Source organism: Rhopalosiphum maidis, chromosome 2 (genome assembly GCF_003676215.2).
Source record: "Rhopalosiphum maidis isolate BTI-1 chromosome 2, ASM367621v3, whole genome shotgun sequence".
In the NCBI taxonomy this organism is placed as follows: Eukaryota; Metazoa; Arthropoda; class Insecta; order Hemiptera; family Aphididae; genus Rhopalosiphum; species Rhopalosiphum maidis.
The window spans coordinates 63,889,170-64,145,595 of NC_040878.1; the positions used below are offsets into that span (position 1 = coordinate 63,889,170).

General features: G+C 28.4%; 3 protein-coding genes across 6 annotated transcripts in view; 2 read left to right on the forward strand and 1 right to left on the reverse strand.

Moving 5' to 3' along the window:
- LOC113552540 overlaps positions 1 to 836 on the forward strand; it is a 20,217-nt gene extending 19,381 nt beyond the window's left edge. The window contains exons 14-15 of the mRNA XM_026955403.1: positions 335 to 479; positions 580 to 836. Of these exons, the coding sequence (XP_026811204.1) occupies positions 335 to 479; positions 580 to 725 (291 nt within the window). The 3' untranslated portion in view covers positions 726 to 836. The remainder of the gene's footprint in view (positions 1 to 334; positions 480 to 579) is intronic.
- A 17,494-nt stretch (positions 837 to 18,330) lies between these two features.
- LOC113553068 (lysyl oxidase homolog 2) lies at positions 18,331 to 44,240 on the forward strand. The gene is made up of 8 exons (XM_026956204.1): positions 18,331 to 18,633; positions 25,290 to 25,436; positions 25,575 to 25,780; positions 26,206 to 26,290; positions 31,221 to 31,466; positions 36,304 to 36,562; positions 42,384 to 42,636; positions 43,745 to 44,240. The coding sequence occupies exons 1-8, from the start codon at positions 18,375 to 18,377 to the stop codon at positions 43,865 to 43,867; spliced, it is 1,578 nt and encodes a 525-aa protein (XP_026812005.1). The 5' UTR covers positions 18,331 to 18,374; the 3' UTR covers positions 43,868 to 44,240.
- A 6,198-nt stretch (positions 44,241 to 50,438) lies between these two features.
- LOC113551840 (complexin) lies at positions 50,439 to 243,056 on the reverse strand. Of its 4 annotated transcripts, none has more exons than XM_026954368.1 (7): positions 242,975 to 243,056; positions 217,530 to 217,576; positions 199,425 to 199,475; positions 156,040 to 156,109; positions 76,735 to 76,898; positions 54,095 to 54,227; positions 50,439 to 50,555 (listed from the first exon to the last, which is right to left on the reverse strand). In XM_026954368.1, exons 4-7 carry the CDS (start codon positions 156,092 to 156,094, stop codon positions 50,482 to 50,484), a joined length of 426 nt encoding a protein of 141 aa, XP_026810169.1. In that variant the 5' UTR covers positions 156,095 to 156,109; positions 199,425 to 199,475; positions 217,530 to 217,576; positions 242,975 to 243,056; the 3' UTR covers positions 50,439 to 50,481. The 4 variants fall into 4 exon arrangements, with proteins under 4 accessions (XP_026810169.1, XP_026810168.1, XP_026810170.1 ...); XM_026954367.1 differs by lacking the exon at positions 242,975 to 243,056 and adding an exon at positions 226,469 to 227,106; XM_026954369.1 differs by lacking the exons at positions 156,040 to 156,109; positions 199,425 to 199,475; positions 217,530 to 217,576; positions 242,975 to 243,056 and adding an exon at positions 103,994 to 104,139.
- Between the last annotated feature and the right edge of the window lie 13,370 nt (positions 243,057 to 256,426).

Sequence of the window (256,426 nt, forward strand, 5' to 3'; positions counted from 1 at the left end):
TTTAAATGTAATGGCTGTAAGTCGATTTCACTATTTTCAATAATAAACAGCGACGTAAGCAATATAATATAACTAATTTAGTATTTGCAATGTTCACCAAATCAACATAATATTATATCAGAGATGAAAATGTACATTTTGAATCACATCCGTAAGCAATCCATTCCAAAACCCAAATTGTATTAATTGTATAATAATATTTAAACGTTCTTCGTATAGTAATGCCCAATTATTAACCGTCGACAAACTAAACTATGTTCTTATTAATTATTACTACGTAGTTATTGCACCGCAAACATCTCATCAAATTTTAACAGATTTTGTTTTTCGACAGTTGGGTTGCACTGACATGTTTTCGCCGCGTGCAGATTTCTCCGACCTCAGCGAATCAGCTTCTGGTAAGTTGAGGGTTAGCAGCATGAAACACAAGTCTTTTGTGGACGTCAACGAAGAAGGCACGGAAGCTGCTGCAGTCACCGGTGAGGACAATCGGACGCTGTTCGATATATTTTTACTTTAATTTTTTTTTTTTTTTGTGAATTTCAAATTCAAACAATCTACTTTTATGATTTTACTCAGGTACCAACATCGATAACTACAATACGGAATACGTTTTTAGCGATGTCAAGAACGTAAAGTTCTATGCGTGTCACCCTTTTTTGTTCATCATCAAGAAAGAAAGAGATATCATTTTCATGGGTAGACTATCCAACCCGAACGCGTAGAGCGCAATATTAATATCACAATGCTGCAGTGATATTATGTATAATAATGAGAGACTTGTATACCTAGAAATAAGATTTCTATGATTGCTATTATATCGTTAGTTATAATAACGATCGTATTTTTTTTAAATTTATTTTTTTAAACAATAATCATACAGAATGAAAAATGCAAAAACATATTTTGTGTATTATAAATATTAAAACATATCATATAATGTATCATTAATTTTTTTTATAATTTTGGGATCCTATCGTTGTCAATTAATTGTACTGCTATTTATGGTGTTATTTATATGTCCTGATAACAGTAGTATTTTAAGGTTACACATTGCGCAGTCGCCAATGCTTCGAAAAAGCCGTAGCACTAACGAAAGTGACTCGACTGCGAGGTGTGCAGTTGGAATGAGTATACCGCATCGTCACAATCAAACAAAGATTTTAGGCGAAATGCGATTTTGAAAACTATTTTTTTCATTGAAAAATACATCATCACGTTCGCTTAAGTTTGATTGTTTTCAATAAATTATTTCTTAAGAAACAAAAATAAATTCTTGAAAATAATTGATCTAGATATAATCGGATGGATTTAATGGCGCTTAGTAGACAGTTATAAAATATGCATTTTTAATATATTATTATTATAACGGGATGTAATAAATATTTATAGACTTTTATATTATAACCAAACCATTTTTTGTATAATGGAAATATAATGGAAATATAATGGAAATATTATCATTTCCAAAAATCTAACACAAAAAAATATATAGGCAAGCACAATACTCAATTTGAAATGTATTGACTATGCGGAAAAAGATTTACAAGCAGACTAGAATTGTAGTTAATGCTTAAAAACAAAAACAGAATCGTAAAAACTCATAGCCTCTGTAGTCCGTACACTGCAGTGTTTAGAATACTAAAGTAACGATATCGTGTTCAGTGAATTATATTATGGAAGTAATTTTAGACTTCATAATAAAACGTTTTATTACCATTGCACGTTGATCGATTTTTTTTTCATAAAAACAAATTATTATCGATGCAAATATAAATTATCTCTGTCGACGCGTAAAAATCGAATTTTCCGTGGTAAAAATAACGAAAAAATCGTTTTGCGCGTTCGCTGAAGTGAGCATTTAAGTGTTTCTATACACAATGCGCATAAAATATACATCCGAATAATCGCGACGTCGCGTACGTGAGCGCAAGATTTTCGGTATTTTTAACTTTTACAATTATTAATGTTTCAGCCTTATTGTACCGACAATGGTATGAATGTTTTAACACTAAAAAACAAGACGAGTTTTCAAAAACGATGACGTCGTCTTGAACTCCTAGACACATGATTGACGATTGCTGTATATATTATAATATACACGACACGCGTCGTATCTATTCGATGTATTGTAATGATCTGGACCGGGCGCACATTCCATAGTTCTCCTAATTAAATATCTGTAAATTAAAAGTAATGCACGATTATAATAATAATTTAGTACACATATAAGTACTTAAGCGCACATTACGCATAAAGATAGGTACAACACTAACTCACATATAACATAATATTATTATGCATATATTTTTTTTTAAATTTAAAAATCAATACAACTGATAATTAATAATAAATTAAAAATAAATGAAAACATGTTGACAGTTATAAAGGTGAGTAGTTCAAATTCAAATTCACATTTTGAAAACAGAGATTTGTCGTGTAAATAATTATTTTTTGAAAACGATTATAGGTATTCAAAAATAATCGAAATCTACTAGTTAAAGTTTATAAGTGATTTTTTCAAGTAAACTGCTGGGAAAAATTGGCAGGGTTATAATATTTTTGGGTACATAGCATAATCGCCAAGCTCTACTTCCCTAATTGCGCTTAACGATAGGTATGAGTCATACCATTATAACTACGTACGTGTCTTCAAGGAAACGTTAGTCACAAATCTTTTCGTTTTATACTCATAAACAGTGAAAAGTAAGCTGTGTAATATCATCATTAGTTTGTGAGTTAGTTTTCTCGAAGCATTAGATCAAACGCACTAACTTAGATGAAGTTTTCGGGGTCTTGATTAGTATAATATTATTATGTTATAAAACGTATTGCTTAAATGAAAAAGTAGCATGGGCTCGTCAGAGGTGGTCCTGTGTTTTTTACGAGTGTGGAGGCGGTTCGAAATGATTTCACACAAAAATTTTATGCGATACCAACTTATTGTGGTCGCGTACTACAATTTATTTCCATAAGGTGTTTGTAATGATGACATTGTAAGACATCGCGTGTACGACGATTATGCTAATCGAACTATGTTCGTATATCTGTAATAATATTACTTAATAACCAGACACAAATGGTCAATTCAATCGTTTTCGGCTCAACGATGCATAATTCATTGATGCTGTTTAATATCTAACACCTAACCTACGGCAAATAAGATAATAACTTATTATTGGACGTGATTCATTCGCACGCCGTTATAATATTCCAATTTTATTTCAAGTAGAGTAAATCAAATTAAGTTATCATAAAATATATAAATATATATTTTTTTTCATAAAATCTCCTATGTTATATTTTTAAAATAAAAATTAATAAATATATATAGGCACTATATCCAGAATATTATCAGCATTAAATCAGAAAAAAACATAGAATATAATATTTTAATTCATTTCTCCGAAAGTGTAAATTGTGATTTTTTTTAAAAATTATCTAACATTATTTTATGTTTGTTTAAAATGTATGTATTTATTGTAATTAATAGGTTAGGTGATAAATAATACAAAATTCAAATTCTAGTTATTGCTATAGCAAATTTAACTTCCCACACAAAAAAAAGGTACATCCGTACGTACGTTTTTACACACGAAATAAAATGTATAAGCAATGCATGTATAATCTGTTTTTTTTTTTTTTGAATTTCTAAATACCATATTTTGAAATTCTTTAGTGATTTGTTACTACTTAAAAAGTGTCTTGTGTTAATATAGGCTTTTTTATTTCAAATGAGAATTTCTTTTTTTATAAAATATATATTAAAAGATGGACTATAAAATGATTATTTTCCTTTTTCCAATTTATTTGTATCTATAATATTAGCCCGGTTAATAATCAGTGAGTTCTGAAATCAGCAAAATGGATTTTCTGTAGCTTGTATTATCACTCCATTATGACTAATAGTAATAGATAATAAAAATAAGTTTAAATTATATAATAGAAGTTTACAAGTATGTTGGCATAGTATATGTTATACACATTTTAACTATAAAAAGTAAATTTAATTTAATCATCGTATAGAAACTTATAAATATAGGAGTATTTTTGTTTGTGTGGGACATACCTACGTACAGAAGATTTTTCAAAGTGAATAATATATTGTGAAAAAAAGTTTATAGTTCTTTCAATATATTATATATATGTATATGTTTTAAATTAAAATCAAAAGAACGAAAACCGTTTTTTTTTTCAATATTTAATTTTGTCAAAGTTTTAACTTGAAATGTCTATAAAAGTAAAATTTAAGATTGTGCATATTATTTATTTTTAAGATATTTAATTTTACGTGTGAAAAAATACGTTTATTATAAATACATTTTCAACTATGTGTAAAATAATTCAAAAAATTGAACTTCAAACACTTATTAAAAAATAATATGCCATTGTATTTTAAATATTTTTAAATTGCTCTTAGAAAAACTAATCGATATTTTTTATTGAAATTCATTATTTTCGATAGACCTTAAAAATGTTATCAAGACTTTTCGAAAAATAAAACTTAAAAAGTATAAAATTTCTTAAAATTAGTCAAAATATTTTAAAAACATCATTAAAAATTATTTTAGTTTTTATTATCAACAATTTTTGAATCATAATAAAAAAAAAACTCCAAAACCATTGGAAGATACATTGTTACTACACGTTTGAAAATACAATGCTATCCACTTCAACCACACATAAAAAAAATAATGTGAATTTACGTTAAATTATATCTTTTTAAATTCTAGTGAAAAAAAAGTATAAGGAATCCTATATTACATTTTTAAGTCGAAGGTGTTTAAATTAAACATTTTATGTAATTTAATTAAACATTAATTAATATTTTTTTTGTTTTTGATTTTAATGAATTTTGTAAACATTTTAAATTTAAACGCTTATAAAAAAAACTGAAATCGAAATATTCTTGATATTTTTTAATCTCAATAAGCATAATATTGTGAGAAACGATGCATTTTTCTATGATCATATTATAAATCAAAAATATAATCATATTTGACAATATATATCAACATGTCTATCACAATACGTATTGTTGACGATCGTGTGTTCGTGTGTGTTATATTGCTGATTTTATAAATATGTCGTTGTGTTCAAAATACACGACGTAAATTCCGATGAATGACGCAAGTATTCAGTGTTTTGTTTGCAAATCAGTAGTTTTTCGTATGAAATGTGCAAATACGAATGCAGGAAGTTTAGAATACATGAAGGATAAAACGATTTATTTTGATCACGAGAACGGTTGCACAAGGAATTACGTCCTAGTTTTCCTATACGACCTACACTAATTACGACCCGATGGTCAATTATTGGAAATCAGTATATATAATTATCTAAATCAATAATCGATTTAAGTATTATGACTATTATTTATCAAATAATACTTAGAAACTTATAAAATAAATGTATACGGCGGTTAATATGTGTTTTAGCTGTATGTCGTTAAATATCGTGCGCTGTTATATTTTTAAAAATTATTAAAAAACGATATATAGCATTGGATAAGTTGCAAAAAAAAAAAAATGTAAGTCATACATTAAGTTAAAAAATAAAAACGGAATGTTAAGCGTGCTATAGTGAGTATAGCCATAATAGTTATTCTGTTAAAATATTAAATAGACAAAAAATAAACAATAATTTAAAAACATAAGACAATAGACGACCTCTACGATAAGCCATCAAAACTAATTCATAGGAAACTATCAAATGGGTATCGACATCAATATCGGACGTAATTAGTAGATATAATAATTTACATATTTTAATCGGACGCAATTAGTGTAGTTGTTAAATATTATCGGGACGCAACTCGTATGAAAAAGGGATTTTCTTGGGACGGGATTCATTTGCTACGGTAAGAACTGAAGTATTAAACGTCTAAAACAATTTAAAGAAGATAGTACTTAAAAAAATCTACTTTTTAGTCGTAAGCTACATACAGCAATATGGAAACTAATTTTAATTCAGATATTAAAGCAATTGTAAGAAAACTTGATGCCATAAATACCCAAAGTATTATAAACAATACCCTTACGACTCTTAGCAATATAATTTTTGAATTAGAAAACACGTTAAAAGGGAAAGAAGGTATTTTTAAGAACATACACAAGGTACTAAAAAAAAAAAAAAAATATATTCTAGAAAACTAAAAAAATAAAACCTTGGAAAACCACTGCCATTATTCTATCAATTCATCACAGAGATAAATTACACTTATCTACAAAGAAAAATCCTTTAAACAATAAACTAAAAAAAAAACACCGTATAAAATATAGAAATATCTTATCTAGTACTAAAAAAATACCTAAACAAGATTGTTATCAATCAGAATTAGACCGAGCTGGTAATGATTCCAAACTAAACTGGTATTCAATTAAAGATATTACTAAACGGTCTAAAAATAAATTCACTATCCAATCCATATGGAGTGAATCGGGTAAAAAAATACACATTTCTAACAAATAAAAATAAATATTAGATTAATTTAATGTTTATTTCATTAGCACTGCAAACATAATGTAGAACCAAATAAGATATAAAAAAAAAATTACGACACAATACAAATAACATAAAATTTAATCAAACTAATGTTTGATAAATTTAATTATATTAAAGATGAAACAATTATAAATTCGATTATGTCGCTTAAAAAAATTGTTCACCTGGACTTATTAGAATTACTGTTCAAATGTTTGAATAAAATAAAGTCCACTTTTACTGACAGTTTCAAAATTTAAGTGATAACTTCTATATATAAAAAGGGTAATCAAATATAATATTGTAAATGTCCACTCTATTTCACAAATATATTTCTAAATCTTTTGGAAAAATAATTAAATATGAATTATAAATAATAATAATACCGATTTAGAAAATTTAAAATTATTATAAAATTCTGTATAAGGTTTAGAGTTGGTAAAATTCAACAAGAAATGGAACACCCCACGATTAAAATAACAATAAATCTAAGAAAAATAATCTATGCTTTCAGAAACTTGACTAGTATACCTATTATCTATTAGAAATAAAGAAAATTAGAACCGAAGTATATAATAATATGCTAACATTAGATCTCAAACCAAATCAATCACTTAATTGTTTAAAAAAATAAATAACTAATTATTGACTGTGTAGAATGAATAAAACATATCAAGTGTAAATATTTTATCTCTATTATCTAACTACTTGTAAATCGGCCAAATCGTATTTCTTTTCTAATATATTCTACTAAAAGCCAAAGGTCTCCTTCAATAATTATATTTTTATTGTTAGTTATTAGTTAACTTAATTTTATAAGTCATAAACTGTAAAACAATTACAAAGTAAATTGTATTAATATGTATAATGTATATAATAATTATAACATTGTAAATTGTGGGTAGGGACATGACTGAGAACTCTAATTTTTACGTATTTTTTCGTAGAAGGATGTTCCACGTGTAAATAATGTAAAGTGATAAAACATGAATTGAGAACGAGGAGATTCGTTGTGCGTAGGCTTATTAGAAAATACTTATTTACTCCTATTATTTTTGCCACGAAATTAGGCACCGATAATGGTGTGATATGACTCATATATTGTTCCGTGTAGAAAGGTTGTGTTTTCAGTCGATGCGATGCGTGAAATAAATTGACACGATTTTCCAACACCTTGTGTATTTATTAATAACGAAAATTCGCATACAATATTGAATTCAATAATCCATCAATCTTTCAGACGCTACGTACAGCGTTTTACTTCCACAGATCACATGTCAGTCCCTTTGTGCTTGTGTGCGTCACCGTTTCTTTTATATCTACCAATGCCGTTCTGGCCGCTCAATATTATGTCCAAATTTGATTTCGCTGATGTATAAATCCATTTGTACTATTTAATTGTAACCAGTTCTAAGTATAGTATGTGAGTCGCGATATTTTTGACGAAAATAATAAATTCCTTCATCATGGTCGACCGCTAACAGGTATTCAGGAATTTGTGGCGAAACATTTATTGTATTTTGATATTTTTCGCTCAAATTGGCTAAGGTCTATGGAATTGTTTAACATTTATAAAGAATCCATATAAATGAAATGCACCATAACTGTCGTGCAACGATACAAATTAAAGAGTTAGTATATAAAGCAACTTTAATAATAATATATTATGGGGATGTGCTAACTTTGTACGATTTTAAATGTCTTTGAAGAAGAGACAATTTTGTTAAGAATAATAGTACAAGAGATGTATTTATGGATATTAATTATTTTAGTGCCACAATCTTTATGATACAAACTATCATAAATTAACTTTATCTCTAGGAATATGTCTTTTTTATGAATTTTAAATTAAAAAAAAATGATTTAATTTTAATATAAATTGTATTATTAAATTATTAACTTTATTAATTTAATTTTTTTTTTTATATCAATACACTCGATTAAAACATTAGTACAAACAATTAGTTGAAGTAATTTAATTTTAAATAAAAATAAATTAACTTAATTTAAAAATTGAAAAAAAAACATAAGATTAAACGTTATCGATTTATATAATATTGTACATTAATTATAGTAGGCATATCACTGTACTATAATATTATCATAAAAAAATGATAACTATATAATAATTAGGGTATAGATTTGATTGAGCAACGAGTAAAAATACCAATAAACTATGAAATATATTAATCAGTTATTGATGTACTATGGCAATATGATAATATGGTATTATTGAGTCAGAAGTAATGGACGCGTAAAATAATTTGGTCTTAACCGGATGAAGTTTGAGAAGGGACACTGTTGGTTTTTTATTTGGGATGAGGTAGTTTGACCGCATGGTGTTATGGCGCTTGGGAATGATTTTATACGTTGAACAATGAACGTCCTTTGTAATTTCATGTGTGTCTCCTCCATGTAGGGTGCACTTGGCTGGACTGCTTTTATCTGTGTTTTAATCGTCTGAAAAGTGATCTTTCCCGCTCTTGACCTAGCGGAAAGCATGGTTATTTACAGTTTCCATAAATCTGGTTGTTAAGACACTGTGGCGTATCACTCTCGGTTTCAAAACATATTTCAGCCTCGACCACGGTGCATAATATAGAAGAGTAGAATCTCTTGGTTATTATTATTATTATTGTTATAGTTTTGAGGTCGACGAAAAACAGAGACAGCGAAAGACCGTTTTGTTTTATCGTTCGTAATGCGTTGGACCAAATGACAAGTCATTGCATCTTACATTGCGATGCTATTCTTGATGAAATTCTATGAGTTTTCGACAATAGAAAATTAGTTTTCAAGTTCCGATTATAAGGATAGTTCGTGAACAACTTGACTGTAACTAGTCTGCGTGCATCAAATAACGGCTGATAAACAATATCGACTAAGCGTGGCATGCACCGTATAGTACCATATATAGATCCTGCGATTCTTAACCTATCGTAGAACACGGACACCTGATGAAACATTTTTGGAAATCGCGGACCCCCTACCAATTTTTTGTCAAATATCTTTTTTTTAACATCTGATGTTATCATCATCATAATTATAATAATTATTTTATATGACAAATTATAGAAGTAGACATAACAAAACATACACATTTATAATTATTTTTATTAAACTTAATTTTTCATTAAACTGTAATATAAATTATTTTATTTTTAATATTCTTAAAGTTGATGTGTACCCCCTAACATGAGTATCATGGGCCCCCAGGGGGCCGCTGACCACAGGTTAAGAACCACTGATATAGACTATAATATGCCTACTGTGATTGACTGCGTAATACATTGAACTTATTATTGTATGATGAGAGATGGTTTATAAATGAAAATATTTTTTTAGGACGTTTTAAATGAGATCAATTTTATATTTTTCTCTCAAATAGTGTAAGGCATAATAATTATATAATATACTTTAATGATTTTCCAAATTTGTATGATACCTGTTTAATAATAATTTTATTTGAGAATAAAATATTAAGATAGAAAAAAAAAAAAAATTCATATTCATGACAGTGCATTGTAATTTTATGCCCATAAACGAATACCATATTTATTCGATTATGACTTACGAGAGTGATATTTGTAAATTCGTTTTCAGTTAAAAATATAGGTACAGTTTTTAGATATCAGGATTTAATTTCCGATGAATTGTGTTGTAGCACAATTTATTCAAAATTTATTATAAAAATTACTTGATATTTAGAATATTATAAATTATCAATAAAAAATATGCAAAAATTATTTGTTAAAGATAATATGAAAATAAATATACGTACCTAGGCTTATATAAAATATATAAACATGTTTCATTCGTGAATATGTAATAAACTATTACAATTATTAAACTAATAATAAAAGCAAACTTAAAAGTTTAACTTACATATTGAGAATATTCTTGTAAAACTTATTTGCATTGAACATAAAAAATATACATAATATAATACTTAATTAAATATACTAAAACATAATATCATAGAACACTTTGTATAAAAACTTAAAAATAAAAAAAATAATTACGTTTAACTAAAAATAATATATTATAAAGTATTCTTAAGCTTATAAGCTATAATAGAGAAAAAAATATATTGAGCATATTTTCGTTTAGATAGGAATTGAAGATTTAAATAAAATAATAATAAATTAAAATACAATACAAGGTAAATAATTTATAATAAAAAAGTTTTGCAATTTTAAGTTTAAGTACTAACCTTACAACTATAATATATTATATTAGACATGCCTGAAAACTAATAGGAACACCGCAAAATATGATAATAGAAATCTTTATTGACGTAAATAAATGGAGCAAGGTTGCGGAGTGTGGACATTTCGTGGGAGTAATGGATATACTGATTTTATTGTAAAGTAAAAAATAAAAAACATCATCTGATTTATTATTAAGTATATATTAAAATTCACCTTACACAACAAAAATATTCTTGATTACAATTTCATATGCATGTTGTCGACGACAAAAATCAATTTTCAAGTTCTGATCACAATAGGGTAGCCAGCGTAGGATAGAATCGTGCAGTGAAGTGTGTACTATCATACACGCGCGCGCACACACAACAATTAAAGTTAGTTAGTCGTGTAAGTAATTAAAAAATACGGTTTTATAAAAATTTTTATTGAACTGTTAATAATTATTCACCTTGTGAGTACACGACTACCTATTCAGCAGTTTTGCATGCGCTCAAAAATAGGTTTAGTTGGACTGACAAAGGGTTATCCCTTTTCCAACTTTTATGAGACCTTATATCTCTGTAATGTCTGCAGTCGTTGTAGTGGTTAGCTTACATTAACTGCAACTGAAAGATTTATGATAAAAAATAATAATAATTATGTCTAAAAATTCATAAATATCAAGTAAAATGATAATTTATATTTATAATTAAGTTCTAAATGATAATCTCATATTATAGTTACACGAGAACAATATTATTAGTGAATATTGTAAGTCATTGACGACGGAAAATCGCTCACAAGGATAATCTTGCATTCCGATGACAACCGTGCCCGATCACCGCTAGCACTTCTTTGAATACGATATTTGGGCAGTATATACATTATAACAATATTATGGAGTAGGCGAGGCATTGATAAATAGTACTCTGTGGTTGGCCGATTATTTATATTTTTAATAACTAAATACGTGTTTGTGAGCAAAAATATTATAATAATCAATAATAATTATTATTAATCTATCGGAATATCCTATAATATAATAATAAAACAAGACGTTATCTTACTCATTATGTTATAATGGTTTTTTTAAAAATATTTTTTTTTTAGAACGTATTTAACTTTAATTTTTTAATTATTTTGAGAACTGATATAATATAATATATATTATTTTTTTTACAGTGTTTTTAATTTTATTATTTATTTTAGTTGGCAACAAAGAAACACCATAACAGTATATGAGATTACGTACCAGGTACGTAATATTACATGTTATTTCTGTGCTTTGGAATTTGCATGTGAAGAAATACCAATATATACTATAATATTTAGATGCGATTCTTAGATAAACTTATACAAATCCATTTCATATTATTTTTTTAGAAACTTTAAATTGCATGCACTTATATGATTTTGAATACCAAAGTGTCTTCAAAAATTGTTTTCTTAATCTATTCTATCTTTATTCTATATAAAAATCAAATCCTAATCAATAATGTTTTCCCAACAAATGCAGCTTATGATGATTTTATTTATTAAATAAAATATTTTCACTATAAATTATAAGTTCTAAAATATTATATTATATGTAATTATATTTAAAAAGATAATGATCCCCACCTGAATAAGTTTGTTCGGCGACCTCGAGTTCATATTTTAAACAATATATTTAATAAATTAGTTAGTACAACCAATAAAATTACAATTATTACAGTATTTATTTTTTTCTTATACAAATAAAAATTAATAAAATGAAATACCTACATATTTATTATTATTCCTATTTAATATAAAATTGTTTATAAAACCATACAGTAAAATAATAATACAATATAAAGTAATACAAATATTAATAAACACTAAAATAATTTTTGTTACACTAATTTAGTAATGCTGAAAACCTGTTGTATAACTATATTTTAATCTTGTAGAAGCCATACTGTAATTGATTTTTAAGAATTTTAAACGAATTGCAGTGTTTGATTCCCAATGGTAGTTTGCTGTAAATTGTTGGACCATTATATAAAAATGTAGATTGTTTTAATATTTTATGTATAGTTGGTAATTTGTCTAGCATTATGTCCGTATTCAGTTTTAAAAATAAAGTTATTTTTGATAACATAAAGAAATGAAGCTTTGTAACATAATTATTTTACTAGTTGTACGTTCATATTATTGTATGAGACATTAGTGTGTCATCTTTAATCTGTTTTTAGAATAATTTTTTGTATTTTTATATTATTGATATTATTATTATTATTATTCATTTATATATAGATATAATATGTATTATAATAAATTAATATCTATAATTATAATGAACAATGAAATGTATCGTTAGCTATTGTATGTACTTTTATGAGCGTAATTTGTTACGTCATTGCTGGTTTAGATCATAACATTACTATAAATCAAAATAAAAATCAGCTTATTCCATACTTTATTTGTTTTGTCTTCTAATCCTATCCAAATTATCAGCCACCTGCAAACTCTTAATCTACAAATTCATAATAAGGCGAGACTGCAATTCATATGGGACTCAGCTAAATCTTTAAATCTCAGAACGCTTTCTCGTTTTAGTCCATCTGTCTTCGCATAAAACTGTTTCCATTCCATAGTGTATAATAAATAATATTATCTAAAAATGCTTCAAAATATAAGCATTTAATTAGATTGCAAAAAATGTCTACCTCTCACTTCACCAAATTCATCAAAATCACCTTAATCGCTAATTAAATTCCATACCTACCTCTTACATTATTCCCCAAAATTTTAACAGACGACTAAAAACATTTTGACCTTTAGGAACTTCCTTTAATCTTGCCCATTCAACCTATCAGATGGCACTATTGTGTGCTTACCCAATCATTAGTTATGCTAATATAATTTTTTATACCACCATTACTTATTGTACATAAACTCATATAATATTATATTGTAATTATTTTTTCTTATATAAAAATAAAAAAATAATGCATCCAATTATAAATATGAATCGAAATATGAAATTATCAAAAACACAGTTTTTCAACGACAAGAGAACCACAGTAGTGATAACAATGAATTATTAAAAAATGGACCAATTCATGTTTATTTAATTCACATTCTATTATGTTTATGCCACGAGTATGGAAGAAAAAAAATTGAAGTACAGGCAATATATATATAATGTATATTAGGTAAATTTAATAACATTATTAGTGCATTAAGCACTAAGATAAGATAAGTACCGATGTGGTAACGTCAGGCTTCGCGATATAAATCCAGAGATAATGGAATGTTTAATATATCTATATATATATATGTGTGCGTGTGTGTGTGCGTGTTTATAAAATATACTAATATAGACTATACATATTATATTAAATACTCAGTGATAATTTATCCAGGGTGATTTGAAATTCCATTGTATAGCGTGCATTTCGACCGAGAATTTCAGTTATTCGGTTGTGGAACCGTGTTCTATCTTCTATGGTTCTCTCATCAAAGTAACAACAATTTGTCGGCTCCGGTGCAGCCGAAATATTATGACGGCGCTTATTCACCGCCGCAACGTCTCCTCGGTTCACCGTCTATTATTATTACGAAGTTTGCATACACTCTGCAGTGGTATACAATGTATATTATACACCGTTTATATCCCGAATGTCATGGTTTCAAAACAGGACCGCTGAGTAAATATTAGCGCGTAAACAATAAAACAATTATATTAAAATATTACCATTATTAAGTATTATAATTTTGAATATCAATGTTATCGCAGGCGTGTATTAAAACATATTTAAGGTGATTGTTCTAAAAGTAAACACGGAAATTAATTAAAAAATTTACTTTTACTATTTTTATACGGTACACGTGGAATTTAAACATCGTCTTAATTTTTTCCTCACATATGTTTCTTTTATGAAACTTTTATACACTGATGATGCTCAAACGTAAATCTACGTGCGTATAACTGTAATAACTAATTTGTACGACTTAAGAATAAAGAATAATGGACATCAAACCTAGTCACTGAAATATTTCACATCGCAACACTTCTCACTGATCGATCAGTGTATTTTATTTATATATGTGCGTAGCAATACTCAAAGGAAGTAGACGGGTTTGCCAAGCTAGAACAGTAAATATTTATATGAAATGAAGTGTGTAAATGTGAATATATACCTACGTCCCACGTATAATGTATATGTGTATACTTAAAACTATAAAAAATAGTAACTCGTTGCTGTATAACCGGGAAAAGGTATAAAATATATAAAATTTACAGAGACAAGAATAGATAGATAATATAAACCAAATATGGCCTAACAATTAACGTATCAACAAATAAATAAACAAAATTCATATGTGAATTAATTTGTGAAGCTTACAATTGGTAGCCACTAACTGTATTTAAGTTCCAAGGTAAAAAATGTACAATCCTAGCTATAAGAGTCAATATAATATAAAAATTCACAGTAGTGCATAATAAAAATCGACGGTGGCGATAAGTTTACATGCGTATTTATATTACAAAAACGAAAAGTTTATGCGGCGTTTAGCGCGCATGCAGAACAAAAAATAATGTACAACTTAAAATATAATACACAGGCTAATTATCATAATTAAGGTGGCGATTCGCACTCACGATATTCACTGCAGTATTTCGCATATAATATATAATAAAATAGAAAATAGTTAATAGTTGTCGTTTATTTGAGTAAGTATAACTACTGTAACAGACCGATCGAATATTTTGAAAAAAGTCGAATATTGAATAGGTATAATATTAATATGCATTATATTATACACATACGCACGCATGTATATAAACAGTAACCATTTAAATGTTTTAATAACCAATTGGTTATTAGTACTAACTTATTAGTGCATAGATGAATAATAATAAAAATATGGTGATTCATACTTTTTGAAATAATAAAAACAAAAAACAACAATGAAATATACAACTACGGAAATAATCTCTCAAATTTCCACCCAAAGCATATTGACATATACAAATTTTTAGATTTGCCAATCAAAAAGACACTTATTAAGGAAAATATATAGGAAAATGATTACAACAGTAATTATATAAATAGAACTAGAATAATGTATAGAGGATTATGTGCGTGCGGTGCAGCCGGTGGTAAACACAAATGGGCCGTTAAAATCGACAGATCAGCGGTGGTGCGTCTAATTGTCAATTAATTATTGCCGATATCGTGCGGAAACGTAACCTAGAGCCAAATATTTAGTTTGATTTATTGTTTTTAAATTTTGATATTTTTTGACGACTTTAGATAGTATCACAATATGTAAAATATTTTGCTGAAACATTTAAGTCCAATTTTGGTTGTAGTTTTTACCGGCAAACATAAGTGCAACGCTGTGAGAGAAATAAAACAAAATGTCTTAAAACCGTATTCAAATATTCACCCTGTATATATGCACACGTTACGACCACAAAGATAATACGTTTTACATGTCGTGTTACGCAATCGACGAATTAAAGGAAAACCGCATGCTCATATCAAACGATCGAACAGTTCTTCGAGAAGCCATAGAAAAAAAATAAAGAAAACAACTGTGAAACTACTCGTGTTCGAAATATCGTTTTCTTTTAATAACAACACAGGTTACTGGTTACCGTAATGCACATTAAACAAATAACGTCATTATTATTAACACCATATTTATTTAAGTGTAGAAATTTGTCGTGATTTTTTTTATACGCACTGCAGAGCAAGTCGATACTTACGGTGTAATATTATTATAATGTTCGAAGATGTCACATTAAAACGCTTACTAATACTTATAAACTCGTGATAACATAATGCACGATAACTTTAGAGTGTATGCTTAAGAAACTGTATAGTTTATTTCCCATCGCGTGTTATTATAATATGCATTAAGTAGTTTTGCATAAATTATATTCTCGAAATCCCTGCGGCGCCACCGTATATTATTATTAAATCAATTAAAAGAATTTATCTTTAGTCTCAAAAATTGTCTTTTAAATTGATCCGTTTCGTTTATGGATGTCTGTACGTGGTCATATAATAATTGAGATAGTCGACGGAAAGTATGATATTTAAACACTGGAGTCTTAATAATCGTATACATGATATTCGATGAGAATTAAATATAAAATAGTTAATGTTTTTATGTATTTAAAGAACAAAACACCGACTGGATTAATAATCATTAATAACAACATAATATAAAAGATGTCGCACATGGACGTAACTGTAGTCGGTAATTAAAACAAAAAATTAAAAGCATTCAACTCGAGTCGCGAAATAAGAATAGTAATGAGAAGTGTAAGAAGTTTCTCCGCCATTCGTTCGGTCCATTGTTTTCGTGGTACGACTTTTTTGTGCGCATTTCTAGGGATGGTTTTTTTGTAAACCTACCCCGAAACAATGTACCTAGACAATATAATACGACACACGCGCATGAATTATGTATAATATGTGTGTACAAATTGATATTAGCCGAGAGCTGTTGCGTGCGTGATGATCTCCGCCGAGTTCATTTTCTCGGAAATAAAGCTTAAATTCAGCAGAATATCATCGTGCCGCGGTAATATAGCGTTATGACGTGCACACGTCGCGCTGTCGGCTGCCGCTCGTACGATTGTTGTCAAACACAAAAGCCCGGGGTGATTGAATTCCGACTGACGACGACGTTTTACGGCGGATCGAACAGCGCGAGCGAGGCGAATCGCCGTCGCTGCCGCCGTCGACCTGATTATTTTTGCAGAGTTCTAAGCAAGCGCGTTGTTATAGACGCGTATTACGCGTATTACATTAATATGAAAATGTAATAAAACACGGTCATTTAATAATAATATAAGCGTCGGTACATGATAATATCGGAGCGCGATCGTGACATATCGTACTGTCCGTAATCGAATTTGCCCGTCTTCGCGTATCTGCGTAACGCGTTGCCGACGATACGACCTTAACGTTAAACATTATTATCGTGCTGCACCCGCAAACCCGAAATGATATGTATACGACAACCATGACCTATTCTCTCTCGACGGCACAAACCAGCAATGTGAAAAATACGTTGCATACGGGGCGATTCCGGTGACAGTAGCCCTTATAGACTGTGTCTAAGTCCTCATACCGGCACATACTGCCGTCACCCATTCGTAGTCCGCGTAATATCACAATGGCTGTACGACCAATTCACGGTACGCACTACTCTCGATAGCCTGGCTCTACACCTCGACCGGAACTGACCGATAGTATTGTACTACTATATTACTACGATAATATCTCGCTAGGGTGATTTTTATTATCACGGACCGTGCGATAACTCCACGTTCCGGATATTTAAGATTTAAACTAGGATCTTAAAGCACACGTAATGGCTATTTTAAATTCCCGAATTCAATTGAATCGCAGAAAGTAAACAAACGTATAGACCATGGCGTTTGATATCATACTGTATACACATATACTAGAGTGTTGGTATAGGTGGGCGACAGCTGCAGTCGACCGTATGTGAATTGTTCGATTATTTTTACATCGTCTTACGATAATATTCATCATAGGATTCACGTGCAATCGGTAGTAATGGTGGGAACGAAAATCCGAGACGACATATCGGTTTCGTCCTGCAGACCGCACAGCGATCGACACAGTATCACGCCTGTCTCACTGCTGAAGCGTCAACCGGTCCACAGTAGTTCGCACGTAATACGACATGGTCACCGCCGCGACGTCGGGTTGCCGCGATCGCGATCTACGGAAGTCCAACGGTCGTCGTCCGGTGGCGGAGGTGTTGATGGTTATGTTCATGCTAGCGCTGGGGCTGTTATCGCTACTCGAGCCGACGGTCGATTGCCGACGGGCCGTCAAGCGCAGACACCATTGGAGGGCGAACTTGATTAAAAACTATTTGAAAAATCACAAGAGTCTCGAGGGAATGGTGAGGCTAGTCGACGGCGAATCCGAGTACGAAGGTACCAATTAATATTATTAGAAATTATTATGGTCGACAAATAATACAAATACAAACAACGATACGCGCGTAGCTTAAATAGTTTAAAGATGTACTTCTTGACAAAACGTATAATTTAATATTGATTTTATAAACTTATGTATTGAAATGATAACTTTAATTTTTTTTTTTTAATATTTAACGAAAATACACTATTATTCAATAATAAAAATTAGTTTTTATTTAATTCCTATTTCGAGTTTTAATAACTTTTTTTTTTATATTTATTCGGTTTTTCATTAATCTAACCATTTGAATAGTAAATATTTTGTTTTTAAATTCCAAAATAAAATCGCATTGAAAAATTAAACTATCCTTTTAAAAACGTGTAATTATTATTAAATTAGGACGAAAAAATGTTTTATTGTTGTTTATGCAAATCATAAAAATATAGATTTTCAGACATTTTAGTGTTTTTTTTTCTTTTAATTATTAGATTTATAGAGGTTTTACGTAAGTACTTTATAGTTGTAATGCAATTTGTTATTTGCTTATATCTATACCTTTTCATGTCATGATGTTATCTTTAATTATGTTTTAAAACCTTTGGTTATTCGCTTTAGTCCCGAGAAAATGCGTCTTATAAATTGAAGTTACTAAGTTCCTATGATAAAAAAAAATAAAGTATAGTACAAAATAATTAATACTAACTTTTATTATTTAGGTCAAACAGCAGTTGTATAAATTATAATTTCAAAACATCAACTAAGTACTTGATGATACATAAATACCATAGGTACAGTGTCTCATATTATTAGCCCGGGGCACATTTAATTTATCGAGACGTTTTTATTTTCTGAAAAACAGAGCGTGGACTCGAATGATATGCGAAATTTCGATTATAATATTGCTGTAAATTTGGATGAGATAGATCGTTGGTCATTTGTGATTTATCGTTATGATATTGTCATGCATAATGATATAAATAAATAAAATATATAGACATAAATTTCAATTATTTTCCAGTCGCAATAATATAAATTAGATCATAACAACAAACGTACGTTGATAGTAATATGATAACAACATGAAAAAATAAAAAAAAAATTTATAACAACAAAATAAATACTTATAAGTTATAGAAATGTGGAAACGTGAAGTTGTAATGTATTTTGAATGGGATTATTTTTGGCGAGACGAACAAATTAAATAAAATCTAATCGCCAACGACTTATTGTACCGGTATTTCTAGGTTCAAAATAGATAGAATTTAGTGTGCAAACGGAGAATTCACGGTTTTCTGGTCATGGGAGATTTAAATGAAAGAATTTTTCCTAATTTATATTTAAGACCTGATTGATACGGAAATGATAGAATTGATTAGTGTTCACAAATAGGACGTACCAAAGAGCAATATTTTAAAGCATCACGCGTTTCAGGACAAGACGACGAATGAAATCTAATATTTCGTTTGACCTGCTAACAGCGTACACATTTAAAAAAACAGCCCTTTTGAAATGAGTCGGAACACCGCCGGGGAGTCAATAGTGCTTAAAACGCGTTTACCGTATTTGGGAATGAGGTCTTTGTCCAATACACGTCATGTCGACACGTCCACGGTGATAATATTCCACCGGCAGGTGCCTACATGATATTACGTAATGAAGATACGTCGTATGGGATTTTAGACCGTTCGGACCCAATGGCGTGGGCCGAGTGTTATTATTATACAGGCGCCCGTCCCGTCGTCGTCATCCACACCGCCACCGCCGTCTGCGGACGACGAACACCGTTCACCGTCTGCAGTTTATTTCGTCAATCGTAAAAAAAGAAAACACATATTACACTCTTGGTTTTCATATAATATTAATATATATATATAGACGCGTGGACCGACACGACGCCACGCGTTATCGACGGCTCCACGACCATACACGTTATTATTACATTGTGTTGTGCGCGTCTCGCCGTCGTCGTAAAGCGTTGCGACGATCCATACAGTTCATCAATCTTTACGACAGCCTTACATGGGTTACGCGCCACCTATAGAGGTACCTATCGGAGTGAAATAATTGTATTCGGTACCGCATCATTATACCTATCATAGTATAAGAATATTTATATTGTGACGTTCGTGTAAGACGCGCATATACGAAAACAACGAAATTGGCTCGACCGTCCGACATACATTTCATTAAAACACCCAGGTAGTCCAAGCACAGTGCTATTAAATCAATGAAATATGACGTATTGTTGTCGTGCATAACGATTGGTGGCGCTTGTGTCCCGCGGGATTATCAATTATTATCACGATATTTCAGATAATAATTTTTAAACAAATGGCGTGAACAATATAGAATCTTGAAAATCCTCCAAATTTGGGGAATGGGGTCTTTGATAAATGTATCGTGTCTGTGTCCATTCCCATACCATTTTAGTACGTTTTCGATTGTTTGGGTTTTGCCGAACGAATGTATCATGTAGATCGAGTTTTAATTGGACAACATCAGGACCACTGCTGTACATCTAATAACTCGTAAAGATTTATGGTAACAATAATATTAGATCGGCTACGATTCGATTGTCGAGTCGCGTTGTGTTGCAAGCGAGTAATTAATTGGTCTAATCGAAAACGCGACGGGGAAAATTAAACATTATTGAGCATAGATGAGATAATAGGCACCTATTTGTACCACAGTATTGTACGTATTGTATAAACGTAACTAACATATAGTCCAGGACTTAAATCACCATGTGTAGGTGATTATTATTTATTTACGTGTCTGAATATAATTAGATGCGATTGCTGTAGAAACAATAATAGATTACGCTAATGATGATAATAACATCTTATGAAAAATTATAAGTATAAAGTTATCATAGCAAATGCTTAGATTATCTGAAAAAAAAATGTCGAAACATCTTTTTAATATATCAAGCTAACCATGGTAAATTTGAATAAAGCAACAACTATTATAACAAAAGGAACATTTTGCTTCCTTGTAACAGTAACACAAAATGTTGATTGAAATTTTATTTTATTTTTCGCTACTTATTATCATGCATAAAAACAGATTTAAAAAAATCCTCCATTTTTAAAATACGATGAGGTATTATAATACGAGTAATAAATTATTATGTAATTGGTTATTTTTTTTTTAAACTATCAATTATTTGAATTAGTTTTAAAATACGCATTGAATTTAAGACTTTGAGATTTTAGATTTGGAACTTGACGATGAATGTATTGATTTCACAATGATATATGTATTTTTCTGACTGCCGTTAGGCACCTAATAGGACAGTGAAAATGCTTTTTTTTTTCTTGGTAGAGGAGGGGTCTAATCATCATTACTTCTATTAATGATAAGGAAAAACAGAAATGTTTACGCTAATTATTCAGTTTACGACAAAATCGATTTTTTATCTTGTTATAATTCCAAAACAACTAACCACAACAACACGACGCTTTATTTAAGTGTTTATATAATAAAATGTTTTCTATACATGGTATAATTTTAAAAATATATCGAATCTTTTTGAACTATTTATATAATATAACTGAAAATTTCATTTTTTTTTCCTATAATTGTCTATATAAAGTATTCGATTGTTAAAATTATTAAAAATAAAATACAAGATCTCACATAGGTAAAATGTTTCTTTTATCTTCATACAATTATAAAAAATACATATGCACACATGCCACAATATTTTTTTATATTAATTTAAGTTTAAATCTTTACAAAATAAAAACAAAAAAATCACAAGTATACTTTGTTGAAAAAATTATAAATTATTTAATTTTTATAACGAAGGTTTGAAAATGTAATATAAGATTCTTCATAAGTATTTCATACTGGAACTAAGAAATAAAAAAAGTATACAATTATAATAATTTTTCAAAGTTTTTGAAGAATTAATATTTGATAAAAAAAAAAATAACTCTTTTAACGATGAATAACAATGTTAATTATTTTCTTATAGATCAAAAACATTATTCGTGGAACTTAAAACTTTTACGTATTTTTTATTGTTATGAATTTTACTATAATATTATGAAACTACATTTTTTATTTATATTATGAACTTAGTTTTACTCTTTTACGGGTTTTTACTGATTAACAGAAAGATTTTATTAAATTAGAAGTTATATAAATCGATATAATATATTATTATTATTATAATTAAGTATTAATAATATAATCAATGCCATATTTTCGGAAAAAAATTATATTGACCTATCATAATATTAAAAGTAAATTCATGACTAATAGGTATATCTAACAAATATGTTATGAAATATACTTAGTGACATAGGTTGACAGTTCGTGTCTCTGCTGAACAGTAAGTTATCACGATTTTCATATACCTACAATGATATAACATTGAATTCAAATTTAACACACTCATAACCGTGAACCAATCAACACCTAATGTACAGAAAAGCGACACCCATTTGTCTACTTTTTTTTTTTGTAAGTTTTACACTGACCACAAAATATATAAATTATAATAAAGTATAATATTATCTATATGTATTTTCAAAATCGTGACTTTCTCTAAATAAATTGATAGCCAATAATGAACTTGAATTTTAGATTTTCAAATAAATTATAATCCTAATGTCCTATATTATGATATTATGTATTATGCAGAATAAATTTGAATGTATTTATGTTCAATATTTAATAAATAGTTTATCTCCTATAAGCGCTTATAGTTAAAGGAGCGGTAAATATTCGTACACTATACGTTCGTGGGATGATAAAATATTTCTCCACCTCACCACCTCGCACCACTAAACTTTTAGCGATTACTTATATGATATATAGCTACTAAACTATTTGATCAATAAATAAGGTAGGTAGCACAAAATTTAAGCAAAATTATTCTGAATTATTTAGGTATTTCCGTCGGTAACGGTAGGTGAACAACAGCTTAGAAAATATAGAATTTAATAAGTATATAGAATGATTCACCAAATATTCTCACCCCCATTTTTCAAAAATTATTCATTAAACATGTATTTAAAATTACACGATTATGTTATGTCATAAACTATTATGAGTATACAATCAGCAGATTTTGAATATTTAAAATCATAAAAGTCATTACAGTGACTTGTATATCTAGGCATACTAATTTTAAAGGATAGACCAGGTAATAGTAAAAAAAATATGTGCAGATATAGAACTGTACAAGAAGTTCGATATCTGATTAATCAGAATTAAATATATTTTTTATTAAACGAAAAAAAATTGGGTTTGATTATTTATAGTGTAATATATCAATCAATTGAGTATAAATGAAATCCCTGTTTATTATCGTATATAAACGATACAATGTAAACATAAAATAATAATATCATTGTCAAATAAAACCGTGACGGTTCACTATTGGTCTCGAAAAAATAAAATGGATTCACGTTCGTCGTGCGGAACAATAAGAGAGCTAGTCGACGTGTGCGGTGCGGTGCGGACAATTGATATATATATATATATATGGTATTAATATTATTTATCGCGTACCGGGATCGCGAACGTTAAGAGCATATAATACAATCACTACTACACGACGCGGGTGTAATCGAAATACGATTACGCGGTCCTGGGCGGTCGTAAAAGCCGTCGCAGTTGGCCTCGCACGAGCAATTCGATTTTTATAATATTATTACAATAATATAGTAAAGTAATGATATAATCGCGAGGTGAACCTAACCGCGGGTTACGATGTAGTGGTCGTAAATACGGAAAGGCAGGCGTGGCGTATCAAAATCCCATATGGTATTATTGTATGATATGTTTTATATTCATAGGTACCTATTATACGACTCACACGCTTCACATTTAACGATATACCTACACAACTCGTGGCTTATAATTTTTTTTTTTTTTACGCCGACTCGACAATATCAGTTTCTGTTACTATAATCGTTTATGTTTGACTTAATCGATTACAAAAAAAAAAAAAAAATTCAATTTACAGCATCAAGAAACGTAGGGGTCCTTTGAATAATATGACATTTAATATATTGTTCTCTAGATATATGACTACATAAATACAATCGTCGATTTCAAGACGCCGAGATCACAATGTTGTCACCATTAGTTTAGAGCACCTTCTTTGAACTTGTTCTCAAGTTAGTACTTATAGTAATTTTCTCGTTGACTTTTGTTTAATTCTAATTGATGACTTGCAATTCATGTCTTTTAAATGCAGTCTTCAGTTGAAATACGTGCAAATAAATACACAGGGACAAAAACGTCGAGCATTGAAATGACAAGACTCCTCGTGAATTTATCTGAGGATTTAATTATTAAATTGTATAAAAGAATGCACAAATATAAAAATATAGTTTGTATAATTCTTTAACGCATTTTTTCGGGATTAGAATTACTAAAGTTTTGATAAAAAAAAAATTAACAGAGGACGAAATCGAACATTATTGATGTATAATATTATGAACGTCAAGAAATTCTTTCTATTCATATGACGTTCAACTGTCGTGTAATCATGGTAAATTAATAATTACACACGAGTAATAACGATAGACGATAGTTATCATATTAAATAAAAAACGGCTTGAAAACATTTACATACCTTATGTGCCGACCATATAGACGGTCATGGAGAATTTTAATATTCAATTATTAGCTTTTCTTTTTATTGTTACAGGTAACGTGGAGATCATGCATCTTGGAAAATGGGGCGCCATCTGCGATGACGAATGGGATGCGCGAGAAGGACAAGTGGTGTGCAGACAACTTGGTTACAACGGCACGTCGAGGGTTACGCACAGTTCGCACTTCGGTCAAACAGCCAGTAATGATGATAAAAACGTCATATTATAAAATAATAATAATTATTATTACCTATATATATATATATTATTATTATAGTTATATGTGGGTGGAGACTAACAACTATTAATAATAACGACTGTAACTGTTTTTCGTGCAGGAAAGTATTGGATGGACAATACTCAGTGTGGTGGTCAAGAGATGGAAATTTCTGAGTGCCGGTTTGATAGTTGGGGCGAGAATGATTGTGACCCGTCCGAGGCAGCTGGCGTGGTGTGCGGTTCGCCGGAACCCGAAAAGCCCAAATACTCTGTGCCTGCAGTGACGGTTTCGGCAAAAAAAGTCGTCCGAAAAAATAGGATCAAAGTAATGGCAATAATACCTTTTAATTAACTTTTATATCTTAATCGTTTTAAGCCGTTCGCCATATACTGTATTAATGATTTTTGAATTTAATTTCACTTTTTGACGTTTGTATCGCTAATATCGATTCTTATAACGTCAGGACTTATCTATTATACATAATATAATATTATATCGTATTTAGCCGATAAACTTATTAGTTATTACCAATGGTCACGGTTATCGTACGATTTTGAACTTTTGATAAACTTGAAAAATATTATATAATCTCCCCCCTCAAAAAAAAAAAAAAAATATTGTATAGAAATTGTAACGAAAAATATTTCAAATTGGTACATAAATTATATATTATTATTGTTATAGTCTTGAACTCATAAAAAAGGAGTTGGGATTATAGACAATAAATTGATTTTATTTTTTATGCATAGGACACTTCGGGATCGGATATTGAATTGCGATTGGCTGGAGGCAGGACATCGGAAGAAGGCAGAGTGGAAGCAAAGACTAACGACGGTATGTCGAGTCACATATTTGTATAATATCATTATTATCATTCGTTAACAAAAATTCTATATATACGTTTTAGTTTATCGAAGAAAATACTACAATGGATATATATTGTATATTGTTTTGACGCTAGTTATATAATTAATTCGAAAATAAGTCATTGGTAAATATTTACAGTTCGTTAGTGTTGTTCGTTATCTGCCTTAATTCCAAAAGAGTAGGTAGTTTTTAGTATCTTTAACACTTGAACATTTTCTACGATATTTGAACGAAAGAGCATATTTCTGTATATTTTACGCAGTGCCTATAAATAATGACATCTAATACAAGTAATATAAATAATAGTAAAAAAAAAAAAAACGTATTACAATTATTTTAGAGTTCGTTTTATATATTTTTTTAAATAAAATTACTTTACGTCTACTTATTTGTACAGTCCACTTGAATTGCTTATTTGATTATTTCTATTGACACGAATTGTTTTTTTATTAGCTTGTTCGTATAAAAGTCGGAATGTTTAACGCGCAGACTATTTTGTCTTTAATAAAGAAACCATAAAATATAAAGTAACTATAGGGTGAAAGTTTTTTAAATGTATTTTTATACGATGCATAAAAAGTTATTTAATACATTTTTAAAATATCTACATTGTTTTCGACAAATGCATCAAATATTCAATGCAATTAAAAAAACCATTAATTTTAAAGTGATAACGTAAAATTATCTTTACCAACAATCATCATTTTTAAAAACTAAATTATTTTGTGAGTTTCAGTATAGTATAAGATGGTATCTTGTTGACTACTAATATTGTTTAACAAGTATATACTGCCATAGAATTTTGAAGGTAAGACAATTTCTGAATCACGTTTTCTATTCAATCGAAGTCGAATCGATGTAATTGTATGTTAACTGCGGGTTATTTGTATTGATGCGAAAAGAAATATTCTAAAAGTAAATAAAATATAATAAATCATATCGCGGTGGTATGAAACAGAAATAAAAGCACCATAACGTTAAAAATTATTCGGAAAATAAAGTAGGTATTTTAAACGCTGTAACAATTAAAAAGTGTTGAGCTTCTGCAACGTAGATATTATTAGTTAATTAAAAATGAAGGTCTATAAAATTCGTTTTGTTTGGCCATAAGCCTAATTATTATTAACAAATGCAATTTGTTCCCTCTCACAAAGCTGACTAAGTGTTCTTGTCGAACTTCAAGCGTTAACTAAATTGTTATACTCTGTAACGTTACTATATTCTAATGAATATAGTAACGTTACAGAATATAACTATTTATTAAGGCGATACTGTCCCCCTACCCGTTTTCTGCAATGAACAAATTTACAATATATCGACCATTACCACGGTGGCTTATAAATCTGCCGAATTTCACCTAAATGATTATTACCATAATAAATATCTTAAACGTTTAACAGAGTTCAAATCTTTTGAAAATTTTCATCTACACGTCTGAGATTGAAATACATGTACCACACTCAACGAGAAACGTTAAAAATTATACAGAAAATCATATAATAATGATATATTGAAAAAATAAATAAGAAATACAAAATAATTAGTTGATAAAATAGTTTCGTGTACGTAATTTATCAAATTATGACACTATACAAAATAATTTTTTGCAATTTTGTTATTTAAATTCATGCGAAAAGCGATTATTTTGAAATTGAAATATGTTAGTACGTTATAAACCTAATATAATATCCCTTAAATCAATAACAATATAATATATTATTTGGTAGAATAAATTAATCATTCGGTCGTTGATATAAATTGAAATTACCACTGTACAGCGAAACACAATGCAATAAGGAATTTGCATAATCTAGACTTGCACAGGTTTTGTCTAACATGATAATGTTTCATTGCATCAAGTAAACGTGGTTATCCTTTTTCCCAACACACACACACACACACACACACACATAGACACAATAGAATTGTTATACAATAATAATATAATAATATGACACATTTTACTAAAAAATTATGGATGCACCATATTGCAATAATAAATAAAAAGTTTTACCCTGTCACTGTATAGCGAACGCTAATGATTTATACTTTAATAACGCGTGCACCTTCAATGTTGAACATTTTGACTTGCGAATGTTTTTTTAAACTTCACTGATTGACTTATAAACAGATATTGTACACAATAATTCACTACGTGTAGAACTAATACTATGGTTATTTATTTTTATTTTGAAAAAATTACTTAATTTAGAAAAGCACTAGAAAATTTTTTTCGAGAAATCACATTAATCGTGTAAACTTATTTTTTTAATAATTTATTATCTAAAATTTCTTTTCTAACATTTTTAGAAAAATATTAAACGAATTCACGAATTCAGTTACTTCACAGTTAATACTTAAATATTAAATAAATCATTAATCTTCGTACGTTGGTTAAATACCCATATCTTTTGGTAGGTACATATTAAGTCAAGTCATTGATTTGAACTGAAATCTGTATTTTTTGTAAGAACTTAGAATTTATAATAAGGTTTTAAAATAAGCAAACATGGTAAAAATATAGGACTTTATTTTTCGGCATTAACTGTGACTAGTATACTGCCGACCTCTTTCAAAGCCATAAAAAAATGTCAACGTGAAAAACTATCGAAGAAAAAACAATCTCCAAAACAATACAGCTTTGACGTTAAATTTTATTTACAGTCATCTGTGGTGAATGTTTTTGATGTGTAGTGTAAGGTATAAAAAGTCCGATTTAGAGTGAGATCGATCGATAAACGATGATAAAATGTTGCAATATTGTTTTTCAATCTCAGCGGACGGCGTTTATTGTGGTTCCAAAATTATTATAAATTACAGTCGGTCACTTATATTTGTACGAAAAAAATGTCTGTGCCCTTCCGACTTCGTAATCGAGTAGCCGATTGCGAGATAAGTCAAAATACAACGAAAAAGTATAAATTAACGTTTTAGTCATTTTGTTTAATAATTTTTTCTCTTCCAATCATAATATTGATAGAACGGCTATTATTATTATTATTATTCCTATTTAACGTTTTTAACGGTATAATTTTTAACTCCATCTGCTCTGTGAAATTCTACACTACGAGTTTTTACTAAACGACCGTAGGTGTATTTCATATAACCCGTGTGCCAAATAAAAATCTGAATTTAGCGTGAATCGCTAAGGCGCGTACACGGAAACTTTAAAAAATAAACCAATTCAATAACAGTATTTTTCAAATATGTGTCAGGCCGGTGGTGGATCGGATAAGTATAATATAACGCTAACTTTTTTGTGACTTTGATAATATTTATATAGATACATGTTGTATTATAGTTATGCTCACACACGGGTGGATGGAGACTACGGTTCTTGATTGAGTTTTATTTATACTTTGGAACACGCGGTGTCACCGTACAGACATTCTTGCCGTCACGAGTTCCACGACTATATGTACAGCATATTATACTTTCCAGAAGTTTTCGTTCAATTTGTTCAGGATAAAACTATCGAAAAAAGCACATCGGGTAAACATTATAAGCCCAGACAAACAAAAGAAATTTGACGGCTGATTTGTACGTAAGCACGTCACCTATATAGATACTCATACTATATTTGTAGGTCTTCTATCGATGACGTTTGATTCGGCCGGTGATAATAAATATATATATATATATATAAACAACAAAATATAATATTGTGATATTATATAGTGTTGTAAAGAACGCGGAGGAAAGTTTCATTTCGACGGAAAATGCGATGGTAGAGGACGAGTTATCTTTAAAAGAGAAGGGAAAGAAAGTAAAAGAAAAGCTCGAGAGGAACGCGAGTGGGAATCGGGTTTTTCTCGCGCGAGTCGCGTTGATGGTTCCGGGGCGGTGGTGGTGCAGAGAGAAGACTGTGGGAAAACAATGAGAACGGAACAGTGTGTATGTGTGTGTGTGTGTGTGTATATATTATAGTAGTAAATTCTAAAATGTTTTTCGAGTGTTTGGGAGGGCATGGGCATGCGAGAGGGTCGTTTTTGTTCTTATCGATTTAAAAAAAAAAAAATACTTGCTCTATATTATTACACAGAGAAAACCGTTATAGATATATATTATCAAAATATTATACTGATACCGTATAGTAAATTATTATATAGGTGAGCGTGTCCTTTATACGTATATTTTTTATACAGAGTGATTCATTTACAGCTGATACTTACAATACTAACATTGTTCGATTTTTTAAATTCTTTCTTAAAAACCGTAATTTTGCAAATAACACAGATGACGTTATAAAACTTAACTGTGGAAAAATAAATACAATGTTTCGTGTTTTTTTATTTAATAACTATCTGCAATTCTTGTTTCATTATCTGATAAAGAACACGAAAAAAATATTTGTTCATAAAGTTGTTAATGTATAACTAATGATTAAAGTTTTTTTTCTTTTATATAAATACTTAAAGTTTAGATTAGAGCTGTGTAATCGTTAGCAATAACCTGTAAGGATGTACAATTTACACCAGTTGTATTGATTTTAAATTATTTATATAAATGATTATATAATATAACTATTTGTTCAATATTATATATTTTTTGTTCATTGATATTTTTGTAAGAGTATTTATCTCGATAATTGATATCATGAAAATAATTTATGATCGTGTATTCGTGTTAAGAAAAAAAGACATACAATGACAAAATTTAGCCTTGGAAAAACGTATACTGTTACATAGATACTTATGAGTTATAATAATTTATTATAAGTTCACAAAAGTTCACCGAAATATTGATAAGTGTTAAAATCAAAAATTAAGCCCTCTGTAGTTAAGACTCGAGCATTGTATTTTTCGTTCGACGGAAAATCATATATTATAATAATTTTTATTTTTGACGTTTGATCTTACCTAAATTAATAGTGTTTTTAATTTTGATGTCACTACAGGTTGGGGCGTGATATGCGGCGACGGATTCGGAGTGCTAGAAGCGTTGGTCGTGTGCCGTTCCATTGGGCTTGGGTATGCAGCAGCCGCCTTCCAGACAGACCGGTTCGGTGGGCTGGATCTTCCGGTCGTATTGTCGGCAGTCGAATGTGCTGGAAACGAATCGTCGCTTGCTAACTGCTATCACCAGCACAAGGCAACGTGTTCGACCAGGAAAGAGACGGTAGCCGCCGTCGTGTGTGTCCGAGGTGAGTGATTTTCGTCATTCATACAAATCGTATCGCCGCGCGCATGATTAGGCACTGATCATAAATTATAATACATCATTATGTATAGAGCAAAACGTGTTAAGTGATTAACAAGAGTATCATCATATATACGACCTTTTACTAGTTTGTTGGTGGTGTGTTTTCAATGCTGTTTGGATGTCAGACAGGCTTGCATGAAAACGGGATTTTTTTTTTAGGTATATACTATTATGTACCATTTTTTACAATTTAAAAACCAGGGGTGTTTATTTTTTGCGAATTTAATTTTATCTCCAGGACGTATTTTAGGTAAAGTTATTTTCGATTCGATGAAATTTTTTATTAAACTATTAATAATGTTTTATGATTACAATAAACAAAAAACTAATATTTTTTTCATTGTTATTCATGGCATTCATGCATAACTTTATTGTCTACTAAGAGATCCTATATTAAAATTGGATATTTTTTTTTTTAAACTGCTGTAAGGCATCATTATTAAAAAATTGTATATGTTAAGGTAAAAAATAAAATCATAATAAAATTATTATGCCGATTCATATTGTACCCATAATGTAATGGCATAGCGTTTTAGTTGTTGAATAGCCAGAATTAAAAATCGTTAAAAATATAAAAAATTGTGATGTATAAATAAATAGTAACATCGAGTGTATATAGTTGAATATTCGAGCAATGGTAATAAACATTTAGAGATAGAGAATTTGTGTTTAAAATATATGTGAAAAACTGAAAAATAGTTGTCATGACCTATATATTTGTGAAATAAACCTACGGAAACGGTGTAATAGTTGTAGGTATTCGGAATGTACTTTATTTTAATTCAGTTAAAAATATATATATATATAATTGCGTACTTTACATAGCACACGATAAGTACTCATCTAATTTAAAATTTTATTTTTTAGTAAAACAATCCATACAAGTATTTTTTTAATTATATAAAACATGTTGCTATAGAAAAAAATCCAACATGTAAAAAACTCTTCATTAAGTGTCATTGAAACAGTGTTAAAAACGTATGGTGCATACATGTACATGAACAAATACGAATACTCACTACCCCTATATAATATATAATTGTAATATACAAATACATTATATAATATATATATATTTATTTATTAATGTTTTATAACCAAGAGTGGGAACACATAATTTATTTACACTGGAATACATTATTGTGTTGTTGCATTTTTTTTTTAATTATTATTATTAATTCTCGTCAGAATGCGCCAAATAGTGAGTGTTTCATAAAATATAAATTTTCAGTAGGTTTGAACACTGCTACTGAAAATGAGATGATGAGTTATTTTAATTTATTTTTTTGAATTGAACATTATTTTCCACAATGTGAGCTGGTCGATGTACAATGTTAAAAATTGTCATTATCCTCGACAGTTGACCCCCCACGAGTATTTTTATTTTGTTACAAGATATTTTCGGATATTTGTATCGGATAAAAAATGTATAATATTTCACTTGAACAAAACTATTTAACGTGAAAGTACCAACTAGTAAAATGCTTTTTATTTCGTACCTATAAGTACGCGGTCGACGACAGAATATACGCATAGTTTCTGTTAAAATTTATATTCACAGAAATAGTTCAATATGTACCTGCTATAGGTTTTACTAAGTATATATTAATGATTTGTTTAACGAAAATAACTTATGATTTCAAAAATTACAAACTTTTCGAAAATATTATTTTTACATGATTTTATGTCATTACAAATAATATTTTCATAAAAAAATTAATTTTTTATAATTTTATACTTCTAATTTCTTCATATTTTATTTTTTTCAATAAAAAATTTTAATTCACCACTCCAAAGTACAATATTTTTTGGAGTACTTTGATACAAAAATCGAATTTCGGACGAGTAGTTTATGTTTTAATTTATACATTTTTATGAGCATAGTGAAGTGGTACAACAATGCATGGGCAGTTATTACTCAACATGTTGTTTCACTATTCCGCTTACCTAAATTTTAAATATCTAATTTTAATTAATAAGCTATTTAATTTAGATTAGATTTATATGAATTCAAATATTCTGCTTAGGTATATATTGTAATTAAATATGTATGTTGTTATTAAAATAATTTATAAAGATAATAAATAGGTACATTTTTTTTCCCAAAAAATATTCTTTTTTAATGACTTAAAAAAGATACTTAAAAAACGTTGGGGTTTTCTGAAATAATATGAGTGTTTTGCGTTAAATCGATCACCCTGCAGTATTATAGGTTGCGTCAAAGTACCAATATACCTATTATATTATTATGCTGTAAATGGATATAATACCAAGTAGTTTGTCCGAGAATTCAGCAATAGAGTATGGTTATAATGATGTTAGGTATATATATATATATATAGGTAGGTACGCTGAGCCATTAATGTGTTGAACTTAATGTTTTATGAGACGTATATTTTTATAACATGAACAATTTTCTATTATAGTAAATGTAGGTACAACCATTGTATTATAATAATCGTTAGCCATGTACGATTCCGTTGGGTACAAATTTATATCTTTACAATAAAATCATAATAATATATAGAATTCGAATGATTATTATGAATATAATACGTGTTTAGTGGGTACGTATTAAACGACAATGCAATTATTCTAGGCAATACTAATCTACGTAACTCTTTAGTCGAATAATGCGTATAATTACGACACAGAACGCAACAATAAGCCACGTTTTGGAAATATGTGCCTCAAGTATTCTTAAAAATATATAGAATTAAAAAAAAAAAATGTATTATTAAACGGATAAACGATTATGAGTGTGCTCGGTGAATCAACCATGTATATATTTTAAATGTTTCGTTTTATGGGTATTCACAATGATGACAGTTCGTTGTCGTTTGGGTTTTTTATTCATCGTAAATTCGCAATACACGGTATCAATTATATTTTATTAACAGCTGTCATTTCATAAAAAATTTATTTCATGTAATATTACGGAGTAATAATCATATGATTTATCGACGAGGCGATGCCGATATGACAAACCCTTGGTGGGGAGTCAGCGGTCTGCAGTGGTGGCTTGGTGTTTCAATAACTACGTTATACTGCCGTGACTGACGGACCGTGTATTAAATATGAATGGCGACATTGGGACGGGTCCCGTTGGTTCTTAAATCAATTATTGACTATCCCCTGTGGCAGTTAATTTGAAACACCCGAAAGTGGCCTATCGGTCAGAATTAAATTTCCTCAGTCTCGTGTTTTTATTTTCACATCAATATAATAATGTATATATATATATATTCTATATAGGTCTTCGGCAGCAGTGGTGACGTTTTTGTCGAAAAACTTTGTAAAAGAAAGGAAGTCGAAACATTTGACGGTCCGTAGCGAAAATCACCCGACCACGCAACTCCTAAACTTGTTAAGTTGATTGCTTCGAACGAATATCCTTTTTTCTTACCTATAGATTTTTTTTTTCTGCGAAAACGTTCTCTGATCGAAAAACAGTAACGCATATCTTTATATAGGTGACTTAGATAGGTATTCGGATAGGTATATTATGCATAATGTGATAGTTTGAAAGTTTTGTCATCGAAAAAATATTTTGCGCAGGAACATTTTTTTTTCCCAAACAATATTCTATAACGTGTTGGTTTTTGCGTTGTGTATAGTTTGTCACGTTTTTAATAATAGTTTTTCCTCTGTTAAGCACTTACTAGTTATCTTTAGAAAGTGTTGTACATTATATTATCGAATTCATCATTATTCTCATTAATAAAACAATATGCAATAATCATAAATGGAAATCTGTTTTTTTTTTTTTAAAAATTTAAATCATGAATATTATTTTAGTATTGGAACTGAATTAAATTTGTAGTGACTAGTGAGAATTCAATTTTTTATCATCAATTGACTATTTGTGTTTACAGATAATCGTCAAAAAACTTTTAAAGTAATCAAAATATTGAGTTATATATTACGTCTTCTATTGTTATCTACATAGCTTAAGTACACATATTACTTAAGTGATTACATTTTTTTTTTTTTTTTTTTTTGGTGATTTGTGAATATGTCTTAAATTATCTATAAGATATTTATCAAGTCGTAGGTATAAGGTGTAACTTTAAACTACTTTTTTCCAAGTGGGAAATGTCTTTATAAGGGTATCATTGTATTTTGTTTAAGTGTACAAAATTGCTTCATAAAATTAATGAAAGTGTTCGAACGTTTGGCGAAGGTTGCTAATGATATTTAAAAGCTTTTTACTGGCTCGTTGTTTTCAAAGATCATCAGCAACAAGAATTTGGTGAGGAAACCAACATTTTTAATTAAAAACTTTTGTGTTGGAATTGCCGGAAACGCTTTTATACTAAATTTCGGGATTACTTGTCTTTAGGCTACACCTGGTATACCATGACATCGAATTATATTAGTTTAGGGAATCAATCAATCAATTAATTCTCAATTGCCAAAACCAAAAGTACTACTCTCTGTAAATTAAAGCTTTGCCTAAGGAACGAGAAACAGAATAAAAACTAACAACAGTTAAAAAAAAATATATTATTGATTAGTTAATTTATGTTCATTTAAGTTTCTTATTATTTTCACATGTTGAATGAATATCATAGTAGTTTTCAATTTTGCTTTATAGTCATGTACATAATATAACGTACTGAAAAATCGATATTTGATGATACATTTTTCTTTATCACTTAGTTAATATAATATAATATAAATTATACTTAATAGGTTATTATGATATATATATTTATATATTATTATGCTTTGGGCAGTACGTAAAATCAAATAACAATATTAACTGTTTGTCTCAGAGATGGCGGATTTGGCGGTGAACGCTGACGAACTGATCAGATCGGCGTACCTGGAGGACAGACAGATGTATTTCTTGCAGTGTGCCATGGAAGAGAATTGCCTGGCGTCGTCTGCGTACCAGCTCCGGCGAGACGAAATCGATTGGCACTTGATCACCCGGCGGTTGCTGCGGTTTACCGCGAAAATCACAAATGTCGGTACCGCTCCGTTCCGGCCGGCCGTGCCAAAACATCTGTGGCAGTTTCATCAGTGTCACATGTACGTGTTAGACAGGCTATGCATAAACATGATGAACGAATTATAATAATATACAATATTATAGTTATTAAAACATGCAAATACTATAAGTCTCTGGCACCGCGTTTTGAGTATTGTACAGACCGATGTTGTGAGCACGTTCGTCTAGTTATAGACTTTAAATTATGCGTTTGTTTTAATTTTGAATTTTTGAATTTCCAAGTGGGCACCTATAAACAAGATCACCGTATTCTCAATTTATCATTACTATAGATTTTGCAGGGCGTTTAATAACTGCCTTGTTATGTATTTAATAAAACAGATACAGTTTTTCAAACGATTTATACGAACGGAAACTTGAAAGAATGAAATATTTCAGAGATAATATCGAATCATCATCATTTCATACAAGTGTTTTTTTTTTTCATTAGGTATTCAAGAGTAGGGTCGTATATATTCAATCCGGACCGGAGAAGGCATAATCTATACTTAAATCTGACGTTGTTGTTTGAGAAAATTTATTTATCAATTGTTTCATGAATAATCTCAAAATGTAATTTATTTTTTCTGTTAGGTTTACTTATATTTACTTTTTTGTTACGTGATCATCGAATTTTGATTTAAAATCAGTGGCTGGTGCTCTTTCTAGTTTATTTTCTAAGGTGAGATGACAATTGTTTTTAAAATAAAAAAAAATGTGTGATTAATGAAGTTTTAAATCAGGCCATCAGTCGGTAGTGGTCGAGGACGAATCCGACCGGTGAAATATTACGTTCAATCCGTTACAACCCAGACAAATAGCCAGTTGTACTTGTATAGTTGATGGGAAAAATGGGATTTGATACAAATTTGTTTTGCAATATCAAAAATTAAAATATAAATCTTTTAGTGTAGATTTTCGCAAATATTTTTTGAATAATGTATTTACTTCTCACTGACGTGTAATTTTGTTTTATTTTTCATAAAAAATATCACTGCTACCAATTTTTTTTAACTTAAACAATATATAACTGATCCATATAGTGCTTTATTTTTTTTTTTTTATTGAAACTATCACGGTTTGACTATAAACTAAGGACATACCACATCCAATATTATTTCAAAACGTACTATCATTTATACACGCAATCAATTCTTGACGGATAGTAAGCTTCTGTTGTGTAAATGTAATATTGCAGTAGCATAGCTTTCATTTTGAAAGTCATACAAAATACTGACTTACGATATTTGTTGAGCTTTCAAACGGACAATATTCGCCATAGTCCTTTTTCATAACGGCAATAACATTTAAAATCAAAAAAGATAAAAAGGTCACGACGATATTATTGTATGTACTTCTACGCACTGACTTATCGATGAGCTACGCGTGACCTAGTTTTTTAGTTACTATAATTATTAAAAGAGCGTATGATTGTTTTTGAAATAGCAGAAATTTTCAGATATAATGTTGATTGTAAAATTAATAATAATTTTTTTTTTTAACATCAATTGAAACTCATAAGTATTAATTTATGTTAATGTTTTTTCACAAAATGTCCATAAATTAAGAATATATAAATGAGTCGTAATCATCGTTTAATTTCTTTTTATATATTTTTTACCATTTTTAATTTTTGTCTTTGAGATTGTTTCGTTTGATTTAAAATTTTGGTTGATCAAAGATTGTGATACGAAAAATTAACATTACAAACGTTTCTTTTATATTTCTTGGTGTTTTCTTTGTTTTCTCTGATATCATTAAATATTTACCCGTTTTTATTTATAATAATTATTTTTTTTTATCTTAAAATAGATATTTCTTTAGAAAAACTATTTTAATATAAACACAAGTATATTATTATTAGATTTTTTATTAACTTTTGAAAATTTGATATGATGCAAAAATGTAATTGAAGTAGATTTTACGTACACTTACATTGGACATTTACTATAGAAAAATATAAAATACATACATTAGCTGTTATTGATATTTATTTATAAAAACGTAGTAAAAAAATAACATTTAATCAATAAATTGTGAAACGAGAAATCTTAGGAAAAACACGAAACGATATTTCTAAGTTATGTACAAGAGGGAAGCAAAAGTAATGATTTATATAAGAAAAAAACTATAGTTATTATCAAAGTCAAAACGTCAATACAAATATAAATTTAATAAATTACTATAATAGAGAGAACCTTAAATGATAATAGTCTTAATTACATTATATTAGTTTATACAAGGAAAGTATAAGTCTCAGCAGAGAATAATTGGGTTACTTAACAAACCTTCTGAATATAATTAATATAGGTTTGTAATTGAAAAAACCCGTATATTCGTAAATTTAATAATTCCATTTTCACCCCATATATTATTCCTTATTATATTAAATTCAAATGAAAAAAGTTTAAATTGAAAATCATGTTAATATTTCCATTTACATTAGAATTGTTTTAATCGTATAACATAAAAGTTGTAATTTTAACAACTATGCAGCAAAATGATAAATTAAAAAAAAATATGTTGTATTAACAATTATTGTTTTCGAGAAAATTAAAGTTTAAAATACTCTAGAAATTAATAATAATTAAACAAATTTCACGGAATTTCAGCTGCAGGTCATAGTAATAATCATTCGTGTATACCATATCACAATGTTATATGTCCGTCTACACTCAATGCCGCTATGAAATTTAATTAAAAAAAAATATTTATACATACGATTATAATTGAGGGTACTTTAGTAAATTCTAATATGTCTAAAGCGAACGGTGGTCATGACACAATATATTATTATACATTACGAACGTTATTGATTTTCGCCGATAAACGGTACTGGAAAAATGTAAAACGAATCGCATAAACATCGAATACGGTATTGTTCACGACTCGTCTTCTCTGTAATAGGTATACCTACAGAGCTACATTACACGTTCCGATGCGTTCGTCCCGAGATCAAAATATAAATAATATAATCCAAGTACCTTCCGACGAGTGGTTTTGGAGAGGCTCACTATTTTAGTATGCACAGTGGTAGGGCCAAGACAACAACTAAAACAAAAGTCAGTTGACGTATTATAATACGATGAATTGTCGATCACGCGCGGAGTTTCGGACAGAAACATTCGTTCAACAGAAAAACGAATTGCGATAATATTATCATAATATACCGAATGCATTATTACACGGACTCGTTATGTATTATGGCAATGCTGATAATATTGATAAATAAAAAAAAAAAAAAAAACCAAATGTAATTTTGTCACGTCTAGGTAATAATAATATCATATTTATTACCCACCTTGTATAAATTATTATGATGCTCGAGTACAGTAACCGCCCGCTTCCAGTCACAGTACACAATTTAAATATGTAAAGTACAATTAAGGGATGGAAAATATTATAAACTAACCGTGGAAAAAGTCTTGTCCCGACAAATAATATATATATATTTTTTAAAACAATTATTATAACTTTAGTATAATCATAATGATTCAAAAATAAACTTTTAATATTGATTAGAACAAACAATTGATATTAAATTAACTAATAATATTTGTTAATTATATCTATTATTTCTGGGTGCAGGTTAATTACACATATACAAAGTTAATCGCCGGAGACGCTAATCTTTTTTTCTTCAATATAGAATTAATTAAATAATAAGGATTTAATTTTTGATATTTTATATATATATTTCAAACGAATATTTTCAAATTTTTGAGATTTTTTATATTATTTGATAAGTATATCTTGTGGCGATTAAAAATTCTATTTTTGAAATGAGAATTCCCTTTTTTATTGTTAAAGATCCAGAATAATAAGTTTAAATATGGCTATGAAAATTTAAAAATACTAATAACTGACCACTACTATTTTATGATTACTTGCTCAAATTTTAAATTACGTACATCTACATTTAAAAACAAAATCAATTAAATGATTTACAATAAAGAAGGTGAAGATTTCATTTGAAAAAAAATTCTTACTTTCATATGATAATTTTTTTGTAGCACAGTAAATCTCAAAAATTAAAAAAAAAAAGTCTATAAGTATATTTAAACATTCCAAAAATCAAAAAGTTTTTTACAGAATTAAAAAAAACAAGGGTAAATATTCTTAGTGAATAATTACTTTGTATACATCCACTCATATTTACAATAAAGTATATCATCTTGGAATTCACTAAAAATTTAATCAAATTCTCGTTTTTGGAATATTTAAATATATCTACTTAAGAGTTATATTTTAAAATATATATTATTTTTTATCATTTAAGCATGCAATTTAGTAATATTACAAACTTTTTTTTGGAAACAATCCTTTATTATTAAAATAACAATTAAATAGATAATTATATGGAAATTTTAATTAATTTTAATCGAAATTGTTTAAAGTTATATAGGTACTACTACTAATAATAATTTTAATGATAAAATTAATATATAATATATTATGTGTATTTTTTAAAATAATACTTATTATACTCGGATGAGTTTTACAAATTATACAATTTCAAGAAATAATAACGAATATTTTAAAACCCCAGCCCACATAATATTATTTTAATCTTTTATCGTAAACTATTATCTTTAATACTTAATGCTTATCAACTCAGAAACTATACATTCATATTTTAATTATCATATAGATGGTTAGATTCAAATAGGTAAGGCAAAATAATCATTTTATATGTAATTAAAAAAAATAAAATTTGTATATTTATTGATGAAAAATTGGAGGTGATCAAGTTTGGCGAGTTAACAGGGCAGTTAGTATATATTTAAAGATTGATTTCCGTCTATGGTGGTATGGTTGATTAAGTTTTACGGCGTCCACCACAATGTACACGATTTACGATAACAATAATACAATATAATGACAGCACTAATATATTTTTATGTTTATTATTGTTGTGGTTTTCAATAAAATGCGGTCGATTGGGTTTACTACAATGGTTCGTATTTTCCAAGTGCAGCCATCAGAACATTAGCACAAAAAGTAATTTTTATTTTTAGATAATGCAGCTTTAAGATGATGACACAAACAGTTGTATATGTGTCATTTTACGTATTGACAAATATATAACATATTGTAAACAAATCTAGACAAGTGCATTGACACGATAATGCAAAATTTACCATAATAAATCATAATGTTTCACTAAAATTAAGCAATTTTATTGATGAATTACTACACCAATGTTTTGTATAATTCTCTGAAAATGTATACTTACAATAATTGTTACGTTTGTCGGGAAAGGTAAAAAAGTATAGTTTTATTTAACTATTATAGTTTTGTACAACTGTATTTTAACTGATTTTACGTGACTAATACCAGAAAAGCTTTTTTTCTAGTCACATAATTTCCGACCTCCGACACGGCGTACATAATAACATGTTTCGAGGATATTGAATTGAGGAAACGTAAAATATTTTAATATCATCCATGTGGTTATCTTCCACGACGTTGCATATTTTAATTCAATAATATTGCTAACGATGTGCATGCGTTTTTATCGTTTTTTTCTTGAAAATAAACATTGGAAATATAGTGTATTTAGTATAAACTATAAATACAAACAGCGGTTTGAGTTTTAATGAATATAATACAATAAATAGGTTACTTATGATATTATACGCAGTAGAAATGCTTATAACGACAACGATTGGAGTTACAATTTTTTCAATAATATTATTTTTGATTTCAAATCCATATCAAAATGCGTTTGTTATTGATTTGTAATAAATTTCATGATACGTTTAGCAGACAATAATAATCCAAGATGAATATAATCGTTTAGAAAAGAAACCTATAACACTACTTACCTTAATGGTCACTATAATAATATCGTTTTTGCAGGCACTACCATAGCATGGAAGTATTTGCCACTTTCGACGTGCTAGACGGGGGTGGCATGAAGGTTGCCGAAGGACACAAGGCGTCGTTTTGTTTGGAAGACAACCAGTGCACGGACGGCGCTAGGCCAGCCTTCGCGTGCGCTGATTACGGTGACCAAGGCATATCGGTTAACTGCTCGGATATTTACCGGCATAACATCGACTGTCAGTGGGTGGACGTAACTGACCTGAACCCAGGGCTATATACACTCAAGGTAAGAACGCGAAGTCGCGAAATACCGTGAACCACGTACACGGTTACAATGTGGTAATTAATTCAGTTGTAAAATCGGATTAATTCGAATTTGTATCGTTCTTGAAAACAGCAATTTTTTCATGATGTGAATGATCAGAATAATAAAACAGATAACATATTTCTTATGATTGTATGTTGTTTTTAAAACTTAAATGTTTTAAATATTTTTGAAACCGGAATATTTCAATAAACACATTAAATAACCGCTTTACTTATTATAATAATTATACTGTGAATTATTAAAAATAACGAAATAATTAACGCCTTAAGCATATGTATATAGTATATATACGTGCTCGAGTTATTTTCTCTGACAACGTTGTATTTATTTTTGGTATTAGTTGTTCGACCGATCTTTCCGTTTTTATCATATTATGACATGCAGTGACTATTACTGTTAGAAATGGCGTGCCTAGAAAAATAATTTTTAGGAATATTATGAAAACTGTTCATTAGTCGACTAGCAGTGTAATAAGTATTGTAGACGTTTGACTAAAATCTTTATATAATATATACAATGTATATTAATGCTTATATATATATATGTTATACATATTTAGACAGGTATACACGAATTATCGATTTCAAGCACCTCCACTCCCTCTCACCATGCCAATATTTATATAATTATATAGATATATATATATATATTTAATTAATATGTTACCAGCATGCTTTCACCGCGATTACCATTGCGGTTATTGGATGATTGATCAATATTTATTTCTATGAATAAATTATATATATATATATATATATATAATATATATGTCGATAAATTGCACGTTCGTATCCTTATGTAGGTTTCTGTTTTCCCCAAACGTCAGTAAACGAAAATTTCCAATACTATTGCAAATCTATATATTAATACGCTGTCATCGGAAAACACTTGTTTTCGCTGGTCGACTACTGGCTCACTGTCTTCTACACTCCTTTTGCAGAGCACATAATATTATTATTACACGGTCTCCTGTCCGTGACACCGCAATTGAATTGAATCGAACGAATACAATATAATAATGTGTTATACGTTATAGCGTCAAGACACGATGTTTTTGTCGTTACAGGTGTCTGTCAACCCTGAGCACAAAATCCCGGAGATGACGTACGACAACAACGCGGCGGTGTGCTCCATGTTCTATTCCGAGACGTTCGTGAAGATCCACGACTGTGTCCTAGAAAATCCGTAGTGGACAGAAGTTTCGTCAATACCGCCGTTTGCATCGATTATGCGTTTATATTATAAAGCTCTATATCATTGTGAATCCGTATAAAACAATAATATATTTACACAATATTATAAACGTATTACGTGTATTACACCGTACAGCGAAAATGGTTCCCAATATGTTTTTGAATAACTGTATATAGCTCCGGTGCACAATCAATAATTATTTAATTTCACAGTTTTCGCAATCGCCTAAAAGTTTGCACATCTAGTCGTTCGTATACATACGCCGACTTTATATGATCTATACCTGTTAACGAAAACAAATAATTGCGTACAACACGAATAACCCAATCATTTTTTTTTTTTTTTTAGTTGTTATTTTTGATACTGAATCAACTATAAAATAATATTTTAAAAACGTGCACTTTTTATGTTATAGTTACCCATATCGTGAATATTATTATTGTAAATTTTCAATTTAATAAAGTTAATTAAAAAAAAAATTGATTTTAAAGTTTTTACTTTATGTTGGACGTCAACTAAGAAGTAGATAGAAATAAAAACTTCTTTTTCCTTTTGTAAATCATGATTAGTTAAAGTTTTTGAACTTTTTGTTATTAGATAAGTATTTATATATTTGACATTTCAATTTAAACAAATGTATCTAACTATCTTTGATGTAAGAATGTAATACGGTTATCAGAACTATTAATGTTCAAAATTAAAGACGATAAACTTATTTTACAATACTAAAAAAAAAAATGTATTTTTGTCGATATAAAATTAAATAATAACTTTAAAACAATTGTAATGATTAAAATATGCATAAATTCGATTATTTTATAATAATTTTTTTTTATTACTATTATTATTAAAACCCTTGGCGATGTAGGCCATTGAGTTAATAATATTATTACGCACCTATAGGTTGTGTAAGTTTTTAGATTATAATATATTATGTATTATTATATTTTAAATTCAATGAACTATATACGAAATAATAAAAGTCAAATAACTTTTTTAGTACCGTCCATCGAGTCTAAATTTCTAAGAACAAACACTAGACATTTTCGTATAACATTTCATTGTTCGTAAATGGTTTTTACATTTGATTTATCTTCGATTAACTGATTATTAATTATAGAAACGAAAACTTTACAACCTCGTTATACTTAGTTGTGCGTTAATCATTACCATATGTTGTCATTTGTATGAACTGAAATAGTATATTATTAAGTGAGAATATTATATCAATAACTACTATAATAATTTCTGTCATTTAATTTTTTTATTTTGTTTAATTTACTGATATTTTATTTTAAAAGATAAAAAAAATTAAATATTTACGAAAATCGATTCATGTAAATACGTGTAGCGTATAGCTTTAAAATATAGGATATTATCCTATGAAGTTGGTGTATATAATATAAATTTAATTACAGTAAATATTACTTAGCACGTAGTAATAGCATATACTAAATACAGACAATTATCTATGTAGGGTAGAATTTATGAGCATAATATAACTCACTTTTTGTTAGTTATGTCATGTAGTAACTATAGCAGTATACTAAAACCTACACTTTTATAGATTATACGGTAAGTTAAGCGTATTAAATGTATTACGATACATTTTTATTTGTACTATCTCAAACTCACTTATATACTGTGTTACGCATGGTGAACCTGACCACCCTAAACCTTTCACCGATTTTTTTTGAGACCCGAAGACCATAAAAAACAGTTTTCGTCATACCACTAATAATATTATATATAATATTATTATCACGATAATATTATTTTTATCGAAAATCGGCGGGAGTAATTATGTAGCTAAATTGCCTAACTAAGTCGCCGTGTTACCATAATTGTGTAATGCATTACTAAAATATATTTGAATAATATTCTAGTAAAAAATTATCCGGTCGTTGGGAGTTTAAACGTTTTGATATAAGTGATGATTGTAAAAAAGATAGTAAGATTAAACTTGAAAAATATCGTTCTGGAAGTAATATACTTATATAAAAATAGGTTATAATATTATATAATTAATTAAGCATGAACATTTGTGAAAAAACACACTAGGAACACTGGGTTTTCATATTATCTGAGGCGCTGAGTGATTTGGACATTCTGAAATTTTTATCCTTAGTAATAATTATTATATATATATATACACTAGTTACCGTCTCTACGCCTTTTAATATCAACTTACCGTTAAGGTTTTACGTTGAAGAAACAGAAGAAGACCGTGGTTTCCCAAGTAAAATTGTACTCACGTATCGTGTTATAATTATACCAGTGTAGAAAAATAAATATCCAAAACACCCTCGTATAAAGTTTCGGTTATATCGATTTTTATCATGAAATTGCGTCATAACGCACATGAAAGGTTCTGTACCAATAAAAAGTAAAAGTATTGTTCGATTTTTATTAGAAATATGTAATAAAATGTTTTGACTGTTTTCAAACTTTAATTCTATCACTGCATTTTAGGTGATGAGTACATTCCTTGAGTTCTAATTTGTACCTGTAAGATGTGACACTTTTTTAATAGATTAAAATCATATTGGTTTGTTATTTTCAATATAATACCATTCACCTCAGTGAGACCAATGTATAAATATGTATATAAAACTGAATAAATATAATCTTACCCCAAAGATAATACATGACCACGGAGAAACCATGAACTCAGAAAATACCGACACTCTTAAACAAATAATATTATTGTGAAGATGCACACACAATTATTGTTAACAGCAGAGTTGATCACTTTGCTAATCATTTTTTTTTGTGGATTATTATATCCAGTGAAATGAGTGGAGCAGCTGGGATTCGTTAATCGCTTAATTTGGACGTCACATAAAATAGATATTTAAATTGTGCAAGATAATAATATTAATTATATGAATAATTAGTCAATAAAGAGTATTGTAATAGTGTAGTGATGTAAAAAAAAAAAAAATGTTACCCTATGTCACGCAAGTGTCAAGTTGGTAATCCATTCGTCGAACGACCTTGTATCTTTATTTATAAAAAAATCATTGTTTATAAATATTGTTCGTTTTCGTGCTTTAAAAATGTATCAAACTATGGTTGTAAAATCCAATCGAAACTACTATTATATGTATAGGTTATTGAAGATAAATTTCGATTTCGCGTATGGTTGACAAGCCAGACTATGGCTAGAAAACCTAAGAGCGTTTGTTGATCAGTCGTCAGTGTTTATTTGGCAAATTTAAGTTTAACAAATATTAATCGACTGAAGCCTGGTTCATGAATGGTGATAAACACGCATCCTGATTCAAAATGCAGCGTTCGTATGCACGATCGCCGAGAGGGTGCGTTGCGATCTGCATACTAGAAATATTAGATTTTTCAGCATGCGCGTTAAGGACAGGTGACGTAAATCGTAAATTTCCTTCTACCGGTCGTATCGCTAGGCCGTAATTGAGCCAAACGAGAGTGTGGCACGTTAATAAAATATAATGACCACCTAGAGACGGAGGTGTTGCCAGAAAATCGCGAACGCTGGCGCCGGGCGCGGTCGAGATAAATTGAAAGTATTTCCGAATCAGACTTGAAGACGACGATCGTCGAACGCGGCGGGAACAGAGGCGTACGGGAGTATCCGTTTTAGAGGCAGGAAGTGCATGCAAGGGGTGGCCGGGTGTTTTCCTTATCATATTACTTCTACTGATGATCGGAGCTAATTTAAAATTATTTTTTAACTGAAATAAATTGGTCCGTACATTATTATAATATTATTGTGTACGTATAGTATAACGTTATAATGGTATCTCTTCTTCTGCGCCTCGACTTAACGACCCATAAATCGTCGCCGTCGAGTCGGAATTATTTTCATCATCCGTCCCAAATGAAAACGTTATATCATTTATAATAATAATAATATATTATTTTTTATTCTCTCTCTCCTCTTTTGTTTACGCCCTCGCTATTTCAGCGCATTCGACGGCACCATGCAACGTCAGTCTCCGGGGCCACTATCTATTTGTATTCTGTGCGTATTATTGTTGTTAAACGTTGTGACTTTTCCGTATTTGTTCCGTCGGGATTTTTTTAATTATCAAGACCGATATTGAACGAGTCACAACGGTGTACCAGAGATGGTCGTGTTTTGTTTTTTACTTTTGTGTATACATTTAAACTAGAATCGGTCAAGGATCGTGTGGAAGGGAGGATGAAACGTAAAACTCAACAATGGGTTTTTGAACAATCGTATTTTACTGGTTCACATCCATCGAAGTTCTAAAAAATAAACAACAAATAAATAAAATTACTAACTATGAATTCGAATCCATTAACACAGACGGAAATCATTGATTCGTACATACGAATATTATATTAAACATCTATAGAATAAATTTTATATTTAATTAGTAATAGTAGTTTTTTTTTGCTTTCTAAAATTTGTTACATTTTCTATTATTTATAAATAAGTTTTTTTTTATTATTATTATTAAATAACATGTTTCTACATATAAAATCCCAATAAATATTTAAAATTATATAATATATATATATATTTATATAATACGACTCTAAATAAAAACAATAATAATAATAATAATAATAAAAATAACAACTAATATTTTAACACAAAACCGCTATTTACATATTGTACGACTATGGTATATTATACACTAAAATTAAATTATATAATTTCGCATGTTTGTTATTTAATATTATTGTGGATCGTGCAGACCGGAGTCGTTCGACTGGTACAAACAAAATTTATTTTAGGTTTGTCGTTAAAATTTTATATAAATGTTTAATTTTTATCAATATTACACCTATATAATTCAATATACAATCAGTACAAATAATTTAATCAATATTTTTTTCTAATATTAATTTAGATAATTTTGAGCAGTCTATGAAATTACTTTTTACACATTCGTCATTTGAATGCTGCAAAACAATAAAAACAAAGTTAGATGGCAAATAGCTTATTCGTTTGAGAATATTCACAGCCTGATTTTTTTTTTAAACAAATATATATATTATAATATATTTTTTCCAAATTTAAATTTTTGCAACAGAATGAGAGACAGAGAGAGAAAGAATGAGAGACAGTGAGTAACAGTATATACTTTAGTAGAATAGTCTAAGACGGCATATGTTTGAAGTTCGAAACGGTGTTTTAATTTTTTTTTTTTTTTTTTAAAACGTCCACAATAAACAAAGAACCCGTAGAACAAGCGAAACGTAAAAGCTTGGGTCCGGTTGAAATTCATAACGCGTAGTGTAACCTAAAAAGTTAAATCTAAAAAAATAAATATACAAATAATACAAGAGATTTAAAACTGTGACGTACAACAAAAATAATAATAATAATAATAATAAGTAAGAGAGTATAATAATATAAGTAAATAGGGTATAAAAGTATATTATAACGTTGTAATAATATTATGACATGTATAGTTGTAATAATAGTAATAATAATAATTTAATGGTACAATAATGTATGTAACGATGACAATGTATTGTGCTGCTGGGAGGACGAAACGAAACGATGAGAAACGGAACGCATTAAACATAATTGACAAAAACGTTGGCCCTTTAACAAAAACCAGACTAAACTAAAGTAATACAAAAATAATTGTTTACCGAAATAAAATATAATTATAATATTGTTATGTAAACGTTAAATAATTGTTCAGAATGATGGGATACCGTGTTTCGGAGAACGGCTAATAACGAGGTATACATTTTGTGTTTATTTTTATGTTATTTGTTTGTTTTATTATTATTGTCATCCCTCAAAAAGAAATATAATAAATACTTTAAAGAAAACGATGAAAACATTTGATCCCCAAGGTAAAAAAAAAAAACCATACTAACAGAATATTAAATAATTATTTTATCGAATTATTATTATTTTTGATTTCTTATGATGAATGAAATGACGAAAAACCACGATTACATGTATATGTGTACTCCCTATACCTCAAACTACTATTATACATATCTATATAATATTATATTATTATATTGAACGAGTGAAAGCCAATAACTTGAAATAAAAAGACGTTAGAACGTATGTAAAATATATATTAAGTACGTCATGACGTGTGGCGTATGCGCGTAAACGCGTACACCGGACGTATGTACACGATAATATATTGTTACGTATTAATATATTTTATTTTTGTATTATTATTATTATATAGTAAAGATTCAAAAGACATGTGCTAATACTTCACTTGCTCTATAAATTTTTAATTTCACAATAATTAACAATATATATTTTACTTCGATTTCATTTTAAAAACTGCTGAAAATCTAACTCGACGTTTATAAATGTTATACAATAACAACAACAACAATAATAATATTTTAAATCCTAATATTTATAATATATATATATATATATATATTTATAAATACGTATGTACGCATCACGTACACACATATATTTTTTTATCATATTATAATAATGTTCTATATAATATTAATATATTATTTAAATGGGTTTGAATCACAATATTTTTTCTTTTTTTTTTTTTTTTTTGAAAATTTACGCTGTTTTAGGTTTCTTATAATTTTTAAATTTTTTTTTTATATTTATTAGGTTATTATTTGTTCCGCATCATTTTTGAACACATCTTATTGAAGACTGCACTTGCTCTCGATTTGAGATTTGAGTTCATTCACTTGTGTCTCGATGGTATTCTTCAACTCTGTGAACAATAAGAAAAATAAATCCAACGGTGGTATAGTTAGTTAATATAATAATAGTGTGAAAAAAAAACAATACATTCATCTTTAGATGAGTGGTATTATAATAAATTTGGGTTTATAATATTAATAATTATTATTATTACGAGTTACGAATTAATCCTCTGGTTGGTTTGTATGATGGCCAAAAGTTTTCGGTACATGTTATCACACCAGAAAATAATATGCGCTCGTAAGCTTCCATTCTGAAAGTTTCTTATCTCTCTTATCGGTTTTAAACTCTTCTCTGCAGTGTTTTCATTCAAGCGTCATTACTATATTCTACTCCTCGGAAATCGTATTATTATTATTATGATTATTCGTTTACTTATAATAATAATATTATATAACACATCACGAGTTGGAGCGAATGGGAATTATTTTTCGTTTGCACATGGCGTATAATAATGCACTCTTGTTGTTCCTCGAATTTCGGGGAAAATATAAATATAATTTTAATGCAGAGTCCCCACCGAGGTCGCCAAAGTGTGATTTAATCGAAAACAGTCGAATTTTTTTTTTTACAGTAACTTCATTTTGGAAATTCTAAGTGTCGTTATGTGCACTGGCCCGGAATAAATATATCGTCTATATCGTCTTCGCCCCATGTCGGCATTGGTTGAATCGATTTTTATTTTTTCATTAAATTCGAGCCGACATTATCACAGTAAAATATTATATTTTAATGTGCGAATAAAAACACAATTATACACTGTCGCTGAATATTGCGACGTGGTTATTAAACATATTTGTCAAGTTTCACGGCCATTTTCGACGAAACAACTGACCTACTAATGTAGACGTACACAAAGGCAATGTCGCTAGGCTATTGTTGTACTATTACTATTACTATTATTTATTTTATATTTTAGTTATTGCAACAATACAATATAGCAATGTGCGCTCGTACGCGAATTTCAATTTTACTGGGTCGTTATGTTCGTTTACGCGCAAACGCAACGATGGTTTTTTGAAAATCAAGGTTACAGATTTATTGTACGATTCGAGTCCACTCTGACACTATCTGTCCGTCGTAGAACAAATTTATTCGGTTTATTCGGTGCACTTCATGCACGTTACAGCGATATTATACTGTGTACATTTTATATGAACTATGTCTGATAAATCTAATGTAAATGAAGACGAGCCAACCGAGGAAAAAATTAATCAACTTGCGTTTAGACGAGGCAATTAACACTCTTTGCTATGGAGTGGTTCATATATAAATTTATTATTTCTGAGCTGGGTGAAACGAGATTGATTTTGTGGGAGTAAGAGAGAAAGGGTGAAAAAACAACCCAACGCTCGTTTCGGGCATTTAATTCACGTTCCAAAATCTAATTGGAAATATTAATCAGTCGATCCGGTTTTTGAACGCCTCAATGCCTCAATGTTCATTTATTCCGTTCGGTGTATAAACAGAAATTCGCCGAGTTCAATATGTTTATTCAACTAATACGTATCAATTTAAAATATCCTTTTTGGTTTAGATCCCGGAATAAACGATACGACCTATATATGCATGTTTCGTGTTATTTTTCGAATAGCAATTTCAAATTTGTTAATGTTTACAATATAAAAAACACACTGTGGATTTTATAATTGCCCAAAAATATCTAACGGCTCTCTATAAAAATGGATTTATGATATTAAAAATATTAAAGAATAATATGTTTCTATTATATTAAAATTGTCCTAAAACGTCAACAAACGAAAATAAATAACAAAAGAAAATTAAAAACTGCCCTAATAATTGTCTTCAGGTCAACGCTGTAGTCATAACATCCCAAGTTGCGGATTTCTGTTTCTGTTGAATTTTATTATTGATATGCTCACATTATATTTCACAGGCATTATACAATTTTATTATGATAGATGAACGAAAGTAGTTTTGTGGTAGAAGGTTAGTGTCCAGAAACAGCGTAGGCCTTATATTACTATGGCATAAAGAATATGACGTTAAGACAAACCGAAGTTAGTTTATTGTTATAAAATACAAGTATACAACTAAATGTGAACTTAGAAGTGGTTTTTGTATATTGTGGCCGTCGGTGTAGGAAAAGTGTACTAGGAATATCGTACGCGTGGTATAAAAGCGGTCGAATTTCGTGCGTAAGAGATAAAATGAAACGACGTAATACCTGGTAAGTGGTATAGCAGATCATCCTAGGTACCACATATATTTTATTATAAGTAATGCGATTTCGGGCGAATCGTATAACCCAAATGATCAAATTAAGTGAGCGGTAAAATATTATACGAAAACAGCATTTCTAAATTTTAATTCTGCTCGACGAGAGAAACCGTTTAACAAAAAGCTTTTATATGAACTTAAAATTTCTAGAACTCGGACAATGTGTACATAATATAATAGCAATAATAATACATCAAATCATCTTGAAATACGAGGAATCGTCGTCTCCGAGTTGTATAAGCATCCCAATAATGTTTTATTTATATATACTCCGAAAATGGTGGTGACTAACAGCACAAAAGTGATCAATGCTATTTGACGAAAGTGTTCTAAATGTCTGTTTAATACTGATGAGTAGACTGTAATATACTACTATTTATCCGGTAAGGTCTAAACGTGGACGGGAAAGCGATTTTTTTCTCGGACGACTGAACGATAACCAGTGTTCTTTTAAACATTACGCACACCTAACTGTATAATAAATATATATATATGTGTGTGTGTGTGTGAGTGTGTTTATTTATATTGTAAAGCTAACACCGGACTACGATGAATAAAACAAAAGTGGCAATAAACTTCAGCCAAATAAATCACGTTTAAAGTGCATATGTGTGGTGGAAGGAGGGAGAAGAAAAGTTGTCAACTATTATTTTCTGTCTAAAAAAAAAAACATTTTCTATATTGAAGAAAAGAATTGCGGGCTTTTCGAATTTACGACACTGGAATTTTTTTTATTTCACCTTATATTTCCTATAATAGTAATCTGTACCTATACGTTAAAAAAAAAAAAAAATAAAAAATAAAATAACGGTTTAAAATTGATTCTAACGATTTCACAATAACAATAACATTCGTTGTTGTCATTTTTTCGATATCTTGTTTTTAAAACATCGTATTTTTAGAAAACAAAAAATCGTGCCTCTTTATTTGGAGAATAAACAATACCAACTGTTCCAAAATGGGTACTGCGACATAGCTCCTACATTTGGTGTAATATATTTTTTTTTCTTTCATCGATTGCATCTTGAATACATATACAATATATTACAATCGTTAGTTTTACTTAACGGTTGTCGTATGTGATAAATGTATTTCGGTACATTCACGGATGAGCAAACTCGGTGGTGGGACTCGGGTTACTAATATAATAACCGGAGGACGTTTTACTGTGCTTCGGAGTTTTCGATTCGAGTACACAATATTATAATGCATACACCCACCCACGTATATTTATTTATTTATTTAATGTGCGTTTATTATTTGCGTCCAACAGTGAATAGAAATATATAGATATTGCATTTATCTTACTCGTAAATTCGTCCTCTTCTTCCATTTCTGCTTCTTTGGCCAACTCTTCGGGCGTTTTCTTTTTGCGCATCAACGGATTGGCGGGCTCTTCTTGTACCGGTTCGGGTAATTCTTCTTTCTTCTTAATGTTGTACTGCATAAAAAAAAAAACAAACAAAACAAAACACGATTATTATTTTATTACATCACGACTAACATGTTTTTATTACTGTTAAACTGTATTAATTTCAATGGACAAATAATTATATATTATTATGAATAAAAATAAATTATGGGTTTTAACCATAACTCTCTACCAAGTACGGTTTTAAATAATATATACCTTTATATATCATGGGAACAGAGAATAAATCTAAAACGAATATTACAAAAATGGTAAAGTAGTTTGTAACGTATATACGAGGAGTCCAAATAACCATGTCTCTGCGCAGGTACTGTTAATGGTTTATCATTTAAACAGTTAGAAGCACGTAGGACAATGACAAAATAATAATAATTGGACTTTGTAATCAACGTGCTTGCAGTAGATTTGTAACTTGTAATAAATAAAATCGTTTTGTTCTGACATAAATTATTATCTCAAGTATATATTATACTAATCGAAGATAACCAAATTTTTACACGATCGATTTGGCAAACGTTATTTTTATTATTATTTATTTGTAAATTATTATTATTATTTTTTTTTTTTTTTACGTACGTTTAATTAATGATTAATTGCCCGTTTCGGAGGCATGCTGGATTGTGCGGACGGTAGGCCACCGAGCGACTCGGTGTTTTATATTTTTTTTTCACCGTCCAAATAGTTCTTAATGGGAAAACTAATTACGGACATCATCATCCATTCGTTTGTTAATCATTAAAAGAAGAAAAACAGACTATACACATTGCAGTGGGTTCTCCAACTGGTACCCGTGACGGTGGGTGGATGAAGAAGGGATCGCCATTGCGCGTCTTTCTTTCCCGCAGCCGTTTTTGGTCCGACGCGTTATTTTTACATAATTCTTCCATTCATTACGCACGCGCTACCATTTCTCGGCTCCATTCCCATCCGTTCATCACCCCCCCAAAAAAATCAACATAATCCCTAACGCCTCTGCAGACGTCTCTCGCGGTACAAAAGTAAATCCTTGTCGATTCGTTCGTTTCAAATCTCGTCTCTTTTGTTTTCGCCCGCCTATTATTATAATTATCTACAGTTCTATATACTTATTAACGCGGCAGTGTTTTCTAGAGAATAATTCTTTTATCGCTAAACAGTCATGTCCATGGTAAATTTACTCATTTAAAAAATATATATTATATATTACTAAAATACTGTCTTATAATGATTAAAACTAATGTGAAAATAAAATATTTTATATGTGTATATAAATATATTAAATATATTTTAATAGCACATACATTGGCTGAAAAAATTAGTACCTATGTAATGATTTACTTTGTCGCGACCGCTAGTCGTGAGGATTTGACCGGACGCGATCGGATATGGGGTTTTTGGTGGGTCGTCGAAGGACGAGCGATTTAAGCTGTGAACCTACTGTGTAAGTATTTTCACGATGTAGGAAATCCGAGAAATGCAATACATAAAGGCCACACGGTTCGCAAGATTTATTATTAAATACACGCAGTAGGTAAATGCTTTTCTACCGAAATCGAATCTCATATATGACCAAAACTATACATATATATATATAATATTATCGTATCACAGCCGGCCGTATGGAACACGTAATAATAATAAATAATATTATATGTAAGTGTCGAGCTAAGCTGGTCTCATGAAAAAGGCAAATCTATTATAACGAGACATAAAATAAAATAATATAATATAGTGGATGGTTTGTATTATATTGTAGAGGTGAGAGAGTTGGATAAAATAGAAAATCCTCTTAAATTGTAAATCGGTTTATACTCTCGAGTGCAATGTGACAATAATCGTAACGTAATTTCAACGATTTGTGCACAATAAAATATTATATCCACGCAAAATCGAAAAGAAAAAAAAAATGTAAAAAAATTATTCAAATTTTGTTCATTACTTTGACGCGTTGGTTGGTTTTTAAATATATAATATATATATATATATATATATATGTATTACTTTCCGCGTGATTACTATTCGACCTACTACTGTCTATATAATATTTATATTGTACATGTATACATATAAATAGACTGTGGACTTTATATTTTATTGTAGTAGAGAATTCGGAATTGTGATTGTCATTTATTTTATACATATATGACCCCCATATTATATTTATTATACGGTTTGAAAAGTGCATCAATATTATCCAACTGGGAGATTTTTTGTTGTGAATGATGGCACAAGTGGTTAACAAAAATTTGACATGTACTCCTCCTATCCGATGTTATCGAGACAATAAATCAACATAGCTTGTCTCACTGGGCGTATACACTGGCGTCTGGTCTTGATGTGTTCCCGTTTCACGATTAACTTCCCATTCGTGACTTTTGCCCTACCCAATCGACCTAGAACTTTGAAACTTGACCAGCACATAAACTATACAGCAAAAACATTCTATTCGGTTTATTATTATTATTATTTCACGAACACACACATACACACATGCACCGAACAAACATGTTAACGGACAGAAGTTTTGTTTAGTCGAGGCAGTTCCCTTCAGAAATTACTATCATTTAGCAATCAATACTCGCGCGCGGTTTCATTTAAAACTAAAGTATAGATATATTATACATAATAGGTACGACTTGAATTTCCCGAAACTTTTTTTTTTGTGTTATCAATTGCTATCCGATATCGGCAAGCGTCGATCTTAAGTTGGAAATTCGTATTTATTTTTCACATCGTTCACGTTATCCGCAATCAATAGCCACGGCGCCGTTTCATTGGATGCTCGTACCTATCTCTATGTTGTAATGTCACGGCTAGAATTCGCGGAAAAACTTTTTACTATATATTATCACTCGCAGTCTTGCTATTCAATACCGGCAAACGTCAATCTGGATGTTAAATTTGTATTTATTTTGCATCCCGTTCGTGTCATTCAAAACTCTCTTCGCATGATATTGAATTCAATAATTTCATTGAGTTGAAAGATTGAAATTTGTTTGTTCAATTCTTCGATTCATGTCGGGGGGAAAATAAAGTTAATATAAAACTATGACGCGTACGTCGTAAATACGTTTCCAGTTAACTCATTTAACTTATACATAATATTATGTTCATACGTTTATTAAAGTGAGTATAATATAATACATTGCACGAGTATAGTATAAGTATAGTGTATAGGTATACACATTTTGTAATAGTTGAAATAATATTAGCTATGCTAAAATTATTGAGTATACTGTGGTAATTCAATTAGGTACATCGTATCGTACGTAGAAAATTTCCGAAGCCATATTAGCACATTATTATATCACAATTCACTGGGGGGAAGATTTTTACAGAGTTTACAACTATGCGCTTTTAAAACATACCATCCATTTATATAAATTTATAATGAAAGGTCGAGTCTTTATATGATAAAACTATTAAAACTTATTAATTGTACAGTTTTAAACATAATTTATATCTTACGCAATCATTGGATGAAAATGTGAAATTTTAATTTTAATTCAAATGAGAAACAAAGTGTATCTACACCATTCCCTAATAATAATATAATGTTATATGTTTTAAAATTTTTAGCACCGATCGAGTTTAATTAAAGTTACCGCCGATAAAATATTTTTTAATTGTGTAGGCTATATATGTTATACGCTGTGTTATCATTATTTTGAAATTTAAAGTGACCTGCATGATACACACATGTATTTCCGTGTTTTGAGATGGCCAATGAGTAAAGGTAGACGATAACACCAAAACCACGTATTATGAATAATTAATACTGAACAGCTTTTTATTTTAAAAATAAATTTTACGTTTAAAGTTAACAGCACATTGGATTATTGAGGGACATTGCATTAAAACAAACACACAGAACCATTCATTTTGCTTGCATAAGTAAGTGTAAGTGGAACTGTATCAAAATACCAAAATATCTATTTCAAAAGTAATTTTGTTTATTGTTTTTTTATTTTTTATGTGCATTATAACTATATTATTTTATGTATTAAAATAACAACCAAAATCAGTAAGCGTAGTAATTTTCATCAATATTTTTTTTATTCACAAGCTATTGACAATAAGTGTCAATAATAATCCAAATTTAATACATTTTTTCGTAGAAAATCCAAGCACTATAGTAATCCGGATTGTCACTATTAATTTAAAATGTATAATAATAATAATAACTACAAAATGTAATACACCGTTTCAGTCTTTATCGAAGTATGTAATATAGCGGAATGTATAGACAAAATATGAATAAAATCGCGTTATATACAACTACCTATCAGCTTTTAAGAAACTGTAACGTTTTATCTAAATTCACATATTTTCATCTACGGCGATGACAACATATTATGGAACACCTATTGAAACACTATATGTTATATAATATTATACTATACCTACATGTTTGGCATATAAACGACCGTAAACTTAATGATACGAATATTATGATTAACACTACATAGGCTTTTATAAGCTTATGTATTACTATCATATTATGAAATAAAAATAAACGTACAATCGATATTATTAAAACATAATTTTTATTTTCCTTCCAAAATGCCGTCTCTCTAAATATTTCTATCCTCACAGCACACACCAAATCACACGACGACAACCTTAGTAGCTTATTCTTATAGTAATATATGCTTTAAAATGTAAACAGATTGTACAATTTTCTGAATTAAAATAAAAAAATAAAAATATTGTTTTTTTAAAGATTACAATACGCACTGATGTATATTATGGTGCTGCGCAATGCTCGCGATATAACAATACGCGATTATGAAAACACGTCTTTACAGGCGGCTGTTCGTGTCGCGGGAATAACCACGCGCATCAAAGCAATAATGATATTATATAGGACGAATAATTATTAATAACCGCTCCGGGACGAGTTTTATTTGCATATACGAGTATGATATATATAGTTGGTGGAGCGCGTCGGAGAAAACGTCCGTGCCAATCAGCGCAGAAGTTTAGCGCCTCGTGACGGGGGTCGGATTCAGCGGACGGCGACACCGTGAAATAATATCGTTACATTACACCGAGACAACAGACGTGCGAATCTCTCAAATTATTAATTTGCATGAACTAAATATACATATAATGTTATATATATATATATATAATGCGAGTACGGATCAGGACGACGCGCGTTTAAATAATTTGCGCGTGCCGATCGAACAAGCGGGCCGACTACTAATTTGACAGTCGACTGCCGCGCCGAGACTTCAACCTTTTAATGATTCAGGGCGCCGCCGCCGACTCAGATTTCACGTCGCAAAATTATTAATATCGAGTCCCGGAAAACCAATTGCTTGGAGAGGTAAAATGCAGCAATTAGTGGCGTGCATAATTGTATAGAAGTTCGGTCCATCGGTAATTTTTTTTGTAAACGCGGCAGTATGTATAATATATGTGTAATTATGTGGTCCACCGTTGTTTGACAGTTATTATACTGTTATCGCTGACCGGACACTAGTCGAAATTGTTTAATTTTGTACATATTATACGTATACCCGGTCAATAATTTTTAAAATCAATCGTTATAATAATATTACGATTCATATTAATATGGTAATATTATATTTTACCTATCAGAAAATAAACAATACAATTGCATCAGAAAACACACAACACGCTTTTATTTTCCTAGATGGTATTTTTTTTTATGTTGATCAAAACAATTAAAAATTAAATAAAAATAATTATATGAAAAGGCATGTATCATATTATTAGGTAATAATGACGTATTCAAATAATATTTTTGTTATATCTATATGGTGGTTAGGTTATAACTGATTACTGATTATAATATTATGAAACTATTTATAGCGAATTTATTATAAACACGTTATAATAGAAAAATACATCGTCGTAAAACTAGTAACATATTATGACAATTATAACAAACAAAAATAGCACACGCGTTATAATAGGTATTTTAACCGCTGTCGAGTAACGTTCGACGTGAATATAAAATCGACCGATAACTATTTGGAAAAAACAAATATACAATAAAAATGTATGTTATAAAAATTAATAATAATAACAGTTTACTCTTGTCTCGTCTCGTCCGGCACTGCGCAGGCACGGTACAGAAACGAAACAAAATCGATTACGGCTGCAGACGACGTGGCGGCGACTTTCGACGATGATGGCTGCAGCGTTTCAATCTGACCCCATTAGGGAGTCGCATTAAATATAAGGACTCCCTACTAGAGTCAATTTGAACCACATAAGCACTACTCAGGACTTGACGACGTGATGGAGATGACGATGATGGACGCCCTCTCGCAGTCAACCGAATGTATCGTGTGAGCGTGCCCATAGTCCCTCGTCGATCGTCTCTGCAGCGGACTGGTATGGCAGGTAGATGAAACGTGTCCCGAAAGACATGAGTGCGAGCGTAAGCTGCATTATTATTATTGTTATTACATATTTTCAATCGGTACACATAATATTCTATCGTACCATATACATATCGTGGTTCATCTGTGCACCCACACTCTCGAGTGCGAAATGTTCAAAGTAGGTTTAAAGGATATTATCGATCTCGAATCTGATATTTATTGTAAACATACCTAAATTATACATATATATATACACTAAACAGGAAATGGTGGGTCAGGTGCTGCAGTGGAGTAGAACACTCGCTCGAGCATTCCGTATATCGTAAATCATTTTTAGAGTAGACTATAAAAATGTCAAATAGCCCTTGCCCGGGGACCGAATCCAAAAAGTAAACTTGCCGAACAAACGATTCTTCCCCGCCATTACATACGTATATAACTGTGCTCAATTTCCCATCGGCATTGCGTTATTCTACCTCCACTCCGTCGTACATTGAAAACCACCTACTCCTCGGACGTCAAGGCCCAGCACTTTTTTCCGCTCGTGCCCTAAGGCACAGTTTTTTCTTTCTCCGAATCTCCCTTTGCCAGACAGTATGCGCTTTCCTTGTGCACGTCCCCCTCACTCATAGTAACGTCATCATATCCATCTAACCGTCGTTCTTCCAAGTATATATATATTATGCAAACAACGCGAGTCCGATGTACAATTTATGCCAACGTTTTATACGTTTCTGGTCTCGCGTATACCATACGCATGACATATAATAACATAACATGTGCAAAAATAAAATAAATAATGGCTCATTATTTACATTTGTGAAACGAAAAACGTTATATATAATATTATGTTTGTGTATATATAAATATACCCTTACTCTCGAATGAGGCACTTCTTTTGCATTTACATAGTTCGTTTTGTTTTCAATATGAAAGCGATTCGTTTCCTAAATACGGTTTGCCGTTACGCCAACAATACACCGTAATTTAAATTCTTATTTATAGGTACGCGCACCGCGCTCGTCTGTCTTATTAATATTTTCTTTATTGTGCTCCATTATAATCTTTGAAGATTTCGTTTCAGCATTTTTATTCTAAGATAAATAAAAAGTATAAATGCGAATCAAACAATATTGATGTCTAATTTAAAAGTAAAAACTTTTCGATTCCCTCACACACGCATACTAAATTATATGCATATAATATATAACACCATGCAAACGATGAAAATTACGTTTGAAAGGCATATTTGACCTAATCGATTTAAAAGGTAAATATAAGCCTCGACCGTTTTACTGTTATTTTCGTTATTTATTCGGATCATTTTATTGTTGGAAATACATCATGACCACATAATATAATAATACTATATGATGAAATGTTGTTAATCAAAAAAATATTTTCGCCGACGTTGTGTAAACAATGGCCCGGTGTTGCAGTTGTCAGTCGAAAGAATTTATAGATCAATGTATTATTACCGAAATTATTATCGGTATCCAGGGTCCCATTAAATTTCCAGTTAAAGTATTTGTAAAAAAACACCATTGACGACGACAACGAAAAAAAAAAAACGAAAAGCGAAATACACGCGCGGCCGTAATATTTTATACATGGATATGCCGGGTAAAACATCCCAAGAGAAATAAACTGTATTATATTATTATAATACAGGTCGTATATTGTATAATACGATGCGAGAAGTTTCCTCGTTTGAAATATTTTCGCTTTCGTTGAAATTTTCATCGTTTCGCTTTTGGCGATCGTAACTATAATAATAATAATAATAATAATAGAACACCATACCAACAACACCGCAGTGCCACGTAACACTTTATAATATTATAACATATACTCTCTAATTTCGTGTAGTTTTTTCGTGATGATAATATTATAAATACCGCTTTACGAGGAGATAAGACGATTACGCGACCGGGCGTGTATATAGATATTAAACATATAATGCTGTGCTTTTCATTACGCCCATAACAACTTACTTACTCCTTCCTACGAACTCACAATACAACAACTCGACGGAAAATATAACGCGATAAATCTACAAACGTAGGTACGTATATAACGTCCATTATGGTAGTATAAATGATGATAATAATATATATATATATATATACTGTCAAGCGCTTTATACAGGTACCATACCAACTATTATCATATGGGTAGGAGGATTGCATCGGAGCATGTTGAAAAGACATATTAGGTTCTAAAACAATATAAAGAAACAATATACATATTATCACTACGAATATGATATAATACACTATAATAATGACGTACCCCTTACGCGTCTAACGAGTTGAACACTTTGCTTCCGCGTGTATCGTGTCGTCGTCGTCGTCGTCGGTACGACAAAGTTATTACAACGGTGCGTGTGCATAATACATTATACATGTTATATGGTAATAATAACAATAATCACTATCGAACGCACGATATAATATTAGGTCAATGGTAATACTCGTAAAACGTATGTTTTGCTATTCGGTCGTCGACAATTTAGATTTAAATAACATCGGTATTTTTTTTTCACCAAACAACTACCTCAACGTCACGCCTGAAATGTGATTTTTGAGCTGATTTAATGGTTGTTTTTTTTTTTTGTGCGTTGAACTTTTTCGAACTTTATTTTAGTGGTTGAGTATTTCAGTCGGTTTTTTTTTTAATTGTTAAACTCACGATAATATGTTTTTTCTCTCGGAAAACTATACCATCTAATTCGGTGATGTTTAAAGTTCATTTGAAAAAAAAATGTATAAAACTAATTACCAACGTCAAGTTGATAGTTATGGATTTTTTGTACGAGTTTTTGGCTAATATATATTGTACAGTAACGGTATGACATTGGGATGATAGATTTGCCACAGCGGTGTCAAAATAATAGATTATCAAAAGTTACGCCTGTCTTATTGACTCAGTTGTGGTTCGATTCATCATAATCTATTTGTAATAATATTGTATTAAGATGTACATACAATATAAATCATAATATTACGCAGGGATTAGTGGCTATAAAAAAAAAAAAACCCCGACTTAATTTTTTCCGCATATTCTATTGGACCATAAAACCGACCATGTAGAGTTGGCTCGATAAAACATAATATTAAGCACGCACGTATTATGCGGAAGTTGTCGCGGTGGACGATCGATATACGTGTAATATATTAATGCATATATACGCGCGGTCGGCTCATTTTGGATTCCTAGGACGTCCGTGTGTAAACTGTACATATATATTATACACAATGTAATACCACACTTCCTGATTTAGGTAGCGTATGCATTTCTACTATATCTCTTGTGAAATATTATTATTATTATTTTTTTTTTCATTAATATTATTAATAACGTTTGGATGAATCGACGGGGGAAAATCATACGCGTCGCTGATTATATTCACGACGACAATATTAATTAAAAATATACCATATATATATGAATACAAAAACAGAACTGCTGTAGTTTTCCACATTCCGTATGAAAACTTTTGAGATTTAACATTTTTCTATAAGATTAAAAATGAATGCAATCCATGCCCCACTTCAAAACGAGGCACTAGAAGTCAAATTCGATCAAGTCCTTAATATAAATATGAGAACGATGACATTAGACTATGGACAGCACTGGATAATAAACTCAAAATCACAATTTGTTTCGACCACAGGTATGCTGTGTGTTAAATATGTCTTCTCTTTTGTGAACTCAGCACCTATGACATTTCAGTTACTTCAATGGTTGTCATAAGAAATCATACAACAACATTAATACTATCAACATCAACATATACTGTCTGTAGAATGAATGAGGGGAGGTATTGTAAAAATTAAAGATATAATTTGTTATTATTTTTAGTTAATTTAAAATAATAACATTATTATTTATTTTTATTAATACTTATTTTTTTAAATTTATCACAGTTAAATATACTTGTTTGAGTAAGCCATTAATGCATTAATCATAAATAAAATACAAAGTTGAAACAAAAATTTATGTATTTGATTATTGTAGATTCGAATATATTTCAAATTTACAATAAGTAACTTTACAACCGGACCCTTTACCATTTGATCATTATAACAATATGACCTTATTATGTGTTTATATTAAGTATAGGTACATATTATGTTCTGCAGTCCGTATGATGTATATTAGTTGAATGGGCCAATTATTTGACCCTGTCGAATGGAACGAGCACCGATATTACTCCATTCTCGATTACATCATTATTATTTTCATCTCGATTGAATTTACACATATATCATATATATATAATACAATTTAATATAGTTTGACGAATATGATATGATATAGAGAGGTATACGAGTTTTAAATGGTCCAATTTCCTGTGAAGACACAAAACTACTCCAACAGTGATATATATATATATATGAAAATAGTGATGCCACCAAAAACATTCGCATGAGGGAAAACCTTTATTTTTTTTCCACCCTCTTTCGTATCACCATCGTTGCCGTACCACCTGTCATAGCGCGAACAGATACGGCACACGGAGTATTTATTTTTGTTTTTTTTCTTTTCCCTTTTTTTTCCTACTCGTTGTTGTTGATTGCGAATTTAATCTATCGCAAGGACTGAGGCGTGCAGAAACGGGAAATTGCGGTGTACTGCCAAATCGAATTGTGAACCCAACGAACCGCACCGGCGACGACGGTAGCGGTAGTGGCGGTGAAAGAGATTGCTACCAAGCGCTGACTGACGCACGTCATGCACTATACCGCAGCGGCCTCAGCACCACACCGCCAACGCAATCTCACCGTTTAACCTTTCGTACTTAATATTATATTTCATTTTGAGATTTTTCCAAGGCAATGATAATTACCTGAGTTAAAAAAAATATTTTAGCTCCGAGTTACAATATAGCGTTGTATGCAATAAGATGCAAAAGTTAAGAAAAGTATTTCAAGACGTATTCGTATTATATTATCTGTGTCCCGCGTGAATGTGACAGAGCAACGAAAAATTGTCGAAGGTAATTCGATATCGAAAGCGTAAGAAAAAAACGCGTCCTGGGTCTTAATTGGTATTATAACTTTTCGTCTTAGAAACACGATATGCTAATATGGAAAAGTCATTTGGAAAATTGATCTTTAAAAGACCTCCGGGGAACGGTACGGCGTGTTAATTCGCGTGAGTAGAGCAGAATTGACTTAACATAATTAGTCGCTGGTAATCGCGAGTTCCACGAATTTCGTCCGACCTAAGGTCGCGCTTTCGTTTTGTGTTTAAATTCATAAACACGTTTTTCAGGGGGGAATAGATTAGGTTAGGGCTTCTTTACTCACAGGTTTTGTCTTGAAATTTCATCGACAGTAGTTTTTACCTATCTAAAAGTGTGGTGGTGTGTGTATACAATTCTACTGCAGTTAAAAACGATAGATAAAAGAAAGACGATAATGTGAAGTAACAAACGACAATGATCCGGGGCACGACGGAGGTAACGATGGTCGGCCGCGTATAATGCTATGTTTTTCGTTTTCTGAAGAAAAGTAAAACGGAAAACCTTTTAGGTAAATTAATCTGTCGGAATCGGGCTCGCGCGAGAGTAGGGGGACGGTCCCGGAGGAGATATCGGCATCAGTGGCGTTTTATCCAGCCGCTAAAAGCTCGAAATAGCGTGATAAATGGCACTGATAAATATAAAACGCTTTGTGAAAAGGCCGACGGTAACTATACACACACACACACACATGCCCACTCTACCCTCATGGTCTCCAAAACACTATTATAGTCCTTGCAAGTATAACACACACGTATTTATATATATATATATATATATATATTAAATTATATGTGTTAGGTGCTTTTTCTTCTCGTTGTGTTATATGTATATGTTATATATATATATATTGACTTCGCCGCCAGACCACAAACGTAATCCGATATTTTTCTTGTTCGCGTTAGCGGCTTGGCACTGACGGTGTAGATGGATCGGCCATCGATAAACATTATACATATAGAGGGCGACACATCATCGGAGCTTTTATATATATATATATACCTATTATAACTATATATAACAGTATACGAGGAAGTTGTGAAAAATAACCACCGCCGCTGGTTGATCTGCCGATTGCGATTTTATTATTATTATTATTGTTGTTTTATATGTGATTCCGCAGTGAAAGAAAACAAAATTTAAACGAATTGTATGAATCCAACTCGTGTACTCTTTTGCTTTGAGATTATCTGACATTTCTATTATTGTAATTGAATGACGACCGTTCTTTTATCGCACTCATCTCGTTCTATCTCTATAAAAATGCATTGTTGTCGTATTAAACATCTCGTATCGAAAAACCACACGAAAACTTCAATAAAACATCATAACTTTACTTTAAAATACAATACAATACAATCGAGAATACGTGTAGAAATTACTTAAAAAAAAAAAACAACCGTCTTTGTTCATTCCGCAGCAGTGGAAAATATGCCAGATAGGTTCTTACAGACAGTAACAATAATAGAAATAAAACAATCGATTATTTCTATTGAAACCATCACACAAACAATCATTTTTACTATTTGAAAGAATACGATTTTGAATTATTAAAACGGTATAACATGTTTATAGCTTTCAAATATTCTATGCAGAAAAAAAAAATAGAAAATAAGTGCATCGAAGATATATGCGATGTACTTATTTTCCGTGTTTCTATTTTATAGGTACCTATAGAATGTACATAATAGCCCAAACATGCGATATACAAGATACGCAAGTATATACGACTGAGGTATACATTTTTAATCTTTGAACAACTTTTTTTTTTTCAATGCTTACAATAGAAAACAAAAAATATTGGATGAAAAATAAGGGAGAGAAAAAAACGAACGTAAGGTTTTGGCATCGGATACGGTCTGGAAATTGCTTTGGTAACAAAGAACCCTCCACCCATCGCAACCTAAAGCTATATCACAGATGTTATCGGCACTGAAAAATATGTAGGCCGTCGTTGTATATTATATGCGTATACCATTTAAGACGACTATATAGTATATACCCAGGCGTAAACTACGGTGTAAACAATATAACAACGGGACCAAGGCGTCGTGGCCAGTGGTGCCGCAGGCTTCGAAATTACGATAACACTTAGGAACCAAGGACCCTGGGTGTAATAATATTCGGATGGGAAGACGGTTATTCAACCGACGCAAACTTGCCGTACGGCTAATCGGGAATTATCATTTGTCGCTCGCATTCTCTCTCTCTCTCTCTTTGTATCTCCGGTCCAAAATAAAGTTGTGTACATATTAAACGCGTGCGCTAACTCTAATTTCAATACCATTAAGTAATAATAACATCGATGATCCGTTTCCCAGCGGCCGTAAAGTAACAACTGCGTATATCCGACCAGGGCTTGAAACCGATTGAAATAATATCTGTTTCGGTTTCGATTTCGATTTTGTATACCGGTTTTTAATTTTTTCGATTTCGGTTTCAATTTTACAATACCAATATTAGGAAATTTCGATTTCGGTTTCGATTTTGTATACCGGTTTCTAAATTTTTTGGTTTCGGTTTTAATTTTTCAATACCGGTATTAAAAATTTAGGTTTCAGTTTCGATTTAGATAAAATTTAAGTTGAAAAAGTTAAGTTACCTAACCTTAACGATAAAAATTAAACAATACTTACCAATTGAAAGAAATATATTCATTACTATTAATAAAACAACTAATAATTTTGCAAATAATGAAATGGTTATCAACATTTTAATCACGATCTCACGGGCATATTAATGGAATTTACGTATTTACAATTTTAAAAACTCGTAAAAAAAAAAAAAAAAAACGTTATCCAATTTTTTCCGGTTTCGGATTTTACTTAAATGCCGGTATCCAATTTTTTTAGATTTCAATTTTAAAAAGGTTTATACCAGTTTCTGAAATCGGTTTCAAGACCTGCATCCGACTGCATCAGTGACCGGTGTACTAACACGTGTATAATAAATAATAATATTATATTCCATGGTCAAAATGAAAAATAAGTTTGGCCAAATTGCTTTGATGAGATAATATTATACACACACATAATTTTTGTGTTATGTGTTCTTTTTAAATTTCATAGATTCAATTGTTATTCATGTGTGCTAAAATATCCTTCAAGATCGTTATTACCGCGGGGTCCACATCTATAACCCCGATTATTCGCGTGGCATATCCTATATATTTTTATTTGATCGCGGCCAAAGGCACACAAATTAACTTTTTGAAACTTTTCTGAATCCACGAGTCGTATTTTTCCCGTACAATATATGATATATATATATATATATACAAATATTTTAAAATAGTGTTGTAATATGTGAAAACTTTTCAATTCGAAAATTCAGAGCAACGCCGTTGTCGTCATTTCCGTTACCGGATAAACAGACAAATTAATTTTTCGTGGGGTTGAACATATATATTATCATAATATAGAACATATACGATATCATCTGTACCACGACAGACGTTTGATGTCAGAGTGAACCGATATCATCGTCGGGTGATGTGTGAATAGGGTCGGTCGAGCGGTGGTGAGCGCAGTCAAACGCCTTTGTTTGTAAACAACGGTATCACGTAATTGGATTTTCTGTGCCCCAGAGACACAATTCGTACCGGTGTATATCTGGGACTAGAGATTTTTGAAACGGCTAGACTTTATCAATTATTATGTATTAATATTAATATATTATGTTTTCTGAAAATCAACTCCAATGGTGCCGGTCCCAAAAACAACGTCCTACTCATTCGTCTACTTCGATTGTTTTCGTATACAGATATCTATTATTTACAGTTATTATCAGTATTGTTACTGGTTTATAATAATCTAACCTAAATGTACATTGTATATTACATTGGTAGTCAACCATCAAACGCCTTTGTGCGCGCACTGGGAATTCTGTACGTGTATATCATATAATAAAGGAACATTTTTTCATCCTTTTAGTGGCGGTGTGACAGGCGAGTAAGTGTGTAGTAGTGACTTCTATACTACACGTACGCAAAATATAAGTACGCCTTAGCCGGCCGGTCTCCGGAAACGGGACGTCGTAAGTCTCGGAGGACGTCTGCGAGGCCGTCATTCGATTCCCAACGCTTCGTGTCGAATCTCCAGCGGAAAGTCTACCACATATTATATTATTGTATATGAGTCGTATCATATCGGAAACCATCATTCTGTCTTTCGATGTATTTCACGATCCGTACAATACAATAATGTTTGTATTTGTTTTTACATTGGGTTCTTTTCCTCCGGCCATCGCTGAAAAATATTATTGCAATCCGATAGATAAACAGACATAGCGGAGGAGAGCATCAGACAACACTGATGATATAACCTCTCTCGAATACAGTACGTCGCCGTTGATTATGGGATTCGGGTCAACGAGTTATAATACACTGTTATCGCATCGACGTAATCTTGTATCCGACTAACGTTTCCCAAGTGGCAAGATCGGGTTTGGGAGCGAAGAAGACAAATTTATGATGATTCAACACTACGAGCAAAACCGTATTATCATAATCGGACTATAAACATTTAGAATTTATAGTACTATATTAATATAAGTATTATTATATTATTATTATTATTATTATATGTGCGTTGAAATTATTATTATAATAGTAGTAGTTTATTGCATAGTATATGAAATGCATATATAAACAGATAATATTGCACGTGAAAATATTTATACATATATAGCGTAATATAAATAGTATATTGTCGCAATAAAAATATTCGTTTACGATAATATGGATGTAATGATATTATGCCACCATATATCGGTAAATCGTTCAAATAGTAAGTGAAGTACAACGCAACATATATATATATATATATATATATATATATATATATAATAATAATATATCTAACTAAAATAACTGTAATTTTATAGTTTATGGTTTTAAAATATTAAACTGAGATAAACGTTTAAAAGACATTTTACACGAGTACACGCATGTCTGAAAAAATGTAAATTTATATTTTTAGTATGGGAAAAAGCAATAGAGCTTAATACGCATTTTAAGGTAGGTATAATAACAAAATCATTTATTTTTATGTTCACGGAAAAAAATATGTTCAAAACTAAAATTCATAATTTAACAATATTAAATGAAATGGAAAGAACGGATACTCTCATTAAATTAAATGTATGTATATTTATATAGGTATATATATATTCGAAACGTTCAAAGTTTTAATTTAAAATATAGAAACTTTATTTCGCCCGGGAAACGCACGAACTATGGACAGAATTGTTTATGCGAATTTACATTAAACAATTACTCTGAGAACGAATACGAAGTAATTTGTTTAATTATCCGAGTCAATAGTCGATTAGGTGTACATTTTTCATTTTAGGTTGGTTTAACTCTTACGAAAAACAATTTTGTAGAGCTGTGCGTTTTTTTCCCTCAGAAGCGCATAAATTTAAAACAAAAATAAAAACCACGAGAGAATCGCAATAAAGATAGCAATAAAAAATGTATATATTATTATTGTGCTTTCTATATATAATGTATCGACACTCCGTAAGTATAATAATACTTATACATTTAATTGCATTATACACACACACACACACACACACACATATATATATATATGTAAATGTATAAGCAGAGGATTTTGGCATTATATTATTCCAAGTTGCTCGCCAAGAGTAGACTGGTGTTTTCGCGTGCATTGGCATCTGGCCATATTGTTATAGACGCGTATATCCAATGCGGTGCGCGGCCGTTCCGAGTCACTGACGTGATATCATAATAAATATCAGATCCGGGAGGGAGTTTGACTAAATGTTAGGGATGGTTTTTGGCGGTTTCTATGGGCTATATCGGCTAGCGGTGAAATCACGTATTTGTTACCACAAATATAATATAGTAGAAGTTTATTCGTGTTATAATATGCACGTACTATACCCGATCTATATCAACGACAAAATGCTCTAATTATCGCACTCAAAGCTCAAAATACGAACCGTTAAAACACTGCCGTCATATGCTACTCCCCGGGCCACTAAACCATTTAATCTTTTCACCCATATAAACTAACGGCAGCGACCAATGTCGGCCATCAATGTTGTTGGTATATCAAATGGGTGGGAAATGCGTCGATTCGGACGTGTTTTGATCAGCATACAGTTTACTTGTTTTCGTGGACATCGAGATTGGGTTATGTCAGTGGGTCATTGGTGTACTATAAATGCGGTCGATTTTATGTATTTAAAATTGTTATCTCCATATAATGATACAACTGTGATATTTATTTAGAATAAAATATAATACTATTATTGTAAATATTAATATAAACGGTAATAATTACTGTTTAGAAAAACAAAAATTAAATGACTAATTAATGTAGTTTTTAAAGGCGTTCTTTCGTATTAAAATAAGTATTTAAAAAAAAAAAAAATGTAATCACCTGCTCTACCAGTCTACTTTGATCGAGCTTTAGAGTGCAACCGGGTTAAGTGATGTGCATAATATTTTTATAAATCTATATGAGACAATGAAGATGCACGTGCCTACCTTGTCGCCTACACGGTCCAGTTGACACGCACATATTACAAATTACAATATTATACAGTCAATGGATATGTAGGTACAAACTTGTGTACGGAAATACACCTTTATATTATTATTATATATGAATATATAATGTACGGTATAATAATATATAATAACGTCAGAGCTCCTAAAATATACATAGCTTTGCAAATTTCGGAAACCGACGACGAGGACTTGCGCGTGCATGCATCATCAAGTTGTGTTTGGTTTGTGTACATGTGTAGTGTTTGTTTGTGTACATAGGACGGTACAATCGAGCTCACCAAAAGTTGTTATCTCGTTTACGTATCCCGCGAGGCCGTACACGAGCTGACCCTCGTTTATCATAACTATTTATTATTATTACTATTATTACTATTACTGCATGTATAATATGTGATATTATTAGGCTTCGTACTGACGCGTTTAAACAGATTGCAGCCACCTCGACGGGCGTACAACGATCCTGTCGTAAGCAATTACTTTCGTGCGTGCACTTAGTCTACATATATATATAAATTACATCACGTGTATATGATATATAGTCATAAGTTAAACAACACATATCAAAAGCATATTTGACAAATAATACTTCATCACCATCAATACATTACTCTATAAATACCACATCCAATACTAAAAAACAATATTTTTATTTTATTAATGTATTTTTAAATAATTTAAAATTTAAAAATAAAATGCTTTGAAAATACTACAGCTTTACCTACCTGTAATAATTTTAGGATGATAAACATTTATAAATGTATAAAATATTATGAGCCAATAATAACATACTAACATATAACTTTTGTTTATAATATGCAATAATTGAATTCTATACGTAGTGTGGTGTGACTAGTGTCATGGTTAATATAATTATGTGATTACTGACCACCGAAGCCATTTATATGGTAGATAGCTGAGACTGATGGGAATAGTAGTTGTTGTAATAGGTTCTTGTTCTGCGAATTGCAATAGCCGCTATGCATCTTTGATATTAACATAAACTTAACTATTGTCATAAGGTTTCTTAGTTCCATTGATTTTAATAAAAAACAAAAAGGTCACAGCAACATCTAACAACATAATGTATACTATGTTACAATAATTAAGAATTATTGTTTTTAGAAAAAAATATAACTTTTAAAAATGTTTGTGTATTTGAAATGGCAAACACCATATAATAGTTTATCTGATATTTATTTAGATGAGAAATTTGTATTTAAGCAATCTATGACTAGATTCTATATTTTATTATATGATATAACGGTAAATTTAATCAACATTGAAAACTGGTATATAATATTATATTTTCATTCAACGATTTATCAAGTATTAAAAATAAATTAACACCGGATCATATCCGTAAAGTACATGTCCGTTTAGAATACAAACTTCTTACTTTACGCCAAACAAGATGATTCCAAGTAACCTGATACTTTCTTAGGTTACCTTATTCAAATTTAGGCTGTTAATATTAACTTCACATTTAAATAACAATTACCTATTTAAAACTATTGTGATGAAAAAAATAAATTTGAAAATATAAATATAACAAAGAAAGTATTCAACGGTAATAATACACAATAATGAAGTTTAACTTGAAAACAAATTACAATAAATTAGTATAACAATTTTGTATTATTTATATTATGTTTATAATAAAAAAAAAATAATCCACCATGAGTAAAAGTAATACTATTAAAAATACTATATTAATTAATTTCAATTTTAATTATATTTATCAAATCGAAAAAAGGAAAAATTAATTAAAAATATAGTTTAGCTAAAATCAATTAAGTGAATAAATTAAAATTATAGCAGAACGTCGTTGTACGTTAAATGACAAAATAATAATGTATTAAATACCTAACATATTTTTCGTAAAAGTTCAGTGAAATAATTTACAGCGTAAAAAGGAATTTATTAAAATTTTAAATGGCTTTAATGTTTGTAAAAATTAATTTAAATGAAAATAGAGATATAAATCATTCGGTTGTATGATTATGCATACTATCGATTTGTTATTGAATTTTCGTTCAAAGAATTATTATAATAGTTTAAAAAGTAGTATACTTTACAGTTTTAACTTATTACAAAAAAGTTAAAAGAAAAAATTCGAAGTTAAATTCTGTATACCTACTTTTCAAAGTCCACAAGTTTATCTTCGCCAAATGTTCGATGTGTACAATTTTGGGGTAAGACCAGAGGGGGATAATTATGGAAAGAACGTCTACGAAAACTGTGGTGAATAATACAGCATCATAATATTTTATGAGAAGGAGAATGGCCGACGCAGTTATATATAACTTAAAAAAAAAAAAAACGCCAGGGGATAAAAAGTTTCCTTTTGCACCACGTGCACCTATTGTGTGGACAATAATTCCGATAGCCAGCAGGCTGCTGAATAAAATACGTTATTATACACTAAACGCACAACACAATAAGCTAAGAAGCTATATATTAGTAATGTGACAATTTTGCACAGCGAAGACACTCGTTTTTGAAACGAAATATTATCATTGGTATCATTCTAATTAGCAATTATAACGTTTAATTCATAACTTCACTAAGGAATATTACATTAGACTCGAGATACCATATTACATTGTTATCGTTACACCGCTCCAGAGCGAAAAGTAGGAAAGGAACATATCAAAAAATAAATTTAATTCCTGAACAGTTGAGACTAAAGTATTTTATGGTTAAGATTAAAAAGATTTACATGAATCGTATGTCGTTACGTACCTAATATTGTGTATGTTTATAGATATATTACTTTAGTATAAATATTTGACTACACAATTAAAAGCCTACAAAATACTAACAATACTAACAAATAAAAATGTTTTATACGCATTTTTCTAAATAAAAACTGCATATATAATAGGTATACACATTTAAAAAAAGAAAACGTTAGATATATTAAGAACGTTTTTATAAACCTTGTTCTATTACAACCACAGAAATTTTAAGTTTGATAATGTAGATACTTATTATATAACACCGTGTTTGTTGGATATTAATTTAGAAGTTAGAATAATATGTTTAAATATTGTTAAAGCATAGGTCTTGTATAATATTAAATTATACTGAATTAACTTAACAGTAGTTTACATACTTAAATCATAATCATATTTTTAAACAAATGTTAGTTTTAATAATGATCACATAGATACAGTTTTAAGACAATTGATTACTTTTTACTATATTTATTATTTTTGATTATTACTATAGTATTTTTTACTAAATATTTTTAAATTTTTATTTATTATCCTAATAATATTCTTGTACATATTTTGTAATGTTTTTGCTATACAATTTCTGGCCCTAATTATAACAATAGTTGTATTATCTTACATTATGTGAATAAGTGTTACTCTAGTAATGGTGACGGTCCTAAAAATCACGAAATGTGATGCGACAATCAGTGAACTTTAGTGCACGACAAACTCAATTAAAACTTTGGAGAGTAATAGTTTCGTCGTATATTATTGTATAACGTACAATATATATATATAATATAAAAGTATAAGTATAACGTAATTGGTGCGTTGGAATGGTATAGAGATAAAACCAAGTTATTCAAATCGTTGGGACAATAAAAGCTCGTTGTGGATTATAATTAGTTTTTTCCCTTTCCTCAAACCCAAACCTCTAAATCACGAAACGATAAAAAAAAAAAGTTTAAACATATTATATTTATATATAAGGACGACGAGACGTGAAGTCTGTTTTTTGTTTTCAGAGATAAATTCGCACAAAAAAATGAACGGCTTAAAAAACTAGTATGTAAAGTGAGTGTTTTTGTTTTTTCAACTCAGTGGAAGTTTATTAGGTGTGACACAAATAAAAGAAAATGTTCGTTGAACTTGACGTTTGAGATAAAATCATTAATAATTATTATTCAGATTCCAACAATTGTAATAGGCTCATAACAGAATTGGCGGATAAGAATATATTTTATGTCAAAATGTGTATAATGTGAAAAAATGTAACAATCGCCAAATTATAATGTAAGCGCAATATTGTTAGACGTGCTTAAAAGTTTAAACGAATATATTTTGCATCTTTAGTAATTTTCATAAGTTTTATGGCAAACTATTTTATTGGGTATCGAAGAATAATATCAGACGCAGCACTCTTTCGACATGATAGTAATACTAAATCGAGTGTTAAATATTTTATAAACAAAGGACGCTGTACGATACCGAAATGAACAATTGCAATTGTATTATATTTATTTTTCACGTTTTCCGAGACAATTATGTGCGAGTAATGCACACGCGCGTTGATTATGTTAACCGAGATTGGGCTTTATTTCGGTAATTGTCATCCTTGTCATTTTAGTTATTACTATTATTATCTTATTATCTGAATGGTACAGAGGACAAAAAAGGGATGGGGGGAAACCTACTTACTGCTGTCAAATGTTCTAAGTTTCGTTAAACCGACATAGCGGCGACGGTAGCGCTGCAACCATGCCGCCGTAGGTCAGAGGATAATTTTATTGCAGTATCACTCTCCGGCGCCCCGCGACCCACCAAACTTAATATAATTTTATATATAAATATATATATATATATAGATGGTTTAACGTCATTATTTTACCTTATCTCGGATTTCTTGTCTCATTTTCTCCCGTTCTTCCTCCATCTTGCGGTGTTTCTCTTTGCGTCTTTCCTCGGCCTCCCTGATTGCCTCCAATCGTTCCCTCTCCGCTTCTGCGTTTTTTTCTTTGTCCTCGGCCGATTCACCGCCATCGCCCACTGCCCCTGCAAAAGAAAAAAAAATAAAAATATAAATAGGTTTCCCGGATGTTCGCTACAAAAATAAATATATACGTAATAACAATATTATTACCATAACGTGCGATCGGCGACGTCAAGGAATATAATAAGACGTGCCATACATTTTATTGTATACGATTATATGATTATTTTTTTTTCTCTCCCTCGAAAACATAATCAAGTTAAGAATGAATCGTTCAATATATTATAAACTATGCGATTTAAAACCCCGCTGTATGGTCACAAATAATGTTATCAACTTATTCACAAATTTTTAAATTGCCGACGGTGACTATTGTTTTAAACTACCATCGTTACGGATATATTGTTAATGAATATAAGTTTATAAGAGCGGCTAATAATCAATTTATTTTATTTATTTTAATTACTTTATACAAAACATAATACTTTAAGCCTTCGATTCCGATTAATTGCAGACGTATATATAAAATACATAATGAAACAAACGAACCAGATGAATTTGATTAATTTACTATAATGTTTTGATAAAGTTTTATGCCATCGACGTGTACAATATTTTAATTAGTAACTTCAATTCAAAGGCTAGAGTTTATTTATTTTTTATCTAGATATATATGGCACTTTTAATTTATTTTAAATATATACAAACAATCAAGTTTACATAATATTATGTCATATTATAATATGCTACAAAATCCACTGAGAAAAAAATTATTAAAATGTTTGTTATTATTTTATTCAAATATCTTATACCACAAACAACTTTTTTGGATTCAAAAAAAAAAACGGAATATTGTTCAAGAAGTAAAAAAACTTAATTTAGAATTTTAATATTTATACAATTAATTACAAAATGAAAAAAAAAAACAGGAAAACGAAAAACAAACAACCGATTTTATCGTATTTTATAATCAAACACTTAATTCTAAGACAATAACCTATTTGGACACACTCAATTCACGTACCTCGAAGTAAAATGTATTTGCTAAATAAATTTCGATTTATTTTCGATAGTTAAATAATTTGATGATACGGCATTTTAGATAGGTTAGTTTGCTTCACCACTGTCGTACGAGCGTATTCCCGTTATGTTAGCTACAGTTGTAATCGAGTAGGCACTTACATTGTTTTTATTTATTTAAAATTAAAAAAAAACATTAATAACATGTTAATATTACAATCGTGAACAAGTTTGTGAACTTATATTTAGTGGATATTATTATTATTATTCGCAATTCTCTAACGACTGAATTCAATTTGACCATCAGTCTAGCCTTATGCACACCGGTATTATGATCGAACGAATGCTGTACAACTGAACCTTTGGTATAATACTTATATATAATTAAATCGATTAAACACCTAAACAGGTTTAAAGCCCCCGCAGTACTCGCTGTTCAAATGTTTTCTGCAAGTGAACGCGTAAAGTTTATTATTTGATTGATATCAAGAAACGACTACGTCAGCACGTTTCTGTATTTACGGAATTCAATTTGCGGTTACGTAATTCGACTGAACCGTTTTAGTGTATGAACGGTGGTGGTATTGTTGTCATGGAGTGCACCACATGTGTATACATTTTATCAAAATTAGCGCTCATACCTTAAAACCATAATAATTCATGATTGGTTTTGAGCTTCTGGGATTTATAATAATGATTTTGTATTACGATTCTGTTCAGGATTAAATTTAATACACATGGTTGTGTACAAATATGTAACTCGTATAATATAATATTATGTACATTATAAGTGGAAAATATGACGTACTCGGATAGAAATTTCTAACTTTGTAAGGCATGTATTTTTTTTTTTAATTTTACCACAAACGTATATTTTCTTGACGAATGGATCGATAATATGCCGGTTAAAAATTAACCAACCGAATCTTAATTATTGTTATCAAAACAAACAAAACATTTAGATGATTTTATTCGATTCGTCTAGATCATTTTTCGGCAACGTATTTTTTTCATTAAAAATATAAAATTTTTATTTTTTATGGCACGAGAACTCTTTTTAGTATGTAAATGTGGCCATGCGACGATCGATTATATAATAGTATACTGTTACAATTTTCCAACGTAAGAGTTCTAATTGTTGGTTAATGATTTCATTTTCGATTTATTGCAAATTACAATATAGATTGTAAACACTCATAAACAATTAACATTTTGCACGGAATGTTCACCTAAACACGTACACAGTGGAATATGTGATTCAAATACGAAAAAATTATATTATGTGAAAACATAAATCTCAGTTAAATTAGCATGGTTCTACTCGTTTAGTTTAAAGTCGTACGCATTTTTCTCATACATGGGTCGTTGAGATAAGTAAGTTGTATAAATACTAATCCTCGTGGGTTTTTGAATTTTTTTTTTCGTATAAATGTCAATCATATGCTTATATTTGAGACCACAAGACTTACTTAAATCCTTTCTGATAGCAATAGGAATTACAGAAAAATGTCGAGACACTGTTTGTTTGTGTATTCAGGAAGTCTTCTTTCTAATTCCTCCGTACCGTATCACAATAATAAAGCACACATACATGTTAAATAAACTATCTTATTGTACTTAGTTCTATGTTACATATTTTTTTTAAGACTTAACGAGTTTGTGGATCCAATGATTTATATAATCAGATTGCCCATCGTAAAAATTATGTTTGAGTCCAACGACAATCTTACAAGAAAAAAAAATAATAATAATAATAAAATAGAATATACCGCGTATATTATACGCAGTTACATTATTTAGATATTCGACGAGTGGGTATTTTATTGGATTAAAAATGTATAGGCTAATATAAATGCCTACATTGGTTTCGGAAACTTAAATCTACAAATAAAATCACATTGGTCCATTTTATTGCAGTTATACACTAAAATTATTCCGACGAATTTTAATATGGACAATCGAATTTGTCTATAGGGATTGATAAAATAGTGATTTGTGGCTTTTACATCAACTAATCTCCATTTCCTACGGTTTGTACTTAAGATTTTTATTAGTGTTGGTGAACCCTATAACTGTAGTCGTGGTTTCAAATCTCACTTGGCACGGGCGTGTACAAATCAGTGTCGGAAATATTTCGAGTCGGTTTGAAGTTACTTCCGGTGCTCAGCAACGAGGTAATTTATCTAAGGCTTATGTTTATATTACTCAACAGCGATATTGGGTCTGTTATTCAACTTAGCAATTATTTACTTTTCACGGACGACCTTATAAATTATACGCAGAAATTTAAGCTACATATAATATAATATAATGACGGTTTAATTTAATGCAATCCGATTTAGATACGCTTTGAAGCAAACAATTTTTAGTACTTAATAAATATCAGTTTCGTATAATTAAATATACAAATTACTTTTAATCGTTTAAGATCTGTTCCTAATAATTTTAATTTTAATTTTAATACAATGCATAGAATACAATACAAGCATAATATAAGTAAGAAAATTGTGAGAATACCAATAAATGAATTACGTAATTATTGCAAAACAGATAATTTGTTTTTTATTCAACATTTTTTACTTATCGCTTAAATTTAAATATTTATAAGCCATACATGATATGGATATAAAATTAATTTTGGATATTATAATTGACCAACTATGTCACAATTGTAAGGTTTTTTGTCGTTTTACTATTTAGTTTTTAAATTTACCTTTTTTTTTTTGAAAAAAAAATGATCATTTGACTAATGCTGAACACGAGACAAGTGCAAAAATTACCTACATGAAATCGTTAAAAAGTTGATGAGATTTTTTTTGTAATTTTATGCTATTTAGTTTAAATAGTTTAAAAATGTATTAAGTGTAGTTTCATCGCCACTCTCTATTTCAAAGGTTGATATTTTTGAAGATGTTATAGTCCTACATATCCTTCATACATGCCACTAGCGTTTCATTGTCATATTTACCTAATAATATGATGGTTTGATAAATAATCATGATAATATTAATGAGAAGAAAAAAAAAACAACGAGATTAATTGAATATAAAATGTTATGTCTGTACGTGATTACAAAAAATTACCATCGGCGATGAGTGTTATACGATGATGCAGATAAGGAGTAAGAAAAACACTAGAAATGTATTTGTCCGTACGAGTAAAAATATCATTAACAAACAACCACAACAACAAAGTTTCTTCGATATGGCATATGTATATGGCGTTGTAGAGGAGGTCAATGAAAATAACTGATCGTTTTGAGGTTTTGACCTAAATTTTAATGAAGCCACAAGGTTCGAGCACATTCATTATCGGGGTTTGTGAAATGGGTGGGACAGGATTCAACAAGAACGGGTGGATGCTGGGTGGTCGGAGAACTTTGTTATTTGCACAAGGATAGAAAACCGGATGAGTAATCTGAACGATATATTTTGCGTGGTACCGACGTGACGCACAATTTTGGCGTGACGATGAGGTGTGTTGATGGTGATGGTTGGGAGGCAACAACGGTGGCGGTGCTGCTGCTGTCAAATTAAAAACCGTACGGTAAAGCTAAATTTTCATGCATCCTTCCACGTCACCGATGAGTCTCAGGCGAAGTGCCACTGTTGTCGGATTTGAATGTTTGCGAATCATTTTTCCATCGCTTGGATCTGATTATTTGTGAAAACGAATATAACATACATTATAATACCAATATGACCTTAAGGTGTAGCTATAACCGTTAAACAAATCTTAAATTTGTAATATAACAATATTTTGCTTTTTTTTCCTGCACATATATTATTTAGAATACAAATGTATACAATATAATTTAATCGTTAGAAAAATCTCTGTTTTAAGGAGGGGTTGATGCAATATGATTTGCTGATTGTTTATACAATTTTTCCTAAAGACTATTCGAAGATATATTATAATACTTTAATATTAAATTATCTAACCTAACTTTATGATTTGATAAGACCCGTCAAAGAAAGGAAAAAAACCTATTACTTCTATTTCTATTCTCAATAAATACGATTTTCAGAAAATATTAATAGAAAACGGGTTTTCCTGATCAGTGGGTATAGTGTTCAAACGACAATATCCCGTTTTATGGACCGGAAATGAATTCGTTAACAGACCGAACAGAGGAGACGACGGCTACGGCAGTTATTTATATACATGGTGTATAGTTGAAACGCGTTGTTCCCGCCAACGGCTATACTGATTTAAATACACCGACCACTGAGAGTCGATCAAAGAGATTTTTCTTTTGTAGTTTGTGCCCAGACTCGGTTCCGCTGGTGTTAAGAGTGAAAAAAAGTATTATGATACAGAGTAAGAGTAATATATTAAATATATTGCTATGAATAATATCCATGAATATAATATTAAATTTGGATACTTAAATATAAATACTTCAAGTAAAACAAAACCAATAAATACTTTCTGAAAGTCAAATGATTTATTATGATATAAAATTATCTGCAATTTTAAATAACGTGACAGTGTAAAATGCTATGTATATCTTACATATTGCCGTTTATATACTTTAATCCATTTAAGGTAAGTTAACAACTCAAGGATCTATTTACAGCACTTTTATTTTTTATATATTTTCATTAGCAGTAAACTCGATACGAATTGCCGACTCATTTGAGTAAATATTTTCAAAAGAACATTAAATACACGAAATTACGTTTTTATGTCTTTCGTTTCCTCGGCATTGTGAAATACGAGTAAACAATACGCATTTGTCAATTCCGAAATTGCGAGTTCTCAGCCACCGTACGTCGTAGTTTTTGGGGCCATAAAACAAAATCCGTTATTTTCCGTATTTTCTGCAGCAATGTAATAGGCACCGTAGCGTAATTTAATCTAATTTATAGCAATACTTTTTCATTTGAGTCGGACGGTCCAACTGAAGCGAGCGACTAATACGACTATAACGAAAAATCAGACTTGAATACTACTAAATTATATGTACTAAATATTATATGTATTAAATAAAACGGATGTGGGTGACGATTGACGAACAAAAATCGTGTGTATTTGATAAAAAATTTAAATAAAAGAATATTTTAAATTTATTCTGATATAATTGAAAACATTTATACCGTTTTAAATATCGAGTAGATTAGTTGTAACGTACAAAATAAATAACGATATTTGAATATTATGAATAGATATGATCATTCGACGTCTGGTGATAAAAATAATCATCGCACTGTTTAATATATATAATATGTGTGTATACGATGATATTGAAACGTAACGTTCCGTCCGATCAGATATTCCAGAGACGGTTTTCGACCGTCAGAAGTATAATTTCGATTTGGGAAACGGTGCCGAAACAAAATGTATATGCTCCAAAGCCATTTTCATTTTTTTTTTTCAGACACTAAGCCAATAACGTCCAGATGTTTTCCACACCCGTTTACGTAGCTATATCACATGTAACGGCTGTTGTTCGGCGGGGCCAACCGTAATACGGGTGTAATAATATATACGATGGACGTTAATTTTCTAGCCGTATCAATATTTGGGCGAAAAACTCTGGGCACGTAGAACGACAGAGAGAAAAAAAGCCATACCAAACCAAAAATAAAGCACCCAAAACATAATATAGACGGGTCGTCCAAATCGTTTTCAACGAAATTGGTTTATAATGTTAATAATATCGCACACATACACACATATATACACATATTATATGTGTATAATATAAACCATTTAATGACAAACAGTTTGGTGACACCCGGTTCAACGTTTTTATTTTTATCGGACCGAAAATGATCAGCTACTGTGCATGTACAGGTCGATCCATTACAACGCGGGCCGCGAAAATATTAGTCTGCATTATCAAGTTTTGAAAAACTGTAATTCATTCACATTTTAATTAACCATACATCTACATTTTATAAGACTTGATCTGCATCTTAATTCGTAGTCGAAACTATATTGTATAGAAAATACAATGGAGAATCTAAGCATTTAACTAAAATATATAATACAAAGAACCAAAATACCCTAGCTAGTTCACTTGGTGGTGACCCGTCCGTCCTGCCGTAGATAGAATAATATACACTTTATTATCGATAGCGATTAGCGACGGCATTTGACATGATAACAAATCTCCATCAGTTAGCGTAGACGACGAAGCGTATCAGACACGGATCATTTTCTACAAAACTTTGTTCATTAGAAAATTGTATAAGGAAATAAATAACACACACACATCCAACCCGCACCAGCATAACCCATTCGGTAATTATCGGACACAAACACACACAACGCATAAGTATATTGTATCATGCCGCAGCTGAAGTATTTTCAGTTACGCATTCACAAAGATGGACTTTTGGCCAAGTTTTCGAAACAATCACCGTTGTCGGTTTGAAGCACAGTTAATAGCACGCGATTATTGTGTAGTTGGAGTACAGGGTGCGGGGAAATGCGTTCGAGTTGGGCGTAAAGCATCCGATATGCGTAATTTAACGCAATAACAATAATAATAATGGTACGCTTACGATGTTATTTTATTGTAATAACTACCGATATAAAAATAACACCGACACCCGTTTAACTGGAGCGGTGCAAGAATGCCGGAAATCACGTGAAAATGTATGTACACACTGCCGTCGTGGGTTCGTTTTTCCGGTGTCTCGAAGGAACACATTGTTTATATTATTACTGCTAATGCATTTTTATAATAGCACGATAAAAATCATAGTAACACGGCGTGTTGAATAGGCAATTTAGTTACACCTCTGTGGCGATGGTTACACGGTACAACACACCGTTTATCACTACACATCATTAAATTACGATACGAATGGATGAGAACGAGTGATTTGAAGATGGAATATCAATATTTATTATACAAGTAACGACTATTTTTTATTTTTTTACAGTGGATTTTTATTGATTTTATAAATTATTATATATATATAGAGCTTTGTTTATAGCTTAAACTATATTTAATTTCATTAAATCAACTAACATTAAATAATTTTTTAAAAATGATTTCGGTATTATGTTTAAGAAAAATTTGAAGTTTAAACAAGATAAGTGCAATAAAGTTAATACCGAATATGTATATTGTATATACCTACTATAATATCGTTTCGATGCTCTAAAACTTAAAATCTCTATAATAGTTTACATTAACAGTAAGTGCTTCAAATTATAAAAAGAATAAAGCTCGAACACCTACTTAGGAAACAATAGTGCGTCTGGGATGAAAAAAATCACCTTGTTGAAGGATTATTATTTTCGTATCGAAAATAAAGACGGTGGTAGTCTTTATCACAATAAGTTATCATATATAATAATAAAGACGGAAACGACGAAAAGTCAGGCGCGAACAACAATGCATAGAAAGTTTCAGGCGGTCGGATAAGGTTAGACAAATTACGAGTTTTCCGATTAGCTCTAGGAAAAACACGGCCAAGAACTTATAGCCGTCAGCAAAACTCAAGTACCTATTGTCGTTGTAAGAGGAGGCCGTGAAAACTTTTATAATTCCCTCGCTCTCGAACGGCGAAACATTAATCCCGTATCGTATATTAATATTATAAATACGTGTCGTTGTATCAATATCGATTGGAAAACAATCGGTTACGGTTGAATAACAGTTTGACTACTATTATAAATTATTATTATATTGTATACGTCTGCAAGTGCTTGGTTCGACCATAATTTTTATCTCGGAGGGGAGGGGTCATCCTAATTTATGTAATGTTTAGACGATTGTTTTTTGAGTTTATGTTGTGGATGTTTTAGATATTTTTTTTTTCAAAAAAAAAATTAAAGGTACGTTGGACTTTTGAGAAAGACTAAAATTCTTCGTGATGGTGATCGTCATATGTCTATAGCACAACTATAAACTCGTACACTACAGCATTACGTGAGGTTTAAATAATATTCTGTTGACAGGCGTGTGAAAAATGCACACAAAACCATCATATTAATGGTAACAACAATAACGCACAATGTCCCGTATATCATAATATTATAATTTATAGTGTTGTGTTGTATATTATATACATACAGCGGTTCAGCGAGGTATGTACGGCAATAATGCACCGGATGCATTTTCCGGAAATGTTTGGTCGCGCTTATTATTATCATCATCGCCGCATTCCGACGCGTACAACTGAAAACGCGAACGCGAAATAAAATGCTTGCACGAACAATTTATGCGGCGAACCACGGAGGCTACAGCAGAGCATAATATATATGTATAATGTCGTCTGAATAAAACACATACATACCACCACAGCCTCGAGCGGTAAACTAGAGCGAGATCTCGCCCAACAACGTGTTCCAAGCTTAACTCGAAGAATTCCATTTGACTTTTTTCCCTCTCGGCGTATATTAAATTTTCCGTACTAAACTCGATGAAATGCTCGTTGAAGTGGGCGATTCGCATAATTTAATGATGATGATGCTGATGCAAGTAATAATAATAATAATAATTATAATTATTTTTATTATTATTATTATTATTATTAATATTATTTCTCGCTTCTCCGAACCACGCAGCGCACTTCACGTCAGACACAGATGCGTCCAAGACCTTTCCGAACAATTATTACAGGGACGTGGAGATGCTGATTATACGTCTAACTTATAGGTAACGGACAATACAACGAAAATTTAATTAAAACCGACCACCGAATCTTCACGAAAATTTAGCGGCCCATCTCATGGCTTATTTGGACTGGGCGCATTTGATGATAGAGAAAATAAAATGAGAAGGACAATTATACTGGTCTGGGTTACATAAAATATGTATTATTTTGCCTTAAAAGGCCTTACATAATTTTTTTCCATTTCTTAGCTGATGGTTCCAATTTTATTTTTATGAATTATTTCTTAGTGAAGGGGTGGAGAGGATCATGAGGTATATTTTCACAACGATACTATAATGAAGACACGTTATATTATGATGTAATACCATCACTATACCATGTATCGTCCTAAGTACACAGACTCTATGGGACTTGGTGTCGTGATATAGGGCGAGTTTCAAGTGAATCATAGCATATAGATTTATTCCTGTATTATACCGACGTCAGGCACAACTAACGATATTGCGAAAATATTTTTTGCGATTTGTTGATGCCCGGATGAAATAAACGTATATTTGTGCGCATACGAATACAATATTATAGTGCGTGTCACTGTGGATTTTTTGATATACGCTTAATACGTAATCACGTATCACTTGTTAGTATAAGTATATATTATATTTATACAATAATATTACGTATAGAACTTGATAGGAAAAATAAAATATTCGTCGTTGAAATATAATATATAATGTTCGTATACTTATACGAACGGTCATACATTATTGTAATATATCTATACGCTCTAGTTAATTTTTGTGTTGTCATACGATGTGAAATTTCCTTCGTAGGAGGTACTTGATTAGTCGCACATCACGAACTTAATATTATTATATATAGATATACAAATAGGTACCCAAATTTATAAAGAATACTATAAAGTTAAGTTCCCGTTGTTAAATATTTAGTGTGTATGGTACATTACATTATGTACTCTGCAGGGGCTTTGCGTTTCCAAAGATATCACGTATTTGTTCGTGATATTTCAAGTTTTACGAAAATAACTCGACGCGCAATATAAAATTTGTGATATTATTTTCTCTCTACAGCCTTTTCCTGACAAGCATTAGTTCATTACATACGCTCGAATAGTTCTTCGAAATCTTCATTACGTGTCCAATGAACAATCGCGGTGGTAGGAGCAACCAAAAGAGCGCCGCATAATAATGATAATAATAATAATAATAATAATAATGGCGTGCTCGGTCGGCTGTGAATTTCCGACGACGAATTAATTTCACGACACACTCGTTACCACCCGAAAATTAATCCACAGAAAAGTATTTGCAAAAGAGCTTTGGCGACGAGTTCCGTTTATTCAATTTCGCTATTCCTCCGGCAAAGGCGGCAGTGGTGGTTGATCAATTTCGATTAGTGAATTCAAAACGCTCTCGGGCTTATTGTCATCATCCATTTATTTTAAATAATTTCCCTGTTTTAATTTGAACTCTCACAAGTCGTCACCAGTTTTGAACATTATGTACTCGACAACATCACTACCCTCGCAAGAGTAAAATGATTATTCAAATACATATTTCAGTATCACTAACTGTTAATAATACACGTATAATATTAAATTACATACCTATATATTTTAAAGACTTGACCTAAACATATTTTGTTGTCACGAAATGTTTATATTTGCACAACATTATCAAATTATTTTAAGTTTTTCTGAGAATACAATTTCTTAGAAAATTATATTTTTGTCGGATTTTATCAAATTGAATTTCTATCATAATTTATAATGCTGTTACCTACAAAGAATATCCAGTTACTAGTTACAAGTGTGAAATAAAGCGAAAATGAAAAATTATCCATTCCCCTTTGTTCTTGTTCACAATATTGGCGATTGAATGTATCTTTAGAAATTATAAGATTTTCAGTGTGACAAGATTCAGTATACGGGTCATGACATTATTATAATATGGTTTACGCATACATCTATAATATTATGTATACTAGTTTAATGTAGAGATATTTGATGATATTAAAGTTTATAAATTACGTCAAGACTAGGGTGGTTGAAACGGGCTGTCGGAAGACGGTATAGACGCATATTATTATAGTATAACCTATCGATGACGTTATCGTCGATAAAACATACGCATTCCAGCTGATTTTTGAAAAATGTATAAAATATATTATATTATTAGAAAGGTTCATCGTCATCGTGCTTGTCGTGTTTTCACATTTTAGAAAAAATGGAACTTCGAGAAATGACAGTATTGTTGATCAGGAAAAAGATTACACAGTGCGTTTTAGTTTGTTGAACCCCGCGTGCATGCACACGAAAATATAAAAACGAAGAAAACGAATATATGTGTTATATAATAATCGAGATGAACAAGAGAAAAAGTTATATAAGTGACTTTTTTGTTAACGGTCGATGTAGTGTATATATGTGTGTGATATTTCTATATGGATACAATTCATGGTATATGCGACAGTGCGTTGAAACTTTTTGCTAAGCCTCTCCTGCTTGAAATGTATCCCCCATTTAGCAACTGTGTATAGTAATATTAATAATAATAATAATAATAATGTAGTGTGAAGTGTTTTACATGCGTCACATATATAACCACCGGTATTTTTACTAACAAAAGAGAGTTTTTAATGTTGTCGTCGAAACTGTTCACGAAGACTGGAATAAAGTAACGGAAAAAAGTACATACTGCAGAGAAATGTACGGAAAAATAGAGTATAACTTTACGATAAAACCATTACATTTAACTGCCGTACGTTTTCACAAGTGTGAAAAACAAAAAAAAAAAAAAAAAATGTTAAAAACGAAAAACTCTTTTATCCTCTCCATTCTAACCCATCCTCTTTCCATTTATACAAACATACATATAATACCAGTTAGCAAGGATGAAAATAAAAAAACGTAAAATAACACAGACTCCCAAGGTAATACTCGCGATACGCGTGCACATAAGTCGCACATATTATAATATGTTATATGCATACGTGTGTATGAGTATAGAGTGTAGGCATGTGTGTGTATGTGTTATAGGCTATAGTACGTGTGAGCAGTGTAAAACGGAAGTGTACGGGCTCGTAAAACAATGTAATGTTATACCTGGCGCTATTAATATTAATACTCGCACCGGTTATACTGTGCATTATACTATACAGTACCTATAGAACAGTTGCATTAAAAGTTTAAACAAGTTGCAGTGTGCGTATATATTATTATGAAACAAGAACGTTGTGCCTGCATTGCACGTGGCGTGTTTAATGAATAGGTAGGCACTATTATATAACCGGCATACCTACATAATACTATCAGTCACATATTATAATGAATAATATTTAGTCGATGTATAAGTTATAAGTGATGAGCGTAATACACAGACGTCGTATCGAATGAAAAAGCGAAACAAGTAAGTAACAGAAACAAAATGCAAAATATATAAATATGATAATATTATGATGAACTAACCGGAATTGGCGACAGCTATAATGAAGAAGATGGCTGTAGAAGCAGCGATAATGCACGGTCGGTGACTCTGAGAAAATTAAAAGATGACTCGATGACCGGACACGCATGCACAGTGACGGTCGTAGTGATCGCACTGGAACTTATATACCATTCGGTCCACCCCACTCAACCCTGACGCAACACCTACCAAGAGGGCGATCAGCTGTCTCGTATGCCACCCTGTTTCTCGATCGTAGGGTTGCATATTCAAGTCTTATTCTCATTTCATTCTCTCTACCGTTTGTCGCATTCCTTTCCGACGACGTTAAAGAATTTTTCCAGATATAAAACCGCAAAAACTCGTAAAATTTCCCTCTTCTCTCACGTTTGATGCAGTATCAAGCGCCGAAGCATTTTGTACATCGAAATCGCTTTTCAAAAATACTATTCACTCTCCGCCGTACAAATGTACTCACGTACATATATAAAATTGTGCATTTTTCGTGCCAGCACGCACGGACGGTATATTATTATATTGTGCTTATCGAACACAGTCGCGTCCTTCATGTGCCGCAGCGTGTTCTTACGCTAGTAACGATGAATAAAAGAAAAGCGATCGAATGGCTGCGTCGAGGTGAATAAAAACCATCAAAAAAACGCGTTCTAAGAGTAAAAGAAAAAAAAATCGCGTAAAAAATAACGGTGCATTTCTTCTTTCTTTTTTTTTTTCACTAGACCACCGCACAATATTAACAGTATCCACTATCATTTTCAATTTGATGACACTTTTGTTTTATCGCGTACCTACACGATTAGTCACGTTTGAAATGTTTACATACAAATATCTCACAGATCACATATATTATTATTGCAAAGCGTTATAAATAAAACAAAATATTATTATCTGCAGCCCTTCAAAAGTTATAAAAAGACCAAAGTTTGTAATTCATCCATATAGGTTAGAATCTGTAGCTAATGCTAATGACGTAAACGATATTAAAATTAAACTAGAGGACATTATTCCCAAAAATTTGTAATTATTAGATTTGTATTATAATATTATACATTTGACGATACATTTACAATAGATTTTATTCTCAAAAAAATATAGTCTACTGATTGTTTTGCGGACAATTTTTACTAAGGATATCTGAGTATGTATGCATTTGCTTTTGTATGAATAAGTGTTGAAAACTATGTATCGGCGCTGTGGGCGTGTGGCACGTGGGCGGTGGCGAGAACGGCCGTCAAGTTAATTTCACGTTATTAATAATAGCGCGTCGCGGGCCAGTCAAAATCTGGCCAAATGTTCCGGACTGATCCGACGTCATAAATTATCAAAACTTATTAGACTATAATATATTACATATATGTATATCGTGAGTGTGTGTGTGTGTGTGTGTGTGTGTGTGTGTGCTGACACTGGCGGCAAATATGTAAAATTATTAATATTCAATTATCTCCTCCTGCTCCAAACTGCCTCTCCAAAATACCTGATCACAATTTTCATCATGCGTATATATAAATTATACACATACATGTAATATAATATAATATACCTCAACAGCAATACATTGGGTGGTTTTATCTCTTACCAAATCGTCATTTCATTTCACTGTCATTAATAAGAAAAAAACAGTTACTGAATACTAGAAAGTTGACAAGTACCTATAGTAGATTTACACACACACACACTTATACACCATTATACTACAAAATTGAATTTCAGTAGTGTTTTTTTTTCTACTCTTTCGCTAGTTCACTTATTGAATTGACTGAATTAACAAAACCATCGACCGTAATTTATACTGTGGGCAACCTAAACTGACCTCTAATCGTATTTATCCTAACTGATAGGTTAGAATACATTATTTCCGATCTTGAATCTGAATTTTTTCCTATTGTCTCACCGCCATCGTTAGCGTATCTAGGCAATCCCTATGATACGATATCTAAAGCGTGTTATGGGGATATTGAAATGTCACTCGTCCAGTACCTGATCTTTTTTTTTTATCATAGGTACTTGACCACCGAAAAAAGCTTTAAATTTACCTTATTTTTACGTAGAACTAGTACATTGGTGATGTATGTAAATTATTTTTATTATTATTTACACTATCACTTTAATACCAACTTACGCACTCGTAATGATATTATACAGTATTGGCACGTGTTCACACAAAAATGTGTTCGATTACATCCTGCAACGATAAATCACGCAATGAAAGAAAAAGAAATGCACTGTACGAAAATACATGCAAACAGAAGTAATATAAAACGATTATATATGCACGGATAGAACGTTTTATTTTCAGGCGATTTAGCTTTATTGACGTTATTACATCGGCTCCGGGGAGGATTACGCGAGAAATATAGAGTATATAGAGAAATGTTTTTATCTACTACGCGAACAACATAACTATATATGATATTAATATATAACCCGCCCGTGTACAGCGCTGCAACAGTGAATACATTTAAAACGGAAACGGCAACAACAACGATATTATAATGCGAATTATATAGTATATGAATAGTTCTGAATCCGTAAAAAGATCCTCCGAACTGTTTAATCGAAATAGTATAAAATATGGTATGAAAAAATGCATGATACCCGATCTCCAATATATCCAATGGTACAACGTATATGGTTGATATAATACATCGGATATGGCACGTCCAGTCGACTCTATAAATATTGTGAAATTTAAGATGTAAAATGCTTAGAAGAAAATATGAGCGTACAAGAAAAGTGATCAACTGGCAAGCTCTGTATACGTAATACTAAAATATGCAAGTGTGTCCTATAGAATGTTAAATAAAAAAAGTAGACAGCAGGACTAAGTAGGTCATTTAACAAAATTACCTGCGACCCGTGTCGCAAAACTCCGCTTAATGTAAACATATTTGACGTATATACATACACGTCTTGTAGTGGTGACTATAGTAACGGAAAAATCGATAAAAACCCTGATAATAAAATCATTTGCAAAATTATCGAGGAAATAAATTACACGAAAGACACAATGTAAATCATGAAAATCAAATAATATTTTCATACATATTATGTTTTTAATGAAAGCATTTTGATTTTTTGGATGGTGACCCCTATAAAGGGAAAGTACAAGAATTGTGAAAAATACACAATATTTTTGTGAATATTTTAAAATTTTACAAGAACAAATAATATAAATGGTTTTTGAAGGTATTAGTTTTGAATGAATACAGTGAATATCAATGAACACATCAATAATTGTAACCATGACTTAGTAATACTTAACAACATTTAACTGAAAGACGTCTGAGGGCTATTTACGTATGAAGGGGGGTCTCTAATTTCCCCCATTTCACTATTAGCTGGCTTTTGTTGCAATATCCGAATTTGAATAACCGGGACTTCGGAGTACACTCTGATCCAGCAAAACTCTACAAATGTTATATTGTCAACTAAACTTATAATGACGTTTAATTGCGTTCCCTAAAATTTAGATTTAATTGAAAACCAAACGAATATATACAATGTATATATATATCAAGTTGCAGTAATAAACTATATATATATATTATATTTACGTACTTAAACTATAGGTATGACCCATACTCCAGAACTATTATCGCTAATATAGTATTGTAATAATAATTGTATTCACCAGACCAGAGTTATTGGCGTCAGCGTAGGTACTAAATACATAATATGTATATATATATATATATGTATGTCTATATGTTATATACCTGTACATACCACAATATGTATATGTGTACACGTAGTATTATAACGTTAATATGCTCGTGGAGTGTGCCGAGTGTGTGCGTGTACGGCACAGTTAGTTGTCGGTAAATGGTTTCGGCTCGTCGTCCATTAAGCCAAATCGATAAGTTGGATAACGTTCAAAAGGGTCCGTCGGCAACACACACATTTACACCATATACGCTTTAATAGTAGCCATCGTTGTATTAGTAGCTTTGCGTTCACTGCCGTTTCCCGTCTATTTAAGTATTATAACACAATAATAACTGTTATCCCTTTGGATTATAAGCGGGCGTGCGGGGTTTCGTCGAGGTATATATATATATTGTTAGTTCATATAATTTGCGTTCAGTCAATGTATCTAGAAATATATTTGAAAATGTACACGTAAACGTACAAGTCCAATACTGGTGAAATACGCTCAAGTCACATAATACTATGTATAGGTGTCTAGGTGTCGTGGAAATAAGTTGAACCCGTAAAATTTGAGTCTTAAAGACCGACGCGGAAGAAAGAATAATGTACATAATATCATATTATTACGTAGTGACAACATTAAATTTTAGTTATGATAAGTTTCAGAATGAATAAAAAACCTTAACTATGATAAACACAACAAGAAGTGTATTTACTATTATATTATTATTCAACGACCATTGATGGTAATCCTGTGCGTTTTGAATCTAATCAAAGGTAAATTAAATTTTAAAGGTGTTTCGTAGAAATATATTTTATAATGTGTCCTACGTAAGTTAGGAGATATTTTTTCTTTCGTTTTAATACGATTTAAAGATCTGAGGAGATGATCGCAACAACGAAACCAACTTGACCGCATCTGTTCAGACCTATGGAAAAATAGAAAAGATAGGATAGGCTAGGATAGGATAGGACTGGTTGATGTAGTCTGTATGTGAGCTGCTGCAAAAGACCCGCATGCGAAAAAATCGAGAGATTTGAATTCGAAAGGCGTGGACGTCAAAAAGCTTTTCCCGATAAAGTTCATTTGACCACCGTTGCGGCAGAAACAGACTTGACGGGCGGCGGGCCGGAAAAAAGATACCTACAAAACGCATTTGATAAAATATACGAACACACACGCTCGATGCGAAAACTTTATTGTTTGGAGTTGACCTAAAGGTTTCGCCCGTATACATGCTGTTTAGCAGAAGAAAATTTTCGAAGTGGAATGCCTCGCAAGTAGTCTACGGCGGACAATCCCGTCCGGGGAAATGCGTCTTATTTCATCCGGACAAACATCGGCAGATGTCAAATCCTTATCGGGGCTGCCATATATTTTCCCCGAGACGTTCTATATACCCGGGTGTCGTTGTCATCCAATATATATGTATACATACATTTTGTTCCATAAGATAGAAACCACGGCTGCGGCGGCGCGTCGGATGAAAAATATCATTTCACCGACATTGGGGGGGTGGTGATTCGACGCGATCGAAACGCCACGCCGTTTGTGTCAGTACTGGCAAATCCGCACGATATTTTTTATTATTTTATGTGTATTTTCGTTTTGGCATAATGCAGTCACAAATAACCACGAAATAGCAGCGTTTTCACAGTTTCATTTTTTTTTTTTTTAATCACATACGATTATTGCACTTTTTGAGAGTCAGCGCACAAATACCTCACCTTTACCACACGGAACACAGTTGTATATCGAGTGATCTCTTCAACGTGAGACATTCATTATTTCAGAAACTGTTAACGCTATTCAAAAACAACTTTTTTTCTATTATTAATGAAAAAATGCATTTTTTATATTTTATTCTAAAAAAGAATATTTTTTGAGTAAGTACTTCCTTTAAAAATATGATATTTTAGTTTATGATTTATAAGTAATCAAAGTTTTGATCTATACCTGAAATACTTATAATTAATATCATACTTATTCTGAAATTTGACTTTTATGGACAGAAATATTCCGAATGAAATTCTGTTTCATAATATGAAGTTAAAAATGTATGTTGTCATTAGAAAGAAATAAGAATAAAAGAACCTCAAAAATAGTAGAAAACATAATATTTTTTTAGAAATGTTGTTTTTTAACGACTTAAAATTAGTTGAAATTAATATTTTCTAAAATGTAAGTACCTTCTAAAAATTAGTGTCTTACGTTAAATGGATCATTCCGTATTAAGCAGTATAATATTTTATAGCACTGCACTATACATTATATACTTAATAATAGGAGTGATGTTCAGTGGGTGGCGCCGAACCCTTATATTACTATAATGTGTGTGTACAGTTTAAATCGAGGTCAGGCCAAGGCCACGTTGCTTTTTATATTTTTCAAAAGAACTTTGGCGCCAATGATTTGATTACTTGTGATGAAGGTACGTTTAATGTGAAAGAGCATGTTAACAATACGACAGTGTGTAACTACGTATTACATTTGATCATTTATTTATCATGTGAAGTGTAGTTCACTTTGAACGTATTTTTTAATAGCGATTTAAAAAATAACGACATTATACACTTAATAACTTTGCGATCGTAAACAGTATTCAGACGACTGGATGAATAACGGCTTATAACACGTGTTCGGTGAGACAAATTATTATGAAATATTATTTATTACATAATATTATTGTAACAATTTAACACCCTGATATCCCGAACTTACCCCAATCGTATCGCACCGTATATAATAATATTTGGGCTACTACCGATAGTACAATGTTCGGATTGTTGCACCATATTTATATACAAGTATATTTCGTATATATCGTCTTTATTATTGTAATAACGGTGACATTAGTGACTGCTACAGGAAAACTATGTCGTTTTTGAGACTATTATATTATTATTTGGAAATATATTATTATACCCGCAACGTAGTCTGTTGTAATATATTGATGTATGTATTTAGTTGATTTATGGTTTTTAGTTTAAACTGTGCTCGCATGTACGACTATTAAAATAATCGTCAATGGCTATAATTTATTATGTATATTATATATTATATTGAGCTATAATACATTTATTGTAATTTATATACATAACTTTCATGTGATTTTGTTTTGTACATTTTTTTTCGATGGTTTGTTACAATTTTGTTACAACGCCATTAATATATTATGCTACCAATTTAACTTACAAGAATATAAAAACAATATTATTATTATTATTATTATTATTCATTGGCCTGTTAATATTAATTAACAATATTCCAGGTACACAATTTAAAGTACGTCATTTGAAAAAAGGTACCTTTAAACAAATTGAATGTTTGTATTAGCTGTGGTGAAAAGGTTTTAAAATTAAAAAAGTGCGTGTATATTTTATGTTTGATTATTTTTGCAGACGAAAATATGTGTTTAAACGATCCACTGGATAAATTAAAAAGAACTAACATTGACGGCCGTTTTATGAAATTGTTGTTTATTACAATCGTGTCTTCGGTGGTGTGTTATTATAAATAAATTAATATTATAGCTTTTGAAGGTTAGGTATAATTATTTCTATAAACTAATAGATTCCTATAAACACATAAAGCTGTTTATACAGCTTTGACGGGAATATATATTCAAACAGGCAACACAATCTTGATAAAGAAAATTGTTTATTTTAATTATTATTTTGCAGTGCGTTCAGCATAGAGATATTCATATTCTATTATGTTTAAAGTTTATTACGAATTTTTTGATTAAAAAATATAATACCATATCCAAAAAAATAAAAAATAATTAACGCCCGTGACCAATTCTTTATCAACAATATCATTATTCTATTCTACGTAGTACTTTATTAAATAAATAATAAAAGGTTTATTTTAATATATTTCTTTTAGTTGTATAAACGTAATAATGGAGTATATAATTTGACGAAGTAGTATAGGAAAAAAATTAGAAATGTTAACACTCCATTACAATACTTGTATTGATAAAATGTGCAACGTATACATCTACCAGATTACCTAGAGCTGCTGAATTAATCCCGAGCTTTCTCACAGTAAAATATTATATAAAATACTTGTTTAAAAGCAAGAATATTTATGCATTATTTTTCTTTTTAATACAACCTCAAAATAATTTTATATAATACTAATAAAATATATCAACGAATTTATAAATGTCCTATTACCATAAGATGTTTATATTAAAAATAATGTCACTATACAAGAGTATAAATTGTTTATTATTACAATGTTGATGTAGTACCACAGTTTATAAAAGAAAAAAAAGCACCAGATGAAATTTACTCAAAACTTAAACATAAATAATAATATTTTTAGAACCATTTATAACATTAAATTTTTTTTTGTCTCAAACAGATTTTAAGAAGTTTTAAAAATATAAATATATAGTAAGTAATTGCTAATAATACAATAATATTTTTCATATCGTAAAATTTACATACACCAAATTGTTTTTATTTTGCAACATTATGTGTTATTTTAAACATAATGAATAAATTATGCTTATTATTAAAACGATTGAATTTCTTTAGGTCCAATTACTACACGCAATGCAAAATCTGTATTATTAGCTAATGAAATAATCTTTGCACTTACGTTCACGACTATAACCACATTTCTTTACCAAGATATAATTAATATTACGTATTACTTGCATGTGTTAATATTTAAAAAACATGCTCATAATTTACTTAAAAAAACTAAAATATCATATAAAGCAACTATACCATGCAGATGTTGCTTACTATGACATATTTTAATAGGCCAATTCATTCTAACATTGAAGCTAACAACAACCAATTGAAAACAGCTGAAAATGTATTTATATTTATATATTAAGGATTTTATGGGAGAGTTAGAGGGAGACAAAACACTTGAAGGTACAACGTTCCTCTTAAAATAATAAGAATGTGCACTGCCAAGATATTATGTCAAGCAATTTGGAAAAACTATAAACCAATAACAATTGAAATAAATAAAATATACTATGTATATATTATAATACAGAATTATCTGGTTTATTTGATACTCAACCCTTACTCTACTTCGTAATTATTTTTCACAGACAGTTATCGCAAAAATTGGTCACACCAACTTCACCCACATAGTATACTTAATCAAATATGTCTAATAATAGGCTACGACAGCTCATGTGATAAAATCCTCACACTCAAACCCACAGTCTTACTTTTTTGAATTACATGAAGTAATATTACAGATGAAATAAAAATCTAAAGATCGAAAAAACACTCAACTCAATATACATAGCTTTTTCAAAACCATCGGTATCTATATACATTATACAAATATAATATTTAGATGTAAAATGTAATTAAATATGAAAAAATATGTATATATTTATTGAAATATTACCACAATTTCTAATTAGTTAAGTAGGTATATAGTTGATAAAAATGTTGGCTAATGACCTGGTTGTAAAAACGTTCATTACAAAAAAAAAAAATAAATAAAAAACCATTTATGTTAATAAAATTGGAAAAACAATATAAAATATATAAAATGAGTATTGTATTGTTCTTAATTATACAGATTCGGATGATGTCATATCTGCAAAGTTATTGATCTCTAAAGAAAATATATGCGTTAATATGGCTGTTATTAATATATGATAAAGCGTTTAGAAGTACATATTTTATTAATGATTTTATGCGAAATCCTAGGAAGAAATTCAATGTGTAATTATGTGCGTCTAAGCAATCATATCTATTTTAAATTGTATGTATTATTAAAATAATTATAATAATTGTTAGCCATTTAGGATAAGAATAAGTTATAAATAATGAATAAACACACACACACACAAATACACATACACATACTCACAAGACACAAGGTATAAGGATATAAGGAGCCCAATTTTCAGTCATGGCTCTAGACGCGTTATTATTGTCTTTTTGTACCGACGGCCAAAGGCTAGTGTTAAAGACTACGCGATCCTCTATGCAGTAAGACATAGTTAGTTGTAAACGTTTGAATAATAATTTAAAATACGTATGTAAATGTTTGTTAAAAAATTAAATAAAATTAAAAGTAGTAAACCAGAGAAAAAAGTTTAATTATTTTATAATACAAATCGGTCACCTCATCTTACACCTCAAACACTAACCGCGGTTTCAACAGGCAAGTCGCTACAAGGATCGGAGAGGTAATATTACTAATTTATAATAAAATAGGCAATTGATTTGACATATAACCGTCCCCGGCAATTTCGAGTCTTTTCGATCATTACAAATGTATATACCAAGAGGTGACGTACACAATTTAAAAAGTGTGGTTCAAATTTAACCATACATATTTTATCGTATTTACTAGCTGCACGCACATTATTATAATATTCGTTTGTATCTTGTATAATAATTATAAAAATAAGAATTGTTTATTTTTATACCGTAATTGGAAAAATGTCAAAAATGTCATGATATTATATAGTATGAACTGTAATACATAATAATAAACTCAATTAAAAAAAAAAAAAAATCAGTTTAATGGCGTAACAATTTAATTATTGTATTACTTATTACTTATTACTAAGTATTTATATTAAATAAAAAATACTGAAACAAAACACTTAATAAACGTATAGACAAAATAAAATAAAAAATAATATATTCGGAAAACTATAAACACAAATGTACATAATATTATAGTGCTTAGAAGTTGTGACTATGCATCGGAATAGTAAACTACAATTATAGTTGCAAAATATTTTTAGAATGAAAGTAAAACCAATCAATACATTTCAGTATGATTTTATAAGGAGACATTTAAATTCATACGTTTATATAAAATATATAGGTACATACATGTTTATATGTTTCTATATTGTATAATATATGCATTCATGTATTTTTAAAGTAACCTAAAAGTTCAAGAAATACATAGTCAGCAGTCATCATTATGTAATGGTTGAGAAAAAGAAAAATGTGTAATAAAAAAACCATGTAATGGTATCCTGATAAAAGTTGTTACTATTCCATAATCGTAAACACACATAGAATTTATCACGATAAACCTTTCCCGGGGTATTGGTATAATGTATATACTATAAAGGGATAATGACCTTCATTTATTTACTTTTTTTTTTTTTTTAATGGATGTTCCATACATCTTTAGGTATATTATTACAATCAAAAGTTAACTAATACCTGATGTATAAATAGTATAAGGAATAAAATATTCCTTATCCAGTGGAAATTGGGTGTAATTGGAGTGTGGAAGGTGGGTGCAAAATCACATTCCAGATGAGAATTTATTTAAATTATTGCTTTTCATGAAATACAAGTGTACAAGCTTAACAACATTACTTTTCGAATGTGAAAGAAAAAAAACCCGAAAAACTTATTTTCGTATACAAGTGTACAAAAGCGTAATATTTTATCGTGTTTTTCACAAACTTTCGTTGCCGCTCGCCCGAACACACAACATAATATAGATTAGTTCTGAACACAAACACAATGGCGGCAGTTCTACAAATTCGGGTCGCGACTATTTATCAATATTTTATATAGCGTCTACATGAAAATAGTTTACAAAGGATAGCTAGAAGGGACAAATATACATTGGAATTAATGAAAGAAGAGAATGAAAATAAAAATAAAACCCGTAGAGACGGAGAAAACCTGTGGGCGGTCACTAAAGGTTATATTAAAAAATTCCGAAAACGTCTACAGACCGGCTACAAAATATTGTTTATCAGCGAAACGTGCTGACGCGCAGTCGAAAACCTCCCAACTCCGCCGCAAGGGTATCACGCGAATATTTATAAACATACATTATAATTTTACAGCGATGATATTATTATTATGTATATTACAATTTTTATGTCTATCATTACGAATATAATATATAAATTCGAGTGTGATCCGATAATGTCATCTTGCTACCTAAATTGCGCCATATTTGTCGCGGAAATCGCGTTAAAGGAGTTTCTGATTATATGATATGATATTAAGTTTTCATGTCCGCAATAAGGTGTGGGGAGCTGCTGTAAGGATGAAATTTGCGCTACAAAACTCTTTGTGTTAACCAAGAGCAAAATAAAAACCCCTCATCTTAGCGTATAATATATGAGTATACACATTTAAACTATTTTTCGCTTTTCTAGATTATTATACGAAACGATATACTGAAAGCTGTACTGTGACGTAGTGCGATGTAGGGTTAATACACAGGAATGGTGCTACTGCGCACTGATGGTCCGGCAAATGAGGGCACAGGTAAAGCGAGCGTATCTCATAAAAGGATATGCGACGGCGGACCGTGTTTTATCTCGTACTCGCTTGAAAATTTTTATGTTGATACCAAAGTCAGCTTAATAAAACGCACTCGTAGCACGTAATTAATTTCCACATCGCAGCACCTGACCGGTCATGATATCTCCTCTTATCGAGCCTATCCTTTGAAGAGGTATAACAAGTATACTACGTGCACGAGACAGTGATGTATACCTATCCACAAGTCTCAACTATTTGACATATAGCCAGCGCTTTAATGTACGCTAACAACACAAGATGTTTGAAAAATATTATATTATATAAATATACATGCACATAATATATCCTTTAACTACATAATGTTAGAATGTATATACTTGTAAATATTATACATAAATATATATATATACATAACATAATTTATTATTTATCAATTTGTTACAATTTGAAAAATAAGCTTAGTTGATAAAATAATATAAAGCAGAGGAATAACAGATCGATAAGACTTGATACTTCATTGAAAGATTTATAATCGTAAATTAAAATATTATTGTATTATACCTAGTACCTACGTACCTATATATTATAATATTATATTTGTAATAATTATAATAACTTGGAAAACAATATGCGATGTAATTTACGATTAGAACTTTCGTGAGCAATTATAACAATATGACTTTGCTAAAGCCGAAGCCTATTATACGGTAACTATACATATGGCAGGTATTGTAATACAACGTCGTCGAATAAAAATTATATTACATTTATAAATTCATATAGTATTTTTTGATGTTTTTCCGTCTGCTCTATATTGAGGTTTATTATTTTAGTTGTTTATCTTTAAATATTCAAAAATTTAATTTCCGTTATTGTTGATAATCCATTTTTTTATTCTCAAATCGATTATAAAGTTTAAAATTCAATGAAAATAAAAAAAACGACAAGGAAAACTTTGGATCGTTTATTCTCGAAAACAATGCCGGCAACATAAATGTATTTTTTTTTTCTTAGATATAATAAATAGCTCAGATTGCAGTTTCTAATATTTTATTTTTTTAAATTCAATTACGTCATTGTACATTTTAATGTACATCTTTGGATTAGACCATACACGATATTATGTGAAGTACACAATTTACATTTATTTATGTTATTGCATCTAATAACTACAATATGACGTTTTAAATCAAAACAATTTTAGTTTATTTTCTGAAATAAAATGCATGTATATTTATTTTTAATAGTATATTAAACTTTTTATTTATACAATTTCTCGTAAATTAAAATGAAACATGCGTGTATACTGTAATAATATGTACCTATAATATTATATGCATATATTATATAGTATAATAACATTATAATGCGGTATGCCTTTTAATAGACATTTGATTTTAATTTGTCATTAATTCACATTTTGTTAATAATATTCCAACCAGTATGTAACTAATTTAAAAAAATGTATATCATAAAATGTGGAATTATGTATGAAATACTTAAATCATTTATTTAGATTAAAATTGTAAATTAGATAAGTACTATATTTATAAAAATCTTAGCTGAATCATTATTTTTAAAACAAAATTAGGTACCTAATAATAAATTATATAACTAGTATTAACCTTATATTATATGATTATACATTAGAAATAAAAGTTGTTAGCACCAAATTAAAAAAAAAAAACTAAAAGTTTTTCTTAACCAAAGTGTGAAAAATATATGATAAATCTTCTAATACGCGCGACCTAACCGTCAAACTGGCTATAGTTTCATAATTTTATCCCATAACCCGCGTGACCAACATTATTCACTTAACTCTACTGTAACGTAATATTTTGTAGTGACATATTTACGCGCGTACTTACGCGGGCGAATAAATTGTTTGTCGTTTACTTATTACCAAATCGGCTTACCGTCAAATAATCATGTCGTGAACAGGGAAGAGGTGTTAAAAATGCAATGTCTCTAAATAAGCTCCCGTAAGGTTATCACGATGAAAAAAAATAATAATAATAATAATAATAATAATGATAAAAAAGACCATTAATTTGGAGATTTGTCATAAATGCTGACGAAAATAACTGTAGTTATAGGAGAGTAAAAAAATATATGTGTAGCATACAGAAAGATACATATTATAATAAAATAGTATTAGGTGTATTATATTTGGCTCACCTCATGGCAGAGTTGTATGTTGTTTCCTATCTGGATTTTAATCGGAACTCAAGATCCCGGAAAACCGATACTGACTGCAATTCTAGTTGTAATTCTTTCGTAGAACGTGTTTTTTATTTTAGATGTTATGATGAGGTCCGTAGGTCGATTCGAACTGTTGTACGAAAACCAAAGTCAGTGTATAATATTCTTTTACTTGGCTCGAGCGCGTATACTACACGTTGCTAAGGAAACAGTGGTGTTTTTCTTTCTTTTTTCCATTCGAGCGGTTTCGTTATCGCAGTCTGATACATCGAGTCCGCGTGCTAGGCCAATCAGGCACGCGCATAGATGCATCTGCATCGGTGCACTTATGAATTAACATGCACACACTGCAAATTATTTTAAACGCGGCAAGTGTTGCCAGCAATAATTATCAAAAAAAACGATCTAGCGACCTCGAGAGATATGGAAATCCATATATTTATTTTATAAACATTCTATATTAAGCTATGAATAGCTTTTATAGATCAAGACGAGTGTAGTACCTCCCATCTATATTTGTGTACCAATTATATGATATCCCGTTTTGGAAGTCGAAATTTGCAAAACATGCAGAGTTCGTTACTCATTGTATGAGTATTTATAGCCAGTACTTTATTATTACGACTATTATATCTCCATAATATGTTTTATGTATATACCCATCATACGACCCGCCGACTTTTAAATGTTAAGCACTATACGGTTTAATGTTAAACACAAATGCACAATATAACGTCTTTGACAAATATTTATGGGTCTTACATGACATTTACCGCGGCTACCGCACAACGTATTATTAATTTTATTATGATATTAATTATCTTACCTACACGTGCGAATCGTTGTTATTATGAAATGGATACGTGTGCAATCTCTCGGCGGAATAAAATGTTTTTGCTGGAAGTCTATGCATATAATGTTATAATCGTTTGACGTTTATCATCCGATTAAATCGTCGGCGTAGCGATCCATTCACATGATTTAGCATGCAAAATAATAAGTTTTTTACGTGAGATAAGATGGTGGTGGTGGCATGCCAAAACAATAACATTAAAATATTACTAGCTACACCTTTATTAGCATATATTATATAGGTACGATGGTTTTAAAAAATCGATACAACTTCTCTACCAGCCATCAGTGACGGCGTGAGGGATAAAGAAGTCGTCACGTAGACGCCATTTTCGATAGGGATATCGAGGACTCTTAAGACATCACAGACGCGGGTAAATTTTGAACTTGATCGTCGAATACTGTTTTCTTTGAGAGGGTAAATCGCAGGAAAACGGAAATAAGCGCGTCGTTTTTTAGTTTATTCGATAGTATGTTAATCCCGCTTGACTCACCTGATCGTTGTCCGATACCTGCTACGTATATGTAAAAAAAGGTAGGGAAACGTCGTACAAATGAGACTGTAATTCGAATTTGGAATGTATCCTCTGACAATTTCGTTTAACTGTATACATAATAATATAAAGAATATAAAGTAGAACGATTTTTTGCGTGATATAGGAAAAAAGTTAGATTCGGAACTTTGATTTAAGTTTTGGAACGAAGTGACTTTTTTTAAAAGTTACATGACAATTATTTCTAATGTTTTTTTATAAGCCAACAAAATAGGCTTTCAGGATAGTGTTATCCATTTGTTGCTTGTCTACAGAACTCGGTCGAAAGAACCGAAAAATAGCAACAGCGGATACGTACTGCAAAAATAAATAGATCAATTCAATCGCTTATAAGGTTATAACGAAATTAAGAAAATTCGCAGTAGGTATCTACTAAACCACAAATTTACATCTGGTTTTACCCAAATCAATGAACTAACACTGGCGGAAAAATTATATTGTTATAAAATAGTTGAGAATTTGTAAGATGAAATAAAAAGTATGTGTTATTTTTTTTTATCAAATTGTTAAAAAAAAATGTAAAGGATTTTTTTTTAAATATTTTCATTGCATTGACACAATAAGACACACATTTTATTATTTTTATACAGTTATAATTGGTTTGTTTTTTACACTATGTGTTTTCAAATTTTTTTTTACTGTAAATTAATTTTTTCCAGCAGTTGGTAATACAATTTTTATTATACAAAGTGTATGATATATTTATACATACTAATGTACAAAAATCCCAGGTTTATATTTGTATGGAAAGTTTTAAGCACAGATCATTTTAATAGCCGCTTTCTAAGCTATATTTAAAATAATATATACGTTTGCACAGAGATTTTAGGTTATAGAAAGTTTAAGTTTTTAAATATGTATACTCTAGAGACCAATTTCAGAATAAACCAATTTGAAACGACTAGCAGTTTTTATATGTGGAAGCTGAGAGCGTACGATTTTATTAAAATATTTGTACCAACAATGCAACGAAAAAACTAATATTCATCAAATGCAGATGTTGGACACAGGTTTATCAAAAACTTGGTGTTTTTTGGATTAAATGATAAAAACAGAACCGTTATTTTATATAATTAAGTAGTATATTTTAAATGATATTAAAAATTGAATAAAAGCTTTTTCCTGTTCTCAAGTATAAGATAATAAACCTTTGAATACATAATATTATACAAATGTGTTATACAACAGTATATGTATTGAAAAAAAAAAACGGTCGTGTTTTCGTTGTAAGAAGTTTGCGGAATACAGTAAAATGGTTAACTCCGTTAAGTAAGTTTGTTGTTTATAGAGTGTGGCACAAGTTAATGTCAATAGCTTAAGAAGGTTTTCTAACGCTTAACCAAGCACAAAATATTCACTTTTGAGTTGCTGTATTATTTTCCTTCCATCTTAAATAATAAGTTTACGCTTCTTTACCGATGATTTCACAAATTTTTCTTTTATTTTTTTATCAAACTAAACTAAATTATCGTTATTACATATTTTATATTGCTGTATGTAAACCAAAATTTATATACTTGAAATTGTATTTAATATTAAAAGTTAACTTCATCAATCATAAACACATACGATAATGTAGTCCAAAATATTTGCAGTAATTTGAGCAACAAAATATATTAGGTTACTCAAATGTATTGACTTTATTCGTAAACTGGACTATATTATCTATACAACTATAAGTGTAGGCAACATAATTAAATTATATACTTTTAAATATATTTGCAACTAATTTGCTTTTTTTAAATAACAAAATCAAACAAAAACAGACAAATTGTAATTTAATATTTTATGATATTGTCACGTATGAGAAATCTAGTTTTTTTTTTAATTTCCACAGTAAATTCAGATCACATAATATGTACACATGTGTTTTTCTTGTTACTAAAAAATAAATTTACTACACATAACATAATATTAATATACGACGTTCGGTTTTTTTGACGTTGTTGTAGAGTAGAGCCGTCAATACAACGTCACGGTACATTATTATAAAAACGAGAATATTAAGTTATATAATATGAAAAAATTACGTTTTTTCAGTCACAAATACACACGCACATACACAAACACACATACAAGTACGAGCACGTATATTAACATAGAGAAATGAATAAATCGTTGGACATTAATTATCGATATTGTACAGGCACCGATTTTTTATACAGCGATATTTTAGAGGACAATTTGTATTGTCCCCTCGCCCGTAGCCGCGCTGGTGGTTCCCATCCCATTTCAATGGGGCCGAACCGATACATTTTTTTTTTGTGATACGTAATGCGGCGTGGCACACGCCAAGAGTTATGTCAAACCTCCGCCGCACTGCAGACGCTCTGCGGACAAATAACTATAGCCGCACGGCCGCACTCTCCGTACGCACACCCTCTCGTCGACCCCTACACGTCTGCCACCGCGTCTGGTCGACGGGTGTACCACCGGTCCTCTTTCATCCCCACTACACGATTCTCTCCTCACTGCAGCCGTTCATGGGGATCTTTCAATTTATCTCATCTCATATATAGGTACTTTACACCCGCCGCACATTTTTTTTAATACATATATGATGTATCCAGACTGAAATGTCCGTCCCAATACGTGACTATTTGCCGATATAATGCTTTTAAACGAAACCCGAGCTAGCACTGGTGTAATTGCTCGCGGCAGCTACCACCGACACCGGAATCGACAGACGGAAATACACTTCTCCGCACGCCATACACGTATCTGTGGAAGCTGCAATTACTGTATTTCATACGTATACATAACACACCGAGTCTAACTATAGACAGCCGGATAGATAGATAGATCTCTGACACTCCGAGTTGTATTTTACTTCCCACCACCATCCTCTCTTAACTCTGCGTCATGTATGCAGCCTATAAAATAACATACTGAATACAGACACGACGTTGCACTGCTTTTATCTGACGGTTTGATCCGCCTACATAACACCGCCGCCTCTAACCGGAAGTAGATAATCAGCTCGTCCGTCACGCGTATAAAACTATACGTATACGCACAAGAGCGGGGGCTTCGGAAAACCAACTTTTAAACCTCTAGCGCGGGCTTAACTCGTCCCAGCGGTTTTCGTATAAAACGACCCGTCACAATCTATTACTGGGTGATTTTATTTTGCTGCGATGAAACTGAGTATGAGTTTGGTAACGAGCTAATCATCATTGCGGTACGTCCGATCCGGTTATACAAATTATGTCGTTGTATTAATTAAGTCCGTTCATTTTCGGATCTCCGTGTAATAATATATAGTTCGTTTTCGACCTCGCAGTCGAGCGAACTTATAGTATAAGTTTTTAATAATAATATACAGTCGTTGCAAAAATAAGATTGAAACCATCGTATAAACGCATGAGTACCTATATCGCATAATTTCAGTGCGATCGGGTTTTATATAAAATAATAATATTTCAGTCTCGTGCGTACGATACCGACGTCATTAGGTGGTGTGTATCTATAGTCCATATATACGCATATACATAAAGGACCAAAAACATTTATTATCGACGGTGTACATGGACGTGTCAAGAATCGCGCATCCCTGCATAGGGTAGGGAAAATGTTCATCGGTTAGAAGGGAGTGCAGAGCACACGAATCTATATAATATACTTCCGCAGCGTTCACAATATTATTATTGTTGTAAAATCATCTACACGTCCATCGACCCACGGGGACGATGTTTGGGTGTAGAATATAGCAGGAATGGACAACTAGACATAATATATATGTATGTGTGTGTGTGTGTGTGTGTATACAGTAACCGACCAAATATTTATATTATGTATGCGAACATTTGACGTGTGGGTTAAACGCCGTACTACCGGGCGGAAACGTGCGCGAGTCCGTTTGGTAAACGACACGCCTGACATAATATCAGCGTTTGTATACAGAGTGTCTCTCCCGATCGATAAAACAATACTTTACAAAAAGTTAATATACGCATAGAGAATTAAAATATAATATTGATTACTCTTTAAATACACAATTTCAGCATATTAATATTCGAAAGGGGAAAAAAACAAATAGTTAAATTTCAAATGGATACGCAGGGCAAAATTCACGTAAACGCCGAACTATAATCAATTCTGATCGATTAGCTATTCGAATAAATAACTTCATAAAATAATATTAAATTAATTTACGAGTTTTGTTCAAGTTCGAGACGGTAGATGTGAATAATAGTTCAAATTTTAATAGAATTAATCTTGGGCGAATTTCCCGCTTTATAGTTTAAAACATCATAAGTGAAAAGTAAGACTTGGAAAAACGCTGAATCGCCCTTTAAGAAGATAAAAGAAGTAGTGCATATTGTTGTTTACTTTATTATATTAAAATAAATGATATACACGTATACAATGCAGTAAAATGATATGTATTGATAATTTTCTTTTCATTATTGTACAATAAACGATGCAACTGACGTGAAAGTAATACTATCGTGGTTATTGCATCATTAGTGAAAAAGGTGCAGGTAACATCCGGTGGAATATATTGCACGGTATTCGCGGTCACCGGGCGACGCTTAAACACGGTACTCTGCGTACAACTGTAATACACACATAATAACAGACGTGCATAGTAGAATATAGGTATATTTCGGGACGTATTAATGTAAACCATGACTACTATTCGGAGAGCGTGCGCGTGTCCGCGGTCGATGTGTACACGTCGAATATCAGCTATGTCATTACAACGTTCACGCGCGATACCCTATAAGCGTTTCGCGTGCGTGATTTTCCGGCCGAGCGTGCGCCGCCCTTTTACTGCACAGTATCGTCGGGGGCGTGCGGGCTGTACGCGAGTTATCCATATAGTGTATTTTATATATAATACATATATAATGTATGTGCGTATGTGGGGTGTGGGGTGGCGGGCCTGGCGTGCAGGCCGACAATAACCGACGGACGTTCCAATTAAAAACGGAATTCCGCACGAGCGGCTTGGACGTCACTCGTTTATCATCGAACGCTAAAGGCCACGGCGGCGAAATATACTAGCGATAGCGTATTATTTATTGAATAATGCATGTCTTTAATGACCGATGTGATATATTATTTTCTCCTCGACTTTGAACCACCATCCGCGCCAACGCCAACGCCTCGCGCCACCACCGTCGTGCGCCGTCATTACACTAACTTTTACAACTGCTACAATCGTTCACTAAATGATACATTTGTATAACATATATTTGTACACGCACGTATATAATATTATATATATATATATATATATATTGATCTTGAACCCTCTCTACAACTATGTGTTATTTCCAAAAGAATCCGTTCGACTACTTATATTGACAACGTTATAATACAATAAGCATGGTAGCAATTCTATGGCTCGAACCTATACAAATCGAAAATTTCAATGACTCGAAAAAATATGGCGTTCCATTTGAAATGCCCTATGTTTATTCAATATATCTATATATTTTGAATAGATATTTTCTAATTGTTTACGATGAATATAGCTCTTCGTAATCAAAATAAAAATGTTTTCTTATCAAATGCTATTTCATCATTATTCTGTTTTAAAAATAAAATATACTCTGAAAATCGAACAAAATTGTAGGAAAAAATATCGAATTAAAAAAAATATTATAAATTGTGTTGTAGTTCTACTGCATATATAATATAACTATAATGTATTAGGTATAATACTTTTTATATTATAACTTATTTGAAAATTTTATTTTTATAATATCATTGTAAATAAAAATAAAAATTTTGAAAAATAAAATAAATATTTTACACATTTTTATTATTTTTAATTTATATTGTTTTGAATTCAAAACGTACGTTTTTAATTCCATATCCTGAACCAGCGTTTTTTTTTAATATTTTTATAGCACTCATAAATTTAATTTAAAGCAAATATATAATGTTAGAAAAATTAAATAGTATAATATTTGACAAATTAAACAATGAAGTGTTAAATAAGTCAACCTTTATTATTGTTTTAATTTTAAACAATTAACTAATAAACAACCAGTATAATACTTGTTCGAAATTAAATTTTTATTGATATAAATACTCCGAAAAATATTTTGGTATTTATAATTTTATAAAATACGTTATAATTTATTTTAATATATGTTAGTTGTGGAAAATTAAATATTTTAATGTAGTTTTATTTTCAGAATTAATTTTAAAGTTTTTTAAAAGTTTCAACATTAACTTCAACTTTTAATTATTTAAATTTAAATATTCCAATTTACTAAGTCTCATTACATCTGTATGTTTCATTAAAATATGATTCAGCATTTTGACTTTTGAACCGATAAATCTTCATTGTTAATTATTTATGATGATTACATTTTTAATCGATTTAATTCATTATTAATAATAATAATTATACTTGGATGATTTGGTAACTTCGATAATATAAATCAAACAATGTATTGAAATATTCTGGCCAATGAAGTGTCAATGAAATAACCTGTCTCTGTTGGGTGTCAATTACAGAGTGTAAATACAAAACTGATTGTAAATGGAAGGAAAAAAATCAGTTAACAATGATGAATTTTCGCAGATTGACAAGTTCCATTGACAATGTCAACCTGTATAAAAAAAAATAACGCATGAGTATTTTACCCGAACGTAAAAAAGTAATAAATAAATGTAACTAAAAATAAATAAATAAATAAGAAAAGAAAATCACTTTGAGAAAATTCAGACGACTGAAAACTAAAATTTTTTTTCATTCATTGTGTGATCTAACTAATAAATTAAGAAACATATTTGTATCTATTTAAAATAAAATAATTATTAAAACAGTTCGTTTGTTCTTCAAATTAAAAAAAATATATATACATAAGACGTTTTTTTCTTTATATTTTTTAAAAGCAAATAATAATTTAAGTAAATTTATAATCAAACCATTGTCGTCCAATTTATTTATTAAGAAAAAATAGATATACAATAAACTAATGTATCAAAAAATGTCGTTAAACAATATTTGTAAAAAAAAAAAAATCATTTTAATAATTAAATATTATGCAAATAAGAGATGATACTAAAACAAAGTCTAGTAGCTTTATAATCAAGAATAAAATTAATAAAATATTACCGCTGTTATTCAAATGCAATTATAAAGAAACCATTCAAGATTTTTAATCACTTACACTAGGAATTTTAACGTTTGAGTTGAAAGGAAATGCAACTATTACGTTTGGAAAGATGAAACTTATATGCTCTATTTAAAGTTCAATATACTACTTACTTAAATATTCTATTCGCAGAATATGCTGAAAAGATTTTGTAATTATTATCAAACGTAGAAATAATAAAAAAAAAGATAATAACAAAGAATTCTAAAGTTTCGATAACAGATTGACTGACTGCGACTGAGTTCCATTCATTTACTACGTGACTACTTCCTATTGAGAGTTTTATACAAAGTTGGTGAAGTGTTCACTAAAAGAGATTTTGAAAAATATAAGCCAAAAAACGAATTACCTACTTATTATAACGTGGATATTTGTATACCAAATATATTTAGTATCTTTTATTTTATCTTCGATAAAAAAAACGCACGTTTCACGATATCAATCTTAACGATTAATTTCCTGTATTCATTTTTAATGTTTTCAGCAATCATAATTCGTACGAAAAGCAATTTCATGGACAACACCGTAATAGTTTTTTACTATTATTTTTACTGTCCACATCGTGCATAACAAAAATTTTCCTTTCAGATTCGTATTTAATGGCATAAAAAACAAATAAGCTCGAATTTTGTATACTTAACGGTCACCGAAAAAACCACTACAGTCGTTAAAACATAAATATAATATTATATAAACCACTGAACTGCTTGATATATAATATAATACGAGTATATATTATGTATACAGTGCTCTAGATTCGAAAACGAGATAAAAAATCGTGAATACCATTTCTCATAAAACCATTTGGGTCGATCACAGGTCCAATCGAGTGGAAAATAGGTTGAGACCCCCTCAATCGTCGTCAATGGAGGAGAAAAATTGTTGATTTGAAAAAAAAAAATAATAATATAAAATAGCGATTTGCATCGTCAAACGGTTTGCCATACAGCCCATGCTCTATCCGGTCGGAAATAAATCAACCGGATGATAACCATCAATAATATTATTGCAATTTTTAAGTGTACCGTACGTGTGCCCCGAACACGTCGTTTAATGGATACGTCGCGTCATTCGAAGGAAAAACATCCGTCAACTCAAATGCCAAACACACCAGGCAACGGTGGCAGAGGTTGTGGTGACGGCGACGAACAATGAAAAGGTCAAAAGAATAATAAACAGTGTGAGACATGTACGTCTTTTAGGAGTTACGGCCGACTTAAAATAGTCAAAATAATGTTTATATCTCTATTATTTTTATTGTATGCGAATCTAATGATCTTTATTTATTTATTTACATGATTTATTAGTTTTTGAATTAATCTGCCAATAAGGAACCGACTTTGCACGCGAAAGTGTATATATGAGTGTGTATATGTTTTATATTTAAATGAGAGCTTCTATATCTATTTAATAGGTATCGAATTTGCATTCGTTTGAAGTCGTTTATTATTCTTAATAATTAAATGTCTCCCACAGCGTTTAAAAAATACTTTTCTTCTTCTTCTCTCGTTTTTATACGTATATTGTATATATTATATAGATAGTAGTAAAAAAGAAGCGTAAGTAATACGGATTTGATTTGCGATGCTTGGCAGTGAGGTTAAGAAAAAAAAACTATTGTAATTATAAAAAAAGGGAATTATAAAAGTAATGAAATGTGATGAACGGAAATATGATGAAAATAAAAATATTATCCATCTCGTATATCTGACGAAAACTAAGTCATTTTCGAAAACAACATTTATTTATTTAATAGGTTAACATTTTATATTTTTAGCGGTCGACGTAATAATGAAGTACAATAATTATACCTATATAATAGACCTTAACGTAACATTCTTATAAACAATTTCTATTTAAATAATATAAAATATGACGGCTGTAGTTTTTTTCTTATAATTGCGAACACATGTAATCAGTAATTATTGCTTTTAAGCGTTTCGGGTTTTGGGTAGTATATATAGTATTCATTAAATTATAACAGTGCGATGTCGTTTCTATTCATTCAAGTTTAATTATATTAACGGGTTCTTTTCAAGCCACAGCCGTGTAATTGGTTCAACAAAGTAGGGTATAGAGAGACGTATAATGCACTTAGTGAATTTTTAACCTTTTAAAAAGGTACTTTTCTGACCCTTTGAAGATTGATTTTCGAATTGAAGTAATTTCTTGGGACATGCGCATAATATAATAAAGTGTAACCAGTATGTGTATAAAAATACACACACACACACACACACACGCATAAACATACACACAATATAGGTATATACATTTATACATGTAAAGATACTTTTGTGAACGTCACTCGAATACATCGCGCAACGGGTTATACATACGTATACCTATAAACGCAATTATTTAATTATATAAACGAGCGTAATAGTATTTTGTGATTTTCAAAAGTTAACAAACACATAGTATCTATAATGTAAATTCACATTATTTATTTAAAGTACACGCGTGCAACCGTCACATAACCGTTAAATATATGTATACCTATATAAATATACTTATATCAACATAGGGACCTATACCTACACAATATATAGTACATTATGTTATATAATAGTGACTATAACAATCTGGCATGTCGGATAACATAAAACTCGCAGTTAACCGGACTAAATGTCAAGGACACAAAAGGTTACGGATTGATAGGTGTATTATATTACACGACGGTGATGTTGACACGGTCTTATACTGCAGAAATTATAGCATACATAACGCCGATAGGAGGTACATACTATATGAGTATCTTATGCGATAACTATTCCCAAATATTTTTTTCGATTATCTACCGTTTTGCATTCTGCGTGTCTGGGTTTATGTCCATAATAAGTAATAAACATAGTGACCGTTCTGAATTTTCGTTTAAATTTAAAAACAATTATAACCATGGCAAAGATAGTTATGACGATGACGTACTATAACGTACTTCAATAAATATTGCCAACGAAAACCGTGCATGTTTTGCGATAAATATCGCATCGTGTTTAGTTAATAATTTTATCTATATATAGGAAATGTATGAACGAATACGGTAGCGATATGTAAGCAAGCAAACTTAACATAAATTTGGAACCCACCGCAAGAAAGAGAAAGACAGGAAGGAATTCGATAGCGGCGGTGCATCTATTAAACAGTGTATAATATATGTATATTGTATATATATATATATATATATATATACGTTTGAGAAGTGGACTTCAAAACAAAGTTGTCGAGCTGTGTCAACCAAAGTTTCCATTGACAATTTCCAATTCAGGTACCGAGTATACGCTGTGCTGTGGTACGGCCTTATACGTATAGGAACTAAGACAAATTAGAGAGAAGTTCGATTCCAATGTTGACATTACTACCCTAGAAATGTCAACGCAATCGTATGATATGTGAATTATTAATAAGCTCATTACTTCTCCACCACAGCAGTATTGGGCCAATAAAATTTGGCATAAGACGGTAGAATACGATTGCGATTACCTTCCAGGTTATCAAAATATATGTATATTTAAAAAAACTTGTCAAAATGCATTTTTAAGACAAAGCAAAATATACACGCACGTATTATACAGCACTGAATGCCGTACTTTAAGTTGGTCGTTCTGTGGTTACCGAAAATAACCCAATTCATATACTTGTCAGTAATAATATGTAGGTTTATGTTTATATAGGAGTGTATGGTGTATCTCTAAACTGGAATAAGCAAACGCAATGGTATGAAGTGAAAACGCATTTCTCTCGTATTACAATATATTATATTAAGGAATATACGCGCGCAACTACCTTAGTATTTGAATCTTTTTTATTATGTTGATTTATTATTATGCGATCCTGGGAAATCATGTTTGTTGATGCAGTCCGGTTGGGAAATCGGATTAAACCAACTTTTTTTTTTTATCAGTACCTAAATACTTAACTTAAGTCACAGTAGTACGTAATGTAATAATATTTTAATAATAATATACATCATATTATTATCATCGTACTGAAAATGAACTACTGAAAATCATCAAAGATGAAAATAAAATAAAATAATTTGTACAGGTACCTATAGATTCACATATATAAAATTAGTAATATTGTCTTCACGTGGTTATCGTTGAATGGTTTTATCAGATTTTACGCCATAAACGCGTACATACTGTTATATAAATGTGTATATACCCAAATGATGACTAAGTACCTTATTATGTACCTAAGCATTACTCGAATACGAAAACTTTTTTTTATTACTTTTTTCTCCGGGTTAAATTTAAAAATAGTAGGTAATTCTTTTTTATACTTCTTTGTACTTACTGAATATTGAATTTTTTTTTTACATTTTCACTATTTAAAGCATGATTAATAATTTATTCCGCATTTTTATACTTTGAAAAAAAATTTTGGTAATTCTATTTTACATTTTATTGTTTTTAAAAACCACTGGTCGAATTACAAAAAGTGCACATTACAATAGAAACTTATAATTGTATATTTAATTAATGACTAATTATAAATATATTATAAATAAATCAATAATTATAATTGTTAACTTAAGTAAAACAATATAATTTAATATAAAAACGTGAGTCTAATTAATATATTAACTAATAAATATATTAGTTATGATTTAATAATATTTTTAACTCATAACATAACCGTTTTAGTTTCGATTTGTACACATTTATATTTAATTGTATAGTTATACAAAGTTGTCTTTAATACATAACAATATTAAAGGTTCTACAGAAATTTATGACTTATATTAACATAACCATATAAAAACTTAAAAGGTATTAGTTTGAATTTTATACAAAATTAATTTATTATAATAATCAAAATGGAATATTTCATAAACATTTATTTAGATGTCCAAAAATTATTTTTGATAAATATTACATATCTATAATATATTGCTCGATATATATATATATATATATATATATATATAATACAATTTAATATAGTGCTGTTTGTGTATATAATTTAATTATGTTTACTTTATATCATAATAATATCAATATAAACACAAAAAAAGAATTCTAAAATTAGAATAATAATAATTGTTTATTGATACAAAATATTTCTCGTCAAAATAATTTGCTCACGAGATGGTATTCAAATAAATGCATTGTATATCGATTAATAATCAAGGATTTATTCAGAAATATCTAAAATGTAATTTATTTCTGATGATGTATTACAGTTAAGATATACCTGTCAAGTGAACTACATATGTCTTGCGAATTATATCTTTTTTAACTCTAGAACAGAGGAGCTATTCAGTACTCACGCTCCAGATACTTTCAAAAACCATAAAGTTTGGCAATAAGTCCACTATAATTCACACAATCAAAAACTTTCAGGAAGCTCATAAATAAACTGTAAACAGTAGAACAATAATGCTGAAAGAACTAAGAACATAATTTCAAAACCTCGTGACGTTTTAAAATAAAACTACAGGTTTTAAATTTAAAAAAATAACCAGAATTGTTATTTGTACATACAAATGTAATCATTTAACTTCACTAATTACAACATTGTAAAACGAATAAAAACACAAGTTGATATAAACGATACGAGAAATGAAACAAGCATGAAATAAATTATGTATATATATTTTTTTAAACATATTTTTCCCTAACATTATTCCTGTCTAATGATGTGTATACAATATTATACCCTTTGATGTTGGCTACGTTTATTTTTTATATTGATTATTGAAAAAAAATTGTTGATTAAAAGAGAATTAAAAAATATTTTATTCCCATAGTTCTTGTGTATGTTTATAGTAAAATAATAATAATTGTAAAGTAAAACCTTTGGTAAACAAATTATATTTATATATAAAAAAAAATAGTGGGAAACAAAATATGTGTTAGGTATTCATATTGGTATTATGATTTATGATGATAAATTTAAATATAAGGATATAACTACGAATATACTTTATCAAAATATTTCTGAAAACCCTCAAAGAGATAAATTATTTTGTAAATAATAATTAATTTTCACGGATTAACAAACGCATTACGGAAAAAAACTCGATGATATAATTGTAATTAATTTTCTAAAAAATAAAATAAAAATATATATATAATACGTCGACGACAAATTTGACTCTTTGGCGGGTCCGTGTATGCAATGCCGGCGTTGTCGTTTCCGGTCAGAAAACGAATTATGGGTGTGTCGTATCTACACAGTGGATAAACAACACACACACATATATATATATATATTATATTGTGTGTAACGGACTTGGGCGCACTTTTCGTGATTTTATTCCATTAGTAACGTTCGCAACTACAACGACGCCGAGCAAACAAGTTTTCGTCAACATGCAAAAACGATTTGTGCCAGGGACATTTCCTACATAAACCGCCGTCGGAATTGTCCTTAAACACGTTTTTTGTCTGATTCAAATGCCACCACCCGGGGAATATACCTAAAATATATTATACGCGGGCGATGTGTGGGTGCGTGGTGTTTGAACATGAAATTGCACACGAAATACGCACATAGTGTGTTATATTATTTTACTTATATAATATACACCCGGCTCCAAGTCTTATTATAAAGGTAGTTATTCCATGTTTACCTACGTATAAAACTAATGTGTTATTGTTGAATAGGAGGTAGAGATAATTTTTAAAATTAGCAAATATATATATATATAAATTTATTTTTATTTTTATACCATACCTCGTATTTACTGTATGAGATTACGAGTATATCATGGAATATATTAGTATTAGAGAGAATAATATACATATATATATAAATCTTGGTTAATAGCATACTTATCTTCACGTTGAATACAGTAATTCACTAAACATAGAGTAAAAATTAAACAATAATCAAATTACGTTGTTCATTTCGTTTAAAACCAGGAAATCTTAAAATGAAAAAATATTTTTGAACTAATCATGTGTGATAATGGTATATTATAGTGTCGAAACTATTTTCGCAGTTATTAGATTATAACAGAGCATAATACTAATGGCATTACACCAAACTACCCATAGTTTGTGCCGAAAATTCTTAAACAGATTTGATGATAACACAAATGCACGATAATCTTAATATTTATATGTAACGATTTTTTTATAGGTACTATTACTTTATTATAAAACATTGTCATACTGCGCATTACATGATTGTTTTATGGAAGTTTTTCTCTGATTTTTCAAACCTATAAATATTATAATATTATGTTTAACTACAACAAAATTTAATTTTTGAAAAGCAGTTATGTGTATCTCCTGATTTCTATACAAATAATATGTGATTCAGACTAACTCCTCATGATAGCTGTCCCCAGTAACGAAATCTTTTGGAAACAGTCGATAAGACATGTCCATAGATCCAGATTTGATCAAAACTCGTTCGCTACTGCACAATTTCCTAAAGAATACTACTCAAGAAAACGATTGTGACAATTGTTTCATCAGACTGACGGACAGAAAATAATTATAGTATACTTTGGTGCATATGTTCTACAATGTGCAAATACTATGTCACGACAATATTGTTTGATAACAAATATAATATACATACATAAAAATAATAATAAACAACTAATAAATATTATAAATTAATAATGTTCGGTGTGTGTGTGTGTGTATGTGTGCACGGAGAAAGAGATTACTTTATAACTGAGATCATGCCAAAATAAATAGCCGTGTACTCGATAAGACTTTGTGAAAAATCAGATGAATAGGTAAATCGTAACATTATCATGTTGACGAACTTACCCAAGAAACGAATTGTGAGGTAGTGTGGGGTAATTTTAATGGAGTGTGGGTGGATAGTTTGTCGACGAAAGTGATAGTTATCGAATGGATGCGGTGTCTGCAAGTATCTCTTGAATACAGTAAATATATCCTTAATTTAGAATAGACGCGCATAAGGCATAATATATATATATATATATATATGTGTGTGTGTTAGGTCACCCGAGAACCGTCCGGCTTATCACAATGTTTGCAAGCATAAAAGCGACGGCGCGGTATCTCTGGTTTTAAACGCCAGCGACCATTGTTCCCAACGACGCATAGTCCCGAAGAGACGGACAAAGACAACCGCATTTGGCCGGCTGAGATAGCGTTCGTTTCCACAGCAGTAGGTTCACGTTATTATATTAAATTTGTGGTCTACATCCGTCCCGAATGTGTATATTCATATACATATAGTTATAATAATATGTGCCTTCTCCTATACATCCACCGTACTTCCATATTATAATTATTATTATTATTATTATTAAATTACGATATATGTTCTTGTACAGTAGCAGGGATAGAAGGGTTATTCACAATGAGTGCGTCGCTGATATAACCGAGTACAGGTGATAATACTGTAATGGTAGACCAAGCAAGACTATCCAGGCGAAAATAACAACTGCCTATTCATCACGCGTTCTTCCAGAATAATAAGATGCAAGGATCACGGCCCACGAACAGCTGACGGCTCGATTTTTCGTAAGGTAGTCATCATTGTTTAGTTTTTGAAATTTAATTATAAAAAAAATACTAGTAAATAATTACGTGCGTGGATAAGAAAAAAACGTCAAAAATATAAAAGTGACGGCGGTGCTCTTCTGTTTGTGACGTTTCCTCTTGTTCCACCGACAAAAAGCCGGTCACACACATGCTCTCGCAGTGCTTATGTTTGATTAAATGCTGGTGACTCTCGTACGCACGCACACCCACTGCAGTTGAAGCCACCGCTACTTTATCGTCTGGGCTTTTGTGATGATGCCAAAAAAGTGTATATATGTATACAGTATACATGTATATATATATTAAATAGATCTCGACTGTTTCGTTTAACCAAGACGAATTACGTGTGTGTGCGTGTGTTGGTTTATGAATCACGGTAGAGGGAGGGATAAAAACCAGTTGGCTGACGTAAAAGGATTGTGGCGTCAGACGACTAAAAATGTAGCCAAGAAATTTGTAATAAATCCTTTAACAGTAGGATGGGAAGTGGGCAAATATTTTTCCCGGATTGGAGAATAACGCCTACCCCCCTGTAGTGAAATGTTTTCCAAACTCTATGCCCCAGTCTTTTTCGACATTAAATTAATAACAACTGTCCCAAAAACTTTTTTGTGTCAAACAATTGAAAATTTAAAAAAAAAATTTTATTATTTTAATATATAATATGCTTTTATATAGGTACTTTGATAACTATATTTACGATATAAATCTGAACTAAACAGATAAGCATTCAAATTATTGACTCACTAATCTAAACACACAATTATGAGTATTGGAAAAAAAATCTTATTTTTTACATCACAAAGTTATTTTAAAAATAATAAAAAACTGAGATAAGTTATTTTTTTTTTTTACTTAACTCATACATTTATAAAATGTTCAAAATACCTTAACTTTGCGAAAAGAATAGTAAAGATAAATACCTACACCGGGAAAACAACTTTAAAATATAGATGATAATACATAAACTATATTATATTATAAAACAATACGAGCTTGAAGTATGTGGTATGTGCAACACGGTTTACATAAATTTGAATTTTATTTAAGTGTATAGGTGGATTGGTGGATTGTTTAACATGAATAATACGTAAAAGTGTAAAAAACACAATTTTTACAACAACACTCGAATGATCTTAGAGCGTTATACTGTTTTGTAGTTTTCAAAATGTGTATAAACGACAATATCTGCACCGTGTATACACTGAGACTACGTAGAAGACACTATTGACCAAATAACGATTAAAATTCAAAGGATCACGTAAACACTACAATACTTATTACTTTGACATAGCAGTACAAATCATTTATGTTTACACCTTATTAAATATAATATTATTCTATAATACATTTACTTACTATCCTTTGGTAGAGGTACTTGAATTTCTATACAAATATATTATATCATAGATAAAAGTCTTAGATTTATGATTTTTTCGTTTTTATAATTCGATTACATAATTTATTTAATTGTCAGGACTTTAGTGAACTTTACAATAAGAAATACGAATATAATTGAAATTTCCAAGCTATTACACTGATTTGGCTTTGGTTCAACGTTTATTATCTTTCGTATTACGCTGTGTAATGGATTTCATTTCTTGCAATTGTCCTCTCTTTGGTTGGTCGTTTAATTATACATCAGATCACGACAAAAACAATAAACGTCGTCTCCGTTGAATTACGATCTCGTGGCATCTAGATGGTAGTAAGAGTAGTAAGGGTAACTCATTAGGAACGAAAATCGAAAGATGTTTTCTCTCTCTCTCTCTCTTTCTCTATCTATCTATCTATCTTTATTCTCTCTCTGAATCTGACTCTCTCCTTACGCTTTTCCACCTCTTATATCCTTTACCAGCTTCCTTGTTCCATTTATAATAGGCATTTTACCACATCCATACGTCGTGTATACAATAAGTACTGAACTAAATTCAACAAGCCATAATGGCGAACATGAAACGATTTTGTGAAATATGAATTATTTTAATTATTTCATTTGGACACGTGTATATCGTTTTATTTCGCGTATATAATTGATATATCTGGGTCTTTCACATCAAAGTACGTGTAAACAGCCAATAATAATTATTTTTAAGAATGTTTATAATTCTGAATGCAATTAATTATATTTTTCATTAATTATTAATACGCTACAGTTTATTATTACCGCATCATATAATGTTGATTGTAATTGAACTTATATTTTTCATTTGGTATAAAAGAGTAGATCTATAATAATTATATATAGTAAACTTCTTTGTTATTTCCAAAATTTTATTATTTGAGTTTGCTACATAACTAATAAATTCAAGTTATATATCTTTTTATAAATATTTTTTTGTAGTCATAATTAAATATTATATATATACATATTTGTAGTCGTTTTTAAAAAAACAACATAAACAATTTATCTCAATAATTGCTAAAATAATTGATCAGCTAATTATCGATAAAAATGAACTTAAAACAGCATAACTACTCTAATAGAAATTATTTAACCTCTGTGGTATAAGTCGCTCTGCAAAATATGTTTGTAATAAAACAAAAATAATTGAATACCTCGTATAATACAATTGACATGCGAATATTTTTTGTTTTAATAGGTTCAACTACTGTTATCACTTTTAATTTAACCTGATGACCAAAAAAAAAAAAAAAATACAGTTTAAAATACTTGGTCAAAAAACAATTAATAGAACACATTTATAAATATACAATGATGGCATATTATAAAAAAAAAAAAAATACGAGACAAGCAGTCATAACAAGATTTCCGATTTAAACTGCTCGGCGAACCGTTATAAACGATAAAAGAAGAGATATTATACAAAGATTAAAGGAATGAGAGTGAGAGAGAATTTTGAAGCCATTATTCACATATAATCTTTACGGGACTGTAAGCTTTGAAAACATCGGACAATTCGGCGGTGATAAAGTTTGAGATACGATTTTATAACGGTATAATAATATGGAGTGATAATTAAACGTGGCGTCAGATGTATTATTATAATTTAATATAATAATAATATAACCACAGTGGTTCTAAGATTTTATTAAATTTAACACTGAAGAACCTTACACCACCGAAAGCAATGGTTTGACCAACAGTGGCGAATTTTATTTTACAAACCACGACGATTTGCATAACACGCACCATTCCTGCTCATACTTACGTACTCGTCGCAAAAGTTTTAAACGTAAACGGCTTGCATTATATCGTGGCTGCGAGAGGCGCTTGCAATAATAATAATAATAATATACGACGTGTACACCCACACCATTTGCGCACAATATGTATAATATGTATACATTATACGTATGCAATTAATATAATAAGCTCCAAAATTATAACACGACGAAGAACGTTCCACACACTATGCGTATTTGTACGAGATTTATCGGCGCGACTACATTATGATCGTCGTTATAAAGCACGAATGTCTCATATTATACATATTTAGCGTACAGGCGAGAAAGAGAGAATGTGTGTGTAATATGCAAACACGTGACGCCGCATGTCCCGCGAGATTCATTGCAAGGCATACGCCAAAAAGAGAGTTTTCGACTGCGAACTGCTGCTGCAGTGTTGTATAATAATAATAATAATGATATTATTATCATATCCGATTGTTTATAGACGAATAACTTCGACGGAATGAAAAGATATGTCTACGTACGCACAACAATCATAATCGTCACTCCCGTTACATTTGTTTTATTTTCCGGGATCAATCTTAGAACAGATATCGTCGCACGTGTAGGTGCGTGCATGATTATGATGCCATCGTTGATTTGAGGCCAAGGTAGTTATACCATTAAGGCGATAGTCCAAAAACCTGAAATTGCAACTTGAAGCAGTTCGTTCGCATATAGTTCACACTACACGTTATATATGGTATAATTATGTATTTATATATATATAACTCTAGAAAAACGCACATTTAATTTCGAGACATTTTTTGATCGTTTTTACATAACATAACATAACATTCATACGACGGAAATATTGTAATTCAGCGACGAGTTCTTAACTGTAAGGAACGCACCGATTATATTATATACTCGTTCGTGACGTGAACGATTTGGTCGTACTGACAAATTCTTTGGATAATTTGCGTATAATTTGTACGCTCTGTCATCGTATCATATTGTCTCTTTTACCCATACTACACCAAGGGAATATTTGAGGGGCGTGAAGGGGATGAAGGGGGCATTTGCCCCCCATCACTCGTATTTTTTTCTACATAGTACATTAATAAACATTTTATTTAAAAAATTTCTGTTTGATAAAGATTGTAAATCGTAATGATATTATACTAAACATAATAAGAATTGTATGCCTACTTAGGTAATCAACTGTTAATTATTTTTAATGTATATAAAAGAAAAATTAATTCCCCCCCCATGGTCTCAACTCAAATACGCCCTTATACTACACGCGCTTATTGGTTAAGAATTTATTTTACTTTTTTTATCGATCACGTCCGCAGAAACGTTGCATGTCACGTCATTATATTACTTTATTATAATTTATTGTGCAGTTTTCCTCTAATGAACCCGTCTGATTTTCCTGATCTGTTTATCATATAATATTATATTATATTATGCGTATTATATACGATAATCGCACGTAGGCCGTATAGCGATTATGACAAAGTACTTAGGCAATCATATATATGCGATATTAAGTTTAAAGCGTGTACCCAATTTACAGACGTTTTAAACAAATCATTTATGTAAACAGTGAACGGACGAGAGCGAAAAACATTCGATTTCTCAGACGACCGAATAACGGGTAGAAAACGGAAAATATTTAACGAGAGGCTTTTAAAACAATGTTGAAATAATGAATGGATTACTTTCGAGAGTATATATTTGAGCGCTCGAGTCTAATCCTCTTCGTCATTTGCTGTACATTTTTTCTCGGCATTTTTATAAAATATTGTATTTTACTGTAGCGCGTGTATTTGTCATCGTTGGTTAATACACTTTTTTTTAAGTGGACAGCAAAAAATAATGAGGTTCACTATTAAGACGTATATAATTTAATGATAAAATTCTTTGTGACTCTAAATTAATGGTAATCCTAAACATGTCAACGAAGACGTGCGTCGTGGTTCGGACGCGGAGATGACTAATATGCGAAATTGTTGGTTAATAACTATATTTCGACCCTATTGTTTATTATGCCAAGCATATTATATCTATAAATAATATACGTACTAGGAAGAATATTTTGATCAACACAAGTGTATTGTGCTATCAAGCAACCAGGATATTGATTGTTGTAATATATTTATTAAATATTATTATCTATTGATTTAAGATGACATTTTACACCGAGTTACTATATTAATGAATAATGATTAATGGTTCTCGTGTTATTATTAATCTATGAAGCAAATATTGTAATTTAGTCAAATCCCGCAGAAAATATACGTGTACTATATTTTTCCACTTAAAAATATTTAATTTTAATTTTTGTTTTCAACCTTTTCGACAATGGATATACAATTTATACTCAACGGATATAATATAATAAGTCGTATATAAATATTTGTTATACATTATTTAAATAATTATTATATATTATATAACACTAACTGAAAATAAAAAGTGAAACACTTTTAATTCAAACATCACATAAGTTAAATATATTAAATAACTCAATAAAAAACTTATTCTGTCATAATATACTTAAAATTATCAGAAATAACACGACACTATATCATAGTGATTCGTTTTAGTATACATTATATTATCATATTGATATCCTTTATTTTGTTTGAATGTTTGACATTGTGCATACATATTATTATTATGCCATGTTTAATTAAATTGTTTTAAGATAATGAATAGTTATAGGCGGCATTAAAGTGCTCCGTTTCACAAATTCTTTAATGCTTTTAAATAAGTAACTTTTAAATAGTTTACACATGACGCTTTTTATACAATTAATCTCGGAATCTCGTATTTTAATAAATCGTCACATGTGATCTTTAATTATTAACGTAAACTATAATAATGATTAATAACGATAATATTAAAATATAAAATACCGTTAAATCGTGAAAAAAGTAATATTGATTTGACTAATGTTTTCAGTCAATGTAATATTTAGGTCGAAATATATAGCTTCGATACTAAAACATTTATATGTGGCTCTCATGACACAGAAGGGTTTTTATTTGGTATAAAATATTAATACGAAATTTCTCAACATGAAATATTTTTCATAAAACGTTTATTGTGCACAATCTATATATGGGTAAAATATAATATCGTTATAGAAATATATCACACGCATGGCAATAACAATATAATACACTAAAGCCGTGTGAATTCCTAAATGCGGATAAGATGATTAAAAAATAAATTCATAGTTACGATCGTTTGTATAATATTTTTAAAAACGCATTACCCATACATTCATGCAGTTTTCGACACGACGATTGTCAAACGTTCGTTTTATAGTAAAATGCTATCATCAATGTGCACACGCGCTCAGGCGCATTGTTATTATACGTTTCACTGAAAAAAAATGATTTACAAACGGTCATCGATTCGTTTTTTTTTTGTTGGCGTCCATGCACGATTAAAATTTGCAAAACAATTAAATCCCCTCCCGTGCTGTTTACGAATAAAATATATACGTAAATGATACACAGCTATATTGTCATCACGATTGAACGTTTCGAGTACCAGTGCCCCACGATTCTCCCCCACATTGCCTACCTACGAGTCTCGGAATACGATTTTCGACACTCCACACACGGTGTATGTATAATAATAATAAACGGTCACAAATTCACAATATTATAATAAATATTAAAATATAATTTAGTACGATTAAAGCACGCACAATGCAGCGCAAAACTTTTTCTATCTTCGGTTTAACCCGAACCCCTCACCGTTCATTTATTTAACTGCGGATATGGAAACTATTGAAAGATTTACAACATGACCGTTGCGATGTATAATAATCTTTGTTTGTGTGTGTGTGCTAATTCGCGGAACGACTTCCGCAGAGCCAGTAACTGTATTATATTGTTACTATTGTATTATTATTATCATATGGTTCGCAGATGCAGGTCGGACGCAGTCGAGGTATAGATCTAATAATAATTTACCATATTATTATGATACGTATATTATTTCCGTAGTTATCATATTTAATTAATCGTATTGAATATTACTTTTTTCTGCGAGAGAGTAGGTAACTTTGTTTTTTCTCTATTCCCGTTGTATAATTTTGTCGATTTGTCGAACGCATTTTCTGCAAAATTAATTTGGTGAAATCGTCGAGGGACAGCATAAAAATATACCATAATATATATGATACACTCGTATGTATAGCTCACTGGAGGTATATATTAGAGAGACTGCGTACACTAGCAATGTGTATATACGCTGTTAAGACTGAAAATACACATTGAACCGCCCGTCTTTCCCCAGCAAGGCCAACACTCCCGAAGGGGTATCTTTGGAATGAAGCCAAACGATTTCTGTGGCGGATATTCGTGAAATATGAGCGCATAAAAGGGCACTCGGTATACATGTGCGTACTGGAACGTTTTGTCGAGGGTAGAGAGAGAAAGGAGGAGAGAAAGAGAGAAAGAGAAAGACAAACATAGAGCCAGAGAGATAGAGAAACAGTGACACACAGAGAGAGAAAGCGTATAAGTCGGTATGTGTGTGTGTATTATATATATATATAGTATAAACTATGCGTTGGCGGTGGTATAATGCTCACGGGACTCCATAAACATTTTGGCAAACTGCGTGAGTCTCCACCAAGCTCAACGTTCGTGTATAATGTAAGAATATACGTAGGTAGTGTGTGCAGTATGAGCGGTGTGAGTGTAGAATATTGGTGAGGTTTTTGGTTCAGCCGGTGGAAAATAAATAAAAAACCATGAGAAAATAATATTTAAGTCTTTCCCGTAATCAGCCGATATAGTAAAACTCTTAGTCTGATACTGATGGCAGATAATAATACAAAAGATACAATATAATATTACTATAGTATTATTATTACTATCGGCATAGGTCATCGGATGTCGATCGATGATAGATTTTTGAATTACCAATGCACCGATATGATAGTTGTACATGCATAAAAGCAATAAACAGAGAACTTGGTTCTAAATTGAACGACCGATATAATAATGGACAAAATCATAGAAAATTGAACCAAAATGAATATTTCAGTAAAATAGTAAAAAAAAAATTTGATTTTTAATTAATTTCATTTTCTACTGTCCAGCTTGTTTCTTTTCAACTTTAAGAAACGTCATTTGGGAGAATGGCTTATCAATAGTATGCATGAACAAAATAAAACCTCTCGCAGAATTGATCTGCCGAGTAGGCTTATTACAAAAACAGTATATATATATAAGTACAGAGGAAATAAAATAAAATCCTATTACGCGCCGTCCATCGGTCCGCCGCTAACAGACTCAACCATTCTACCCTTCCATCATTTACACAAACTATTTTCTCGGCACCGTCATTATCCTATACTTTATTTCCTCGTCTCAGAACCCAGTTTGTTGACGATTACTTGGCGGCAACTGCTTCCGAAACGACAACGGAATGTTGAAATTATCGGTTTTCTCCGAACGTCTGGACGACGACGGTACAAAACGAAATGAAATAAAACCTCCTTTTCGTCCTATGTACTATACTTTAGTCGAATCATTTGATTCAATCGGCGACTAGAACCCAGTGTCTGGTCACAACGAGTTCGATTATTGTCTTGTGTCCTACAATCGTGGTTCTACGAGGTAAATAAATGGCACATAGAGATAACGCACAAACAATAATTGTATCAAGCTCGCACTCTATATTAGCTGGCTAAAATGAGATAGAAAATTCGAGATTCTTTTTTAAACAAAAAGCTTCAAATTCAGAGCTGAAATCTTTCGATTTTCTGATCAAAACTTATACTACGTCAGCTAGTACTAGTGAAATCGATCTTCTGACCCCACTTAAATTATAATGTTTATGTTATATTATGACAACCGTATTTTATATGAATAAATAAAAAACGACCAAAATTCGCTACCAGTGAATAGATAACGGTATCAATCACTTAAAACTTGTTTAAATAATTATTTATATATAGTTTCCAAATGACACTTTTCGAATATTTATAATTTACTAAAGCTTTGTTGGGGCTTATTAATTATCGTACCGAATATAAAGATTCAAATTGGTTATTAAACATTGAATAGTACAAAAATTAAGAAATATTATATACATATATATATATACAACTTATTTATTTCTGTGTTGGTTTGCTTCATCACGAAATTCTTTTCAAATTAATATACATAACATGAAACAAATTACGTATGCAGTTCAAAAATTATGAAAACAGGTTCAAATTTATAACTGACTTATATCAGTTTTTCTGTTCAAAGTATGACATTACTACAGTATTTTACTTTTTTGACGTTTAAAACATTTATAACATTTTTGTTTAAAAGAATACCGTTAGTGGGTTTAAGTACTAGTATGTATACTTTACCATCGACGCATACGACGCGTGCTCACGTTTCAATTTCAACCCCACTCCTAATAGGATGGCTTACCATCGATGTGCATTTATGATAATATATAAAATATTTAAGTTTATATTTAACATTATATGTAATATATTTAGGTGCGTGACTGAGATCCATGACAATTTGACCTTGGAATGATTTTTAGATGGAATTCGGAATGCAATTTTAAACAGAAAAACTATATTCAAATACATAAGTTTAAACAATTAAGTGAGACACAACGCGCCAAGCCGATTTACTCTATACATTTTATATACACACATAATATAATATAATATAACACATAGACAGTTGAACGTGAACTCAGAATTCGACCCATCGAAACGCGCGGGATATAAAAGGATATCATTTGGCTAAGGGTTGTTTTGTTTGTGTATATATATTATTATACCTAACCACAATCAGATAGTGTTATACCTATACGGACTCACAATGTTACTCTCGATAGCACTTATACGGTTGCTTTATTTCACTACTTCACAGACTCGAGATAAACACACAACATCCGCAGAATACAAATTGTAACGCGCCGATCGATATTTCTAATAATGGTCGAGGATCTTTTGTGATTCTATTTTTTTTCTCTTTTCCGGCGGCGTATATAACATATTTTCACTGTTGCAGTGTACTGTATATGGTGTTATACACACACATATACACACACGTATAACAAATTCGCATGCAACTACGACTAAGCTACCGCATATACCAGTATATATATATATATATATATACATTATATACACACACGGGTGTTGTGTGTATATAATAGTAATCCGAAACGCCGCATTCGTGTCTTATGAACTGGATAAGACTTCGATCGGTATTCAAAACATTTTCTAGTCATTTACAAAAGAAGACTGGGTATATCCGACGTCGTACTTGCGGTATTTCAATTACTACACAGTATCTCTGCCTGAATATTGATCACTGTAATATATTATTATAATGCCATACTTTTAGAAGTATAATTTTATGGCTTTTCTTCTCCGTACGGCATCGGGAGTCTTAATCAGACATTCTCAAGTTTCATATACTTTATAGGAGAAATGTACAATAATTTTTATCCAAACGAATTTCGTTCAAAACTATTAAGAATTTCATTGTTTTTCTCTTTCTTCGGTTAAATTTCGTTTTAGCATTTCATAACCATCAAAACATTATTGGGCCAAAAAAAAATATATATATTGTAGACTGCAATTTGTACAATCAATTTTTGAGTAATTCTATTGCAAGTTTTTACGTCAAACTCGTTACTACGTACATATATTACGGCGAATTACAATACGTCTACAAACGCGATTTATTGCATTATAAAACTGACGCATCGTCGAATATTTGTTCGTCGCGTAGTTAATGTTTACATAGCATCATAATATTATATGCATTTTTGTGAATAATAGGGAACAGATGAAGGGGTTCTTAGAACTACCACCGTAAAAAAAAATATTATGTGCAAAAATATTGCGTTAAATTTTCTTTATATTTGTCTATACTTTCTGGCAATTCGATTTAAGTGATCCTTATTTCGTCTGTAGGATAAAGTTGACCAACTGTGATTGTCTAGTGGAAAGTATCATAAGGTACAAATCCGTTTTGTTATGCACTGTTAACACTGATTACTTGGTACTCTGGTTAGAAAACAATGGAAACGGCATGTAAATTCAAACGTATTCCATTCCATTATCCCTAACCACTCCCACTGCGTTCCATAATTTGTTGTTGGTCCTTCTTGTTGTGAATCATAAGTGCGTAAAATAATTACTTTTAATGGATGTATGTGTGTTTAACAAATCGCAAACACGTCCCATCGTGCAATTAAAACAACACCAACAATCGTTTGTCTCGTCGTTTTGGTCATAAAAAACCACGAAAAAACGTGTTTCTTAAGCAGAAAAAGAACACGGAAATATTTACAGCGAATATTCACGATTTATACAGGCTGTACACACGTCGCGAGAACAGTTTCGAAGACATTTTCGTGGTTTTATTGTCATTTGTTATTAGAAGATAGCAGGAACTTCGAACAATACTTAGTATCGTCTGATATGGCAGAAGTGTAAAATAAATGATTCACAGTCAACGTGAAACGTTCTAGTGTAAACCGTGTACGTTGATCAACAGTTTTGTTTTAAATAGTACGTACAGATTATACAGTCTGCTTAGTATACATATATTATATATATAATATAATAATAATACAATCTGTTTTTTTCGGCGACTATCCCATCGGCAGTTTGAGTGCAAGCATAAACTATGCAACAGAACTGATCTCATATAAGAGATAATAATATATTATATTGTGGAGACTGGTTTATATAATATAAGTATAGATTAAAGTCTACCATTATGTTTCACGCGATGATCCTTGAGGAAGGGTCGACATTTAGAAACAAATATAATATAGAAACAGAAAATACGATAATAACACGTGAGAAATTTGATTATAAATTATTGTTGGACTATAGTGTAATAATAATATTTATCAGATGAATTGCAACAATACAACATTTCTGTGCACTGAAAATAGTCGTAAACGTATCGTTGTGGAATAAATCAGTTTAAAAATCATTATCTAACACAAAATGATTCACATAAATGGTGCGTTTGTGTCATGTGGTCATGTGGTGTATAATAAAATAAATCGCCATTGTTACCTCAGACTTTGATACTGTGAATCTTTGACGAAACGTCGTTCGTATTCAATCATTTGAAAATAATAATATGTTTCACTGCGAACTTCGAACTTCAAACACACATCAATCGTCTAATGTGGTGTGAAACGATAACGTCATCTTAGGGTATATTTCAGAAAATATAAGCATGAAAAATAATTAATGAATATACGTTAAACGCAAAACTTTATGACCGAGGTTCAAGAATATTTTAATATTACGTTAAAATAAATACATTTGGAAAGACCATTATTACATAGTCAATTTTACACTTTAACTCCTTTACGAATTAAAATTATTACAATTTGTTAAAATTAATTTTTTAATTTACACTCTAGAGTTATATTTGACTATAACAATATTTTAATAGCAGCTTTTAATAATTTACACATTGTATGGTAATATTATATATACCATATTATTTATTTTATTACGCTTACGAGGTTACAACTTTTAAAATAGCGTCCCCAATACACTTCACCAAAAGTTTAGGCCATTTCCTACCTAGTATTCAATATATCCAAGATGAAATAGTACCTACGGTATTTCTTATATGTTATTCTATATTTATTTATCCCTATCATAGAAAAATATTCAATTTCCTCGTAAACCACCACGAAGGAATAATAAACAATTTGTAAATGGATAATAGTTATAGTAAGAAGAAAAAAAACACGACTATCGTGCCTTTGACATATTACCGAATACTTTAAAATAAAAGCTATTTGCGTATAACGCTTTAATTTAAACATTCCAGTGGGGCACCATCTGACATTTTATTGGAGAGGAGATATTTTATTTTTACTTTGAAAATTTGATACAAGGGTTTCTGGCAGAAAAAAAGGAGTATGAAATAAATAAATTACATTTAGTTAGGTTTTCGAATAAAGTCAGGCAATAGATCATATTTCTGTAAGACACGGCGAGGCCGGCAGGTAAAACTTTAAAGCCAAGATTTTTGACTGGCACTACGTGATTCGAATTTGATACTGAGACGAGAAAAAATAAAGGCAAGAGAAAAAATCGAGCGGTGGCTATTATTGTACGTGTACCGTATCCCGCAACCCCCGGACATGTGTAATACTGTGGCAAAACCGTTTTTGAAAAATGATTTCGTACATTAGATCGTACCTGTCCGGTGCCTATAGTATATATATATATATATTATATGTCCCTGTGACGAGCCCGACCCCGGACGGATAAAATATTGCTACTGTCCGTCTGCCGCGCACTCCGTGCCTGTTAGTTTATGGTCATCGCGTCTTTTCGTGGTTGGACGAGAACGACAAAAACGCTCATCAATTGCACCTCACCCTCCACTAAAAGCCGCCCAAATGGCAGTAAATGTGGTGTAATACCTTTTGCTAAAGAGCAATATTCAAATGAATTCCACTGCCGCAGCTAAACTGTACATTACATTATAATATAAACACGGTATGAATGCATGATAATAATAACGATAATATTTTTAGCGTCCAAGTCGGAACACTAAATTATTATCAATATTATTTTATAAGTTTATCGACATACAATTTTTCTGGTAATTGTTATAAACGCGAGCTTTAAAATATTGTAAATAAATATTATTATTATAATGTAGAAATGATTTATTTATTTTGTACACAGGATTTTTTTTCCATGATGGTACGCGTTCACGATAATATTCGATTTCAGCCCAGTAACCATATGCGTGTCGAGAGCTTATAATATTATGTATACATGGATTTGTCGAATGGTACTATAATGAGTACCTTCTCAGTCTACAATTTCCCGTTATTTAAAAAAAAAACATAAATTAGTATATAAGTTCACCTCGATTACATACAAAACAATTTTTCGTCTACTATCGTGTTTATTCGGTTTCGCAAGAAACCACTATGTTTATGATATTTTTATACAGCATGTTATGGTTTAAATACATTTTATATTATTAGGTACTTACTAAATTATATAATTTTGAAATTGTTCGTGTTCTTACCTGAAACAAAAAAAATTAAATTAAGTTAATCATTGGGCGGTGAAATTAATTATTATTACATCGATCATATAATATGGTTAAAATAACGTCATTTATTAAAAAGAAAAAAAAACATGATGTTGTGCACCATAGCTGTCGCATGACAACTGAAAACTTTTTATTTTATATTTAATCGCGCTGATAACGAATAATACACCCTGTTTCAACAAGGATTTCACACAATAATATCATCGAACGTGCTTAAGCCTATTGCAAACAAAATAATCGACCAATTGTCAACTGGAACGACAATGTATATATACCACGCATAAGTCCCAAACAAATAATTATGGCTACCTGTTAGGTTTACAATACTCGATGAAAACAAAACAAAGAAGACTTTTAGAGTTTATCGCTCACCACCATTTCAAATCTAATCGACTTAATTCAAATTCTAATACATGATATAGTATTTTAGTCAATTATTATTATTATTATTTAGTATAATACTACATTTACAGCAAACATCGTTTTGAAAAATGACATCTCTATTATTTCAATACTTTAGAAATGAAACAGTATTTTACTAACAAGTTAATTTAGTATACTCGTATTTTACTATCAACAAAACATATTCATATAATAATATATTAACACAATCAACTGACAACATTTAGGTAGAAACGCATAACCATGATAAAATATGATATGTCCAATATTAAATTATCCGTATGACCGTATAGTATCGTGTGATGTAGGCGCGAATGACACTCGAACATGTTATTATTATTATTATTATTATTATGCACGCGGTAACTGTAATGCAATACTTTGCGTTATAAAATTATATTATAAGGAAATTTAATATCTTTGGACAAATGGGGAAGAATGATGATAATATGACAAGTTTTTTTAGTTTATAACATTTTTTACTTATACAACTCGTTCACATAATGCTTGGAGACAAAATTTATGATAAAAAGATGAGGTATTTTTACTTTATTCAGTACACAATACTCACCATACAGCTGCATATATATTGACCTTTTGGATAAATTATTTTATTGAATTTTTTACGCAAATGGTAAAAAAATGATTACATCAATGGTGGCAAAATAAAACGTAACGAATTTAGATTAGCTATAAAATTCCAAACAATATAAATCAAAAGTAAAGAAAGAAAATGTAAAATAAAATAGCCCACACATTGTTGTCGTCGTTATAAAGTGTTATATCGTATTTTATAGAACAACGTTTTCGAAAATATAACTCACTTTTTGAAAGCTCTTTTGAACACCGTGAGATAATAAATAAAACAGTTCATCCAGATGAAACTGACCGTACACGCATAGAGTATTTGAATAATGCATTTTATCGAATATATTTTTACTTAAATTCAGTATATCATATAGGTGCCTATATATTATGGTAGAATCAACACATATATTGTCACGTTAGCACGTGCCGTAGACATAATATCATCTTCGTCCGACGGGGACAAACATGTCGTAAAACATTATAATATTCTGTTTGAATATCGTGAAGAAAACATATTTTTTTAAGAGTGGCAAATGGTTTGATCACGACAATTTCAAATAATATATAAGCCACTGCAGTCTTTTAGTAGAGAGTACGATAACTACGATTCGAAAGACTGACACGATCTACGTTTACAACACAAAGCGACTGTTTACTACCGATTTTGTTGCGTGCCTCTATCTTGAAATTTTCGGGAATTTAGACCAAAGATACCTAAACTATTATATTGTACGTTACACTTATTTAAAAAAAAAAAAAAAAATACTACAAATGAAAATATACGGAATATTTTCAATGACGGTCTAGCACGACGACACGTTTTCTGACATCACACATGTCCAATTTGTTTACGAAATCTATATACACAATAATACTCGGTTTAGTAAATCTTACCATGCCTAAGTAAATTAAAAAATTATCAGGGGAAACAGTAGAAAAGACTAAAAATACAAACGATAAACACGTAAATTCTAAAGTTTCAATAATATATAGAGCGTGTTTTAAAACAAATGTCACCATTAGGATAAATATATTCAGTGAAATGGCCCGTAACGACATATTCAAAATAATTTAAGGGGAGTAACTATTATGGGTTTGTAGCATCTATTCTTTAGTTTTATATTGGCTCATACTTATCGGTACCTTAATCTACCCGTCAATAAATTATGACTGCAATACTTGGATAGGTTATTGGAAATTAGTATTAGTATTATATTAAAAAGTGAAACAATAAGGCACACAATTTTTTTTTTTCATTTTAGCGCCGAATTTCACTCATTATAAAGTGAAATGAGGCTGAAATATTAAAACAAATCATATCGTGGACAAATTATGGAGACCTATACCTTAAAATATTTTTTCTTTAATTTCAGTTCCGAAAATTATACAGAATATATTTATGCTGATGATAAAATTGTTCGTAGTAACATTCCTTAATAACATACGTACATACAATAGCATCTTCCCAATTTTAGGTATTAGATATTTTTACGAATAAAAAATAATAATAATAATAATAGACTATGTTCATTAAATAATAACTTGTTTAAAGATATAAAACGATAAACGGTATTGAGACAATGTGTGTGTGTACTGTATATACATATTTAGTTGACGTGTAACGACCCTTATGTTTTATATTTTCAATTTGCACGAGGCAACTGAAAAGTTGTTGGATATATAGTTTTGAAGATTCATGGATAAAAAAAATAACAACTATTGCTAATGTAACAATAATTAAAAACTGGGGTGGAGAGTTAATAATCAATTCACTTCAACGCGTAAATATGGTATGTATGTACATATGATATGGTAGAAAAGTGGTAGGTACTAGGTACAAGAAAAGTTTTTAAAATAAAACATTCTATTTAGCATCAGCTCATTTTCAAAACTCTTATAATATAAGTTTGTCGATTTGTTTCCCTTTCTCTTTAATTGAACTTTTTTGAGGGATTTGGTTAGAAGGAAAAAATAAGGGGGCCGTAAAATATTAGAAATCATTAATATACACCACCGCCAACACCGTAGTTATTCGGAACACGTCGACTTGTTTGCTGCGAAAATATATGAGAGGTGGCTGATTTTTTTTTTGTATTTCTCTCTATCACTCAATATCCCTCTTGCGCATCGTCTTTTTCTCATAATTACGAAGACGCTCGAGAAATAAATTATATCGATAATAATGGTGCTAGGATATGACGAGTAGATGATGAGGCGTTATTAAAAACGGCATTGTCGCGTTCGTCTGCAAATGGAATTTGAGGCACTTTCATATATTATATAATATACATGATGTACTTGTATTATTAAACCACATATTTTCATCATTCGTTCAAGCATGAACATTTTCACGCCGATATACCACCTTCTTCTTTACCCCCGGTAAAAGTCAGGGCGCTTCGGTTTTCGTCGGCCATGGCTATGCACAATATTATATATCAGATCCAAGACTCCAGGAAATGGCTTCGTACGGCATTTGATTAAGGATCTAAAAGGTAGGTGAAATATTTCCATGGCAGGGATTCCGATCGCATCTGAAGAATTCCGGATGTCAGCTCCAATGAGGTGACGACGACTATACGGAGTGAAGTATTTGGTGGTCCGAATATAATATAAGCAACCCATATAAAACTCGTATATTATATTATATATCAGTGGTAATATACTCGTACTAGGGAAATTTTCTTAGTTTATTATTCAAAGGTGACAATGGCAACGACGAAGATCGGTTCAGAATTTTTAATCTAATTGAATAAGGACAAAAAATACCAAACGTAGAAAAATCAAATTCAAATTCTGACATCATTGACGATAATAAAATTATTACTAGTGTTGAAGACTACTGTGGTGGTAAATATTTTATTGATATTTACTTACGATTAAAAAGCGACGCACGCACAGACTATATTCTGTACATATCTGAAATATGCATTGAACAATGATATACCTAACGAAATTCACACCACGCCGAGTAAATATAATTATTATAATATAATCACATCATTGACGACAACGCACGTAGTCGCAAGTCGACATGAAACAATTAAAAAACCTCGTCATTCTTAAAAGTATGAAATTGCCATATTCTTGTCGCCTGTGATGTACTACTATTTAAGATAGATAAATTCAAAAAACTTTTTTTAAAATTGATAGTACAGTTAAATAAAAAAAATTACACGTTTTATGTTTAGATTTTTTTTTTTTTTGTAATTTAAATTATATTTTTTATAAACACTGATATATTTAGATCATTGGTATACAATCAATAGGGAAGAAAAAACCGTGTTTTTAATAGATTAATCATGTGCATTTTCTTAAAATAATAAACATTATTCCATAAATATAAAAATCAAATAAAAGTGTTATAATATGTATAACAAAAATTTAATAAAATTTATTTAGAACGATATTCGACTGAATTCATAAGTATTCGCGTGTTGTGTAAATATTGTAGTAGATATTATATACGTATTATCTATTCAGAAGTGCATAATTAAATTTGATTACTGTTTTGATTGTAGTCGGAAACACAACGTTTTAAGAATTGAATACCTATTCAATTTTATATACCTGCATTTAGTTTAGGCGTTTGCATAAATAACATTACATCAATATCAACATTTAAAATACCAATGTAATAATTTTACTAAATAATTATTCTGAATTTAAGTTACGATGTATGTACTGTAGTTTCGTTAAACTACACATTTACTCGTTTGTTCGAAAGCAATACAGTTGTCTTAGAACTAAATCAATACTAAAATACTAATTTATTCCAGAGAGCTATTTAAGATAATATTTATTATGTAACCATAAAATTGTAAACTCGTGAAGAGTATGGCTTAATTTATAACACTTCAACTGAGTATTTTAGTGTGTTTACAAAGATACGCATTATTAGCGTGTGCAAATTAACCTTTAACAAGCGATCATATTACCATTGTACGAGTAAATTAGATTCGGGCACGTCTAATATATTTGATACCAGCTTTTAGTTTTGACAAATTTCGGTTTTTCTAATTGTAGATAGGTAGGTTTATAGTTATATAATATAAAACGTCTCATTTTACATTTAATCTAACGGGTGACTTTACAATACCTTTGACAAAACAACTTCAAATAACATGTCTGTCAGTGACTCCGGAAATTTCCATGGAACACAAAGCCACAAAGCTTAGAACTTTGTAGAGAGCTCGTTTAATCAATGCACTTCTAAGAGTTAAACGACATTCAACGAATTCCGTTAAGTTATTAAAATGATTATTAAACTTTATTTTAATTCACTCTTTTTTTGAGTATTTTTTATTTTTATTTCGCTTAAATATTACACAACTTAAATTTTATATTATTAATAATCCAATTAACTGAGATCTGCGTTTTAAAAATCAAAAATTTTAATGAGATACAAAACCAAAGAAAGTCTAGAAAAAAATACTTTTACATACTTTTTTCAAAAATGTTCATACAATTTCGAGGTTTTCTTATCTGTGATTTCAAGAAATATTCATTTTTGAAAGAAAAGTGTACGAATTTCTTATAACCAGATTTATTTGATTTTAAAATAGTGAAAATTATTGAAAAAAAATGTACAACAAAATAATCATTATTAATATTAAAATAAAAAATTATATGTTCAATACATAAATTAATAACTAATAATATCTAGAATAAAACATATAATTTTAATAAAGATAATGCTTTTGTTGAAATTTACAAAACAAAACTGCATGATACGTTGAAAATTGTATCTGTTAGTTATAGTTATTATGTTTTTATTGAGCCATAACAAAAAACAGAAAATTTGAAATTATTAGAATATCTAATTAATATTTGAAATTCTTTCTTATATTAAATTTAGTGGTGGAAATTAAATATTTTTACATAACAGAGTTCACAAGTACTCAAGTTGAAAATATATAATTCTAAAAATAATAAAAGACCATATCTGTATATAAAACTTTATTGAATATAATATTACCTTTTATATATTTTTAGTTATATTTTACAGTTTGAATATATTTTATTTTTTTCAGAAATTACTAACATAAATAAAAGTCCAAATGATACATAATGTATTGTATAATATTATACATTATTTATATAATCTATATAATATTTTAAACCCACGTTTATAACATTATATATTACAAGTAAAGCTAACTCAACGTGTATACAAGCATGACTAAGTAATTGTACGTATCTATTTCATTAGTTTGCACCACGATTTATGTGAACTATAAAATATTATCGGTTTGGATTATGTTCAAAGAGTGAATTCTTAATTTTCCAACAGTAATAAATTATAATATTCACACACACGCATTCGTAGGCACACACATTTCACTAACGCACGCAACAATATACTATAATGAAGACGATAATAATGTATAAATGCCGGAAATGACTTTGAATCGTCGTCGTAATAATCAAGACACGGTGGTGGTGGCAACGTTGCCAACTCAGGGGCGTGAATCCAAGAGACAAGCCGTTTAGAAGTTGTCATTCGAAAGTATTACATGCCGCGTTTACACGTGTTTTTCGGGAATGAGTATAATAATTAAGTTGAAATAATAGGATTTTTAAAAAAGAAGGACTAAATCAGTATTTAACTTAAACCCTATTTGGATGCGGATCGTAAAACATCGGCTATCTACATAGTGGAAAAGATGGAAAATCTTTAGTTTTATTTTTCTCTTTTAATTTTACGTCATTATATTTTAAGCACGTTAGTCGTGGTACAGGAGAAAGGAAGTTTTCACCTACCCAAAACCTGCGAATGCAAAAAAAAATCCTCCTAACGAAAATCTCTCCACTCCTATTGTACACCATCCCACCATCGTCCCGCTTCACTCTCACCACTATCAACCAAGGGTGGCTTTAATTGAGTTTGAAACCCGCGCCGAAATACCATCGCTTTACGATACATGCATTGGACAACGTGGGTGAGAGGTACGGACACAACGGCGTCGCGAACCGTTTGACTGCTTTTAACCGTGTCCCGGGGGACACATAAAAACTGAAATATCACGAGCTCCCGAATAACAAAGCGCTTGCTGAAACAGAGGCAACACACGCGCACGCATAGATATCAATGATATACGGACTCACATCACGCACACGCCCGCACCGGCACATACATAATATTTTTACACATATATTTGCGTATACTGTAACACTGTACCACTCGAATACTAATATAATAAATACATGGTAGTGTGGTGGTGTGATGGGTAAAACGGTACAGCCGATTCGAAAGGTGCATAAGGCAATAACCACCACGAGCTATGTTACGTAGTCGATAAATAAAATATAATCTATATGCGATATTATGTCGACCGACAACGGTGACAACCGATGACTGGGTCACACCAACAAAATCATTATGCGACTTAAATTTGGATTGTTTTATTACCTCCAGTCCATCACGCACGTGTTTTCACCTCTGTGAAAGAGGGTTTATTCAAAGACTAGGGAAGTGCCTGTCGAGAAATACCAAACTTTTATACTTTATTATTATATTATTTAAACGTAGTACGTAGGTACCGTACACAATGTATGCCAAACAATTATAGAATTATAGGCTACATTCTACTTTTGTCTATATATATATATATATATATATATATATATATATATATATAATATATATATAAAGTATATTATATAAAACAGTATTGTAAGACAATTTATCATAACTAAGAAAATTTATTTTTACTCTCCTTACAATAATTGACGTTGGATGAATTATATGTTTCAATATGTATCTTCGTAAATCATTATTATAAGTTATCTAAAAGCATATTCGACATAATATATCGTTTCCAATAATTATTGGGAAAAAAATCAATATATATTGTAATATTATAATCGTATACTTGTATTTGACAATATTGATGTTTATAGAAATATCAACAAAAAATATCGTTAATATAACTTATATAGGTTGTTATATGATCACTTTTTATTATTTTTATACTATCATCTTATTGTTTACAACTTAATATCCTAACATTTAATTTTAATATTATTTTTAAATTTCTTCAACTTTGTGCCTCAGATTGAACCTTAAGTAAATAAAAATAATTCACTGATGGTAATAATGATTATGTTATTGTATCTAACCTAAGTCACGCTGAATTCATGTTAACGAATCATTGACTTTTACATGCGTAAACATAAATAAATTTTAAATATTAGCGAAAATATTCAGTCCGACCTTTATTTATCCCATTGGACGTGTTCCAGATACCTACAGTCGTTAGTTTTGCCGTTGGATTAAGTTGAGTATATAAACATTAATCCGGTAAAAAAAAAATATATTTGACTTTAGGTTTTTTTTATTCGTTTGTTTTTGTTTTTTTTTATTTTTATTACCTAAAAATAGTATTGGTTTAATATAACGGTTAAACAATAATACAAAATTGTAGTATTAGTAAGCGAATTAATTGAAACATGAATATTGTGTACCATTCACATTAATCGAGATACTGAAAATGAAAATTGAAGAAATATAAAAAGCGAAAAACATTTTTATCTTAAGGATAACTTAGTAAAAACTGAAAACAACGTTTATAAAATATTTATAATGCAATTACTAGTTGTTTGTTCTTATAGGTTTTGAAAAAATACTTAAACACATATCTCGAAGTAAATCGAAAATCTATTTCGAGTACACTGTCGAGATTCCATTTTACCTCTGCCAGCTAACACGTTTTGAAAATTTTAATTACTTAATGGTTACCCAGAATAAATAAATAATATTTAAAATAAAAACCTTCGTAGTAACAATGGTGTCCCAATACAATTTATAAATATAAAACGGTAACGATTTTCATAAAACGCTAAGTATAAAATAAAATAAGGGTGAAATAACTTCGTATTTATATAATATTATAGAAGTCATTCAAACTCGGGCACGTGGTTAATAAACATTATAATATATTACATTTTAGTAGCATATTTAATACTTTTTATAGTCGTTGGTAGAATATTATTTTATACCATATTATTACACTAGATTGTATTATACGACCTTTTACATAAAGTGTGTCGAAATATGAACTTTAGAAATAGTTATTGTAAAACGTTATAAAGGGTGTTTAAAATATATGGTGGGAAAAATGCTCACGTGATCCCCACCAATTGTGTCACACAACAAATTAAAAAAAAAAACCCCGTAAAATGAAGCGTGTACCTATATATTACATTGAATAGTGTGCCAATTTCAGTGTACGAAATTCTGACACGTATACTGCACATATTCAACATACATGTATAAAATAGTGCACGTGCCTCGTTGTAGTCCAAACCGACGGTTTATTAAATTATACAATATCGGTTACGTAAGTAATGCAATTTTGGAATCCTATTGAAATTGGTTTTAAGCTCGTGCGACTTAAAGTGTTTCGAATAATGGATACTGTAATATTGTAAGGTATGATGTTTTATTATACCGTACTAGTACAAAATAAAGTAATGTTATTTAAATTATTACTAACTGAGAAAATTGTCGTTGAAATGATAACATTAAGTGTAACGCACCAACGAATAAAAAAATATGTATGAATGTCGTGAAGATATTTTATATCAACAGGTCAGTAAAAAATAAAATAAAATTTTTGAAAACCAATCTTTTTCGGTTCCAAATCGATTTCATGGGGATTTACTGTTCTGAACACAAAATAAGTTTTATTATAATTGAATTATCTATATAACGATATACCTTTAAATATAATATTGCCTATGTATATAGTTTTATAGTTATTTTTAAATTATTGTAACTTTATATTAAAATACGTTTATCTACAGTTAAATTTAATTACAAAAGTTGCAATACTATTCCGAGGCGCATGACCACAAAGTAGCAACGTCGACATCGTTATATCAACAAACTACGTCTGTATAGATGGGGTGCAGTGGTCTATACACTTATCCGTGACAAATAACAAACATATCTATATATTATAGCATGCAATACGGTTTTGCACAATATAAATTAATCAAATAAAGTGTTGAGCAGTCTGCTGCAAAGTGATGGATTATTATATTTAAATTTCGTTTTTATCCGTTTAATGGTTAGCATGGAAATATCGTCCACTCAACCATTTAAATATTTATATCGTATGATCAACAACTGCAGCAATGAAACGAAAATGTTATAACAGCGCACTATATAGCTGTTTCACAGACAAATTTTAAATTGTATTACCATTTACCGTTCTCGTATGTAATAACATATTGTTATAATTATGAAACAAATTTTCGACAAAAGCAAAATATTTATGTTTACAAGTATGATATAATCTCCCGAGAAGGAAAGTACAGCTCGTTATGCGCGACGAAAACACGAGGGAGCCCTGAACTTTCACAGACAAGTGTGTCATACACCCACATATAAACATACGATATGAGTATTTGTGCGTTTTAAAGTATGGGTATAAACGTTATTACAAAAGTTTTTTGGCCACTCGTAAATTACGATTAAGTAGATATATATTCATTTATTTTAGATTGTGTCAACGCGTGGATTCACACGTAGAAACATGTATATTATAATATGCAGATGTAAGCATGCAAAAAACTTAGGTCGTAATTTAATAGAGAAAATCGTTTTTCTCGGCGCAATAATAATAATATTGAAATCAAATACCATTGTGAATAAACCGCGTAATAAAATTATTACTCTCCATGGCTAATTGCATTCGCAATTATATTATAATTATTATAACTGTTTTTACCTACGATTTATTTTATTATCAATTACATATTATTATAAACACACGTGTGCGCAAAAATAACACACAGAGTGTAATTCTTCATTCGTTCTGAAAGTTTGCGAACACAATGTGTTTGAGAAAAGTTATAACAGTCCCCAGTTCCCTTTATTATGCAAAGCGTGTGTTTATGATTTCCAAAAAGCGTGCAGAAATATTTCAATTTAATAAACAGACATAATAATATAATAGGTATATGTATACTTTATAATTAAAAACGTAGGTACATGACGGCCAGGCAAATAGATTAGTACTACTATAAATGTATATAGATTAGTTTTACAGTTCAATAATTTTGTTTGGGTGAAATCGAACCAAAGCATGATTATAATATAGTATATAATACATTAACGCACAAATATATTGTATCACAGGCTATCAAATAAACTTACTGATGTATACAATACAAACAGAAATGAAAAAAAATCATTGTAAAAACTATATAATATATTATACGCGTACTGACTACATGCGTTTATGGATTCCAATGGATTAAAAATATATATATGTTATCCAATGTGCGTATATATCCGGAAAGGAAAATCTATTGTATGAGTATATAATTTAATAAATTATAGTTATTATTGCATCTCTTCAGAGCCGACTAATATAAAAAAACATATACTTTTCGGAATATTTGAGTAAAAATATAGAACATTATCTATAAAGCAATTGCATCGTATAACAGCAACGTACCGTAGTTTACATATATCAGAATATGGTTAAATAAGTTAATAATTAACTAGTGATTGTTCATACTTTATTAATTACTGATTTATGTAACAGATGTTTGTTTAAATCGGAAATTGTGTGAGCTCTAACGTGTATATAATGAATACCTAGTTGTGTGTTTAATTTCTTCGAATTTAATTTAATTTTCATCATCATAATATTATGAGTGTTTTTTTATGTAAACCTTTATTGTTAGGCTTTTGATACAGTTTTGCAAAAATTTCAAGTAAATTGCAATTTTAAAATTATTGTTTTGAATAAAAGGTATATGCTTAAGTTTATATTGATCTTATAAGTTTTTGAAAAATTCTTTAATGGCGTCCTTATATGCCGAAACTGGTATGATATTGTGAATGTTATAAGAATTTAATCGATTATGTATTGTTATTATTTTTGTTTGTTTTATTTGTTATATTTTATTTATCTCGCAAATAGTATGAAACATCTAAAACAAAATCATTGATCATCTATTTTGAAAACTTACTATTTTCACTTAAAGTATAAACTAAGTAACGACTAGGGAAATAATATATTTTACAAATTATACAAGTCTTTTGTTTTACTTCAAATGTTAAATTACTGTTGTTTATTTTATATGCAAGCAAATGCCGATAAAATATAACGCGTGCCAAAAAGATTTCTCAACAACACGACATGGAAAAAAAAAACAATACGGTTCCAAAAAACAAAGAGGGCCCTGAACGTCAGCCAAATAATTCGGTCGATCCACAAATTATGCATCACTATATATAAATATATATATACGTAAGTATACTTATTATAAAAACGGTAAACCGAGTTTGATGTTAAACGATTTATAATGTTATTTATAATATAATTTACGCGTGAATAATGATTTTAAAATTATAGTAAATATTAAAAATAAACCGATACGGATATTTACAGGTAATTTGTGTAGACGTTTAACTTATTAAAAACAAAATAATGTAACCTTTTCTACAATAATCTATATCTGTTTTGACTATTTTAGTATACGGTGTTATCGTTGGTACTCAGCTTCGCTGATATTTCGGGAAAGTAAAAATGTTGTAGAAACACAGCTTGTAGGAAAGTTTCGTTTCACAAAAACCTTTATTTTTATTCCTAAATAAATCCAAGAAAACTTTTAAATAATTAAATATATTTTAATATATTTACAATTCTATATTGTACTCGAAAAACAGTTATATTATGTATCTTTAGAGAATGGTTCACCATAAAATATTAATCGTTTTACATATTTGTGAAAACGTATACGCAGGCTTCGTATAGTTGCTTAATTGAAGCAATTTAAATTATCAAAAACAATTTGTACGGCTGTATGTATTTATGTATGAGTTTTTTTCAATAAAAATATTAAAGGCTAATTATTTTAATTTAATCAAAATATATAATATTGCCCTAAGGGGTACATATCAACTCATCTATTGCGCCTCGTGGCAAACTGTTCACATATAATTCCATAAAACGAATGATCTTAATTTTCACGAGATCAAATATTTGCAACGCTTTACAAACGTTATATTTTGTTATAGAAAACTTTAAATCTATATTAACAGTAATGCATCAAAAATTAAAAAAAATAAATAATTTTACATATAGATGACTATCAGATCATAATATTATTTATACGAGTATAAAACAAATAATTTTGAGATAATAATTATTATTTTCATGTGAGTATGTTTAAGATTTCCACTCTATCCTATACTCGTATATGTAAAACTTATAATAATATAGTATTCAAAATATAATTAAAAAACTGTATTATTCATTTAACATTACACAAATATTAAATTATAATCGCATGATAAAAACCGTACATTACACTTTTTACGTACGGTTCGAGAAATCTATGAACTTTTGTCAATTGCATTGACAGGACCCTAATCGTGTATGTCGTACATATATTATTATGTCGTATTCAGTTTTTGGAGAGTATTTATACGACTATCATATTATACGACTTTCCGTTCCATTATGAACCTATAATTGGAATTATTTCCACTTCAACGCATTCGTTTTGAATATATATATATATATGTATATATATTTCTTATAAAACTTCTTGCTTTTGAGTCAGCTTTTACAATCACCTGTGATAGTGTTCGATTGTGCATCGTGTATGGGAAGGATCAGCCATCAGATTGGTATAAATATATATATATATATATATATATATATATATATATATATCGTTAGGTGTGACAAGATACAGGGAAAATAAAACGACTATATAGCTATTGACGTTGTACCACGGTTAAACAGAGTGTTTGGTTTGAAACTTTTTTGTAAAATCTATTTTATTATTTTTACCCGGTCGAGCGACGGTGTGTGACGCGTCGTTGAATACGCTTCGAAGATGAACATAACGGACAGCCGACAGCCTACTAGAGCTCTACACAACGTAGTACGTAGGATTGACGAGATGATTTGAAAACAACCAATACAGCGTTACTGTGTGAGAAGACGTAAACGTAAATAAAAAAAATTCAATCCATTTTGATCCCACTGAATTTCCGAAACGATATTCTGCTAACATTGACTAGCCGCAAGAATGGTAGGCAATGTAATACTATAAGAATATGTATGTTAAAACAAGTTGACAATAAAATTTGTCAATTTCATATTTTCTGTAGGAATTATGCATAATTTATTGTCGCTGCGTTATAAAATCTCGTTTCCCATCGTTATTATTTATTATTAATATTTCTATCTCACCGTCAATCGTCATTCAACATATTAATATATGTATAGTTTGTAAATTTCCTATAACCTTATTTTCATTTAATTGAACCTAGATGTAATTTGTATAACTTATAAATACATAAATAATCTTAATTTTATTTCTCGTTAAATTAAAATATTTTGAAAACGAATTATTTGGTTTAACTTTGAAGTAAATTAAATATATTTTTATTTCGTTTAAGACGAAAGATTTATTTATTTTTTTAATTTAAATATGTAAACAATACATTACATGAGAATCTCTAAAAAAAAATACGGTTTTAATGTTTTTTGTCAAGTAATTGTTTCTGTTATTAAAACAATTTTTCATGAAACAAAGACAAAATTAAACAAAACTATACTTACTATATATACATACATTTATTTTCAGTTTTTCTTACAGTTTATGAGTAACTAAATAAAAAAAAATTAGAATTTTTTAAATATAGTACTCTAAAAAAGTTTTCTACCAAAAGTAAAGAACTTAAATCTAAAAGTTCATAAAGTATACTTTTAAGTTTGGAAAGTTTACCAAAGTTTTATGTAAAATATGAAATAATTAAAAACATTAGTTACTTAATATGTAAATTCAATAAAACTATGAATGTCTCTATGCTTAAATAATACTTTAGTTAAAACTTTAAAAATTTTATTTTATTTCATTATATTTTCCATTTGTCTTATTTGTATAATTAACAATAATTTTATATTGGTAAAAATATAATTAAGTCAATATACTGACAAAATTCCTAATTTTTATTTCGTTTAAGAAGAATTAATAATAATTTTATACATTTTAAATTTAACAATTATGATTTATTTTAGTTGTACTACGACTACATCAATGACGGTAATATTTATTTTACTTTATTGCTAACAGTCTTCAGTCGTTCATACACTACGAAGTATAACGATATAATATATTATTATATTTATTATAGATAACCATCATATATGTTATATATTTTATTTTACCGAATAATACGATCGTAGAACATAGGATGGTAATATATCTATACGTCACGCTGGAATGAAAATTTGTACTGTATGACAAGTCTTTATTCCGTTATAGCTGCAGAATAATACCCTATAAACACACATTGTAGTCGTTCGAAACAGCTGGAAATTAACTCTGAGTATTTTTATTTCTTTCTTAACCATATTAAATTTACAATATACATGTATTATATATCCACTTCGACCAGTAAACAAATAATATACGAGTATCTACCATAAGCACACGCACAGTGATAATCCGAAATCGAACCCACTGTCTCTATCTAACGCACACTCACTCACTCCACCCACCTTATCCTTTATAGTTTACGACATGATCATTAAAACACAGTCATCGTAAGACTACCGTTCAAAGTTCAATACGCGTGTGCAATGACGACGGATAAATAAGATATACATATTACATAATACATGTTATATAAATATATATATCATAATATTTTGTACGCAACTCATCCAAAAGCGCATAAAATAAACATTTATTCGCATCTCGTATATAAAGGAGAAAACATGAAATAGCAGTAACTTTTGCGTAAAATTACTAAAAAAAAAACACATATTATATATGTATATATATTTAAAGAGAAGGAGAAAGAACAGACAGTCGAAAAAAATAAAATATTATATTATACATCATATCACGTAACGTTGCATAATTCAATGCGTTGTATATGTATTTTATATAAAATAAAATAATACCATGCAATAGCGTCTTCTTGGCGATATAACAGAGTGCTGTTTTTCATAGAAATATATATATATATATATATATATATATATATATATAAGTATATAATAATTTATAGTCATAGAATAAAGTCCGTATTCAAGATTTAATAAACATGATATATTGTTGATGAAAATACTTAATTGATAAACAATAAGAAAAATTAATCTTGGTGGTAAGTAAAATAGTAGTAAGTTAAGTATTAATTTGTGTTTAGCTTCACTTGCCTACCAGCGATCGAATTATGAAAAAATTAACGCTGTAGTTATGTGAGTTAAAATAGATAAATGCATATAAAAGTATCGGATAAAATACGACTATTATAATAGTACAATTATAAAACATTTATTTTTTTTCAATTTGATTACCTATGTAAAAATAATTTTTTTCTCATTTTCTTTACCAGGAAAATTTATAAATAATCATAATTTTATTGAAATTTTCCGCATTATTTTTACATAATTATTATAATATTTATATTTGATGTATTAAGATGTTTGATAGATATATATATTATAAAATTAGTATATTGATTTAAATATTATACTTTTATACCCTAGTAGGAATACAGAGTGATAAAAATGTTCAAACCATTCACTCAGGTGTACTAAATGCCAACTTATCATTAATTTGTTGTAATTAAAATACTATGCAAACGAGTACAAACATTAATTCTCATAAATAATAAATTTTGATTTTAAATTATTATTTATTATTTTTTTTTCGATAGAAGTGTTATATATTTTGACATTAATATAAAACTATTTAAAATAAGACAACTGAATTACGACATGGAAATTTAAAAAAAAAAGTTTAAGTAAATAACTTAAATACCTCTAGAAGGAGAATTTTTCAATTTATAGAAACAAAATCTATAATACTTATAAACAAGGTGCATACTGTATTTTATATATATTAAATTCGTGGTCAGGATTAAACGGTTCGCAACCTTTAAGTTCAATGGAAAAGTTGAACTCTGTCTTTGTCTCTCGGAATTTTATTCATGTATAATACGATTAATACGCCATCATCATGATGAAAAATTAGTTGGTTTAAATCTTTTTAAGTATTGATTTTTTGCACTACTAGAGTATATATTATATATTATATTAAACCTACAGAAAAATATTGTACTGCTAGTAACAGTATATATACATATATACTGTGCTCCACTGGTATATAATTATTATTCACGTACTTATACTAAGGGTTAGCGTTTAATCATGCAAAACTCTCGCAAAGTGTACACAGGTTGTACGCAAGATATTAATTGGCGAGTTCTTTAGTAAAATTGCACCTTCGTGTCAAAATATTCACAGTATACATACCTAAATCGTACCTGCACACAAAGTTGAAATATATTAAACTAATAAATAATAGTGTATACCCAGTGTGTATGTGTGTGTGTGTGCGTTTGTGTGTTCAGTGGTTGGTGGGAGGGGGTGTAGTAGGGCGTCAGGCAAGCGCACAGGAGTAGTGGTAGAAAAAAAACGCTATAAAACGGCTTCAGGAAATAATTCATAAAAACGTCGACTCGACCTAATTTCGGGGTGCAGAAAAATGGCTGTTATAATAACCCCCGAGAATTTTTACGACGAGGAGGCCAAGTGCAAATCGCGATTTCACGCGGAAAACGCGATCGACGTGAAAACACTCTATTCGTGCCCAAAAGTAACTGCGAATAATAGCTATGTCGAATAACAATAAGAGGCCGGAACGGCTGGTAATTAAAAAAACGACATTAAATTATTATTATTATTATTATTATTATCGCAATATCGCGTATATTACACGACATCAAAACGGCAAAGGCATACCATATACTTTTACGTTCTTAATCGTCTCGATGTCCGCGATAAACAACCCGTTATTCGCAGCAGCGGCTGAAAATTATTATATTTCGACCTCGCACACGTTTTAACGGAGAACTATTAAATCTTCACAGAGCTCGCGCGTGGCGACGTATGATACACGCATATAAATATTATATTATTATACATATGAATATATGTATGTGTGTATTGAAGATGATGCTATACCAGTATTGTCTTCGATATAATGTCAACCTCAACGGTATAAAATATATGTTTAATAATGGCGGCGCGAGGGTGAGGTCGTATTTTTATTTTATTGGGTGTGATTTGATAAAATAGAAGATCTCAACACGCTCGCTATGAGGAAAAAAATAGAGAAATATATGGTAGCCATGTGTAAGTAAAATTGAATTTCATGAAAATAATAATAGTACTAAGAAGAAAAAAGAATAAATAGAAACCTGCGTTTGGATGGATATAAACATTATTATTATTGCGGTGCATAAAGCGAAACGCTCACACATAACACAAGCGGGAGGACAAACAAATTATTACTCACGTACACGCGTATATGTGTATTTATTTATTTTTTCAGTACCGCCACCCCAGTAAGACGGTTTGTATTCAACCCAACTAAATCTTCGGCTTTTTGGCTTTTTCTCGACGCCAATGCGACGCAATGTGTGTTTTTAAAACGAACAATAGCCGCCTTCATCAGCCATGGCGCCTAGCTAATTTCACATCCATTATCTTGCTGTCGATCGATAACAGTCCATTATTAACCATATAAACCATAGTCGTGTGTGTGTATATGTGTTTTTTAAAGAGTACAATTTTTCCACTCGAGCCGCCACCATACCTCCTCCGCTCAACACGAAATCATGTCAGTCATCGGAAGCGGCAATCGATGGTTATATATTTTAACAATTAAAATCCACTTTTTTCAACTACCATCAAATATGATAAAGGGACCTTTTATAGAAATAAAATTATATACGTAGTATAGGGATGCCATAATATAATAAATTGCATTTGAACCAGAGATGTCCGTCAATTTCATTAGAATAATGGAGATCTCAATAATCAGAGTGGTTTTTTTGACACTTAACATAGAAAATTTACAAGTGTTTTGGATCAATATTTTTCCATAATTTAAATACATACATTTTTTATGTAGATTGAAATATAATATAATTTTTGAATAATTTAATAATAATAAACCATTTTTATATTACATTAAATGCACATGATTGTTATTATTTATATTTTTTAAAAGTGAAAAGTGAAATTTTTGAAAAATTTGAAAATATTTTAAATGACTAAATTTTTTTTCTCTATTCACCCTATTAGCACCTATGGCACAATAATGATTTTCGATACTTAATACTGTAATTAGAATAGTTTGCGAAAGTCAGTATCATCCCTAATATTTTGAACTATCATGCTATGGTGGATAGACATGTAAATGTTTATGTTTTAAGAGTCTTAATATTAAACCGACTAAAATAATATCACGATGTGACATATTATTTGCATACATTTGGAAGTTAAGTAAAAATTCTGCAACTTTAAAACTTATAAAGTCGTATGAATATTTTAAAACCATTCTTTTATTCTTTATTAATTACTCTCTTCTATGCTCTATATAGTATACCGGTTAGATATTTTACCAGGGTTTTTTTTTTTAAATAATAACGATTTTATAATATACCTACTATTGTTGGAAATATTAAACAATTATATTGTAAATTACGATTTAAAAACATTATTTTATTTATTACAGCAATTTAACTTTAATACGTATTTGTATTTTTTATAAAGAGAGAACAAAAACAATTTTATTTCTCTTAATGATTAACATCCAAGATTCAAGCCGTAATAAAACATAAAAGTCGTGTCAAACAATTTATATAAAATAACAAACTTTGTCTGTATATAATATATATATTATAATATATCAAGGCTGTTCAGTGGTACATGCAATATTCAAATTTGCAAATTAAAAATTAAATTGTATTGTTTTTCTACGTAAGGTCTATATTATATTGTTTGACGATGGTATTAAACATTATGAAATAAACTCAAAATGTATTTTTAAATTTACAGTGACTAACTTTTTATTATTAAAATAAAAAATGCATACTTTAGATTACTTCGCGTCGTCGTGATTTAAGCACAAAGGGAAACTAAACGATGATATACTTACTTGTAATACCATACGTACTACTACTAAAATATTATAATCGAATGATTTATGAAAACTAGTAAAAAAAAAAACGTATGCATTCGACTTGTTTAGGGAAAATGCAATATATTTATTTAGGAATATCTTTTTTTATTTTGTGGATCGAGTAAAAAAGTCTTCCGAACGAATGCAACTTTTAGAGAAATAAAAACGCGACGGTGTTTTTTTTATTGCATTAAATGGCTTGAAAGCCATATTTTTTAAGTTGTATTTGTTTTGTTTTTTTTTAGGATTTTATTCTGAAAAATAATAATATGTAAAGAAGTCCGGGTTTCCTAGGGATTTTGGGTGCCTTCACATTCGTTTCACAATGATGACAGCGTTGTCTCGAGGCCAACAAAAGTTAATAGTATTTTAAATTCAGTAACTTTTCCGAAATTCTCTAGAGCATAATATCTAACCATTTTGATTACCAACTATTCACTCTTTGTTTGCAGCTTTTACAATCCTACCTAGCAAACGAAACTTATATATTATACTTATAGTCCAATACCACAAAAACAATCTAGTAGAACTTATCTCACGGGTCACCTTACGAATATTGATATTTAATATCGCAATTGTAGTTACATTAAAGTTTATTTTAATTTTTTGCCTGAACACACAATATAGTTACAATTATTTGTAAAATATGTTCATTGTACCAAAAAAAGTAAATGAATTATACTACGTTTCAAATTATGTCAAAAGAGGTAAGACTTATAGAATAATATTATAAGTTATAATATAAATGTGTACCTTTTACGGCGTTTAATTTGTTTCCGACCACTTGCTTTGCCACAAAAGCCGCCATTATGCTTCAATGCTTCTGTAACAAAAGATAAAATAATCTGTTAAGTACATGGAAAAAAAATATAACAAAATCGATTTCACACCGTGGCGATCATCGTAGGTTATTTTGTTCAATCAGTGAATTCAAAACATTGATCGTTATCCTCTTATAATAAATCAGCATAAAATAAGTCAGTAAAATTAAGATTGTAAAATGAACAATTAAATTTAAAAATAAATAAAATATATTTTTTTTTCAAGGGAAGAAAAATTTGAATAAGTCTAAAACGAATGTTTATATCTTAAATGACTAATTTAATGATGTGGTATACTTATATTGAACATAAAATAAAATAAAAATCCACAAACTTTTATAAAATATAAATAAGTAATATAATGCTTTATATCTCACATACAACGTAGATATAGAATAATTTAAACTGAATTCATCTCAGAGACGCTACTAATAAGTTATTCCCTTTCTTATGTTTTCTTGAATATATTTATTTCTATTCGTTATCCACATAATTTCCCAAGCGTGACATAATTATTAGTATAATATATCAAAAATAATATTTTAAATTAAAAAAATATAATGTTTTATATCGAAAATAACCAATAAATTACTAATTACGCCTCAGTTACAGTGGTATACAGAATATAGATACATAATGTATGTTTTTTGAGGTTGAAAGTATACATTTTAAAAGAAAATATTGAAATCTATAAAATAATATATATATTATATATATAAACATTAAAATAATGACATCATTATGATACGACAGACCTGCATAGATTAAATAAAACTGATACGTTTAAGAATTGTGAAAGCATAAGTTTATAATACTGTAGATATTATAATATAGAATTTAATTAGACCTTAAATAAGCTTTATTAAGACTGTCGACATTTAGTGCATCTGTTTTAAACGAATCTTTTCATTTTATCTTTAAGTAAATATGGTATTCAATAAACCTTATTAGATATGATTTTTAATACTTTTATAAGTACACAAATAAATAATAATATTATAGTTCCAACAAAATCGAGATATTTAATACATTGTGTTACACGTTTGAATAATGGTGTGCCATATTTACTACTCTTTGCTTGAGGAATTTCAAATTTTAAATTATATTTTTATGACATTTTTTTATCTAAAAAATAAAAAAAAAAAAATTAATCATAATGTTGATAATAATTATGAAAATATTATCTCCTTGTACGATTGTTACTTACAGACTTTTTTATACGTTACATGCATAAAAAAATCGATAATAATAAAATATTAAATGCATTTCATTTAGAGGATATAAATTGGAAATAACACGTTTTTTCAAAAAACATATATTTATGTATTTATCTATATTAGAATGCATACTATATTATAATACTATATTTACTGTACTCGTTTCACATCACTTTAAACCGACTATAAATATTAAAACTGACACACAGAAACAATACTACGTTTAGTTATGTTTTTGTCTCTAGAAGGATTTTATTTGCGAAGACGAATATTATACACGAGATATTTTCATCACGATGTTGCGAGGTGGGTTTAACCCTTAAGTTTCGAGAACGAGCGAAGACGGTTGAAACGTCCATTCCTGAGATTCTATATCATACGCGCGTTATTATATATATAGGGTCGTGTAGCTGGAACGACATTAAACGTGTACGCCATGCGAACAAAAATAATTATTAAGGGATTTAAGACGTTTGCTGGGAGACGGCATAGCGGCCGTCTAAAAGTAGAGCGCAGTTGTAGTCGTTGAGCTGACTGACGTGTACGCAATGTTTGCAAAGGGTCGGTCAGTGTTTTTACTTTCTCGAAACAGTTTTTCTCTTTCTCTCCGCAACCTCCGCCTTGTCAGTCTATCCAACGCGTCCCTTCTCGTGTCAAAAACGTTGACGGCTGTCTCTCTCGGCCGACCGCGTGCGCTCACACACACACACACACACACACACACACGTATATATATGTTGTATACGTATTATTCACCCGCGTGTGCACATATTATTTAGGTGAGAGTGGAAAGATAAGCCAAACGGGATTATCTACACAACGGATGAGTGCGGGACAAGTGTCGAGAGTATGAGGGCGGGTGGAATAAAATACGTTTGTAAAGTTTCACCGTGAAATATGGTCCACACACTTTCATGTCCGCCGGTAGTTACTGTATAATATATATATTATATCATATACGCAACACACACACACACGCGCACGCGCGAGCGCGGTCGGTATATTATATTATATTATATTATATTATATAGTCTGTGTACGAATAGAGTGGTCGGGAGTGTGTTATTATAATATTTCATAATATATATAACTCGTACATTATATCACACGAAACTCGCATTGTGTGTATATGCACCGCACGTGAAAAGCTGCCTCGAAGGGCGAACGAGACGATATTAACATTTCCGCCGCGACGACAATATATAGTATATTATACTATTATACGAGAGTGTAACGTGCGCATTATATTATTAAAACTGCATAAACGCCGTACGTATACAGAGCGCCACGCGAAGATTTGGCGATTTTACATTGCAATAGCATTTGAAAGTGTCAAAATAATATACATTCCATTACATAATTATAATATTACGATTGACGGCGGCTTTATTCACACAACGGAAATATAATTTTATAATATGATACCGATTAGCCTCGTCAACGGATAATATACCACATACTAATAAGTAATATACAGCCTATAACGAATTACCAAATTTAAACAAGAGAATATATTTAAGAATAATGACATAAAATATATATCTAATGACGAGAAAGATACAACATAATATAACATTTATTCATTCACTATATATTATGTATATATTTATATTATTAATATCACTGTAATGACTTTGTCGTACATATTTAATATTGACCCAGAGGCCATGGTGATTTCAATTTTGCATAGAGAAATTTAGCTGTATTGCCAGTTAGACAGACACGTCCTCTGAGTCATTCGAAAATTATTCAAATAATATGCAAACCCACCATAAGTAACCACACACACGTGGACATTAAATTGCACCCATGACAACGACCACCGCCACTAATAACATCAAACTTCTGTGGAATTCTAAGCCGACACTTTTCCGCCACAGCCGACGCCATTATGCACACATTATACCATCGTTTTCAGCACGTCAAACGTCATATATTTGAATTTTCATTTCTCGAAACCTTATACTATAATAAACGCCCGTACATTATTATTATTTAATTTGCACTGTCCGTCCCGCGCGTGGTGCCACGATCACGACTTCAAGTTAAACACACGTCACGTTCACTACGACGATGTTACGTAATTAGACGGACGATATGATGGTGTGTATTAATAATATTAATAAAAGGAATAAAACTTGAAAAGTAACCATCCTTATTATTAACCAATTAAATCAATTTAAAGAACATGATGTGATGACAAATCAAACTGATTACTTAATAATTTTCTAATTAAATTATATAAAATTAAAAGGAAAGAAAAATTATTAATAGTTTAATTTAAAATAAATTATATAAAATATACTCTAGGTATAATATCATCAGTATACAATTATTTTAAAAAAAAATTTATCATTTAAAAGTAATATACGTTCTTATTAGACGATTATTGTTAGAAATATTATCGATTTACATTTGTTATTTTGATTTTCAAATATTAGTGAAAATTCGCTAAGACTAATTGGTTAGTCTGATAGGCAATACATTTACTCCTAGTTCACAGTTCACATATTTATTTATTTTAATTTTCCGGACTGTTTTTGTTTATTCAAAAAAAAAAAAATAGTATCATAAGTCTCATCTATTTAATATTTAAACATAATAACGAATGTGTATACACTATAAAAAGAAGAAAAATTAACTAACCTAAAAATACGTATTTTTGTTTCTATATTTAAATGTACGTCAAGAATTTAGTGGATGTACAACGGATAAAATTAATAGACACGTCACAATTAATACTAATAGAAGTAATGACACTGATCTATACAAGTTTTTGATAATATGTAGGTACCACGAGATAAATAATATTAAAAAATATTACAATTTTGTAGAAATTATAATAATTGCTTGCAAACAACGGCCGTTAAATATAATATCTAAGAGAATGTTAACTATTAAATTGAAAATAATAAATATAATTTAAAAAAACTGAATATGTCGTCGTGCAGTGATAGAGGATGTTTTTACCGGGCACATCCCGCACACCACCGCTGTATATCAATCTGTGATTAGTTAACTTTACTGAGGATGTGCAAGTATACATGAATAACTTGGACGAAATCTATTCGTCGTCGTTTCGCGTGATATCACCTGCCACTGAACATACGATTTATAAAAAAGTATTGTGCGATTGTACAGCAGAATATTCGTATAATATAATATATACGATAGCGTGACATCCGAAACATTGTATATGAACTAATGTTGTCCCATTCGCTTCTTGGTACCCTGACCGAAATCACGTCGACTGTTCGTCGTTCTAAGTTTCTATGTCCCTCACCCACCAGTAATACGAGGTTTCCACCGCTTCTACTTAATATACTTAACAATCGAGACGAATACAGGCTTGTACAAAACGCACGTACGACGTCACGATTAGTCGAATTATTAAAATATAATACGTTCCAAAACTATCATGATGCATAATATTTTAGTTTCGGTTTTTATTGATTTTTACATTTTATTAACGCTAAAAAAAGATTAACTAAGTGCGTATTATAATATATTATATACAACACTGGCTAGTAACTCATAAAATTATTCAATATTTATTTATGTGTTTAATATAGATTTGTATTCGTTGATCAGTGCGCATTCGATATACATAGCAATATATTTTAACGTGTACGCATAAATTGATTAAAATGTAATAGTTACAATATGTAAGTACCGTGTACTAACATTACTAACATGTCATTGTCAAGTTTTTAAGAAATTCAATATTTTTAACGCAATTTATATTTAATTATAGTCAAAACGATACAGGGAGAAAACTTGTCAAATAAATTGCATTATGTTTAATATTGTGATATTATAATACAATTATTTAAAACTGTTATCCTTAAGTTTTATCGTACTTGAAGATTTGTTTAAATGAATAATGTATCCATTATATTATATTTGGATTACTAAAATAATTAGTTTATTTATTTATTGTTGTATTGACAGTATTCGGTCCAATTTCACAAATTGACGAAGCTTTGAATTCTGCAAAAATAGTTTAAATTCTAAATCAACAATTATATAATGAATGGTGAATATTTTATCAATCGAAAGACGATATTACGATAACCAGTATATTATTTAAATTCATTATTTAAAATAATATATTTCATACATTATTCTCATTTTTATATCAACTACAGGCGTATTTCTAATATGGTTATTGTCGTATCGTAAAATATCGCAATATAATATTAGATAATTTTAACAAGAAGAACACGATTATGATTCACGAAGTAAATTGGTCAAAATAATTTTATTTTTAAATTTATAAGAGTAAGTTTATTAAAATAATAATAATGTCAATGTGACTTAAGACGACAGTTAAAATGTTTTAATGTGTCATAAATAGTGTTGTATTTAATATATTTGCTTGATTAAAAATAATATGAATTAATGTGCAACCGAAAAAAAGGTAATCATCATTATAAAGTAAATAAATCACGGTTTTTTAAAAACTTTATGAAACAAGTTTGCTTAATGGTAATATTCAAGACTCTCGAGGATCAAATTCTAAATACAATAAGACATGAATGGATAATAATTAATATGTCAAACTAAATTAATTATTAATGTAAAATTAGAATAATTTTTCTATTCTTCGGGTTAGATTTAACATATTGAAGTATTTTAAAAATTAGAATTATTATTGAGAAATTCTAAAATGAAAAATTAATTGGATCCGTACAATAAACAAAACAACTATAAAACATATTCCATTTGCAAATATTTAATATATTGACGTTAGTGAATTTAAATGGTTTAAGCAATTTCATACACGCAATATTATGACAAAAGATTATCACGAACACATTAAGTAAAACAATAAACATTATTTAATGTCCTTAAACAAAATACTGTCTTAATATTTTTAATTGAATTGAAATTCGTTAAATGTTTAATGTAATTCGATTTCAATAGACCTACATGGTGGCTGATACGATTCGAACGAAATATTTCAAACAAACCGTCGTGGATATTCTATGATAGCTAATTACATAATATATAGTTTATATTAATATAATATATTTCAATGTTTTAACTTTACGGGTTGTGTCATAAAAACACACACGCAAATCAAAACCATTAAATTCGTATAGCATCGTAACATATATATTATTTAACGGCAGCAATATATCTTGACACTAGAAACAATTCAGAAAATTACTAAAATAAAAATAACTTATTTTCTAGCGTTGGATCTATGATATTTTCGACTGAAAATCCAAAATAATTTAAATAGTCATAAAAATTAAAAACCTATTGAATACAGCAGACCACATCAACAATATTATTATATATTAAATAATTATAATTGTGTGTACAGAATTTTGAACTATTTTCTGAAAATTTCTATTATACATATTAGATATATGAGTTTCCCCCCTAATATTGTTCTCTTTGTAAGTTAAATAGTTAGTTAAATATTCTGATTACCAATTTGCAAAATGTATATACCATTTTGAATTTGTTAGGTCATATAAATTAGTGAAGCTGTGTTATGTTTTCCCCGACTTTATTTTTTTTTAAATCGGACTAGGATGATTTTCAGGAGGCTATCTGCACGCAGGTTAATATTTTTGTTCCATCCACAATTTAAAAGGATGATCACACGTCGTCATGCATTGGCTGTTTCATTACACCAGTGTTTAAAATCCACAGTAATGTTTTTTTATTATTTTATTATTATTTTAACAGGTAATTCAAAATAGGTAGCCATTTTGTTGAAGTTTAATGCTTAATGTTTTCTACTTAACAATTTGACCTATTACCTATACAATAGTGTAAACGAGTATGAAACAAAGAGTTGCTGTGTCAGCTATCAAAAGTAACTGAATTAAACTGCAAATATTATTTCTCAGGTAATATTTACACATCTAAGTTTTATTTATTAACTACGACCCTGATTATAGTTTTTAAATATAGTTATCTAAAATATATGTTAAGGTATTGTATAAAACGATATAAAGAAACAGAAATGTTTTTTTTTATTCTCAATGATATAATATAACAACCGACAACCACAGGTTAGCTATGTTTATAATATTAGATATTACTGTTATTAGTATGTTATAAGGATATGTAAATCGTAAATACCATATACATTTATACGTATATTTGTTTTTAATACCATTATGCTTAACTAAAATTAATTTTTACTATAATAATGTATGAGATATGTGTCGTATTGCCATTGTAATGACTAATGAACAATTGTAATTGTAATAAATTGTGTTTTAATGTGGCAAGGGTATTATAATATTTATATATTGTGCCCTCGATCAGTAACAGTTCAATAATACAAAATAATAAACCATATTATATTATTGTTATTATAGAGCTAGCTGTTGTCCAATAGGCGATTTGTACCGAGATAAAGTGTCGTGGCATAAAAGAAATTTGTGTAGTTCTCGTGTTGCAATCAATATTATACACCACTGTGGTATATAATATAATAAATATATTATAATATCGTAAACACGGGCGCGTACTCACATCAGTGCCAAAATGTGTCGAATCTTGTATTACAGTACTACACATGATATGTGCATCGTAAAAATGACTATGGAACGTAATAATAACATGTTCAGATGGTGATAGGTACTTCGGCGATAGACTATCATTTTATCAAACTGATTTTTTCGACCAACATTTCCAAAACTAAATATTATTATATTATATAACGTGAATGTATTATATTATGTTTAAATAATAACTAATAAGAAGCTAATATTAAATGCCTACTAATATAAACTCAAATGTACTACTCTTTGTATTGCTACTTTTATTTTAGTGAAAAAACCACGTAACTTTAATATTTATAAAATATTATTACACTGATTCGTAGTTTATTAACAAGTCGTTTACGTACGTTGTGAGTTTTGGTACCACAATTTCTTAATTACTGAGAGTAAAATAATGTGTTAATAATTTTAAAATGGTTTGCAGACATTTTGCCACTGACAAATAAAAAATTAAAATAAAGCACTTCGCGACTTGGTATATACGCATGCGTTCTACGTGCAGAGTAGCAATAGCAGTCGACAAACGTAAAAAGCTGCAATAATGTGCATCTATCAACATCAAATAATAAATATAGTATTACATTTCGTGTGTCTAGATATATATATATATATAGAGAGAGAGATATAATTTAGGTACGATACATGATCCGTACAAATAAACTCAATGAATCATGTAAGTATTAGCCCGATGTATGATAAAGGTACCTAGTGGTTTTGTCACACACAATAAAATGAAGCATCGTTTATTGTCAGTGGAAATATCACTGTACAAAATTATATGAAATACACGATTTTAGCCACGATCACACGCGAAAGGTGATGGTTGTGTGAAGGGTCGATGAACATGGAGTGCCTCGTGACATGGCGCTGTGTGGCTATCAAGTGTAACGGACATGAATAGGCACTCGGCCGAACACGGAAGGCTCGAAAATATTTAAATAACCCACGAATAAACACATCGGAAATTTACCCTGAACTACGCCTTTAAATGTGAGTGTGTTTATGTGTACTCAATATAATCGGAGATGAAAAAAGCACGTAACGGTGGTCGGGTGACGTATACATATCATATTATTATTGATATTATTATAACGAGTATATTATTATTATGTATATTTACATTATACATATATTTTCAGTGACCCGTAACCGGCGGTCGGTCAGTGACGACACGAATCAGCACTCACGATGACGTGAAATTTTACATCATTTCTAATATCCACTGCTGTGGTCCGACGCGCAAATTTTACAAACCGAATTCACTACTAAATCAGTTCGACAAATATACTGCGAAAATTTAAAATTTGTGTATTGTTAAATAGGTACTACCATTGCTGAATTGTATCATTTATATATATATATATATATATTAGTAGAAGGTAGTATTGGTATGAGACTATTATTAAGATTAAATTATTTGAGTAAACCGCGAATTGCACCACGTAAGTTTTATTGGTCACTGTGAAAAAGAACCAATTCGATCGGGTGATGCAGAAATTAAACAATTTTGTGCATTATGTTTACTCGATTCTCTCTATTGCGTAAGGATCACGCGCGCTCAAAACTACATTTTCAACCCAGCCGTTGTATAGTCGAACATTCATCAAGAGCCACTTCTGACTATTGGATAATCATTCTAACTAAGCGCCTGTGTCATTATCTAAATGTGTTGCGGTGATTTGATGGGGAGGAAAACTGCCTATTAAATAGAGAGAGAAATGTTATTCGGACGTTATTATCGAAACGCCGCGACGGAGTGAAATAAATAACATTTCCGATGAGGAATATTATACAGCAAGTTATTTTTTCCGGTTCTAAGGGATTTCTACGTTGGTCGAGGACGGAACCTTCGATGAAGACTATCGTCGGCCGGAGACCCAATTTTTCGATCTTGTTGTATTCGTTTACGAATAAACGCTGACTATTTTAGCATGGTACTTTCGAAACCATGTTTGTTATTATTACTCTGCCGTATATTATTTACAACACTATCCGATGGCTGAGTAATGTGTATATTAATAAATGTACCACTGTTGAAAATCGCGTGTGACGATTACATGAATTTTATGACATTATATTTCATAGTAATGGCGATTACGATATTTATAATAAATTATTTATGCGTCACTAGACTACTAGATGTAATTAAAACCACGAACAGGTGATAATAAAATAAAATAAACTGCTTTTTTCATTCATCAAGATTATTATGTTTTTCACCTAATATAAACTATATGACATATTGTCGCTTTGGATATACGCGCATATCATTTTTAAATAAATAACGAGATTTAAAATATAAAAATATTATTTAATATACACAAATGATATTAGGCTGATGATGTTTAAAATAATCGACAATAAACTCGGAATCTGTCGATTGGACACAATTCGATTTCTATCGGTCTATAAACAGTACGACGGTGTCGTTCGACTGTATGATATTAGATTACATTATACATAAATACATAATATCTATTGGCACCTATACGTATTGTATTTGCGGTTGATAAAGCTGAATCGTGCTGTGTGTAATACAATTTATACGCGACTGATGTTGCGTGGTATAGAGAATTGTATAGTCATCCGTAATCACCTGTCACGCGGTTTTTGCCAATCATTTCCTCTAACAAAAATACATATAAATATGTTAAATTATTCGTTAAAAATTATGATACCGGAATCGTCACAGAAATAATATCATCACGTAAAAGTAAGTACATTAAAACTATTGTGCGAGGGGACGGGGTAAAGAAGAATAAAACAAGACTTTTTTTTTCGCCGCTAAAACAGGCAGGTCGGTGGTCGTATGGTTTATACGATGAATTTAATGCGACGCGTATATTACATGATTTCCAAAGAAAATGGAATGATGGTCTCGCTATAATGGTATTAAATGTTTATAGCTTTGCGGTGGGCTGTAATTTTGAAACGTAGTAGTAATAATAATAGTACTTAGGAAGTGCTCGGAAATTATACATCTTGATATATTTTTGGTTTTTAATATTCATGTGGTATTGTACGATTTATTGCAGTTCAAGTAACTAGATGACGTAATATATGTATATATGTATATATAATCAGTACCCATAACTAAATTGTTATTACTTCAAAATTCAAAAATCGTCTCGGACTCTAAACGGTCATTTCATTTCTGCACAAATGAAAACGAGTTTATAACAATAGTATTGTTCATGCATGTGTTGTTAACCTAGCTCGCGTAAACCTTTTTTTTTATTCCCATAGCCTTGTAAGTTTTTTTACTTCGCAGGTTACCTATTACAGTACACACATAATAAAATATTATTATATACGCGCACTCATTTCCGTGTTATTGCCACGGACATGTATTGTACCCCGTTTTATGTACGGCGAGACATCGCAGCCACTGTCGACACGAGAATACGTTTCGAGCACGCTACTATAGGATACATCACGTATTTTATTTTTTCAAGGGGAAAAACAGGGAGAGGGTAAGATAGATAGATAGATAGATAGAGAGAGAGAGAGAGAGAGAGAGAGAGAAAGCTTCGAAAAAGAAGGAAAAGCATTTGTATACGTGCGCGCAAATCCTCGGCTATATTCGGGCTGCCGCGCGCAGGTATATACCCGTGAAATTACAACATTTTATTATTAAATTGCCCCCGAGACCGTGGATATAATTTACGTACATTATTAAACTACGGGATTACGTATTCGCAAACCACCCGGAGCACGGAAATTTTCGACCAAACAGTATACATACACGAGCGACAGCTAATATAAAATACGGTTTTGCGCCTGTTCGGTACCGATGTAATAGAACCACCTCTCATATTCTTCGTCGTTCTGCTTTCTAGATCATTATTTTATATTATTATATCATAAAGATGAATTTCGTCGATTTAATGGGTGAGTAAATGTTAATATAACATCTCAAATATTTTTTAGAGTATAATATTTTCACAAGTACAGCGGCGACAGCCCGCAGTAATAATATAAACTATTATATTTTTAAGGCCACAAATATATATTATATGTATAGACGTTATTATTCATAAATCGTATTAAATCGTATAAATTATTATATTATATCACACCTGATTTCAATTAAAATATATCGTAATAAAAGGTACATGCTATTCAGTTTTATCTATTGTCGACACAAAAGAAAAGCATATACGTATATCCTATATTTTTTACATTACACGTCTAACTATCTGCTAAAAGGTGTAATGTAACAAAAAGTGACATGTCGACATTGCCATAATTGTTTCAGAATATATTCATGACACATATTATAACGATGATATACGTTTATGTATATATATATAATATTATAGAGGTCTCCCGAGCCCCTTTAAATGTAGCCTTTATATAATATGATGATTATAAAATCAAAAGATATTATATTTTTTGAATTGGTTTATATCCTTTACAATATGTTTGTGGGTTTTAAAATAAAGAAGATACTACTATCACTCATTTTTTTATTAATTCATTTTTTTCGACATATAAACGAAAGCTCAGCTTTTACATAATAGGTCCTTTTTTTTCTAAAAACAATGCTACTACGATAACAAAGAATCACTGAGACGCATCTGACGACTAAACTAAAAAAAAAAAAAAAATCCCGACAAAGAGAAAGAATAGAGCTATAACCATCCACTCCACACAATGATATAATGTTATTATGGTGTTGAGGTTTAAATTAATTTTAAATAACTTTTTTAATTTAAATGACATTGAACTATTGACACACCACTCAAACCTAATGCCTCTGCAAATATCGTTCTAATACTACAGCAATATAATATTATTATAACGTTACAGATAAACACAACGCACTTAATTATTAGAGTTAATTAAATAACTGTCAAAAAAAACTAAATTACATAAACGACCAACCGTGCTCCTTTTAAAACTTTGAATTAAAAATATTACAACCGATTGAATATATAACTACATAAGCACATGATGGAAACGATGGTCGGTGGTATTTTAGGTAAAACTTGTTTTTTATTAGAGTTTGGTGGCGTAACTCAGGGAAAGGTGCTAAAGAGGCTTCCTATTTACGGTATTATTATATTATTATTTTTATAAAACCAAAAGCGGTTAAATATCTATTTTAATATACGCTGCATAATGTATAAAATTATTAAAATAGGTTAAGTACCTTAGGTTCCTATACTACTATATATTAAAATGTATATTCAAAATAAATATTTAAATATTTAAATAAAAAAATACCATTTCAAATATAAATAAATTATTAAAATATTTAATACAACTTAAGATTAAGCTTAACCATCTACTATAGATATATTTATTTATATTTTACTATATTTGTTTTGTCGTGATTATACACCTAAAATAAATTTAAATCTACTTGTTCTTTTACAACTATTTTAAAATTTGTCATAGATTTACTTTGGTGGAAATAAATAATTAAATAATAATCATAGCTAACAGTGAAAGAGTAAATAATAATAGTATTCAATAAAGATGCATCTTAAAAAATTATGCTAGAAGATAGGATAAATTAAAATTTTAAAGAAATAGATAATATATTATTTTAAAAGTTACATACATTTATATATTTCCATTTTGTTACATTAACACGATTATAAATATTTAGAACAATAAAACTGGCGCTAATAAAAATATGTTTACCCTTAAGCCAAATCCTGCGTACGCTCTTATTCGAGCTAAATTATTTATGAGCGCCGTATTTGTTGTATTGTACTGGCGCATTTAACATTTAAGGTACCAATTGCGGGAACGATAAGTATAAAAAAAAATAAATTGAATATAAACATAAAAATAATTCCAAGTACACGTTGTTAAATAATAATAATTATAATACATAATATAGCTCGTTCAATTAATAAGAAATGTGTCCCAGTAACTACATAAAATATATGTATATAATTTTCCTGGTGTTCGTACAATAATAACTATACGACTCAAAGCTATACATATATATGTATATGTCTGTATAATATACAAAATGCATAAGTACACATCTATTTAGAAATAATTATCAAAAGTGAATTTTTATAATGGTATTGGAACGAAGTCTTTAATTATTATAACGAACAGTCGTTATGTAGGTCTATTTTGTGTATTGTCAGCACAATAAGCCATTTTCAGTTGCTGGTGTGTGTAAGTGTATATACCTACCATCTTGCGCTCGAATTCTGCACCGTTAGTAATTTCTCACCCTCTCTTCCACTCGACTCCGTGATGTTTTCCTTATATTAATTAGGGAAACAGAAGATAAACATAGACATGCGCATAAATGTAAATGCACATATATATCTTATATAGAATAATATAATGTACAATATGACGTATGAGAATGTTAATTTATTTTTTGTTTTGTGCTCATATTATATTTTATTATTAATAGATGAAAATCAGTTTACACATACTCGACGCATTAGATTTATTGGGAAATGTTCGCGAAACCTTTGCAGAACTTTAACAACAAATGATTTATTATGCGTTTATCATCGAAAATGAAAAAAAACGCATATTTAAGCGTACGAATTATTTTAGGGGTTTAAAAGCATCTGTAGTATGGGTACAAAGACAAAAGGCCGAATGATAATTAGTTGTATTTCCTGAAAGTGTGCGTGTGCTGTATTGTTGGCCTAAACGTGCATCGTCTTTGGGACCGACTGTGTGTATTATAGATGAGGAGGAGAAGTAAATGAATTATTTAATAGGAAATGTATTATGCAAGGTTCATTGAGCAGTTTGAGCAATTCAATTGCTGTTAAAATACAAGGTGAATATAACAACGATAATATTCACTCACATTCATATAATACAAGATGGGTTACGAGTGTTTTTTTATTATTATTATTTATTTATTATTACTCAACCGAAGGGATATCTTTGAAACGCTATTAAAGCCTTTATATAAACCCATCATAATACTGTAATTGTTTTATTTTTATTTTTCATTCATAAAGCTGAAGATAAGAATAGTTTGTATTGTTGTGTATACATATATTATATTATATACTTAGACATTTTTAATACTCGGATGTCGCGTAGTTACTGAACATTATAGTCACAATAAAAAATAATTTCCAAAACATCTGTTTGTAAAAAGTTTTAATGAGAAAGATATATATCCTTATCTATACAGACTATAGCTCTTAAGTGTCTTCGAGTACTAAATAATTTATTACACTTAATGGTATATGAACTATGATAAAAATAACTTATTTAACTACTTAATAAGCATTATACTACATAAAGCTATTTAAAACCTTTTTAAGTGACTTTGAAACTAAAATCGGCCAATTCAATATAAAATATGTGATATTGTAAATAATTATATATATATATATATATATATTCGTAAATTAAGTATTTTTAATTTAAAGAATTTGTCAAGTCAAAAAAAACCAATGTTTGGTATATAGTTAATACTCAGGACTAAGGAAAAAGTTATCGAAATTAAAAAAAAAAAATTTTAATAAGCACAATATTGTACTTTACTAAACTTCTAAAGGTTAATCGATTATGATGCAATAATATTACAATACCATTTCAATATAATAATATACCTAATATATGTGGTTATTGGTCGATTTTTATTGCTCAGTGGTGGAGTACATTTTATTTATTGTTTTAACTGTCAAGTGGAAAAGCTAACGAAACACATAAATAGTATAATAACGTTGTAATGTGTGCCGATATGTGACGTAAAAAAAAAATAATAAAAACTTCTATATACAGTATACACTTTCATACTGATAAAGCAGTGTGTATTCTTCTTACTGTTATTGTTTAAAAAGAAAAAAAGCACTTGAGTCAGATATTCCAAAATATTATATTATTATTATGCCTCACGGGGGGGCGCATAATATTATACAATAAAATATCATATAAAACAGAATGCCACAAAGGACATGATATTCAACGTCGACGTTTGCAGGAGAAAAACGCCTTTGGTCCTCATAACGAAATAGGTCGTCATCGTCGACGACAACAACGATGCTCGTGTAACGCATACATAATATTTATTATAATGTTGATGAAAACTTCCACTCAAAATATTTATTATACGCATAGAGGCGCATACACGGCGCGCATTTCCCGGAGGCTAAATGCGAAGTACTGCAGTAAGTAAGGTAAAGAGTCGTGTGTGCGTGTGTTTGTTTATTATATGGTTTATGCTGGAAAAACCCATTAAGTTGCACGAGAGCGAATATATAATGTTTTATACACCTATACTTTACGTACCTTTCCTCAACACACGTTAAACTTCAAATGAGTTCATGCAAAACACGCTGATACACAAATGATTCCCAATGCATTCTTATTACTACCCCCGTCGTCACAACAAAGGCACTTTTTTCAACAAAGTAGCCATTATATATTTTTTGTGAAAAACTACAGCTAATTATGCGATCATCGACATTAAGTAGGTATATATATATATATATTATATTTTAGTATAGTCAGTGCACACATACAGTTATATTAAGCTACTTACGTTTGAATACACCTGTCGTTCATTGTTTTACGTATATTATATTATTATAAAATTGATAATAAAAGTTTATAAAAACTATTATTTTTTCCAATACTACAAAATGTTCATATTGTAATAACCTTTAAAATATATGTAAGTACTAAAAGTACTTCAATTAAATAAAAAATATTTTACTTTTACATGTGCAGTTGTAACGATTAGATATATAGTCCAGTATTTGTTTTCTTATCTAATCACTGCACATTCATTAAACAACGTTACGTCGACGTCTAACAAAGGTAATATTACGAATTATCATACAACATAATATGTTATAATAATATTACGCTAGCCGTATACCCATACTAAAGATAATTAAAAATGTCTGAACCAATTCTTATTAAATCTACCAATCTCATAGTAACCAACAACCAACTTTTCATGCATGTGTTTAAAAAGTACTAATACCCCATTTTTGGTTCAAAAATGACCTCCAAACAAAAACCAAAACGATAGTTAACTATAGTTTCAACATAATCGAAAATATGAACGTATATCAATATACCACAAATCGAATATATTTTAACCCTTGGTAAATTAATCTTACCAAAAGTCATTACGCATATCACCCGCACATCTAATGGCTGTTTTGGTGTGTATTTTTTTCGACAAAACTATATAAATTGACAGATTAAAATCCAACAACAAATCAGGATTAGGTATAATTTTGGATAAAGAAATATTCAAATTTTTCTCACTCTAATATAATTTTATACTCACTATTGAAGGCTTTGCTTTCCTGTAAGCGCTAAAACAAAAAATCTGACGAAGCAGCTAAAGAAGTTTCTACCAATGATAATATATCCAAAATAGAACTCTCATTTCTTAAAGACACAATTAGATGTTCCTTACTGCCTTAGAAAGATACTACTAAAGCACACCAACTACTATGTGACCAGAAATCTATTAATAAACTTCACCAAATCAAGACACTTTTATTTTCAAATCCGTATCCTCTTGTACATAAGAAGAACCAATAATATTATCACGTATAAAAATCGGCCACACAAAAAAGAACCGATATGTGAATTTCGCAACATATCTTTGATATCCATAAACAATATCCATCCTCTTGGAATGCCTATGCCTAATGGAATAGAAAAAAATCTTTCAACAGACAACGAATTTAGAAAATATTTTATCTATAAATAATTTTTATTTACTAATGTATTTCATTTAAAAAACTGATCTGTGCAACCATATTTAAATATTTCACAAACTTACTATTATTATTATTATTATTATTATTATTATTACCTAATGACCTTTGTACGATTATTATGAAGAATGCCTATAGTAAATGTAAAATCAGCCAATGAATTTATTTTTGAAGCCGTACTAATAAATTAATTAAAAATAATAATATTTTTTTTTTTACCAAATATGTATCAAGTTTATGTGTATACGTAAAATATTATATAGTTATTAGCTAGTAGTACACGGCGATTTTACAAAACGTTAAAGAATGAACAGGAGCGAAAGAAAATAATATAATATAGGTACTGCCAGCGTATCACAGAGGGGTAGTCAGTCGAAGAACGCCTTTTTTGGAGGAAAAAAAGGTATATAGTAAAATATAATAAAATATCTACAAGCTACTGAGGGGGGAAAAAACGACGATAATATAGTTTCAGAATAAAATAATATTATTATAGGTATATGTGTGTGTGACAAAGCATTGTGAAATTGTTAGTGAATAGCGTTAGAGATTTATAAGATTTTGCATATTTCTAATACACCAGAAATCTACAGTAATTATTTATTTAGCATATTTTGCATTTTGTTTTCTTTAAATTGTTAATAAAATATTTTTATGTAGGTATCCAAAACAATATACTATGAGATTAATGTGGGTTGTATTTCCCTCATAATAAATTATGAATCTTCAGAATAGAACAAAACTAAAAAGACCTTAGAGTTAGAAACGATTCCATTCTAAAAACACGAATTATTACGATAATGTAATGCTTAGGAGAAAAATATAATCAATTTAACAAAATTAAGAATAAAGGAAACATAACTTGTTAGACAAGTATTGATAAAAAAAATGTTTAATTAACTTATGACTTATAAATGAGGTTGGAGAAAGATAAACAAAGAACATAAAGTAAAATATATAAAATAATTTTAAAAATAACCTTATATTAATATAAGTCTGCACAATTTCCGTATATACTCAACTTAATTGATGAATTTACGTCACCTGTATAACAAATATACCTATCTACCGAACGATTTTCCTAAATCCTCAATAAAATTGTAGCTGTATATAAAAGGCAAAAGCTTTGATCAACTCAAGTTGCAATTGATAAATAAAATGCTGCTTATATTAATAATATAATATATTATTATTATATATACACTTCTCGGTTACCCATATGAAAAATATATTATGCATTTTTGAATTAAATTCGTCAAAAATCGTTTCATATACGGTATACAAATAAAGGTTACTTTTTATTGATAAGTAAATATTACAAGATATATTATAATTATACAATGAAACAAATCTGAGATAGGTGAAAATAGCGATGACCATACATAAAAGTAATTTGTAATTTTATAGATAGATACCATTATAATATATTACGCAGTCTACACAGGCTACACAATAGTAACTTAATGATTTATTATCGATTGTCATAATAAATTGATAATAATAACACTGCCTGTACTGATTATTGACGTCAAATATTTGAGTGATAAAATATTAATTATCACTTCCATGTAAAACGGACGCGATTGTGCATAAAATCATTTTTAAATGTAATAAGTTTTTATCCTCAAATGTACACAACTAACTAGGGGTAAATTTATGGAAAAGAGGTCTACCAAGTTTCATTCCTTTTATGAACCTCCACACTAAAAATCCTAAACCTTTTATAAATATTTCAAGATTGTACAATATACATATATTTTGTTATTCATTTATCTTTATACCTATGTACACACATATTCTTCGAATGATCACCATTATTTTATTTATTTTATTAAGATTGTTAATGTTATTATTATTATTATTATACGGCATCGTGTAGGATGTGTGGTATGTATGTATGCAGTGCGTGTATATATTTATATCGGATATGATATACAGTGAGCGTAATACCTAACCATTAAAAATGCGAATCCAACAAACGCGAATAAGCTATTGTACGAAAAAATCTCATTTATTTTCCGACAACCGGGCGGTGCACATCTGCAGCCACCACTGAATTTTCTGCCACCCCAGTCACGCGATGAGGTGTCAAGTTTAATGAAGCGAGATTGTCGTCATCGTCATCGTTGCAAATTATGTATGAGTGCTGCAGCGGCAGCGAAAGAAAGTACGAGAAAAATGAAAAATATGAGAAAAAATTCGAGGGCCCTCAAACATACGTCGCACGTGGAACACATTTTCCCGCTATAATGAAAGCGGCTGCGCGTGTGTGCGCGCGTGCATTTTACACTTTTTATTCGGACGGCCACGTTATTACAACGCATCTCCGACCCTGTGGCGTATACAACTTCCGATGACGTTTTGTCAACTCTTGCCCACACAATATAGTCTACGATGTAACGTCGTCTCCACCGTCACTATTATAATAACAATGTACTATATACACATTATACACCAACAACTACATTTCAAACCATGGCATACATACACTGAAGAATAAATTTACCATATGATATTACATTCGCAACATTTATTATCAATATTGTTTCATACTATACCAATAACATAATATAATATATATTATATTTATTCATTATACCATGTTATATTGTACAAATAGCAATGGAAATATTGCAAAAATATTCTAAACAGAAAAAATGATTTAATACATAATATTAATAGTATATTAATATAATACCATTATAGTTTTATTATTTGTATCAAATATTTAATTAATAAAACTTATATTAATTTCGACAAATCATACAATTATGTTGTGTGATTTTGATAAATTTAATCATATTGTTTTATCATTTAATGTGTATTAAAATGTATTCAGTTTTAAGGAGCAACTAATTCAGACATAAACTTCAATTATTTCCTGAATAATCTTTTTGATCAGAATTATTCTACTTGACCCTCATAAAAAAATCTTTAAGCTGTTTTTAATTGTTGTTAATATCAATGATTTATATTTTAAGCTTTAAATTCCATTTTCATCGTATTTTTATTTTACATCTCTGAGTTGTTTAAAGTAAGGGGGTGTTTAAATAAAACCTTAAGAAACATAGCCAACGATTCAATTCTTCTATAATACAACAACATAAGTGCTTTAATTTTTTAATGAAGAAAAAGAATCGCTTAAAAAGTGGTTAATTTAAATAAGAAACATAATCAAATTTTGAACGTTATTATTGCAATACTATTATTACTGTAAGCATTTAATAACATAATACTTCTCAAAATTAGAATACTGTAGTTGAAAATAATATTATTTAGTAAAGATTCAACCACATGTCTCGTAGTTTGAACAAATAAAATATAATTAAGTTGTACAATATTATTTATAAATTTATATCCATAAATTATTCTATCATAAATATTAAATAGTATGACAGTAAAATTATTTTAACAAACTTTAAATAATAAATATTTTGGCGTATTAAAAAATATAATAATATATAATAATATTGTATTATAATTGTAGAAAATTCACTTTTAAAAAGTACTGCAATCGATGTCCACAAGTAAATCATAGATTATTGCACGTTATGATATCATGAAGAAAATCGATTTTATATTCCTTGTTAAATACCAGCAATGAAAACTATGGAATAACTAGGCGGAAAAAAATAAAAGCAATGCAACGGCGAAATGTCGTAATTTTAAAAGGGAATTGACAACCACGGCACGCCACTAGTGGCGACGGAGAAGTAGCATTGATCGACTGCGGCGATGGTTACCAACAACTATTATTTGGTCCAGCATTATATATTTATTTATTTGATCGCAGTGAAGTTTCTAATTTCCATTTCCCTTTGTGTCAGTATCTTCTTTTTAACCACGGACTGTCATTGTAACTTCCATCTAAATAATACATTTACCCACTCATACTAAATAATATCTACACCGCCTAGAAACATTATATTTATCATAAGTACACGCCCATACCGATGAATACTAATCCACGTTGGACAGACATATTTACAACTGAAAAACGACCAAGCAAAATAATTTATTCAACCAAAAACGGCGGTCAAAGATGTTGAATGGGCGGCCGAGAGTCAAAAATACATTCTCGGAAACATCGCATGCATTATGCATTAGTCTTCGGGCTATACGAAAATGTTTGTCAGACTGGACATTGCAAGCATTAAACTGCTCGAGGACTTCCCTTCCTTCATTATTACCACCACCATCACAACCATAGTCAACGCTCACATCTCCGGTAAACACACACATTTATACATACTCATACGAAGTACAGCGCTTAGGCAGATTGAATCCACCATCCACATCACCACTACCCTTTCGATCATCTCATTGTCTATGGTAAAGGCTTGTCCTTTACCTTAACCGACTGTCACTTCTCACGTATCCTTTAATCTTGAAAAGTATAATACGCACCTACGACCACTGCAAGGATTATCCATGGCAATATCGACACGACCTTTTGACCTCGTTAAATGAGAAAAACGAGTATATCAGTAAACGATGGTAGGTACAGTATTAGGAAGGAACTCATTCTAAAAGGAACGGATTCCTGGAGCGAGTTCTTTTTGTAGGAACGAAGCTTGGAACTGCTTTCTTTAAAAAATAAATAAAAAATAATATGGACAAATTCTTTACATTGAGGAACTTGAACAAAAATCACAGTTCCCCTTGAAATTTTAAAAAACAAATTTTTATTTAATTTAGTTTATAAAAATCAGATAAATTAAAGACAAATTAATAACTATACGTTTTTATTTTTTTTTATATATTAATTCAATTGTTTAGTACTCAATTCCTGTTTAGATTCATTTTTTTTTAATTCTAATAATCATTTATCATTTTTATTATTCATTTATTGATATCAAAAATAAAAAGGTAATATTCTAAAACCACTAGATTGGGCAAGTTAAAAAAAGTGGAATGATAATTGGAACGAGTTCCTATTATAGAGGAACTAAATTTGGAGTTTGTTCCTTCTTTGAATAAGGAACGGGGATCTGGAACTACTTCATATATTAAGAACTGAACGAGAAACGGAACGAAATCCATTTAAAAAGGAACTTTCTCAACACTTGGTAGGTATATATGATGCTAGTTACTACAGGTGTATTAGGTTAGGTATTTTGGATATGTATATCAATGTTATAGTATGTTGGATACGTCAGGGGCGGATTTAGGTATATACTGGTCCCTGGGCAGAATGTATTATGTGAGCCCCTTATACATAAAGAAGGAAATATATTTTTTACTTACTAAATAACAGTTATTATCATATTTAGTAAAAATGAATTACTTATTTAATAATAAATAATTATAAAAGCAATCAAATCGAGTATCACTAAAATAAGTAATATCATCATAATATTTTTTATGTATTTTTAATTATTATTAAATAATTTAAATATCATACAATTGTGGAGGCCCATATTTTGTGGAGACCCTTGGGCTACAGCCCACTCAGCCGTCCCCTAAATCTGGCCCTGGGATATGTATATCAATGTTATACATCGTATATATTATATACTATTATTATTTATTATAATGGTGTGATACTGCATCGACAGCGATTTTGCGGAGTCAAAAGTTATTCAAAAATAGCTAGAAAAACGGTATAAAATAATGTACGGAGTACTTATATTATTATGGGTGATACACGTGTTTCGTGCCTGTCGAGATTTTTAACAATATAAGGATCACTACCAAATAACACGTTTTACCCACGACTGTACATACCTAGACATAATGAACGTTATAACCCTTGTTTTGTACAATCACGTAGTTCATAAATCTATAAATCGAATTTTTATCGCAGTTATTATATCTGCTGAATTCTATTATTTTTTTTTTTATGCAACAGCGGCATAATATGAAGTATCTGCTACAACTATTATTATCTCATCTACACAATAACACGATAAATATATACAAGTATAGACATTATACTTGGAAAATTACTTATGCTAAAACTAATATATTTATAATTGATATATATGAAATATTAATAAAAAGTGAACTTATACTTTTATACTTCATCTATAAATAAGGAGATCTTAATAAAATTATTATATTACAGGTTTTCCAAAATTTAACTTTTATTGGGATTCGACAACTTGATCAATCTTTGATAAGTACATTTTCAGTAATTTAAATTGTGTTCGGAATTCGACGTTTTAATCTTTCTGAATGTTCTCCCTTAAAAAATTGAAATAAGTAATTGCTAAATTTCAGTAAAATATTGTGTTTATACTTCATATTGCATGTATATTATATTAGTAAATAACAATTAAAAAACTAGAGAGTAAATCAAAATAAATTACTTATTTGATAAAATGAAAACGAAAAATAATGATCGTCATCTCATAGGAAAATGGTCAGTCATAAGCTCAATTTTAGGCTTACATATGCGGCGGTCTTCGTTTGTTATATCAACACGGGTTGCCCTACGAATATTTATCAAAACTACCCTAAAGAACATTTTATAATTACATTTGGAACCTCTTCCATCTAAACATTCTTTGGTTTCGTATGAAGGGGTTATGCTTGTACCTACGAAATGCCCCATATAACGGAGTGTTTATTTAATTTTCTGGCAGACTTAATTTAGTTTTGAAAACTAACTCGAGTGAAGTCAACGAATACTATACATGTTGAATGCAGCAAAAGGGCCGGTGCACGTTTTAAGTGCCATAAAACCTGTGTTAGTATTTCGTTATTAAAATATCGTAATGAAATAGTTGGAAATTAACATACTAAATGTGTCGCTATAAACTGAATTTAACAAGCATTAGAAACAAATGGCAATGTACGTTTTGTTTAATTGACCGACGCATTGTGTGCTCACGCATTTGAACTAAGGATTAAACTACACGTTAATGGTTAACTAAGGTACGAGAAAAAGCCAAATAATAGTTTCACAGCAGATCTGGTGAGTATAAATCCGTTTAAATTTCAATATAATAATAATAAATAATTAAAAAGTTGTTTATTATTGCATACAGTTTAATTACATGCAATTAAACTCTTTAAAAATAAAGATCAAATAATAAAATATACCTAAGAATTTCCGTATTGTTTATGTTAATCCTAGTTTGTACGATAAAAATAAAATCATATGAATAACATGAATATTTGCGATTGAACAAGATATATCTACTCTAGACGACGATGTATATTAATATATTAATATATAATAAATTATTATATTATTTTTAAATAAATGTATATAATAGTGACGAGTAATAAACAATAGCTATTAAGTAAGATGAAAGCCCGATAATATTTTTAAAGTATATCAATTTGTATATTACATTAATCATTTTTGATAAGCTTTTATATTTTCTATGATTTCACTAAAAAAAATTTAAAAGTTTATTATGTATACTTTAGGGTAGGGTTCAGAGATTTATTTTTTTTTTTTGAAAAAATTAATATACCTAAAATTTGTATTCAATCAAAAGTGTACGTATGTTGACAATAGTTTTGATTTACAGGCTTCTTATCAGAAAACGGGATGTTACGCAAACTCTATTACGTTTGAAGATTCATCAGTATAGACCATTCGGGGTATTACAATTTACAGGCCATACTTATTATACGATTTGGATACTACACTATGTTAAATTAATTAGATTTCTCGATCTGATGTTTTAGCAGTATTATTCGATTTTCCTATATAATGTGTCCGTATGTGTACATTTAAGTGTGTGTGTGTATATGGCTATCTATAGTTAAATATGCTGAGAACCGGGTATTTTCGAGGAAAATAGGAATAGAAGAGGAGGGTTGGACAATAGAACCGGAGTTTGTCCGAAGATGTCTGTCAGATGAAAACTCGAAACGACCATAACATTTTAATGCACAAACCGTGTCCCAAGTCTAATGGACTCCGGCTGTCGCTGTCATCATGACCGCGCGTTGGGACACTACCTAATTAGCCACAGCTACATGTGTGTGTGTGTGTGTGTGTGTTTTGAATTATTGACATTGTGATATTTTATATGAGTATGGCAGTGTGATTATGGCTACTTGGGTAATTTTATATATTTATATATAATATATTATATGCATTAATAATGTGACGTGACTGAGTCAAATGTATATGCGTACATGTATGTATCGAAAGAAAATAAAATGTCAGAAACACATTATTTTCTAATGAAATTCAAATAATCGAGCTATTGGAAACGACTAGATTTTTAAACATAAGATACTATTATAATACAATTTATAAAACTTCAATTATCGAATTTTTCACGGCTTGAAAAAAAAACAATAATTAAATAATATTCGTCAACTTTTCACGTTAAACTTTTAATTACAATTATTAGATTTCTTCAAAATTTAATTTTCAAACGACTTCTTTATTATAACTCTTCGACAATTTACTTGAAAAGTGTTAAAATTAAATTTCTATTAAAATATAGCGATGTATTATTAAATTATTAAATCTAATATTTAAATTATGGATCTAATTCAATGATTTTATTTTGTCATTAATAAAATATATTTAAGTAAAATCTATAAAAGTATTAATATCATAGTCATTATATTATAATATTGTACGACAATAGTCAATTTAGTCTTACAAAATTTAAGAACTTGATTTTAATTTAATTATTAACGTATCGAGATACAATTTTATGTGTAGTTTATTATATTATAGCTTAACTTTATTTATACTAATTAAAAATATGAATGTTTAAATTGACAATAATTATAAATAACAACAAAATAAGACGAATTCAGTGAAATTATAAACTAGAGCCAAGCAAACAAAAAAAACTTTAAAACTATAAATATAAATCAGAATATTTTATTAAATGTTAATATTAATTTTGACGAAACTTAATTCAAAATAATTGAAATAAAAACATTGAAAAACACAGTGCAGTGCTTTTACCATTATATTCGGTTCTCAAAAAAAACATTTAAACTTATATTTAAGGGTAATTTATATAAAACTGTATATATTACACGTCATACATGTTATATGTGTTTTATGTAGGAAGGCAAGGCGGTGTTTGTTGATGAAGCCACTATAATGGAATTACACAACAATTTGAACTATATATATTTATAATAGTTTTTTTTGCTATATCTCGTGATATGGTCAAAATTTTAATAAAAATCATAAATATTAGAAAATATAGAATAAAAGCAAAATTAGTTCAATAAAAAAAAAATGTTTCAATTTGTAAAAAAACTATAGAAATGTCTTTATATTCTCAAACGCCATAAATATTCTAGTACCATATAGTAACAAAAAATTTATGATTTCATATTATTATCATATTATTTGATTGTAATTTAATCAAATTTTAATAGGTACATAATTTAACAAATATTTTATAAACTTCTCTTCTGTAACTTCTCAAAAATAAACTATTAATATTGTTAATTCTTTATAATTGTAATGATATTATATGATATAACTTGAAAAAATAATAATGATTCAATAAATTTAAGCTTATTACAATTCTTTAATTGTACTCGTTAGTAGTATAATACTTGTTGAAAACCTTTTTTATGCATTTTTGTTTCAATCCATAATAATTTATTTTAAATTAGGTATTAATAATAGTATTTTTTTTCATTTCACTATTTGAATTTTCATTTAATATTAAAAATGACGTAAAGTTACTTACACAAAGACAATGAAAAAGTATTTAATACAATACTTATTAAATAAATCTAAAATTACATTTTTATTAAACTATAGAAGGTTTTAAATGCTATTGAAAACGTAGATACTTATCATTGATTATATATAGTATATACAGTGTATTATTTATATTAATTATTATATATATATATATAATATTTACTATATATATACTTATACATAATATACTATAATATCATGTAAATTTGTATTATTTTACTTAATATTTAGACTTAAGTATTATAACAAGATCACTATCAATAAATATTATTGTAGATTTTGATTACTATTGAATATTATAAAATTGTTTTTTATGTGTACAAATTTACTCAATTTAAATATATACTATAAAAAACCTAAAGCATAAAATATTTATTCTAAATTTGGCCATATATTTCAAAATGAATTTTTTTTTTTAATTGAAAACAGTTTATGAATTTAATAATAACAAAACTGAATCATCAAAATCACTTGTCTATTTCCCCATTATTATTATATAAACTAAAATGTCGATTTATTAGACGTTTATTAAATTTTCAGTTAATAGATATTTGATATATTATTTAGTCCATGAAAACTGGAAAAAAAACATTTTTAAAAGAGACAGAGCATTTTATTTTTTACTAAAAAACGCAATATAGCGAGGTTATATTTAAAGGTTATCGTACAATACTTGTACGAAGCGTCAGAGTTAGTCGTTTTTATTACCGTATTTTGTAACTGTTGTAAACACGTGGCATTCAAAACAACGATAAGACTTTTCAAGGAAAGTTTTCGATATGTTATAAAACGTGAAAAAAATTCGAATGAATACAAGAAAACACCTTTACCATTAATGTGTGCTTTATCTTTTCAAAGGATTTCACGTGAAAACCCATGCACGAAATCTTGGTACAATCAAACTATCGACATTATATGGGTGTCAACGAAAAGACAACAGAGACAGAAAGAGAGACAAATAAATAAAACGAAAATAAGAAATAGGAATACACCAATCATTTGAGCAGATGCATACAAAAATCGTTAATATTATTGTGTAGGTATTCAAATTCGATAAATACAGACTGAATTAAATATTAGGTTTAATATAAGGTTTTTCAATTAAGTTTATTTTGTATTTAAAAGATATGTTCTCGATTTAGTGCAATTTACCAAAAGGTTTATATAATTTCAATTTGTATGCACTATAGTTTGTCTGTATCTACATATACTTGCCTGATAAGTCAATAAAGCATTTTGCAAATTTATAGTTAGCAGTTCAAAAATCGAAAATATATTATAAACATTGTTATTAACTATAATATAGATACTTTAAAAAATGCATTAATTGGCCAAGATGAATGAAAATATTATATTATCCACCTTGTAATTTTTAGTTGTTCACCACACAGACACATAAAAAATGTGTCAAAAAAAAATGACAAAAATAACAAAAATAAATTTCCATTACTATAAAATAATATTGTTTATTAAATCAATATCAATGACTTTCGGTGCTTATTAAATATTTTCAAAAGTTATGTATCATATACTTTGATCGGCTTGATCTAATAAAAAAATAAACAGTTTTCTGTAGTGTTTTATATGATATACATAGGTACACATATAAGTAGGAACAAAAAGAGACAAAGAGACAGAGACAGAGATCGCACTACAACCGTCAGCATACCCTTATTACTTGATAAAATTAAACTTCAAAATGAACGAATTTTATGGTAATTTTAAAGTTTAGTTTTAAACTTCCCGCTCTATGTACACTTTCCACAAAATCGACAAAATGTAGAACTATTTTTTTGATATATTTTTGCCATTATATTATCACGTGTTATTTTCATTGAAAAACTAATACATAATTAATGATGTAAATTTTTGAATGTAAATAGTACATATAATATAATTTATATATATACACGAGATAAAAATATATATTATTTTCCAGTAAAGTCATTAATAACTATACGTATTATAGTAGGACTTCAAAATACCTTGTGGTCAATATTAAATTATGTGCAGCCTGTTCATTTCAAAGGCACCGTTTAATTAAATAATTGTATTGTTCTACAAAAAGGATATCGAAGGGACTGCCTCTTTTATCACACGCCATTGCACCAGAGCAGTAATAGTAGTAGTAAATTTATTATTTTACAATCTCTTGTCGCCAATTTTTCCACCAACCAAAATATTATTATGGTAATCGTATTATAAATATTTAGTCATTAAAAGAACGACCATTATCTAGTTCCAAAAACAACGGAAACATTAATAGCACTTTTCGCAATGAAACATTGCTCGACAAATCAAAAACTAACTGTAGTAGTTCACTAACTGTACGCCATTTATTTTCCGTCGATATTTTTCATTTCCTGAATCAAACGTGCTTACCCGCCAGAATGATCGGTTGTATTGTCTAGCGTTAGGGGAGATTTTATATTTATTTATTTAGATTTTTTAGGCATAAAATACACACAATACAAATTATGAAATATATTATGGTTATATCTTTAGCATCACTTTTTTTTTTTATCGAATTAAATGTTTTGTTGTTTATTATTGTTCAATGGAAAAATTCGATACTTTATAATCTTCCCGAAAACAGATTAACATAAAGACTTACATATAAAATAACTATTCCACGTATATTTTATTCTAATAAACATACATTATCATACGATATGAACGTTTTATATGCATTTTAAGTGGTTTTGATAATAATAATATAATATATAAAGTGGCGTATACCCTACAAGCATGTATGCATTTAGTTTCAAATGCTAATGTAAACTTGATAAATCAAATAAATTGTATGCTATAAAATGTAACAATACTATTTTCACCGTAATTTATATATTTATATATTTATAATTAAACGATATACACTAATGCACTTAAATCAATTAATATTAACAGAATGTAATGTGTTCTATGAACTGTAGAAAATTATAATACACTAAAATAGATAATATAAGTTGTAGTTAAATAAACTACATAGGTACTAAATAGACGAAAACAGGAGAACTCAAAACAAAAAAGTTGGCAACTGTGCACTACTTTAATATACATACGGTATAGGTCAAGTGAGTTTCTCTAATGGGTATGTTGAATTTGAATTTAATGATGAAATATCATTTTAAGCGAAAAACATTTCTGAGGTGAGACTATCTGACAGAGTGTCAGCCTATATCAGTAAATACATTTCATGATATGTTTTTTTGATATAATCATTTATTTTACTTTTAGTATTACGATAGGTTCATATAGTTTTTTCCAAAATATAATAGAAATCAGTAATAATGCATTTCAAGGACCAGTCAATTGTTCTTGTTTATAAATGATAAATTAAAAATACAATAAAACTGATGATTTTATTTATTTATATATAATCAAGATTAATACTTCATCTTTATATGCACACATATAAAATATACATCCATCATTTAAAAAATCTTATCGTATAAATTATGTTTATATATAACACAAAAGTACAAACAATATGTTATAACCAATATAACAATACATCTTTTAAACGTAAATTTTTACATACATTAAATAGGTTGGTACAGGAACCTAGCATTTCGCTTTTTATAAGAAGTATTTTGTTCTAAGAGATTCTCATTATAGTCATTTCTATTGTATTGCATTTATTACATTAGTATTATTATGATCATTATTAATTATTTATAACTGTAAATAATATTATATCAACTTGTATAACTCAAAATGAAATAAAATCTTTCTATAATTACCGTAGCACAGTGAAAATACATTATTATTAATAAAAAATAGAAAATACCATAATATAAATAAAAATTGTCATTGCGTATAATGAAATTCATAATAATAAATTGAATTTTAAAATGTTAGCTTTTATAAATGTTTTCAATGTACCACAAAATAATAAACATCGTTAAAATACATATTATGTAAATTTAAACTTCTTGTAATGTTTATAAAAATAATTGTACTTGTAAATTTATTAGATTTGTTAGTTCCAATATGAGATATTTATAAGGAATATTATATTACATTATACTAAAATTATTATTTTCAATAAAGGCTGCAAAATATAATATAAAAGGGGTTGAATTCAGTTTTAAAATTTTATTTATAAATAGAAACATTTTTATGAGTTACTAACTACAAAATGATTTGTAATTTTCGAAATCTTAACGAATTTTGTCAACTATATTATATACAGTGTATCATATATGATATATTTTTATTACATCTTCGATTATAGTTGTGTAAAAACATTGAATTTATCAATATCTCGATATTTTTTTTTTTTTTTATTCATAACAAAAATAAATGAACAAACACAATTAATCGATTTAAATTAAACTAAAGATATATATTAAACCACGATTCTAAATTACCACAAATGATAATAATGAATTATAATAAAATTTCAAATACTTAATTAAAATTAATTTACTGTAAGATATATATCCATAATTTTTAAATGTTTTATTATTATTACCTATAAGAAAAACATTTAATTTTCCTAGAAATACATTGTTGAACTACAGTGTTATTGGTTACTTTTTATACATCAATTTAATATTTAAAATTAAATTAAATTGGTAATATTTTGTGGTAAGAATTAAATTTTTCTATTTATTTTATTAAATTAAATTAAACTGTGTTAAAAAAAAAAAATAATTTTTAATCTATTTTAATTGACAATGTTTTAATTTATTTTGGTAATTAAATATATTTTAAGACGTTCATCTCGTGACTAAAAATAATAAAAAGGACTTTCATTCAGTGATTTATAAAGCTAAATATAATAATAATTTATTATAAAATAATCATTGGGTTCGAGAGGCCATCCACCAAACATTTAAAGTAACGTCTAAATACACCATTATTTAATAACATATTTTTTAATTCAATTAATTTATGAAAGTTTAATTATTGATTCTCTGAGATAAAATCATTAAAATTTAGAATTTTAATGATTTTACGATTATATTAAAATAAAATTATCTGCATTATGCCTCTAAATAGTTTAAATGCTTGTGTAAGTACACTGGCGTTACATAAGTAATAGTTAGACTACTGCCTTCATATTATTTGGATGAAGGGAATAAGTTCTAATAGTTCAACGCTATACCACTTTATTTATGTATAATAACTATTTGTATTATAAAACAAACGTATCATTTAAGCAACTATAGGTACAAATAAAGCTTAAAACTGTAAGTGGTTATTTATATTGATAAATATAAGCCCAAAACTATTTATATAAAGTTGTTATTTAATATAATTTGTGATTATTTATACAATAATTACAATATTAGTTAATATTCTAATGCAACGATTCAAGAATAATATTATGTTTGTTCTACTATAGTAAATAATAATTTTTATTTGTAAAAATGTACTTAGTACTCTTTATGATCAAAGTTCTCCGAAAACTCATATTTTAACTATATATATATATATTTTTTCTATAATCGTGTTTTCAAACTAATGACAAACTAAATGATAATAATAATATATAATGCCTGAAGAATGATGTAAGACCAAGTACAGTTATTAACGTGAAATTCCTTAAAATGTTTTAATTAACTTTAATTCAAATAAAAATAAATTTAACTATAAATAATCATGCAGATCACGGGCAATGGCAAATAAGATAAATATAATAATTACTATACGATAAACAACCACAAATTCAAATTAGAATAAACATTAGATCCCACATACACATTTCTGTATGTGAATTGCCTATAAAACGCGCCGTCATATAATGAATTTTTATTTTGTATTACAATAACATAAAATTGTAATAAAGTATAACCTATTATATGTATATATAATTAATAAATATTGACAGTAACATAGTCTGTGTGATGGACATGGTGTTGGTAACACATAAATAGTATGTGTCCTACTTAAATGAATTGTTGATGACTGGTGGAAGTCATTTATTCTACGAGCGCGTATGTGTATTTGTGTGCGATAGTAAAAGCTGTGGTGCCAGGTACCTAGGGACGAAGAAACGTTCACCGGAATGTTTGGTACGGGTATAATTGATTGCACTGCAAAATGTGATTTATAAAATGTCGCAAGTTGAAAAAAGTGTCCTTACAAAGTCGCGTATCAATAGACAACAATATAGTGTAGTGTAGGTGGTGTTTAACAGTGAGTGTCCGTCACCACCAAGCTTTAAAAGTCATTGCATACAAGTTATAGATTATACACAATATTAAAATTCGTAAAAATGAATTTAAAATAAAGCAAATTAATTATTTCTGCTACAAATAAATCTTGATGTCTTTATTTTCTTCTTAAAATCTTATTGTTTTAAATTTTTTAAATGTACAGAACTATTTCAATAACACGTTTCCGTTAATCACAAACAGTGCATTATCATAAAAATTTAATCTAAAAAAAAAATATATTCAAATATAATCTGAAAATAAAGATTAGAAGCTACAAAAAAATAAATTATTAAAGGAAACTGTAATTCAAAGTTATCTTATTTTTAAATGCAAATTACGTAAAAATAAATGAATGTAATAAATTATATTTTGTATAAACATATCAAAGACACTTTTTCATGAAGGATCAAAAATTTAACAATAAAAAATATTTTGTGTTATTAATTTTAACAATTTGATTATATTATTCATTTTTGAATTCAGATATTGGAATAATTTATTAAGCAATAACCTCCAGAGATTAAACACATTTTAAATTGTAATTCAAGAACTTAAATCGTAACAAAAAGAACCGATTTTGGAACCGGAACCCTTAGAATATTGGAAACCAGACCCTCTAATTTAAATTAATTAAAAAATCGGAACTTTACCGGAACTGTTTATTTTTTGAAAGATTTTTTACGATTAATTTTGGTTTTGTAAATGATTAAATATTATAGTATAGAATATAGAATATGTGGTAATAATAAATAAAAAATTGGAGATATTTTAAAACTTAAAATACTGAAAACTGATACAATAATTAGTAATTAGTAAATAATACATAACAATTAAAGTATAAATTAGGTATATAAAATAAAAATAAAACAAAAAGGCTAATTTGAAACTGAGTTGAGTACATTAAATGACAGTGATCAGTATTTTTTTGCTTATTTCGTCTTCTCTTTTTTTCTAAACAATAGGTAGAACATCTGGTTGATAATTGGTATACACCTGCCATAATTGATGCCAATTGACACTACTAATATTTTATAATATTTCTTAAAAAAAAGGAACGTAATTAAATTTTTCTTAGAAAAGTATAAAACCTAAACAGAAATATTATTATATTTTTCATTTTTAAGAAGAAACCGAAACTTAAATTTAAAAACCGAAAAAGAACCGAAACCGAAATTTTAATTCGTTTGGAAACCTAACCGAATCCGGAACCATACAAATCATCAAGGTTCCAGTCTCTGCATTTTATATGTTATTTAATAAGAATAAAAATATAGTATGAAAACAAAAAATATTAAAAACTATTTATACAATATTTAAAAAGTTTTTTTTCTCTAAATATAATATTCTCACGATATTTAAAAAAAAAAATATTATTATATAAAAATTTTTAAAAACTATTAATAAGATTATACATAACACTGTAAGTATATGACATGATATATTATACAAACACACAAAAGTATCTAAGTGTCATTGTATAAATTACAACCAAATCATTTTTGAAAATAATTAAATTTTGAATTACTTTTATATAATTAATTAGTAAATTCAATTATAGAATCATTCCTTACAATATCTACATAAAATTATTAACATATCAATATAATTAAATTAGCTAACTAGATTTTCTTTACCATATTGAACTTTAAATTTTGGGAAAATAGTTTTTTTTTTTTTTTATTTATTGATAATAGTATTATTTCTGATTAATTATTACAAATATTTTAGATTCGGTACAGAACCTGAAAAAAAAACTATTATATATTTAAAAATAAAATACTTAGGTCGATATTTTGGATTGAAATAAAATATTACTAAAGTAAATTATAACGTGAAATCATTCAATCATTAAGGGATGTTACGATTTCAATCATAAAAGTTCCGACAAAATGTAATACTAAAAATATTACGATAATTGTATGTAAAATTCAATATGGTATTTTAAAATTGTTTGTAAAAAAGAAGTCTAAATTAATTAAATTGTAAACAATTTGAATATATTTTTATTGTTTAAAAGAACAACAAATCCATAATTTTATTTTATTAAGCATAAACAAATAAATAATAACAGAAAAAACAAGTATTCTACTCCACATTAAATAAAAAACAAATATATTCAAGAATAACAGTTAACAATTCAGAATTGTTTATTTATCAGAAAACAGGAAAACACACATAAAAGACAAGATCTATAGTGAATTTTTAACTCTAGATACTTACTATAATATTGAAACGAACCTGTAGTTCTCTACACCAATATCTTGAAAAATGAGATTCTTTCACAAAATACAAACATAATTGTAGACAAATTCTTGAAATTTATAGAAATTAAAAGTTTTAATGATTATATTTTTATAGTTCTGGCTAAAAAATTTAATAATTGAAATTGAAATTGAATTATATTGAGGTTCGGTACATCATTTTGTATTTTATACAATACTTTTCTCTTCATTTCTTTATGCATCATTATGTACAGAGCGGATCATGTTATTATCAATTTAGTTAAATTAAAGAACATTTATTAATGTCATTAATCAGACTTGTAAATGCTACTTTTTAAATAATACAATAATCTTTTATTATGAAAAACACATTTAAACGGAAAGATTTTGACAACAATAATGGCGAAAAAAGATGATTAAATATTATTTTTATTTTCATTGAAACTATATATATTTTATGACCTTTCATACAAATATAATAACCTAACCATAGACTTATTTAAAAACAATATAATGAGTATGGTTGATATTTAATTATAGTTTTAAGGGTTGAATAGTAGACGTAATGTACTGCAAATATTATTCGATACTATCTAATTTGTAATATTTTAACAAAAGCATTTATTATACGATAACAGATGTAACTAAACGCGTATCCTTAGTAAATCGACAACATTTATTTTCGTGAGGAGTATAAAATATATACTTTGTTTAGTACTGAACCCAAACCAAAAAAGTAGCAATTTTTCATGATAAGCACCAATGAATCTATGTATAGAAAAAAAACTACATCGTAAAAATTATAAATTTTTATTTTTTATTTTATTGGCACCGTCAACGCCAGGATTTACGAACGCTGATTTATGTGTGCCGGTTTTTGTTGTTATAGCGTTGTCTACTTTCCATTTGGATGCAAAACTCGAAAATCCTCTTGGTCCTACTTCACTCATATTGATTTAATAACACACATAGAGCTACGGTGTTTTCAGCTTTGTATGACGGCAGTGGCGACAGCAAAGAAGGATGGCAATGACTGATTGCCGTCGTCACGTTGCTGGAGGTGGTAGTAGTTGTGGTGATGGTTAGTGATGGTTGGGGTGATAGAGGTGGAGGTTGGTGAACGATAAGTGTAGAAGAGGTAGACGAACTTATGTTACTGAATGTTAGTAATGAAAGAAGAGAGTAGAATGTATGTACAAAACTCAGCGACTGACAAACAGACAATGACAAATCAAATAAATTTTCTTCTTCGATATTATTGACAGAGATAGGTAATAATGAACACATAATTTGTTCTAATAACTAGTGTATTTAATACATTTTCATAATGACAAACATCGTAAATGTTTTGTTTTTAAACCAAACACGATACTTCATATTATTTTATATATTTTAAACTTCTAACGAACATTAAAGGTACGGTCGTCTGTCAGCTACGTAAACTAAGTATTATGGTTTACCCCACTAATCAAAACACAAACAAACTTAACGTATAATAGAACTTAGTATTAACAAGGTCATTTTAATTTTATGTGACAAAAATAGAGGGATTTGTTAATGACTTTAACGTAATCCTCTACTTAACTAATCTCCTAACTACCTATTTACTGCATATCTCTTAATAATTCAAACAATTTAATTTAATTACAAATTGCAAGAGCCAAGTTAAATATTTGAGAATAATGATAAAGTCGTTATAACATTTTTATACGATAATATTCAACATTTTAGTTTTTTACAAGTTTTTATAAGAAAAAGTTGCATTTTTTTTTTTTTTTGTGAGTGGTATTTATTATATTATGTACTCATAATATTATACCAACTATTATGATAGATTTTTATAAATAAACAAAAAAACATTACATTTTATTTTTTGTTATCATTCAACTATTCAAAATTATTTTTAAAAATATTTTTGTTTTACAGATATATATCCAGTATTATTAGTTTACAGATTTAAAATACATTTTACGATTGAATTCCTTATAAAAATATTAATCCTATTATTTATAAATAATTTATATTAGTTACTCTTATAACATTAGGTACAAATGGAATGTACATAAATCCACATAAATACAATTTCTAATCAATCATATTCGCTATGTTATTTTTAAAGCAAAAGCATCAAAATGATAAATGTTAAACACGTAGTTAACCAATTCACATATGTGTCATTAAAGAAACAAAAATTTCAAAGAATATTTTCAAATAAAAGTTTTAAGTTATTAATTATAATAAAATATATAATAAGTACAGATATAAACATATCACATCATAATTGTATACAATTATATTATTTAACACAACATTTGAGTTTACTTAGTTCCTTATAATATATAAATTATGAATGATTCGATGAATATATATATATTACAATAATTACATGTTTGTGTGTGTGTGTGTTTTGTGTATCCGATAACACTCTTAGATGCAGTAAAGAAACTTAAAAATACTTTCCTCTGTCTATAATCTTGAAAATGTAGTTCGAGAATTCTTATAAGTTTTTCTTACAAAAATTTAAAAATATCAAAAATTTATAATCACAATTTTTTATAAACATTTGTAATTTAATTTTAACAACATTGGTTATTTATTAATAAATATTGATTTAAATTGTTTTTTTTAATTAAAAAAAATATATATTAAAAGTAGAGACTTGATACCATTCGTTATTACTACAAATATTATATATATATATGTATAATAGATATAATAATTTAAAAATATATTAATTCTAATTTTAAACTATGTTTACCTAGAAACTATTCACACAGCTCCATGTTATGTTGGTATTACACTATTACCTAATAAATTAATAACAATAATATGATATGATATGAAATTAATTTAATGTATAATAATATAAAGTGTCTTTAGAAATTAAGACTGACACAACAAAAATAACGCTAAGAAACTAAAATCTTATTTAACTACAACATTTTGAGAGGTATAGAATGGAGAAAAAAACCTATATTATTATATTATTACTCGCTTTTACAACTATAACAATTCTTCGCTTGTTATATATCCAAAAATTCTCATACCATTTTTACCGATTTATAGATAGCGTGCCATCAAAGTGGCTATGATGTTCTTAACGTTATATACTGTCTGAAATGTAATATTGAAACCTTCGATAGGATTTCCTTGGCCATTAGCGGTGCATTCAATGTGCTCAACTTGCACAGACTGATGGAGGGAAAATCGTACCGTTCGTTAGAATTATTGAGAAAAATCGTGTGGCCATTATATTATACTCTTTACAAGGCTCTGGACTGTACTTCAGCCACTAACCACACACGTTTCATTACCCCAGAGCACGTTTCCGTTTGGTCACATATTATTAAAAAGGCGAAATAGTATCGATTTTTGTCACGGTGAATTAATGTTTTATTTTCCGTTAGTGGTCTTTAGAGAAGAAAAAAATCATCCAGTTCCTGTTTTGAACAAGGAAAATGACCGATAAATAATGTTTACATCCCAATAACTCTATACGAGTAAAGTCTGTAATGAAATAATATATAATAATATAAAAGTCAAACGAAGCTTAAGAACAAAATTTACTTTATGTGCAGTCAATTGATTCAAAGAAAACGTGAAAATGTTTCAATGAAAAAACATAAAGTTACGCATACAACAGCACCATAATATAGATATGTATGATATAAATTTCATATTTCAATATGAACCACAAAATATAATTCTAAAATTTCCGTAAATTAATGTGTCGTACAAACAATAACATATACTAATTCGATTATTAACATTTGTATGTTTTCAACATAATATTTTTATCGATGCCGTGTAATTTAATTAATTTTATATTACGATTAAATCAAATTACTTGAACGTAAAACTTGTATATTACATACGTAGTAATATTTTGTGATATTTCATGAAATACAATACAGATTGACCTTGCAATTATTGTGGTTTACTGTATACTATTTTTATGTTTTTAAAATAAAAGATGACATATTGAACGTTTTATTTGTTTTCCATTTATATAGTTATACTTATCATACCTAATAAAGTAATAATATAATATACGCTTATAAATATTTTTTACAGAAACTTAGAAAAGGTTAACTATATAATTTTACATCATATAATATATAATTTGAATTTTATTTTCATAATAAAGATTATTATTATTATAGATGATAGCAATATCAGCATTACACCAATGTACGATAATTTAATTAAATTGAAATAAATATGATTCAAATCAAAAATAATATGTTAAAATATGATGATATCACTATTAATCGTTTTTAAATTATGGATTAACGACTAAGTTATCTACCATAAATATAGGGTATATTGTTTTTTATTTATTAAAACTAATAACAAATAGTATTCAATAGGACTATTTAAATGTTAAAATGACTTCACTTTTGATATAATTATAAATTTATTAGAAGTTTCCAAAGTAAAATTTCCAAGTAACATAATAAATTAAATAAATCAAATATTCTAATCCAAAAAAAAAAACTGTCTTTGTGATAAATATATTATTTTAATAATGCAGAAACTTCAGCAGGAAGAAAATAATATATAGTAAGTATTCAAATTATACTACTACAATAATTTTCTCGAGTTCGAAATCTTTGTCAAAGTGACAGCACAACGGCAACACTCGAAGAATACGATTGTGTACAACGTTGTTTATGAAATACAATAAAAACTGTACCAAAAGTGAATATTTCTAGAGATTTAAAGGTCAAACAGATTTGACGAGAAAGGGATAAAGTGTGTAGAATGCGAAGATCCACCCACACGCCCTTTCTAAACCAACTAACCCCCACCACACCAGTAAAATCCGTTGAGGACGCCTTACGGTATCTTATTTACATAATAATTCTCGAGAATGCCTGTAGCGATGAGATGAAGTGGCAGTCATCAGAGTTAGAAGTAACAGCTCACCGCTATAGCAACTATATTTATATGGTCTGATACAACAAGCACTGTTGTGTCATCTGTGGCCGGTGACTTGGAAAATGGACGTTAAGCGGCTTATGCGTATATTCACATCGTTGTCGGTGCCGTTTATTTCAACGAAACAACCAGCGTACCTTAGTTAAAACGCCCAAAGTATAGTAGAGACGATGAAGTCTAATATTTTCGCTGCAAAATTTACAACAGATTTTCCAGGTTGCTGGCGTGTACACAATATCTAATATACCACTGAGGCTGGAAAATGGAAATACTAAATAAATAATGCAGACCAGAGAGAAAAACATTGAATAAAACCTGGTTGATTTATTTATGGGCGACCTAATATAAAAATAGCCTATGCACAAGAAAAAGTCGTCAGCGGGTCCAGTTACGTATGTTGCTACTGTTGCCACTGCAGAGTATTTACAACAAGCATACACCATCACCAATCCACTAAACACCATACCACTTTTCGGCGATTCCATTAAAACGTCAGCTTCTGTGTGAAACAATGACATAGCATAATATGAAATTCATCATCTAATGTGATATGTCATTGTTGCTGTTACCGCTGCTCGATCCCCCAAAATAAAAACAGCGATAGTGCGTAGAACAGCAGTTATGGTGGCGAGAAATACTCTAAAAATCCATTATTATTATTATTATAAAAGAGCCTTACACTGTTTGCCACTTTTATACCGTCTACCGTCACCATCCCGAAATGATCGGCTTAATGATTTATTTTTTTCGGCACACTGTAACATTCTCATTGAATAGATTTTAAAATATTTATACATTTTATTTTTTTAAAACAAAATAACGGCGATGTTTTTAACTCTCAATAGCGATCACTAACGTTATTTATCTACCAGATCATTTGAAAATGACTTCATTGTTGTCATGGAAAGAACACCATATTTTTTACTTATCTTATTTTTGACTTCTGAACGTCAATTTGATTCATATACGTTCAAATTGTTCACAAGTGATTAGGGTTATTAGGATCAGTGACTTTACTAACAGTGACTTCCGCTAAACTGTGTTATTAAACGTTTTCAAACTGTACACAAACAAAGTTATTACTTATAAACGGATTACCACATCATTTCACGCAACAAGTATATCCTGCGCTAAGACTATGTTAGACGTTTATCAGAAGAAAAACAAAAGATGTTGTACACACACATATTAAGTATTTTAGCAAAGTATTTGAAATTTTAACAACAATATGGTTCTTATTTGAATGAAAATAATATGCTATGTACATATATGGGTATCCTACATTTTCTATTAATAGTACAAAGGATTACGGAATATTCATAACAAAAAAGTTAAAAACTGTTTTACAAAAAAAACGTTCTTATAAAATTCCGACTCTTTGTCAAAAATAATAATTGATATCAATTTTACACACATTGACTTCGATGTTTTTAACAAATAAAGTATTCATTAAATGAAATAAAGATAAAACTATTAGGTTCATCGTGACGGTAAACTTCTCCTAAATAATTCCATGAAGCGCATATGTAAACTGATACTTATAGGTATTTATAATCACCAGAATCGATTCGTTCATAAGTTTCCATTAAATCTACGGTTACCTAATTGCTCATTTCGAAGTTCACTTGATGCTTTTTTTTGTAATAAGTGTAAATACATTGACAAGAATGTGTGAAAAAAATCATTCTATTGTTTGGCACATCATTAGACGACACCAATGACTATTGTTACTGTATAACACAAACAGAGCTAAATTAAATAGTTCGTGTTTCTCTGCATATACACAAACCATATAGTAACATCAATGATTGATAACTGTTTATCGGGTACAGGTGAAAGTACAATAGAGTAACTCGTACTATTGGTGAAGAATTGCACGAAAATCCAAACACAATGCCTTCCTGTACTACTACTCCAGTACCAAAGTAATCGATATTTAAAATAAAAATGAAAAATATGTATTTATCATTTATAGATAAAAAATTAAAACCTATTAATAATAAAGATTTCAATATTTATTTTTATTATTATAATTATGTATACATATGACTTTTTGTGTAAAGAAATAAATTAATACGACTTAAACAATATTTGTATTGAGAACTTATTTTTTTTATAAATAAAATGCATTATCCATTCTATAAATTAATGGTATGGATTACGCATAAATAACTAAACTGAAAATTAAGAAGCTGGATAAAGACTTATTAAAGTAAAGTCTTATTAAACTTTGTATGTAAATATGTAATATTATATACATCTTTCATACATTTTCAGTATGAAAGACAGGATAAACGATGACTATTTTAATTATATAATACATTTATAATTATATAACTATAACATTATAGTAACGTTTTCGCACAGCGATATTATGTCATATTATTTCATCAATCTCAAAGTATTCATTTTTTATTCTATTTTCTATTTTAAATGAACAATTTCACCTATTTAATTTAAAAATATATAAAATAATTTTGCAGAAAAAATGAATTGTTATCAATATCAACAGTTTAATTTATTCTTCGTATATTTGAACTATTGCCTACATATAATTTGTATTCAATAAATTTAATGTAAAATCATAGATCAATTTTTAAAGAAGTCGGAAGAGGTATTCACTTTTATGAGCTTGAAATAGATTTTCTAAATATAGAAACAATTACGCTAAATGAGAACCACTCTTTTCCTAGATAAATTATGAAGCAGATGACTTTATTATAAAACTGATTCGAGGAACCGTATAATTGCTTAAATGCATACACATAATTCTTATTTATATTGAAGACCTAAAGACCACAGAAAATCTGCTCTAATATAATAGTGAGTTTTCCATATAATAAATACCATTTTATCTATTAAATATAGTTTATATAACATAAAAATCACTTACCTTAAAAAAACTTAAGTTACAAATTTTTCTTTAAGTAGTCCGTTTGAGAACCTATAAAAAAAAATTTTATTAGTATAGTTAATCATTACAAATTTTGTTTTTTACGGTTTCTTATCAATTAATTTTCTTTAAAATAATACTTTTTTGTTAAAATAAAGAAATCCAAGTATTTTTTACAATTTTTTTTCTATACACATAGCTTATATATTTGATACTTATTTTTAAAATTTATTGTTTCAAAACATTTTGTTCTAATGCTAACATTCAATTTCCCGATAAAAATAATATTCAAACTTAAACTTGAAACTTTTTGGTAATCGTTATAACACCTAAATTATAATATTTTAGTATACACAATTGTTTTCTAATTATGAAATACACACGTAGGCTCTATTAAAAATATAACCGTTTTTTTATGTATAACGAAAATAATCCTTGAAAACAAAAACCATTACATGAAATAAATTGAGCTTATATGGTAGTTATTAATTTCAAAGTGGAAGAAGTATTCGTTTAAATTATTTAAAATTTTACTTTCAATCACTGTTGTTATTTTTCGTAAGGGTCACAACTGCACGCCACGGCGTGGTTTAGTATATAATACCTTCAGCTAAGTTCACATTATAATAATTCAAAATACGAATAGTTATTATAATATGGCTAATTCGCTAACACCGTCTAGGCGCTCGACAATGAGAGAAATAACGCGCACGCGCGCAAACACGTACATGAATTTATAATAATATACCGCCGCTCTGTCGTTGCTAATTTATCATCGTTCCTACGGTGCTCGCTATTCTCCCAGATTGCAAGCGTGTGGCATATACCTACATATATACTATAATAACTATACGTCACATATATTACGTGCTACATAACAATAATGTATATCCGGCGACAGCGACGTCGACACCTTCCCCTCCCCACTCGCATGTCCGTGAATCTTAGCTATCAAGTCGTCTACCGCAAGTCTCCGATGCGTGAAAACCAGTAAACGGATTACACCTCCGCATAAACGCGTGAATGTGTGAGCTGGGACTTTCGGACGACAGGCGGGGAACGCAGTCGTGCTGGAGGGTGATATAGTGAAGACGCGATGGGTTCGTATATTTAGGGGAGTAGCAACCGATCGTTTAGTAATACGCAATATACATATTACTATACTGTACGTTTAAGTGTGTGTGTATCTGAGTTCGACGACGCGCAACAGCAGCGAGGGTGTCGTTTTTGATCGAGGGTAATAATAATTAGCGAAGCAACTAGTGATGCGTGAAACAGCGCTACACCCCGTTTCTCAAAATTATACGGCCACACCAACACCGTCATTGGCGTCACAGCTTCAGACCACCATTATATCCGTTTAAATATTTTTTTTATAATAATATAATATATAATTTATATAATTTATATAATTTAATAACACAATACGTGTTGATCGATAACGACTCTACGGTATCATTACATCGTTTCATCATCTCGTCAGTCGTCGATCCGTAAATTATAATATTCAAGTATCCGAATACCAACGTAATATTATAATCGGAACAGATCTCGTTTCACTGTACGCAAAAATCGAATAGTATATACAATCTATCGAAAAATATTGTAGTTTTTTTTGTAATCGATCTTTGCTGATGTTACTCTATGACGTTTACTTTAGTTTTTGAGTCTTTGAGATTCTATTTACAAATTACAGCGGACATAGTGCGACTGATACCATACCAAACGAAATATTTTTTAAATATGGTAAATACGATGTATCTAAACAATAATTACGGTGAAAACATCTGCATGGATGTTTGAAAAAACCAATTAATTTGTATTCACAACAGGAAGTCATCTCGAAATTATATAATCAATTTAAAAATAATGATTTTTTACGATATTTAATGTAATTAATTAATGATTTAATAATTATTCAGCATATCATTTTCATTTATGAGTTTCAAATTATAATATTTTTATTCAATCTGTTGTGATATTACACAACTCACAAAGTCTATAATTTAATTAATTAATTTTAAAATTAAATACTGAAACCTAAATCAATTGAATATATTTTAGATAGCAATAAATTTCGTTACTATAATAGCGTTTTTCTATTTATGTATATACACAATACACGTACATAAGTGCGTGAGTGTTTATGTTAACACACATACACACATATATATTAGTAACGACCAATACATTTTTTTATACGGATAAAATAATTTATTGTGTAAATAAATAATCAAAAAACTAAAAATTAAAAATCGTCTTATACTATATTATACTCTTTATAATATATTGGTACATTTTAAATTAAAATATATAACCCAAAATTCCATCAGTATAAATATATTTAAACAAATCAAAAAAATAAAAATATTTAAATAAACCTAAAATAGTTTGTTTAATGTTTATCTGAGGTAATATTAATCTGAATAAAGTTTTGACACGTCATCAATATATTATTTAAAACCATATTACATGCAATGGTTACGAAATTACCACATAGAATTTTTGTTTTAAACTAAAAAAATGACTCATTATTACTGATTCCTATATCAACGAGTTTATTATATAATATTAATAAATCACTGTTTGGTATAATTTATTCAGATACAAATTAGAATTTTTATGTGAAAAAAAAAAATGATAAAACGCTAATAACAGCGCAGTATTGTATATTTAATCAAGTGAGTGGTAACAATGAAGAAGATTTATGATGGCGTCAGTATAGGTAACGGAATAATATAATATTGGTGAAATGGTATGTAAAACAATTAAGTGGTATAAAATTATCACAACCAATGGCAATTCAATTAGTTGATTAAACGGATTCATCAGTATCTCTAATTTAGTGATATTTTAAATTCATAAGTCACGTAGGTCCAAACAATTTTTACTTAAATAGTTTAGTCTTCGCAATTTAGCTTATTTCAATACTGTTAAATTTAGGTGGAAAATAACAGTTTATTTAATTAGTTATGTTCACAATTACGTGTGTTACCTACTACATTATGAAAAAAAGAGATATAAATTCAGTTTAAAATGATAAATAAACATCACACTATAATACTATATATACGTCTGCAATGACTAAGCAGCAGCTTCCTATAGGTACTTTTATAATACTGCAGGCATAAATAAATAATAATAAAACAGAACCCGACGTTTGTGCTCCTCTTAAGACAGTTTCACCAAATTTAAGATATAAACTTCTTTTCCTCGTATTCAATTCTTGTACGTATTATATATCATATGTTTGACGAAGGATAATTGGCCATTGAAACTGAATAAAAAATATTAGAAGAAAAAGTATACTAAGTTGAGAGTTTCAAAAATAATAAGGATGAAAAACATGGAATTATTATGACAATGAATAATATATATATATTATTGTATACCTATATAATACATACAAGGTATCTGCATTATGAACTCTGATTTCTATAGTTTTTTTTTGTTTTTAAATAGAGATTTATTTGTTTGCATTTCCATAAAAATTAAAATTAACCTAAATAAATAAATACTGTTTCAAAATGTTAGCATACAACACAATCGAGTCGTAATTTAATAAACCTCTAATAAACTGACAATCATATGCAATCACGATAAAGTTAGGTTATTTAAACAAAATAGATATAGAGAACAATGTGTTTGTTAATTAATAATACTCAAGAGCTAAGTATAATATTAAATAGTATAGAACATAATTTAATATTAAAATTGTAAAGATAAATTATTTTTATGAAACTATTGTAGGTTTTTTCGTATTAAAAAGTATAACAAAATTAGTTTTTTATCCATAGTGTTAGGGACAAACATTAAACAATAATTGTATTATTTTACTGGAATAATATAAAATTATCAACCAAATAAGAATCAACAATAGTCAAAACATAATATTAAGTACCCAAATAAAAATCTGAAATTAGAAAAAGATTTTTATTTATTTTATTTTATGACTATTTCACAAGTATTTTCTAATGAAATTGTTATAATAAATTTTTTATAGTCCCTTCAATACCATATGTTACATTATGAAAATATTAACTTTTGTTCAAAAAATTATTCTTCAACATTGATAGTTGATATTCAAATATAAATTTACTTAATCTATAAATTGTTATTTAACTAATTTCCTAAAATAAAATGATAACAAACTAGTTTAGAAATCCTAAAGATTTAAAATATAAATATTTGAACTAAAAGTAAAATAATATGATGTTAAAAAAAAATTTCCAATCGTTTCATATAAGTTGTATAAATTATACGTGAAATTTAACTGGGCCTAATGCTATATTTCAAATATTAAATTGTATTAAAAAAAGTTAAATAAAATTAACAATAGTGTATCAAAGAAAAAAGGTCTTATTATTTTAAAATATAAATCAGTCACCTCATATTATATCTTGTATGCAAACCACAGTTTCAACAGGCAAGTCGCTACAAGGATCGGAGAGGTAATATTACCAAATTATAATATAATAAGTAATTTATTTAAAGATATATAATCGTCCCCGATAATTTAGCGTCTTTTCAATCATTATACTTTACATAAAAATAGAATGTTAGAATTTTTTTTATTTTTTTTTTTTTATTATATTTATAAAATTTATTTAATGTTTATCTATCTATTGTCAATTGTATATTTTATTACTTTTATTTTTGCTTTCTATTTTCTCTGGCCAGCTAGATTTTCACTTTCAAAAAGATGGCCCTCTAGTAGTATTAAGTTCCCCATCTCTACTATAAACAGTATCGTTTCATAGCAAATATATGTCATTGGCAATATCTCTCAAAAAAATTATTTTTAACTTTTTAATTTTAAAAAATATGTAAGCATTTTGGTAAATAATTAAAATCTTATTAAATAACCAAGTTTACAGACATAACCGACTTTTATCAAACTTGTAACAACAGCAAAGAAAGAAACTTATTATTACAAAAATAAAAAAATATTAATATAATAATAAAAATTGTAATCTGTATTATAGTGTAGTTATACGTAAACATACATTTTATACATATTTTAACAATGATAAGAAATTGATTGATTTACTGATGTTTAAACATCTATATTTTTAATAATTCTCCTTGAGAACAATTTTCCAAAGTACAATAAGTATTACATGCAACTGAGGTTGTCGAGTAAAACTGAAAAATGGGAACGCATCGGCAAGGCCCATTCATTGGTGACGGCCAAGTTTTTCCATTTACACGTAACGATCGTACTATATACTTCTGCTACTGTCATTGGTCGTCATGAAGAGATGCAAAGAAAATAAACAACCGTCAACCACACATACCAATACTATGTGGAATGTAAAAAGGAGAAAAAAGGTTTTAACAATGGATTTTTACCAAAAACCTTCACCACTAGCGTCAAAAAAAAAAAATAAAAAAACGCATTTCAATGTCATCCATCCGAGTATGCGTGGGTGATATTGACTGTACTTTTCTCAGTCGTAGTTGTTCCTGACAATGCTGCCTACCTACATAATATGCAGATATACTGCGCGGTGAAAAATACAAATTTGATAGTCGCAAATTATTGCTTCTCTTCGTTTACCAAAAGCTACCTCATTCTGAGCAATTTCCGGTGTCCTATCAAGTTTCATTGTCGATTAACTATTGTACTCATATACCAACACATTCATCGGCACCATAAAAAATTGTTTAAAAAAGCCATTATGAAAGTATTAACTACTATGATGCACCATACTGATTTCAACCAGGTTTAATTTTTATCAAAACTTATTTACAAACCAGAAAACATCTCAAATTTTACGTTTTTACTACATAATCACTTGACGTCTATTGACTGGTACATATATTTTTGCTATTATTATTACCACTTTATGCTCAAACAATAAAATTATTCAATAATAATAATAAAAAATTATGAAATATTTTTTCTACTAGCAATAAGATGTCCCATTAATTATAATATTTCAATTTTAATTTATGTAATTTAAATTGTCCAAACTGTAAAATGCAGCAAATATGGTGCAAATTCTTTTGGAATGGTTATTATCTTATCCATTTCAAGTGAAAATAAAAATATAATTATTTATATAAGTATAAAGATCTATTATCAACTCAATATATTAATTATTTAAAAAAATAATAAAACAAAACTTATTGATATTATTAATACAATATTGTATTACTTTAATTTAATATTAAGTACAATAAAATTATGAACCAAGGCTTTAGAGTAATCTATAAAATACATCGAAGGTTGATACAATGTATCATATAAAGACTTCAACCTTTATAGAACAGAAAAAATTAAGACTGCCATAAATCAGTATTAAAAAATATATAACAAACGTATTTAAAAAGTTCAAAATAATTGAAACACTTGAGTAAATTGGTAAGACCGTGTCTCTAGAGATCGTTTATAAGCGTGACGATAAGAAATAGACTGTCAAACGCGTAAAGATTGATCGACGTTTACCTGTCCACGAATTTCACATCCTTACTTTCCTGTTTATATATTTATCGATGAAACATTTGATAACAAATTTCTCAACATTAAAAAATCTCAAAAAAATTTCAATCAAAAGAAGAAAAAAGTAATAAATAATAAGTCTTTCTCCTATATCTCCTTTTAAATCATAATAAATAATAATATAATATTTTAGTTATATTTCACTGGCTATAATACAAACATTAGTTTAATTAATATTTAAAAAATAATTGAATAAAATCTATATTACTAATACTTAAAAGTGTTTTTATTATCTCAAGATTAAATCTTTAAAATAGCATGAATCAACTAATTTTTTTTTTAAATTGTATGAATATTAAATTCCCCAATTAAATTTTTTCAAATTCAAATACTTTTCAATCACCAAAAATAATATTTAAAAAAAGATCATGTGTATTATGATTAAGACTAGAATGTTTTGATGAGTAAAATATGATTAAAATTAACAAAATATTATGAAAACAAAACTTGTATAATAGTCTCTAATGTAATGGAAAAGTTTATATCTAACTTTGATAAAAGTTAAATTAACAATTTTAAGATTTCCAACAAACATGAAAAATAGACTTTAAACCAACATTTAAGTGAGTAACTCGAGGTTGTTAAGTTAAATATAATAAATATTATATAAACGTAAAACATAACTATTTCTTTATCAAAATATATAGCAGTATGTTGTAAATTTAGCTATTAAGATTTTGTATAGGTACATTAAATATATTTATTTTTTGCTACCAGTGAACACTTATTTTGCGTAAAAAATTAATTATTAAAAAAAAATTAATAATATATAATATTATATAATAATAATATTGATGCTACTGAAATAATTTATTTATCTAACTATTACAGATTAATTATTGTTTTCAAATTCATTAGCATCACAAAAAGGAACTATTTCTCTAAAAGTAAGCAAAGCTAGGTGAGTCATTGTGATCCAAATACTCTTTTTACAGCATGGATTTTATAATAATAAAATTACTGTAATTCTTACAATTATATAATTTAAAATATTAATTTAAGTAAATTTAATATATTGAATGACAATTTTACATTGAATTAATACAATATGTAATTTAATATTTTTTTTTTTTTTTTTTTAAATAATAATATTTAATAGTAATACAAAATAACTTACAAATTTATCAAAAATTCTCAATTAATTGAAAAATGTTAAATCGTAAATTGCAATATGCCGTAAAATATAAATCTTTCGAAAACATTAAAACAAACGTTAAAATATTTATTTATCTATAGTATTCAATTAAAACTACCAAAATATTATAATATTTACTTTTATATAATCTGTGTTTAAGTTTTTAGAAGTTACGTTGTATCGTACAAAGAATATAACATAAAACTTTTGGAGAACTCGAAAAAATAAACACTTTACAACTAATAATTACTAGCTACCTATTAATTTAAAGTATTCACAACTATAATGATATAGATCATTTTAAAATTTAATATAATATTTAATTAAATTTATAAAAAATTAGTATGCGATTATATGCATAGGTTAAAGACTAAAATTAATATGGTAATAATTAAAGCAGATAAAAATCGATTTTTAAAGTTTATCATCATTGAATAGAAAGTGAATAATTCATAATGTTAAACGTATATCCGTGTATGAATCAATTAGTAATATAAAAATTAATACGTTATTATTACATAAATTGGTAATAATATTAAATATGCATAATGATATATTACAACGTATCATAAGTAAAATACTTGATTTGAAACACACGAAAATATATATTGAGCTTGAATATAAAGGCATAAAAAATTATATAATAAGTAATATTCATATAATAAAAATGAATATAATATTATGACAATAATGTTATCATTATAACATGTGTTATAATAATTAAAACTGTTTTTTAAGTAATTCATATTAAAAAATCAACTTGTGAATGTTAAATTTACCACACAACAAAAAATATCAAAAAGAAACTAATAAATAACAGAGTAATTTGATTTTTAAATAATATACTCGTAAATTATATAAATATTAGTTATATTAATTATTTATTATTTAGGTATTTAATATGTATTATACAAATTATATCAGCAATTATAAATTAGATTGTATTAATTATTGATCAATAAAAATAAAAAAACTTCATTTGTTTACTTGTCGGGTACATTTAGTTGGTGATTTTACTTCAAATATAATACTAACTTCATGTAACGACCCCATACGGCTTAAAACGATTAAAATTTTCAACTTATTAGTTAGGTTTTGCACGGAATTTCTAAGTCCCCACCTTGTTAATGCGGACTTACGATGAAATCCTTTTCGGTCAGGTAACATCCCAATGGACGGTTTTCGCAAGTAAAACGGGCCCTAAGTATATATATATTTTTTCTCTCTTTCTCATTTTTTTTACAACCATTAAAACTCCGACCGTTATTTTTAATAGCCTCTGCCAACACAGTACCTATAGTTAAAGATGTGGACGACCTCGTTATTTTTTGGGTAAACTTTTTAATTAACTCTGGTGCGTCCTTTAGCCTTATTTCATAAATATCACCCATTATATAAGCTATCCAGTTTATTGTCTCAAATATAAATAGCAGCCATAAAATTATGTTCATGTTCAATTTTAGACTTACCATAAGACCAAAAAAAATCCATTCAATACAGAAGTAATGAAAGCTCGTCAAATCAATAATTACATTTTAACTGACAAAAAGTTTTTATGGGATAGAAATAACAATTACATGTCAAGAACATTATACAGAATAAATTCTACAACAGAATTTACTACATCCCATTTTATTTTATTAAATACCATACATACAAGTTAGGTTGTACATACATTAACATAAAACATGATTTAAAAAAAAACCATAAAACTAACTTTTTTGAATAGATAAATTAAAATATATATATATATATATATATTTCATGACTAGGTAGTAGAGTGTTGATTTATTAACCAACTATAATATGTTTTTGATTATTATTTTTATTTATATATTGGTTAATTGTATAATATAATTCGTTTTAAATATATTCTTTTAATCATATATAATTTTAAATTCATTCTATTTTTAACCTAATTTTCATATTTAGCTTCATATTGTGAAATTATTATGATACAAAATAAACTTAAAAATAGCAACAAAATTAAAGTAAATGCATGTCACTTAATTTTATTTAGGTGTTATTTAGAAAACTAATCATAAATGTTAATCTTTTTTAATTGGAACGAAACATGGTCACAATTATTTGAAGTATTAGAGTGTGGAAAAATGTGCATTTCACACGAAGAAGTGGTTTTTACGTTATGTTGAATTATAATTATTTTGAAGGTCATATACACAAAACTCGTGGCTGTTAAGTTTAATTTTCCAATTAAACTTTTAACAAAACCAATTCGTTAAGCTCCAAGGATGTTGCAAACACGATGGATTCCATTGCATGTCTAATAAAAATAAGGAAATGGAAGAGTAAAAGAAAAATAACAGTTCAGACTGCTACTACTCGGGGGTGATATTGCTAAAAGTTACGTTCACATTGGAAAACTTATTTCATCATATAGGGGACGAAAAGTTTGAAGCTTAATGAAAAGTACTTTTACGACAAATTGAAAGTAAAAACAACTATAATTTTAGTTTTTCAAAGAGAAAGTCTACGATCATGATAACGATGATTTTTGATGTGGATCAAGGAATACACAGCTCATTTAAAAATTACTTATTGATTTTAAGTATGTTTTCTTTTTAAAAAAATTATCATTAATGTTTCGAATAGTAAATAATAATTTTCCATTTTAATTATTTCAAGTATATATTTCTATATGTTTTCCTAATCGTACAAAAAATTTTAAAGAACTCATTTAAAATTCACTATATGCCAAGGGGTCAATTTATTTTCTACTCTTCTTGTGAATTTCACATTAATTACGGTTCCCTACTCAACGTCAAAAACAGTCACTCACAAAATAATTTTCTAGACTGAACAAAAATAACAAGCCTTAGAATATACAGATTTATCTCAACTATAACTTATAAGCTCAACAATTAATATCTCACTAAAATACTTTAGGAAAACGTCAATGATATAAGAACTATGTGATGGTATGGAATTATATGTATCTGATTTAAACAAATAATATATAATAATATTGACAATTTTAATATAAAGATATACTGAATAATAATTATGTTCTATTTCCTATTATAATTATCTTTATAGTAAATCTGTTAACCATTGGTTATTTTATATAATATAATTTGTGTTTATGTGTGATTTTATTAATGTTTAATGTAAACAAAAAACTTTTTTTATAGAAATCAAACATAATATTTTATCAAAAATTATATTTGAACATCAAACATCTTTTTAACTACACATAAGGAACTCCTTTAAATTTTACATAATTTACAAGAATAAAAACTTACTTGAACTAAATTTATTTAAATATAGTCGATATTTTATTATTAAAAAAACATATTCATTACGTGTTCGTTTAAAATTTGAACAAATAAATTAAATTTCTTCTAATTTTTTTTTTATTGGTATTTATTTATAGCTGAATTGATAAACAAAAAATTTAAAACGTAATATAGTATGAATAATGTTAATTATTAATCAATAAAATATAACAATGTGTAAACATATTTATTTATATTATAAATTTATCAATTCTATAAATCTAATAACTTTTTATTTATTTATTTATTTTATTTAAATATTACATATTTTTGCCGAAAACAATCAATTTTTATTATAATTACTCTTATAATTGTTATTATTGTTGAAACTAATAACGTCATTCAAGGTTATTGTTAATACTATGTGTGTGTATTTCGTGAGTACGCGTGTGTGTATTTTAATTAATTAAAAAAAAGACTAAATGTAAAGTAGATAATAAAAAAATAAAATGTTTGAAAAAAATATTTTGATTGTATACTATAGAAGAGAGAGGTAGTTTGGAAAAATATGAATATAACAAATGATGAATGGGAGCTTGGGCCCAACTGAACGGAACTACCATGGTTTTTTTAAACAACTCTTTGACAAATGAGATATAAAAAAATTATTTTTAAATAAAATAGCAGAATAGTTTAAAATGAGACCAAAAATATGTAATGTGTATAAAAACTTTTGAATGAGATTATAAATAGGTGATGAATTATAATATTTATTAGGTAATTAAAATAATAAACACATTTATATGGTTTCTATATTTATATATATAAATAATATTTTGTTTTTAAAAAGAAGATGATATTATTATTACATTTTATTTTTGGAAAATTTAATAAAAAGTCCCTCATAAATTATTCTTGTGAGAGTATAACATTTTCAATAACACAATACTCATTTTTTATATACATTTCAAGTTTATATTTCAACAAAATTGGATATTTTAACGAAAAATAATGATTAGTTATTTTATTTGATTTAAAATATTAAATTTAAAAACTTGAAACTTTTAACTACTAAATGCAACTAATAACTATACTATTACTGTACTAAAAACAATACAATTTTTAATTTATTTAGATTAGTTTAAGCAATTTATACCAGAAACATTTTCATACTGTTCTACGTCCGTAGGTATTGATTTAAAATAGTTAATGGCAACTAGGTAATAATATTAAAATAAAAACTATTTAACATATTATTATAAGTGATTTATTTTTTACAAAAAAATAGTTCAATCTACTGTTGTAAAACTAATAAATACTATAATAAACAAATTCATTAATATATATTAAAATATCATTAGGAATATAATATACTGACAAATCGTAACACCCAGAACCATTGTTCATCGTATGCAAAGATTTATCACTGAATTAAAATTGAATGTATCCATTATAGTGACTTATAAAACGAGAATAGAGATAAACCGAAGAAATAGTGCATTATATTATATTTGTGTATATTTGTTGTAGTTGTCAATTTGAGAAGTGCAAAGAATCTAATTAATTAATTGCGAATCCACAAACTACTAAAAATTAACTGCTGTTTTTAGTCATATTATGAACAAATTTACAACCATGAGTCGTGACACTTTATTGCCTATTTAATTCATCGTATAACGTCGTAGTCATCTATACATCTCACACTAGCGACTATTTCAACTAAACGGAATCAAAATAAAGAAAGGTGCTATGAAGACACGGAGTTGAAACTTCATTATTCTTTACGATGTACGTGATAAAAATGGATCAACTGTTTATAGTTGCAATAACAAAAAAGTCATCGGACGTTACTTTTTCAAAAGATAAAAAAAAACAAATAATTCATAACATTATAAGAGTCATTTTATTCCGGGAAATTTTTTTAGTACTTCAAAGTTTTAGTGAACACTATTTTATGACTTTTGGCTTAAGCTAATATATCATATTTTATTTTCTTAAAAAAATATATCCTCAAAATTTGTCAAAAACACAAATTATATCAATAGTAGTATTTGATTATAAATATTATGTATATATTAAATGTTTTATTAAATTACAATACATGATCACTATTCATTTTCACTAAAAACTGTTAATATCGACTATAATATTATACAATATATAATAATGCAGTAACTTTTTTAAAGTCCAAGAATTTAACTGTCAAGTACTTTACTCAATTTCTCAGCCTGGTTGTGATTTTTTTTCAATCTAAACATAAGTGTATACTTTCAAATTAATTAAATTATACTATTTGATTCTTATAGATCATCCGAATTAGCATATTATAAAAAAGGTATAATATTAAATAAATTAGAAAAATCAACTCAATTGAAATATTATTATATTAACAAGGTGACAGAGACATAGAAACTACATCGGTGACACAAAAAAGTCACAATGTGTCCACGAAAAAATCCTTAAACTTTCTGACGGATGAGATTCGTGTGTTTCTCAACTTTTGTTGTACGCTGTTTTATTGTCCATTTTTACAAACTTCTGACATTCACCGAGAAAAACTTTTTAGTCTTATGTTTTCTTAGCGAATGGTTATTTAAATGGGATGTTTTCTTAGCTCTTATTGTAAAATATCGAACTAGAAAAAAAGAAGAGAAAAAAGAATGATATTTATACGTATAAATGAAAATTTTAGTATAAAGGAGAATATTAGAATAAATAATTATCTGAATATTTAACCAACAATTAACATTGCTAGTTTCCTTGTTTTTAGAAACAATCAAATGTTCAATAAGCGTCGGATACTATTTTTCATGCAAACAAATTAATTAAAGCCATTTACTGAACGAACTTCTTAATAAAATATTAACTTAAAATATAACAATCAGATTAAATTTAAAATATAACAATACTAAAATCATAAAAATAATAAAATTTAGATTATGAGTGTAAACTATGGAAGTTATAAAATTTAAAATCAGAATAAATTTATCTAAAATGTGTAAAAAAAATACATATAATTCTTACAAACTTACCGTCTCAGTGAATAAATTGTATTTAATTGCTTTGCATTTAAATTAAAACTATTGTATTAATTATTTGTTTTCGCTAATTCTAAATGTATTATTAAACATACTATTTAATCGTTTTGCGTTTGCCTCCATTTAAATATGAAATACTCACAAAATAAATAAGGTAGAATAAACTTGAGATTAAATTAAAAACAAATAAAATATATTCTTTCTTCATAATACTATTTAATATTATATACTTTATATGCATTATTATACTATAATTGCGCATTATTAAATAATTAACTATTTTAAAGTTGATATCAGAGTCACCTTACCTATATTAATTTCAAAAATAAAGTTTATAAGCTTATATTATGTTATGCCATCTAGGCACATACTTTATTATGATAAATTTTTAATAAATTATATTTTATTCAAAGTGTCATTATAGAACTATTATAACACGGTTCAAACAGTAAGATTTGATAGTTTGAACGAGGTAAAGTAATTTTATTTTTACTACCTCATACGTGATGTAGAATAATAAGAGATTACATTTAAAAACAGGACTCAGACATTATATAGCCACAAAAATAAAAAACACCGTGCTGTTGGTTACAGATAAACTCAACTAATTTTACACCTCTTACACAAGAATGTTTTTCCCAGTCAGTGTACAATATACATACATAATAATAAATACTCACATACACACACGCAAACACTATACGACATAAGCCACACTCGCGCACCTAACAGTACGTGCGTGAAACGTTAGGGAAAACCTGGACTAATTTTCTGATAACATTCTCACTGATGAAATTTATTGCGCACTCGTGGACACCAAATGATAACGTTCAATTTCCTTATGTATTTTTGTGATATATTATATTTTTAGTGAACAAATTACTTGAAACCACCCCATCACATATTGTTGAGCAATAAAAAATATCATATATCATACACAATAATATATTTTATAATATAAATAGGTTATTGGTTGCTGGAGATTCTTTTAGGATAAATTTAAAACAAAAATTTGGTTAATAGAACTATTATAATATATGTAAATAATGATTATTTATTTCAATGAAATAATACATATCAATGAATCTAGAAATTATATATTTGATATAAGACATAATATTATAATATTAGAAATTTTTATGTGAATAATATTATAAAGATTAGGTACCTAGTGATAAAACGTGTTTCTTTTTTATTATAATTTATTTTCCTATATAAAATAATATAAAAAAGGAATTTTCTTTAGAAAAATTCGATGTTTATACAAAATATTATCGTGACAAAAGTATAAACGATAGAGCATAAAAAACGTCTTTGTTAATTTAATAAAATTATTTAACATAATAATCTCAGTATTTATTACATGAAAATTATTGGTGTTTAGTTGAGTACAAAATGTATAATTTGTATATGATGAGATTTTTATTTACCAAATAGACATTACATTGTAAGTTACTTTTCATTACCAAACACGGTTAGGTTAGGTTATGAGAGAAAATTATGCTTTTGTTTTACATTATAAATCAAAATTGAGTATATTCATAGCCACGGTTTGTTTGGTTAGCATATTAGGATGTATTATCACTTATCAGTTGAAAAAAAATATATTATTATGAATATATGAAATGAAAACCAATAATAATAGAGTTAAACCCATTATTCATACGTTGGGGTAGATGGATAGAGGGAAATATAATTCGTGTTTATTATTAGGTTCGATCGACTGTCATAACAGAATGATACAACGCCACAACACCATTAAATCTAAAATCAGTCTTTTATCTTGCGTCTTTGAATCTTACAAATTGCTTTATAGTGTATAACATTTTTTTCACGCACTCCATTTGGACGTTTTTTACGCTATTCCGGCAATTTTTGCTTTCTATCTTTTTTCTACCTCCTGACTCTGAACATACGTGACTGTTTTTAACAAAATAAATGCATGAGAAACTTATTGCAAATCTGTAAACATTTCCCGACCAGAAAAACGCCATGTTAACCAAATAACTTTCGACCACGCATCAAAATGTTGCTAGTAACTATTGAACTGGCCTAAAAATGAATACCTATTACTTATTAGTGTCAAGTGACAACTTTAAATTTAATGTTTAAATATCAAACCATACTAAGTTACTTAATATGAGAATATTTTATTTTTCAATAGCTGAATATATCACTGTATCTACTAAATGATTAAAATTAATACATCTGCTATAAAGCACTTCTTCAAATCTAAAAAGATCAATTTCAAAAAAATTGAATCCTCGAGTAAGAGTAAACGTTCAAAGTATTTACAAAACAATTATTTACAAACACTAATTAATATTTTTTTGACACAGTATTTTAAATAGTTGTTTTTAATTTCGTGGGGGGACTGGCCCCTCCATTCATACGCCACTGGTTATTTTAGTAATTAATTGATTTTTATTTATTGAATGTGTTGCTATTTGACTAAAAATAATAGATTTATGATATCATGAAACATTTTTATTTCAAAAGTTATAGATTCCTAAATTTTAAGTAACCTGTTATTATTTTACATACATTATGTACATTAAAAGTGATTCATAGTTGAATAATTATTTAAACTCAAGTTTCATATGTTTTTAGTATATATTTGGACATGTTAAGTACTACAGAGTACAGATACTAATTTGTAATAATTGTATATTTTACTTAAATAGATTTTTATGTATCAACTATTAAGTATAGAAGAATTATAAATTATATAAATCAATTTGAACCTTTTGTTTCATTTGTTGTTATAATCTAGATATTAAATTATTAAACATACAAAGATTTCTCTATAAATCAAAATATTATTTTCATGATGTTTGTAGATATAAATTGATGGTCCTCAATGTATTATTAGTACATTCTTGGTATATTCCCCAAGTAATATGTTTAACTAAACTCATTGGTATTTTAATACTTAACAAATTAATCGATTTTAGTGTTTTATAATATATAAGTAAAAGGGATGATTTATAAAAAAGATTAATGTATAATATAATGTATTCTAATTGTATTCTTGCTATATCGTGTTATAATAACTTTTTTTAGGGTTCTTATCACATTTAAACTTTAAGTAGATCATGGTTTTACAGTGTTTTTCTTTTGGCATGTATTTATTGAGAATAAAAGGTTTATACAAATTCCCGCAAAATTTATATTTATATATTAGAAATGGAACTCAGATTGTGTATTATGATTTAATTAGGTAATTTTTGAACTATCAAGTATTTACTTGAAATCTCCTCTATCATATTCAATTTAAAATAATTATACACTTTACATTATATTTTTCATTATACTCTAGTTTTAACAATCTTCCTTTTTCACATGCTTAGATTTGATGAGAAACGTGTGTTTTATAAGAAAGTAAGCGAGAAGTAAAATTTAAAATATAACTAATAACATTAATAACAATATATTATAATAACAATAACAAAATGTATAAGTTTTTTGTAACTTTTAAATGTTTCTCTTAAACGTAAATAGTATTTATAGGAACCACTTTCTATGCTGATAAAATATTTTGTCACTTATATTAATTAATTTAAGCTCTCAACAAGATAAACTTTAATACTTTTACTATAGTAAATATAAGAATAACATTTAACTACAATAAAATTATTATAGCTTTTGTTTTATTATTATCATCATTTTCACCGCGTAAACGGTGTTTTGCTTTTATTCTACCGTTACCGCTATCCCTCGTTTTTTACTAGTTAATTACGAATTACGATAACAGTTTTTTTCATTGTAGGCATTTCTGTATACTTACTGTTTAATTTATTAAATCGTTTTTCTGTACTACTATATTCATTACTAGACAAACACTTTCATCCATCACCTGACTTAATAGTTAACCTAACCTGAAGTAAGATACGTCATACACACTTGGGAATTCAAGCACACTGCACACATTTTTACTTTTATTTAAATATTACATTATATAAATAAACATAATTTAATTATATTTAACAGTTAAACACGTTTTTATCTTTAATTAATATAATCATAAATTATTATACTAATATAATGAATATAATTAAAATTTGAAATTTTAGACAAAAGTTACATTATTTCTTGGTACTACGAAATTCCACTAAGCACTACATGTATACCAAAGTATAACATAACTGTATACAAAAACTACAAATAAAATGATAAAATAAATTAAATTACCTGATAAGCCCCGTAAATTCTCTATTTGAAATACGTTCTCAATGAATCTAAAACAAACCAATCAAACATCTAAATTGAAATAAATTGTTAACAATAACATTATACTATAATTATTTGTACGGGATATGCAGGGTATATGCTTATCCTGTTAGCTGGGTGTAAAAAATATTTTTTATAGAACATACGAAAAAAGTCCCAAAATACAATTGATGTTTGTCGATTAATTGTATAACGAAAATTATAAAATTATATCCTTACACAAATATTTATAAAAATGTTTTTATTTTCCAACACTACTAAAAACCTATTATTTTCTAATAATAAGTAAAAAATAATAATAACAATTGCGATAATAAATGTGTTAGGACAATAATGTGAGTATTATTTTATTTAGAGGTATTTATATTTTTAAAGAACACATTTTATAAGCTGCATACCTTGCAATCAAAGTATGCGCCCACTATAATATTACGCCGTAGATACATTAGAAGTATGAGGTTCAAAATCAGTATAATACATTATTTACATTTATACCATTATTATTAACTAAATCGACAGTAAGAACGGTCAGACTAGAGAAGGTATTTCTAAATATATACCATACATTCACTATGTACAATAGCGCATCTTGCTGTTCGAGGAAGTTAAAAGTTACGAGGAAGCTAGCAGATGCATTTATTCTCACGGTACAACATAAGAGGTTTAGAGAAAAAAGAAATAAGATAAAAGTATTTATTGGGTTCAAAAATTAAAAAAAATAAATCAAAGGGCCATTTCGAAAATTCTGTTCAAATTTCTAGATAACAAAAAAAATAAAATATCTATCATGTATATTTATCAATATTTAAACTACCTACGAATATATTAATTTTACTATATTTTTTCTTATATATTTAGTGTAAATGCATTTAATTATTGTTATTCATTTTATTTTTATGTTTAATCATTTTTATTCTATTTCAGAATAATAATAATATGATAAAACAGAATTAACATACTTATTAATCTATGAATTATTTATTTTAAAAAATATTGTTTAATATAAATTAAAATATATATTATAAAACATAATAATTATTATTGAATCAATAAATCTATCATAAATCCTTACATGTAAAAATTATATTTTTATATTTTTAAAATAATATTGGAAAATTATTATTTATAATTGCTTAAATATTTTGTAATTTGTTTTTATTTTATAACATGCATATGATATTACGAAAAAAAACTGGTAGGTAGTTGCGGTAATAGGAAAATTCGCATACAGAAAATAAATAATATCCCTTTAAAAATATACCTCTGTTATAAAAATACGCATGCATATTCTGATGCTTATACATGGAATACAATTTGAAAGTAAATACAGAGGTAATCATAATATTCAATCATAATTATAATTATAAATTTAATTTATCTTTATTGTTATGAATAGTAAATTTATTTACATTTTTCGTATTAACATTTGAAAATTAAAATTTATTTTATTTTTTATGACCTTAATAATTTATTTGTTAGTAATAAGTATTTTTATAATTATATCGACTAATAGTTATTACAGTTATAGAATTGTAATTATAACGTGAAATATAAATCGAAGTCTACAACTCAAAACTTTCCGTTTTAAAAAAAATCCCCTAATTTCTACATTATTTGGAAACACAGATTTCATACTATTTCAGACATATTTTTCTCATTTTCTATCATTAATATTCGCATATAATGCTTTATTCTCGATTATGTTGAAAGGTACCTTTTGTTTTTAATTTTTTCTCTTTGCTTTGGAACTTAGTCCTGTGGGATCTTCTTTATCTTAATAACAAATTGCACCAACATGAATATTACCCACAAGAAAACAAAACGATAGATTGTAAAACGTCGCTTCATATAATTTCAATCACAATCGTCAAACCAGTATGACAGGTATTCTATCTGTGTATATATTATGTGTGTGTGTATTTACAACTCTACAATAGTATCAATAGCCAGCTATTATTGATTTTATTATGTAACTATTGTTTTCTATTTTGCTCACTTTAATAAAAACAATAATATACTCTCGGTTTAGTCCATAAAAATGACATATGAGTCGTTAAATAAGATAAATGATTCCGTTTATTAATATTGATGATTCCATATTTTATTTTTGAAATTTCAATTTTGTTTTTAATGCTTTTCAACTTTTAAAGGATTTCTTATATTTTTTGTTTAATTAATAAATAAACAGAATAACAAAAATAAATTATAAGAAATAACAAAATATTTAAATTTTATACCTTTACTTTATTGAAAATCTATATTTAATATCTTAAGTGATTTAGAAAATGTAGTTATTACACCTAAATTATACAGAAATATGAAACAAAATAAATACAAATTTCTTTTGTTAAATAAAAAATATGATCAAAAGTTGTATTGAATAATAAATCAACGAATATTAGTTTTAAGCTATATATAAAAAGTATTACAAAGTATGTTCTGAACTTGTTTTTCGAATTCAGCTTAAAGCTTTAGTTTATATTTTTATTTACACACACACACACATATATATATATACACAATATTATATGTTATATACTTATATATATATATATTTTTTTTTATAATAAAACTATCTAAATTGAATAAATCTTTAAATAAATTAAATAACTCATAAACTCGGAATAGAAAAAATAATATAACAATATTATTTATTATACTATTACAATATTAAATTAACAATATATTATGTATGTTAAATTAAATAAGATAATAATATTAATTACACTATATTATAATAATGAGTATAAGATTTATTTTTTGTACCCAAAAATTTTACAATATATATTTGCCATAGATACTTTCCTACCGCCGATTATAATAATATTAACAAATAAATGATTTAATTGTTCGTACATATTATTCAAGATTATTATTAATTAAGATTTTTTTCAAAATATTATTATAGCTAACTTATTTTTAATTTGGTTGAATACTGTTTTTACAAGAGCTTCCATAGAGAAAACTTAATTTTAAAATATTTCATACTAAATTTTATTTTTTTTTTTTATGATAACAATTTACATAATTTAAAAAAAAAAAAATATTTAAACTTTGAAAAACGATTCAAAAAAAAGCCCACTGCTTTATGAGAAATGTAATTTGATTTGTAACACTATAAAATCTATAGTGTGTTTAATTTAGATTTAATAATGATACATGTTTTTATATTTTATAAAAGATATTATTTATAATCTGTATATATAAAATAATACAAGAATAAATAGATTAACATAGAGAACTAAGTAGTGGCAACGTAGAGAAAGGGAGTGTTCATCGAAACTACTTTCAATTTAAAATTATATAAATTGGAACGCTTGAAGTTTGGTTAGGTTTGAATTTTTTGAGGCTCCCTAAAGTTGGGTTCCATATGTTATTGCTGTATGTACTATTTGTTTGTAAACTAGTGTTTTGTTATTTAGAAACATTTTACTTCGGAATAGTTTCCTTAGTTGTGAAACCCGATGTTAAGTGATGTTCTTTTTGATTATTAATTATATTTAAAATTTATAGTAAAACAAATTAATATTTTTAATTATAAAATTACTAAGAGTTTACCTTTACATTAAAATTTCAATTTTAGATAGCTACACTCCCTACACATTATATTGTAAAAAATCTAATATCAATGGCATTACATTTTAATATTTATGAAAAAGAGATAATTGTTAAGTATAGTAAGATGTAAATTCATATAAGTAATTATTAACATTAAATAATATTTAAAGACTTTAACTCGTGTATCTAAAAAAAATTCTCATCATTAACAAAATAATCAATTTGATAATAATTCATAAAATTCAAAACATTTTAAATAACTAAAATTTACTATTTGTATTCAGTTAGGTTAAATACATTAAGTAGCTGTCAAAAAAAATATAATGATCGTTTTAGTAATTAAATTGATTGTTTTTGTTAGTGAATATTTTATATGAATAATATTTTAATTTTTTTGTTTTATATAGCATACAGTATTATTCAATTATTACCAAAACTTGGTAAAATATAAAAATATAATTTATTTATAATTATTTTAAATAAAATGAATACCAAAATAGAGTTTAGATAATAAATCATAGTCATATTTATAATAATAAGATAGTTTTTTATTCTTTATTTGATTGTAAAACTAAAATTTTAGATGATGATTTATTTTTATTGCTTCAGTAGGTATAACTTATTTTATTTCTTTACTCGTTATATTATTTTTGATTCTATGTACCTAGCATTATTAAAAATGTACACAAAATAAAAGTTATTTAATTTCCATAAATATTAGTAAAATATTGTTATTATGTAAAATATATACGAATAATATAATAATTTTTCTCTATTCCGTTGGAAATATTTATTAGATATAAATTATTTACATTTCAATAAGGTAAAACAAAATATTTTATTGATTGAAAATATTTGAAGTTCAATCATGCAGGTGTCCAAGTTTTGAAATTTCGATTAAATAGTTTCCATGTAATATTTTTAGCATTAAAACCAACAAAAAATAAAGTTCATAAATTGCACAATTTCTCCTGGACTTAAATTAAAATATTTTTTATTATTGAATACATTTGAAAGGCCTACTAAGGAATTAAGATATTTGAATAACAACTTTACTAGTCTATATTACATTGACAGGGTTAAATTATTATTCATTCAACCATCGGGGATTTTGGTCGCGTGAGTATGATACGACCAAATGATACCGGATAATTTGCACCCTGTTTCGACGCCATGAACCTATTGTTAAAGACAACAGGGTTAGGGGAACAAAGTTTTATCATTCGGCCTTTGTGTACTGTGAGCAAAGAGAAATGCTTGAAATTACACCGACATTAGTTCCAGGCAAAACCCCATAGCCAAATACTATACCCGTAATTTAATGTTCTTCAAAATACATAGTTTGGAATATTTAAAAGTTAAAGGAGTTAAATAATTAGAAAAAAAGAAATTAATGTTTCCATGAAAACTATTGATAATACGAGTAATAATAATAATAATAATAATAATGTGGTTATTTATTTTAATAATATATTTTTTAATTAAATAAATATAATAACAGTGTAATTATTGAGTATAAACCATTATTATTATAGCCATCTCACCAATAAAAAAACTATACGTACAGTATACAATTTTGAAAATAAAACTATAATAGAACCATAGATTAAGTTAAAATGCCTAAACACTAATATATTATAATTATTATACAATACTTTGATTCAAAAAAATTAAATAAAACAATTTAAACAACGATATTTTTATATATAATTTGAATAGATAATCTAGATAGGTATCCTAATTTTTTTCACATTCATCTTTACGTTTTAAGTGTTTTAACTGTATGTTTTTTATTACTTTTATTGACTAAAATTGTATTTTATACATAAGTTCATACATTTTTCCAAACATCGCGGATGTACAAGTTCGTTATACTGAATAATATAGATAATAATGGGTTCCTGTTGTATCTTAATATCAAACAACCTTTACTTTATTTTCTTATTTAGTTCAGATTTACTTTAAATAGTTGAATAAGTAATACAAAAACATTCAGTGTATAGTTTATTATGTAAATTAAATATAGATAATAATAGTTGTGTGATATAATAATAATATAGATATAAGATTTTAAATCGTCTCATTGCTCTAAAATTACCATTCTTATTTTAATATTTATAACTATTTCTGATTAACATAATAGCTTTATCAATTTTAAAAATTACTAAATTTTAAATTATGTACGTTACTTATACTATCCTATTTATTAAAAGTAAAATACTCAATTAATTAAAATTATTCTTATGGAAATCTCAAAAGTCTCAAACATATATTGATATATCATCAAATTACATAGTTTATAATCATAATTTAATTATTGCTATAAAAAACATTACATATATAATTAACATAAATACCTCTGTATACGAATATGTAGAATATGAGTAAAAGGTTGGATTTATAGCTTATAAGAATAATTAAGTATTTTAGCTACAATTCAAAAGAGCCTTTAATCTATAGAAATTATCAATGCCATAATAATAAAAGAAGTTAAATAATAAATACTAACAATAATATCTATTTCAAATTTATTATTAAATTAATATATTATGATCATTGTAGATACTTGTATATTATCATACTTGTGCATAAAAAATATTTGTAATACCTATGATTAATAAAAATATTATAAATTAATCATTATAAAAACATTAATAGCTTAGGTACCTATAATTTATATAAGTATTGGGCATATATGATTGAATATATACTCACACTTGTTCATACTCACATAACTATATTATTCTAGCTGACCGTATTCAGAACTTAAAATAAATAATGCACTTCATTGATTTTAATATGACATATTGACATACTTCAATAACTTAAAAGATATCCTTCATAATAGCTTTATTTGTGGACAACCATATCCTATGCTCTTATAGAGCTGTAGAAATACGTTTGATATTTAATACTCTGGTCTAGCCACTATTTATTATTCAAAAGCGGTATTGTTAGAACAAAAATATACTTAATTACTAAAAGGCCAAAGTCATGGAGCTGATGAGAAAATTACAAGAAATAGTTTTATAAAAATAATATTAAGTAATGTCATAAGATAATATTATTATATTATATTATTCAAATAAATCTTAATTTAAAATGTTTTATGAAAGTACAATAAGTACATATATAATCTTCTATAAATATCCATATATACCCACGTATTGGCTATCGTTTTTAATCATTTTACAATATTATCTCATTTTATAATTAGCTCACCTATCTTTAATTCCTATATTGTAAATGATTCATTAACAAGATTCAACTATTTGTTAGAGCATTCTTTGCTAAAATAGAAGATGATTCTATATTAATATAATACGAACTGAGTTTTATAACCATGAAATAATGAATAATTAACAACCACGTATTCAGTCTAATTTCTGAATAATATTTTCATGAATTCAGACCACCTAAAGTAATGGTTTTTATCTCTGACATACAATATACAAGTAACAAGTTCCATATAGCTAGAGAGAATTTGATTTTTCCGGATCCGCCGGAAATTCCGTGCATAAAAAACACCACCCCTGCAGTAATCTCCTGCGTGCACATCGTAACTACTTGGAAAATTACTGTGACAAAAACTTCTAAATAGTAATATCAATTTTAAATAAGCTCTTTTTATCAGCTCATGCAAAATATGAACGTGTTTGCTTATTTTTTAGAATAGACATTAAATATTAAACCACTAATTAGATAACTTTATAATAAATTAAGCATGTTTAAAAGTATTAATTATATTGAAATTTTCTCTTTGTATACCCAATTTTATTTTAAATTCCTTAAAATTTTCTATCCATTTTTTGACACGATAAAATGTGTTGACCCAATTATCTTTTGATATACTGCAAGTAATCATTCATAAGCTGTTATACGTAAGGATTCATTTGAGCACTGTAGTCTAAAGGCAGTAACCCTCTGATAAATAGGAAAGGTGGTTAAGTTAAATAATAGGGACTCGGCGAGGCTCACAGAAAAAACTTGTACCTATATGGTGTGAAGAGTATGCAATATCAACTCATCGCCTTAACAACGTCGATCAAACGAAGCCTTACTTACGAAACACATAGCTTTGGAAAGAGGTCAAGTAGCGTTAGAAGAGTTACACACAACTGACGCTTAAAGAATTAATATAAAAAAAGAAGCGTCCACCACATTTGTAAGTTGTCATCAATAATAATTATATTATATGTATATCAAACAAACCAAATAGCTCATCTTTATTTAATTTCATAGATAGTTAACATTTTGTAAAAATATGTAATAAAATAAAATAAATATTATCTTGTTTTCTCGGAAATATTTCTATAATACGATAAATAATTTTTATTAAAGTTTTTAAAAATTATAAACTGCTAAAAACTTATTATTCTTTGAACTATCAATCATAATAGCAATTTAAACAATAATAATTTAATACTCAAATAATAAACCCAATAAAAAATCTGATGAGGACAAAATCAGTTACCGATATTACATTTTTATTTCAAAATAAAAAACTTTATGAAATGGAATGATAATTAGGTACTCACCTACTAATATAATCAAATATAACAGTTATAATATAATAATCGAATAATAAAAATAACATATAATTCAATCCACTATCATTTTAATATTATTATGTTAAATATGTTAAATAGGAATAGATAATTAAAATAGTTAATAATGAAAATATATCGAAGTATATTGTATCAATAATAATGATGTATAATTTATTGTAATCATAAGATTTACACATTTTCTACAGAATATGAATACTAATTACAAATTTAGTATTTTAAAAAATTGTAATAATACGACAAACAGATAATTTTACAAGAGATATTTAAAAAATCGTTCAAAACTAACCAAAAATCTAATGATTGACAATATTAACATCATATTAACACCAATAAACATTATAATTTAAACAAACAATAAACAATGTATGAAGTTTTATTAACAAAAACTCAATGATTTCAAGCAACGAAATACATTTCATTTACTGACGACCTATTAAGAAGTTCTGATTATTTTGTTAAAAAAAAAAAATAAAACAATTATAAACTTGGCAAGGAAAATTTCTAGTTTATTAAATGTATACATACTTTTGGGTCATCTGTGTACGTAAGAAACAGATAAAAATATGTTAATAATAAAAACAACAGAATAATGAATGCAATTTCGAAAAAATGGAAAATAAATCATAGTTCCGATGACCTCATCAAAATAAAAAGATAACATATCGGTGTTCAATATTTTATAATATTATATAATTATAACAATAATAAGAACAACAATAACAACAACAGCAACAACAACATTAATGTAGATAAAACGTGTAAACGACTTACGTGTAAAACGTGGAAACGTGCCAACACGTGTGTATTCTGTCAGTGCGGAATACGTACGTTGGCGCTGGTGGATGGCCCGTCAAAAGCCCCCTTTGATGCCGAAACCGGCAAAAATTTTGTCAGTTGTCTTGTCGTCGTCTTACGGGCAAAAGTTTAAAAATTTTACGATGATAACAAGTTTTTTTATTATTTTTTTAATATTATATTTTTATTTTATGTCTTGACCACTCAGAGTACGCACGACTTGTCGTCAAGTGATCTCATCCGACAACGATCGATTAATAATATTTCGTCCGACAGACAACGTGTCGGAATTCAGAGACTATATAATATTACAACAATAATATTTTTTCACATATATAAATGCATACATACATACATACATATACATATATAAGTATACACTTCTAAGTATATGATATATATAAATACATAGATATATATTTATAAATATATATATATGGATATGTGTGTGTGTATGTGTGTATTTTCGGGTTTTTTTTATGAGTGTTTATGTAAGTAAATTAGTTTTGGACAGAGTGAAAAAGACGTGCAAGTTGTGTGACACAAGACAAATGTGTGTTGTGGTCTCGTGGTGGACTGACGTCGACAGAAATGGTACCACTGACCGGCAGCGGTGGTGCGACGACACCGGCGCTTCGCGTAAATAAGCGCACGCGCGTTTATATGTATGTGTATGTGTGTGTATTTACGGCGGTGTATTATGTGTATAATAAATGTGCTCAAGCGCGCACATGCGCGTTTGGGTGCGTGTCGGTGATCCGCGCGAAATCGGTGCTCGGCGACGGCGTGACGACGCTCGACGCGATTCCGGCGCACTATAGTGGCCGGCGCTACGGTGGCGCGACCGCGCGGACGACCAACGAGGCGCTACGAACGCTCCGCCGCCGCCACAGCCGTGGCCGTCTCTACCGCGATGTCCCTATCGATTCGTACGTATAATGGTATACGCGCGCGATGCGGCGCCACCTCGGCCGTCGCCACCGCCGTCGCCGCCACCGCCGAGGACGGCCACGGCGGCGGCAGCGACGAACCACTCGCTCGACGGACACGCAACACGCACAGGCGCGCGCGACCGCTACCGCCGCTATTCCATAAACCATATCGTCTTACCTGCCACCGCCTTTACCTATCTCTTCCACGCCTCTTCCAAGTCTAAACAGGGTGCGGTGGGGTGCTGCCTGTGGATCCGCATTCGGTAATGTGTATACATAATAATATGCACACGCACTGACCTCACTGTGCGAACACTCCTAACGTTGGGTATATGTAATATTATACATATCTACGTAGCTGCATATAATACATTGTGAATGGATTTTTCTGTTTGATTATTATAATTTTAATGTCTGCAGCCTATGATTGTAAACTATGTGTTTTAAGTATCAATTATATAAAAAAAAAAAAAAAACATTAACGTGATGTACATAGACATATTTTATAAAGTCCCTTTTAATGGGTGTACTGTATAATAATATCATCGACAACGATGAGTTTAAATAAAGATAAGTTTTTTTTTGTTCCAACTCATTTCGAAGTTTATTGTAATCTATTTTTCATCACACCGAAAGTCCGTTTATTTACATATAAAAACAAAAAAAAACATACAAACATAGTTTTAAATCAACATTTGAACATATTTTCGTCTATTCGACACGATGTCTTAAACTGATAAAATCTTGTAAATAAAACACGGAACTCGAGTTGACAGTATTAAAAAAAAGTTGACAGTCACGTCCATAATCAATAACATTTTTTTCATAAAAATTGAAAGTTCTGATTATTATTTTAGAGTAAATAATAAATGAGTCCTTTATTTATACAGTACTGCAATTTAAAAAATCACAATAAATTCAATCACATTAATTAATGGCAAAATATATGAAATAATAATCTTAAGTATCAATCAGCCCATCCTACATAAGTTCAATTTCTTTTTTTTCTTGATAAGTGGGTGGAGACCGAAAAATGTAAGCTAAGCCGACATGAAGAGGTAATTTTTAAAGAATATTTTTATTGTAAAGCTGTATACATGATAACTTGCAAAAACATTTAAATGTTTTGAAAAGTCCGAAATACAAACACAAATAATGTTCTTTATGTATTAATATAAAAGGTCAATTCACTCTAAGGTTAAAGCTAACAATGTGATATTCGTTCTGTCGGGTATGCATTATATTACCCGTGGTTCAGAGAGAGAAACAAATATAACACTCATAATGTTGAGCCTTAATCAATAGGTATTATTCACTTTTAATGACAAATACAAATATTTAAAACATCTTCAAAATATATTTAGATTGCTGCAGCTCTGTTTGCAGTTAATTAAATTAATTTTGGTAATATTAAAAAACAATTTTTAAAATTAATATTAAGTATATAATTAAATGATTGTATTTGTTAAAAATATTTTAGAATAAATACTAAATTGGTTTTTGGGATAATAAGCCATCCAGGCATTTTCCCAAATTGAGCTTACGCCTTTCTTCCAAAACAGATATGGACACTATCTAAGATAGGAATTAAATTTGTATCTCTTATCTTTAAAATATGTTAATTATATCTAATATCGAGTATTTTGTATTTATAAATACTTTGTTTACGTGTATCATCTATTTTATTTTTATACAAAGAAACTAAATACGAATTAAAAATTATTTATTAATTTTATTTTTTAACCAAAAAATGATAAAAATGTCTTATTTTTATACTAAAAATTTAATATTTCTTAAAAATTATATGGCGTTATTCTCAAAACAATTTCTCATTTGAAACAAATTCAATTAATATATAATTTATTAATTTATAATAACTATTAATAATTGTAATTTTTAATATTTTGCTTAATAATAATAATATAATATACAATTCTACCATAAAACACTTTAACATAAGAAGTCAATATACTTATCAAATGTATAAAAGAAACTATTTCTGTCAATTTTAAACAATATAACGACTGATAATATAATTTAATTAACTACCTAATAAATAAGATTTTAAAACAACGCATTGTAATAAAACGAATACAATTATTTAAATTTAATTGAATAAATTTTTTTATAAAACTATATACTAAATCACTGTGAAAATATTTATTTAAATATACTTGCCTTCTGTTTATTAATTTCACTTAATTTTAATAAGAACATTATTTTAGTACTATTATCATTTCTGGACACAATCATAGGAAATATTGATATTAAAAATTTTAAAATGTGTTTATACAAACAAAACTCAATTAACACTATTCAAACCCAAAATTGTATGATAAAATTAAGTTTTCATTAACTTATTTATTTTAAGAGTAAAAAATATTTTTCGTTTACTTACACAATTATGCAAAAAAAAGAAAATAAATATTTACGTTATTTTGTAACTGAAATCCGCCAAAACTAAATTTGAAATCATTTAATCAACTAATTTATAGTATTAAACGATTTCAAAGTATTCATAAAAATACCTATCAAGCATTCAATATATATATATATATATATATATATATATATATATATTTACAAAAACAAGCAATAGTAAATAAGAAAAAAAATTAAATTAATTAATTATATACCTATACTGAAAATATATTATTTTTGTTTAACTTTTTTGTTTAGATAATACTGTATTAAAAAAAATACTGATTTACAATAAGTATAGTAATTTGTAATGTTCATCCTATAAAAAAAAAAAAAATCTAACTAAAAAAATCCTATAAAATATTAAAATAAAAAAATACAAATAGAGTTTACACAGTAAAAAAAACTATTTATTAAGAAAAAAATGTTTTCATTTGAATCTTTTAACATTATACTTTACAAGCAATGTATACTTCTATCTTAAGGAACTCACACCCATCAGTTTTACTAGAAAATATTGCATTACGATACAGTTTGTACAACAACAGAAAGTTATTTTGTTTATATTATTGAAATAAATTTAATTTAAACTTCAATTGTATGTACATAGAGGGAAATAGGGTCGTCTGAGATAAAAAAAAATTTATTTTATTCGTAGGAGTATTTTTATTTTTGTATTTGTATTCTATAATATATAATATAATATACAAATAATATAATACACCTATAATCGTCAAAATACACTTCAATGTTTAAAAATATAATATTTATATACGGGTGTCATATTATAAGCAACAACTACTTTAATTATAAGATCTATAATGTTTTATACAACTGTTAACAAAAAGTACTGTTTAAACAAATAAAATAGTTAATTTTCAAAATAGAATACTTATCTATTGGCCCAGTGGCGGTTTATCCCAAAAATGAGCTTGTGTGCAAAACTAAAAAAAGGCCCCCCTCCTACATCTTTGTATTCTAAATGATATAGATATATATACATTTATATTTTATAACAATGATATACTGATATCAGATTGAAAAAATGAGAACCATTTAAAATTGAAAACAACTTTTTTATTTTTTCGTACATAACTGTATTTTTTTTTTTATGGAGCGTTGAGCAATAATGGGCCCCCCGAGCCGAGGGCCTGCGGCATTTGCACTCATTGCACACGTGTATGACACGCCACTGTATTGGCCAACTATTTATGACACATGGAATTTAACCTAGCTATTTTTAGTTGTCATATACTACTATTAGTAACGGAATTACCAACGAATTAATTAAGGTTATTATTTAACACATAATACACGAAAATATAAAATAGACTTACAGACTACCTTTCTATAATAAAAGTTTTAAATATAACATAAATATTAAAATTCAAAATTGTGAAGAAGAAATCACATAATTTAAGAACAAATATATTCCTCTTAATATAAAAATCTAAAAATAATCAAACTGTCAATATGTATCTATTTTTGTATAAGAATTTATTTTATTTGTATTAAGCACATGCTTTTTATTATTATTAATATCTATTACATTATAACTGTATAAGCTATAATAAAATATGCATGATGTGTGTTTAACTATTATTTTACTAAATACTTATATTATTCAGAAAAAATAAAAAAATTCACAAAATTAAGTCATTATAATCTATATAATGTAAAGAATGTTACTAAACATAATAATAGTAATTTGACCAGTAGTGAATCTAGGATTTTTGAGGGGGGAATTTTTCATATTATATTCATAATCATTTTGTAAACATAATATTTAGAATGTGATTTTAGGTCTTAAATACATAATATAACTTTCAAAGGGAAGCCGGGTTCCTCGGGGCGCTCCTTGAATCCGCCACTAATTCTGACTATTAATTTGCAAACCCTAATGTTTAGTTAAAATTATTTCGATATCTATACGTATAGATATAACTATGAACTAACTACATCTTTGTTTTATTCATTCTTTAAAAAGATTTACGTTTGTTCGTGTGTACATATTATTATAATCCCTAACTGACGACGTTCGCGGAACCAACGATACGTTATATTTATATATATTACTAACTTACCTAATCGGTTATCGGTGATTAATATATAAATGTATAAATATTGTTGTGTATTATTCTTCACCTGATATGATAAACGTAGTAACAGACGACAACCAACTCCCAATGAGACACGATTAAACACGTAATGAAACACCACGCTGAAAACACTCAACGCGACGGAGGACGCACTAGGTAGATGTCTGTAGACAACTTATGCGACACGCTCCCTACGGATGGTAATGACGGACTAAAATATAGAATCAGATATATACACGTAGATGCATTGATTATAGAATAAATTATATTATTCTATAACACTATAACCAATGGTAATAACTAATAGATAACCAAAAACAGTAATTGATGCCGCCGCCGCCACTTATTTGCCGTCCTAAGAAATATTGTTACACCTGGAAAATTACCAGCAGAACAATTGCAGAATCCATATTATATTAAATCCTTGCATAAATACCAACTTGAAAATAATTCAACTACCAAAATTATAAATTTTAAACCTAGGTAAGGTATATCAATATGACAATGTGAATAGACTGTAGACGTAGAATGAGCGTAAGTGTTTCATAATATCTCAGATTCTCAGCTGTAATTTAACTAAAATTTGAATTTAAAAATGTTTATAAATATTACATACCAACTGCCAATGTTAATATTTTACGTATTAGATGTGTTAGTAACGTTTAGGACGGGACTTCACGGCTTATAATATTCTTTCTATACACGATATACCTCAATCGCTTTGACAATATGGCGACCCGCGCGTAAAGTATTTTCTATTATCGCTAAAATCACAAAAGGCAACAACAAATAATACGTTCTGAGTATTTTTTTTCATTACCGTATTAATAGATTTCAAGAAAATAGATCAATTTCGCACAATTCAACGAATAATGACTATCTAATGAAATAAAATTTACTTTACTATTTGTTTGAGTGGGAAAATCTAAGGTATTCATAAACCAAAAACGTGAAACAAAAATAAAAATGTTTAAGCAAACATTATAATACAGAAAATATTATCTACTAAAAATTATATTTAAAAATTTTGAACATTTATAATTTACTTACTTCAAATATTTGTTTAGCTCAATAATTTATGTTTATGGTTAAATCTACTTGTAACATAAATCAATTTTAAGGACTTCATATTTTGAACAATTGAAATGGATATTTGCCAAGCAAACATAACAACGAATTCTGTTTTTAAAAACGGAAATATTTGAAACTGAGATATCTATTTATGAACTACTTCATCTAATTAGAAAACACGGATTTTGATTTGAAGCCAAACTTGCTATTTTAACGGTAATTAATTCTTTTTAAGACCACTAAAAACATTTTAAATCAGTTAATACGTCATTCCATTTAATTAGATATGGTATATTTGAAATTTGTATTTACTGTGTGATTTTATACCCTACAATATAAACAGTATATTATATTTAAATATTATATTTTAAGAAAATAAACTACTCATAAATAATAATATCATTAAGTTTCTTAATAAATAATATGTTATATATTTGTGCTACAGTGTCATAATTACGATTTCAATCTGTAAAAATATTTTAAAGGACATCGCTTATCATTTGCGTCAAATTAACCTGTGTTGTACAGTGGTTTTACATGAAATAATAATCAATTAAATATATACTAATATATTTAACTTTAAATACTTATAACCCATAAACTACTCGCCCTAAATTCGATTTGTATATATCAAAATACTCAGAAAATTATTCTGCTTTGGAATATGAAATTAAAACTCTATGTTGTCATTCAAAAAAGTAAAAAACTTAAAAAAATGTTTTTAATAAAAACTGTTTTTTAACAATTTGAAACTATGTAAAAATCAAAATTTGAATATATCCATAGTTTAAGCATAATAATGGGGTGAGCATGCTTAAAAAATCGGCTTGTATATTATATTTAAACATTATAAATTATTATAGTTTTAATATAAACTTAACTAAAACCACCATCTTTTCACGCTCACTTTAATGCACTATTCAAAAAATGTACATGTTAAAATCAGATAAAAAAAACTTTAAAAGCAATAGATATAAAAACAAAAATTTAACGTATCATGAATATATAAAAAAGTTGCATTTAATTATGATTAAGATTGGGTTGTTTTGGAAAAAAAATACGTGTCATTGATTATTTAAAATAAAAATGTCTACTATAATAAGTATAAGCTACTAGCTCCTAGTTGAAAATTAACTCCCCAAATGGGTGTGTTGCGATTACGTATGCACCTTTTTCACTATTACGGTTGCGTACGTTATACCTACCACCTACCCAAATTTAAAGCAACGTTGCCGTTGTTTACAATCGTGAAAATATATAAAATTATTTATTTTATAAAATAATTGCTATCTATGATATTGTTATTAAACGTTTCTGCGATTCACGATTTAAGATATATCTTAAGCCATGTTGTAACTATTATTCTCAGTGCCAAATTTTTCGAGACTGGTTATCGATACCAAAGTTTTAATTTATAATTTATACTTTTATTGTATTATATACACATGTATGTTTGTATATGTTTAATTCATAATAAGTACTATTAATTTTTTTTCAATAATATTATTTAAGTTATTTAAAATTATATTATTATTATTTTTTATTTATTACATAAACCTGATTGAATAATAGGTACGTAATATTAATAGAAACCCAGACTTTTTATTACATATCTTGACAATTCATTTACTATGTAAATTTGAAAATATTACTATTGCTATTAATACTGAATACTAAGAAGTATCTATATGTTGGCAACGTTGCACTCATTTTCGTACGTAATCATAATATTTTTTGGGTAGAGAAATCGTACTCAATCGTGCTACTAAAAAATATAAACGTACGTAATCGTATATCACCATCCCAAATATATTTTTGTTTGCGCCTATGCTCGTAGATTAATTTAGTATAGATATCTAATAAACTATAATAGATAGATAAATGGATTGCTGATTTTTTTAATTACATGTTTAGTACTTCCTGGTTAAAGTAACTACTATTTAGTTTTTAATTTCCATGTAATGCTCATCCGGATTATCGTGACTACCGTCATGGTATTATCAGAATTCGTATATTACATAGTTCGCCGCAATTATTATCTTAAATTGTGTTCTATACTATTCTATGTTCTCGTAGCGTGCTCACGCAGTGAAGGTTGAAGCAATGGTAGTGTCATTATAATCATAAGCGCAATTTGAGGGGGGCTCGGGGGGCTAAGCCCTCTCAAAATCAATCATAGCCCGCAAATTGGTTTTTTATATATCCCTTTCCACCTTTATATATCTCAGGGAGCATACACACAGTAAATATATGCAAATTACAATGGCCCCCCACCCAAATTTAAAACTCAAATTGCGCCTATGATTATTATACAGTTAAATGAACTTCAAATTTTAAAAAAAAAAATAGTCAAAAAATAATATTAGTTTATGTTTATGTTTATTTTACAAGTCAATAATTAGTACCATTATTTAATTTACATTTTTTTACGGTAAAAAATTGTACCGATATAATTTAAATATAAAATTTCCTATAATACGTATAATAATATTTCCGTTCACAGCAACGCGTCGAAGGATCGTTCAAATTTATCAGTACTGGAAACTCTGCGGGCCGCATCAATACTGATACGAGTTTGTTCACATATATTATGATGCTTCTACAAGTACAAAGAGAAATGTTTTTTTCTGCTTTGTACCACAACATAGCAGATTTTGTTAATCTGACCGGAAAAACGAACCGATTGCAGTTAATACTTATTGAAATTGAACTGAAAATAATAAAATAATGTTATTTGTGACAGGCTTGCTGCAGGTTTGAAAAAAAAACAATATAAATAATTTGTAATGCCGTGAAACTTTAGAAATTATGCGTATGCATTGGTACCACTATACGCAATTAAAAATTAAAATTAAATTCCATAAAAAATAATTATTCCAAAGACATCTCTTAAGTCTTGACTCAAACCACATGTACATTATATGTACAACCACGATTCACTGAATTCTATGACAACTGCAATTTAATTTACCACTATGATGCAAAATCTCTGAATATGTTTCTGAGTAACTGGCTAGCTATATTATAAGAAACAGTGAAGCCAGAAATCTCTCAAGTGGGGAGGAGAGGATAAAACAGGCAAAACAAAGCACAAGATAAAACATCAAATTCATACATTTAAATATCTAAATTTACATAGTAAATAGGTAAATAAGCTAAATCAAATTAAGTATGTATTATCAATTATTTTGATCCATCTTGTATTATTTGCATTCTCCAAGCCAGTATTTGTTATGCAATCTTGCGTCATTTCCTCTGCTGTTACATTTTGTCCCTTATTTATATTTATTAAAACCAATCTATTCAGCCTTTCCTGTATTCCTTTCATATATTATATAATATCATACGAATAGGTATTATAATTTATAACGTGACGTACCGATTGGCCGATAAGTCAATTCGCCGACACATATTGTCGAAATGCCGACACCCGATTTGCCGATATCCGACATCTGACACACACATTATATTTAGTTCAAAATGAATAATACTTAAAAATATAATTTTATTGTTTTAAATTGTTTGTATAAATCATGAACATTGTTCAAGTTAACTTTCGACTATATATAAAAATACCTAACCTTATGAGCTTCTATCTTCCAAATAAAAATGGAAGATTCAATAATCTTGTCCAAGTATTTCAAAATACAAATCGTCTTATTTCGTAGCCTAAAATTATAATTTGAAACGTTATTAGAAAAAAAATGTATTATTAAATGTCATTCAACTTTATAAATGGTATACCTTTCTTTTGCAAATGATAATTTTTCTTCTAATTTTCTATATTTAGTTTTCATTTTTTGTGGCGAATCGCAGTTTTTTTGTACTATAAGAGATCAAGCTCGAAATTTGTTTGTTAAATAAAATTATTTTTTGTATTTTGTGAAACTATGATTTTTCGGTGAATCGTAACATTTTCAATTTTTACCAGCGACTGGTTTTTGCGTCGGTGAATCGGGTCCCTCAACAGGACCCTAGCTCATTTTTTAGCTCATTCACATTTCAAGAGATAAAAGGTACACCTGCGCCGAGCTACCATTGTAATATAATATAGAAGCGTTCATTTTTAAGTCTAAAGCCGAGTTTCCATATCATATAGTGTTGTGTAGCTAATTTAATATAATATTCAACTTATAAGTAACATGGTACCGTCATTTTTTTACCTAGGTACGTATTAAATCCTGTTGTATTAATACCAAGCTTAATGTAATATTATGGTTTATAAATATTATGCACAATACATGAGTACCTAATATACAGCTGCAGTTGTAAGCGATTAATAAAACAATAATACACCAATTTCAATGATAAAATTTATAAATCGCACGGTAATAGTTATAGAAGCACACAAGTTGTGTCCCGTAAAAAGGTACATATATACGAATTGTATCCCACAATATCAGGGATGCAACAACTATAATTATTAAATAAATTATTTATTCATTTACAGTAAAACCTCGATAAGTCGAAAACCTTGATAAGTCAAAATAAATGCTATTCCCTTGCGAAAACCTTGATTACTCGAAAAAATAACTATAGATAACTCGAACATTCTTAGTTCCGAATATAGACAGATAATTTAACCTAATCTCGTTTATTGTGTATTTTTCATTCGGTTTATTTTCACTACATTCGGTATTGACAGTTGCGATCGATCAATTACTCGTGTACGATAGTATCGAATGTAAAAATTATTAATTATTTAATCACATTTTTATCATAATTTTGTAGCAATAATTTTAAAATAATAACAATAACAATACACACTGTAATTATATGTATATACTATAACGTTTATAACTATATAATAATTAAAAACTACAATATACGTACGAACATTTCAAAAACTTTTTGAGTCGCAAATTTTCCTAAAACTTTAATAACTCGAAAATCTAAGTCAAAAACCTCGATAAGTAAAAAAAAATATGTATTTCCCTTGAATCTCGACTTAGGATCATGGTTTGGGGTTCTACTGTATTTTATAGTTTATTGTAAATTGAATGTATATACTTATTACTTATAACACTTTACATCTATACATAATCAAGTGTTTTATATGAGCTTGGGAAATCCAGAAAATTGTGAAACTAAATAATATGTATACATATATATAATAAAAAAGTTAACCGATATAGTATAGAGTCTAAACTTTTAATGATTGGGGAAAAATGCATTCAATGTCGTTATTTATAATATTTTGTAATGTATTACACAAAAAAAAATATATTATAGGCCCCCAGGTTTCCTTAAATATAAATAAATACACCCACGAAGAACCCCTAAAAACAAAAAAACAAATTCTGTTACCCTAACCAATTTAATAGTGGAATGTAATTTGTTTATACCTTATTTACGGCATCACGCAACTTTACTAAGTTACCCCGGTAGGTACACTATTATACACACTAATAGAATAATACATAATATAGTATATTGGGCATTATTAGTTATTGTGGTTTCTTATGGTAACGTGGTAGAGGTTATTGTGATTTGTGGTTACCATAATTGTGTTCTTTTTTTAAAATGTATTCCCATTTTGCATCTAAATTCCAACATTAATATTATTTTATTTACATATGTAAACTAGATGTTTTTTCTAACACACGCATTCCCTCCATATACTTTAACTATACAATTATATAATAATTATCCATTTATTAACTTTGATTAAAAATTATATATATATCACACACACTAAAAATCGACGGATGTCGTGTATGTGAAATGTGACTATGTGGATTTATACAATTCATATATGTAAAGGCATTATAATATTATTATCTAAATATAATAAATTCTAAATAACGACAACACAAATGTATAAAATCGTATGAATAAAACTGTCCAACCTACGTACGACGCGTAAGCTATTTGATCGAGAATCTAACGGCAGGATAAACGTGAAAAAATAATACTAACGGACTATCGATAGAAATTACCGCGGATACTCACTCACGAGTACATTGTATGGTATCTGAACTACTGTCGCCCGGGTCGCCGTATTTACGTTACTCGAGAATAAGACAAGTAACACCACGATATTTTCTGTTAGGTAGTCTCAAAGGAAATGTGGACGCTGACCGTTTCTTCCAAGTTACCCATGCAGTCTAATTCCTGGTATAATATTGTTAATAGTATGAATCCATTAAAACTGTTCATCAGAAAACGTATCAAATATTTTATTATTTTTGACTATAACACTATCATCGACTAAGCAGTAATACGAAAATCGAATTAAATATAATATTAAATTAATAGATATCATATACTCAATAAAAATTATAATATTAAAATATTAAAATATGCCGGGACCGAGTCCTAAAGTCTTATTACATCGTGTAATAGCATTAAAATTTAAAATATTACAATAATTCAATGAAATAAAAACAATAGATTTTATAACCGTTTAAAAAGTAATTATACCTATATTACGTTATAATATATAATTAATTGTAACTAAATATTAAACAATGATTTTTACAACATTCTATTCTCTTTATTTTAGATTAATATACTTTTGTAAAAAAAAATGTTTCTTATTTGTTAACGAAAAGTAGTAATTTAACAGGTTTAACGTTAGTTGTTAGCAAGGGCGGATACAGTGGTCCTAAACGGTGGGGGGGGGCAATTCGTTAGTTAACAACTAAAAAAAAGGTCATAATCTATTTAAAAAAAAAACTTTGTTGGAATATATGATACTTTTTTGTGTACGAGGGGGGGGGGCAATTGCCACTATTTCCTCCCCCCTGTATCCGCCCTTGGTAGTTAGTACTTACTAATCTATAGCTTGTATTAAATATATAATATACAATACAATGTAATTTATTAACAATGTATATTTCTTTAAGAAATCGTTTTTTTATATAAAATAAAAAACATACACCCTTAAATCATTAAACTCTTAAGAGCATTAACGATAATATATTTGATTTCCATTACTGAATACTTGTAATTTGTCAATGAACTAATACTTTGTATTTTGTAGTACGGAGTTAGATATCCAATCACAATACCCAATTTTGTGCAAATACGTCTTTAAATAAAAAAGTTTAAATACAATAAATAGTTTACTAAATATGCAAAATATTAAATACCTAATATAAGTTTATTTTAGATTTTAGTTTTTTTTTTAATTAAATTATTTCACTCATTATGTAAATATTTGGCATAATAAATTTCTAAAATTATATATTTCGTGTGCAATATAATCAAAAATTATTAGATGTGTATTATAATTCAACAATAAAACATTATCATGCAAATCATTTAAGCATTTCATTTGTAGTAAAATAGATCTATAATTGTATTAAACTACCTAATTAAAAAAATACGAAAATTATTTTCATAATAATATTATACACCAAACATAATTGTTATTACTTAAAACAATTGTTTAGTCATTTAAAATATGTTTTTAATTTGTATATCCTAACATAATATATTATTAATATAACTTAAATATAAATCAAACATTTTATAACTTGTAATTAAGTATTTTTCTTAATTTAGTGAATAATTCCATTATCAAGAATTTTCCTATATTTTTTTCAAAACCTTAAAAGAAAACTGCTCAATCTTCACATAAAATTAATATGAGTTACATTCAAAATTGTAAACACTGATATTATCAATGAAATAGGATGTAGTGTGTGTCCCGTGAGAATTTACTAATTTAAAGTGGTAGGACAATGGAAACTCCATTATCCCACTATTCTAAATTAGTAAATTCTCACGGGACCATATGTACGTCACTAAAGAATAAATAATACAAACAACGTTAAAGAGCATCCTGTGTTGGACATTAATTTATTGTTTGTATTCGATCTTTTTACTAGGTATTTACTTTTAATAATCAACAAATAAAAACAATTTATCCAAACGTCGATAATTAAGTTATATTTTACAAAAAAATAAAAATTAAAACAATTTACAGCACGAATATTATATATATTTGTTGTTCTTAACTAAATAAATGTATAAATTTATTAATAGGTAAACGAGTTGATGACAATTGCAAGAAAAAAAATAGATCTAAAACCTATTAATTGAGATATTATTTTTTTATTCTATATAATAAAAACTATATTTATTATTAAAATTATATCAGGTATATTATTTATACTTGAACCGTTGGAGAAAATTATCTCTATTAAAAACTAGTTACATTTTAACCTGAACATATATTTATAACTTACTATACGTCTGTAAATTATAATGTAAAATTGTATTATTTATTATAACAACAAAAATTCAAAATAATCAAGATTTTATGAAAAAAAAAAAATTAAGAGATAGCATTTAAAAGACACGGAAATTATCATATTTTAAATGAAACAGTTTTTAACTATTGAAAATTGCAATTAAGATATTAAATGATGGTATAAATAATTATAAATTATATAATAAACATATTTTTACAGTCTGTGATAGAAAACTCTTAAAAGTATTTTTAACGAATAAACATGATAAATGATAATACGTAGATGCCAGATAATATTAATAATTATAATAACAATAAATTAAATTAAATTAATAAAGTGCAGAATTGTCAACAGGATTAATTGATAAATATATATTTTTTGTGTTTTATGAAAATTGTAATTTATAATAACCGGTGATTCATATGATTCAAATTAGTAATAATGTTGGTTCTATTACCTACCATCTACCTACATATTAATATATTATATTATATATAATAGTTCGTAATTTAAATATTTATTTGTATAATTTTCTTTTAAGTATATTACTTGTTATTTGTTATTGGTACACCGTTATTTATAGTTAAGGAAATTACAAAATAAAATTCATCGAATCAGTATAATAATGATTCTTTATCAGTGCAATACAATGCACATAATTTTGCAAGGAAATACAATTTATAAATAACGTTATTAATTTCTCATTTTTAAATAATTTAATAATTTATAAATATAGGTACGAGTGGAACCGATTCAAAATATGGTAAAGCTAAATAAACAAACTAAAAATTATTATAAAAATATTTTAAAATAATACCTTACAATATTATATAATAAGGTAGTTGTTTTTTATAAACTCATAAATATGTTATTACTTCACTATTTCAGTGATTAAGGTATTTTTATATGATAAACAAACTATGATACATTTTATATTTCTATGTACCTACTTACCTACAAATTATAAATGGGCGGGATTTTTTTACAACATTATGTTTTTATAATACTATTTATTATGCAAATAATTTAATTACACAATTATCAATAAATGACCACAATGTCAGAGGCTTATCATTAAAACATAAATGTATACATATGTATGTATATAATATATTATCAAAATATTATTTTATTTCAGATTTTTATAATTAAATTTAAAAAGAAAAACGCACAAACCATTTACTAATTTGATTTTAAATACTACAAACCCTTATTCACATTGGTACGAATAAATATAAGGGGAAATGTGTTTTTAATTTTAGTAATGTTTTTATGTATTTCATGGCTGAAAAATAATTACACTGAAAAATATTTCAAATTTAATTGTGATTTTCTTTATACATTAGACCTGGTACCTACTAACTATAACAGGACTACAGTAACCTAAATATCCTTATAATTTCGTGAATCACATTCAGATACAATATTATCATCACATAATACGTACACTTAATATATTATATTTAATATTTTAAATTATAACATGCATAGTTTAAGACTTAAGGTGGATAAACGATAATGCGTGACTATTACTTGAGCAAATTGTTATTGTTGTACGTAATACTTTTACGATGACACACTTAAATTTGAACACGCAACACAAAAGTAATAGCACAACAGAGATCATAACTATATTCCCACATTTATCTAACTTTAATTTCTGATATAATTTTAATACTTGCTGAAGTTTACTTATCGTAATGTTATATAAGCAGTAATATAAATATTAAATAGTATAAAAGTATAACTTTTACATACCTGATTTTATGTTTAAAGCCTTTTTAAAATCCAAGTGAAAATGCAACACAATATAGAAGTCTAAAAAATAAAATTACGACTATGAAACACTGTGACTTATTTCTGCAACCGATTTAATAACAAGTATTACACAATTTACATCATCGTTCTCCCACTAAAATAACGCGTCTCAGTATCGTCATGAATATATATTTTGCTGCTATGTGAAGGTCAATCAGTTGTCGGACAGTATTGTATTGTAACACTCCTTAATTGAATCTTAAATATACGCATGGTTGCTCTGGTACCACAGTTTTTGAATTGTTTTGAATCATACACGTCATAACACATTTATATTACTATTAAACACAATATAAATTTCAAACTGTTAATTGCTTATTATCTTTTTTTAATTGTATTAAATTAATTTTAAAACAATGCAAATTCGTATAACCATTAACATAATTATAAATCTGTGTATTTTATATACATAATTAATTGTATATTTTTGAAAAAAGTTGTTATTGGTTTAAAAGAACATTTTTATATTTGTAGTTATTTGTTGATAGATGTTTATTTTTTTCAAAAATTTAATTGTTACAAAAGAATTGTATCAGCTGAAAGTCTCCAATTTATAACTTATAATCTAGGTTTTGTACATACATTTTAAATAATTCAATATGTAATTTCTTTAAAATATAATTTATTTTAAAAACCAACATATTATTTATTTATGAATACATATATCTGATATATACTTATAGTTGAATTACCTATCCCTAATTTAAAATAAAAATTCAATTAATCATATTTAATTAAAGGACGCAATACCCATATATGTTATTTTAATTTATTTTTAAAAATAAAAATATTATCTGTATGTAATTCAGTACTTTTTATCAGTTATTTACGGTATTTTAATTTTTTTCGAATTTTAATCATTCTTATATTGTTATAAATTACTAACTCATAACTAGCTTAAAAGTTGAAATATATAATGATTTATGATATAATATAAATATTATTATAACATTATCTATTATAACTATTTAATAATTTAATTAACCGTAATTTTATTAATAAAGATATTTCAGGATTAATTTATCACAAGTCATTGGAGTACCATTATTGGCGTTTTTCTTCATCAAGCTGTAACGTTGTCTTAATCATTTAGATATAACGCTTATAGTAAAAATATTGACTAAATATTATTATAAATTTAATAGTAAGTATTAAAAATGTATTTATTCATGTAATTTATAAATAAGAATAAACTGCAAATGATTTGTACACTTATAATATAGTAACCATTTTCAGGTAACTTTCTGCATTGAATTATTTAGCTTATTCTATTTCAAAAATTAAAGTTTAAGTAGCACCATTTTAAAGTATATAAAAAATGTTAAATATCTTATATTTAGAATAATGTATACTATATATTAAACTATTCGTTCATTGCATATTGGTAATAATTAGTATACCTCCATTTGTTTTGTATACACCGCATGTATACTTATTACCAAGTTATAGAGACAGTAGTTAATTTTCAAAATAAGATCGTTTAGTATTATTTTACTTATTGTACTTTATTATTATTTCAATACTTAAGTATATTTATACACAATATTATAAAACCAATGGTAATAATAATTATTATTATAGTTACATTAAATAAATCATACATTTAAATTGCAAACTAACAAATTTAGTTAAATTATTGTAGCAATATTACATTTATTTATTTAAATAACTTTATAAGTATCTACTTAATATTTATTTAATTTGTTTATTTAAAATACAGTTTATGAAATTCAAGTACACATATATAATTAATTGAAATTTCAACTTTGTATAACTGCGACTTTTTTAATTTACTATACGTCTTTGAAAAATGTCATGATAAAATCAAGAACTTTATAGGTATCACTTAGAATCAAAAATATATATATAACTTAAAAAAGAAATAATTCAAAAGAAATTGCAGTGTAGAACACAAATTAAATAATATACATTGTTTGTATGACGACATAGGTATATACGACAACGTACACGTTACAAGTATTAATTATATTACTTCAAGAATAAAAAGTTTTTTCACATATCATAATTAAAAGTGACTCAATTTCCATCGAAAAACATATTTTATAAAGCCTCTTACCATAATTGTTGAAATAAAACCAATTGGAAATATAAATAATTATTCAAGATGGCTTTTAAAATCAAAAGCTATTTACTGATTATTTACTTTATTTGTTCCAAATAAAATAATTATTATTTATTTATTTATCAAATCGTAACATTTGAATGTATATATGATTATAATTACGCGCTTAAATAGGTATAAATAATTTGATGTGAACAATAGTTATATAGATTTTATTTTAATTATATATACTTAAATATTTTTTAACAATTAGAACATCAAATCTATTTTTAATTTACAATCATAAAAATCCGTATTCTATAATATTAATTGACATAAAATGAATTATTAATTTACAATCTGTTAAAAACATAAATTATATTTTTAATTAACATAATCAAATAATAATATTCCCTTTTTACTATTGGAATTTGGCATTAATTTTTGAATGTAGAACAACCAACGAGTCGGTAAAAGTCGAGTCCAATTAGTTATTGGTTTGTTTAGTTTTTACTCTCTAAAAAATAATAACACACTATATTATTACACTTCATGTATATCATAAAATAATTAAATGCTGTACATTAGTTGTATAGATGTATAATTAACAATGAACCTAAATATCCAGTAAATATTATTTTTCTTTTGTAATATTCTTTTACAGCAAATAGTTTATTAAATCCACTTCCATAATATTATAAATATATAAACTATATATATACATATTTGTAGTATATTCAAGGTATAATATTCAATTGATATTCAATGTCCAGTGCATCAGGCTTCAGGAAACCTATAATTTCCCCTTATGACTTACAACCTTTCAACCTTTGCATAGGATATTTTATTGGGTGACATCAAAGTAAAGGCACTTTAGTTATATCACTGCATGAATTAACAAGCAATATTTAAAATTAATTTAAGTGATAATTCGAAACATTTAAAAAAGACAATAATGTAAAATATAGTAAATAGAATAAAAATATATTCTTAAAGTACATTTAATATATTTATGACATATTATGTCCTATGCATTATATAATATTAACTATTTAATATATTTCATAGTTCATTAAAACCATTTGCTCGAATGACATTAACGATAGACGGTGGACTACAATTTTATAACCATTCCTTATGTAAGCTTTGCTGTAGCTGTGGTCCACTTTGTAGGTAAACTTTAAAATATATGTACACCATGGGGATGCTAAAGGTTTTCGAAATAACGAATGACTCTTTCACATGTATAGACGCGTGAGATAAGAAACATTTCTAACGAAACTTTCGTCCTTTTTAATTTAGGTATATATAGCATTATAGGAACGTACACTCATCCGATGACTATGACGAGGGATTCAGCAGCAGAAACCTTTTCGAATAATAATATATATACGCACACTAATGCGCACTAAACACACAGTGGCGTTTAATTGATGAGGGCATTTCGGAACTGTATGCATTATACACGCCGTTCCCGAGTCGAAAAGAAATGGCATTATAAATGGAAAATTCATAGCCGCGCGCGCTCGCGCCATCGTCCACCCTTGCACTAAACCTCTTCATGACGATATTGTAGTGTATATATGTATGCGTGTGCGTATACGCGTTTATGCGTATATTATAGAGAATATATATATTATACAATACACAGCCATTGCACTGGCATGCGAGATCGCGTTGAATTATTCAACGCACCCTAGCCCGTTGCGTTAGAATGATCTGCTCTCCATTCGCACTACTACCAGTTACCACTAACATACAGTATAACATACATATATATTGTATACTACTAGTAGTACTACTATTACCACGGATTAAATAAAGTATTATTTAATTTGTGTTATACTATTATTTTAGTAGATATAACTACTTAACAACCGGCATAAATTGCTTCCCGTCGTGTATTAGTATTATAGTCCCCACATACATAAGTACTTGATTTTTTTTTTTTTTTTTGAACTTCAGATACTTGTTTTATAATTTCATACAAAATTAAATACGCTAAAATTAAAATAAGGTATACATTTTAGCTGAATTCCGTTGGAATATAATATGTTTCCAATCAATTTAAAAAGTATTCTATCGTTATTTTATAAAAATAAACGTACCTATCCCTACCAACTAAAAACTTAGACTAATTCCAGTTCTAACGATCTTTCATAGGCAGATTTCTTTTAACATTATTCTTTATTGAGCAGTTTATTACAACATGAACAATAACCTTAAGTGATAAACTGATACCTAATTGATACAATAATAATATACAGAAAGGAATATTAAATATTGAAGAGACCTCCCAGTAAAGATATTTAGACATAACTATTTTAATTATTTTTTTAAACGCATTTATATTTGTATTCAAATACTGATTGAAAAATATATTTACGCGCTTATTCATTGTTTAAATATATTTCAAAAGTACTTATAACAAGTACCTATGTACGTCAGATAGACGACAGTTGTAGTAGTATATCGGCATCAATATAGTACCTTAGCATATTCTGCATATTGTATGTTGTATGTTAATTACACCATCATTTCTCCATTTCATAAAATATAAATCATGTCTAGCAACGAGCCTTTCTATATATTCATATAAAGTATATTATTATAATATATAATAATATAATCTATCAAAACGACGGAAACTGTTCATGCCAGACCATGGTGCGTTGGTCAGCTGAATTAAAAACAAAATTCCTGAAGTCGTTAAACCTTGGTATCACCTCTGCTTTTGTTCAAATATATATACTCATTGTTCTCATATTAAGTGGTTATTACTTAATATATTATCATAACCATTTGTAGTCATTGAACCATGCTGGACATCGTGTAAATAAATTCCAACACCACCTTATTTCTAGTCATAGGGACTAATGTATACCACTCGTACCGTAAATTTGAAATGGGTTTTTAGAACTGCCTCCTGCCCTATATACTGTGGTTAAGTCGTAAGTTATGTAGTTTGAGTGAACTTAAAAAAAAACTATTCGTAGCGATTTTATATTCTTACAGCGTAAACGTAATAATATAAAATATTTTACTTGTATAATACTATTATTACAAATTATGGTCCACTTCGTATAATATGAATACTGTATACAATAATAATTAACTGTCTGACGTATAGAACTATAAATAGTTTTGAATGCAATCATCAATGATCAGAAGAGAATAAAGGATTTTTCTTTGTTGAACTGTATATTTTATACACGATTGAACGAACATTAAGGAATACACTATAATATATCGTAATAATTTGAATATTATATCTCACTGTCTTGTTATAATTGTAACATGTACATTGTAAATTGTCCACATAAGTGTACATCATATTAATTATATTAATTAAATTTCATTACCGGTAAAGTGTGTGTCTATGTACGAATAATGTATTGATTACTAATACGATTTTATGAATTATGACTTTCGGATGATTATGTCAATGATTATTACGAGAACGTGATACCCGTTATTTGTGGTATCCGCCAATCGTTAACTATACCTACGCATAATTTTGTAAATGTGCATTGTGTTTAATCGAATAGAACTAAACAATATTTCAAAAATAATGGATAGAGTAATAAATAGTTATTGTAAATCTACATCATCAAAATATTCAAAATCATTGATAAAAATAAAAAATGGTGGAAAATATATCGGACATCCTATGTTATTTTCAGATTAAATATTATTTTGATGATTTTTTGAATGGTATTTAGAAAACATTTAAAACTGAAGTTTTATGAAATACAACTTCGAGAAGAGCTTAAAAATAATAAATCGTTTATATGATAAAAATAAAAATATGATAAATGAATAATACTTATAATAAACATAATAGGTGTAAATATATAGGTATATATATTCATATTTTTTTCATTATCACTTTCATTAAAATAATATATTTATAAATTATATTATACCTAACTCGTAATTGCATATATTTATATATATTTTATTTGTCTGTACTTGATTATAATGTCTGCACATCTAAAACAATTAATAGTAAATTAATAATTAATAATATTTTACTATTTTTGGAAATCTTTTATGTTATAAAAATAAATAATAATTTCGATAATATAAAGTTGAAGTTAATTGAAAACTAAATTATTTTATCATATTAACTTTTTTTTTTTTAATATTAGTGTAAATAACATTATATTCATATTCAATAAAAAAAAAGAGTTTGATCCTTCCTGGTTATGTTGGCTAACCAACTTTATGGATCTACTCTTATAGTCAGTATATTAGTACTACCCATACACTAACTATACAACGAATATACTTCATTTAAAATAAAATGTATATAATATACTAATATGTATAAAAAATACAACATAATCAAATTTAATTAAATCCAAGTAAAATCTATTCAGTTAATATGTGTGAACATTAGATGCTAAATATTAACCTTCATAATAATAAAAAATAAATTACTATAGAAAAATGTCACGATCTTTTTATATTATTATTATTATTATTATTACAAATTATTCAAATCACTGTCTAATAATGTGAACAAAGTGACAAACTTATAACATCATCAGTCATTTCCAAAACAATACGTACTTATTATGTCATTATTTTCATCACCCAAACTAAAATCTTAACTATAATCATTGTTCTTTCTTATCCATCATTATAACCTAAGCCTAACCTAAGAATGAATAATTAATATTATAACAAAAACTTTTTGTTAACAATTTTATTTTTCATTTAAATTTATTTTAGGTAGGTATACAGTATAATTAAACTATACAGCAGATCTGTAGATCTAACATCGAGTGTATAACAAATCAAAAAAAAAATCATGTAGTTTATTATATATATTTAAAAAAAAATTAGTTAAATATATCTGAATAATCAAAAAATATGGTAAAAATATATGTGTAACAGGTTTAAACGTTAGTATTCTGTTTACATTTTTTTATTGACTTTCATCATGATTTTTATTAATACCACGACACTGGTGTTTAACTTCTAATGTAATGCATTTGATAAAACTAACTTTTGTGTTTGACCAATTATTTAGTATATATATCTATCTTCAACTTACTCATTATTGCTTATGCTTTATAGGAACCTCAATATTCTATTAAGTCCAAACAGTTAATAGACAATGGTAAAAGCATTGACATTATTCATAATATCAACAAAAAAAAGGATTTTTTTCCTTTCTTTTAATCTAAGCATTACTATAAATTAATGTACCTATTCAATATTTATTTAAATCCAACAATATTAATTTTGAAATAATTTCTAATCGGGTAGAAATAAATTATTTTAGCATTGTAGTTTGTAGTCGTATATTTAAATTTTAAATTATGCATATAATATGTTAGAATATAAATCTATATAACATGTATAGATAGACTATATAGACATATAGTATGAATATTAGGCATCTAATAGGTTAACAATATCATTCTAAAAATATTTTATAATATATTTTATCATTTATCAATTACCCACGAAATTTATTTTTAGAACCTGGAAAAACAAACAAAAATTTAAAGGAAAAACCGGAATTTTTACGAAAATCCAATGTTTGACAAAATTGATGTTTCTTCTTATGTAACTTGAAAACGAATAACTGTAAAAACAAGACATTTTTACCAAATGTTTAAATAAACGTTTTAAATTTAGGATAAAATTGTTTAGCTTTTTATAGGCATAAGATTTTTTTTTCATTAAATGTCGATAAAGAATTATTTTCCAGGTAAAAATTCATTCTTATATTTGTATAAAAATATTAAAAATACATAGGCACAATTTTTTTGTATTCATTTGAAGTTCCAATGTGGATGAAATTATACTTAGTTAAACAATAAATATGTTAATTATTTTGTTATAATTTAGCTAATTTTCACATTTAACTCAAATATTCAACAATCCTTTAGAACATCTGTTTTAATTATATTATGTACCTATAATTATTTATTATTTGTTTTTGATATAGATATTTATTATTAAGTACTCATCTTTAGTGAATACAATTTAATATTTTAATGTTTTATGTTAATGATGCAATAAATATACTAAAATGATAAGAACTACTTACTCATTAAATGTTTTCAATATTTACGAGGTAAGATTCTGACTTAATTATTTAAGAACTATTTAAACATAACTTCAAAAGTCCAACACTGTTTCTCAACTAAAACAGATAAGTAAAATAAAATACCTTCAATCATAATAAATGAATCATTGTACAAGACAAAATAACATAAATAATTTATACGTAATGACAAGTACATAAATGTCAAAAATTCTTGTTAAATTATTCTTTATTTATTTGAATTATTCTCTTATAAAGCGCATTTAAATGAATTTGTCAATATTTTATTGTAATATAGAAAACTATCAAATATTAGCTAGTAAAAAAAGAAAAATTGTTATTCAACAAAAACAAAACTAGTTTTATAATGTTAATAATATTATCAAGGAATTTTTCATCACTTTTAGATATTTAAAAAATTATACTGTTACTTACTGCAGCAGTAACCTGAATTAGTTGAATTGACGATATTTATCAAGACTCGGGCATGTGGTTTACAAAATACTATTGGTATATTATTTAATTATTTGTGATATTTCAATTTGGCCTTCATGACTTTAATCACACCTATCATAATTTATATATAATTTTAAATAATAATATCTTCAAATATTTGATAATAATATAATATATTATTTAATATTTTTACAATTTATTTATGTATTTTAGCATATACAGTAGATTCCTCCTAATGTGGGCACCGGTTAATATGGGCATCCACTTAATATGGGCAAAATGGGCAAAATGGTTTGGTCTCATATCAAATAATTAATACAATTAATTTCGGCTTTTATAGGTAACCGCTTAATGTGGACAAACAGGGCTAGTCCCGACGTGCCCACATTAAGCGGAATCCACTATAGATTATTAATGTATTTTAGAAACTTCAAATAAAAATTCTGTAAAATATATATATTAATCGGTTATAAAGCAATAATGGACAATGGTTTAAATAATAATATTTATAGGTATACGTTTTAAAATTACATCGATTTCGACACGAAAATTTCTCAGGAGAAAATGTATCTAATGCAATAGTTCTTCCACGATTGATGGTTTACAGGAAAAAATATTCACCGGTTGACTTTTCGTAATCAAAGAATGATACGCTTTGTATCCGCAAGCGAAGGCAAACTAAGATTATCTCACAGACATCTTTACGCATTAAGATTAGTAAATACATCTATGAATTATCTTTGTTCGTGATCGTCTGGAAGAACCGTGCGATTTCAACGTGATACGTCATGTACAGTCGTACACGTATTATATTATCCATCCATTTCAAATTATTCACGTTTATAATACAGCTGAATATAACATTACGGAACACTTAAATCGATCGGTAACAAATGAATAACTCGCAGGTCACGTGTTCGAAAACCAAGTATTCGGATGCAATGCGATTATGTGAACGAATATGTATTATATGTGTTTTCGAAAGGTTGTCAGTTTGAAAAATGGTAATTGACAATTATAATGCGGCAACGGATAAGATAATTTCGTGCCAGATAAATCCGAGTAATTGTGATTACGTACATTGAATTATTATCTTCAGTATCGTTTTGAAAAGTGTAAGGTCTTAAAGTATCGATGTGACGTCGAAATGTTGAGATCTCATAATCTCTTCTTAATAATAATAATATTATTCTATAATACACCCTTCGAAAGGTGGTGTTACATATTAAAATACCTTCAAAGTCGAGAAAATGATAAGATGAAGCAAAAACACATGTGAGCAGTCATATCAAAAATCTAATCCGATTAAGAGTCGATATATGGTACAATGTAATTATTTATGTAATATTTATATTTCATGAAAAAATGATTTCATGAAGTGGTATTGACTTATTCAGTTACTTTTCTAAGGGGTTTAGCCCCCCCCCACAAACATACACACGCACACACACACACACACATCACATACACGCTCACAACTGACACACTTGCAGTATCACTATCAATTTTATATTCTAAACTTAGGGAAATTAATAGTATTATCTTGTATCTTCGCCACGATCAAATTTTAAAACTTGGTTTAAAAAAAGTAGCACGCGTAAGGAAGTGAACCGCTAACACTGCATTGCGACAATAATGTGTCTGTCTGTATAACCTATCATATAAGAAAACTATCAAAGTCCAAACGTAATCGTTTATACTAAATCCCGATAATAATATCATAATTGATAACAACTATTAACCAATAATTTCGCATTAAAAATTTTAGATATCACAAGAAATTGTAACGCAATTCAGACGTGCACAAGAAAAACCCGGGACGCAATTATTAGTACCATACCTTTTTATACCGTTTTACACAAGACGCAATTCGTAAGCAGCGTTGTAGAAATAGTCTCTTTCGGGACTTTTTTTGATTAAAATGTTGTTATGCATAATCGAACACCCTGTTACTACCACTGTACACAGTCCACTACCAACTTGAATCGTGGTTGATACTTGAATATTGTAAAACAGCTGTTGGCACGTATTTTTAGTTTTTACTGCCTACTATTGTTCGGCAGCCAGTGATCATGAACACATTAAGAAATTAAGGGTCGTCATGTCTTGCGTATATTAAATGTGTTGACAAGACGTCGCATACAATTTAAATGTATTTAAAGTTAGTCATAACGATTAACTGCACATGGTCATTTCGGCGTTGGTGAATTGCGATCCCCATGTTTATGAAAGGTACATACGAGTTGCAGCCACACTATAATTATTACTATATATTATTACATATACCTATAGTGTACATATATCACAATGTTTATATCGAAATAAGTATTTAAAGTAAATTACTAAATTAATTGTTAATATAACGTATTTTCCAAATATTCAATAAAAAAATCAAATCAAATTAACCAACTTCGTTAGACATCAAATTGATTATAATATCATATAATAGGTAAAATAACATAATATTTCACATTTAAAATGTTCGTATAAATAATATTATTTTTCCAAAAACTTACAACTCAATGATTAATATTAAATCAAAATGCTCTATTTCTTTTAGTTCGAGCTTTGATATTTGTTCTTTAATCAACATTTCTTTTTCACACATTTTCTTTGTTTTTACATTTTTACTTTTGCATTTTATGTATGTTTCAGATTGAACTTCTAATAACATATCAACGAAGTTATATTTTTATTTTTGAGTGAAAACTTTCATAGCTCTTAGTGGTACGATTGTAGCTAGCAGTAGACTATGCCCAAATATATTAAGGTAGAACATATATAATCCAGTGAAATATAGTCTGTAAATTTCACAATATAGTTATTTTCAACAAGCTGTATTGCCAAGAAGTTATCAGTTAAGAAGTCTATGACGTGTTCAGGCTCCAAAAATGATCGTCAAAAAAAATATTTTAAATAATGACTGTCATCTGCATGTGTTATCATTATATAGTTTAGTAAACCTAAACCTAAACTTTGGATTTTCCTCCACCAACTTTGCCCAGAATTAAATCGATAACCTCTTATGTGTACCCTAAGGAAAACTTCCGCTACAACACTGTGTATTAGTAGTTCAACATCTATGAAAATGTCAATAGGAGCACACAATAAACCAACGAATATAGAGTGACAAATTACAAGTTGGAATGCACACGTGAAGGTATTAGGTAGTATAAGGTAAACTTGGATAATGAAAACAACACAAGAGCCAAGATGTAAATACACATTATTTTTAAGTACCATCATGTAGTGATGGTAAAAAGTTGAGTTAAATTCTTTGGACAGAGAAATTACCTATCCAATTATTATAGTAATGCAATTCGTATGGCAGATAATACGATAAAACGATTGATCTTATCTTTATCATAGTATATACAAATATAACTGCTCACATGTTTCAAACATTTCAATTATCACATCGCTATGTATAGCAGTGGCGGATTAAGCTATTTGTCGCCGTCGTCTCAAATTATAATATGATATTATAAATATATTTTATTTTTTATTTTTTAAGTGCGCCAAATTTGCCGCTCCAATCACCTGGTTATTTTGCCTGTAAGGTAACCCGTCGCTGCTATGTAGCCACCACTATCAGGTGCATAGGTAATGATAATTACTCGAGCCGCAACTCGCCTACAGCCAATATATTGTCAGATCGCCACTTACCCACAACCGGCTTTTTATATTACAAGTTACTATACATCACTGCGTGAATACATTTTGTGTTTGTTATTAAAAAATTAACCATTGTCTAAAATATAATTTAGTTAAGGATTTAAGTTATTTATTAAGAACACGAGTCACTATGACATTTATATGCAGTCATTTTTTAATAGACTTACACATTTATTAATAATTGATATCACGCAAGTATACTTTAAATTATGATTAATAATTTATTTAATATTTTAAAAAAATGCTAAGATATTATTTTGTGAAATATTTTGAAGATAATAACGATAAAATGAAAATAACCTAACTTGTGTTTAAAAAATCAATTAAACACAGTTCGATAATAGATTATGCAAAAAAACAATATTTACCTATTATTTGATTCATTTCAAGTTTGTAAACCTCTTGAGATACATTATTATATACTTTTAATTATTTCTGAGATCTAAATAACATAATAGTTTCTTGTGGAAAAAAACCATAACTGCGGTACTAAGAACAATAATAATATATATTAATTTAACATTATTACGTGAACGGGTGATGTCAAACCAAAGTAGTACACACATTACTTTCAATACGACATAATAATATTAAACAATAGCGATAGTCGATTAGCGGTATCATAGATATAATAATATTATTATAGTCGTCTCTGTTGATACTACAATATGATGAAGAATAATGTAAGTCGTAGCAATGACGTCATATTAAGACTGTTTATTTTAGTCGATCACCCTAAAAAATTTTAGTTGAGATAATACTTTTGTTAGGGTGCAAAAATATATTTATATTTAATTATCATTATTTAATAAATTTGATAATATATTAATATTAATGTAATATTTCAGTGTGATAATCGTTATAAAATAGGTTACAGTAGTATAATGCACATTACACATAGGTAACAAAATATATTCTACATTGTTGTATGCAATAAAAAAAATGGAAAGATAATATTATATTTAACGCATAAGGTATTTAATATTGGAAATTATAAGTTAAGTATAATAAAACATATAATAAACTTATATTAATGTTGATTAATATTGTAAAATAATATTAAAAATATATTTAAAAAAAAAAAAAACATTAACAGACAGGTTATAATGTTATGTGTGAGCGGGTGGGTAGCTTC

What these genes read in the sequence shown, in the direction of transcription:
- LOC113553068 (XM_026956204.1), top strand. Translation starts at nt 18,375, where the DNA reads ATGGTCACCGCCGCGACGTCGGGTTGCCGCGATCGCGATCTACGGAAG. An exon ending in GCACTTCGGTCAAACAGCCA is followed by an intron (nt 25,437 to 25,574) that starts GTAATGATGATA and finishes TTTTTCGTGCAG; the next exon opens with GAAAGTATTGGATGGACAAT. An exon ending in CAGGGCTATATACACTCAAG is followed by an intron (nt 42,637 to 43,744) that starts GTAAGAACGCGA and finishes TTGTCGTTACAG; the next exon opens with GTGTCTGTCAACCCTGAGCA.
- LOC113551840 (XM_026954368.1), bottom strand. Translation starts at nt 156,094, where the DNA reads ATGGCGGCTTTTGTGGCAAAGCAAGTGGTCGGAAACAAATTAAACGCC. An exon ending in CAAATTAAACGCCGTAAAAG is followed by an intron (nt 76,899 to 156,039) that starts GTACACATTTAT and finishes TTTCTTTTGCAG; the next exon opens with GGGCAGTGGGCGATGGCGGT. An exon ending in AGAAGAGGACGAATTTACGA is followed by an intron (nt 50,556 to 54,094) that starts GTAAGATAAATG and finishes TATTGTTCACAG; the next exon opens with AGTTGAAGAATACCATCGAG.